The 250,785-nt window shown below is 37.7% G+C and overlaps 7 protein-coding genes and 2 long non-coding RNA genes across 15 annotated transcripts; 5 read left to right on the forward strand and 4 right to left on the reverse strand.

Annotated features, from left to right (window-relative positions):
• Positions 1 to 218: 218 nt before the first annotated feature.
• LOC139149544 (autophagy-related protein 2 homolog B-like) lies at positions 219 to 39,250 on the forward strand. Its single transcript, XM_070721353.1, is given in 45 exon segments — positions 219 to 515; positions 3,087 to 3,264; positions 4,641 to 4,805; positions 6,246 to 6,348; positions 6,743 to 6,938; positions 7,425 to 7,619; positions 7,851 to 7,947; positions 8,384 to 8,575; positions 8,999 to 9,136; positions 14,883 to 15,011; positions 17,248 to 17,482; positions 17,868 to 18,054; positions 18,279 to 18,395; positions 18,963 to 19,148; positions 19,444 to 19,547; positions 19,890 to 20,062; positions 20,495 to 20,609; positions 21,249 to 21,411; positions 21,779 to 21,921; positions 22,511 to 22,668; positions 23,342 to 23,502; positions 24,007 to 24,157; positions 24,715 to 24,902; positions 25,208 to 25,288; positions 25,819 to 25,925; positions 26,330 to 26,422; positions 26,714 to 26,784; positions 27,120 to 27,187; positions 27,624 to 27,803; positions 28,578 to 28,719; positions 29,439 to 29,635; positions 30,001 to 30,220; positions 30,593 to 30,653; positions 31,230 to 31,356; positions 31,584 to 31,728; positions 31,731 to 31,750; positions 31,981 to 32,082; positions 32,338 to 32,422; positions 32,763 to 33,024; positions 33,592 to 33,661; positions 33,889 to 33,971; positions 34,354 to 34,475; positions 35,122 to 35,276; positions 35,731 to 35,886; positions 36,431 to 39,250. Coding segments are annotated over 45 exon segments (6,420 nt in total). The 5' UTR covers positions 219 to 347; the 3' UTR covers positions 36,662 to 39,250.
• A 1,958-nt stretch (positions 39,251 to 41,208) lies between these two features.
• Positions 41,209 to 43,536, reverse strand: LOC139150642 (homeobox protein SIX2-like). The gene is made up of 3 exons (XM_070723077.1): positions 43,266 to 43,536; positions 42,544 to 42,740; positions 41,209 to 41,811 (listed from the first exon to the last, which is right to left on the reverse strand). The coding sequence occupies exons 1-3, from the start codon at positions 43,345 to 43,347 to the stop codon at positions 41,368 to 41,370; spliced, it is 723 nt and encodes a 240-aa protein (XP_070579178.1). The 5' UTR covers positions 43,348 to 43,536; the 3' UTR covers positions 41,209 to 41,367.
• Positions 43,537 to 50,561: 7,025 nt separating this feature from the next.
• LOC139150643 (paired box protein Pax-6-like) lies at positions 50,562 to 58,668 on the reverse strand. Its single transcript, XM_070723078.1, has 3 exons — positions 58,396 to 58,668; positions 51,899 to 52,095; positions 50,562 to 51,224 (listed from the first exon to the last, which is right to left on the reverse strand). Exons 1-3 carry the CDS (start codon positions 58,475 to 58,477, stop codon positions 50,805 to 50,807), a joined length of 699 nt encoding a protein of 232 aa, XP_070579179.1. The 5' UTR covers positions 58,478 to 58,668; the 3' UTR covers positions 50,562 to 50,804.
• Positions 58,669 to 71,591: 12,923 nt separating this feature from the next.
• LOC139149545 (uncharacterized) lies at positions 71,592 to 220,647 on the forward strand. Its single transcript, XM_070721354.1, has 12 exons — positions 71,592 to 71,692; positions 77,454 to 77,671; positions 90,045 to 91,737; positions 92,189 to 92,593; positions 93,914 to 94,393; positions 102,324 to 102,460; positions 105,128 to 105,176; positions 106,037 to 106,297; positions 106,960 to 107,445; positions 112,348 to 112,659; positions 175,665 to 175,958; positions 218,499 to 220,647. Exons 3-12 carry the CDS (start codon positions 90,066 to 90,068, stop codon positions 219,305 to 219,307), a joined length of 4,905 nt encoding a protein of 1,634 aa, XP_070577455.1. The 5' UTR covers positions 71,592 to 71,692; positions 77,454 to 77,671; positions 90,045 to 90,065; the 3' UTR covers positions 219,308 to 220,647.
• On the forward strand, positions 138,202 to 150,522 carry LOC139149548 (uncharacterized). Its single transcript, XM_070721363.1, has 12 exons — positions 138,202 to 140,219; positions 140,447 to 140,537; positions 140,917 to 141,003; positions 141,183 to 141,268; positions 141,504 to 141,597; positions 142,139 to 142,167; positions 143,099 to 143,149; positions 143,533 to 143,630; positions 143,954 to 144,093; positions 144,554 to 144,666; positions 148,839 to 148,990; positions 149,983 to 150,522. Exons 4-12 carry the CDS (start codon positions 141,225 to 141,227, stop codon positions 150,186 to 150,188), a joined length of 927 nt encoding a protein of 308 aa, XP_070577464.1. The 5' UTR covers positions 138,202 to 140,219; positions 140,447 to 140,537; positions 140,917 to 141,003; positions 141,183 to 141,224; the 3' UTR covers positions 150,189 to 150,522.
• Positions 146,250 to 147,476, reverse strand: LOC139150644 (uncharacterized). The gene is made up of 2 exons (XR_011556247.1): positions 146,839 to 147,476; positions 146,250 to 146,438 (listed from the first exon to the last, which is right to left on the reverse strand). It is a non-coding gene; the product is annotated as an uncharacterized lncRNA (long non-coding RNA).
• On the reverse strand, positions 153,120 to 164,191 carry LOC139149546 (G2/M phase-specific E3 ubiquitin-protein ligase-like). Of its 7 annotated transcripts, none has more exons than XM_070721359.1 (14): positions 163,532 to 164,190; positions 161,814 to 162,079; positions 160,855 to 160,922; positions 159,671 to 159,767; positions 159,363 to 159,566; positions 158,549 to 158,628; positions 158,200 to 158,330; positions 157,474 to 157,629; positions 157,236 to 157,349; positions 156,424 to 156,737; positions 155,836 to 156,017; positions 155,284 to 155,456; positions 154,690 to 154,910; positions 153,120 to 154,055 (listed from the first exon to the last, which is right to left on the reverse strand). In XM_070721359.1, exons 6-14 carry the CDS (start codon positions 158,612 to 158,614, stop codon positions 153,808 to 153,810), a joined length of 1,605 nt encoding a protein of 534 aa, XP_070577460.1. In that variant the 5' UTR covers positions 158,615 to 158,628; positions 159,363 to 159,566; positions 159,671 to 159,767; positions 160,855 to 160,922; positions 161,814 to 162,079; positions 163,532 to 164,190; the 3' UTR covers positions 153,120 to 153,807. The 7 variants fall into 7 exon arrangements, with proteins under 7 accessions (XP_070577460.1, XP_070577459.1, XP_070577458.1 ...); XM_070721358.1 differs by having other exon boundaries at positions 158,200 to 158,333; positions 161,814 to 162,032; positions 163,532 to 164,189; XM_070721357.1 differs by having other exon boundaries at positions 158,200 to 158,333; positions 161,814 to 162,064; positions 163,532 to 164,189.
• Positions 220,648 to 235,643: 14,996 nt separating the features above from the next.
• LOC139150645 (uncharacterized) lies at positions 235,644 to 237,266 on the forward strand. Its single transcript, XM_070723079.1, has 3 exons — positions 235,644 to 235,905; positions 236,162 to 236,358; positions 236,658 to 237,266. The coding sequence occupies exons 1-3, from the start codon at positions 235,650 to 235,652 to the stop codon at positions 237,114 to 237,116; spliced, it is 912 nt and encodes a 303-aa protein (XP_070579180.1). The 5' UTR covers positions 235,644 to 235,649; the 3' UTR covers positions 237,117 to 237,266.
• A 3,682-nt stretch (positions 237,267 to 240,948) lies between these two features.
• LOC139150648 (uncharacterized) lies at positions 240,949 to 242,792 on the forward strand. The gene is made up of 3 exons (XR_011556248.1): positions 240,949 to 241,278; positions 241,908 to 242,104; positions 242,469 to 242,792. It is a non-coding gene; the product is annotated as an uncharacterized lncRNA (long non-coding RNA).
• Positions 242,793 to 250,785: the final 7,993 nt, after the last annotated feature.

Here is a 250,785-nt window from a genome sequence, read left to right on the forward strand (position 1 = left end):
ATTAAAATTAGTGATCTTCCCATGATTCATGCACGAAATGGAATTGCCCTCCCTCGCTGACCATGTTTTCTTGGTCGGACACCATGTCGTTTTGCATGAAAATAGTGACACCCTTACCAATCGCACCAGCCCACCTCATCTGTTAATTCCGCCCAAGTTCTAAAGCATCCACCGGCCGCAGATCGACGCTGCCCCCTAGCGACAGCTCCGGTCTAGAGCTCCCGGTATGACGTCACATAAAAATATGGCCGACTAGTGTTTTGGTTTGCGATCACCAGTTGAAAAGTTTCATTTTCATGGATCAATACCGTACAGTTTCGAGTTGTTTCATAGAAGTTTAGTTCATTATGCCTTGGTACTTTCCTTGGCCAGAGTATATCAAAAAGAGGGCCTGTAGGTACCTTCTACAGCACTATCTTGGCAACTTCCTACAGGAGAAGTTGACTCTCGATCAGCTGAGTGTCGATCTCTACAATGGAAAGGGAACGATAAAAAATGTCGCACTCGATATATGGGTAAGTATTTTGAATTTCGTCTTTTAATTACAGTAAAATTAAGTTCTAGCATATAATTAGGTAAAAGAATAAAGAACCTCTTATTAATTGTGTTAACAAAGACGCAATTAGGTCAACATTTGCATGTTGTGGGAAACTATTGTTGTCATCCGCATTGTTTTACAGGTCATCGTGCGCTGTGTGTAAACACGTATATCACATGATGCACAGTGCATGGTAGCTCACCAGTGTATGGGTTCAATCTTTGTGTGAAATAAGGAAACGATCGAGTCTTTTTAAATGATGAAACACTATTGTGACCGAGTTAAATTCAATGTCAAAATAAATATCTTGATAGTGAAACATATGGAAAACACCGAACGTGTCATGACTAGAAATTTGTGCTTTCTCATACGTCAAGATTCTATTCAATATTTATTATGCTTTGGTATGAAAAATTGTATTTATAGACACGTGTTGCACTTATTAGGTGTTAAAATTTCAGAAATGCTATAAGCATGGAGGTAGTAGTCTCTACTACCTCCATGCTATAAGGAAAGCTTTTACTCAATAGACATGATTTATTGAGCACACAATTTTGTGGCTTGTAAAAATACAAAAGGGGTCAACTTAGGTGATCAACCCAATGACATTAAGCTTGTTTCCAACAATGATCTTTACTTTTTACTGTGGTCACTGTGGACTTTGTGCCTCGAAAGTTTCTTTTTCAGATCAGGTTGGTATTACACTGCCTGCAGGTACCACTGTGTGCTGGGAGTTTTTCCTTTTTCTACCTATGAATATGGGACTAGTTAGTCCCATATTCATAGGTAGAAAAAGGAAAAAGTGACTCACTAAAAATGATGTCACACATTACATGTAGGCTGACAAAATTCTCATTTCACTTCCATAATCTTTCACAGACATTTGGACGTGATACAGGGGTGACCTAAATGTGCGACCTTCATGGAGTATCAGTGAAAAGAGATCAGTTTGAGTTTACACTAAGAATAGAGCCAAGAGCTGCATCATAAACGTGACAATGTGTTCTTTTCTCAAAATAGAATGAAAAGGGAGTGTTTATTGTTAAGTTGCCAATGCTTTGTATATTTTCATGTAGTTGCTCAATATGCTTTTAATTATGTAAAACAAGTTAATACAATCACTTAGACTCTAATTGTGTTATTGATAAGAATCTCCCTGTTCCATTTTTTTTCACATAGTTATACACATAAATCTTTATTAGAGAAGTTTCAATCAATACCTAAATTAGTGGGTTAGAAATTCAATGGGATTTCCTTTTCCTAATACTCTTCATTGAGTAAGGATTTATGTGACAGTACTTCCCAATTTACAGGTCAGCTTTCCAGAAATTGTATGAAAGTCATCGTCTGACCAATTTGTAAATGATCTTTTCATAATTGTAATAATTGATCAGCTAGCTTTCTTATGAATATTCAGTAAATAAGAAATATGAAATTTATGTCAATGTGATATTAATTTTTTTCAACTGAAAGTCAAGCTGAGTTCATTGAATTGTATCGTTGAGTGTCCTATTTGTCATTTAGTCATTTGCATATACTTTTGTATCTGTATATACATGCAGTGTTCGCGGTGACTTTTTTCTCATCACGTACGGCATACGCATTAGTCTGCTAAAATTGCGTAATGGCTGGATTTGAGTGCGTAATTTCACTTCCGCACTCGATTGATGAAAAAACTGACTGCAAAATACAATGTGCCGTTGAATAAACCTACACTACATATTCGGATTGTATGATGTAACATTATTTTAATGAAAACAGTTTAACGAACAACTTGAACAATGTTGAAACGTAACAGCGAAGGGTATACATGCGACCGTCAAAACCCATCAGGCAACCCAAAAGTTAGAGTTATGGCAGCTTATCCAGACACTTCTGCAGTGTTCAAAATTTATCGGGATTCCGACGAGCTCTACCGATGAATCATTTTTTCACGGACTCGTACAGCAAAGTTGAAAGATTACAGATTTGTCACATCTGCTTCGACGCCATGCTGCATATGTGCTTGATCAAATTTGGGAACAGCGAGACGCGATGATCGTGCACGGTTGGCATTTATATAATTTGTCGCAACATTTCTGTCAATCACTCACTTTGTGTCATAGTTTCAGAAACTATCGCTCGCCTGAAAATTAGCAACGTAATGCATAGGCACAGATGACATCAATACGTGCCTAACGTGATAACATGTTAACTACGATGCCGATTTTTCAGACAACGACCAGATAATCTGAAACTTTCCACACAAAATGTGTGATTGGCAGAAATGTGTTGCAACAATTAAATTTCGTCTGGTTGCCACCTAAGCTCAGTCGTGGGGAGTGCTTTCGGTGTTATCCTTTGCGTATAGAAAACGCATAACAATGAAAAAAATGCGTAGAGAGTCAATTTCAATGCGTAAATACGCACGATTTTTGCGTAAACGCGAACTCTGACATGTAGTTCTCAAAATGACGAAATTCCAATTTAAAGCACCTCAAAGTGCAATGAGGAAATTATGAAATTATCACTCATACCAACAATTCATTACCCTATTTCTTACTGATAGGCGCTGAATGAATTGGCTGAAACCTTTGATTCACCAGTTGAAGTGATTGAAGGTGTTATTGGCAGCATATCCATCAGTGTACCATGGTCTGCACTGTTGAGCGACAGCTGTCAAATAGAAATCCATAATCTTGAGCTGACCGTACAGCCAAGATATCGCAATGAACAGTTTGAACCAGGTAAGCTCTACCACATGCTATAAAACTCCTGACTTGGGGATATCATCTTTTGGATAGTAGTATAGAATATAATCACCCCCCACCTCCCAACCCCCATCCAACCACTAGATGCCCCACCCCCTTGGACTAGACAATAAAGAAATCCACACCCAAAACAAGCTATTGTCCTATAGCCCCTGGGTCTGTGAAAAAGTCAAGGGAGATTTATAAAATGAAGTACTTGCCCCATCATCTCAGCTTTAATTTCATGGCATATCCCCTGGCTCCATATTTTTCCAGTATTGCCAAAGGTGGTGTCCTTCAGGAATTGCACTGACTGCCACATAATTATAAATAGTAGATTTAATCACTTGTACATGTAAGTCTCTTTGATTTGTATAAATGGATAATCAAATTCTAAAAAACTATGTCACACAATAGAATTGCCCAATATTTTGTCCCAAAATTACTATCAATTAATGTTTAACAAAAAGACTACCTTGAAATCAATAAGCCTAAATTACATTGTGAAAATCTATAGATCTCTGTGAACTTCATTAGTACATAGAGAATTCTACTTGACTTCATGTAGCAATATCCACTTTTACAAAGCACATTGAATTGTGGGTAATTTCAATAATTGTGTTGAGGGGGCACTGATACTTGACTTTTGGACTTCGGATAGTTTTCATGTTATAGCTGTCAATGTTTTTATAAATGTAATAATGTATATCATAATCGGGGCAAAGTCTCAAAGTCCATCATTTCGGCATTTGAATGTGTCAAAATGTGTTATTAAAAGTTGCTGATTTATCAAATAACATAACTGAATGATCTTACGAGTGTCAAGCATAGCGTCTTTGTATTGTATGTTAAGATTTACGGTTTGGCACCTGTGTATTTGTGAAAATAGAATGTGCTTCCTGGACAGATATTCAGACTCTCAACTTCACAATACTTTTCTGGTCTAGCACCTGTAGGGGCTCATTTTGAAGCTCTCTACCTATCTTTTTGAAAATCGAAATTTAATTTTTCCCCATATAATTAACAAAGAGATGCGGCCCATTTTGAATTTCAAATTAAATACTGCAGCTCTATACTTAAAATTTCTTCTGTGATTTCAGAAAAACGAACTTAAGAAGAAAAATACTCAACTGTTTTGTGAAAAGCAAAGTAGCCAAACTTATGTATATTCTTAATAAGAATTAAAATCACATACTTTGAAAATTTTTAAATAAAAGGTAGAATAATAAGCAAGTATATTAAATTGCTATAAAATCATTTGCCAAAGATCTCATACCTGGGACTATTGTGGCCTATTTTGCCAAGCAATCATTTGATATCGATAAATGACAGACCAAATTTGTTTTAACATTTTCTGTTATATGTCTTTGCAGGCCTTACTTCCATGGCAGAGTCCATGTGGAACAGTGTGAGTATGACAACCAGCCTTCAGCTTGCTCAGGAATGCTTCAAACAGGAACAGTCGGAGAGCGAACAGGCAGCTGACAGTGCACAGAGATATGAGGGTCTGGAGGTATTTGCTCAAACCATAGAGTCAGGTAAGGTCAATGCCAACATCATTGCCTTCAAATGCCGAAATCAGTTTAGTTCCCAGATTCTGAATGAAGACATTGTATACCTTTTTATACTAAGTTCTGCATGAGTATCAATGTCATTGCTAGATTAAGTGCAGGGCTCGAAATTAGCGGTAGTCCCGCTTCCACAGAATACCAACTTTTCCTTAGCCCGCACGGACTACCAAAGACCAGGACATAAAATTCAGTCAGTACATGGCGTGTCATGTGCGGTCATTACTTTGGGACGAGCTAAATTGTAGTCAAATTGAGTTTGACATAGTAATGCCAAACTACGACTGTGTTATACGAATTACAAAGACAACGGTGTGGTGGAACGTTACAACAAAGTTTCAGTATCTCAACTGATGTACTTGGATGACAGGCACAGGAAATGATGGCTAATGAAAACCCATTTTCATTGTATTTTGATCATAATGTATCAATCACGGATAATATGCCTCCTCCGTATAGAAAGCCCATGGTCTATTTTTAGCACTGCAGCAGTATATCAAGTCTCGGTGTGCCGAGAAGGTCATGGTCGTTGTCATGACGACTATCAAAATTTTCATACAACTCTGAGAATGAAAGGAGTTGTCTATAGGTCACCAAACTTTTGAGTATCACTGTTGTCCATTAGGCTAAAAAAGACCATTTCCAGTCACTGCGTACATCATTTCGGAACCTGCGCGTCATGGCATTTTGGGGGGTTACATTCTAATCAGTGAAGCTACATGTATCCTTGATATCCCTGTTTGCATGTCCAAAACTGCTAAACAGAAAACGGAAGTACCGTATAATGCAGCCAGTGATAAAACACAATAACTGTTGCATCAATAGTGCCAAACCAGCATAGTTAAGAATTAAAAGAAAAGAAAAGAAAAGAAAACTGAGTTGCAGCATCACTTTTGCTGAATGTCAAGGACCAGAAACAATTTTTTGGGGGGGAGTGGGGGGGGGGGGGGGGGCAGAGCTTATACCTGTTTCCTTTGGGTATTGGATGTGTAAGTATTCACTTCAAACGTGTAGAAAATTCACTTCATGGGCAGAATCTTGAAAACTTGCTTTTTCCTGTTTTGTTAATGAAAAACAATATCCCTAACTAAAACATGCATTGGCTACCAGCCATTGTCCCTGGGCTACCAACTTCAGAAAATGGTAGCCCAGAGGAAAAAGTTAATTTCGAGCCCTGAAGTGATTTGTTGACCTGCAAATTTACTACGAACACATCTTGTCCCTGTAATTTCAACTTCTTTTTAGTTGTGCTGGTGTGGCCATTTCTATGTTTGTCAGGCAACAGGTCATGCTTCATATGTGCTAAATCTTGATGTTGTTCATGAAACACAAAGATGTACTGAGATTTTTACTCTATCAGCAGCTCAAAATTAAAGTAACTGAACTCTTTTGTTGATCTTCTTCCCTTAGTGCTGTCAAGAGTCAAGATGAACTTCAACGATACAGTGATTCGAGTTGAACACGTGCCTCTTGAGTCTAAGATGGGTGTAGCCGTAGAAGTTCATGTGAAAAGGTAAACGGGGGACATGCAGTAGTAAAGGGCGATATATTTTAGTGAAACTTCACCTTGACAGACTTCATAAAAATTGTGAACTTTATAATATACATTTTGAAAAGAGTTCTGTATTTCGCTATTACGGTATCAAAGACAGCCTTTTGCACCAGAAGAGTTGATAATGTGAATAAAGTTAAAAACAAATGCTAAATATTTTTTTGAGTAAGTGTATATTTTCTGTCCAGGTCCCTTCTAAAAAATATTTTCGATCATTGTTACATATATATGGCTTCAAGAGAAACACAAAACTTCTTCAGTCATAGTACTGGTACACTGTCATGACCTTCATGGAAATAGCTGGTCCCACACACTCAGAAATTGATTGTGGTCTTTCCTTGCTCTGATATGACAGGATGGAATATTTTGATGACAATGTAGCTGATTCAGGCAGCAGCGTTGACCAAAATGTACCAGAGAAGCACGTATCTGCAGCTATGGCTATCAAGAAGTTCCATTTGCTGGGTGTATCTCTGTACTGCCAAGAGTTTCAAGACAAATACAGAACTGTGTCCAGGCATTCTTCATTGGACAGTGATGGATCACCAAAGGTTTGTTGCATTTTTATCGTGACTTGCGATTTTGATGTAAAAGAATTTGATGTTCATCTTTGCCGTTTCTCAGTTCACTACAACCATGCCATAACAACAGGATCTTGAAATTCAAAAGATTACCGACAGCTTTCTCCAAAAGCCTTTGAAAATTTTACCGCACTAGGCTTTAGAAATCATTATGAAAATAATGATACAATGATGTGTTCCACAAATTTTGGTCGTGGCCTGTTGAGACTTCATATTAAATTTGTTTCAATGACAAATTACAGATGTGTTCAGTGTTGAGAACTTTCTATTTTCCTTGATAATGTCAGTTGCAGTTGGGGCTAGTTGCAGTTTTTGCAGAGAGGTAAAATAACCGGTGAAAGAGGAACTTGTCATTTGCATGGCATTCATTATTGTCAAAAATCAAACATTTTCATTTTGTTCTTCATAAAGTTGCTCAGCAAAGGTTCCTCAAAACTCCCCATTGTTGTTCAACAGGCCCAGGAAAGCCAGTCCCCACCACTGTCTCCTCCAATGCCTCCCAGTCATGCTGCTATGAACTCCAAGCCGCCGGACCACTATCCGACAGCCAAGACATCTGTCCATAACAATCCAATCAAGATAGCCAGCTTTGCCGGCAGAGTGGAAATCCAATTGAAAATCAAACAGGATGACAGAGTACCAGGACCTAAGGTACTACTAGTTGAGACTGAAGGTTTCAACAGCTGGAACAAAAATTGGGCTGTCTTTGCCTTGTGTACACCTGTGTTTGTTTTCAAAGAAAAATGTCAAATGTCATGCCTGGAGAATTGAAACTGCATGAACTTGGACAGCCTCTGTGCAGCTTATGTAACCAAACTTACAAATTCGTTTGGAGATTTTCATGTATGTATCTCAGATTGTGTTTGTGTTTTCTTTTTTCAGGTTGAAATAGAATCCTACCTGGGCTCCATCAACTTGTTCCTTTCCCCAATGCAAGTTCATTTGCTGTTGGAACTTGCCCATGGTATAGTCCAACCATGTAAGTAAACTCAGTGCACTCTCACTCAAATCAACAAACAGAAGAAATATTGTTTTAATGTCGTACAATACCATTGTATATTAATATAATGTATAAAAAAGATAAATAAAGAAACAGACCAACTTTATGAAATGTATAAATGTACGGATAATATCAAAATTGGCTTGTCTGATTTAGTCCGGGTTTTAATGCAGGTTCAAAGGTGTTTGAGTTGATCACTGAAATTCAGTAAGACAAAGCAAAGGTGTATTTATGATATTTATTCTATAGCTATAAAAACATATAAGCAAGTTCAATATTTTTTGTACCATTAATTTTTGGCAAAGATAGGAAAATACTTTTATCGATGAAAGTGAGAAAGGAGACACTATAGAATGTTATTGATACCTTTCCATGCTAAATTCTGTCTCATCTCATTTCATCCATATCACTTCAGCGTCATCTGACAAAACCCCAGTGCCAAGACCCGCAAAGAACAAACTCATGCGGTCAGCGGATTTTGAGAAAATAGAGGCGACACTTCAGGAGCAGTTGTTCAGGCAGAGGTTGTTGAGGCAGGAAGGGAGGGTTCACAGACAGTCCTGGAATTCTGAAGAGGCTGAAGAAGGCCTGATCTCACAATCTTTAGGTAGGATAATGTCTTCTGTCTTTTTAATTTGCTTGAAAGTACTTTTGGTAACAAATTTTTGGACGTGTAAGGATTTCTTCATTGCCATAGGTTACTGATTAATTAAATTCAGTGTAATAATGATACACACTTTCATGATTCATGATTCATATGATTAACCATTTTGAAGCTAGCTGTTTGTTATGGCTATAGATCATCAAGTTAGCATGTGGATAAAATTTTGTCCAGAATTTAGTAGAACATATCATTCCACTTTTCCGTATACTGTGAAAAAAATTAGTGATGAGGCAAAAGTTGAAATATCAACAATGAAGTAACTCAGAAGAAGAGTAGGTCATGTTTATAATACATGACTGAAATGTTGGTATTACTGGTGCTTTGCCTTCCAATACAAGGTAATACTTGATAATATTACAATTACAGATGATGATGGCGATGACATGTATTTCTCCATGAGTGGAAGTACCACATCTGTAAGATCCATGCATAATGGAGAGAGCGACATGGAGTCTTCGTACAACAGTAATTACAGCACCAGTACTACAGACACATCCAGAACAGGTGAAGTCCCCTTATTTATTTATGCTGTTATTATCGCATGTAATTTTGCCAGAACCATTTTGGTTTAGCATTCTCACTTGTAATGGTGTTGATAAACGCAGGTATTTTGATTATTCACTCAGTAGGGATGGTAGCTGGATTACATGTAGATAACACTTTCAGTATTCTCATTTGGCAAATTTTAGTCTGGACAAAAAGTTAATGCCAATGGCAGTGTAAACATCAGTTATTACATTGTTATATTGGATTTGGGCTTTTCTTAGGTATCCTCAAAACTCACTAAAAGATTGGAAAGTATTAAACCCGATCATGGTAAAAAATATGTTTATTTTAACTGTGATTGCACGTGACCAAATTAGTTATAATTTTATTAGCTCACATTTGGTTTTACCAATGTGAGTTTATCGTATAGGCTGAAGTCGATGGCGTCTGTATGTATGTGTGTATGTATGTATGTATGTATGATGTATGTATGTACGTACAGTATGTCCGTCAACATCAAAACATGCAAACCGCTGCACGTTTCAGCTTGGTATTTGGTGTGTGGATGTATCCTGGGCTATAGATGGGATTTTGTTCAAATGAAGTCTGCATTGCCAAAATTATGCAAATGAGCTTACAAAATGTGAAAATGGTTAAGAATTAATAACTCGAGAACCGCTTTTTTGATTGCTTTGAAAATTTGTGTGCAAGTACCTTAGGTGAACCTTATACAGTTTTATGAATATTGTGCAGATATCCTTAATTTTGTATTTTTGCTGAATTTTTTTGTGATTTTTCTCATTTTCAGTAAAAATTCTTCTTCTCTGAAACCGCCAGCCCAATCGCTCTCAAATTTGGGTTGTCTCTTTGCAAGGGTGTTACTCTTCTAATTTGTTGAAATTATGACAAAATTGGGAAAATTACTATTTTTGTGCAATTTTGTCATTTTTGGTCAAAAAATCTTAGACAGTATTTCCTTTTTAAAACCCCTGGACAGACAGCTTTCATATCTGGTACACAGACGTACAGAGATGACAATAGTTAGATATGTGGAAATTGTCCTGAAATATAAAAAATTGTATTTTTAAGACAATATTGTCATTTTTGGTCAAGAAAACTTATTCTCAAAATTACTTGTTTGATAGCTTTGTAATTTGGTATAAAGTCCCTTGTTTGATAGCTTTGTAATTTGGTATAAAGTCCCGAAAGATGTTATTAGATAAATTTCTGCTCAAAGTGTTGGGAAACCCCCAAAATTTGTATATTTTAGGTACTTTTCTCAGTTTGTGACCTTAAATGACCTACACCAACCCAGGATATGTTGTGAGACAATTTTGAAGGCTGTGAACATAATGTTGTCATATTTGGTACCAAGTTGTAGGAAAATTTGATCCAGAAAACAAAGCTGAGGTGATTTTTTTCATCGTGGACCAATTTTTGCAACTTTTCTATGTAAGACATACAAGAACTGATGAGAAATTTGGATCCAGGATAAATCCAGATGTTGTAATCACCGCCCACAGTGGAAGGCATTTCACTATCTGTAACTAACTTAAGTGCTGTTTACATTAGAATGATAACACTCATGGCATTAATTAAAAATCTCCAATGTTGTAAATGTACTTCCTGTCATTTGGTCTTATGTAATACCAAGGGGTGGAACATTTGATATTCAGGAGGGGGTAGTGTCTAGAAGATCGATGATGCAGCATTACTTTTTTACCAGATCCCTTGTGCATTTTTGCCCACTTCCACCTTTCTTTCTTTATCAAGCCTTCTCTGTTTTTTGTTGTTGACATTTGCTTATGTATTTAGGACCTGCTTCTCCCATTGCTATAGAAGTTGATATGCATGTTCCTAAAGATGACCTCCAGTACCTAAGTTGGAGACCTTATTTGCTTTTGTCATTCTTGTTTTTCTGGTTTAAATATTTCTTGAATGGACCAATTCAAACCGAATGTGAGCACATAGTGTCCTTGACGGTATTTTTAAGAGTACCCAGTTTTCCACAAGAGTTATTGTTTTCTCATTTTGTTCAGGGATGTAAGATATGGAAGAGAAAGACTTCATGACCAGATAGTATTTTATTTTAAACCAGCTAATGCTGTTGTTTAAGATTTGCTCTGATTGTTTTTGATACTGTAAAATTGTGTGAGGATTTTGAAGTCAAAAGCTCATGTTTCGTTTGAATTTCCACTTAATTCAAGCCGAACATGTATTGACAATGCATAATTCCTTTAATGGCTCGTAGTTTGAAAAAATTTCTGTAGCTCATGAAAATGGAAGTAGAAGTGAAAATCACAAGTGATAAGCAGCAAAAACCTTACATTGACAGTTCTAAGAGAAACCAGCAAATTGGCAAATTTAAAAATTTTCAATGGCTTGTACATTCTACATAGTAGTCTAATATCACAAAGTCTATTTAAATTATTTGAAAATATCACTTGAAGGTATTCATTTTCTGGCAAAAGGGTTAATGTCCACAGTTGTGTCATCTGAATACAAATCTTTTGATTTTGTCACCACAAATTTGCAGGAGAGATCTGTAGATGAGAGCGATTAATGTGAGTTTATGTAACCAATGAGTATAATGTGAATGTATGTTACTGTATCTGTAGAGGGGGCAAAGAAAAGTACCGTAGGTCACCTGAATTGCAGCAGTCGTCAGTAGCGATGTGTATTAGCCATAGCTGAATTGAGATGGTCAATAGTCAATTCAATAAATTACGGTGAAGTGTCACTGAACAATTCTTTAAACTGATGTCAGTGTGATTGTAATAGTTCTTGAAGTGATTATTTATGAATTGTCAGAACTACAAAGGAATTTGGGACATCATAGATAAACATATTTACACATGTTAATGTTGCTACGGTTCAGTGTTCAGCTTAAGCTTTGTCTACAGAACGTGTGCTTGTCTGAGTTTAATGCATTGTGAAATATGCAAGTCCATGTTTCAAATGAAAGTGCTAGTTATAAACTTTGCAGGCACAGATTAATTTTAAACAAGAAGCCTGTGTAATATATACTGGACAAATCTGCCTGACGTGACAGATTTAACACGCAGGTATCTATTACTAAAATCCCAACTGAAACACCCTAGTGCAAGCTTATCCATGATATCATAGACTGTCTGGTTGTACTTTCTGAATAACAATGCATCATTAGCAGTCAGGGTGTCTATCTGACTGCATGAAAGTGTGGAGGTGAGTCATCGTGGCATTATCTGATGAAAAAGGTGGATTCGTACTAAATTGACTGTCAAGTAAATCCTAATTCAAGTAAAACAGCAATGTAATTCTAGCTCTATTGATTATGAATTTCTGAAAGAAAGTGACAAATGTCAACAAAAATATGGTATTAATTAAGGTACTTTCAATGCTATGTCAAATTATCATTGTAATGACTGTTCTTTCACTTTGGATTTGCCTGATAACATATGTCATCAAAACTAAGACCAGTCATGAATGTTTGCATTCTCAAGCAAACTTTGAACCACTCAGTGTGCATCCAACATAGACTTTGTCCACATGCAAATTGTAGGTCAGGTGATGAAATGCGGACCTTGTCCTGATAGAAATTTATAGGTCACATGCCATCTTCTCTCCGCCAAGAAATTACCGTGATTGTGAATGTAACTGGAATGTGTTGAGTGTTGTAGACTCTAGGTGTGGTATGTCTGGAGCTCGGGGAATTTTCCACATTGTGAACTTTGACTAGGTGTTCCATAGTTATTGTGGATGACAGTGTGAAAGGCAAAAAACACAACCAAATATAAATAATTATGCACTGTAACAAATCTTTGGGATTTTTTTGTGTAATATGTATATATAAAAAAGCAGAGATTTATTTGTTTGTACATCTATGGTAAAGTAGCATTGTGTTGTTGACTACACCTTGGCTATATTACACAGCTGTAAATTATCTGACTCTGATTTCTAACCCTAATGTTGATGATGACAGCAAGGTAAATTAGTTTTTTGCTGTGATAAATTTTTCTTGTTTCAAACTCATCTGTGTATAGCTCATGGCATTGCTATGGTTTCTTCATTTCAGGTCGACATATTTACTGCTATCACAACGTACCACTGCTACCACTGGATTATGTCTAATTGTTGTCTGAAAAATGTAATACCTGCATTGCGTTTTATCTGTCCTCAGTCAAATTACCGACAGATGGACTTTCACACCCACAAAAGACGCCATACAAAACTGCTAGTGTCATTGAGAACCCATGGGATTAAAAACCAATACTGTGAATGCATTTACAATACGCCATCATAGATGTCATGATTTTATTGACACGGACGTGACTGTGGCTCTGTAAAGATTGCCATTGACCTTGCAATTTACAGCAAATTTTAGTGTACATTTAATTGTCAGACAAATACATACCTTAGATTATCACTAATCTGACCTTCATAAAGCAAGAACAACAAATACTGCATCAGAAATTTGTGTAAACTAAATTGGCTCTTGTCTTTGTGAATATATTCAATCATGCTTTCTTATCAGCAGTACCATTTAAAATTCACAAATCATAAATGGGTAAATTGTAACTGTGACAGATGGACACAATGTAGTACCATATGGATTGAGTTTGCTATCATGTTCAAATATTATCAAGGAATGCAAACTTAGAAGGAATATTCAAGCAATGAAGGAGAATTTCATTTAAGATTTTTCTTAAAAAGTGAGTGAACTTGCCTTGAGACAACAAAATGAGTCAGAATTGACAATTAATATATATTGATGGCCCATTTACAACTTTTACATATACATTGAATAAACGTGTACAATTTCATACTTTGTGTAAATGAGTAATGTTTCATAATGTAAAAGTATCTGCCAGATCAACTGTCCTGTACTTTGTTGTATTCATTGTATGGATGGGAGATTTGGTATTGAAAGTGAAGCAGTGTTCATTCCAGGAAGGGTAGCCACTTTCATTTTGGTAGAGGGTCAGTGGAATTTTTACTGACCTATCAACCATCGAGGAATGAAAAAAAGACAAAAACTACAAGGGTGAGCCTAACATAATGGTGAAACAGGTGATAATAGTGATAATCTTTTAAAAAAGAACACCTAGATTGATTAAGTAATACCGGTAATATACAAGTTCAATGCTGTCAATGTTTGCAGCTGCGTACCCTGTCTTTTGAAAATTTTTCTCTAAGAAGAGAATACACCATAAAAAAATGAATACCAAATAGTTGCATTCTTGTTTCGCTTATTAAACACAAGCAAGATCAAAGTGGGCAGGTTTCTGTGCAAAAGATCATTTACATGTAATTGTAGCTGTAAGAGTCTTTCCATAATGATACAATTCATCCACTCTGTTCTCTCAGTGCATAGGCCAATATCACACTAAAATTTTTGTCCCAATTCAAATGGGTAAAACCCAGAGTTGACATGGACCATGTTACAAACAAAACCATGTGTAGAAACATAGCTAGAACTATGTGTATTCCTTTGTGTATGTTTATCCACAAATTTGTATTGCACCGCTATAATTGTGTCTTCAGCATCCGTTTTCCATAAAACACCATAGTAGTCGAAGTGCAATATTTTATTCTGGAGTACCCGGTAGGCCCATTGACCAGTATGTGTACATTGCGTTTCCAGCGAGTGACAAGGCAGGTTTTATCATCAGGTCATGTGGTATCATTACTGTACAATATCCTACAATATATAGCTTGGTGTGGTTGAATATTTTGTACTTATCATTGATATTTCTATGTTTTTTTCTCCACTGTATGTGTACAGGAGGCAGCAGCCTGCCAAGGTTTGGCTATGGCAACACATTTATCACAGGATCAGCCAGCTTTCCATCTTCACCATTTGCCTCATCCATCCCGAAGGGAGCTGCAAGGCGAGGACATAAATCTAAGAAAAGTATGTAGTTAAGTCTTTCACTCAAGTTGATAATCTTTTGTGCAGGAGTTGTTAGTTTTGCATGGGAATATTGTGAAGTTCTGGTGATTTTTCAACGAAGACTGTCAGATGAAACATTTTAGCAACTCATCTTGTCTAATTGCTAGGATGCTGTTTGCTCGCCTGACTCGTCATTGCTCAGACGAACCCTTCTGTTTTCATACTGATAGATCCAATGTCTTATGTAAATACAAAGATTGAAACTATCTCTTGTAAAAACCACAAGGGCTAAACTTATGCAATTCCTTCCCAAGTCTGTGTCTAATGTTTTAGCAATCTTTTCAGCAGTTCACAAGGCAAACATATTCAGGGGCTATAATTATTATATTAATATATAAGTATTTTTTACTCAATCCAAGGAAAGAAAATCAGTTGTGTATGTGGAGGTATCGGTCATGTGATTCACAACAATTACAATGCCCAAATTTCCACAGAAAATCCTAACAGCGACAGATATTACGGGGAAGGGTTTAAAGAGGCACTCCCATTTGGTAACATTTTTAAAACACATTTTTTTAATGCCAACGGTCGATATTTGACGGGTGACTGCGCGTGGGATCGCGAGATATTGACAAAAACATGTCTTCAAAAAAGTAAAAGTTTGAATTCCGGTGGCCCACCTAAATTCAGTTCTGAACATAGAACGTTCGGCACTGGGGCCATTGTCAACTAAGCTATGGAGTACGAAGTCTACGCTTACGCTGCTGTACGCCACAGTACCACTGGCGTCGGTAATCAGTCATGCCCCGTGGGAGAAAGATGAGTCTTACTAACTTGGCGTAAAAACGAAAAACAATATTTGCTGATTCCACCAGAATTCACATAGATGACTAGCACAATTACGTGCGGTGGATACATAGCGGCCACCGCGTGGTGTGCATAGACGCATACTACACGCGCGGCGAACACACGTACTGTGTGGCAGACGACAAAATGTAGTCATCGGAGGCGGTAATATTTAACACGTAAAAAATGATGTTTATGTGGTATTGGTTAAAAATATAATACAACTGATCTAGAATAATGAAAACGACAAAAGCTAAGAAGAAGTTTCCAAAAACTGACCTGTGGTAAAGGCATAATGCTGTATATAAAGCCTTCGCAGTGGGAGGTAAAATTGCGTTGTTCGAAGTTATGGACTCCCTAGAATATCGTCAATCAGCACAACAACAAACCTCGGGGGATTTCGCGTCATAATCAGAAACGATCGTAAATCTTCGAGATGTGAAAAATACGCTCGGGAATGACATGTTTTTAAGCTCATATTTGGTTTTATATATAATACCAAAAAGAGCTTATATGATGAGTCTAAGTGGCGTCTATGTCTGTATATTTGTGGGTATGTGCGGATGTATGTCCGTCACACACAAAGGCTCCCATACCGCCAAAGCTACCGTCTCAGTATTTGGTGTACAGGTAGATGTAGGGGTTGAGATGTGAATTGTTCAAATGAACACATCAGTGTCAAAATGTGCAAATGAGGTAAGAAAAAGCGAAATTCTGAAACAGGCTTGAAACAGGCTTACTCCACTGTCAGACTTGAGTCATTTCCTGTCATTGTCATTGAACTGTTACATATTGGTAACAGACCTGCTCAAACCATATGCAGTAGAGGGGAGGAAGACTGTCAGTAGAGGGGAGGAAGACCGTCTGTGGTCAAACTAAGGGGGGATAGCTGCCTTTCTGCTATGCATGTTGCTAAAGTTGACCTCCAGTACCTAAAATTTCAGACCTTAATTACTTTTGTTATTCTTGTTTTTCTGGTTTTAAATATTTCTTGTTGTTTTTTGGTTGTACTGTGCAGAAATCATTGTCATAACATCAACGTAGAATTTTCTTGCACTGAACAGATAGAAACAACATTTATTGTTGATCTTGGTACCCATACTGGTATGTACCAATTCTGATCAAATTTGAGCGACACGTATAATTGCGGTATTTTTTACGATATCTCGTGATCCGTGTGCAGTCGCCACGTCAAATATCGACCGTTGGTATTAAAAAAATGTGTTTTAAAAATGTTACCAAATGGGAGTGCCTCTTTAATATCAATCCAGTTTATTTTCTAGATTACCTCCATGAAGAGAGTAAGAAAAGGCTTTTTATGCTAGCCTATTTGGACACATGAAAACATTATTACCACTTGTCTTCTTGTGAAATAAAGTTTCCTTTCTGTTTCTTTCCCTAAAAATTCCAGCTCTGCCAGAGCTTGTCAATGATCCGGAAGCTGAAGTGACTAGGTACAAGCTGAAATGCAGCAGTGTGACTGTGGTTGTGTTACATGAAGATCCGCTATCAACCGATCAGTCTTCAGAAACAGATATCAAAAAACTGTCAGCGAACTTCTTCATAAAAGTTGGCACTGCCGGAGGGAAGGACTTTGAGGGTCTCAGAGACAAGCTGGCCAGTGCTTGCCCATATGATCATTTACAGTGAGTTTTGTCTTCAAGATTTGTGGTAGATCTTTGGGCATGTCCCTGATCTGTTAGATTTCCTCATAAACTCAGCCGTTAATCAAATGAAGTCATCAGGGAAAATTTTTCTGTGTGGCAAGTATAGATTTTAGTTAAGAATGTTCACTACAGTGCCTTTGTCACTTAGTTGATAATGGTTTTAATGAAAAAATCACATTGGTTTATTTTCAGTATCTTCAATATTTGCTCCAAACATTCATCTGACTTTTCTTTTCAAAATCAATACCATTTGAGTATCTGTGTGGAGTTGTTAGATTTTCACTTTTTATGATGGCATATATTACTTGCAAAGTTGGCATCTCTAAACTGATTTGCTGTATGTGTGTTTTCCATTATATACTAGATTGATTTTTGCCTCAGTAACTCTTAAGTGTGATAAGAATGTGACCAATGCCATGACCAGTACAAGTTCAGATCTGTCAGTTGGACTCCTAGAGGTTGTGGAAGCTCTGTATGAAAGATCGCTGTCAAGTTCAGGGTCAAATGTCAGTCCTAAAGTGTCAGCTTCTGTACATCATAACTATGCAGAAGTAAGTATATTAACTACTGTATAGAATATCTCTGATCTTGTATAAAGTAGACCAGATGGGAAAATCATCGAGGGTGTGCGAGGGTGCATTTCAGTTCTTATAGTTATACCCTATTAAAACTCATACATCCTATTGTAAGTGTTTATTTCATGACATTGATTGTTTTCATTTCATGCATCAATACAGCGATATGTCAATTCTTGTTTATCCTTCCCTGAATCTAGATCATAACATTTACAGAGGAAGAAAATCGGGGTGCTAAGTCACTGTATTCCAGTCAGATTGGTGGGTCACCTTGTCTCCAAATCGCAGTCAAAAGCCATATGAGAAACGTTGGTAAGGTGAGTGTGTTTGCGATATCAAAATATAAATGTACTGACTGTATCAAAAATTATCGATTAGTTCTTGTCTCATGGGTTGTGGCAAAATGAATAGTCCTATACATGATCCGCACATCCTTAAACAACTGATCATCTCTTAAAATTCTTGTAATGTGTATTTCAATCTTGAAACTCTTGCAGAATGATCTAATTTTATGGTTTCCTCATATGCGTTGGCCCACCTCCCCATGTCTGTACATGGTTTTTAATTAGAGTCAATTGAATGTATGGAGTTTTTGTCAGAGACTATACAATAGGCCAGTATATCGTGTTTTCTTCTGTGGATGTCAACATCAAGTACAGTGAGTTCCGTTTACTGTGGTAAACCTATGTACGTTCCAAGGAATATCTCATGAGTCCTTTGTTTCCCATGAAAATTAGACCGTTTGCTGTGGATAAATATGATAAAAAAGAGTAGTTACTGCCAAAAGCCAAAACTTCATATATTTCTCCAAATCAAAGGAAGTCTGTAGACCAGCATGCTAGTCATTGTAGCTCATAATTATGTGTATTTTCCAAACCTGACAGCAGGGATCCCAGACGAGAAGTTCCTACAAACCTAGGACTGATGTTGAAGTCAAATTTGGCAACATGAAGTTTGAGGTGGACATAACCTTGGTAGATAGGCTGACTGCACTGCTTCACCTGCGTCCAATGCAAGACAGGGACAATTTCACAATGCATAAGTCTTTTCATCCTTCAAACATACCCATGGTGAGTATAGTTAATCCTCATGTGTGTTGCTGTCGTGTAAAACAAGTTGTATTGCATGTATAGGTGTGTATATCATCATCAGAGGAGAACTTGTGATTTTGATTTGTTCCATTTTGCTACTTATATTTGTATTACCAGTATTAACTGCTGGAATTAAGTTTTGTTGTTTTGTAGCTTTTCTTTCAGAATTTTTGACACTATATACTGTATTAAGTAATCTTTCTTTTCAGTTGCCTCAATACCTCACATACGTTGATCTCATCTTGTTTTGTTGTTGATTGCTGTCTCATTTCAGACCAAACAAGCCATGTTCAGAGAAACAATCGATGAAACGCCAACCCAGAGTGACCAAAGGATAGACATACATTTTAAGTGTCCATTCTCCATCATAGCATTAAAGTAAGTTAGAGTTTAGTCCCATTGAGTTTCATTTCCCGGTAATGCTACAATGTTACAAAGATTGCAAAATCAGCATAGATGCCTTATGAGGTCAGTTTTGTTGTACTCTGCTTATGGACAAGAATGTGAAAAGTAAAATTCAGCTTCTTTCTTTTTAAAGACCTCAGCTCAAAATCTGTCAACTTGAATATCAAATTTACATGAAATGAACTCTTTTGGATCATGTAGTGTAATATGATTTTATATCACTAGATTACATGTATTTTCCTTTTTGAAGTTATTTCATAAGTTTAAGGTTTGAAAAATAATTTGATGAGTGTTATTCTGTTTTCCTTTTGTCAGATTCCCAATTCCAGACCTGAGACCACAGAACGACATCGACAGAAGGCCATGGTGGAAGAGAGCCCTCAGGAAAGAAACACTCCTCCTGGAAGTCAAAGAGTTAGGCTTCAATACCAGGCTAGGGGGTACTGATCAAGTTGCCAAATATGCGCTCACTTTCAAGGAAATGCATGGTAGGTGAACTGTCGTCACACATATCGAATTCTTGTCATTTGTGTTCTTGTCATAACTCTTCAAGAAAAGTTTTCAACTTAAATGCTTCTTCAAAAGAAATTCCTGGTGAGAGCAAAATCTGTGGAAATGTAGCACACAAATATCGTCTTTCTGCTTTAACCTGTGTACTGTCAAATTTTAGTTCAGCCCAGCTGTTTCCTATTACAAAGTTTACTCTGTACAAGGAAACTGGATAAGTGTGGAAATTCATCATAATATTAGGTTGAAATTGTGATAAAAACATAAGTAAAGAATTTCAAAATGATCATTGGAAACATTTTACAAAAGAATAAAAAATTGTCTTCTTTAACTATTTCTTTTTATTACAAAATTACACAATGTTGTCATTCCATGCTCTTTTTCTGACTTGTTTGTGGTGGCTGACTTCCTAGGTAAATTTCAAGAGAACCCAGCCGATCCACCGGTGTCCATCATCAGAATCAGTCACGACCAACACGAAGACCTGGTCACAGTAGCTGCGCTGGAGAATGGTTTCAACTGGCCCAGGTAACATTATTGACTGGATTTTTAGAAGTGGAGTTCATAAAACTTTTAAGCCTTCAGTCACATCTGCAATACACACGTATTGGTTTAATACTGTATTGAAAAGCACTGGAGCTGGACTAGTGAATGCTGTGTGGTTGAACCGTAGCCTGGCACCAGCAGGTTTAATTCATTTTGGATGTGTATTTTGTAGTTGTTTTGGTGTATGTGGATTTTAAAAGTGTGGAAATTGTAATAGTATTGACAAAAGTAGCATAAAGCTGTATTGTGCCTTGAGAAGTATTCGCCCTGGTATGTTTGCCAGAACAAAACAACGGATGACAACAGACGGATGATATGTTCTAATGAAGTTGTACCAAGTATTTGAAGGGAAAGAGCCTCTGCTCTGTTCATGTATCATGGACCGTTCGTTGTTTTAACTTTTATTGTAAAATCATTTCTTTCTTTTACAAAGGTCATAATGCATTCAATTCAGATCTGTGACTTTATCACTCCTGTTGCGTCACTGAAATCTGCCCCAACAAGTGAATTTTTTTTTGTGAACTGCCAAAATTTATGTGTACTATCAGATAAGTTATGTGTAGTTGTTAAATTTTTATGTATAATTTCTTGACCAGTTTCAATTTGATTCTTCACTTTCAGAATTGAGTTGAGAGTGTTTCCCGTGGAGTCAGGACCAGCCCTAGAGGAAGAAGAAGACTCGTCAGATAGCAATCAGTTCAGCTCTCTTGAAGGCACTATGCAATTTGACAAACATGAACCATCGCCTTTCTCATCAAAGAAAGTCATGTACGATGAAGAACAGGTAATGCAAACACACAACAACTTGTCACCAAGATTGTAGTACACCTTAAAATGCATACCTAGTACTGCATCTGAAAGTGTCTTCATAAAAGATTACGCGTGATGTGATCAGTATTTTTACAGATGTCTGATTTAAATTTATCTGGTACCTTGAAACCTAAAATATTTTATAGTATCTTTACTTGTATGTTGTATTGTCTTTCTGGCATAGATCTTATATTGTGCAGACGTATATGAGAGAGAGTTATTTATGATGCAATGACTAATACTGGTTTCACAGATAAACTTTCTGAATAACATACAGATCCGAAATTTCATGCAATCAAGTAAACCTACCATGACTCCTTTATTTGTCTCTCCTTGCCCAGATGGTGATTCCTGGAAATGCAGAGGAGATCAAAGAGTTTGCTCAGAAAGCCATGAGCAAGACCAGATTTCAGTTAGATTTCATATTACCCAGCATCAATGTGTTCCTACCATCCAAGAAGACCTTTGAGTGTATATACAACAGGTAAGTAACAACGTCTGGTATAGAGGCATTCAGCCAAGGAACAGGACTTACATTGATTTCATTGTCAAGTCTTTGAGTACAGCAAGCTGTTCCTTTCACTGATTATTTTTAAAACTTTTTTAAACATTGCATATTATTGTTTCCATGGTTACGTCTACGAGAATCCTACATAGAATTAGGGAATAAATGAAAGTTCTGTGACTGTGTACTGTACCATCACCTATAAAAGAGATGGTGTTTGTATTCCCACTCAAGCTTGTCACATTAGGATAGACCTGTTAGGGAATATCAAAGGAAATAATTTCTGTCAAAGCATTTACCATATAATAATTTTGCAATTATTATTTTTCAAATATCTTTCAGTTGTATTACCAATACATTACAGGCACAACCATGTAGTAAAAACATACAGGTATCTCTGAGTTACACACTACAGAACATTCACAAGGATCCTGTAGTTTTCCATTAGGCTTATGTTTCATTGCAGCAGAAAGATGTTCTTAGGTGTTATCAATAATGGCACAGAGTCAACGAGAATTTCATAGTATTTGTGTTCCTAACTTCTGTTTTTGTACAATGTATCTAACAGGTTGCTGAATGACATGCTGCTGTGGGAGCCTGCCGCGCCAGCACCAGTGAGTGCCACAGAGAGCATCTACACCTCCGTGGCTGGCTTGGATCTGGCAACTCAGATGCGTGACTTTCCGGAAACGTTTGCCATGTGCAGGTCACATCAACAAGACTTTGGTGAGCAGAATTCCCCCATTAGATATGAATTTCCATCTCTTGAGGGCTCTTCTTGCATCCTCTCCATGGTGTAGGGCAATGGGTCTTTCAGTCTCAATTGACAGTTTGATTGGCTTGTATTTTCAGCTTTTCTATTGCTCATGGTTGTGTGAAAACTTTTACCTTCTTTGCTTCAAGTGACTGGGTGTAATAAAGAACCAGCTATCATCTGAAATAGCATATTTATGTCAGATATTTTGGCACATCAGCAAGGCTCAATTATTAATACTGAAGATTCCATGTTTGATCAATCAGCAAGGTTTATGGTTTACAAGTACTAGGCTCAGTCAGTCAACACCAGAAATGTTGCAGTAGTGTTGAAGTAGTAAGACATTTGTATCTGTGTCATTGTTTGTTCACATGACAACAAGAGCTGTCACCTGATAGCATGACATACCAAATCATGCCGATATATGTCTAGATGTAGAAGTAGATTGAAGATGTCAGTACATTCAGGAGTGAACTGTGCAAATGAGATTCAAAATGCAATAACGATTAAAAATCTTGATTTGCGTTCTAGGTTAAAAAAATATGAATTATACCAGTTTTCTATTCCTTGTTCTCAGTTTCCTCTGTGTCCTCGTGCTAATTTTGGTTTATGTTGATAGTTATTTGTTTGTGTATTTATTTTCAGATTCAGATTCTGATGAGGAGAGTGGCCCTCACAGTGGCTTCTTTGATTCCAGACTCAGGCGAAAAAAGAAACCAGAGAAAATGAATGCACACTCACAGAGTTACATGACTGTCAATTTGAACGTTGGTCATGGCATGATACACATGTTCCTTCCACTGCAGGTAAGAATAGTTGAAATTCCAGTGTGAAGGTGTACATCTGTAATACTGCATGGCGTTCTGTAAAAAAGTGTTCACACACATTTGTGTAGGTCTGGTCTTCTGTTTGAGATAATATCTGATATTTTATCTGGCTGTTTAGAAGAAGAAAGAAGTAGTCCCATGTTACGATTGGCCTTTTGCAGTGAAAATTCAAACATTTTTTAAACTGGTATTTCATATGGAAGTATGGTATTCCTGGTGTGTACAAATGATGTACGTGTACAAATGGAGTTTTGTGTAGGTTTAGGCACATATGCTCATATGACATGCAAACTGGGATGACATTTCTTCGCATAAATGTTTTGATATACAAGGAGAACCTGGCTGTTTGAATTTGGAATTCAAGCAACATTTCCCCTCTTTTATTACCACCTGTTGATAAGTGCCTTGAAGAAAATATTACTTAGCAAATGTACCATATTTGTACAGCATCAACAAAGCCTCTCTTTATTCCCAAAATATTAGCCGGAAGAAGACAAGCTGTACCTAGGCAGGCACGGTGAAGCGTTGCTAGATATAGAGGATGCAAATCTGTTCCTGGTGGCCAAATACAATGGCAATGCAGATCTGAGCTACATGGCTATACAGTCTAACAGAGTTCTGCTCTACCACAATGGTAAGTCTGCAGACAAACAAGAATTAGGTTGTACCACAGTGGCTTGTCTATGAAAATCATATCAAGTCTTGTACATGTTGTACTGGTATAATATACCGGTACCTGATGCATGTTTTAATACCCTGCAAATTGCCAGTAATAGGCTTTTGATATTTCAATGAGTCTTGTGAAACAAAAAATTGGCAGCCTTTTGGTTCGAAATTAAAAAAAAATTACCGTATTGAGTCAATCCAACTTTGGCACAGTCAACAAATTTTTCATCTCGTATGTACCTGTTTAGAAAGCTGACACTTATAAATCGGAATATATACACACAAATATTTTCACACTTTCGTCTCATCTGTGTAGATAGGGCCATTGGCAAGGCTTGGTGCAATAAACACTGTGGTGCAATAAACACTGTGCATTATTGTAAGTCAGGCAGTGTAAATGATGAAATAATGTTGATGACCACCAAGCTAAGGTGTCATATAAGATCATGTCATTGAAAGTGTGGCAATATTTAAAAAAAATGAAAGGCAGAGGTTTTACCTAAACTTGATATTTTCTTCAAACAGGTGATACACAAAGCGCTGCCCCTGCTGAAGTGACCACCAGTAGGTGTATCCCTAGCCATCTACATCCCACTGTGTATAATTCCGAGGCTGGAATCTGCACCAAACTGGGAGGTAATGGAGTTAGGGACAGTGTCAATATGCTGACTGTGGCTTCCAAAATTAGCCTAGCTTCGGATAGAAATGTCAAAGTAAGTATCAGCAAAGTCGGGGGTTGGGGTTGGGGGGGAGCATTATTGCTAATTTATTATGGCGAGTTTGAACTCAAAACATTCAGCAAGGGTTTTGCCAGGGTTTCCCATATTACAGCTGATTCAATTGGAGATCGGCGTATCCAGAGTGACAACTTAGCTTTGATTACAATTGCTTGACAGTGTTTGTCTGTGTTTACTAACAGGGAACATAGAAATCAGTGTGACACTGTTTCTGAGGAGCTCAAAGTTATACAAAGAGAAAAGCTGTATTCAGCTTTCTGATTGTGCCATCTCTTTGACAGGAAATTACTGTGGCAGTTGCTGTTAAGGGAGGTACTCTGCAACACAGAGTTCCACAGACTGGGCAGAGCTGGATTACTCAGGTTAGACACTTTACTATGTGTTTTGCCTTGTCTCTATATTGGTTTTTGTTTCAATTTGATATGTAGGATTGTTTGCTGCGATGACCTTCTTACATACAGTCAATGTATCATTTTACTTGTGTTTAGATAAGTCTTATCTCACAACCATGTGACATGTATGTTAGTGCCCTGTAAAATTTTACCACTTGTCACCTAAGAAAGGTATATTTAAAGTAAACCTTTAAATACCGTACAGCAGTAACATTGTTTTTGGTATATTTACTGATATTGACTTTAAAGTCAGTCAGTGGATCTGCTTGACGACAAGGCTATGTTCACTGGCTCTGGTGATAAACTCGGTCAATTCTATTGCCCCATACCTGTTTAACCTCACCATTGGAGAGAATAGTATCGTTGAAAAGCTGTGGAGTGAAGATGGTGGTTCATTGGATCAAATAGCATTTTTGTAAGAATAGCTGAAAAATCCCCAGAAAATCGTTTTAAGACATTCATAAATGTGATCATCTTTTCCTTATATTTCTGTTCTCAAGTTGATGGAATTTTTCAACGTCTTTGATGAGGATGTTCTCGGATACACGCCACCAGCCATAGTTACCGAATTACACACTCACCTTTGGGATTGTGCAATAGACTACAGGTAATGAAGTCTTATCTAAATCTTTTTATTACATCTGTTCAAAAGGTACACTGGTTTATGCTGTCACTTAATTCAGGTGCTCTGTAATAATTTCCTGAAGAAGTCCTATTTGTCATTCTGTCAATTTCTACTACTGTTCTGATGTCAGACCAAATTTGGATGAAAGATTCTGAACCCCTCTTTAAAAGATGTGTTTAGGTCTCACAGTCAGTGTGTATTTACATGACAGAAATCCCACACCATACCATATCAAACACAATCTCAAATGCATCTACCTCTCAAATCGTTTGGCAATTACATCAATAAGTAGAGCCTCTGAAATATTCCTGGATTGCTGTGACTTTCCATTTTTTTGCTGCAAAAATGCATATTTTCATAGAGTGTTCTTACTGTTATTGTTTCAGGCCCCTGTATTTACCCATCAGATGTCTGATCACTGCTGAGAGTTTCAGTGTATCAAGTAACATTGTCTACGATGCTCCAGTTTCTCTGCTTAGGTAAGGTTATCAAAAGGAAAAGAGTTTATGAATTCATCCGATACAGTGGATGTGTTTCTGAACTCATTGAAACCTTCCACTTTTTACTGTGATGATATGACTGTACCTTAATAGGCATTATAGTTGTACCCAAGTTTGGATTTTAAAAGTTTTAATAGACAAAAAAAATTGATGTACATGTATGTACACAGTGTAGCATAATTTATGCATAGTATGGCATTATTAACATCAGCATTGTTTTGGTTTGTAAATGTAGAATTCAGACTGACATTTTTCCTCATAAACTTCCAGGTTTCTGATGGAAGATGCTGCCATGTACTTGTCAGATAAACATGAAGCACAGATGGTGGATCTAAAGAAAAGTAAGCCAGCCTGTTGACCTTCCTGAGTTAGATACTACTGACAATGTCACAATGTATTTGTCATTTCCGTAATTTCAGTGTAATGATTGCTTAATGTGAAATGCTTTAATCTGTACAGAAAGGAAGAGGTGAAATTTGGAAGTTTAGGTTGACAGTTCCCAGAGACCATAATCCCTCGCCAGTACTCCAATATAGGAGTCAAATTCAATGAATCCCCGTAACACTATTGTAAAAGGACATCTTTAGTGAGGGTGTGCTGCAATGCATTTTTGAAGGATGACAGTCACATTTGTGTGAATAAATAACATATTTTGACATTTTAATATTTCCACCAGACTATGTGTGTGTAATGGACATGGGGTTCTTTGAGCTGTCTCTCAGAACAAGTGATGGAAAAGACCCAGTAAGTTATCAGTCAGCCATTTCCAGTAGTGTTAATTTCGAAATTATTTTGCTTTTGTTGCAATTGGATATGTCTGAAATTTAATCTTTGAAGGTACATCAATATTTACGATTACATCTATGAAAGTAATTTTAAAATCAACCTTCAAAATCATTTGGTGACAGTTTTTGTCATTTTTACAAACATATTAATGTGACTTCGCAGTGTTTCTGAATGCATATAATTTTTTACTGTGAATTTGGCATTGAATCTAAAGAGTCTTCTTATTGTTAATTACAATAATATTGCCTCCTGAGTAGATGTAATGTTGTATTGATAGATGTGGTCAAAAGCTCTCTAACAGTCCATAATGATGTGAGCTTTTTTGACAGTGGCTTTTGATAATCCAAGTTTTGCCACACTGGTAATCATGATCAACTTCTCTGACTCTCAACAGAAATATCCTAAAATTGATTTACAAGCGGCCAATAATCGACTAAATATCAGAACCTGTGTGGACTCCTGTGATGCACTCAAGAAGTTGATCGTGTATTTCGCAAACGATGGTGACTTGCATCCTCCGAGTCCCAAGACACAGCCTTCCCAAGGAGCAGGAGCAGGAGCCACACCGACAATAGTGAGTATTATAGTGAAAACTATGACATGCTGTTCAGGAATATTTTCATTGGCAAATTGAAATAGTTCTGTAATTGATGAGATACAAATTATCCCCAAAAGTGGTCATTGATGACCTATGTTAAGCAAACATGATTTCATATAGGCACAACAATGAATATCATTTGTACAGTTTCTGCCTAATCCTTTTAAGTCAATTGATCGATTTGGCAATTCTTTGTGACTAAAAGCATTGAATAGTCAGTACTAAACCGTGAGAAGATTATGCATGTTAATTACAACCATTTGCTAGTGAATTGTAATTTGTTCCAAGAAAATGTCCCTTGAAAGGAATGTGCAATTTTAGGTAACCATACATGTATATGACAAATTTGATTGTCAAATCTAGATACCTGTCATTGTGTGATCATCAAATTTGCAAAGCAAATATTTATTTATATGAAATGTTTCAAAATTGGTAATCATTTACGTCACTTCATTGAACATTCTCTCAGACTTTTCATTCCATAGCATGATATGTGGGTTGTATTTGAAGCACACTGTCTTTGAAGGACATTATGCCATCAAATCTATACAGCTCCGCGTATATGCATATTTCAGAGTACTTGCTCATCATCTCAGGCATTCTGCAGTATCCTGATACTGTCAGTTGGCGAGAATACTTTGTATTGTCACATCGGTGCCTGGTGCATGTGTCATCTCTGCGTGTTGTATGTGTATGTACTGTGTTGTTTTTATTTCTGACAGCAATCTTTCTTTATGTTTTTTTCCGCAGTCAAGTCAGCCTTCCTCTTTAACGGCACCGGTGTCAACCAGTCCCATCCCACAGGGTCACCTTGAACAGATGCAGAATCTGATGGAAGAGGCCATGAAGGATTACTCTCCAACCAGCTCACAGAATTCAGGCGAAAGTTCCGGTAGGCAGAATACAGTTGGTGTGTAGCAGGAAATCAGGAAGTGCTAACCGTAATGAAATCCTCAAATATTCTGTCCAACATTTTGCATCTATAGTGAGATTTTACTGAATCATGAAGGAGAAATGAAAACTTTAAAAAATGTGCCGTTTGTCAAAAAGAGTAGGAAACAACTGCCTGTCGGAGCAGGTAATTTTGTGACCCAACAGGTGAAATTTCAGTTTGCTTAACTGAGAGGCAGTTTATACCAGGTATACAGTGTGAGACATGTAAGGGCATGTATATAGCAGTTTGTGAAAAAGAATTATTTCCAGCTTGCCTGCCTGGATGTCTATTTGTTATATTCCATGAATTTCCTAAACTATAACAAACAGAGAATAAATCATTGTTTTTTTTACCCAGCCAATTTTTGTTTCAAATTTCCCCCAAAAAATGTTGATCACAAACTGTAGCCAATAAAAAATGAAATCCGTTTAGTCCAACATTATCAAAAAATTTGTAGAAAAAATCATAAAAATTAGTAAAATGTTACACTAAAATTTTGGAGGGAAAAATTATGGCGTTCTAAGGGATTGCCTCAATATTATTATCAATGTTGATTATGCAAAATCAGCAATGACCTAATTGATAGCAGGGGTTACGATTCTCAGTATTCACTTTCATGGAAACTTACTAGTGAATGAAATTAATTCAAAATCAATCTTCTTTTTTGTTTGCCGTAGATCCATCATCCCCTAAGACATCCGTCATGAAGGAGAGTAGGGCAGGAGACATATTCTTGTTTCCAGACGAGCAAAACAGGACTGAGAGATCACCCAGACAGCCATCCAAGTCAAAACGTAAAGAGCCGTCACCGTCAGATGAAACATTTGATGATGATGAGTTCTGTATCTTAGATGTGCCTGGCATGGGTATCGCTGTAAGTCTTCATGTCCATCAAAGAATTTGAATTTGAATGAGTTCACTGGTGACACACAGACATCGACAACAGGAAACAGAATTGATAGAGTCTGTGCATCCTTACTAGGTTTTTTGAGTTTCATCTCTCATAGACAAAGCAGTGCTAGATAGAGGGCGCTAATACTGTCTAGCAGATACACTAATCAGATGGTTTTATGGTAGGACGGTTTCCGTCTTTATGCATAACCTATAATTCCAATTTGATTGGTCTAAAATAATATATTGATTCATGAGAATGTAGTGATGCTTTTCTGTCTCCCAAGTCCTTTGTGGCTCCTTGTTGTCAGTATATGAATAACATCATACTCCATTTACTTTTCTCAGCCAAGAGATGGTGAACCTGAGGTGAAGATATTGGAAGAAGGTCCAATACAAGTGATGAAAAACCACTTTAAGCCACCATCTGGCAAGAAGGATGCTTTGAAAGCGCCAGACCATTTCCCACCGGCCGTCTCGAGATACACCATCAAAGAGATGGCACTTGTCTGGCATATCTATGGTGGTAAAGACTTTGAATCTACAGTGGAGTCAAAAGTGCCAAGAGGTAGGTCTGTGTTTTATGTGTTATCTGTTGAGAATGTCTGTCCATTTATGCTATAGTCTCTGTCATAGGCAATGTTTTTAAACTACTTTGTCAGATGTACAACCTCCTGATAAGTTTCCAGTTCTCCTCATCTGCAGTTTGTAGACTTTAGAAAACTCCATCGGAAAAACCGGAGCTGAACCGACCTAGTGGCAGTGGAAGGGTCAGACAACAGTTTAGTATCTTGATGAATCAATGTTCTTCTATTGACTTTGAATTGACATTACCGGTACCACAACAAACTTTATCAGTTCCACTGAGTGCATGATGTCACAGGTCACCAAGGGTCAGGGTTCAAAAGGGTTAACTGAATGTGTTCTGTTGAATATTCAGCTTCCAGGTCCAGAAGTCCAAGTTCTTCTGGAAGCAGAAGTTCAACACCGGAGAAGACAAGGTAAGAATTCTTGAGGGGAAAGTAAGTTTTACGCACTACAGTCAATAAATTTATCTTCAGTGTTAGTTTTTGTTTGTTATAAGCATTCAGCATCATTGAAAATATTAAATTGATTGAATGGAAAGAATGCAAAATAAATTGTAGTGGATAATCAGAACAAGCGGCTGGAAAAAATTTTGAAAATTACAATTGTCTGTCTCTTAATAAAAAATACTGTGCTGTTGTCTGTCACACACTGACTGATGTAAGTGCGGAAGTTTTTCTGTAACTTTACCAGTGTGGTTGCTTGGTTAGACTCAAGAGTGTTTTTACTTTTTCATGATCGCAGCAACTAGTTTGATTTTCCTCCACTGTATTTCAAGCTAGTAGTATGAGATGAGAGTGTTTTTACTCATTCATGATCAAAGCAACTAGCTTGATTTTGCATCCATTTCACTCAAAAGTAGTTGTGTGAGATGATAGCTCATCAGTACTACATATTAGGAGAAGGTAATCTGTGTTCTTAGTTCCATTTCTAGTTATAAAGCTTGGATGTGTGGTTACTGATAATGAGTCAAAAATTGTCTTTATTTCCAGACGAGGCAGTAAGAGTGGATCGCCAAGCTTTGCAGACAGAAGAGACAGCCGTAGCAAACTTGGTTGGCAATCCAGGGGTGGTGCAGGTAGACAACATGATATTCTGATGGAACTGCAGATGAATAAGGTCAGTTGTTTGCAAACTAACAGCCATTTCCATGAATGATCACTGTATTATGCCTTCCAAACACAATAACAAGCTACAGGTCTTTTTTCAGTATCGCCGTCAAACACTGCCCTTTTGACCTGGATATATGACATAAAATCCAGGGGGATTGGGAGTTTTAATTTCTTCACAACCTATTAACTTCACTGTAGCAATCCTGTGTGACTGATCTAATGATGTTGCTACAGGTGCGGATGCAGTATGAAACCTACCCCATGGACACGGAGCAAGCCTCAAGACAGATCCTTCTCATCAAAGACATCGAAATAAGAGACAGACTTATCCAATCTCAGATCAATAAATTCCTGTATCAGTACGTGTCTGAAGACAGACCAGGCAGGCTCATGCCAACATGGTGAGGAACAAGTTTATCTAGCTTTTTTTCTCTGAATTGTTCAGAGTGAAGTGTAATATTCCACAATGTCAAGTTCAACTGTCGTTACTTAGAATATAGAACATACCTTATATTAATGATTAGAAGCTAAGTATGTAGGGAAGCACCTCAATTTCAGTCTAAGACAAGAAACACAGTATGCATAATATTCTGTTTGTGTAATCCGTAGCTTGTGTTCTTATGATCAACAGCTGATGATCAAGGCGGTACATATCAGACCAGACCCTGATCTTGAACGTGAAGAGTGCTGCCTCAGAGTGGCCATACAACCACTGAGACTCAATATTGATCAAGTGAGTATTTCATCATTGACAAAAGGAACAATGTGAGTCAATAGTTTTCCCCAAGAATTGTTTAACACCATATTTTGAATCGGCAATTGACTCTGAGAAATATTGTTGTTAATCTCGATCTAAGTAAAATCATGACAAATATGTGTGTATTAAATGTTTTGAAATTAGAATGAATCTATGCCAAGCTGTAGTATTCCTCACGCTTGATGTCTTTGTATGCTTGAAACACTTCTGTTTTCTTGTTTTTCCCTACAGGATGCCCTGTTTTTCCTCAGACAGTTTTTCTCAGCACTGTCGGAAGGTGTCATTCCAGAATACTGTCCTGGGGACAGATCCACAAGTAAGGAAAACAAAAAGCTCTTTTAAGCTTTGTGATTGCTTTGCTTAGTCTCTGAGATTCCATGTATGATAAGAGGACGGATAGTCTTGCATTGGACCAAAATGTGTTAGATTTTATGTCATTTCTTGTCATCGAGAAGAACATAACAGTGGAACTTGAAGCTGGATAGATCTCTGCCAGTATATAAGTACAAGTACTCCAAAGCTGAGATTCCACATATTGTCTTCCTAGCACTATAGAGTAAAGAGAAGTCTCTCTTCTTCAGTTGACTTGACACTGTTGATACCTGCTTTAGCTTTACAGTAGAAAGTTCAAAATATGTGTCTTTTTTTCACAACAGCCACAAAACCAAGCACAGATGTCATGTCCAGCAGTCCAGGAAGGTCACCCAACTCAATGAATTATAACATGGCTACTGAGGAAGATCAGCCATTCTCCATGCTCTCTGATGTTAATAGCGACATGGCTGACTTGGGTGCTAGCGAATATTCCAACACATCTACCACCACCCTGATTCAGGAGAGTGCAGGAATAGAGAGATCTGACAGACTAGAGAGAACCCAGGCACCAGCTGCTCCTCCACAACCACCAGTATTCTATAGGTAATGAACATTTTTGATTTCTCATACACAATGTGAACTTGAAATATTGTTAATTTTAAGATAGAGTTTTAAAAGGTTGAGGGACAGTATTTAATGTCAAAAGTCACATACCAGTACTTGTCATGAAGCCTGTTGTTTCAAAGTTTTCTGAAACGGAAAATTATGAGCTGTTATTTCAACTAGAGCAGATCAAAATATTCTCACTTTCTATGGTATGTCAACAAATTTGCAAGATGCAAAAATTGCTGAACTGAACATGTCATTGTACCCCAACATGCACACTATGCACAAAATGGTATATCATCATTGGCCTTTTAGTAGTAACGTTGACTGATTAAATCACCATTCCTTGTCCTTATTAAAATGAATGTACAAAAAGGTGAATCTTGTGCAAACAGTGAATGCAGTGTTTGCCAGTTCCAATAGTCACCGCAAAAATACAGAGATACATGGCATTGTAACAGTTATAGTTGTCATAGAGGACAGACAGATTGCACAATTGATAATTTGCTATTCTCCAGTCTAAACTTCAGTTGATATAGTAATGTAACCTGTTGTTACCTTCAGGTCCTTCATCTTTGCACCAGAGGTTCCTATCCGATTGGACTACCAAGGCAAACACGTAGCTCTGGAAGAGGTAAGTATGAGTTAAGGTAGTATGTATGCGCCTTGAAAGTGAAAAACTTTGCTCAAACTTTCCTAAATGACACCTTCAACCATTCTCTTACCACATCAAGAAAAAAATTTAGAGCCATATGCATTTTAAATCTTATCTTCACAAAATCACTGCAAGATCACAATAAGACCTGTACATTGCATATACAGAGGTTTTCATAACTTCTTGATTTGTCTTTGTTACTGCAGGGAACATTCACTGGTTTACTGATTGGCCTGGGACAGCTCAACTGCTCTGAACTAAAACTACGTCGACTTCAATATCGGCAAGGGTAGGTCAGAGTACCGTATTCTTTCCCCATAATGTATCCAGTACACACATCTTGATGTGACAAATCCTTTGTTATGCTGCAGATAGTTTTATCACTACTTAACGCATCACAAGTCAAATGTCAAACCAACAGTGTTACTTTTGCTTTTGGTTTCTGTTTCATTTCAATGGAAGAATACATTTTCAAAATGGCATTTTGCGTGCTGTTGTGTTGTTATATCACCAATCAGATTGACTGCAAGATATTTAGTTTTAATATTTGAACTTGTAAAGAGTTGTTGATGTCAGTAAGACTTCTCCAATTTGTCTAATTATGTGCCTTATATGGCTGTATATTACTCATGCATCTCATCTCACTCACCATGCCATTTTTTGATCACCAGATTACTGGGCATAGACAAGGCCATGAACTATGCTATGAATGAATGGTTGCAGGACATCAAAAAGAATCAGTTACCCAGTATTCTAGGAGGTGTTGGTCCAATGCACTCACTTGTACAACTCGGTAAGTGAAAACTTAGATTGCTGGCTGTGATGTACATATGTATTTGATCAGATAATGCTCTTACCCCAGACGCTGACAGTGAGAAAATCCAACTCTTCTCATTCGCTCAATGATCACTCCAGGTAAACCTCTGGCACCTTAGTTGTCAGTAATTCCTCTCCATATATATATTCAGTGTGAAATCAAACTTTAATAGGATGGCAAGGCATGTTTAATCTTTCTTTTTCCTTCTCATTCGTTTTTATAAATTATCCTTATTAATTTCCTTTTCCATGGACAATGTAACCGTATCATGCCAGGCAGTATAACTTCCCTGTCTGCCAAGTCAGTAAAAAGCGACATTTAGCAAACACCATATTTATTTTCACCAGTTTGGTATGATATGTTATTGTAGGGTTAGTCAGTAAAAATCATATTTACAGTATCAATGTCTTCAGGGGCCTTCAAATTTTCAAGTCAATGTTGAAGTGCGACAAATGGGATATATGTTATACCTCACTGGTTTTAACCAACGTGAACTGATGGTGACCTTTGAACTTGGCAGGATAAAGGTTGATTAAAGTATTATAATCAGTCAATGTTAAGGCCTCGGGAAATCAGCTTGAAAAGGAGACATAGTGTAGATTATTTTCATTCTGTGTCACAGTGCAAGGAATGGTGGATCTTGTAAGACTGCCCATAGAGCAGTACCAGAAAGATGGCCGCATCGTACGAGGTTTACAGAGAGGTGCTCACTCATTCACTACCTCTACAGCAATGTCTGCTCTGGAACTCACCAACAGACTTGTACAAGCAATCCAGGTAAAATGCTCAGTCCAATGTTTTCAGTTTTTCCTTGACATCCGTACCCTATGATTTGACCCAAATGAGAATGAACTATATCAAGAGGTTATGAAGCTTTTGAAGGGTCAGATTACAGGTGTGTCTATATAAAGAAGCTTCCCACTTCTGAATGACTACTGCCCATTTATGCCGGTAGTTTGGGATAGAATCTTCACTGTCTTCATTGAAAAATATCAGTTTGTCGATGAACTTCTGGTTAAATGCTCAGGTAGCAAGAATTGTTCATATTTGAGGCGTGCAAAATAACATGTTTCAGTTTACTTTTATCAATAATGTTTGAGAAATATGTTCATCTCTTTTCTCAAAAAAATTGGAGAAAAAATGAGAATGCAATGATGTTCATAATTATAGAATATAATCAGATGATATGATGTAGTCAATGCCTCAGATGTATGAATGTTATTCTTTTTAGTCGGTAGCAGAGACGACCTACGACATGGTATCTCCAGGACCCAGTGTCTCCCGGTATGCTCAGGGTAGCGGTGTTCAATTTGTCCAGCATAGACTGGCCCAGCAGCCAGCTGATCTCAGGGAGGGAATCTCCACTGCCTATAAAGTTGTTAAAGAAGTAAGTCCATCAGATTGCCCTCTTTGTTGATGTATCTATCCCGCCAACCTGTGAATAGTTTTAAGAGTGTCCTGTGCAGGCCATAGAATCGTGTGCTCAACAAAACATTTGCAAAATGATACATACCATTTTCAGATTTAATGCTTGTTGCCAAGTAAAATTTAGTCACTCTTGTAAGAAAGCGAGACTAACAATATATTCTGTCTCTTTAGCAAAGTTTGAAAACTTCCTTCAGAAAACCTTGAAATGTTACTATAGTGATATGCAGTTTTCAAGAGTATAATGTCTGCATGTTTTAAACAGGAATTTGTCTTTCAGATCGGATGGTTAATTCTCTCAAGTTTTGTTTTATTTGAGTATGTTTGTTACCACTGTGCAATCTGCTCTAGGATTGAGCTTTTACTTAACAGATCCAATAGACTGAAAGATCAGTCACTCGAGAGCACTCTATACGACCCCCTCCCCCGCTAGAGAGCGCCCTCTAGTGATGGTCTTTCAGTCTACAAATACATGAAATGACTTTGTTGTCTTGCACAATTTTCAGGGTCTTGGAGACACTGCGGGAACACTGGTCAGGGTCGCGAGGGAAGAACACGAACACAAGGGAGTCTCCGGTGCAGTCGGCGGCGTCTTGCGGCAGATACCACCCACCGTGGTGAAACCACTGATCATCGCCACTGAAGCCACGTCCAGCGTGCTGGGCGGCGTTCGAAATCAACTCAAACCAGATGCCAGGAAAGAGGCCGCTGAAAAGTGGCGGTCCTTGGAAGATTGATTTACAAGTCAACAAATTTTCTCTTCTGTCACTCTGTTTTGTAGAAGATGAACCAGTACATCTTACCCACCTTCTTCATTAAGTTGGTCATTTCACTTGTAAATATCAACTTTTTGCACATGAAAAGTTACTTCTTATAGGTATACAAGATACCCATATGTTATGAGTCTTGCAATTGCAGTCAAATTTTATTCTTTTTCACCAAACCTGTAGGCTTCCTGTCAAATCCTGTGTTTACCATCATTCAATGGTATTCGTTGACTGTTTGGCATTATTCCTGCTGAAATAAGTTTCTACAATATCTTGGATGATACATATGTGTATTTGAAAATCATTTTAAAATCTATATGTGTACTGCCTCTTTGGTGACAGCTTGAACAACTCAAATTCGTTATGTTTTGATGTTCAAAGTAACTGGACTAATTGTATTGTTTTGAATATGTTTTCACCTTTCAAGGTTTGAATGAATGAAATTTTCTTTGAGGTTGAGGGGCTAGAACCTCACGGTCTCCTCATTAATGGATTTTCTAAGTTAGCAAGTGAGAAATTTTGAGCCAATTATTGAGACATTCGACAACAGGTCAGTTCATGAACACCAAAGTGTGGACATGGGATTTGTATTGCCTTTGGCTATGTATCGGTCAGTCATTTAAACTCTCTATCAGCTGATCATGACAGTACCTTTCTGATTTCATTTTAATATTTACAATGGTGAGAACTGCATATTCGTAAAACATAGCTTGTGGTGTATGTAGTGTGAGTATGGTTCTATCTGTGCTGTGCTCACTGCTATAGGTGATGTTTGTTGGAATTCAATCAATAGTTTTTATCAATACAATGTCTAGATTTCATTTGTCTTCCTTCTTTAAAAAATGGTTTACTTGAATTTCCTTGATCTCATAATCACCTTTGGTCCATCATTTCAGTTTCTAGCAGTGACTTGTGCATGGCTGTTGTGATATTTGTTTGTCAATAGTGTATGCGTATGAGATGCTGATTGCAAGATGGTTGTGTATTTCAGAAATCCCTGTAAAAAAGAACCAATACATACACACCGATTGATTTTTAAAACTGAACATTTCTTCAAATAGTAGCAGATATATTAATCTACTAGGTTGTGTAAATTGTTGAATGTGTTTTTGCATTTATTTGTAAACATGCATGAGGTCGCCATAAATGAATATAATTCTGTGCAGTATATATATGTCTGCGTGTAGTATACATGAAATAAGCCAAGATAGGTTCGGTTGTGTTTGTGAAAGTAGGCAATTTAAATGAGGCGAAAAAGTCTCTAGACATATTCCATAAAAGACAAGTGATTGAACTATATTTTGGTTGCGTTAACAACTTTTGATAGTTGTGTATTACATGTGATTTTAACTTTATTTTCTCTTACTGTATAATAGCATATTCAATAAGTTCAAGCTTGTTAAATTTCAAAATAGTACGGAAAATATTTATATATGTACGAGTGAGACTGGTGTTATTTGCATGGCTGTAGGGTTAGCTGAAGTGCAATCCCATCATTAACATTGAAGTGAACAGATGTGACGTATAGGAGGAAAAATGCAACCACTGTATTAGAATGCTATGATAGGTTGTGACCTGAGATGTAATGTCACATGACTGTCATGTGACAGATATGATCCAATTACTGTACATTGATTGGATGATTCTATGGTGTTAGGTTTTGTACCGGTATGGAAATGCCATGATCATCTGAAGAAATTTTTAATGATAATATTCATCACAAGTGTTGTTATTCGTCATTGAGAACTAGTATTGTAAAGTTTGTCACAGCATAGAGTGAGTTTTGTCAGTTTTCTCCATTTGAAAGAAACAAAGAGTTTAGCTGTAGAAATACATTAGGGTATATCCACAGACCTCAACAAATATTTCATGATTGTCAGGGTATGGCCAGAAATTGTTTCCCAGAAATATTCAACTGAAATAGACAGAAATACCCTACTCCACCTCATGTAGGCTTGATGGTATATCACAAAATGGATCACATATGTTACATCATAATATGGCGTAGTGCCCATTAGATTCCATACGTAACGTGTATGTAACACATATTTTGAAACCCAAACAGGGTCATCCGAGAGCCGGGTCAATTGTCTGAAAGCAGTGTTCTGTATGAACAATTCATGATTGCAGTATATACATACTGTATGCATGATCTTAGTATAGAATGGTGCTAAATATCAACTCAATGTAGTGCAGTATTCACGTTTGATCTTTGGAATGTGTGTCTGAATTGAAATTACGGGAATGTATGGAAGTGGGTCTCCACACAGTGTCACATCAGGGAGGTAATATCTCTCAGTTATGGTGTCAAAAGGATCTAACACCCAAGTCCAAGGTTGTTGTGAAATCAACGCAACAATCCTGCTACTGAGAACACCTCTATACAATGATACCCACAATGGCAATTCTGACAGTAGTTGTGCAATCTGTATATTAAATTGATAATTGTACATTTTGAATTGATGTAAGAATATTTCAAGAGGAGAGTGTGTGTTAGAGAGACTTGCTGTCAGTGTCAGAAATTGTTGCATAATAAAATGACTAGTGTTTCAGCTAAAACTGTATTTTGTTATGCTTTTTGCTAGTTCCGTTGTTCACGAACTGGCCATATTATGATGTTGTGGTTTTATGTCAATAGCCAGAAAAAACATATGACATACGTGTAGCATTCAGTTGGAGAGAAAGCTGGAGACAAAGCAAAGATCCAAAAGTGACAGAACTTGACAATATTTATTTCATATGTGTTAATTTGTTAAACAACACACAGAAATTTTATATAATAATTATCATAAATGTACGTTTGTATGCTGTATCTTTGGAGTGCATTGACTGTGATGCAGTCTTTTTGAGAAATGCTGTTATGTTATTAGTACGTTCTAGGACCATATTTCTGTGTTAAACAGGGATTCGTTTTATCGGCCCTGGTGGGACTATGATATATATATTTAGCACAGGAGAAATCTTGGTAAGGAGGCGTCCATTGTTGTAATGCATATCTATCCAGAACATAATGCATATCTCTCCACGACAAAACTTGGAAAATGATGAATGTATCACATCAGTATTTAGTGGTTAATGTCATGGGTTGAAGATGAGATTATGACAAAACGAGAGCGCTAGTCTGAAAATAACTTTAGCAAAATTGCTAAAAAAAATCAGTAATCAGGTAATAAACTGCTATATTACTGTTGGTATATGTAGCTTTCCAAGAATGTCCTAAACTAGAGATTGTAAATTTCTGAAATTTTTGCCTAATTTTCCACTAAAAATATGTTGCTCTGTTACTACTAATTGGTAACTGAAATTTTGTTTGTAGGTTCCTTCGGTTGACTTTTTCGGTCTGTTAAAATGAAAGTTTTGGGCAAATTTATCGTATTTTGTCAAATCAAGTTTTAAACAGCTAGTCTTATCACTTTCCATTCTTTCCCAGGGATATGGCCATTTCGATTTGTCAAAAATGGTAGTGAAATGTGTCTATGTAAATTTTAGGGAGTAATTGCCTCTGTTTGCAAAAAAACATCTGCAAGTTTACCCAGTATATAGTTATCAGTTGTACATTGACACATGCTTCGATTATGATGAAATATGAGGTTAGTGTCAAATGAAATTATCCTCATTGGATTCTGTGGTGTCGTTTAGGACAAAAAACCCAAAAGGTGTGTTTGGGGTTTACGACAGACCCTTGTAAGATACCCACCTACCCTCGTTTTCGGAGGTAGGGTATTGGAATTAAATAGATATTTTTTTCGGGGGGGGGGGGGCATTAAATATTGCACAACTGTATGTTTTATTCCAAATCTTGTATTTTCGTTAAAACATAGAAAACAGTTACGAGTCGGCTAGTAGTATTTACAACCATTTTCAGTATTAGACAGCGAAGCCACTGCAGTGAACTGCAATAAAACTGCTCACACTAATTAGTTTCAGCTGTAGCCAGCTGGTAAAGTCGACAAAATGTATGTCCCAAGCAGACAGTTTTTCTGGGGAAGTTGAAATACACAAGATTTGTACATGGACCAGTGCATGGTAATGTTACATTGTATCTTAATCTTGAACACAGGTTGCCAATCGTAAACTCTCATTTACAACCCCAGCCCCAGACAGAGCTAGTTTTGCCTTTGTACAAGCAGAATTTTTGTCTGTATCAAGTAGCCTTGATCAACACTAAAGTGGCTACAGCTACAGCTGAAACTAATTAGTGTAAGCAGTTTTATTGCAGTTCACTGCAGTAGCTTCGCTGTCTAATACTGAAAATGATTGTAGTTTGGCCCGGGTAGGTCGGACTTACGGAAAATCAAAATATATCTGTGGGATCTAGCAGGGAGAAGAATGTCGTAGCCCAATATAGGTACTTCTTTGAAATAACGGCAATGTGGGGCAAACCTAACCATACATTCACGACGCAAACACTCAAAACTGTTATGACAAAATGATCTTTCCTTCCATATAGGAACCAATTTATTTATTAAACGTCTTGTCATAAGTTACATAATATTACACGAAAAGGATATGTTCAATCAGTGCATCTCATGCATAAAAGAAAGAAATTACAAACGATGTGAAGTTCAACTGTACTAAAAGTTACCATTTTGTGAAAATACAGTTTATAATACAACGAATTTATGAACATGCAGTTCTAAAGTCGATAATCAGTGACACTGTGCCGGGGTTTGAAACTACCATGACTGCAGAACGCCTGAACAGCCGTCACCGTATCTCTGCAAACTCCAGGTTACATCGGCATGAAGTGGAAGGGGTTCAAACAGTCCATGTCCAGGAAAACAGGAATCAACAGCGTCAGGTGACCATGACAAGTTGTAGGAGGGCTGGATGGCATCGAAGTGACTGGATGGAGACGGAGGGAAGCTTGGAGACGGCGCTGAATCAGGTGACGACTGGAACATACAGGGTACGCCGGGAAATTCAAAGCTGGACTGATGAGTGTCATCGTTAGGAGTGGATGGCAACGGAGAAACACTGGAGGTCGTCGTGCCACTGTCGATTGATGTTGAACTGCTCAAACACGGCGAACACGGCTGGAAACGGGTTTTTCTCAGTTCCAGATACTGCATATACCTCCTCTGTCGTCGCTCCCGTGCACGTCGATTCCGAAACCAACACTGAAATAGAAACAAAACGAGTGATTGATTTAATTTGGCGCATACAGGACCGACGTAATAAAATTACACACGTTCCACCTATGAAAATCGTTTGAATTTACCTTATGCCTTTGCTGCTCCCAACTGTTTGGCTTCGCAGAGTCATCATGGTCAAAATTTATTGAAAATTAAATGTTGTGCAGATAAATCTGGCCATAGACCCTGTACAGGAAACATCCCGTTTCCTGTAGGATAGGTGATCTGACGCTTACTGAAATAAATATACCCTCGAAACATGATTGTATTATCAGATTTTTTTTCATCGAACTCTAAAGTTGATCAAGCAAAAATTAGACGTGCGTGACTAAACATATACTAAATATTGGTCCCGAATATCGTAGATTGGACGCAATACAGTAAAGTGTGTAAACAGAAGGCATGAACTTCAAGGGAAGCGTTCACTGGAGTTTGACATTGTTCAGAAAGATAACTTAGATTTGATGAATTTGATAAAATTGTTGATTGGCAAATAATATGTATAGAATCAACGTTTCTTTTGTGAACAGGCAGGCATGCATATAATAAGTGGTGTTACACTATTTGTCAGTCTTTCGTTAATTCTATTTCTAAATTCTAGTTAAGAGTACTTTAAAAATTATATTCAACATATTTTGCGCGTTTTGACTAGCGACTACTACGACCACTCTCTCCTTAATGCCAACAACGCATGAACATAACATACACTTTCCTTACCAGTACTTGTTTGGCGGTCAGACCGAGCAATTCAGCAGTTTTCTTGATTTGCGATGGATCGGGATACTTGGTGTAGATATCGTAAACCTTCAGCAACGCACTGACTTTGACTTTCGTAAACTCTGGACCACGAAAACAGGATGGAAGGGCAGCTTCGGTCTTCGGATAACGACGCATGTCGGACATCTTCGTTGTATCTGTTAGATTGGTAAGTTGTATTAACGTTCGTTGTCGAATAGTAACACATAAGTAATCATTGCATTGGAATAGGAGCTACAAATCCATCACATCTCTAACTTGGCTTTCATTGATGGCACACTTGTACATGTTCAGTGTTTCGTTCTGACAGGAGATGTTTAGGTCCTGAATTTTCTAAACTGCAAAGTCACCGATGCCTAACTTTGTGGTTAGTTTACGTTTACATCGTAACGACAATCGATTTAAAATAATTTATGCTTGCATTTGATATGGGACGTATAGACCGAAAGGAAGACTATATTCGAAATCACATAGTCGTAGCATGGAGGTAGTAGAAAGATTTTGTTAGTTTATTTTCGCATCGCCGTACACAGCCTGACAAGATATTTTCTCTTTCGATACCAGTTAAAGTGCGCGATCTATAAATGACCACTAAGCTTAATTACAGTAGTTAAGGGACCCATCCGAACCATCAAATCCAGGACTATTGGTTTACAAGCTCTTTGCTAGAAGATAACGCTTACCTTTCTTTGGAGATGGTGAAGTGAGATCTATAATCTCAGGAACTGTTGACGGATGCACTGTGGAGAAACCTAGTTGATTCATCGTACTGTCGTCGGTTGCAGGATTTCTCAAATGGTCTTCGCTGGTTTCTTAGACGATAAATGACTCGAACTAATAGAAACGATGTTTGGCGACTTGGAAGACGATGTTCAACTCTCAACGGATGTTGGACGAGTGTGCCGAGGGTAACTCGGAGCCACTATTTATCAGAGTGCGCATCTTTTGATTTTGCCGCCAACTTTTGTTCAACTGATAGAGTGACTTTGAACAAAGGCGTTGCCGCGACAACGGCATGATTGACAAGTCCGATGTGTGGACCGCGTCATCTTCGGCCTCCTTTTCTTCAAGATTTGACTTCGGCAAAATGACACTTTACAAACGGCAATGGTCTGATATTGTGTGTGAGAGTGACAAACTTGTCAAATCTGTCAAAAGACCACAAAGCAAAGGCGACTTCTGTCATGACCGTCAAATAAGGGAGAAGGCTGACAAGATCACAAGATTTCTTTGACAACTTTATATGACAGGGTACCACGTGACATGACCGAAACAGCGTAAAAGAGCCTAGTAACTATTTTACGCTTCTATAATCCCGTCTATGAACATGGTACATTATGTATGCGCTAGAAAATGTCCTATGTTTATTGTGGCAATTTATTGAGTTACAGCGTCTTCCCATTACATGGATGATACTAAAAAAATGACGACGTATCCTACTTCGGTATGTCCGGCGACGTTTGTGCATCACACCATCGATGTGTTCGTGTGCATGGATGCACCTTTGACGTAAGGGTATTAGAAAAACTTAAAAACTAGGTATAGTTTTATAATACAAAAATGGTAAGGCAACATTTGAATCAGTTTCGTTCTCTACGTTAAGATGTGCTCCGATTTATGAGCGATATTTTATCATAGATGCTGCGACTGAAATCGACTAAACCACATTACCCCAACCACAACTATGTCATCATCGTAGCGTCGAAAAGGCATTGGGGGTTTTCGACAGTTTAGATCAACACGACCGAGGTGAAACACACGTCACATATTCAACACTTTCTCTTTCCCCAGTCACGTTATGATCTTTGATCTCTGGCGTATATCCAGTGCAATTAACAAACCGTGTAATTAGCTTAATTGCGTTGCACCGCCTTCTGAACACGTCGGATGAATAGTATACTGACAAGTACTTATCGCCAAATACAATAGGAAGACCTTATCAATCGGTTTCTGAGTTCGTAAAAACAATAGACCCCATGCCTTTGATCAAGCGAAAAATCCGACTTTTACTTTCGATAGGGAGTTCTTTTCTCCTGGAAACCCCCTCCCTTACCAACACTTAATTAACAGCCAACGATATAACTCGATAAGGTCTTATATGACAACTTGTAATGGCCATGTGCATAAGACTTAGCATGATCACATATGACTGAAACACTGATTTTTTCGAGTATGTGGTTAGGGACCCTGGTTGAACAATTGTATAAGACAAGAGTGGGTGTGTTCCTGCAGGTCAATAATCTCTTTCTGTAATCTGTGTTAATAAAATTCATACATTTAATGTAACAGAATTATTATTTCTTCTGATTATTCTATCTAAGAATGTCTTTTCAGTTGAATTTATTTGAAAAAATCTTAATATCTACTGTTTAAGATTCGCCTTCAAAGGTACGCATAACTACAAACGAAAAACCCGAAATGGTTCCTGATTTTAGGTTTGTTATGATTTTTTGAATCATTATACACTACTGGAGAGTTCATTTCTTCCACTCACAATTCGCTGTTGTTGTCAACTTTGATCGTACAAAGCTTTGATTTGCCGATAATGTTACGTCAAAAGATGCTGCGACAACGACACGATTCACAATTTACAAGCATCAAACACACATTTCTCGATCTTCTCACGACACATATTGGTACGGCAAGATCATAGAACTCTTGAACATTCACACATAAGTATGTCAAAGGTGTGACGACAAACTTGTCAATCGTCGGGACAGTGGCTGACTCTTCTTGCTGTGTAAAAAAGTATCTCGATGGGTGCCTGTACGTATATCTGATAGACTTTTACTTCTTTAAGTACAAAGTAAAACTGTAAGACTGTGGTAATGAATCGATGTTGCTTTATAGTGAATGCATGTTGTGCTCTGTTGAACAAATGTATCAATTTTGTGGCGCAATTAGGCCTACATCTACTTTTGTCTGAAAGGCTAGTCACATTATCGTCAGTAGAAAAAAAATGCACCGCATCGCATTATTATCACGGGACCAACTTGGAAGATAGTCTCGACGTCTATTGAGGATAATAAAACCATAGCTTCAACTACATGATAAAACCGTGTGTGGCAAAATACTAAAGAAATGTCTGGAAAAGCTAATAGTTTTATCATTCTTTCAATGCGCAGATTTGAATTTCACTTTTACATTCGAACCGATTTTGCGGCAAAAGTCGAAAAAAGTTGAAACCTCTTTTCAAATCTGCACTTAGTCACGAATACTTTCCGTTGCCAAGACAGATAACGTTTGTGTAACGCCCTCCTTTATAAGGATATCATTTGGGAGCGTCCCTCACTTGGCCAAGGGGTGTGAAGGTTATTGACTCAGAATTGTACGAGAAGGAGGTAGGAGACAGTGTGATAATTTTAATCAATTATTTGTAGACGTTGAATGAGAAAAATCGAGAACGGGGTATTCCATGGTATGATCTACGAAACAAGCAAATTACCACGTGATGACCATATAGTTATGTAAGTTTAGAGACGTATTCAACTTGGTAGAGAATTTACACTAGCTCGAGATTACAGATCAGATTTTGAGATGGGGCGTGTTACGCAAGATCGAATCTGATAGAAACGACAGCAAGAGAAGACCGAGTACGCGTAAGTGGACGCAGCCGTTCATGCATCCATGCTCAGCGAGGTGTGCGCCCATAAATCACATCTATGTGCAAATGGCGTTTGATGTTTGTAAAGAAACAGTAATCAATTGTCACTTATTTGATCTCTTCGGATAAACTTGTCACTTCTACTCGCTAACACGCCCTATTAACGGCTCCCATCGTTGTCAGAACAAAACCAAGTCGCGTGTATTATAACACCGATGCTCGTTTTATGTATTCGACGCATTCTTTTGAATTTGCCGCCAACTTTGGTTCAACTAGTAAAGTGACTTTTGAACAAAGGCGTTGCCGCGATAACGTCATGATTGACAAGTCCGATGTGTGGACCGCGTCACGTTCGGCCTCCTTTTCTTCAAGATTTGACTTCGTTAAAATGACACTCTGCAAACGGCAATGGTCTGGTATTGTGTGTGACAAACTCGTCAACTCTGTCAAAAGACCACAAAGCAAAGGCGACTTCTGTCATGACCGGCAAATGAGGGAAAAGGCTGATGAGATCAAATGATTTTATGATAATTTATGATATGATAACTTTACATGACAATGTACGGTACACGTAACATCACCGAAATAGAAAGCGCGTATTTATATACGCTTCTATAATCTTATATGTGAGCATAGTAGACTATGAAATGTCCTCAGTTCATTGTGGCAGTTTATAGGATTTAAGTGTCTTACAATTACATGAATAACACTAAAAATGACGACCTATTCCACTTTGTATGTCAGGTGACATGTATGCATGGCTGCACCTTGATGTGATGGTAAAGCAAAACTTAAATACTGGGTATACTAAGTCTTTTTATATGGCAAAAATGGTAAAGCAGCATTTGACAGCGGTGTAATCAGTTTCCTTCTCTACGTTCAAACACGGTCCCTCTATAACGTTGTTAGAGAGACCATGGTTCTAAGTTACTCCGATTTATGAGCAATATTGTATCATAGATGCTGCGACTGAAATCGACTAAACCACATTACCCCCCACTTCAACTATGCCGTCAATGTAGCGTTGCAAGCCGTGTCGACAAGGCAAGGTGGTTTTCGATGGTTTAGGTTCAACGTGATCTACGTGAAACAGACATCTGATATATTCAACACTTTCTCTTTCGACTGTCACTTTATGATCTTTGATCTCTGGCGTATATCCAGTGCAATTAACAAACCGTGTAATTAGCTTTAATAGAGTTGCACCGCCTTCTGAACACCTCGGGCGAATAGTATACTTACAAGTACTTATCACCAAATACAATAGGAAAACCTTATCAATCAGTTAGTTCGTAAAAACAATTGGCCTCGTGCGTTTGATCAAGCGAACAATCTGACTTTTAGTTTCGGCAGAGAGTGCTTTTCTCCTAGCTGGAAACCCCTTCCCTCACAAACACTTCATTACAAGTCAACGATAGAACTCGACATGGTCTTATATGTTTCTTGTTCTTTTCGAGGACAGCTTGTGATGGCCATGTGTATAAGATTAGCATCAGACTGCTCGTAAATCTGGAAGATATCAGAAAGTTTGAGTATTTGCTCATTTGAAAATAAGACAACATTTTTACACCTGATGACCACATATGACTCAAACACTGATTTTGTTGGAGTTTGTGGTTAGGGACCGGGGTTGAACATAGTATAATACAAGAGTAGATGTGTTCCTGCTCGGCCCCTCCACGTGGAGGGACCGTGGTTCCTGTCATGGTCTATAATCTCTTTCTGTAATCTGTGGTTTAAATTCATACATTCATTCTCCTGATTATTCTATCTAAGACTATCTTTTCAGTTGAATTATTTGAAAAATCTTAATAATTACTATTTATGATTCACCTTTAAAGGTACGCATAACTACAAACGAAAAAACCCGAAATGCTTCCTGACTTTCGACTTGTTATGAATATTTTTAATCATTAAAATACACCGCCGAAGAGTTCATTTCTTCCACTCACAATTCGCCGTTGTTATCAACTTTGATCATAAAAAGCTTTGAGATTCCGATAACTTCACTTCAAACGATGCTGCGACAACGACACGATTCACAAGTCACGGGCATCAAACGCACGATTAACGGTCTTCTTACCACACACATTGGCGCGGCAAGTTCAGAGACGACTTAACCATTCACACATAAAGCGTGTCGAAGATGTGACGACAAACTTGTCAAACGTCGGGACAGTGGGTGACTCTTCAGGGCAGTAAAAAATATCTCGAAGGTTTCCTATACATATATATCTGATAGACTTTTACTGTCTTTCAGGACACAGTAAAACTGTAAGACAGTAGTAATTACTTTAATGTTGCTTTCTAGTGTGCTCTGTAGAACAAATATATCAATTTACTTTCCGTTGTCAACAGAAACGTTTGTTACATCCCTTCCCCACGCATCCTAGACCGAAAGATCCATCGCCCTAGGGGGGAGCGTAGAGAGCGCCCTCGAGCGACAGATCTTTCAGTCTACATGCATCCATGATCAGCGAGGTGTGGGCTCATAAATTACATGTATTTGCAAATGGCGCTTGATATTTGTAAACAAACAGTAATCAATTGTCACTTATTTGATCTCCTCGGAGAAACTTGTCACTCCTACTTGCTGACACGCCCTATTAACGACTCCCATTGTTGTCAGAACAAAGTCAAGTCGCGTGTAACACCGATGCCCGTTTCATGTTTTCAACTCCCGCGATTACGGAAAAGACATCATATATATTAAACCATGGATGTAAAAAAGAGATTAATTGCATGTTAAAGTAAATACGTTGTACCTTCAAATCTTTCTTTTTCCACAGCATGGTATACAAAAAAAACGATAGGAATAACCAATGGACAATCAGTTAATGAAAGTTAAGCGAAGGCGAAGACCAAATGTAGTCCAAATTCTTTTCATCAGTTAATTGGGCCGACAGTTGTTTGCGTCAGCAAGGCCGAATAGCGATTTGAAGCAAATAATGCCTCTCTGATAAGATATCCAGAGAACAGTGTGAGAAACTTTTTCTGCTTTCCAAGTTAGGCGACGTTTGATGAGGTGGGGTTAATTGCATATGTAGTAGCCTAGACTCTTAGGGTTGACCTGTGAAATATTACATTAATTTCTTCTTTGTGCAAGTTTCACGTATAAGCAGATTGTGGAATCGAAGACGACTTTGTCGATATTTTTACGAAAGAATAGTATGTCATTTTGTATTTACCTTTCATTCACGCATGGTTTACGTATGTATCTTTGTACGTACGTACTTACATGCATACACACGTATGAATAGAGGTACGTACGTACGTACATACGTACGTACGTATGATAAGATAAGATACGTACGTACGTACGTACATACGTACGTACGTATGTACGTACGTACGTAATGTATGTATGCATGTATATATGTAAGTATGTGTGTGTATGTATGTATGTATGTATGTATGTATGTATGTATGTATGTATGTATGTATGTATGTATGTATGTATGTATGTATGTATGTATGTAAATATGTACGTATGTAGATAGGTGGGTAGGAAGGTCATATATCGTGCACACACATATACAAAGAATTGAGATTATTTCGGAGTTAATTTCATATTGTCTGTACCTGTTCCTAGGTTCACTTTCCAGTCTTTGAAGTTCCTAACTCTTTATCAACCCTGGGAGAGTTCGTCATCAAACACAAAGGTCCGGGACAGGTGTGAAAACGGGCTTCTCAATTCATGGGAACTAGCGCTAATGTGGGTCCTAGTATTTAAATGTTGCCACCGCCTTTCCACTGATTCTCCTGTCATAAGGACACACCGACTAGTGAAGTCTTTAGTCGTCAATTATACTATGCTATCTAACACTTTCACACATCATCAATGAACCGGTTTGACGGAAAAATGAAAAGTCTCGGTGATCACAGAAAGTCTACTCAATACATGGTTCGATTCTGATCGAATGTGAGATTAGTGTCGAATTAAATAAGCCATGTTGGATTGTAAGGCGTCGTTTAGGAAAACTGAAAATGTGTTTGGCGACGACACTATCCAAAAACAGAGTAATCTCTAATATAAAGACTAAAGTATTTATGGACCTCAGCCAACCAAAATAGACATGTCAAAAGCATCTTCCCCAATGCAACATACCCTAATTTTTGGAATTGGGCTGAAATATTAAACGTGCAACTTCATAGTTTTTCCGTTAAAACGAAGAAAATGATTGTGTAGATATATGTGATCTAGCAAGGGCAGGCCGAAGTTATGGAAAATCGAAACATATTTCTTGGATGTTGTAACCTTATATATATGCACTACTTTTCAATAACGGCAATGTGGGGCAAATGGCGAAAACCAATCATACTCATTCAGCGCAAACACTCAAAACAGTAATGAAGAAATGAACTTTTCCTTTCATATCAATATTTATTATTAGTAAAACATCTGGTCATAATTTACATTGTATTTCACAAAGGACATGTTCAGTCAGTGCATCTTATGCAAACACAAACAACGTATTTTACAAAACGAATAATATGGTTTAACTGTATCAAAAGTAACCCAACGAGCATTTCGCGAAAATAAACTTCATAATACAAATGAGTTAATTAACATGCAGTTCTGAAGTAGATATCTATGATACTGATTCGGGGTTTGAAACTACCTTGACTGCGGAACGCATGAACAGCCGTCACCGTATCTCGGCAATCTAGAGGTTACATCGGCATGAAGTGGAAGGGGTTCAAACAGTCCATGTCCAGGAAAACAGGAATCAACAGCGTCAGGTGACCAGGACAAGTTGTAGGAGGGCTGGATGGGATCGAAGTGACTGGATGGAGACTGAGGGAAGCTTGGAGACGGCGCTGAATCAGTTGGCGACTGGAACATACAGGGTACGCCGGGAAATTCAAAGCTGGACTGAATGTCTTCGCTAGGAGTGGATGGCAACGGAAAAACGCTGGACGTCGTCGTGCCACTGTCGATTGATGAACACGGTTGGAAACGGGTTTTTCTCAGTTCTAGGTTGCGCATATACCTCCTCTGTCGTCGCTCTCGTGCACGTCGATTCCGAAACCAACACTGAAAATAGAAACAAAACGAGTGATTGGTTTATCAGCTCCATGGTTTAAGTTAGCGCATACAGAACCGGTATGACTAAATTACACACTTATGAACATGGAGGTACCAAAAGACGGAACTCCATGCTCTGAAACAGTTTCTACTTACCTGATGCTTTTCCTGCTCACGTGTTTTAGGTTTCACACCACACTCAACATTGACTGAAAAGTAAGTTTTTGCGCCGATAAATCTGACGCCGACTTATAAAGATACCCTCAAAATCTTACTGTTGATCATTTTTCTTTTTCCATCGAACTAACGTTTGACAAGCAAAAATTATACGCGCAAGACTAAATATAAATGATATTTTCATTCGCAAATAATGTGTAAATTATCAAAGTTTCTCTGATGAAGAGGCATATAACGAGGGCATTATTACACTTTTCAAAATTTCGTTCTTTCTTTTTCTAAATTCCAGCTAAGATATTTAGCGCCTTTTTTACCTTCACGCTACCATCAAGGGCGAAATGGCATTTGTGGCTATTGACAGAATTTGATTGCGAGCATCTTCTCCGTAACACCGGAAAGTAGAGGGGGAAGACTATCTATGATATTACCATGGAGAGATAGGAAGAGCTTCCTATCTCCATGGTAATATCAACGGCATAAAGATAACATAAACAAACATTCCTTACCAGTACTTGCTTGGCGGTCAGACCGAGCAATTCAGCCGTTTTCTTGATTTGCGTTTGATCGGGATACTTGGTGTAGACATCGTAAACCTTCAGCAACGCACTGACTTTGACTTTCGTAAACTCTGGACCACGAAAACAGGATGGAAGGGCAGCTTCAGTCTTCGGATAACGACGCATGTCGGACATCTTCGTTGTATCTGTTGGATTGGGTAAGTTGAATCAACATTAATTTTTGAATAGTAAGGCAATTATCGCAATGGAGCTACGGATCCACCACATCTCTATACACTTATTCGCTTTTAATGTCCGTTGGTTCGATCTGTGAGGAGACGTTTTGGTCCTGAACTTTAAGAAATGTAAAGTCGCTCTTACCTTAACCTCATGGTAAGTTTCGTATACATCGTTTCACTAAAGACAATCGCTTTAAAATAATTTACGCTTGCAGATTGACAAGGGATTTATTGGTCCAAATGAAGACTATATTCGAAATCACATACTCGTACAAAGACCTTATGAGTTTATTTTCGCATCGCCGTAAACAACCAGCGATTTGCTCTTTCGAGATCAATTTAAATGAGCGATCTAAAAATTACCACTAATCAGAGTAGTTAAAGGGACCCATTGGAAGGGCAGCTTCAGTCTTCAGATAACGACGCATGTCGGACATCTTCGTTGTATCTGTTGGATTGGGTAAGTTGAATCAAGAGCTGGTAGAGTGATCTTAGGAGTTGATGTAACATTTTCTTCACGTTCTCTTCTGACAACTCTCCACTGGCTGCCTATAGACTTCAGAATTGACTATTTTATTGCAGTCCAAACCTTTAGAATACTACATGGTCTTGCGCCCGATTATTTAAATGTGTTTTCTTACGTATCTGAGATGTATCATTTTAACACTCGATGTGCTAGCAATGCTAATTTGTATGTTCCTTCTTTCAAAACAGCAGCTGGACAAAGATCGTTTGCGTATCGTGCAGCGAGCCTTTGGAATAATATTCCCTCTTCCATAAGAAATACGGAAAGTCTTGCACAGTTCAAAGTTCATTTACGTAACTTTCTACACACTAAATTTACTAACGAAGGCTCCTCACTGGACTAGAGTTCCGTATTATTCAGCCTTTTTGAGACTTGTCATGTATTCTTACTGCGTAAAAACTTGCTATTTTTTGTATTTATTCCTTTTTCCCTGTACTTTGAGGGCTCTGATGTAAATTACAATATTTACTTTGTAACTCAGACTACCCTCTGTAAATAAAGTGTAATAATAATAATAACAAGGCAGTATTGCTGAAGGCAATGAGTACTTGGGCCGAGATAGAGTAATTTTGAGGACTGTACTACTATTCAAATATGGTCTTGAATTTCCTCCTGTCAATTAGGCATTTGATTAACTGGTTATTAAACGAAGCAATGGCATGACAACGGCAAAATATGTCTAGCAACTTTTGTGGAGTTTGAGGCAGGGGTTCTTTATTTATAGTGAAATTGCTTAAACTCCTTAAATATTCAAATTACAGCAAATTTCTTTTGTTCTCGATGGTAGATGTCTAATATTTAGATGGGCATATTTAGATTTCTACCCTATAGTTATCCCTATATACCAAAAATCGGACATCCAGCTCTATTGGCTTGCTCAGAATTAGATATGCGAATAATTAATGAGGTAAAATATGTGGTGTCATAAGGTGTCCCATCATACCAAATATGAAGGGTGTAGCACTTGTGGTTACTGAGTTGCGGACAAATATATATATTTGATGTCAAAGGTCATTGAGGTCACGTGACATTTTGTCAATTAATTGTATTGCTAAGTTATTCCTATATACCAAAAATCAGACCTCTAGCTCTATTGGCTCGCTCAAAATTAGATATGTGCATAATTAATAAGGTACAATATATGGTGTCATAAGGTGTCCTATCATACCAAATATGAAGGGTGTAGCACTTGTGGTTACTGAGTTGTGGACAAATATGTATATTTGATGTCAAAGGTCATTGAGGTCACGTGACGTTTTGTCAAACAAATTATATTGTTAACTTATCCCTATATACCAAAAATCAGACCTCTAGCTCTATTGGCTCGCTCAAAATTAGATATGCGCATAATTAATGAGGTACAATATGTGACGTCATAAGGTGTCCCATCATACCAAATATGAAAGGTTAGCACTTGTGGTTACTGAGTTATGGACAATAATGTATATTTGAGGTCAAAGGTCACCAAGGTCACATGATATTTTGTCAAAATGTCTGAGATATCTGCGTGAACCGATGGACTCACTGATGGACTCACGGACGGATATGACCCAATCTATAAGCCCCCTAGACTTTATCCTGGGGACAAAAACTGTGTCACTGCATCCTTTAGGCAATATGAATACGATGAGAAACTAAATTTTTATTTTTCTTGGCCTTATAAATGAAAGTCTATGGAGAACTGCCTTAAACATGGGAGTCTATGGAGGTGTAAACTAAAAAGTCCTCTAACACGGCCAAATTCGATCGCATTGTGAAACAAATCGACGTGCATCTGTATGGGGTTGGGTACTATTCTTGTGCAAAGTTTGAAATAAATTGACCAGGGCATGTCTGAGATATCTGCGTGAACGGACGGACGGACGGACTGACATGACCAAATCTATAACTCCCCCAGGACTTCGTCCGTGGGCACTAAAAACAACGCAACAGTTATTACAGCTACACCGGCGGTAGGTTCATATCCAGAGCCCCGTACGGTCTGCCGCCGTCGCTTGAAAACAATCTCATAAACCTGGCCATATGGGCAACTGTGTGTGAGCAGCTGGATACTTGCTTACTTCCCGGAGAAGGCGAGCTGTCACGTTCAAGCTCAGGATTATTTGTCGATCAAATTTCAGTAAATTTACCTAGTTACCTAGATGAAATTTTGTCTATATGCTGAAATTTCGCCGAAGTTTGACAAAATTGCATCGATTTTTCAGGTTCATATCCGACATTTTTGAGTTTTGAGTGCAGACAGAAATAAGTTTTGAGGCAACATGGCTGCGACCCCATGTTGACCCCGGATGCGCTATTTTGCGGGTTGCGGGTTGCGGGCATAAGAAAATGAGTAATTTTCGGTATCATTTTCGGTAGTAGTTAGAATAAATGCCAAAATAGTATCTAGATGTATTTGTTTATGGAATAAAAGCCGTGAACTTCTTGAATAATGCCGTTATTTCAGCTTACATCTGGTAAAGCGCCACCAACGTCAGAACAGTCCATTTCCCATCCAACATTCGCCGTTGCACAGCGCACTGCCGATCGAAGCTTTCGAAATGATATGACTGAACACGGATGAGTAACAATATGAGCACAAGACAGATTTCACAACAACTCGCTATATTAACTTTTTATGTTATGATTAGGATGGATAGTTTAAAAGTAAGTTTCGGATCGTTGACAGCACAGATGAACTGGGAGATGAACTTCAGTTCGTTGAAACTGGACACGCCTAATAATTTGTTACTTTTTCATAGAATGCCATGCCCTTCTCACACTTCAGATTAGTTCAACCGCCGATAAAAGCACAATATTCAAAATCGTTTTCAATGCCGTTTAAAATTATTCTATTGTGGTGAACACGATAATAGTCCTAGGAAACTTTTCATAGTCACGCTAGATCAAATGCATGGAGCGACTATCATACTGCAGGTGCAAGTCATACCACGTTCATGATATTAAGAGATACACAATTATTGAGAGCTACAGAACACAAACTCATTCAAAAATATTCCTATTAGATCGATTCCTGAAAATAAGTCAACGCACCGGTGTGTTTTTCCCGCTGAAATTCTCGCGTAAAATGTTAGCGGAATGTCGTTCTCTGCGGTCGCGACCTCGGTTGAACCGAAACGGCAAAGTAAACTAAGTCCTTTGTTGTACGTCTTTTTCTTTTAAAGATTTCATGAAAAATACAAGGCATTTAAATACACATCACTTCTACGCTTTTTGAAGTCAAATCTTTCTATAACTTACACATTGCATTTAAGTAGGCATTGTTTAATTTTCTGTATGTGTTGCCCTGGAACCGAATTGTGAATGGATGCATTACAAAGAATTTACTTCCTATGGCCTGATACTAGAAATGTAACAATTTTCATTCCGCGATAAGTGGCGACATTTCCGAGGCGCGATTTTTTTTGTCAGTCTGGTATTATTTCTCACTGACATCCATGGCAAGAAAGAAAAGTGATTCAGATCCGAAATTATTTGTAATGGCCAGGCAGGTCGGAATAAAGAAAGTGGTCCTCGGAATCGCCGCTTTTAATTTAGCAGATTTTGATTTTTTTTTCAGAAACTTGACGTATTTTCACCCACTTGGTTTGGTCTGTTATAGCATATTTAGTCCAAAAATCAAGTTTACAGCATTTATTTTTTCAACAGCCTTCAAATGTACAGTATTATGTTAAAATACATCATATGGAATATGTTGTGTTTCATTAATTTTAACCATCTTGACCTGATGGTGAAATATGGACTTGGCAGGAAAAGGGATACTGTACGATAGACCTGATCATGATTATTGATAATAGACACCTTCTAAAGGTTTTATTTCGTATATACTAAATGCCATATTACATATATTAGAAATCTAGCCATAATTCTAAAAGCCCGCAGCCCGCAACCCGCAGCCCGCAACCGTTAACCCGCAGCCCGCACTTCAGCAGATACCTGTTGACCCCTAGCCCTGCGTACGATGCTATGTGGTACAGCTAACACACAGCATCGTACGCAGGGCTAGCGAGAGAGTTGCCGACATCGACGGTTATTTACGAGAAGTGAATAAAAGACTGTCATTTTTGGAAGCGATCGAGTAGCTGAGGTAGGCTGGGATACGACTTGGGCCCAAGAACGCTGAATTTCGGCAGTAATTTGGCTTTTTACGTCAAGTCCCAAAATGGATTTGAAGTCACCGACCCTACGTACGCGTACGGGTCTTTGCAGGGCTGTGGTGAGCGGGGCGATTAGCTGTAGCGGAACACACAGCATCGTACGCAGAGCTAGTTGACCCCAAGTGAAAATGTGTTCGCGATCAAATCTTCCTATATTTTTTTTCAGAATTTTCGACAAAATCATTGCTTCTTACATCTTTTGTAAAATATAAAATATTAATATAAAATGCGATGTGCCATGTCTCCAGATTTCTAAAATATCGTTCGTTGACCGTTCGACGGAATACTCATTTCGCAAACTTGTGACGCAGTTGAAATTCAATACTGACCGCCAAATAATCTTAATGAGACTAATCATTCTAGACATCCTCCAAATTATCCAACCATTCGCGTTAGAGTTCAGCTCGCTTAGAGGATCATAACATTCTTCGGCCTTCGTTTAGATCGACCCTAATCTCTCCCATTTAGGAAATAAATACACAAGCTACCTTGACAAACTTCGTGCACCATCCAGGACCAAACACACTACAAATCTGTCTTGACGTCATCATCTCCTTACATGGTAATCGGCATACCGTATTTTTTAGCAAAGGAGACACAGAATACGTCGATTATTCTGTTTCAAAACGTATTACATTGTTGTGATGTTGTCAAAAAAAGGAATGTTACTGCAGTGGTATAAATTACAAAACACAAAAGTTCAAATCAGTTTATTTTGGACTGGCTTTACCCAACATTTCATATTGTTTCTTATGCCAGATTTGACCACGTGCTTACTGGCGACCCCTTTACATGCAAATTTTGTGTCAAATGGTGTGTTCTCCTGGAAAAACAAACGTACGATTTCTATATGAAGGAGGCGAAATTTGCCCTCAAAACTCGAACCACCCCTTTGGGGTGTACCTAGCTATTTTGAACGAGCTTCTCGAATCTGCAGCTCTATTTCGAAATGATGGTCTGGTTTTCTCAGCTCAAGGATAAGTGTTCTCCATCGCTGTGGGCATTACTATTCTCAACTGGGGGTACAGTTTCCAATCGTAATGTTTTTCATTGTGTCCGGGATAAAAACTTTCCTTTTCACAATTTTACTTCGGTTAACACTAGTCCACATCTTGTCAGCGATTAAACATGTTTCAAGTTTAAATGTTAAATTCTGGTCTCGAGCCCTCTTGTTCGACCAAACTGAAATTACCCCTCCCACTTTGGCTCGTCCAGTGGTGTAGCAAGGGTCGTGCCATCGCCTAGGAAACGGAGGGTGCATTAATTGTTGCATTTCGATGCACATTTTGATTATATTCAGAAGATTTTGTGGCAAAAACTCAGATAGAGAAGCATTAATATTCACATCTCACTTATTCAAGACTGGCTGAGAGCAGCACTTCCATTCAGTTAACATCATTACGCCATTTATTATGCCAAGAAAGATGAAGCCAAGACATTTTGCCCTCCCTGGTCTCAGCCAGGAATGGTTATACCTTACAGAGTTTTTTCCCACGGAATGAAAACAAATGTACTTGGGCTGAGGCCCAAGTACAATAATCTAGAACTTGGTTTACAAGCTCTATGCTGGATGATAACGCTTACCTTTCTTTCGAGATGGTGAAGTGAGATCTATAATCTCAGGATTTATTGACGGATGCACTGTGGATAAACCTAGTTGATTCATCGTACTGTCGTCGGTTGCAGGACTTCTTGAATGATCTTCGCTGGTTCTCAGACGATGTATGGACTTGGACTAATAGAAACGATGTTTGGCGACTTGGAGGACGATGTTCAACTCTCGAAGGATGTTGGATGAGTGTGCCGAGGTAACTCGGATCCACTATTTATCAGAGTGCGGTCATTTGATTTTGCCGCCAACTTTTGTTCAACTAGTAGAGTGCTTTAGAACAAAAGCGTTGCCGCGACAACGTCATGATTGACAAGTCCGATGTATGGACCGCGTCATGTTCGGCTTCCTTTTCTTCAAGATTTGACTGCGGCCAAATGACACTTCACAAACGGCAAAGGCCCGTCATTATTCCGTCAAATTCTGTCAAAAGACCACAAAGCAAAGGCGACTTCAGTCATGACCGACATATAAGGTAGATCACATGACTTTACGACAATTTTATGTGACATGGTATGGAACAAGTGACATCATCAAAACAGCCAAGAAAGTGCGTTGTAACTATTATACGCTCCTAAAATTCTATATGTGAACATAGTAGATTATGTGCGCACCAAAAATGTCCTCAGTTTATTGTGACAATTTATTGCATTTACGTGTCTTACCATTACATGAATAAAACAAAAAATGACGACCTATTCCACTTTGTATGTCCGGCGATGTTTTGTGCGTATGCACGTATGCATGGTTACACCTTTGATGTAATGGTTAAGAAAAACTTTAATACTGGGTATACTTTTATGATACAAAATGTTAATGCAACATTTGACAGTGGTGTAATCTGTTTCGTTTCGTACGTTCCAAGTTACTCCAATTTATGTGCACTATGTTATCATAGATGCTGTGACTGAAATTAAGTAAACCAAATTACCTCTAAGTATGTCATCATTGTAGCGTTACAAATAGTGTTGACAAGGCAAGGGGATTTTCGATGGTTCAGGTTGACACGATCTGGATGAAAAACTCATCTCATATTCAACACTTTCTCTTTAATTCCACAGTTACGTTATGATCTTTGCTCTCTGGCGTATATCCGGTGCGATTAACAAATCGAGTAATTAGCTTAATAGAGTTGCACCCGAAAAGAACTTATCGCCATGGCAAACACAACAGGAATGCCTTATCAATCGGTTTCTGAGTTAGTAAAAACAATAGGTCTCGTGCCTTTGATCAAGTGAACAACCTGACTTTGACTGTCGGCAGATAGTGCTTTTCTCCTGAAAACCCTTCTCCCTTACCGGCACTTAATCACCAGTCAACGATAGGATTTCCTTAAATGATTCTTGTTCTTCGAAAGGCAGCTCGTAATATGGCTATGTTCATAAATTTTAGAATCAGTTTGCTCGTAAATCTTGAAGATATCAGACAGTTTGAGCATTTGCTCATTTCAAACTAAGATAAGATTTTCACAACTGATGACCACATATGGCTGAAACACTGATTATTTCGAGTCTGTGGTTATGTACCTTGGTTTTACAATAGTGTAAGACAAGAGTGGGTATGTTCTAGTCATGGTCTATAATCACTTTCTTTAATATGTTGGTAATAAAATTCATACATTTAAATGTAAAAGTATTATTCTTTCTTTTGATTATTCTATTTAAGACTATCTTTTCAGTTGAAATATTTGACAAATTTTGATATGTACTGTTTAAGATTCACCTTCAAAGCTACGGAAACGGTTCGTGATTTTAGGCTTGTCATGAGTTTTTGAATAATTAAAATACATCGCCGGAGAGTACCTTTAACTATCTGCTACCAACCATTCGCCGTCCATATAAACTTTGATCGTACAAAGCTTTGAGGTTCCGATAATTTCACATAAAACGATGCTGCGACAACGACACCATTCACAAGTCACAGGCATCAAACACATAATTCTCGGTCTTCTTACCACACACAGTGGCGCGGCAAGTTCAGAGAAGACTTGAACATTCACACATAAATATGTCGAAGGTGTGACGACAAACTTGTCAAACGTCGGGACGGTGGGTGACTCTTCAGGCAGTGTAAAACGTTCATTGATGGATACCTCCGTATACCTGATAGACTTTTACTGTCTTTCAGTACAATGTAAAACTGTAAGACTGTAGTAATAACTTGATTTTGCTGTCTAGCGAATGTATATTTGTTGAAAAAATGTATCAATTTATGGAAAGAGGGGCGCAAATACATACTTTAGTCTGAAAGGCTAATCGCCTTTTCACTAGAAAAAAATGCACCCGCATCGCATCATTATCATGGGGCGTACTTGGAAATTAATCACGGCATCTATCGAGGATAATAAAACCATAGCTTCTTCTGTTTGTGATGAAACCAAGTGTGGCAAATTACTAGCGAAAGTGTCTGGAAAAGCTGATGGTTCTATCTTTAAATTTGCAGACTTGAGATTGACTTTTTTACATTCGAACCAATTTGCGGCAAAAGAAACTTCTTTTCAAAACCCGCACTTAGTCACTAATACTCTCTGTTGCCACCAGAGATATACGTTTGTAACTTCGCATCCCTACCCCCCCCCCCCCATGCTCAGCGAGGTGTGTGCCCATAAATCACTGGTATGAGCAAATGGCGTTTGATGTTTGTATACAAGTAGCAATCAATTGTTACTTATCTGATCTCTTGGGATAAACTTGTCACTCCTACTCGCTAACGCCCTATTAACGGCTCCTTTCGTTGTCAGAACAAAGCAAAGTCGCGTGTAACAGCGATGCCCGTTTGATGTTTCTTAACTCCCGCGATTACGTAAAAGTCCGCGGCGTCTCGTCCACATCTCAACTCTTTCTTTGACTTCTCTTAAACCACCCCGCCCCACAGTTTCATATACTCTTTGCTCACTTACGTAAGCCTATATCCGACGGACAGAGCTGTTTTATTAAATTGTGCTGCGTATCTTTGCACCGACTTGACAACGCTTTGGACAGTACAAATTTTAAAATTGGATGTAAACGATTAAAGAAATGTTTTACACAACACAATACGAATAACCAATGGCCTATCTGTTTACGAAAGCTATGCGACAGTTTCCGAAGACCGAATGTAGTCCAATTTTTTCATCAGACGATCAAGCCGACAGAGTAATGCCCCTCTGATAAAGGTATCCAGTGCACAGCATGACAAGCCTTTTCTACAGTCCAAGTTAGGCGACATTTATTGGGGGAGGGGTGGGTAAATATCATATATAGAAGCCCAGACTCTCCAGCTTGAACTTGGAAGTATTACTTTATTTTTTGTGTAAGCTTCATGAATAAACAGAGTGCATTTAAAGCAACGTATACTTTTTGAAATCGAAGACGACTTTGTCGACATTTTTACGAACGAATAGCATGTCTTATTTTGTTCATTTTTCATTAACACCCAGTGTACGTATGCATGTACGTATATATGCATGCATACATGTGTGCAAAAATATCGTATATCGTGCACGCATATAAACGAAGAATGAAGATAATTTCAGAGTTAATTAAGTTTCACTTTCCAGTCTTCAAAGCTCCTTACCCTTTATCAAGCCGGCGAAGAGTTCGTCATCAAACATAAAGGTCCGGGACAGGTGTGAAAATGCGCTTCTCACCAAATGAGAAGTCACTCAAAAGTAACCAGTTGCTGTACCGCCTTTTGTCCCTTTGTGCTTAATTGTTGTCGGCGCCTTTCCATTGATTCTCTTGTCATAAGGACGCGCCGATTAGTTAAGTCATTAGCCAATGATACTATCACCGAGCTAACACTTTCACACATCATCAACGAACCGGTTTGACAGAAAGATGACAGTCACGGTGTTCACAGAAAGCGCTGAAAGACTGGAGCAAGCATCTCTGCATCGTATAGTCCGGTTAGGTTAGGTCGTCGTAGCTAGTGACATTTTGATGGAGTCTCCTTGTCCGAATAAACGAAATTTACCTGCAAATCTGTACTCTCTGGTTTGTGTCTGTTAGATAGACTATGGATGTAAAGAAGAGTCTCATTTTACATCAATTGGTAGGCATAAGAAAGAAGGTCCGTGATGCAACAAATGTATTCACCGACCAGCCCCAGTGGGTTATTTATCGTGGTTACCTAGAGGGTGCCAACAACCTGTCAACAAAGTGAGTTGGCAGTGGCAGACTCCTTGAACGATGCTTGGGCAAAACATGTATTCTGTACATGCCTTTAGGAAAGAGTTACAACTGATAGACTAATCGTTTGTTTGGCGAAGACATTTTTATTCATTTGAATGCATATAAATGTATTATGTGTTCTTGCATATAGGCAACAACTGTGTAGATAGTACTAGAATTGTAGCGTTAAGAAAGGACGATTAGTATAATTCATATGTTTTGTTTCCTCACGCTACTTTTTTTCGTTATGTGTAAACTCAAACGATACTCTTCCAATATAAAGTTATAACATCTTCCAGTTGATCATGTACTTCAGCGATTCCATTCAAAAATTCCTTTTCAGTTAACCAAGTAAAAAAGTCTCAACGCATAGCAAGGTAGTTACATTGTGGTACGACGGACTCGTAGGGAGGTCATTTACCGACACTCGCCACGAAGCATCAGTGTATGCCATTTAGTGACGTGGCATCAGTGTCGGGCGCCGTAATGTCACCCAGCGTTCCCCTTCATTTGAAATGAGAGAGGGGTCTTGAAATTTGATGATTTCTTTAATTTGATTAATTTCACAAGTTCTATCTGATTAGTTTTATCAAGTACTGACGATTAGCATAAGGGCATTTGTTATCGAATACTAAACGTTAAAATAGATCCAATTGTTTTGCAGAATAGAAATCTTTTAGGGATTACTTGGTTGAGTTTACAAAAAAATAAAAGATGAAAAATTCACAAGTCTATACAATTTTCGATTGCGATCTAACGTGAGGTTATTGTCAAATTAAATTAGCCTTTTTGTTTGTTTGGCGTCATTTTGGCAAAATGAAAAATGCGTTTACACGTCTTAGCCTTGAAAGGCACGATGACCCTATCCGAAAAATTCGAATAATCTATAAATTCTAAAGTATTTATGGGTCTCGCCCACCAAAAATGAACATATCATAAGTATCTTCTCTGACCTACACTAATTTTCGGAGGCATGTTACTGGACACATAGACATACTTGTTTATTTGGGCCTCTGTAACGTCCAACTTTCTTTTTTTCCCGTTAAATCAAAGAAAACGGTTGTGTCGGCTAGTAGTATATAGCTTGTTCCGGGTATGTTGATGAAAAATCTAAATGTATTTGTAGGATCTAGGGACTGGTCAGTTTCTTCGGCCTGGGGGGCGGTAGATTCATGGGGGTCACCCTGTTTTTTACTTTGGTGATAGGGGGTCACCATGAAATGCCCAATAGGGGATCAATGTTTTTTTGAATTTCGACATGGGCCCATTCTTGCGTAAAATGCATCGTGCAAGCCACAAATTTCATAATTCAGTTGCATTTTTCGGCGCGCCCTTTGGGCGCATAATAATAAGACATATTTCTCTTAGTCCCTCCAAGCACGAAACTTTTATATCAGAGATATCTGGATGTTTAATATTTTTCGGCGCGCCGTTCGGGCGCGGTACTTTAATATACCAGAGATATATGTCAGAAATATCTTGATGTCTGTAAATTCAAAGTCTGTTTTGCAAAGTGTACTTAATCACTATGAAATCTGCAGTTCTTATGAAAAGCATGACAAGTTCTTGACACTTTTCTATTTTCTCTAAGAGAATTCAGAATTAGAAAGCAACATGCTCTAATATTTCACAATCACATTTTCCTTATAACAGTTCTGGACATCTGGTTATGCGCAGAAAGGGTGGAATACATTCACAGCTTTTTCAAAATACTGTATTCAAACTTTAGATTGACACGTTTAAGTTTCTATCTTACAACTGACATGACAAAATTAAACACTGAATGACTGAATGTTTTAATATATCCCGATATATATATATATATATATATATATATATATATATATATATATATATATATATATATATACATATATATATATATATATTATATATTATTGAATCTATTTTCCACCTTTTGTTTTATCTTTGTCGCGCAGAAGGGTCACCCTGTTTTCGAAAGTTGGAATAGGGGGTCAGCCACTTTTTGACGTTGGCAAAAAATAATCCACACCCCCAGGGCGAAGAAGATGTCCAGTCCCTTAGCAGTAGGGTACTTCTTGTCGATAACTGCAATGCAGGGCAAATGGTGAAAACCTACTCATACATGCACAGCGCAATCACTCAAAAAAGTAATGAAAAATGAACTTTTCCTTTAATATTGAAAATAATTGATTTGTTTAACGTCTGGTCATAATTTACATAACATTACACAAAGAGGACACAATCAAAACAGTGCACCTTGTGCAAAAAAGAATGAAAACATTTAACATACGAATAGTATAGTTTCACTGTAATGAAAGTTGCCTAACTGGCATTTCGCCAAAATTCATAATACAAACGGATTAATTAACGTGAAATTCTACAGTGGATATCTGTGACACTGTGCCAGGGTTGAAAACTTCCATGACTCCGGAACGTCTGAACAGCCGTCACCACATCTCGGCAAACTCGAGATTACATCGGCATGAAGTGGAAGGGGTGAGAACAGTCCGTGTCCAGGAAAGCAGGAATCAGCAGAGGTAGGTGACCAGGACAAGTCGTAGGAGGGCTGGATTGGATCGAAGTGACTGGATGGAGACGGAGGGAAGCTTGGAGACGGCGCTGAGTCAGGCGACGACTGGAACATACAGGGTACGCCGGGAAATTTAAAGCTGGACGGAGTGTCATCGCTAGGAGTGGATGGCATCGGAGAAACGCTGGAGGTCGTCGTGCCACTGTCGATTGATGTTGAACTGCTAAAACACGGCGAAAACGGCAGGAAACGGGTTTTTCTCAGTTCCAGGTTGCGCATATACCTCCTCTGTCGTCGCCCCCTTGCACGTCGATTTCGAAACCAACACTGAAAATTGAAACAAAACGAGTGATTGGTTTAAGTTAGCGCATACAGAACCGACGTAACAAAATTACACTTGTTCCAACCATAAAATCGTTTGAATTTACCTCATGCCTTTGCTGCTCCCAACTGTTTGGCTTCGCAGAATCATCATAGTAAAAAATTGAATGAAAATTAGATATTGTGCAGATAAATCTGTCCATAAACCCCACAGAAAACATCTCGTTTCCTGTAGTTTCCTCTATTTTATGTGATCCTGGACTTGTGACTGAAGTAACAAGAGAACCAAACGTGCATGACTAAATGAAACGGTATTTTAGTTTGAACACCGAAATCCAACTGGGTCCCGAATATCGTGAACGCAATACAGTAAAGTGTATAAGCGACCACTCTCTCCGGAATGCCAACAACGCATAAAGTTACATATAAACATTCCTTACCAGTACTTGTTTGGCGGTCAGACCGAGCAATTCAGCAGTTTTCTTGATTTGCGTTTGATCGGGATACTTGGTGTAGACATCGTAAACCTTCATCAGCGCACTCACTTTGACTTTCGTAAACTCTGGACCACGAAAACAGGATGGAAGGGCAGCTTCGGTCTTCGGATAACGACACATGCCGGACATCTTCGTTGTATCTGTTGGATTGGGTAATTGTATTAACGTTAGTTGTCGAATAGTAACACATAAGCATAAGTCATCATTGCACTGTAGCTACAAATCCATCACATCATTACAGTGATTCGGTCTGAGAGGAGACGTTTTGGTCCTGAATTTTCTAAACTGTAAAGTCACTGATGCCTAACCTTGTGGTTAGTTTACGTTTACATCGTTTAAAATAATTTACGCTTGCATTTTGATATTGGACGTATAGACCGAAACGAAGACTATATTCGACGTCACATAGTCGTACAAAGATCTTGTTACTTTATTTTCGCATTGCCGTACACAACCTGACAAACAGAGATTTGTTCTTTCGAGATCATTTAAGTCAGCGATCTAAGAATAACCACTAATCACAGTAGTTAAGGGACCCATCCGAACCGTCAAATGTAGGACTGTTGGTTTACAAGCTCTATGCTGGATGATAACGCTTACCTTTCTTTGGAGATGGTGAAGTGAGATCTACAATCTCAGGAATTGTTGACGGATGCACTGTGGATAAACGTAGGTGATTCATCGAACTGTCGTCGGTTGAAGGACTTCTCGAATGACCTTTGCTTGTTCTCAGACGATAGATGACTTGGACTTATAGAAACGATGTTTGGCGACTTGGAAGACGATGTTCAACTCTCAACGGATGTTGGATGAGTGTGCCGAGGGTAACACGGATCCACTATTTATCAGAGTGCGGTCATGTGATTTTGCCGCCAACTTTTGTTCAACTGGTAGAGTGACGTTTGAACAAAAGCGTTGCCGCGACAATGTCATGATTGACAAATCTGATGTGTGGACCGCGTCACGTTCGGCTTCCTTTTCTTCGAGATTCGACAGCGGCAAAATGACACTTCACAAACGGCAATGGTGTGATATTGTGTGTGAAAGTGACAAACTTGTCAACTCTGTCCAAAGACCACAAAGCAAAGGCGACTTCAGTCATGACCGACAAATAAGGGAGAAGGCTGACAAGATCACATCTCTTTATGGCAATTTTATATGACATGGTACGGTACACGTGATATCACCAAATAGGCAAGAAAGTGCGTAGTAACTATTATAATACGCTTATATAATCCTATCAGTGACAAAAGTAGATTATGTGCGCACAAGAAAATGTCGTCAGTTTATTGTGACAATATATAGGGTTTTTAAAAGTGTCTTTAAGTTACCATTTTTACAAGAAATAGCAACCTATTCCACTATGTATGTCAGGCGACGTTTGTCGTCACACCAGCGATTTACATGTATGCATGGCTACACCTTTGATGTAATTTAAAAACTTAAATACTGGGCATACTAATACGTGTTTTTATAATACAAAATTTCACAGCAGTGCAATCGGTTTCGTTCTTTATTTTCTAAATTACTCAAATTTATGCGCAATGTTTATTCATAGATGTTGCGACTGAAATTAAGTAAACCACATTACCCCCACTAAACTATATCGTCGATGCAAATAGTGTCGCCAAGGCAAGGGGGGAGTTTCGATGGTTAAGGTCTACACGATCTGGATGAAAACACATCACATATTCAACACTCTGTCCTTCCATAGTCACGTTATGATCTTTGCTCTCTGGCGTATAAGCTTATCCAGTGCAATTAACAAACCGTGTAATAAGTTTAATAGAGTTTCACCGCCTTCTGAACACGTCGGAAGAATAGTATACCAACAAGTACTAACCGCCACACACAATAGGAAGACATCAATCGGTTTCCGTGTTCACAAAAACAATAGGCGTCATGCCTTTGATCAAGCGATCAATCCGACACTGACTTTCGGCAGAGAGTGCTTTTCTCCTCCCTTACCGGCACTTAAGTACCAGTCAACGATAGCACTCGACATGGCCTTATATGTTTCTTGTTCTTTTGGAAAGCAGCTTGTAATGGCCATGCGTATATGACTTAGAATCAGTTTGCTCGTAAATCTGGAAGATATCAGAAAGTTTGAGCATTTGCTCATTTCAAAATAGGATTTTTACAACTGATGACAACATATGACTGAAACACTGATTTTTTCGAGTCTGTGGCTAGAGATCTTAGTTGAACACTCGTGTAAGACAAGATTGGGCGTGTTTCTGTCATGATTTATGTAATAAAATCATACATGTGAATGTAAGATAATTATTCTTTCTTCTGATCATTCTATCTAGGACTATCTTTTCAGTTGAATTATTTGACAAATCTTGATATGTACTGTTTATGATTCACCTGAAAAGGTACGTATAACTACAAACGAAAACCCGAAATGGCCCCTGATTTGCGGCTTGTTGTGATTATTTAAGTTACTCGTGATTTTTTGTCGTTAAGTTACTAAAATACACTTCTGAAGAGTTCACTATGCCATTGTTATCAACTTTGATCAGACAAAGCTTTGAGGCTCCGATAATTTCACACCAAACGATGCTGCGACAACGACACGATTCACAAGTTACAGGTATCAATTCAAATACACAATTCTCGGTCTTCTTACCACACACATTGGCGCGGCAAGTTCAGAGAAGACTTGAGCATTCATTCACACGTAAATATGTCGAAGGTGTGACCACAAACTTGTCAAACGTTGAGACAGTATAGGTGATTCTTCACGTCGCGGTCCCTGTATCACGTGTTCAGCCTACGTAAAAAGTGTTTCGATGGATGCCTTCTTATGTTATCTGATATACTTTCTCCGTACATTCAGTACATGGTAAAACCGCGAGACTGCAGTGTTACTTTCTGGTCAATTTATATTGTGCTCTGTTGAACAAATATATCAATTCACTGGAAAAGTGAAGCAAATATACATACATCTGAAGGACAACTCGAAACATGCACCCGCATCGCATCATTATCAAAATGCGTACTTGAAAGGTAGTCTCAACATCTATTGAGGATAATAAAACCATGGCTTCTATTGTCTATGATAAAACCGAATGTGACAAATACTTGTGAGAGGGCCTGGAAAAGCTAATAGTTCTATCAATCTATAAATTTGTAGACTTCACTATCACGTTTGCATTAGCTGCGAAAGAGTTGAAACTTCTTTAAAAACCCGTACTTATAGCAACCGATACTTTAAGTTGCTAATAACAGGTAACGTTTCGTATATCCCTTCCCTTCCCCCATGCCTCCATGCTCAGTGAGGTGCGTGCCCATAAATCACAGGTATGTGCAAATGGCGTTTGATGTTTGTAAACAAACAGTAATCAATTGTCACTTACCTGATCTCTTCGGATAAAGTTGTCACTCCTACTCGCTAAAACGCCCTATTAACGGCTCCTTTTGTTGTCAGAACAAAGCCAAGTCGCGTGTAACACCGATGCCCGTTTGATATCTTTTGCGATTACGGAAGAGACACCAAACACGTTGTATACTTTCAAATCTTTCTCTTTTCCACAGTTACTTACACACTTTGCTCACTTACGTACGTAAGCTTATATCCGATGAACCGTACTGTTTGATTAACTTGTACTGTGTATCTCTGCACTGACTTCTGAACACTTTGGACCGTACACACTTTTTAAATTTTCATCAGCATGATTAAGAATTGTTTAACGCAAAATGGTAGGAATAACCAATGGACAATCTTTTTATGAAAGTCATGCGACATTTTGCGAAGAGCCAATGTATTCAAGTCTTTTTACCCACCAGACGGTTGAGCCGACAGTCTTTGGCGGGCAGCAAGGCGAAATGGCAATTTGAATTGAAATGATGCCTCTCTGACAGTAATAGATCCCTAGATCAGTGTAGCAAGCTTTTACTATTATCCAAGTTAGTTGACGCTTGATGGTTCAGGTTTTGGGTGACATACATAGAAGTCCAGACTCTTTGGATTGATCTTGGAAGTATTACGTTACTTTCTTTTTTGAGCAAGTTAACGATACGACGAGTGCATTTAAGTCACGTGCACGTGAAATCGAAGGCAACTTTATAACATTTTCGTTCGCTTTCGTTTCCTTTTCGACATTTTCGTTTAGTTTGTCATCAAAGTCAAAGGCCCTGGACAGTTGTGAAATGTGTTTCTCACCTCATGGGAACTAAAGCCAAAGTATCCAGTAGCTGTACCGCCTTTTCTTCCTTTGTATTTGATTGTTTGCACCGCCTTTCCATTGATTTCTCTTGTTATAGGGACACGCCGATTAGATAGGTCATTAGTCGTCAATGGAACTATTACCATGCTGACACTATCACACATCATAAACGAACCAGTTTGACGGAAAGATGAAAGTTACGGTGTTCACTGAAAGCAATGAAACACTGCATCGTCAAGTCCGCATAGCTTGGTTAGGTCGTCGTAGTGTCATTTTAAGGGGACCTTTTTGCCTGAATAAACGTAATTTACTTGCAAAGATGTACACTCTGGTTTGTGTTTGTTAGGTAGACCATTGATGCAGAGAAGAGTCTTATTTTACATCAATGGGTAGGCATAAGAAAGGAGGTAGGTTATACAACAAATGTATTCACCGACCAGCCCCAGTGGGTTATTTATCGTGGTTACCTACAGGGTGCCACCAACCTGTCAACAAAGTGAGTTGGCAGTGGCAGACTCCTCGAACGATGCTGTGGCAAAACATGTTTTCTGTACATGCCTTTAGGAAAGAGTTACAATTTATAGACAAATCATTTGTTTGGCATTTTTATTCATTTGAATGCATATAAATGTAGTATGTGTGTACTTACATATTGGCAACAACTTTCAAGATAGTGTTAAGATTATTACGTTAACAAAGGACGATATGTTGTGTTTTCCTCACAGTACTTTTTTATACTCAGATTCTCCGACGATACTCGTTCAACATAAAGTTATAACATCTTCCAGTTGACCATGATAAGATTTTTACGATTGATTACAACATACGACTGAAACACTGATTTTTTCGAGTCTGTCGTTTAGGGACCTCGGTTGAACAGTTGTGTAAGACAAGAGTAGGTGGGTTTCTCTCATGTTCTATAGTCTCTTTCTGTAATCTGTGGTAATAAAATTATTTAAAATAATAATTATTTAATAATAATTAAATAGTAATAATAGTTATTTTGCTATACAATATGCCCTTCCTCCCGATACATCAATCGTAAAAAGTAACCCTCCCTCGACATTCATCTGATAAGATTGATTAAACTTTGTAATTTGCGTGTTACCCATCAGGCATGAGTGTATGGTCAACATACCTCATACATCAACCATGAAAGCTGGTCCATGTTGTTGCGTTATTATCATGTAGTGCGTAGGCAATTTATTTTTCTCATATAAAACTCGTAAAAATGCCTTGTAACAAGGTTTTCAGGTTCCAGTTTGGTTCCAATGGATGTTTTTATTTATATTTGTAAATCCTGCTAGTTTAAATATGCGAAGTTCAAAACTCTTTGTAAACACTCCATATAACATTTTTAAAAAGGAAATTGGAGCTATTTTTCCCAATTTCAAAGAGTTATAAAAGTTATGGCATCTACTCCATCGAGATCCTAGCATTGCACCGAACCGATCACAAATAGAAACATGATTGGCGCCACCAACGGCAATGCTCTCCGGAACCATCATCAACGGCAATGCTGCTGTCTGGGTCAAGCACAACTGACCGTCCCCGTACCGCACTGACTGTATTGGTACAGGCATTTAGATATAAAGAAAGAGACCTCCATGGTGCAGGTAATTGAACTCATGAAAACACTCCATGCAGTGATTGTCACAGCCAGACATCATATTTTGATCACAAACAACTATTCATGTTATTGTCATCGAGGATGAAGGTTGTCCTGAGACAGTGTCACTGTCATGTCAGTGAGAGACAGCTAAGCTATGGACTGACTTGAATGGCTTGCAGACTGCCCAACTCCTTTTCATATTTGTACTCTTCTTTCAGTATGTGTACACTACGATGTTGTTGTCTGTGTCACACACCAAAAGTTAATCATCGTAGAATGCCAGACCTCCTACAATTTTGAACTTGTAGCCTAGCGACCCGTCAGAGGTCTTCAGTTCTTGAATGACGTCCTGGAGGGTCAAAGGTCAAAGCAGGATATGAAATAGAAATGCAATGACAATGGGCTGTACGGGAGCTGATATATCTTGTATCAGGAAACAGATATAGACACAAAAGAAACTTTGAAATAATTATTCAGACAACCTCTTGATGTATTTAACACCATTTTACAGTGGCAACACAATAAGTTTGTGCTGTACATGTGTCAAAAATGGTCATTTTCACAATCAACATCACAGCTTTTGTTTGTTTTGTTGATCAAACTTGATTATTAATATTTTATTGAAGTTGTTGGAAGATTGGCTTTCATTATTGAATAGGTGACAACTATGCTGCCACAGCAATTTCTTTGTTCATTGGTACAAAAATTGTTATTTATGTATAACTTCTTTGTTTGGGAAAATTCTTTCAAAATGGTTCATGGAACACTAATTAAGGGACCGTCTCAGATTGTCACATAAGTTCAAAAAGCGAATTTCGTTCGTTTACAGGAGGAGGGAGTTTGACCTCCATTCAATTATTGAACTTCATATTTCACACTTTTATCTGTGTTTACATGTACTCTTTACATAGTGTAAAAATAAACAAAAACTACACACTTATTCCAACAAATTTTGCTGTAACTGTTTCCAACTCGTTCGCGTCTTCCCACGGTTTGTACTCAAATTTGATCGATTACTTGACGATGTAGCACTCTCAGGCAGACATCAACATTTTGCACTTTTGAACTTTCATTTAGGGGGGGAGGGGAGGGGGTTTTAATTTATGTAAACAAAGGAATTTCATTTCTTAAACTTATGTGACAATCTGAGACAGTCCCTAAGCATAGATGTCAGTAAATTGATGACTTCAGAAATGATATATAGCGATACAATGCACTATTTGGTAAAAACATATTTTTATAGGATATTAACAAGAAACTAAAACTGCTGCATTGTATTATAAACTCTTTCATGTCAGTCTCATCATCATTCTGTCCATGATGTGCTTAATTTATCGATCCATGTACACTGACAAATCACCATTAAGACTTCAATGGCGCCTGCTATATGCATGAAGTGGTGGCCTGCGATATGTATGTTAACAAATTCTACACGTAGGGGGCCCCGAGGTTATTACAGTAAGGGACTGGGTAGAAATTACAGGGAGGGAGGGCCAGTGTTTTTCAAAATGATGCAGTGCATAAAATGGTGATCCTTCAAGAGTGTTTTCAAGGAAAATAAGTGACCAGCCCAAATTATCATACGCAACTGAAACTGGTTACTGATTTATAAGCCCAGTAGTACAATTGTGGTCAAAGGTCACTCTCGTCACGTGACATTTTGTCATAAAAATGTTCTCTAATACTTATCCCTGTCCACCAAAAATCAGATCTGGCTCTATATACCAATCTAGAATTAGATATGTGCATAATTAATGATGTACAGGATGATGTAAGGGTCAAAGGTCAGGGGCAACTCCAAAATTTGGGTGTGCAATGTGGTTCCATACTAGTCATCCTTCAAGAGACACTAGCACTCCAAGTCTCTTAGATAGGATTAGATAAAGCCATAGCTTAGCTGCAGCAGTGTAGGGCAGGTCAAAGGTAATAGAAAATTTGGAAAAATAATACTTTTGAAAATCTCTTGACTTTGGGCCTGTGACCTTGAAATTTGGCACTTAGGAACCTGGCTCCATTATATACACAGTATTTGTAGAGAAATTTGATTGTTAAATTTTGATGCGAGCGGGGTCAGTTATAAAGTTAAAATCCACAATGCCTACAAGAGAACAGTGTCTAAATATTATTTTTATGGATTGTGATACGTAGGGAGAGGGCCACTTTGTTTTTCATGTAAATTTTGGGAGGGTCACATTTTCTTGCAAACTCAGGACAAAGGGACACTTTTGTAAAAACACCGGCCCTCCCTCCCTATAATTTCTTTCCAGTCCCACCATATGTAGAATGTGTCAACACTCATTTCGCAGGGTATATAATTCCATGCATATGGAAGACACCGTTGAATCTCCCATGATGATTTATCTGCAAAGCAGCACTCAACAAAAATGCTGCCTATCATACACAACTCACTACATACAGTCACTTTATCGAGTGTTGCTCCACAGAAAGGAAGATCAACCCAGATGATATACTAATTTGGTTTTAGAGATATCAATGTTTCATAATTATGATTTATTATTAGTCCCCACGGACAACGTCTTGGGGGACTTATAGGTTTGGTCATGTCCGTGTGTGCATGCATGCACGCAGATATCTCAGAGATGCCTAGAGTGATTTCATTCAAACTTGGTACAAGGATTACTCTTTATGTCATACATATGCACATTGATTAATTGTGATCCAATCTAATATGGCCGTCACACAGAGCTCTGATAGCACACAGTCAGTATTGTATCAATTACTTGCAAGAAATGGTTCATCAAATTTCATGAAACTTTGTACAGGTGTTGAGCTCACATTGCTTTAACATTTGAATGAAGACATTTATCAGTGTCTTCTAATTAATAGTTAATTTAAATATTTAATGAAATTTTCTAATTAGCAGGCTATGTCCAGAAATACTGCGTCAAATTTGATGAAACTTGGTACATATGTTGATCTTCCAGTAGTGTCATGGCATGCAAAAAGATAAGTAGTAGTATCATGTCAGTTAATTGCTGATTTACATATTAAATGAATTTTCGTAATTTGGCTGATATGGCGAGAAACAATTCATCAAATTTCATGAAACTTCATACAGATGTTGAGCTCACATCGTTTTAACATTGAATATGACACTTAGCAGTGTCATGTTAATTAATTTTTAATATACATATTTAATGAACTTTCCTAATTAAAGTGATTTGTCCAGAAACATGTCATCAGATTCAGATGTTGATCTAACAGTGCTGTAATACAATTCATTGATACTTAGTGGTATTGCTTATGAAATGTGGTACTCGTGATAATCTGTAAGTGTTATAATAGAATGCAAAAATGTTTGGCAACATCCTGTTGATTAATTACTAATTGACTTATTTAATGACCTTTTGTTATTAGGGTGGCAGCCCACATTGGTTTTGCATTGTGACCACCGTGCAACTCATCTTTAATCATAGACCCAATTAATGAGCCAGACTCTATCCTCTTGTAGACTTGTAATCAAAGTACCCATTAACAAGTGGGGATTGTGTCATTAATGATGACTTGTTTTTTAATAATTACAAAAATAATATCATGTTTTTAGACTATTAATGTCGAGTTTGCCTGTGAACCAATCTGATTAAAATCAGATGTAGAGTACGGTGACGTGTATACTTTACGCTGTACTCTCTTGCTTTCACTACATCTGACCAACTCCCACAGAAGGTCGCATTCAAATCTCACTCTCTGAAGTTACCAATCAGACTGCATGTTACATTGATAATACTGGACTGGGGCTGACTTTGATCATGAGGTCGAGTTTGTCGATGTGATGTTAGGTTCCCTTAGTAATCTGCAAGTAATATCTGCTACTGATAGAGACCTTTGTTTTGCACAATTACTTTGAGGCTTATATTTACGTACTTTTGGAGTCGTGATTAGAGGTAATTAAAATGCTGCACTGAATATTATAACTTGCTTGTGGTCAAAATGAGCTCTGATTGGCAGCAGATAAGGTATACTGCTACAATTACATGTACTTGCCTGAAAATCAAGCATAGCTACACTGTCCTGTAAGCTTGATTTTCGTTTTATTAGCTCACATTTGGTATACCAATTTGAGGTTATTGTATAAGCTGAGGTTGGTGGCGTCTGTATGTGTATGTATGTATGTATGTATGTATGTATGTATGTATGTATGTACGTACGTATAGTATGTCCGTCAACATCAAAAACTTGCGAACCGCTGCACTTTTCAGCTTTGTATTTGGTGTGTTGATGCATCCTGGGCTATGGATTAGATTTTGCTCAAATGAAGTTTGCATTGCCAAAATTATGCAAATGAGCTTAAAATATTGTGAAAATGGTCAAGAATTAAGAACTCAAGAACCGCTGTCTTGATTGCTTTGAAAATTTGTGTGCAAGTACCTTAGGTGAACCTTATACAGTTTTATGAATATCATGAAGATATCTTGAATTTTGTATTTTTGCTGAATGTTTTGGTTATTTTTCTCATTTTAAGTAAAAATTTTTCATCTCTGAAACCGCCAGCCCAGTTTCTCTCAAATTTGGGTTGGATGTTTGCAAGTGTGTTACTCTTCTAATTTGTTGAAATTACGACGAAGTTGGAAAAATTACTATTTTAGGGCATTTTCATCATTTTTGGTCAAAAAATCTTAAAAATATTATCTTTTTAAAGCCCCTGGACAGACAGCTGTTATATTTGATGTACAGATATCCAGGGATGACAATAGTGAGATATGTGGAAGTTGTCCTGTAATATGCAAATTTGTATTTTTAAGACAATTTTGTCATTTTTGGACAAGAAAACTTGTTCTCAAAATTACTTGTCTGATAGCTTTGTAATTTGGTACAAAAGTCCTGAGGGATGTTATTAGATAAATTTTCTGCTCAAAGTGTTGGGAAACCCCCAAATTTGTATATTTTAGGTAATTTTCTCAGTTTGTAACCTTAAATGGCCTACACCAACCCAGGATATGTTGTGAGAGAGTTTCGAAGGCTGTGAACATAATTTTGTCATATTTGGTATCAATTTGTAGTAAAATTTGATCCAGAAAACAAAGCTGAGGGACACACAAGAACTGATGAGAAATTTGGATCCAGGATAATTCCAGATGTCGTAACCACCCCCACAGTGGAAGGCATTTCACTATCTGTAACTAATTTAAGTGCTGTTCACATTCAAATGATAGCACTCATAGTCATACCATTAATTAAAAAAGCCCAAAGGTTGTAAATACATTTTGTGCCATCTGGCCTCATGTAAAGATGGTCAACCAAGGGGTGGAACATTTGATATTCAGGAGGGGGTAGGGTCTGGAAGATTGATGAGGTAGCATTACTTTGTACCAGATCCCTTGTACCGGTACATTCCCATTCTAGTTTTTCCCCACTCTTCCAACCTTTTCTTTTTGTCAAGCCTTCTCTGGCTAATATTTTTGTTGACATTTGCTTATGTATGTAGGATCTGCTTGTCCCATTGCTATAGAAGTTGACATGCATGTTCCTAAAGATGATGTCCAGTACCTATGTTGCAGACCTTATTTGCTTTTGTCATTCTTATTTTTCTGGTTTAAATATTTCTTGAATAGACCAATTCAAACCGAATGTGAGCACACTGTCCTTGAGGGTATTTTTAAACTAATTTGTTACAAAAATTTGATTGACAACTAACGCATGTTGTACCCAAAATGAGAAGTGACAGCAAGAGAATACCGTGTATGTTGTGCAGTACTCTACATCTGATTTTAATCAGATTGAGTCACAACATTCATTGTCCTCAGGTGAACTGTGATGGGGCTGACTGCACCATGTGACTTCAGTGCGATACAGAGGTCAATCACGTGGCACATATACTGTTGACCCGGAAACAACCAAATTAAACTGCATTGTAAGTTCTTCTCATGTGAAACTGGTCTTGCAGCCTTTGTTCATCTTTGATTCTCTTCAAGGATCAGTTTGGTATATGTGTCACATTCCCTAGACAAGTATTCAACCAAAAGTAAGTGTTTCAATGATTCTTATTTCACTACGTCTACTTACATGTCAGCAGTAGTTAGAGCTCTTGTTGCCTTCAGAATACACTCTATGAGTACTTATAAGCTAGGTTACTTATAAATTAATAGCCAAAACCACATTATGCATACAGTCTACTGTTACATGTTTGAACGGTATCATTTTGATAGAAAAAGCATTTTTATTTTGATAATGATTAAAACTAATATGATTTTTGAAGTAAACTTTAATAAATGTTAAAACATTTATTTTTAGGTGTACAGTTATCATATTATGACCTTTGAGCTGTTGCACTAAGAAGTTATGATAAAAAAATGAAAGAAATATGCCATTATGTTATGTTAATTTCAAGCAACTCCCTATTGGATGACTGATTGGCCAAAGTTCACTACAACATGTGTATACTTGTGAGTTTACTTAGATACTGAAGTATTCTGACCTGTTAAGGTGTTGTCAGTACAGAACAAGGCTCTGCTCTGACCTTTTATTTTTGTAAGTCAGTGGCAAAAAATAAATGGGAATGTGGAACAGTGTCAGCTTTGAAAGTCAACATAAGTGGAAAATTGACTAGTCTGGTTCCCTGACCCATTTCCCCGGTAGAGGGCGTGGGGAAATATAGGGTCAGGTACCGGCTAATGTAAACATGGACGCTATTGGGTTAAAATAAAACAAGCTGTGATTGGATGAAAGTAAACACTTGTAACTTTTTCTCATCTTTCTTGGGTTTCGCACTTTCAGGCTCACTTGACACCAACTTCTTGTTTGTACCACAAAGCCGTGGAAGTAGAAAGAAAGTCTTTCTACCTCCATGATTTAGCCACTGTTAGCACACCTCTTAATACTTTTAGAACGTCGACATGATGCCTGGCATTTTTCACGAAATTCGGACACCATTCTATCCATCGAAATCAATCGTCGTTCACAGTTCCAACAAAGTTTGCTTTCAATTAGCTGTGATATCGCAGCAGTACTTGTGTCGTGTATCGAACGTGCTCGGGTCATTGGGTCACGCCACAGTCGGCGATGACCTCAATGACCCTAGCGCGTTCGATACACGCAACAAGTAGGCCTACTGCTGCGATATCACAGCCAGCCTTCAATCACCTCTATTTCCCCGTACTTCTGGAATAATCCTTTCAGTTTATGTTTCCCGTCTCGTGTGCCAATGTTTTTGGTTCGGATACCAGTGTTCGAACATAATTCTGATCCAGTCGAATTTTGACCGGCGTTTTCATGGTAGCAGCCATATTTGTTGTAGCAGGTGACTGTCAGGTGACTAACCTCCGCCATCTTGAACAAAATTCTGTTCAAGATGGCTACCCGGTACCTGACCCCATATTTCCCCACGCCCTCTACCGGGGAAATGGGTCAGGGAACCAGACTAGAAAATTGACCTCATATTATATGCAAACAGTATAGCCATCAATCATCATCCTTCACTGCAGAGTACTCACAGTTCAACCAGCTATGGTCCTTGTATTAACTATCATTGGAAACCAAATTGTATTCCTGTGGTTTGCTTTTTACAGGAATCAATCATAAAGTGATATGATTCTGTGTCACACAGAATAATACACAGAGCACACATTGAAATTAATATTGCCCATTTTAAGTTTCCAGCTCCTGTCAGTAATATGACACAATTTTTAGGTAAGAAAACAATATCAGTACCTATTCAAAGATAAAAAAATTACACAAATTAAGTTGTTCACATGGCAATTGTTGCAAAAAGCAAGATTAATTTAATAATAGACTTTGCCACTATAAAAAATTCATAAAAAGAAGACGATTTGTGTACCTATGATATAAAAACAAGCACAGGATCTCTGAAGTTACATGGGTTTATAGGAAGACCAAAATATTTCTATTAACAATGATTACAGGGCAAATGAGTATAAATCACACTCTTTTATAGGAATAAACAAAGCAAGACAAATTATTTTTAAAAGCAACAACCAATATACATTTTCAAGTAACACTATACAATGCCATAGAAAGAAACTCAGGAAGTTACACAACAAGTACAGTAAAAGTTAGTGAAATTTAAGCTTGTGAAGTGTAACTTTGGAATTATTTGTGTTGTGACATGACTGGCTCTAGATTGGCTGTCTTGTAGGGATGGACAATGTGGATTTCAATTTGTGTGGGTGTAATGATATGATCAGGCAGTCTTTAGTGAAATTGGTATGATTGACAGCAAAGGTTTGTCAATTCTCTGCCTGTGTGTCAAATATTTCAGTTTTTTGTTTGAATGAGCCTCTTTCACAGTCATTTCTATGATCCCAGAAGATGAATGCCACAATCTATGTGTTTATTAAATGTGGTCAGCTTTTACAACTTGATTTCACAATTCCTATGACATCCTACATGATGATCCTGATGAAGGTATAAACATCTAACAGTATTCTAGGTAAATACTTCTTCAATACATTAAAAATATATTTTTGTATCCAGTTCCTCCTCAATGTGATTATACTTTTGTGTTCTCTAGTTTAAATTGGTGTTCATTTAACAAGGGTTTGCATTGTCATAAATCACCCCTTAAGAAATCTGTGGAGAGCAAATAAAGGATACATATATGCAAATGAACTAATGATATGTGAAATTCATCAAACTTAAAAAATGTAAACCGAAAATCTTACAAAATATAAGTATAATGTAAACATAACATGCTCATTAAACTTTCCACATAAGCAAAAGTATGTTAAATGCACCCTCGATCAAATCCTTTTCACTTGTTGAGGTATGAATATCAGATTCACAGTTGACATTTAGCCTGATTACAGAATTTCATTAAATATGCAAATAAGCTATTTATCAGTACTATAGTCATCACATTTTCAGTATGAAAAAATCTAAGTATAACCAATGTACCCAAGAAGTTCAATCAAATGCAGTACATTCAGTTTCCAAACTTTGCCTTATTAAAAATGTTGTTATTAAATATGCAAATGAGCAATTAATTAAATTTCATTCTTATGAGACTTATAATACAAGTAACTTTAAATATGATCAACAAATGGCAAAGGTCCAATTTAAATCAGTGCACTGAATATTTATATATTGCCTAATTACAGAAATTAATTAAATATGCAAATGAGCTTGAAACATGAATGTCCTCATCAGAAAATTTTAAAGATAACTAGATTTTAAATATGATCAAGATATAGCAGATGTAATGTTAGAATTGATGCACTCAGTATTGATATGGAGCCTACATGCTGAAATTCATGAAATATTCAAATGAGCTGGTAAGAAGAACTTTATGCTCAAAAAATTTGCAAATGAATACACAATTATTAGAATGTTATGCTCATCGACCTTACAACATAAGTAGACTCAAGTATGATCATTAATAGCAGGTGTACAGTCAAAATCTGTGCCTAAGTCCTTCAATAGTGATACATAGCCTAATTCATTTAATATGCAAATGAGCCTAAAATCAGTAACCACGTCCAATAAACTTTGTGGATAGTTGCACCATAGAACAGACTAATACACGCCAACCTGCAACATAGGTCAGCTTTGGCTGAGGCCTTGTAGTTAAATTTCACTAATTGGTAAAGGTAGTTAAATGTGCAAATTACTAGCAGTTAGGCGACATCAAAATGTTAAATGTCTTTCACTACTACCGGTATATGTAATCCTATCATCAAAATAGCAAATTTGTCAAATTAATGTTCTTCCTTCATTCTTTCATGTCCCTAATTGGTAAAGGCATTTAATATGCAAATTACCAACATGCAGATTTACAACTGCTAGATAGCATTCATTAATGTCATATCACAATATCTTCAATGTACATTGAATGTTTTGTCAACTTTGGTAAAGCCTTCACAGATAATATCACTAATTAGAAAGTTTCTTAAATACACTATAATCTAAGGTCTTTATTCAGTAATATAAGGCCTTCGGCCCATCATACTTTACATAGTATTCAAATGAAATAAGTGACAGGAAAGTAGAATATCACACACTATAACTTTTTTACATATCATTCAACTCCTTTCTCAGTTGCATTGAATGAAAAAGATATGCAGATAAACATTGCAAAGTAGCTATATCATCAGTCGTCATCAATTGAATAAATTTCCTTTCAGAAGGTGGATTAAAATATCTTACAGGAATGTATTTCCTTCTCTGATTTTCAAAAAAAGGACAAATTAAAAGGAAGTGGTATTCGTCCTCAATTTCTGTTCTATCACATAGTAAGCAAAATCTTAAATCTCGGTCTATTCCGAATTTACGATCCACCTCAATCCGTAAATAATAATGGGAAGAAGTGCGAAACCTTGCAAGCATTCGCGCATGTGCAAGGATTTTTACAGAAAAAAGATACGTTTCCGGCTCAATGGATGATTTCAATTGTCTGTACCATGTCAACTTTTCGAGTGAACAGACTTCACTATACCACTTATCATACAGGTAATTTTTAAATCTCTGAACAAAAGTTTGCATAAAAGAATTTACATCATCTATTTCTTGTTTTTCCCATAAATCATGTAAATTACATAACTGCAACAATTTTTTGCTCATGTCTTTACACACATGAGCATATGTCGCAGCGATGTCTGTCTGTCTGTCTGTCTGTGTGTCTGTCTGTCTGTCTGTTGGTCTGATATCTCAAAAACGTCTAGTCAGATCAGAATCAAATCTGGTACATAGATTCAGTTAGCAAATGGCAAGAACTGATTAATTTTTGGTGGGTGTGGCCTGCTTACTTTTTGCTCATTTGCATAAGGCCAAAGTAAGTAAATTCTTTGTTTTGCGTCCGCGCGCGCCTAGGTTTTTGGAGATTTTAATGAAAAAAAACACAAACGTTCCTTTCAAAATTTCGCCGTTGGTGGCGCTATTTTGTCGCAAAAACATGTCGTGGCTTTTTACTTTGCGGCGAAACACTCCTTTACGGCAGTCAGATTTCACTAATTGACCATGCGGTGACGTAAAACGGTCTTTTTACACATTTACCCCTGTCGATACTCGCCGCCTCACAATCATTCTCGCTGTATGTTGTGGCTTTACCTGTTGTTGCTTTGCCTTGTCACGAAAGAAAATGGATGAAAGCAGGGAAATAATCGACGATACAAAACAGGAAACCTTTGCATGGCAATTGACTTGAAGACATAGTCATCGCGAGCAACCAGGACTTAGACAGAGAGAGATTCAGTCGGCCGGTTGGACTTGAGTAAGCTTATGGCAGACGGAAAAATCGGAAAGTGTTGAAGCCTATCATAGTTTATCAGTCTTTCAGGTTTGCCAAAAATTTGGTTCATCTGTCCATTTTAACTTTAAACAAAACAAACCAGTGATCAGTCCTGTAAACGAAATGCCTTTACGTGCTATTTTGTTCAGTTTGGGTAAGGGAGAGTTATCCTTAAGGATAAAGTTCCTCTTTGAAAGTTCAAACTTGTAGTAGGCAGTCGTAGCTGCTTTTGAAGGAGGTCACACTTTCTGCATTAATGACATCGGCTGGTAATTTATTCCAAGTATCCACAACTCTTGTTGAAAAAAGTACTTCCTTGTGTTAAGTCGAACGGCAAGTTCTCGAGTCTGCTGCTAACTCAAGTGAAAGGTTACAGTGGTCGTAGTCTTTGATAATTTTGTAGAGTTGAATCATGTCGCCACGAATGTTTTTTTGTTTAAGTGTTATAAGTGTTATCAAACCCAGCTGTTTAAGTCTGTTTTTGTTAATTGTAGTGTTGGAGTTCAGGTATCATTTTTGTTGCCCTGCGTTACACTTTTTCTAAGATGTTTATGTCCTTTTGTAGCCATTGTGACCAAGCTTGTACCAAATATTCGAGCAAAACAGCAAGTTGCTTGTAAAGACGAAGAATGACATTTTTTGATTTGATTGACAGTGATCGTTTGTTGAAACCAAACATTCTGTGCCTTTTTGCAAACTTAACACACTTGCTTGACGGTTTTAAGGTAGAAGAATATTTTTGGCTTGTAAAAATCAGCTTGTTGAATTTTAGGGTCACTACATTTCGCAAGGGTGATATTTCTTGGTATTGTCAGTAAGTTCAGAGTTCAGAACTAATTTTAACGTCAGTATGATTGATGTAGATTAGAAAGAGTACTGGTCCAAGAACTGAACCCTGAGTGACACCATTTGTGACGTATTCTCCATTCACATGATGCTCCATCTATGACTACTCGCTGTTTTGTATTCGTCAACCAAGCTTTGATCCACTGTAGAATATTTCCATTTATGCCATGATACTTCATCTTTTCAAAAATCTGAGGTGTGGTACTTTGAAAGTGCAAGGAATATAGATGTGAAGTGTCCACCTAAATTCGGGTCTGATGAGTCTGTGCTTTGAGATTGGCAATTGCGAAATGATTTCATTGATAGATTTGATGGAAAGGAAAGGTGCTGGTTTAACGGATTGTCCCGAGGAAGGTACAGGGAAGACTTTTGTCGATAATATCGCCAGTGTCTTGTTCTCTCTGATACCCCATCTTTCTAAAATTGAATACAGAGGCTTTAAGTTACCCGATCTGTTTGGTGTTTTCTTTCAAAACAAAGACACCTTTCAGCAAAACTATGACATTCCATCAGAGCATAAACATTACCCAAGAAAATTAAACTTGAAAGAAACGTGCAAGAACTTGAGGACAAAAGACTGCTACTGTGTATACCGTTATAGTGTACCCATTCCTCAAATGGTCCAGATTAAGTAATTTGATGAGGCTGTCAAGGTGCTGTGCATGTGGACCCTTTGAATGCACAAGAAAGACATCTAAAACTAATAAGAGAAAAGCAAACTTTGAAGAATGACTTTATTTTGATCCATTTGTTATGAAAATGCATACAGCGATCATACAGTGTGTCACACTGTGACAGGACTATTCAAGTTGTTTGAGAAAAATTGTCCTATAAAGGCAAACTGATTTTGTGTTAAATTTTTCTGTGTGTTTTTTTAACCGCTTACCCGCGTACCTTTTAGGATTTTGAGTGGACGCAAAACAAAGAATTTACTTATTTGGCCTAATTAATGATTTTAGAAAAAACAGATATTCATTAAAAACGCCTACACACAATTTTATGAGATTTGCTACAAATGTTGATCACACCAAGATGTATCATTAGTGGGAACCATCAAGGGGTTACATGAAAGATAGTTGCTAATTTGCATAGTTAATGAACTTTCCTAATTAGGGATATATGTCTTATTTGACTAGATCAAAATTGACCAAACTTGGTATGTATATTAAAGATACTATTATTTAACATTATTGAAAGTCATTAAGCGATTATTGTTCATTATGTTGATCATAATAATTTCAATGAAATCACAACCATGTGGCAAAGGTTCAAATTTACACATAACTTCAATATATAATGAAACACGTGAGCATTTTCAGTTCATATCTGGTTTAATATGCTGTACTCATGTTGGTTTGGATCTAACACCTGATTGTTCAATGGTGTAAAGCATGTTGTAGCATTTCTTTGTCCAATATTTAATGCAACGTTTTGCTGTATATAAAAAGATTTGATGTCTACCACATTCCCCTAAAACTATGACATTTGGTGCATTTCCAGCAACTCCTAAAAAATAACGACAGGCATAATAGTGAATTCTCTCTAGACTGTCATGTCTTTCAAAACCCCAAACCTCTGACCCATATGTCAAAATAGGTACCAGATATGAACTGAAAATGCTCACGTTTTTTATTATATATTGTAGTTATGTGTAAATTTTAACCTTTGCCACATGTTTGCAACTTCATTGAAAATATTATGATCAACGTAATGAACAATCACCGCCGATTAGGTCATGAAGTATACAAATATGTAATTAGCTGAAATAAAAATATCAAAGTTCTTTTACTGCTGTCATTGTATCACCACTTTATATAGCAAGTGTAATTACCGTTGGCCAAGTCCTTCAAGCCATATATGCTGAGCTGTGAAAGCTCATTAGACATGCAAATTATAAATTAGCTGACATGAAAATGTGAAATGACTTTTGATATTGTTTTAACCTGGTATAATCATCAATGTACATAGCATGTTTTGCCAACTTTGATCAAGTAAATCCAGTATATATCCGTAATAAGCAAAGTTCATTAAATATGTAAATTAGGAATTGGCTTAAGTAAAAATGCTTAATGATTTTCAACAATGTTGTATCATGGTATCTGCAATATATGTAGCAAGTTTTGTCAACTTTAGTCAAGTTGATTCAGATATATATCTCTAATTAGGAAAGTTCATTTAATATGCAAATTAGGAATTGGCTGAAGAGAAAATGCTTAATGACTTTCAATAATATTGTATCACAGTATCTTTGATGTATATAGCAAGTTTCAACAACTACAATCAAGTCAATTCAGATAAATATCCCTAAATATCAAAATTCATTTAATATGCAAATTAGGAATTGGCTGAAGTAAAAATATTTTTTGATTTTCAATAATATTATATCACAGTGTCTTTGATGTATATAGCAAGTTTAAACAACTACAATCAAGTTAATTCAGATATATATCCCTAATTTGGAAAGTTTATTAAATATGCAAATTGGGAATTGGCTGAAGTAAAAAGGTTTAATGACTTTCAAAAATGTTGTATCATAGTAGCTTCAATACATGTAGCAAGTTTCATCAACTTTGGTCCAGTCAATTTAAATACCGGTATATATCTCTAATTAGCAAAGTTCATTAAATATGTAAATTAGGAATTGGCTGCAGTTAAAACGCTTAATGACTTTCAATAATGTTAAATCATAGTATCTTTAATATACATACCAAGTTTGGTCGATTTTGATCGAGTCAAATCAGACATATATCCCTAATTAGGAAAGTTCATTAAATATGCAAATTAGCAACTCTCTTTCATGTCACCCCTTAATGGTTCCCACTGCTGATATATCTTGGTGTGATCAACATTTGTAGCAAATCTCATCAAATTGTGTGTAGGCGTTTTTAATGAATATCCGTTTTTTCTAAAATCATTAATTATGCAAATGAGCAAAAAGTATGCAAGCCAAACCCACCAAAAACTAATCAGTTCTTGCCATTTGCTAACTGAATCTATGTACCAGATTTGATTCTGATCTGACTAGACGTTTTTGAGATATCGGACCAACAGACAGACAGACAGACAGACAGACAGACAGACAGACAGACAGACAGACATCGCTGCGACATATGCTCACCTGTGTAAACACGTGAGCAAAAAATCATAGTGTCGAATAATTTAAAGAATGTGTTATAAGGAAGTAAATACACTATAAGCTCTTATGTAAAAATGCTAAACCACTTTCACTAATGTAAATATCAGTCTATTTTTCAATGGATATATCAAGTTTTGTCAACAATCTAGATATTTATCTGTAATGTGGAAAGTTTTCAATTGCATATACAAACAAATAGTATCATCCTCATAGAACTTTGACAGACAGACATACCCGGTATATACAAGGAATTGCAAACATTAGTTACTGTACCACAATTGCTCATTTGAATGAAAACATGAGCTAAAAACCCTAGACTCAGCTACATGCTAATATTTATCCAAGCCCTCTGTGCTCCACTTCTCATAATTTAGTGCACCCCCTTGCTAGGACCCAATATTATTGGATCTGATCACTGTGTAGGCCAAAAGATAGATACAAAGAATTACAACAAAAATATTCAAATTTCATCAAATTACAGTAGTTCAATACTTAAAGACCAGTATGAGGTAATTTTTTTTTTTTTTTTGGGGGGGGGGGGGGGGGGGAAGTGCCACATCAACTTTTAAACTGGTACAGTAAAGAATACAAAGTGGATGATAGTCCTTGTCTGGTTACATTGTCATGACAGTGTAAATGTTACATTCAGATGATGAAATAGACGTATTCCCTGTAAAGTGTATATACTTTTGCACGCAATAATTTCAACAGGAATAATGTTATTTTGTGACAATTTAGAAAAATTCAATAATATAACACATCAAAAGACTATAATTTAGAATTTTAAGACATATCGGCAGTTTGAATCAAAAACGTTATTTATTAATGTCTTTGGATTGATTTATGTAAGAATTTCTAACAGTCAAAGTATTTCTCATTAACGCTTCAATTATATTAATTTGGCTGTATTGATACTAATTGGTAATTTGATTTCTCATTGGCAATAAAGATCACGTCATGAATGACTGAAATATGACAAGTGACCTAACGGACAATGGCCAAACGGCCGTTTATGTAGAGAATTACTATTTTTGACACGTGTTGATGAAGAAGGTGGAAATCTTTGATAGCTCATTTCGGTGGCCAGAAAAAAGTGGCTAAAATAGCTGCAAAAATACACCATTGAATATTTCATCATAATTTGAATATATCACATTGGATTATCCCTAAGAACAGGTAAACCAAAGCTATCTGACGAGTAGTTTTTTGATGAAATTTTCTGACCAAAAATGGCAAAAATTGACCCAAAAATACAAAATTGCAGATTTCATCATAATTTAAGTAAATATCATTTAGTTCATCTGTAGGATTCTGTTTTCCAAATTTCAAAGCTATCAAACCAGTACTTTTTAAGAAACACATTTTTTTACCAGAAATAACAAAAATTGCCTTAAAATACAAATTAGCATATTTCTGCACAATTTGAACAAATCTGAAATAGATCATCCCTAGGGACTTATGTACCAAATATCAAAGCATCTGACCGGTAGTTTTGAAGAAGATTTTTAAAGATTTTTTGACCAAAAACGACAAAAATTGCCTTAAAAATACAAATATGCAAATTTCACCATGATTTGAACAAATGTAACTGAAGTCACCCTAAGTAAACAACATATCGAATTTCAAAGCAATCGGACAAGCGATTTCAGAGAAGAAGATTTTTTTTACCAAAAACAGCAAAAAATGCCCCCAAAATACAAATATGCAAATTTCACCACGATTTGAACAAACTTAAGTGAGGTCACCCCAAGTGAACTGCATATGAAATTTTAAAGCAATCAGACTTGCGGTTTCAGAGGAGAAGGCAATTGTTGACAGACGATGGACGACGACGACGGAAAATCAACCTATTTGATAAGCTCAGCGTCGCTGACAGTGGAGCTAAAAATAAAGTAGCAAGAATTACTAATTCACTTGTTTTAAATTGAGACTGAGATAAATATAATGTACACTCGTTATGGCAATATAGGGAACATTCCAGTAATTGTGAATTTATTCTAATTTTACCCTTTGAGCCAAAAATGTTCTGTTCTCAAACTATGCACTATCACACAAAATAGTTGATAATGGAATTTAGAGAATACTGAATTGTAATTCCAGAACAGTGAATTGTCAGGTAAATTTGTTCAGTGTCTTGTGATGAAAAATCTGCTCTAGTATCTGAGCTTGATAATCTTGGCAGGAAACTGTTCTAAACTCATTTTAATGTAATACGGTTCAGTTGGATGTATCACTTGTTTTGCCAGTAAATTTTACAATTGATAGACTTGGAAAAAATTAGCACAGCTGTACTATATGTTTGAAATTTTCTATTTCTCACTGCTCAAGTTTTCAAATTTTGGTTCCTTGAGATTTTTCAGTTTTTATTTGTTCCATATTTTGAAAAGTGCCAATATTTTGATTAGGGCCTAAAAAGATTTCCACAGTTCTTCAGAATCTGTGCAAAAAGACTTTAGTTGATGTAGATACATCTCATCTTTACGTAACCTGATTATGGTAGAGACTGCATTCATTAATAGCATATTTGGTATTAACTTTGTGTCAGACATGAACACAAGTAACTAGTCTGAAATCATTTTTACTTCAATTTGTTAGAAACATTTTTCCCCTAGAACTAACAAAACTGCTACGTGTACAAGGGCAGTAATCATGAAATAAAAAATTTGTGAAAAGCTTGTCCTAAGTATTTTGCAATTTGTTGTGGTTATCTATGATCACAATCATGCTGGTATATAGCTTCATTGTCATAGCTTAATTTCTGTGTACCATGGGCAAAACTTGTAGTATGAATTGTCAAGTTCTGTATTCTTGTCTTTAGGAACATTTTTGTGCAACCATTGAGGCCACCATTGGCAGAGAAGTTTCCATCCATTGTTGTATAATATGGGTACTCATAATTCATAAACAATATACATGTATATCATGGAAATAAGTATATAGCAATAAGTTTAGTCTAAAAGGAAATTGAAAGAGTTGTGATGAGAAAAATACACTGTGATAACAAGAGTTAAGCCTTGGTGTATGCATTTATGAAGACAGGAAATGATTACACCGGTTTTGCAGAAGACAAGTATACCGGTATGTTAAAATGATCTGCAATTTCTAATCAATCAAAGCTTCAACAAGAGCAAAGAATCTAGTGATAAGTTACAAGTTATTACATTTATTTTCCAGGGAAATACCGAGTACAATACCATGGAATGTACTGTGGGAGTATTATCTGTCTCAACATCATGGGATAAGAAAACCTCAAAGCTAATAAATGATTTCTGCAAAAAATCACTGAAAAAAGAGCCGCATGAACTTTCAAGAATTCACTGTACTGTCCTTGATGATGAGGTGCATGAGAATCTAAAGAAAGAGGCAGAAAGGTGTGGCGTAAATTTGATTCCAGCAATCAGACCCAAATGGTCAACCCCTGTTGAAGATCCACCTGCAATTACTTGGCTTCTAAATCATGCCAACTACTATCCAGGACTGGCGAAATTAGACAGTATTGCACACGTGGTTGGGTTATTGGCTAAGACAAACAATTCTGCATCTGCAATACATGAAAGTCTTTTCCCCAAAGCTCAGCTTCATCTTCTAAAACCTGATCCATCTGGCATCGCACTGTTTGTTTATGATGCCTGGAATGAAGATGAGCTAGGTCTAACAGGATTTCACAGAAATCTGGTCCAAGATTTTTGTGAAAGGAAGGCCAAGGCAGGAGAAACTCTGAAAGCCTACTCCACAGTTCTCAATGTCGAAATCAGTGATAAGCAGAAGAAAGACGCTGAGAGCTGTGGTGTTATCTTGATTCCAGCTCAATTAAAGGAAAGAGCTGACCCAAAAGATGAAATCCCGGAATTGAAGTGGTTGCTGAATCACGACATATACTATCCAGACCTCAAAGATTTAGAAAGTGTCGAATATGTGGTTGGTTATGCTCCAAAGACAGGACTTGCAGCGGCTGATATCCGAGCCCAACTTTTTCCAGATGCAAAGTTAGTTCTTATCAACCATGCTTGTCCAGAAACTGATTGTCTGCAAGCTGAAGAGTATGGAATTGCGGAGTTTGAAGAGAAGATGCTGCGTATGGCTTGTGAAGCTGATCTGTTGTTTTCCATTGGACCACGAATCCACCAATATTTCCAGAATGCATATCGGGCAGACACTGAAGGCAGGGAATTGTCTGAAATTCCACATGAAGAAATTCTTCCTCAACTAAGTGATGCCTTTTGGACAAAACACCCAAAGCTTCAGCAGCTGATCACACAACACAACATACTGACATACGGCCAGATAGATACAAAGGAAACAATCAAACAGTGCTTGTCAATGGCAACATTAATCAACGCTGCAGCTATGGATAGGAAAAAAAGCAACACAAACCCTCCTAAATGGAAGATACAGGGTGCATCAAAAAAGGCCTTTGAGTCTTACAAGGCCCTATTGGGTGACAAAACCACAACTGGTCAGATCCTGCCAACATTTCAGACCAGCTTATCAGCAAAAACACTGTTGACATCCCTCCAACAATGCCATCTTTGCATACCTATGCCATGTTACACAGATTATAGTTTTCATGGTTTGGAGGCAATGGTATTTGGACTTCCAACCTACCTTGTCAAAAACTCTGACATAGCATACTTTATCAAGAAGTACTTTGGAACATTCGAACATAATTGGATAGTGGAATGTCCCGAAGAAAACCTCAGCAAGAAAATTCTACAACATCTATCCAACACCTCATTGGAATTTCAGAAAGCAAAAGCCCTAAAGAAGAGCATGGTTGAAAATGAAGCTGTAACAACACTATACGCCAAGTTTGCGTCTCTGCTAACTGTCAAGAAACCAAATGCAGATGAACATAAAGAGCAGAGAGGTACACTAATGAGTGAAAGATTATTTTAATTAATTTTTTTATTACGAAGTTTTTGACTGCAATTTCGTCGCATCAGACATTGTATTCAGTTTGTTGCAGATATAATTCTATGTATGTTTTGTGTCAGTGTGTCCAATTGTCTCAAGATGTTTTGCATATTCACTGCATATTTGATTCATATAAATTTTATGATATTGCAAAATTGAATAAAGGGTTTAAGAAATTATTTTTAAGTTAGAGGACTGACTCATTAGTAAGGATGTACAAAACCGTAAAACCCTACTAAAATTGGAGAGTAATGATAGATTAAAATCATGTTTTGAAAAGATTCCATCATCTAACAGTGGTGATTATAGTCTCTAGTAGGTTGTACATTTATAATCAATGTGTGAAATGCCTAATTGGAAAACAAACTAAGAGTTACCAACAAATAAATATGTTCCCTTGTCAGGTAACATACCTCAACAAGTAGGAGAAACTGACAAACCTTCAACACAGTCTAAGGCTGTTGTAAAAGAGAAACACCAGACAGAAAATGCTGAACCGTGCAATTTCACTTTGACTGAGGATGACATTCCAACGGCACAGAAAACTGTACAACAGCAAGCTAATATATCACCAGGATATGAAACACAGAGGTTACCAAAAACTATGCAAGCACAGTCAAAAATTGGGGTAGCAGGTGAGCCTCAGCTGACACAGATGGGGAAACCTGAAGCTAACCCTACACACCCTAATATGATTGGAAAAGAAGGGAGCAGTACTGCAGCGCATACACAACCAGAATTGACTGGAAGGGTAGACATGGCAGGGGGTGAGACCTCTACCTCAGTTGAAACGACTACTCAGGAACAAGGTACATGTAATTTTGTAGGTTCAGATGTAACATTTCTGCTATTTGCATTCATAGTATGTAAACACCTGTAATTCTTGTAATTTGTATGTAAACAGGTAACACTAAACATTATAATTACAGTTGGTGATGGCAAAGTATCTTTACAATGAAAATATTTCATGCCTGGCAACTCCAATTACACTACCATATAAAAAATAACTATGTATTTACAGTACATTTCAAATTACTTCCACAGCTTACTTTGTGAGACATACCGGTACAAGTTATATAAAGAACATGCACAATTAGCTTTGGTATCACATCACATTTAAAAGTCACTAATTCATTAACATTAAGTAAACCAACAAAGAACAGCTTTGACCAAATAGTTGATCAGTTGATTGCACTGGATCTACATGTAGCTATCTTTGTTAACAACAGCTTGAACAGGTGCCGCCAACTGGTAATAAATTTCATCAATTTCGCAAAATCATCATGAAACATGTTTTTAGGGCTAATGTACCAACTTTTGATTTTGACCTTGACCTAAAATTTGGAGGGGAAAGTAGAGCTGTTCGTAACTGCCCTCCCACTGGCATACACGGAAATTGTGCCCTCCCACTGTATTTTGATGCCCACTGCCCTGCAGTATATATGGTCTGCCCGCTCTCACTCCCCACAACAATTCAAGCTCCCTACTGCCCTCTCCCCACTACTGAAATTCCCCATTGTCTGCTAGATACCCACTAGGCAACTGAAATCAACACAAAACCGTGCAAGCAGCCAGCAGTATACCTTGGAACATTGCTCCCCTCTTCCTCAACTTCATTCAACTACGATTTTCCCCTCCCTCGACAAATTTTTGGGTACCCACTGTCAAAAATTTTCTCCCCGCCCACTGAAAATAATGAAATTTCTTCCCCGCCCACAGTAAATATTGAAATTTTCTCCCCGCCCGCTCATTAGTCTTAAAATTTGCCCGCCCGCTGAAAAACTGCGCACAAACACCTTTGCACAAACACCTTTTTGCACGAACAGCTTAGTTGGCAGCACCTGCTTAAAGCCATGATATGAATTAAAACTAAAACAAGATACTGCATATATATTTAGATTGAGCAGCAACCTCAGAGAGACTTGCCAAAACTTGTTTCCTATAATATATGTGACATAAGTGATTATGAAAATGTGATGTGATAGCTGAAATAATTGTGTTCAGTATAATTGGCAAAACAGTATGTCTAACACAGTGAGTTGATAGGTAATGTTAGCTGCACAGGAAATCTGTCTGTTTCGGACATTTAGCCCACATTTGTTTTTACATTTTTGTTGTTATATTTTTAGACTCTCTAACTGTACATATACAACTGGATGATAAAAATTATTGCAAATGCCTTGAGGAACAAGGTAAAGCACCCTCAGCACAACCAAGAGTGCACCGGCTGCAAGAAATGATGAGTAACCTGGAGGCTGCATGGAGATACTGTAAACAGGCACTGAAACGTAAAGCGGAAAACGTGGTAGGTGATAAAGATGCAGGCTGTCAACTCTGCAAGAAAATCTGCAAGAAGGAACTTGGTGATGATGTGGATCCAACCAATCTGACAGCTGAGTCCCTGGGAATGCTCATTAGGTTCCTTACACTTTACAATCTCTACAAACTAAAGCAGACTTGTAGATCTGGAAGTCTGGCCAAGGCATTTGAACCACTATTGATAACAGATGAAATGATAGAGATTGCTGACAAAGTTGGACTTAAACTGCAGTTAAAAGCAACGTATGACACAGAAAAGTTTAAAGAGGTTGAACTTTTCTTCATTAATAGTAAGTTTTTAGCTGTTGTACTTTCTATTATGAAAACAAAATTTGCAGAAGATCTAAACATTTACAATTATTTGCTATCAATGTGCAATAAATTAACCCTCCAAAATTCAAATCGTTTCATTTGTAGATTTTATTACCAGCATTGTGCAATGTGGTTTCATAAACTGACAGTCTAAGTCTGACCAAGTGCAATCAAAGATCACTGGACAGTGTTAGATTTGTGATTCGAGGTCCAAGGCACATTAGAACAGTGACTTTGTGGTTTCACCTTTTTTTTCCAGCAGCCTACAGTTACTTGTTATACACATGTTTACATCTCAGCTGTAATGGATTATGAACTGGTTTTTGTGTAATGAATAAGAGAACTTTGAATGCTATCAATAATATGGAAATAATGGATGACGTGCTGACCACTATGATTAACATTTATTTATGGGCAAGGGTGAGAGGAAAGCCAAAAATTAACGGGCGAGGCTTGCCGAGCCCGTTAATTTTGGCTTTCCACGAGCCGGTGCCTATAAATAAATGGTAATGTCAGCGCCGAGTCTGTTATTTCCATTATATTATCAACAAATCCCAAAAAACCGTCAAAAATTTACGAAAATTTCCTGTGTGAATGACAAAGGGGCCCAAGAACTTGTCAGTGAGTAGTGCGCATTGCAAAAATTTTGCAAATCCGGAGATTTTTTGAAAAAGTGTCTAAACTTGGCCCACAAGTGTTCCATTTTAAGGGCCTGGTCAGTTTCTTTGCCTGGGGGGGGGGCAGTGGATTCATTGGGGGGGGGGTCCACCCTGTTTTTACTTGGTGATAGGGGGGGTCACCATGTTTTTGAAGTGCCCTATGGGGGGGGGGGGGGTCAGTGTGTTTTTGAATTTCGACATGGCTCACACTTTCGAAAAATGCATTGTGCCAGCCACAAATTTCATCATTCAGTTGAATTTAATATTTCACAATCTCATTTTTCCTACAACAGTTCTGGACATCTGCTTATGCATAAAAAGAGCTGAGTACATTCACAGCTCATTCAAAATACTGCATTAAAACTTTAGAATTCGAACTTTTAAGTTCCTATCTTACAACTGACATGACAACAATTTCATTAAAACACAGAATGACTGAATGTTTAAATTATACCCCAAAAATTATATATATATATATATATATATATATATATATATATATATATATATATATATATATATATATATATATATATATATATATATATATATATATATATATATATATATATATATATATATATATATATATATATATATATATATATATATATATATATATATATATATATATATATATATATATATATATATATATATATATATATATATATATACACACACACACTTGATTATTCAATTTATATTCCACCTTTTGTTTTACCCTTTGTCACGCGCAGGGGGGGTCACCCTGTTTTTCGAAAGTTGGAATATGGGGTCACCCTGTTTACGAAAGTTGGAATGGGGGGGGGTCAGCCACTTTTTTACAACAGCAAAAAATAATCCACCGCCCCCAGGCAGAAGAAACTGACCAGTCCCTTTTGTGATTGATTATAATCTTTGTACAAATCACAATTTTCGTTTCAGCTGTAAAGTTACTGTATTTATGATATTATTCCTATTCATGGGCACATAAACAAACCATTATTTGTGGGCATTCACGTGGTTCAGCTCGACCAATTAAAACGCAAGGGACAGGGCATGGTAATTGTTACGTGCAGAGAAAACGAACAAAAGGGTGAACTCAGCAGTTAACGTTTAAACGAAATTTATTACGAAAATAAGACTAATTGCTAAGTCAGGGATAGAGTACAAGCTTTAAAAGTGTACAGACTACTTATCTCAGCTGGGACGGCAAAGCTCCAGTCTCAGAGTTGTAACAGTCAGTCGGATGAATGAACAGTCCTTTGGCTAGCAGGCTTGAAGCTGTACAAAGTCCACAGTATAAATCCAGCGTTGACAGTGAAGGTCTTGAAAAGTCTTGAGAATGACTACTGCTGGAGTTTAGTAACACACAAGAGACACGATCCCAAAAGTCTGACTGGAAGCTGTGCACGTCCCTTTTATAAAGGCATATAAGAACAATCTAGAACTTTTATTGACATGCTAATTACTGTTCTAAAATTATCTCCCTTACACAACTAATCAACTTTCCAGAACATTCCAAACATGACTAATTGAATTCAAGGTTGTTAGGTCATCAAGGGCAGTGACCTTGAGAATGTTCTAGACTATATTGAACTCAGGTCATGATGAGTGTGGGGGTAAATGACCTACATAACACACCCCCTCTTCAAAAAAAGAAAATTTTTCAAAGAAAAATCTTTCTTTTACAAATGTAATCTTGAAAAGGATTTAAGTACTCAAATTTTGTTTTACTCTAAAGTAAAATTTCTTGAAAGTGAACAACAATAAACTCTAAATATGAGAGAGACAGTCTGCAATTAAATTGTCTCTGCCTTTGATATGTCTAATGTCAAGATTAAACTCCTGTAACATTAAACTCCATCTAAGCAATTTCTGATTTTTGCCTTTAAATTTCTGTAGAAATACAAGAGGGTTGTGATCAATATAAACCACTATTGGCTGATTTGAAGACGTAACATAAACTTCAAAATGCTGTAAAGCTAATATCAAAGATAAACACTCTTTTTCAATTGTAGAGTAGTTTCTCTGGGATTTGTTAAATTTGCGTGAAAAATAGCAAACAGGATGATCTACACCATGACTATCCTCTTGCAATAAAACAGCACCAGCAGCCGTATCACTAGCATCTACAGCTAATTTGAATGGCAAAGTGAAATCTGGTGCAGACAACACTGGAGCACTTGCGCAGTATGGCTTTAAGTGTATCAAATGCCTGTTGGCATTGCTCTGACCAAACAAACTTTACTTTCTTTTTAAGTAAGTTAGTCAAAGGCTCAGTAATTGTGGAGAAATTTGGACAGAATTTTCTGTAGTAACCAGCCATACCGAGAAAGCGCATCAGTTGTCGTTTGCAGTTGGTATGGGAAAACTTGAAATGGCACTGATTTTGGCATCAACAGGTTTTACCTCACCCTGTCCTACAGTATGTCCGAGGTAAGTTACCCTTGCCCAACCAAACTCAGATTTGGCAAGGTTGACAGTCAACATTGCTTTGCTCAGTCTCTCAAAGAACTTCCGCATGAGCTTGATGTGTTCCTCCCAGGTGTCACTATACAGGACGACGTCGTCAACGTAGGCTGCACACCCGTCTAGCCCGGATATGACGTCGTTGATCATCCGTTGGAACGTTGCCGGAGAGTTCTTCATTCCGAATGGCATCACCTTGTACTGGAACAATCCGTCTGGTGTAACAAAGGCGGATATTTCACGAGCACGATCCGTCAGAGGGACTTGCCAAAATCCCTTCAGTAGGTCAAATTTCGTCACATACTTGGCTTTTCCCACTCGGTCGATGCAGTCATCAATCCTCGGGATGGGAAAGTGTCTGTCTTTGTTAAAGCGTTGACCTTCCTAAAGTCCGTGCACATACGATAACTGTGAGTCTGATTTGGGAACAAGTATGCACGGCGAACTCCAGTTACTTTTACTGGGTTCAATAAAGTCATTGTCCAGCAGGTATTTGACTTCTTCCTGGAGATATTTCGCTTTTGTTGGATTCAGTCTGTATGGATGTTGTTTTATAGGCTTACTGTCCCCAACATCAACGTCGTGATAGATGACGTTTGTCCTCGTTGGAACATCTTGAAACAGGTGTTATATTCGTGGAGCAGTTCTTTCACCTGTTGTTGTTGTTCTGGCTGGAGGTGTGCCAACTTTGTAGACTCCAGCTTCTCCAGGATTTCTGAGTTCTGAAGCTTGACCGAGCCCAGCTTTGAGTTTAGAGTATTTTCACTCAAGTCAGTTCAGTATCACTATCTTCATAATGGCTTGAACTGACTGCACTGACAGGCTGAGTTATAGTAGGATTATCCCTATCCAAATATGGCTTAAGCATATTTATGTGACATAGCTGTTTTTGTTTTCGCCTGTCAGGTGTTATTATGATGTAATTTAAATCACTCAATTTCTTATCAATTAGGTATGGCCCAAAGTAACGAGCATGGAGTGGTTTGCCAGGATTGGAAGTAGAACAAGAACTTTTTGACCTGGTTCAAACTTCCGTTTTGAGGTGCTTTTATCATATTTGGTTTTCATTGACTGCTGAGATGACTCAAGATTTTCTCTGGCTAATTCACATGCTTTAGAGAGTTTTGTACGAAAATCTGACACATATTGCAAAATATTCAGACAATCATCATCGTCTGATAGGAATTTCTCTTTAACGAGCTTGAGTGGGCCACGGACTGTATGTCCAAATACAAGCTCAAATGGGCTAAAACCAAGAGACTCTTGAATTGACTCTCTAACAGCAAAGAGCAAAAAATGAATTCCTTCATCCCACTGCTTCTCTGTGTCAAAACAGTAGGTCCTAATCATGTTTTTCAAAGTTTGATGAAATCGCTCAAGAGCACCCTGACTTTCTGGATGATAGGCGGATGACCTATACTGTTTAATGCCTAGCTGATCCATTACTTGTTGAAAAATTCCAGACATAAAGTTGGAGCCTTGATCGGACTGGACACATTTAGGGAGGCCAAATAAAGTGAAAAATTTGACTAAAGCTCTCACTATAGTCTTTGTCTTTATATTTCTCAGTGGTATGGCTTCTGGGAACCGAGTTGATGTACACATTATTGTCAGCATGTACTCATTTCCTGATCTTGTTTTTGGTAGGGGCCCAACACAGTCTATTAGAATCCTACTAAATGGTTCTTGAAATGCAGGAATTGGCTGTAAAGGGGCCTTTGGAATGGTCTGATTCGGCTTTCCTACCATTTGACATGTGTGACAAGTTTTACAGAAATGTGCTACATCCTGCCTGAGATTAGGCCAATAAAAGTGACTGAGAATTTTATGATAAGTTTTCCTGACTCCTAAGTGACCAGCCCAGGGGGTTTCATGGGCTAGGCGCAATATTTCAGCATGGTAGGGCTTTGGAACCACAATTTGATGTTTTATAGCCCAATCGTCATCAACCAAAACATCTGGAGGTCTCCATTTACGCATGAGAATACCAGATTTTGTATAATAGGAAACAGAGCTATCTGAAGTTTTACCTTCATCATCATCTACCCTGTCAAACAAAGACAAAATATCTGGGTCTTTGTGTTGTTCTGCAATGAGATTTGATCTAGAAAATGTCTGACTTTGGTCAGCAGAAGTTTTACTGGAAGTTTCAAATCCACGAGGGATAACGGAATGATCCGTGTCAAACACCTGACTGAGAAAGGTGTCATTTAAGTCAACATCTGTGACATTATTTTTGAGAGTATTTGATTCTCGGAAGTTTTCTTTGACATGGCTCGAGTAATGCACATGAAGGAAATAAATCGGGTATCTCTTGTTCAATTGGCTCTGGATCCTGATCTAAACTAGGATTATCAGTCACAAGTGGATTAGTAATGACCTTGTCCCCAGCAAGGTCGTTTCCAAGAAGAAGGTGAATCCCTTCAAAAGGCAAAAAAGGCCTAATACCTAAAGCCACAGGTCCAGAAACAAAGTCCGAAGACAAATAGACATTATGGAGAGGAACAGGAATAAAGTCATTGCAATCTACCCCTAATAAGAACTTTAGAACCTGAAAATGACTTTTCAGAAAACGGCAGGGTATCTGCCAACAAAAGAGACTGGGAAGCCCCGGTATCTCTTAAAATTTTGACAGGGGTAGCGGAAGAAAAATCACTAGAAAGTGATATAAAACCATCATGAATAAATGGTTCGAAAATACCCATAATGCTATCTTGAGAAGAATTGACCTTGACCTCATTAATTGGGGATGAGAGGAGTTTAACCTCAGAAAATGTGTTGCACACATTATTAGACTCTAATTGAGTTGATGAAGAAATAAAGCCGGTGGGCTTAGATCCACTTTGACCACTTTGACCTTCACGTTTTCTTTTCAATTTGAAACACTCTGACATTAAATGGCCGTCTTTCTTACAATAATTACAAGAAAGTGTACCGAACTGTTTGTCAGAAGGAGATTGAGACTTGGGATCTGATGATGTGGGAGTGTTACTTGAACTCTGTGAACTGTTGTCATTTGATTTTCTACTGTCCTTTGAAAAATTCTTGGATGAAAAGGACGAGTTAAATTTACCTGCATTGTTTCTGTATGAAAAGGACTGGGATGGTTTGCTGAGAAATGAAGATTTGTGGGTCAATGAATAATCATCGGCCAAACGTGCAGCAACCTCTAATGTATCTGCCTTTTGTTCATTGATAAACGTCTTGATGTCACTCCGGATGCACCTTTTAAATTCTCAATCAAAACAAGTTGTCGTAATTTGTCATAATTCTGACTGACCTTTTCAGAAGAGCACCAACGTCAAACAGTTGTTCTTTTGTTCGAGCAAATTCAACATAAGTTTGATCCTTCACCTTCTCACAATCCCTAAATTTCTGACGGTAGCTTCAGGCACCAACTCATAACCCTGAGAATTAATTCCTTCACAGAATCATAATCTGAAGCCTGCTCTACTGACAACTGAATGTAAATTTCTCTGGCTTTACCCACCAAAGCACTCTGCAAAAGCATAGACCAGGACTCCTTAGGCCAATTCAGACTCTGAGCAATTTTCTCAAAATGGAGGAATATTTATCAACATCCTTTTCTTGGAAAGGGGGAACTAGCCTGAAATGCTTAGTGATGTCAAACTTGTCTGAAGGGAAGAATTTTCCTGACTGTCCAAGCTCTAAACGTCTCATTTCTAACTGTAGTCGATGTTCTTCCAATTCTCTCTCCTTTTCTCTCTGTCTTTCTTCCATTTGTAATCTTTCTCTCTCATTTGTAATTCTAGTTTCTTGATCTCCAAATTTGTCTGCATTTCTAATTCTAATTTTCTGAGTTCAGAGGTAGACTCGGGCTCATAATCTTTCAGGGTGGATTCCTCAAATTGGCCTAAATCAACTAGATGTTTGGCAATACGGTACTGTATTTCCCTCTTGCGCATAGATCTTTTGACTTCTACTTAAGGAAATTGGCCAGTGTTATGAGGTTGTCTTTTCTGAGGGAATTGAATGTGTCCTGATCAAGGTCATCCATAATTCGTCTGGTTTAAATTCCGCCATGATTAAATTTCGCTGAGTTCACAGTATACAGTAGTTTTGAAAAGGCTGTCAAAATGTTGTCAAACGGCTCAAAATATTCGTATCCCGGACGAGCCCCCAATTTGTTACGTGCAGAGAAAACGAACAAAAGGGTGAACTCAGCAGTTAACGTTTAAACGAAATTTATTACGAAAATAAGACTAATTGCTAAGTCAGGGATAGAGTACAAGCTTTAAAAGTGTACAGACTACTTATCTCAGCTGGGACGGCAAAGCTCCAGTCTCAGAGTTGTAACAGTCAGTCGGATGAATGAACAGTCCTTTGGCTAGCAGGCTTGAAGCTGTACAAAGTCCACAGTATAAATCCAGCGTTGACAGTGAAGGTCTTGAAAAGTCTTGAGAATGACTACTGCTGGAGTTTAGTAACACACAAGAGACACGATCCCAAAAGTCTGACTGGAAGCTGTGCACGTCCCTTTTATAAAGGCATATAAGAACAATCTAGAACTTTTATTGACATGCTAATTACTGTTCTAAAATTATCTCCCTTACACAACTAATCAACTTTCCAGAACATTCCAAACATGACTAATTGAATTCAAGGTTGTTAGGTCATCAAGGGCAGTGACCTTGAGAATGTTCTAGACTAATTGAACTCAGGTCATGATGAGTGTGGGGTAAATGACCTACATAACAGTAATGTAATGAGGTGTTATTGCTACTATAAATAATATATCCAATAACCAATCTATTCTAAAACTTTGCCCTTTCAGGAGATGGTGGTGGAATTCAACCGGTATCTGCAAGATTTAAAGATAACGTTTTTGATGATGAAAATGTTGATAACACAACTTTTGACAGCCATGGCATTGATATCAGAGAAGGAATGACGGACATTCATGATCGCAATGTGAGTGAAAATACCAAGTTACGACGCTTATTTTTACTTCAGTTTTATTTACTCAATCATACAATTGGGCAAGAAATTCATTTACAGGAAGGGGTACCTTTTACCCCTACTCATTTTTGCAATGAATAAGTCTCCAAGAGTACTTTCACCGAGAGTCCATTCTCAAGTTTAAAACTCGCCATCCACCGATAGTAAGTTCGCTACTCTGGCCACATCCGAGTCTCAATGTCACTGGGATCCAGCTATTTATATGATTACCTCCTTAAATTTTTGCACCTGTTTGATTGCCAGAGATTGTAAGTGTCAACAGCTTCAGAAGAAGATACTACACAATTGTGTATGTTGAAAATTGACTGTATTACACAGCGTGTGCATGATTGTCTTTTAGGCTGCATTCACAAAAACAGTTATGGGGGGAGGGGGGAGCTGGAAGAATTCAGGGGGATTTGAAAATTTTGGGGGTAGCAGAGGGGAAGACTTGAAAGTTTGGTCTGCCTGTTTTCGGGGGACCTGAAAATTTTTTGGTTCCTTTTTTTATGATTCCAAGGTTTGATAGGTAATTCAATGAAAAGTTAATAACATTTTAATGTTATCCAATTGCTCTAATGTAAGTAACAATTAAACACAATCTACGGTAGTTTTATCGCATTTCATTATTTTGTCTTGAAAAAAATCTAAAAATGTATGAATTTTCATAAAAAATAAACAAGTACTAGTATTGGGGCAGAAGCTGCAACTGTTGACAAGTTTTTCAATATTTCAATGCAGTATATAAAACACACTTTTTGCTGTCTCCCTATAGCATGCTCAAACACACAATATTCAGTTTGTTGACAAAGGCCTGCATATATGAATATTGGGTGATAATTGAATTAGAGTCCAGACTGGAAGCAGGGCTCGAAATTAGCTTTTTTCCCTGGTAGTCCACATGGGCTACCATTTTCTGAAGTTTGTAGCCCAGTGACAATGGCTGGTAACCCATGCATATTTTAGTGTAGGGATTTTTTCTTAAGAGAGGAAAAAGCTATTTTTCAACTTGAAGATTCTGCCCATAAAGTGACTTTGTTAGTCAGTTGATGTGAATACTTGCTCACCTTTATTACCCAAAGGAAACTGACAACAATTGATGACAGTGACACTAAAAAGTTTGGTGACCTGTCATTGTATTGACAACCCGTTTCATTCTCAGAGTTGCATGTCAATTTTGATAGTCGTCATCGACCACCACCTTCTCAGCAGGGCTAAAAACAGACTATGGGCATTCTGTAGTAGGGAGGAGTTTGTGATTGATACATTTTGATCAAAATGCATTGAGAATACGTTTTCATTGGCCATCATTTTTTGCGCCTGTCATCCAAGTACATCAGTTGAGATATTGAAACTTTGTTGCAAAGTTCCATCGCAAGGCCATAGTCTGGCCTTACTGTGTCCAACTGGGTTTGACTGCATTTAGCTCGTCCAAAAGTGAAAGACCTGACATGGTACACCAGGAACTGACCTGATTTCATGTCCCAGGCTTTCGTAGTCCATGTGGGCTACCATTTCATGGATTTTGGTAGCCCCAGGCAAAAGTTGGTAGTTTGTGAACGTGGGACTACCGCTAATTTCAAGCCCTGGGAAGTCATTTGTCAATGATACAAATGCAGGATACATATTCACAAGCTGTGATAGCAAGCTGAATACTGGACAGTTCAACATGCTGTAGGAAGTAGAACAAAAATGTAGTCGTATAAAGTGAACACAATTATTGTCAAAATTATCAAAGTTAATAAAACTACTGCCCTGCTACTGCCTATCCAGGGCAGTGACAGAGATAGCTCTGACTATGTAGTAGTGGAAAAAGAGTTTTGGTCAAATGACACTCATGATAATGAAACATACTTGTACACAAAATCAGGCCAGAAAACAACACATGGAAGACCAGGAGACTTGAAAGTTCTCAGGGATTTCTGAATTCTGGTATATGAGAATAATCAAATGAGATGGGTCACCATGCTTGATTTCTAAATTTTCACAATCTCATCATAAAATAAATATATGGTAAAACTGTGTGCAGTAAAGACTTTAATTTAAATGAAAAAATATGTGACTAAATGGAATTATTTTAATTTTACCAAATTTACCATTATTACACCAAATATTTCAGAGATTAAAACATTTATTTAATGGAATATTTTAACTTTTCAGTATGGTCAATTTTATAAAACTTATGAGTAGCATCTAATGTAGCCAAGATTTAAAAATTTGCATACTCTCTCATGGTTATCATTTTGTGTGCTCTTCAGCAGATGCCATTGACCTAGCCAGAGTTGTATTAACTCAAGTTGGCTTTGATTTATAAATCCAAAAAGTCCACTGATGTGTTTAAAATTGAATCAATTTAAGAATTTGCCTTAGGCATATGGCTCTACAAACTGCTAATAACATTTAGTGTTGAACATCTGTAAGCAGAACTGTCCAATGCATGTTTATTTTTTCTTTGTATGTATCCCCAATAGTTGTGTGGCTATATGATAATGTGGGGGGGGGGGGGGGGGACTTGAAAGTTTTTGAGGGTATTAAGGGGGGTCAGAAAAAAAAAATTTCAATGGTGATCCTCCAGCCTGCGCCCAAACCATTATTTGTGAATGCCTTAATAACATTTTTATTGGTCATTTCTTTTGTAAGACCACAGAAACTGTCCAAACAGACAATGATCAGAGTGACCCACAACAAGGTATGTGTAGATATTGAGTGCACATATTGTTCACATTACAGCTTCTATACTTGTCATTTAACTGGTACATACTTCCTGGGTAGGGGCAAGTGTATGTCCATCAAGATTCTATTTGTTGAAGGCTTGCCCAAGAGTTTTACCACCCCATGGTATTTAGCAAGAAATAGGAAATTCGTAGAGATTTGCAATTCGCATGTTAACCAATAACAGTATGTGTACCTCGCTCATATATCTTGAAAGTAAGTTAACTGATTTAGCTGTAGCAATTTGTGAAGTAATAAATCATGTGATTGACTGCCTACTAAATAACATTACAACTGCATGACGCAGCACAATGGCATACTTGGTACATCTCAGTAGTTCATATTCTCCCCCTTGCTTCACAGGAATGTGTTGTTTCAAAGGACATTTCAACAGTCGATAAAGAAAGTAGTGTTATTTACATTTGTAATACATGAAAAATGTAGGGGAAAAACAACATTTTATATGGAAGTGTAAAAACTGGCAAAATAATATAAAGTGTTTTTGATACTCTTTCTTGTGAAAAGAGTTTTACACGACCCTCTGGTCTACTGATATCATATATATGACAGTATTCAGGCATACAAGAATAGATAGTCGGTGACTTTCACTTTTGCTGTTCAAAGAGAACTTAAATTTATCCATTGGCTACCAGTAGGATCATCATGGTAAAATAGACTCAATAAAACGTAAACACAGTTTTACAAAGCATAATAAGTATCAACCTGTGTGCAATTATCATGTCAAACAATTATGTATAGTACATTCCGGTAATTAATACGCCTATCATGCGTTTGTACTCAACAACTCTTATTTTTGATACCTCAATGTCATTTCAGAAAAGGATGTAGCAAAGTTGTTGCTAATTGAGGTTAACCCAGCACTAGATATTAAGTCGTTCACTGAAAGTGCTGTACAGACAATGTTAAAAGCTGAGAATTGCATCAGACTGCAAGGGAGGCAGTGTAACATTCTGCAAGTACCGACAAGTACAGACACGGTTCAACATATCCTATCCCATAGACAGGATATCTTAGCACTTCTTGGTGTTACAAGGTATCTCTTGACTGATGGAGCAAGTCAGGACATGACTACTCAAGGTAATAGCTGTGAATACACATGCTCTGGCATATATCAATTGAGCTGGGAATCACCACAGAACCACTGTGAGCCAACCCGTAGACTTTTTTGTAGTTTACCATATAACACCGATTGGTGTCACTGATTTAGCTTGCAAAATAATGAAGAAGACTCATCTCCTACTCCTGCTAACTATCTCGACTGTAACAACATGTCTTTTCAACTGTTTTTTCATGAGCTGTAGACAGTTTATGAGAGGTTTGCCCTCCCACGTATAGTGTATTGAAAATGTTTTCGGTAAATGTAAACCGTTCCTGCTGGCACCGTAAGGTTTCATGAAAGCAGGTCAAAAGTGGTATGTTGTTGGCTTCTGAAGATGAATAATCTGAATCATAGTGAAACTTACGTGTATATTAAGTTTTCAACAACAAATCTATTATGCCACAACATAGCTGTGTAAGATTTCACTGGAAATATTATTTCATAATTTGAATATTTTATGTGTATAGTGAGTACTTTACTTCAAAGCTTGCTGAGCGTGATTTGGAAACAATCAAATGTGCCATGGTGTTTTGTTATTTTGATATTTTAACTTCAGGAAAAGCACGCTGTAAACCAGCAATTAGTCATATAATGTGTTTTGTTTGTCATAGACAATATTTCTTCTTTTCCTTCATCACAGCACTGGAAGCACAACTCACCAGGGACGGTGTTAAAGTTCTAACTCCACCAGTACGGGATGAAAATGTCAGTTTAGTTGCTAGAAGCTTACTTCCAAGAGAAATTAGCCAGATCCAAATCACAGACTACATAGTTGAGCTGTCAGCAAGAGTAAGTGAGAAAGATTCTAAAATAGATCTTCAAAATTCCGTTCTAAAGCATCAACTAGATGAAGCCACAAAGGGAAAGGCCACTTTGGAAGAACAAATAACAGATTTAACACAGAAATTAGACAGTAATGAGAAATCATTTATGAGGCAAATACAATCTATGAGAGACACATTTTCATCCGATCTTGAAGAGAAAGAAAAGACCATCAGTGATCTAGAGGCTATGCGAGAGACATTTTCATCCGAACTGGAAGAGAAAGAGAAGATCATCAGAGATCTAGAGGCAAAACTGGCAATATTGGGACATCAACATTCCAAAGATAGTGAAGATGTGAAAGGTGAGACACTTTTTTGTGTTTTACAGCACATAGATGAAAGATACTAAACATGACAATTAGGCAAAAGAAAGGTCCTTTTCTCATCCAAGCAAAATTTCGGAAATGATGCGGTGATGCGGCTTTGCTTTTTCTTTCTGAGGGGTGTCAAGAAATTACCAAGAAGCAAAAAAATTTCATATTTAATGTTCATATTACAAGTGTTCACTGTTCAGAATTCAGTGTTTGTAATCAGTCCTTACAAGTGTTCACTGTTCAGAATTCAGTGTTTGTGCATTATGCTCAAGTGTTAGCTAGTGTTTTTTGCTGTTTTTGTGAAGATTTTTCTCATCCGTTTTAGATATTTTAGGCAGGTGCTGAATAAAGTCTACAGGTGGGGTAAACATCAGCAGCCATCTCTTCAGTTATCAATGGATTACAATTCACAGTGAATGAATAATGCCTGGTCTGACAGTCATCTTCATAGAACTTGGCTACGTTGTCTGATTTCCATGTTTCTTTCTTTGTTACCTTCATGTGTAGAGCTGGGTCTATTTGATGAAGGATGTTCCCTAGATCCTTGATTTCACAATCAGATGCAGCACTGAATGCTTGGAAGGGCTCATCCTTTAGTATAAGGTCCATCAAAAGACTACAGATGAGGGAGACTGGCTGTTGTACGCTGTCAATGAAAAGACTATGAACATTTGAAATACAACATGCTAAATTTTCCATTTGAGTGTGACTGCTGAAATTACTCCCACAACTGAAAAGATACATCCTGACCAATACAAATTTAATGTCATGCTGTGTATAAAATTTATGCAAAAATTTTTATTAGGTATTTCCATGGTATTTAAACCCGGTTCTACTGTACCAATGACTATCCCATGACCTTAAAAAACAGAAAAGCACTGACTATATTGATTTTCATATTTATTTCAAATGAACACCAAATGAAGTTTATATTTTTACTTTTGGCATACGTGTTTTCCAAAGTACACAGTGAAATGAAGTTATTTCCCTTGTTTTTCAAAATCAATGGTATTTAATTACATACAAAACGTTACAGTTCTTCTGCATTTTCTTTGTCACGTGCTTGTGGCTCTGTGGGATGTTATACGCTTGAAACCTGTCAAATTGTTCCGGCAGTCTGCAGGCCTGATCACTCAATTTCTGAAGATGGGGATCAATTATCCATAGACAGTCTTCCAAAGTAGTAACAAAGTGTTCACCCAAAGATATATGCTCGTTTGTCCTGCCTATATGGAGATCTTGAAGCCATCTGATGATCTAAGCGTTTCTCAGTTCAGACCGTCTGTTCGGGCAATCCAAATTGCTAAACTTTGGCCACACTTTTCAATGTCTTTCAACCATCAATACGGAAAATGCATTCTTGACAGGCTGCGGGAGGATCTTTTTTAGCATTGTCAGAAATCAGGACATATACTTGCCGAATTCAGTGCAATCCTTGAGTTTGGAATTCAAAGGAATCGTCTGGAAAATACCATTTGCTGCGCTTGAAACAGACGCTTCAACCAGACACTGTTCATATTTGCTAGACAAACCTGTCTCTTGCTCTGAGTATTCCTTTGCACATGTCTTCATACAACCTGTACACTCAAGCGCTGATCGACATCTACTTCTACAAGTTTTCGTTTTCTAGACTATGCGAATAGCGAGCCCCCCACATGCGCAGTATGTCTTGGCAGTCTATTTGGCAATAAGTTGAGATTGGCAGTGCCCTGTAAAATATAAAACACACAGCCTTGATTTCTTGGTTTGAAAAATATTTAAAAAAAGGTGTGACGCGCATGCTTTTTTGGCGACGTGCAAAACCATTTTTTTGGCCTTAATTGAAATTTTCTAAGAATAGGACAGTTAATCATAGCAAAAAATTGAAAATTACAAGAAAAGGATATGATGGTGAGAGACAAATAAAGCTTATAAGTGTATAAGACTTTAAGGTAGTGACTCAGGTTCGTTGACACTTATTTTCAATCAAAAGTTTCACATCAAAAACGGGGTCTCACACCCAACATGTTGTACATTTTCTGTTAGGTCTATATTTGAAGAAGGTAAAAATTTTGTTCAGTTGTCAAAACATGCATTCGTATGTTTGTTTAAGTCAAAAACGTGTGATTTTGAGATTTTTCACTTAAAAAAATATAAGTAAGAATTGGCAGCACCACTAAGTGATCTGTTAACGGCACTAGACAGCTGGATATACTGGGGGAAAAACCGTGTTTTGGATTTTTGAAATTCGTATCGTTTCTGCAACAGTGAGCCTTCAAAGTGTGAACTGTCGGATTTTTGCATAAATTAACGGCTTTTGTTCACGTTTGTCAAGTTATCGTCCCTTCAGGGGGTTTAATCAAAAATCTAAAACACGGTTTTTCAGGTCTAATCATGAAGTGTTAGCATGCGAAGAATTGGGGAAATCCACTCACGCGTCGCTGACTTACACTCATTTGAAGGTGCGCATACATAGCAACAATCGGAACTGAGAAAATCGATGATTTGTGTAAACGTCCCATTTTCCACACAAAATCGCTGAAAAAGTCAGATTTTTGTGCGTCTAAAAAAAAATTCATTCAATCTGGGTCTAGGTTAAATATCGGGCATCAGATTGGAGAATTTGTGACAAGTCCTGAACACTAGTTCAACTAAAAATGATGAAAATTGTGTGTGGAAACGTGAGGCTTTCCAGCGTAAGCGGTTGGTACCATTTACACGATAAACACTAGAAAGATAATTCAGGGCTTAATCTGTTTGTCAAATACGTATCTAGCTTATAATTATATTAACTGTACACTGTTTGGTAACGGTTAGAGCTTGGTTACAAGACTAGAAAAAATACAGCCGGAATGGTTTACAGGTTTGCGTTCTGCCGACGATGCGCGTTCGCTTGCTCGCAAGCGCTCGACTTCCGGTCTCATAGCCTGTAATTTATGCACGTACCAAGTGTGAAATGGTTGTCAAGTTCATTTTAGCCGATTTTGGTGCCTATAGTAAAGGACGTCACTTGCTTGCTTGCTTTTGAAGATGAAACGACCAACTCTCGATGCTCTAAAAAATTCTGTAGTTGAGAAGTTCAAGGAATGCGAGTAAGTCGCACTTGTTTTTGTAGTTTTCACATGTGATCTGCTGCAGTCTTTGTGCTCACCATCAGGAATGATACCGGGTATTTCGTGCGCTATTTCACTTTCGACTGTGACATGTACTATTATGGTCCCGGGTATGAAACCAAAATCAACTTCAGTTACACGTAAAAGCGATTCTTCATGACTTAAAATAAACGACTGAGGCGATACTTGACAGATTCACTGATTGTAAAACTGAAACGGCGACGTGGCGACACCCAGCGACACTCTCTTGACCACAGATAGAAATAGACTGGCACCGATTGTGAAGCGACATTTCGCGTACGTTGCTGTGCTCTAGACCGAAACAACAGTATCGGATTGACAATTTAAAAACTAAGTCCAAAATATGGGCTGCTGTTTTAGAACCATATTTTCCAGTGAAGATTAAATAGAGTCTCTTTGGCCCCCGTTTAAGTTTTCTACACCGCTTATACTGCCGGCTGTCGTCAGCCATGTTGGACTTGCATCTCTTATGAAGACGTGCGCGCATGCGCAACATAGTGCGTAAAAATTTACATAATCTCCTTCAAGGTATAACGAGAATGCTGACAGTAATCTGGACCGTTTAAAGAAAAAGAAAATAATAACTCGCGCAGTGGTTAGAAGGCCGTGTTTTCACTAAAATTTCAGACATTTCCTAGTACAATGTTACCTTACAGTTTTCTCTAATACAAAGATCATATTTTAGGGGTTCAGAATATGAAATAATCACAAAATCGCTAAAATTGACCAACAAACCTGAGTCACTACCTTAATTACAACTGTCCCGCATTGGGTCTAATACATATAATGTACCAGGGTATCGGGCATCTTCCATGTTTGTAGGTCTCTGAAAGCTAAAGTGTAGCTGAATAAGATAGACGTAAGTTCACAAATGCAGGGTATTTTCTATCTGGATTATCCAGTTACAATTTTTTCCCATTGCAATTGACATTTGATTGATTACTGATACACATCAAATCAATGCTCAAACTTACTCTGCTCTCACTCACTCACAGGAATTTTGTTGCTGACAGTTCTATCGTAAACTTGACTACCATGGTTGCATAAAATAAAATGAAATTCAAGGTCTTGAGTTTGTTTGATCTCTGTTAGAGCAATAATAATGGCATCTTGATTTTCGTTCAGCTAATGATAACTTCATCAAAAAGAATAATTTCTTCCTATTGCACATGTAATTTGATTAGGGGCAAGTGGTCACTGTTTAAAGGTTAAATGACCACAGTCCTTATTTTAAAAATAATTATGCAAACAACATATTTATGTATAGGATAAAGCCCGAGTACGAGGGCTCTTCTGGTATATAAAGTCTAACCCACGATAAAATGTCGAGGCCGTAGGCCTAGACATTTTATCGTAGGGTTGGACTTTATATACCAGAAGAGCCCGAGTACGAGGGTTTTATCCGACTTAAAAACTATCGCCCCTAACTGATATATTTTCGTTTTCAATGTGTTTACGTCAATGAATTAAAACTTTTATTTGTGAAATAGCCTTCCAATGTAATGGAACATCCTATAAATGCCCTAGGGCACAGCAGATTTTGTGTTGCAGCTGGTTTCTGCTGTGTTACCAAATTTGAATATTAAAACGTACCAGATGTCTACAGAATATGACATGTTCACTTTTGATTGGACAGTACTTTACTACGGCGCTCTCATTCGTTTCTGGAATTTGGTGACCAAGGCTTTATGAGTAAATAAAACACCCTGAATTGAGCACTCTAATTGGTCAATCAACAGTAGATAGTTTTTAATTTATATCTGTTGCCCATATTTAGAAATCACTGACACGAGAATGGATTTTGCTCTCACCAAAACTAACATCCCAAGGATGGATGACCAAATGTCAAAACCTGAGATGGCTCGCAGAGATAACAGTGAAATGGAGACAGCCACTTCAACACAACCTAAGACTGGCAGGGAGGGAAGTGAGATGGAGGCAACTACACATGCACAACCATGGATGCCGGGAGAAGTTGGCAGAAAAGACACAAAAAATGTCCCCATTGCATTTCTCTCTGAAAGGCCTGAGCATGAGAAAGAAGGGCAAGTTGCAAAGTTGGAAAAAGAACAGAAACATGAAAAGCATGGTAATTTATTATTTTTATATGACACTTATATATGACACAATATATGGTTTCTATCACATATGTTATTATCTGTAGATGTCATATTGTAAAATTGGTGCAATTGCCAGTGTTGCATAATAATTATTGTATCTTCCCATAGCAAACTTGCAGATCTTCTCTGAGTTGTAACAGATTGGTTTCAGAGCTGTAGCAGTTCAAAGCAGCTCAAATGCAGATCTGCACAGAGTGTTTAGAGCTGTCATTTGTCTGCTGCAGATTCGAGTGTCTCTGCACAGGGAACAGATGAAAGGACCCTGGGGTGGGGAGGAGGTTTTTTGTGCATGGGTTTACCTTATTTGATTTTATTAATTTTGACTTTGATATTTCAAATAAAGAGTTCAACTCCACACTGTCTGACTGCTTTATATATTACCGACAAGTCCTTATCTCCTCTCCAACTTGTGTATACACCATTGTAATTGCTCCGAAAACATTGCCAACTTGCTAATCTGCTGTCCGTATCAGCGGATTAAGTGATGAGTCAGCACCACAGCCATCACACACGTTGTAAAATAAGGAAAGGGTTGAAAATCACAGACACAGTGTCACGATGTTGTCCGTAAAACTAGTGGACGCTTAAAATATTCATGAATTCGTAAATAAACAGGAAGGTACACAACTTATTATTCATAAATAAACGGTAAAGGAGCTCCCTAGTGACCGGCCTTTGAGAGAAATTACTGAAAGCAACAACCTCGCGACCAGTCGTGTAGACAAGTGCTGGCAAAAATTCCACACTTTACACTCACAGCCACGACCTCACGATCGGTCATGGAGAAAAATTACCGGGAAAAAAAGTAAAAACCTGAAAGCCATAACCTCATGACCCATCATTGAGAAAATTTCGGGCTAAATTCAACACTTTATAGCCACGACTGGTCGTTGAAAAAATTACTGGGAAAAAAGTCAAAGCTTGAAAGCCATAACCTCATGACGGATCGTTGAGAAAATGCCGGGAAAAATTTAAGACTTTACGGCAACTACCTCAACCGGTCGTGGACAGAAAATGAAGTCGAATACCTGAGAGTCACGGTCAGTGAGAAAAATGTCGTGAAAATTCAACACTTTACAGCCACGACCTGGTGCAATCGGTTGTAGAGAGAAATATTGGGAAAAAATCGGAAACCTGAAATCTACGACCATGGACGCTTAAACTATTCTCGCGGAGAGAAATTGAAGCTCCTTGTCTGTGATGAAATCAACTAGGCTACCGTCTGACCCATCAGGAGAGAAAATGTAGAAGAATTAAAAATTTGCTAACAACAGCCATGTCTAGATCCAGCTCAGAAAAAAATTAAAATACATCTGGACAGCCTGAAAGGGAACAGCAACGTTACAAAATTTTTGATGGCATAGATTAAGTTCCTGACTACATTTTCCTACCCTAGGAGTTTAAAAAGCTAAGTCCATCCTTTCAGCTCATTAAGATTATGTGCTGCCGTCGTTGAGTTGCGTGTTTGAGGAATGATAACGATGGAAAGCACATAACAATATAGCGAAAATATATAAAAGTCAGCGTGGACTCTCTGTTGTGCCGCGCAACAGCCTAAACGCAGCCGCTGACGGTTTTACAGACAGAATACACAGACAATGTAATACCATGAAATCGTTTTTATTGAAAAGGCGTGCTTGCAGTACCAGCACACAAACAAAAAACTGAATAAGGAGTTGATGATTTTATCCATCTAGTTCTCGGAAACTGAAGCGAGGGCTGTCCGTCTTTGGGGAAAATGCTATAACTTACGCTACACATGGACGTGGAAGTGAAAAACACACTACAATTTTAAAACGAGAACAGGCAAGAAAATGTCTGTCTATTCGTAAGCCTGGTAATTACTGGGGTTAATATTCTCGATCGCGGAGTGACGTCAGTAGGTGAAACGCATACGAGCGCGGTGAATGAGAGATCAGGCAATACAGAAGAGCGAATGACACAGAAATTGTATAGAAAAAAGCAGAACTAAAAGTTATGTCATTTAGGTATATTGAAACTTTGAATATTGTTTTGGTGGTTGAAAAATCCGAACCCCTTCACAGTGCTGTGAGTATAACTGTAGGTGAGAACTTCATTGGTACGGATTGTCGCTGATGTAGCGGGGAGGCCGGGCAAACGAGTCAGTCACAGTCGATGACGGTGTGCTATGTTTACGATAGACGCTATAGATGTACGGTGACGATGGTGGCATCGAATAATATCTGAATATGGATAGTGTTTAATACTGGCATACACAATGACATCAATCTATATTGAGCTGCCTGCAGCGATGTTCGTTCGGTTGATGCTGTCTGAGCCTCGCTACAAGGAGAAAAATTCTCCTTGTCTGTGGCTGAAGAAGCTGCCACCTCGATTGACCAAGGAGGTTTGTGTTGATGCAGAGGCAGGAAACGTGATACCTTGCCCTTCAGTTCTTTCCGTGCAGGATTTATAGAAGTTTTGGTTATATTCTCGAACTCATCATTAGCAACACTTTGTGACAAAAAGGATACAAATTGAATTGATTTTGTTGGATTGATTAAAATCAGTCGTGTGGCGTGATCTTATAAAACTTTTGCTCATTTTGAGCATGATGTACTAACTTTGACATTATGTAACATCAAAAGCATCATGGGAAATATGTTTACTTCTTGATTGGAAATAAACAGGTTTGAGGTCAAAAGGTTCTACTTCCGACTTCCGCTCTTACGGACGACATCGGACCATGATCGACTCAAAAACGTAGGTTGGTTTTCTGGCTCAAGATGACCATTTTAGACAGCATACTTTGGCATGTAACAGTTCATCGGTATAGCGATGCTTTTGATAGTCGTTAAATATTGATTGACTTCTATATCTGCTCAGATTTGCGTTTTTTGTGATACTGTTTCTGAGATCTTCAACCCTTTCCTTATTTTACTACGTGTGTGACGGCTGTGGTGTTGACTCAATCACTTAATCCGCTGATACGGACAGCGGATTAGCAAGTTGGCAATGTTTTCGGAGCAATTACAGTGGTGTATACACAAGTTGGAGAGGAGATAAGGACTTGTCGGTAATATATAAAGCAGTCAGACGGTGTGGAGTTGAACTCTTTATTTGAAATATCACAGTCAATATTAATAAAATCAAATAAGGTAAACCGTCGCACAAAAAACCTCCTCCCCACCCCAGGGTCCTTTCATCTGTTCCCTGTGGTCTCTGACAGACAAAATGCAGACTTGTGCAGCTCTTAGCTGCAGGATTGGTCAACAGCCGTTATGCAGCTCAAAATCGTTCGTTGTTGACACTTCACTTAAGAGCAATGGCAGCGCGATGGCAGCTCGAAACAGCTCTACACAGCTAAGCAGCAAAAAATGAGCAGAGGTAGCTTAGTACTACCATAGTAGTATATCTCAGATGCGCTCCTAAATTCTCGTTTTTGCAGAGTCTAAAAGTAAAGGACGGTTAGGTATTTAATGAGTTCACTCCATTTTTAAATTAAATTTCCTTGCGTCTGATTTGCAATCTCGGTTCAGAAAATTGATTGTCAAATACATGTAACAGTGTATCCTATGTGTAAGTATGGAAACATATAAAAACGCCGGGAAAGCATGTGCGTCAATGAGAAGTTTGTATTACAGCTGCCCTATTAGTATATCGACGTGTCTTCCTCAGAATCATTGTTCATTCAATGTACTAGTGTTTCAAAAACTGCTCCGTTTTACCTTTGTTGTTTGTAGGTCCAAGCAAGCACTAACTTTCGCTACTCCGCACAGGTCCGAACATCAAATATAATATACACATTATTTGTACACAAGTGTCGTAAAGACATTAATTTGCACCATAGACTGGTGATAGTATTCTGTCTCAAGGCTTACTGTAAGTCTTACACGTCAGATATATTTCGGTGTCGATTTTCTGTTGTTTATCCTGTACAAACAATCCAGTCGTTAGGTTCCTTCCTGTAATATATGAAAATGTTAAATGTGTGTATAAAATCATGCATACCAGGCATCGAAGTGGCAAGGCTTGCCTGTGGTGCAGAACATATGTAGTCATTTCTAGTGATAGAAACGATCAATCACCAAGGGTAAAACTAATTAGTCCTTATAGATTGGGTCCCGTGCGTGCGTGTGTGCGTCCGTCAACAACAGTTTCTCAGACACTGCTGAACCAATTTTGTTCAAACTTGGCACAAAGGCAGAGCACTATAACCTACAGATGCGCGGCGATTTATTTTGTGATACGATCCAATATGGGCGTGAGGCTGCCATTTTGTTGCGATTTTTCATGTCTTTAGACCATAACTCCGACACATCCTTGAACAGACTCTGTTCAAACTTGGCACAAAGGCATAACACTATGGCCTACATATGCATGTCAAATTATTTTGTGATACGATCCAATATGGCTGCGGGGCGGCCATTTTGTTTGCGATTTTTCGTGTCTTTGAACCATGACTCAGACATCCTTGAATCGATCTGTTCAAACTTGGCACAAAAGCAAAGCATTATGCACTTCATAGGAACACCAATTTATTTCATGATATGATCCAATATGGCCGACAGGCGGCCATTTTTTTGCGATTTTTTTCATGTCTTTGAACCATAACTCAAACATCCTTGAACCGATTTTGTTCAAACTTGGCACAAATAGGCGAGCGGCGAATCCACAAAAAGGGCCTTATTTTAGGAGTTTAATGTACCCACCTTACTTACGGCCACATCATACGTCATTTGAAAGCTTATTATCTCTACTTTAAGAAAATTGACGATGTGGAGCTGCCAAGTAGGGCCATAACCTCCTAATTTGCATAATTAACAAGGGTACCCAATTTGCATAAATGCGATATAATATTTGAAATTTATTGTTAACTTCTCTAACGATACGTTTAAACTATCGAGTGATATATCAAATGAAAGGTCTTTTCATGTTAAATACAAAATGGATATTTAAAGAGATATTGAAATTGATTATACTGAAATATTTTCATGTTTATATGGAAAACAATATTTTCCCCTTTTGAATAACAATATTTTAAAAATTTTAACACATTCAGCCACAACACACAGCCACATTATACATCATTTGAAAGCTTATTATCTGTACTTCAAAAAAATTGACAATTTGGAGTGACCAAATCGGGCCATAATCTCCTAATTTGCATAATAAACACGCATACCCAATTTGCATATCATAAATTGATAATTAACTTTTCTAAACAAACGTTTAAACTATCGAGTGATATATCAAATGAAAGGTAGTTGCATGTAGAGTACAAAATGAATATTCAAAGATATATTGAAATTGATTTCACTGAAATATTTTCATATTTATATGGAAAAAATATTTTCCCCTTTAGAATAACAATATTTTAAAAATTTTAACACATACAGTCCTATCATACAGTCACATCATATGTCATTTGAAAGCTTATTATATCTACTTGAAGAAAATTTACAATGTGGAGCTATCAAGGAAGGCCGTACCCCTTTATGTCCATAAATTACACTGGTAAGCAATTTGCAGAAATGAGATATTAAATTAGAAAATTCATTGTTAATTATTCTAAACACACTTTTACACTATCGAGTGATATATGGTCTGTGGTAATGGTATTTGCATGTAAAACACAAAATTGATATCAAAAGTGATATTTAAATTAATTTAAGGAAATATTTTCATATTTCTGTTGAAATAAATATTTCGTCTTTTGAATAATGGAATTTTAAAAAAATTAACTAAAGTGTCAATGCAACAAAAAGATCCACACGAACGACACTATTGTAGTTGTTAGCTACTATAGACTATAATCTATAGAAGCTATTGGGATGGGTATCCGTCCAGCGTCCGTCGTCAGTCTGTATGTATGTATGTATGTCCGTTTGTGAGGCGTCCGTCCACTCAAATATCTTGAGAACCGCAGTACTTACTGATTTGATATTTGTGGTGTAGATGAAAAATATGATTTTGAGAAACTATTTTTTTAGCTACTATAGACTATAGTCCATAGAAGCTATTGGGATGGGTATCCGTCCGGCGTCCGTCGTCAGTCTGTATGTATGTATGTATGTATGTATGTATGTATGTCCGTTTGTGAGGCGTCCGTCCACTCAAATATCTTGAGAACCGCAGTACTTACTGATTTGATATTTGTTGTGTAGATTAAAAATGTGATTTTGAGAAACTTTTTTTTTAAATTTTTTGATATTGTTGAAAATAGGCAAATTAATGCCAAAAAAGGTGTTTTTGGTAAAAAATCTTCTTCTTCATAACCGCTGGTCAGACAGCTTTGCTATTTGGTGTACAGGTCCCTAGGGGTAACCCAACTTAGATTTGTTCAAATTGTGATGAAATGTGCAAATGTGTATTTTTAAGGAATTTTTTTGTCATTTTTGGTCAAAATTTGACTTACATTGTATGTAATTCTTGTACTGTATAAATCATATCAATTCACCCAGAAAAAAATAATTAATATGATTTTAAATAATTGAATTAATTAGGAAATCATCAAAACCAAAATAATTTAGTGTAGAATTATCAGAAAGTTCAACTTTTTTCGACAGTTCATAGTGAAATGCTTACCATCTTGGAGGATTAAAACATGTAAAGGCAACTTTCCTGAATGCCAACTTTGACATATTCTGAACCGTCATTTATTGTGCCCTGTATGTTATCTAAAAGAAATTGCTCAAAATAGTCAATAGAGATAGAGATAGAGATAGAGAAAGTTCTAATTTCCATTTATGGTTGACTTGGTAAGGATAAAATAAAATTACGTTTTGAGGAAAAAAATAGAGTGGTCAATTAAAAGAGTGGTCAAAGTGATAGGGTTTTTATGGTAAAGCTGGGCTATAAGATTCATGTTCTATTTAGAGCAATTATGCAATCTGTGTAAACAGTGCAATGAAAGTTACATGATTCCTTATAATGCTTCTGATGACCTTGAACTTCTTAACTTTCAAACATTTGTCTCTTCAGTGTGCTTTCTCTGAGTATGTACAGTCTCAACTTATTCAACAGAACTCACTTACAATGTTAATCAAAGATATCCACCTTCTTCATCAATACGTGTGTCACAAAAGGTTATTCTCTACATAACACAGCAGAGCTCTGTCAACTGTTGAGTTGCTTGTTCTTTCAAAACCGCTGGTCAGACAGCTTTAATATTTGGTTTACAAGTCCCTAGGATGACCTAAGTGAGATAATTTCATACAGTCAGGAAATACTTAATTTTGTATCCCTGTCTATAGTAGCTTCAGGGACTTTGGCCCTATGTTTGAAATGTAGCTCTGTAGCTGAAACAATGTGTCAGAGTAAGCTGCAGTCAAAGTAATGGCATGATTCATGATCCAAATCATTCATGTCATGTCCAGTAAATCTAGTAATTGTAGGAATTCATCATCCCATTCTTCACCAGCATTGTCATGAGTAAGAGGGTTGCCACAGTTATCGCTGCCTTGGCAGGAACTTAGGTCTGTGCAGGGAAGATTAATTCGACAGCAGACACAATTGGTGACATATAATGAGAGAAAGCAGCTCTGCAAATCGTTCATATCTTAGTTGTTTGAATTTTGTGTATGATATTGTGTATATTGTAAGTGTATATTATGTTACATGACGGGATGCTCGCATCTAAAAAGCAGTACACTTTTTTGGGCTCTTTCTGCACTGATAATATGCAATCTAACGTAGTTATATCAGATATAATCAGACATTACATAACGCTTAGTCAACAACTTCAGATACCAATAGCTTGGCTGGTACTACTTTATGCCAAGGTATTGTACAGTGAAGCGGCACAAACTCAATCTCGTGTAAACCTTGACAACAGTATTATCATTTCAGGACATCGGAATTTGTTCCTACTTTTATTAATTTGAACTAACATATGGCTTGTAGTATATTTATAGGTCCTAATCTGTGAAAATTAGGGTACAATGTTCAAAGAAGTTCAAGGCGAACGATTATCTGTATGAGTGAAGTGTGTAAGGCAGAGATGTCTTCCCTGTACACCCACTTAATCGCTATCTCTAATCACATATTGCAAACAGCTTACCAGATGGCAAATAACTTTAATTAGGAGCTCCATACCCCTATTTCAAGGGGTGAATGTGCATTGAATATGCACTGTTTTTTAGATGGAAACGTCCCCTAATGATGTTTGGCCGTTTTATGTATAGTGTTGATTTGCCATGGCGAGACGTAATCCTAATCTACGTGTCCTGCCCTATGGGGTAGCAAGACTAATGTGACACTGCGATCCTTTGATGCTACCTTTCGAGAATAGAGTTGTCTTCATCGGTCCTTCATTTTTTGTTTGTGAAACATGTGCACTGATTGAATGATTGTAGGTGTTACCAATCGAGTTGTTCCACTGAAGTTTAGTTTGTTCAAGTACGGAAGCTAGAATGTCTACTGTTCGTTCAGGCTGTATTTGTGTACGCTCATTTGAATCGGAGATCATCGTAACGCTTATATTTCCGTTTCTTAGGTATGTGATTAGGCTACGCTCACAAATAACGGTGAGAGGCAGAGGAATTCGGGTTGGATTCGAAAATTTTGGGAGATTGTAGGGTATTTGGAGATTTTGATCTGCATATAGGGAACCTGAAAATGTTTTGGTTCCCTTTTACTTTTTACAATTCCAAGGTTTTGAAATTAATTTAATGAAAATTTAATAACATTTAAATGTCATCCTATTGTCCAAAGTTAGTAATAATTAAACAAGATTTAGAATCGTTTGGTCGCATTTCATTACTTTTATCTCAAAAATATCTTGTATTCTCTATTGCCTTGTTGTTGCATGATTGTTCTAATGTATCGTAATGTTTTGCGTTTAACAAGGCCCTTGAATGTTGCTGTTTGGTTTCATGAACCGCAATGTATCTGTTCGATTTGTGTGTTTTGCAGTCGAGAATGTTCTCTTTGTTCCACCGATGACATTTATAGATAATGTCTAACGATATGATTTCTCGAGAAGACCTTCGCAAATTTGAAAGTATGATGCATTTGTTCATGTTTGATATGAATTCATTAAGCTCGTGTTGAGTTCCAATGAGAATCATACATCGTTTCTGAATCTCAGTCAGAGCGATATTTGTTCAGTGTGTTGCTGAATTATTCTCATTTCGTCTCGTGAAATGTAATGTCGGGAATTTCAGGTAAAACTGGAGATCTCGTACCGCACCCAAATACGTGACGGTAAAATTCACTGTTGACTTGAAAGTGTTGTTTTTCAAGATCATTTTCAGCATAGCTATCATGTATTTTGTTGTTGGTTGTTTGATTATGCAATCATTTGATGATCTTTCCTGATTTAATGCTCTGTCGACTGATTCCATTGCTTCATTGTGCGTTGTATCAGTGTACATTGAAACAATGTCTAGTGTTACCAATGTCGCATTGGCCGGAACTTTTTCTTGTCTCAATTTCCCGTGTAAGATCTGTCGTATCTTTGATGTACCGGTATGTTGTTTATTTCTTCATGATTTATTTGAGAAAATAGTCAATGAATTTTGATCTGTGAAAGGTTGGACTGCATCATCCACTTATAATCGGGCGGCCCACGAACTTTCCTCTTGGGCGTCATTTTGTTCACTTGTATTTTTAGCATGAGGTACCAACTTGTAAGTGGTGCTAGTATTTTACTGTTAACTGGAATAATCTCCATGGCTAATTAACACTTTATATAAAACAGTCAAACATAATACCGGTATACACTGACAATATACACAATATCATACACAAAATGCAAACAACGAAGATATGAACGGTGTGTTGAGTTGCTTTTCCTTCATTATATAACAATAAATACGATAAATGAAATATGGTGCCTTCCGTCTACATATTCCACATAACTGAACTGAAAATACAGATGTAACACAGATGTAGTAACCAATGATGTCTCCATCAAACAAGATTTCTAGAGAAATTGAAACAAAAATGACATCAATAATACAAAAGGGCCATTCAACACACAGCTATTTATAACAAGATTGGAACTAATTTGGGATAATTGGATGGTGAAGTAATGTCGGTTTAATTTGCAAATTTAAGCTCATCTGCTTTTCTTTTTACTTGTTTTTAAGAGTAACTTATATATTTCAACACTCAACTATAGAGCGCAAAACACGTTTTAGAAAATTCGCAAAATATGGAGACCCAATTATCCCGAATTAGTTCCAATTGGTTTTATGTATTCTTGTTGTTCAGCTATATGGGAATTAGACAGGAAAAGGTTCCAGTTTGCGTATCCTTAATAAACAAAAAATCAATTGCAAAACAAATTCGGATATTTGTCCCCATAACGTTAGCATTATTGGTGTTAAGTACACAATATTTTGAATATTAAAACTTAGTCAAGATGTTTACGATTTAATTGAAAATATTCAATAAGAATATTTTGAATACACGTTTGGAGTTCATGATTCTATTCTACATGCAAATACCTATCATTTGATATATCACTTGATAGTTGAAAAGTAAGTTTAGAGTACTTAACAATGGATTTTGTAATTCTATATTGTATTCATGCAAATTAGGTACCCGTGTGCATTATGCAAATTTAATCATTACAGCCCTGTTTGTCAGCTGCATATTGTCATTTTTCATGAGGCAGAGATAATAGGCTTTCAAATAACGTTTGATGTGGTTGTGTGATGCGGTTCTATGTGTTAAAATTATTAAAATATCGTTATTCAAAAGTATATTGTTCTACATTAGTACGAAAAAATTTTAGTAAAATCATTTTAATATCTCTTTGGATATCCATTTTGTATTCTCCATGCAAATACCTTTCATTTGATATATCACTCGATAGTTTAAAGTATGTTTATAGTAGTAAATAAATTTCTAATTTTATATCGCATTTATGCAAATAGGGTACCCATGTAAATTATGCAAATTAAGGGCCAGTTCCGTACTTGACAGCTCCACATTGTCAATTTTCTTGAAGTAGAGATAGTAAACTTTCAAATAACGTATGATGATGCTGTACGATTTGGCTTTTGTATTAATTTTTTAAAAATATTGTTATTGAAAAGGGGAAAATATTTTTTCAATATAAATATGACAATATTTCAGTAAAATGAATTTAAATGTCTTTTGGGATATCTTTTCAGTATTCTACATGCAAATACCTTTCATTTGATATATCACTCGATAGTTTAAAAGTATGTTTCGTGTAGTGAATAATAAATATCTAATATTAATTGCATTTATGCAAATTGGGTACCCGTGGGACTTATGCAAATTAGGAGCTACGGCCGTACTTGACAGCTAAATGTTGTGTATTTTCTTCAAGTTGAGACAGTAGGCTTTCAAATGGTTTATAATGTGGCTGTATGATGTGGCTGTATGTGATCAAATATTTTAAATTTGTTATTCAAAAGGGTAAATTATTTTTGTCAGTATTAATATGAAAATATTTCAGTAAAACCATTTTAAATATCTTTATGGATATCAATTTTGTATTCTACATGCAAATACCTTTCATTTGATATATCACTCGATAGTTTAAAAGTATGTTTAGAGTAGTTAACAATGAATTCCCTAATTTTATATCACATTTATGCAAATTGGGTACCCCATGTGAATTATGCAAATTAGGGGGTTACGGCCCTACTTGGCAGCTCCACATCGTCAATTTTCTTGAAGTAGAGATAATAAGCTTTCAAATGATGTATGATGTGGCTGTATGTAAGGTGGGTACATTAAGTGTGAAAAATAGGTGAGCCTGCCGCTTGCCTTAAAGGCAAAGCACAGTACTATGGCATACATATGCATGTATCAATTAACCTTGCAATAGGATCCAATATGGCTGCAGAACTGCCATTTTGTTGGAATTTTGCATGTCTTTGAAGCGTAATTCAAAGGTCATTACACCAATTTTGTCCAAACTTGGCACAAAGATTAAGCACTATGGCATACGTATACATGTCAATTTACTTTGTGACATTATGTTCCAATATGGCTGCCAGATTATCATTTTTGGATTTGTTCATGTCTTTGAGGCTTAATCATATGCAAATATTCTTTAGCCAATGTTGTTGAGACTTGGTACAAAGATAAAGTACTATGGCATACATATGCATGTCTACAAATTTTTTGCTATGATCCATACGGTCAATAGACAGCCATTTGATTTCAATTTTGGTGTGATTTTTTTATGTCTTTAAAACATAAACATAGGTCACTCTCCCTCGATGGACTGATTTTGTTCAAACGTGATACGAAGATAAAATACTATGGCTGCATTCTTGTGCACATTAATTTGTTTCATTAAATGATCTGAAATGGCTGATTACAACAACATACCCGATCCCATACCATTTCGAAATTTCCACCAAACCATGTGTATAGTATGTGCTGTCATGACATTAGAGTGGCAGTGAGGGCATCGTTATGTGTGATGTAATCAAAAGTTCCTTCAGTGGTCATTACCGGCAGAGATGAGTCATTTATTAAACGTTCCTCAGATTACTTTATAATACAAGTCACAGGCCTGATGCACCCGTTGCATCAATATCATTCCACACCTACCGAGACCACAGCTACCTAGACACCAAAGATTATAACAAAATGGACAAGCGGGGACTGTGTCATCAACGATGACTTGTTTGCTAATTAAAATGACATTTTATCATGAGTCGAATGAGTCATAAAATACTCATATTTATAACGTTCAATACGAGGTTGAAAAAATGTTAGACTTTTTTCCCTTTCTTATTTGTTTGATGCCGTGCTAATGGTGACTGTGACCTCAGCGTCTCTACTCTTAAGTTTTGTTCAACAAATTTTACTTTGGTGTTGTTGTATACTATACTGATCACATGAGATAATTTTTACTGTTTGATTCATATTATTTTTAGCGACAAAGTTATGTAAATGAGAAAGCTAATAGAGTAGGGGAGGCAAACGTCACTTCCGTCAACAGCTTCCTTAAACTTTTTAGTCACACCACGTGATTCACACTGTGCTACATATATATTTACTACCACCACGAAGTTACCTCACGAAGGAAACGCTAGATTGTTGTGTACATGAAATAATAATAAAATGAAAGTTAGGGTGTACGTGTGTGTGTATTGGCCTAGTACATGGAAATGCGATAGACAATAATGCATTTACCTTAGAATGTCTATGCTCTGTCAATTTTGAACTTTTTTTGTCGTTAGTGTAGTGGACCTGTGAAAACTATCGATCTTGATTTGTGGTGAGGAAGTCTTCTCGGGGATACAGATACTGTGCACCGTGCAGATCGAACCCTTAGGTCAAAGCAAATGCGATAGACAATACTCGATCTATTTTGAAGTTTTTTGTCCTGTCAGTGTAAATTACGAGATTGGTGGACATGTGAAAACTACTAATCTTGCGTTTGTGCTGAGAATACCTTCTCGGGGATATAGTTACTGTGCACTGTGCATGTAGAACCCGGAGGTCGATGCCCCGCCGGCCTGCCGACTGCGTACCGTTATGCTGTTTGCATGAAAACGCGATAAACTATCGACTAGACCCTCTATGGAATGATGCATTTACGTTACGTCCATGCCATATCAATTTTGAAGTTTTTTGTTCCATCAGTGTAAATTACGAGATTGCTGGACATGTGAAAACTATTGATCTTGCATTTTAAGGACCGTGGTTTGTGGTTAGAATACCGTCTCGGGGATATAGATACCATGCACCGTGTAGGTTGATCGAAGCCACATCAGCCGGCCGACTACTGCGAAGGTTACGCTGCTACAATTGTAAAATCATGGATAAATTGTTTCGAAATTTAGGAAGATATTGTTGAACAATGTCAAAGTTTGGTGGACATCTTGAGGTGGACATATGCTTTTTGCCTTCGTGTACGCAAATGGCAGTGATATACGCAGGTGTCAACGCCCATAAGGTCATTGTGAAATTGGGCCAGTTTGACTTTTAAATAGGGGTTGTGTTTTTCTGGTGGTTGGAAAGGCGAGGCTGAAGTTGTGTTATACGCACTAGGGTGTGGTACTTTGAAAGTGCAAGGAATATAGATGTGAAACGTCCACCTAAATTTCGGTCTGATGAGTCTGTGTGTGACAATTGCGAAATGATTTCTTTTAATCGATGGAAAGGAAAGGTGCTGGTTTTACTGATGGTCCCGAGGAAGCTACAGGGAATACATTTGTCATTATATCACCATCAATGTCTTGTTCTCTCTGATACCCCATCTTTCTAAAATTGAATGCAGAGGCTACAAGTTACCCAATCTGTTTGTTTTCTTTGCAACAGAGACATGCATCTTTAGCAAAACTATGACATGCCATCAGAGCATAAACATTACCAGAAACTTGAAAGAAATCTACAAGAACTTGAGGACAAATGACTGCTACTGTATACTGTTATATTGTACCCATTCCTCAAACTGTCCAGATTTAAGTAATTTGATGAGGCTGTCAAGGTGCTGTGCAATGGTATTGACATGTGGACACTTTGAATGCACAAGAAAGAAATCTAAAACTAATAAGAGAAATGCAAACTTTAAAAAATGGCTGTTTATTTCGATTCATTTGTCATGAAAATGCATACAGAGATCATACCTATGTCACACGCTGACAGGAGAATTCATGTTGTTTGAGAAAAATTGTCCAATAAAGGCAAACAGATTTTGTGTTTGCAACTTTATAGTCAATATGACGTATTACAACCCTTTTCAGAATTAGAGCGCGAAGCCACTGCAGTGAACTGCAATAAAACTGCTTACACTAATTATTTTCAGCTGTAGCCGTGGCCACTTTGGTGTTGAACAAGGCTACTTGATAAAGACCAAAAAGTCTGCTTATACAAAGGCAAAACTAGCTCTGTCTGAGGCTCGAGTTGTAAATGAGAGTTAACGATTGGCACCATGTGTTCAAGATTAAGATACAATGTAACATTACCATGCACTGGTCCATGTACAAATCTTTTTTATTTCAACTTCCCCAGACAAACTGTCTGCATGGGACATACAATGTTGTCGACTTTGACAGCTGGCTACAGCTGAAACTAATTAGTGTGAGCAGTTTTATTGCAGTTCACTGCAGAGGCTTCGCGCTCTAATTCTGAAAAGGGTAGTAATCACAATATTTTAATTTAAATCACAAAACAACGTTGTGATCAATGCGGCCCAGGTGTTATTAGTAAGCATGTCTACTTGGCTTGGCCGATCGAGTTCTGCAAAAAAATCAATTCACTGTCATGGACAAGCTAAAGTGACATCTTTCATAAATATATCCATTCAATATCCTAAGAAAATCTAGGCTATCAATGACAGGAAGAAAGTTTGTATCCCTGGCGCTAAATGCACTGAGGAGCAACATTGTCAACATTAACGCTATTTTTATTAAATGTACCGGTAATAAAGGAAAAGCGGCTCCACACATCGCCCATACTATTTGTGCTGTTCTCTGTGTTTATGTTTGTTTTTGTGTGTGTGGCTCTTGATGTAGATATAAGCCATGGTGAGAAGTAGCTTCAACCTAGCTGTCAAATGACAGCATGATCCTTTGACGCTATGTTTCGAAACAATTGTGCGGTCTCTTCCTCAGTCACTTTTTGGTACTTGCTCTCTTTGGATTTTTGTTTCACTGTTTGTTGAAATGATTTTACACAAAAATAGCTATCAAACTTGATAAAATGCTGAATGAATTTAGCTCCTAAAATGCATAGAAAGAAAAGCATCTGGAAGGCCACAAAATAGCAGTAAAAAAGCCATAAAATCTCAAAATTTTCTAGGGGGAGACCCCTAAAACCCCCTTCGAGAGGGGGGCACATCCAGCCTCTTGAGCTTGTCCCCCTGCTGATGACCTTCGATCATCAGCCACAGCAACCTTCGGTCGCTGCCTTAACTATAGCCTCCTGATAAATGTTTTCAGCCTGTTGATAAACTTATAATGAAAGCCTGGATATGCACAAAATCAGACCATTTGCAGACGTCTACAAGTGGTCTGATATAGCCATTTGTGCAGATTGTAATATTGATGCTACTCAGTAATGGCATAGAGAACACACTTTATTACCAAGTGTACTGCACATGCATATGGATGATGTCAGACATGAACAATATCCCAATATTTTACATCATTCTCCCTTTTTTCCAGCAAAAAGTCATAAACAAACTTTAAACTAATCAACACTGTCATTGTTATGTCCGGCATAATTTTTTTGGTATACATCAAACAGTGAATCACTTTGGAATTCTGATTGTTCAAGTGTACAGAATGTTCATTGCCAATCTCTGACATGGGAACATGTTTTGTGTTGTGTGTGCATGTGTGTGTTGTGAGTGTATTTTGTGGTAGAACGAAATTCCTTTCAAAGATTTCCAGAGTCAGTTCTTGCCATGTTAAGTGTCAACATAGTCCTGGAATCTAAGTGGCCTTCAATGATTAAATTTGGTAACTTCAAAGAAACCTGACTAATAATCAACTAAGACAAAATACTGATCGTTGTCCAACTGGAACAGATCAGCTGTCACTTTGGACCATAGACGGTCTGGTACTTCATGTGGTTGAAGTGATTCTTTCTGATTTCGGCTCTGTACTCCCATATGTAACACTTTGCTACTGTATCTTCTATTTGTCTGCTCATGTTTGGCCAAAACAGTACATCTTTTGCTCTTTTTCTGCACTTTTTGATTCCAAGATGTGCATCGTGGATCTTTGTCATCATTTCTGGCCTCATTGACGGTGGTATTAAAACATTCTTTCCTTTATAGAGAAATCATCACACACATACAATTCATCTCTGTAATTCCAGTATTCTTGTATTTCTTTTGAGGTTTCAGATCTCTTCTTATGCCATCCCCTTTGAATTAATAACTTCAACTTCTATAGTGTTACATCATTTTCAGTCTCCATCTTCAACTGCTGTAACAGGAAGTATGGAAGGCGACTTCAAGTTCTTCTTCTTATTATTTTCCTGTAACGTCGTGGCTTGGTCCATAGCAATGTCGTCAACATAGGGGAATTCACATTTGTAGATTGATTGGCTAAGAAACAAGGGTTTAAGCTGTAAACCCTATTCAAACTCTGTATACATATTCATGAGTGGTTTTCCCACGTTCTGTGTGAATGGGAACAGTGTAGGACTATGTTAACGTGAATGATGCATGTGTAACTACAGTGACCTAGTGTTTTCATGAAGTTTACTCTTTATTATTATACATCTACCATCGAGAACAATAGAATTAAGCGTGAGCTAAAAAAGCTGTACAAAACGCCCGCTCCGTAACACGTACGGTTTCAAGGCTGTATCTGCGCGTTTACTGTAGAACGGTTTCAAGGGACCCCTTGGACGAGTGCCAGAACAAGTCTTGCGCGCGCTTTGCATGTACGTACATGTGTGTAGTGCACACACTCCAAAACTTGCAGAAGTGCGTCCGAGGTAGCGTTCCACACTGGCGTGATAAAATCAGAAGAAAAATTGTTGACATTGAACGAAAACAGTCACTACTCCTACATTTTGATGCCCGATCAGGAATGTAAGATGTGTAATAATAAGGTTATTACGAAAATACCGCAAAGGATGCACTCGGACATTGCATGGCGCCGCGCATCGCCCTCCGCTTCGCGTTGGGCAATACCTGCACCAATGTCCTCGTGCATCCTTTGCGGTATTTTCGTAATAACCTCATATTATCTCATGTATAAAGATTTTTAGCTCACATTTGGTTATACCAATGTGAGTTTATCGTATAGGCTGAAGTAGATTGCGTCTGTATGTATGTGTGTGAGTATGTATGTATGTACGTACAGTATGTCCATCAACATCAAAAATACGCAAACCGCTGCACGTTTCAGCTTGGTATTTAGTGTGTGGATGCATCCTGGGCTATAGATTGGATTTTCTTCAAATGAAGTCTGCATTGCCAAAATTATGCAATTGAGCTTACAAAATGTGAAAATGGTTAAGAATAAATAACTCAAGAACCGCTTTTTTGATTGCTTTGAAAATTTGTGTGCAAGTACCTTAGGTGAACCTTATACAGTTTTATGAATATTGTGAAGATATTCTTAATTTTGTATTTTTGGTGAATTTTTTTGTGATTTTTCTCATTTTCAGTAAAAATTCTTCTTCTCTGAAACCGCCAGCCCAATCGCTCTCAAATTTGGGTTGTCGCTTTGCAAGGATGTTACTCTTCTAATTTGTTGAAATTATGACAAAATTGGGAAAATTACTATTTTTGAGCAATTTTGTCATTTTTGGTCAAAAAATCTTAAACAGTATTTCCATTTTAAAACCCCTGGACAGACAGCTTACATACTTGGTACACAGAGGTACAGAGATGACAATAGTTAGATATGTGGAAATTGTCCTGAAATATAAAAATTTGTATTTTTAAGACAATATTGTCATTTTTGGTCAAGAAAACTTTATCTCAAAAGTACTTGTTTGATAGCTTTGTAATTTGGTATAAATTTAGTCCCTTGTTTGATAGCTTTGTAATTTGGTATAAAGTCCCGAAAGGTGTTATAAGATAAATTTTCTGCTCAAAGTGTTGGGAAACCCCAAAATTTGTATATCTTAGGTAATTTTCTCAGTTTGTGACCTTAAATGACCTACACCAACCCAGGATATGTTGTGAGACAATTTTGAAGGCTGTGAACATAATTTTGTCATATTTGGTATCAATTTGTAGGAAAATTTGATCCAGAAAACAAAGCTGAGGTGATTTTTTTCATTTTGGACCAATTTTTGCAACTTTTCTATGTAAGACATACAAGAACTGATGAGAAATTTTGATCCAGGATAATTCCAGATGTTGTAATCACGGCGCACAGTGGAAGGCATTTCATTATCTGTTACTACCTTAAGTGCTGTTTACATTAGAATGATAACACTCAAGGTTGTAAATGTATTTAGGGGCCCAAGCCGACCGGCTGGGACCCTATTGTTATTGCTCAAGTTCTACTACTTCCTCTTCTTCCTCTTTTTCTTCTTCTTCTGCCGATTCTTTGTCGACCTAGATCTCTTAAACGGCTGAACGAAAACTTCTCAAATTTGCAGGGCTAGTAGGTATCAATTAGTACTCGTGCACCTGACCCTTGAAATTTTGATTGGTCACGTGACCTTACTGCCATATTGGATTTTCCAAAAACCTAAAAATGCCTTGTCAAGAAGACCTAGGGGTCTAGTCCATTTGAAATTTTTTGTATAGTAAGCATGACCTAAGGTCTTTAGAATTTGCAAATAAAATCGCATGCGGTCACGTGACCTTGGCCGCCATATTGGGTTTTCTAAAATAGTCATTTAATCTTTAAAAATCTTCTTCTCCAGAAAGAACAGAAACATCGATTAAGCTCAAATTTTACTCATGCCATCCTTACAGTGATCTCTTTAAAGTTTGCAAAAGACATTTCGATTGGTCACGTGGTTTGGCCGCCATATTGGATTTTTTGAAATCATAATTTAATCTTTAAAAATCTTCTTCTCCAGAACAGATTCACCAATAGAAGTAAAATTTAATAAATGTCATCTACAATGTGATCTTTTTCAAGTTTGCGAAAAGTGTTTTGATTGGTCACGTGGTTTGGCCGCCATATTGGATGGCGCAAAAAATCGTAATTTAATCTTTAAAAATCTTCTTCTCCAGAACCAAAACACTGATTAAGCTGGAATTTTACTCATGTCATGCTTACAGTGATCTCTTTCAAGTTTGCAAAAGGCATTACGATCGGTCACGTGGTTTGGCCGCCATATTGGATTTTGTGAAATCACAAGTTAATCTTTAAAAATCTCCTTCTCCAGAACTAACACACCGATTGAACTAAAATTTTACATCTATCATCTAAAGTGTAATATCTTTCAAGTTTGCAAAAGGCGTTTGGATTGGTCATGTGGTTTGGCCGCCATATTGAATTTTGCAAAAAATCGTAATTTAATCTTTAAAAATCTTCTTCTCCAGAACCAAAACACTAATTAATATGAAATTTTACTCATGTCACCCTTACATTGATATCTTTCAAGTTTGCAAAAAGCTTCTACATCTATCATCGATAGTGTGTTCTCTTTCAAGTGTGCAAAAGGCATTTGGATCGGTCTCATGGTTTCGCCGCCATATTGGTTTTTTATGAAAAATCGTAATTTAATCTTTAAAAATCTTCTCCTCCAGAACAAATACACTGATTGAACTAAACTTTTACACTTATTTTCCCTAGTGGTAGTCCTTTAAGTTTGCGAAAGGCATTTTGATCAGTCACGTATTTTGGCCGCCATATTGGATTTTGTTTAAATCACAATTTAATCTTAAAAATCTTCTTCTCCAGAACCAATACACACATTCAACTGAAATTTTACTCATATCTTTCATAGTGCGAGCACTTTCAAGTTTGCGAAAGGCATTTGGATCGGTTAAGTCGCCCCAATGTTCATAAGGCTGCACTTTAAAACCTCGTCAGTCAGAAGATCGATCAGTGATGTATGTTTTATTGTACACTTGAAAGTCAAAGATGGCACGACAGATTGCAATGCCCGCTGTCAAATTCAGCTAGCAGTCACACGAACCCTAATCTCGGCCCCTTGTGTAAGGCAACTTTTGCGACCAGCTTTTGTACGCCAGGTGACGTTGTCGAGTATACTGCGACGGAAGTACTTAGAGGAGTGTGCCACTAGCTTTAAGGGGTGGCCGACCGGTGTGATCGACTGAATGGCACAATTACTGGAGTCTATGCACAGCTGATATGTGAGTGTCAAGGACCATAAATGAAGCTATTCGGGTATTTTTATATGTAGGTGTCTGAATGCACGCTCACTTCTTCATCATGATAAAAAAGACAGATACATGACATTGCAAGGTGTGGTGACTTGTTAATGTTTCTCTATCTGACATGCATGGAGTGGCCCTGGTGTGTTGTGTAACTGAAAGCATGTAGCTGATTAAAAATGTAAACAAGACCACATCAAGTCCAGCCGTTAATGTCGTAAAAATCGCTGATACATATCTATTGAAACAGCACCTTGTTAAATGAAGCTCTGCAGCTTGATCGAATTTCACTGTAATTGCTTTGTGCAGTTGCATGCCCGGTCTAAGAGATCGCCGAAATTTACCCGATATTTATCAGGGATTTGGGGACTCTGATATCGATACTGGACAATAGTAGAATGACTTGCCCTGTGCTTCGGTACGCCAGATCAGTGAAATCGTCGATCTTTAATTGGATGTTTATCGGCAATTTGGGGACTCTGAAATCGATAGTACACAATACTAGAATGACTTGCCCTGTGCCTTGGCACGCACGGTCTGTGAAGTCGCCGATATTTACTAGATATTTATTGGCGATTTGGGGACTCAAATATCGATACTAGACGATACTAGATTCTGTCAAATCCAAGTTAAATATCCGATATATATCGTGACCTTGCATTTCTGGTCAAACCCGACTTCCAAGGACTGACTCTAATTTCGATACTGAACGATACTAGATTCTGTCGAATCGCGGGTTTATATCCAATATCGGAGAAGTTGGACGCTCTTGCCATAGTTCTAGGTGTAAATGGGTGCGACCTGGCATCTTATGTTTGTTTGCACAACAAGTATTATAGTGGAAACACTCAGTAAACATCCACTTCCTTCGGCGTCTTTGCCTGCTTTGTTTTGTGTGCGACTTCCGCGTTGTCAGTAACTTTACCAGGGCAGACAATGGCTCGGAAATGCGCGATTTGCGCAATCGCGCAGGCGAGAGAAAACCATGTCCACCATCGTAAATTATGCCGGTTCCATCACTGTTACTAATGAATCAAAAATAATCCTTATATCAGCCATATTATCGACATGTTTTGTCATTTAATTGTCTACTCTTTGAACAAAATAATTTGTCGCTTTATCGTACGTCGGCCGATGACTGACGGCAGACTTCTTTGGCATGCAATCAACATAGTGAGTTGATAGCGTTGGAATTCGACAAAAGCTTAAATGAGCATGCGCGAGAACGTTTCAAGATCCCCCCCCCCCCCCGTTTTTTATAGTCCGTTCATTGTACGCTTTCGGTAGTTTCGAGCACAGTCCCCACAGTACCTGTGTTTCGAGACATCCAAGCAATGCAAATGCATTACAAATGCACGGTACGATGCACCTAGAGTTGAAGTCGGTGAAATGTTAAAAATTAAAATAATTTTTAAAATCGTAGTTTCTTTGGTGTCTCTCCTATATCCATACGAACCTATTTGGAATTATAGGCAGCGCAGGCCAGGTTTCCTAGCAATGGAATGCGTTATCTGAGTCTGTGCAGTAGTGAGTTAGTTTCGGTCGGGGATACGATATATATCGGACATTTCACCACCTTACATGTACATGTTTTCATAAAACCGACTTCATGGACTGACTGTAATTTCGATACTAAACGATACTAGATTTTGACGAATCGCGGGTAAATATCCGATATATATCGGAAATTTCACCGCCTTACTGTTCTGGTAAAATTCGACTTAATTCAAGCATGCTATTTTTTAACATCCATGATTCCAGGGACTGACTCTAACCTTGATACTAGGCGATACTGAATTCTGTCAAATTACGGGTAAATATCCGATATATATCGGATATTTCACCACCCTATAGATCTAGCCGAGCCAATCTAACTTCGATATTGTATAATCTAGTAGCCGTAAATATTGGATATCATATAAAAAGTGCAATGTCGCGGTGTCCTCGGGATTCCGGGATAAACTCCTTTGTGTAGCGCTCATCCCGCCCGCTATCGCGTTCACCACACTCAGGTGTCTCACATCGCCTTCACCCCACTAAAGCATTCACAAATCACAGTTTACGATGCAGCTAGAAGGCAGCTCCATTTTCATACCGGTTCAAAAGTAAAATATTCATAGACTTGAGATATTTGTGCATGTTAGACTTTCGATACATTCGCTTTGCTCTTGAATTTAGCATGGAGCTTTAATGAAATTATATCACTACATAATTTTCTAACTTCCTTCCTGTCGCTTTGAATGGTGTCATTTTGACCAAACTTGGCGAATAAAATCCTGACATAATACCATTTTAGTTATTACACTTTTAATAAAAGGGTGTTTGGCTGTAGGTGACTGTGTGATTATGGATAATTGCGGTTTCCACCACGCGCGATATATTGAACAAAATCTCCAACTACTATTGCGGAAAGTCTACCGTGAATTTGGAAAGTTAGGTAACGGCAAAAGCATACGACTTATTTTACAAAGTAGAGCGAGTAAGGCACTCCTGAACGGCGAAAATGTTGGTGGTGTATTGCTGGCAACAAGACAATATCTTTACTGACGTTAGGAACTTGTGTTGATTGGCTTCCGTAGAGATGAATTCGCGAGATTTTTCAGTGTATTGTGACGTGATATCGGAAACAGATTTTCAGACAAGTCGCTCGCTCGTCTGCCGAGTCAACGTACTTCCGCATTCATATCGTGCAAATGCGCAATTCTTGTCGCGATATTTGAGCATTTAACTTGATCGTCAGTGAAACAAAACCATGGTTCTCAATATCAAAACATTATGTATTTCATATTTTAGGGTTCTGTTTAAGTAATAGACATGAACATTCGGATTTATGATCCATGATTTCCGCGATCGGTGGCATGATTCAAGCCCGGCCGTGAATACGCACTGATTTTTTTGTGATGACCCCTGACCCAAGTGTCATCGATACGTTGTGCGCGCCGTCCGAGCATCGCTTGCTAAAATTCATGGAGCTACCAAAGCTCCATGCTAAATTCAAGCGTAAAGCGAATGTATCGAAAGTCTAACATGCACAAATATCTCAAGTCTATGAGTATTTTACTTCTGAACTGGTATGAAAATGGATATCTAGTTCGTTTGAAAAACTGGTGTGATGAAGCAGGTTTCGTGCTGCTAAAGCGCGACATGTATAGTGCAACACTGATAGCGAGTGCAGGTTTGTTACCAAGGCTGCGTTCACAAAAAAACGGTTAGGGGGGCTTGAGAAATTCAGGAACGGTGATTCGAAAATTTTGAGGGTAGTAGAGAGGGAACTTGAAATATTGCCCCACCTGTAGGGGGCACTTGAAAATGTTTTGGTTTCCTTTTATGTTTTACATTTTCCGATTCCAAGTTTTTGTAGGTAATTAAATGAACAATGAATACCATTTTTATGTCATTCAAATGTTGTAATGTTTGTAATAATTTAACAGAATCTACAACCATTTTGTCACATTCCATGACTTTTATCTCGAAAAAAATCTAAACATTTGTGATTTGTCGTATAAAAATCAGACTTGAGCCTAGTAACAGGGCACAAGCTCCAACCGTTGATGATTTTTGCAATATTTCTATCCAATATATCAACTACAGTTTCTTGCTGTCTCCCTACAGCATGATCAAACACACAATGTTCAGTTTCTCGACAAAGCCAGTATATATAAATATGTAGTTTAATTAGAGTCCAGACTGATAGTCAGTTGTCAGCATTGGTGCATGGTACACATACACTGGCTGTGCTAGCAAGCTGAATACTGGACAGTTCAACATGCTGTAGAGAGTAGAACACGAACGCATTTGTATAAACTGAACATAAATATTGTCAAAATTATCAAAGATAATACCGCTACTGCCTATGGGCAACTGTCACTATCAGATACTGCCCTGTTACTGGTACAGTAGTGTCACTGTTACTGCTTACGTGAACAGTGACAGAGAGAGCTCTGACTCTGATGTACATGGTAGTTGAAGAATAGTGTGTGTCAAATGACGCTCATGACAGTGAAACATTATACCTAAACAAGATCAGGCCAGAAAGCAATACAAGGAAGAACACATGGAAAAATTTTTGAATTCTGGCATATGAGAATAATCAAATATTACAAACAAAAGATAGAGTCACCATGCTTGATTTTCTAAATTTTCACATTCTTGTCATAAAATTATACAAAAGTAAAACTTTGAACACTAAAGATGAAATGAAAAAATATATGACTAAATGGAATTACAACACAATTTGCAATTATTACACTCAAAATTTCAGAGATGAATACATTGATTTGATGCAATATTTCAGCCTTCCAGTATTGTCAATTTTGAGTAGCATCTAATTCATATATGTCTTGTACTTTTGAAAGACATTTTTGGTAGCTCACCGTGCTCAGTTTCAGACTCCACATTTGATTTTGCGAAAATCGCAATTTATCTCTAAAATCTTATTTTCCAGAACCACAATACTGATGGCAATGAAATTCCACTTTTGTCATTCTTAGTGAGAGCTCTTTCAAGTTTGTGAAGGGCAATTTGATCGGTCACATGGTTTTGCCGCCATATTGTATTTTGCATTAAACATACGATTACGATTGAAACAGACAGTAAATATGAGATGATGTTCAAAATTCTTCTTTACAAGGACCTGACTGTTTTCAAGCTGAAATTTTGCACGTAATAAAATCACTGCACGAACTGGAAACCATGTTAATCGCTTGGGCCCCGCCAACGCTGCTTGCAGCTTTAATCCTTTCATTTGGTCTTATGTAATACCAAGGGGTGGAACATTTGATATTCAGGAGGGGGTAGGGTCTAGAAGATTGATGATGTAGCATTACTTTTTTATTAGCTACTATAGACTATAGTCTATAGAAGCTATTGGGATAGGTATCCGTCCGGCGTCCGGCGTCAGTCTGTATGTACATGTATGTATGTATGTCCGTTTTTAAGAGGCGTCCGTCCACTCAAATATCTTGAGAACCGCAGTACTTACTGATTTGATATTTGTGGTGTAGATTAAAAATATGATTTTGAGAAACTTTTTTTTTTTAATTTTTTGATATTGTTGAAAATAGGCAAATTAATGCCAAAAAAAGCGTTTTTGGTAAAAAATCTTCTTCTTCATAACCGCTGGTCAGACAGCTTTGTTGTTTGGTATACAGGTCCCTACGGATAACCAAACTTAGATTTGTTCAAATTGTGATGAAATATGCAAATCTGTATTTTTAAGGATTTTTTTTGTCATTTTGGTCAAAATTTGACTTCTATTGTATGTAATTCTTGTACTGTATAAACCCTATCAATTCACCCAGAAAAAAATAATCATTACGGGACGTTCCCTTCTGAAAAACAGTGCACATTCAATGCACATTCACCCCTTGAAATAGGGGTTTGAAGGGGTATGGAGCTCCTAATTAAAGTTATTTGCCATCTCGTAAGCTGTTTGCAATATGTGATCAGAGATAGCGATTAAGCGAGTGTACAGGGAAGAGCTCTCTGCCTTATACACTTCACTCACACAGATAATCGTTCGCCTTGAACTTCTTTGAACATTGTACCCTAATTTTCGCAGAATAGGACCTATAAGTATACTACAAGTACCGTGGCCGAAAACGACACAAACCCACTTCAGTTTGTAATTGCGTCGTTCTGTTTCACCTGCGCTCTTCAGTTTGTAATTGCGTCGTTCTGTTTCACCTGCGCTCTTCAGTTTGTAATTGCGTCGTTCTGTTTTGAGCTGCGCTCTTCAGTTTGTAATTGCGTCGTTCTGTTTCGATCACCTGCGCTCTTCAGTTTGTAATTGCGTCGTTCTGTTTTGAGCTGCGCTCTTCAGTTTGTAATTGCGTCGTTCTGTTTTGAGCTGCGCTCTTCAGTTTGTATTGCGTCGTTCTGTTTCACCTGCGCTCTTCAGTTTGTAATTGCGTCGTTCTGTTTTGAGCTGCGCTCTTCAGTTTGTAATTGCGTCTTTCTGTTTCACCTGCGCTCTTCATTTCGTAATTGCGTCGTTCTGTTTAACCTGCGTCGTTCTGTTTCACCTGCGCTCTTCAGTTTGTAATTGCGTCGTTCTGTTTCCACCTACGCTCGTCATTTTGTAACGTCCTTTTGAGCATAACCCGGAAGTACTGGAGTAAACATTGTACAACAAACGTTGAGAGGTCACACGGAGAATATTAACGTGCAGGCTCTAAGGTGAGTATTACTTAATTAGTATTACCTATGCCTTAGTCATGGTGAAATCTATTATGTTTTCAAAAACAACTGCTTGACAAAATGCACGGACACCGGCGCCACATGTTATCATTATTAAAGTCAACGTGTATTGAGTCTGACGTCCTCCGTACCATGGACCGACGTCCAATGGTTCTACCGTGTACCTGTAATCATGAATATAGAAGGCTCTCCCTTGTTAATACCTGCATGCTGTATTAACCAACAGCAAAAATGTTCCACTATTTCTACCAAATGTGACAAAATCGCTATCTTGCAACATGTATCCTTTAAAACTTACAGGACTTTTGGCGATCCCTAAGGATCGCCTTTGTCCTACTACCGTATGTAGGCCCAGGAGGGGATATCCGATTATGGAGGTGTGACGGATAGCGTTTTGTTTCCCATTGAAATTGTAACCTGGTGGGTAAATTTTATGATAGCACCAACACAGGCCTTTCAAAGGCAACGTGTCTGTTAGTTACTGGCCATGAATAGATAAGTGTAGAGGCCTATAGGACCACCCTTCTGTACTTGTCAGAACACAATTGTAAACTGTGCCTTTTTAAGTCAAAAATTTATTTTAACTCATGTGCGTGTATTTTTATCATTGCAGATACCATGAGTGAACCTGTGTTTCTTCAAAACTTTAATACGGTCAGTGTCACTGTGTATGCATGTATGTATTGATGTTTGTTTTTCAGTTCAAATTTAAGTAGAAATGTTTAAATTACGACCCAATCAATTATTGAATGCAAAGTGTCTCTGTCATTTACCAAGCAATACACAACCTGATTTTGTTACTTGTTCACAGAATTGTTTCTTCCAAGTAGAATTTCCTATTTATGTAAATCAAACTGTACATTTTCTCACATCTTACATAGAGAGTGAAGCAATCCAAGCCTTCTGGCAAGCTGGATATTCACAATATTATACCAGAATTTTCCTGGAGAAATTTCATGGCATCCATCTGAGGTGAGCATGCGTGGCAGATTTATATATTAAATGTAACATTTCCAAATCTAAAATGAAGACTTCGCTATTTGTTATTCTCCACTACATTGGGGTGACACACCAGTTAACTCAATAGTTAATCTACAAATGTTAAGATTTGTAATTTTTGATTGCCCATCCAGTTCTGAATATCCACATTACACTGTTTGTGTAAAGATAGCATGTTTAATGTACAACTACAATATCACACCACAGATCATAGCTGCAGTGCAAATTAAAGTCATCCTTTGAGCCTTTTAACATAATTTTTTACACCTATTTATGCTGTATGGTTGTAAAATATATGGAACATAATGCTTCTGCACAAAATCATAAACTCAACCATAATACTTTCATTTAGTCCCAGGCAACTAAGATACCGTGTCAAGAAATAAAGTTGGCCAGAACAACATGGTCAAATGATGACGATATAAACAATGCCATATTGGTAAGTATTTTAATTCATGTACTGTAGTAAAGCAATTGAAGTATGTCTATGACTTTGTCATCGCATTGATTCATCAATACGACAATAGCATATTAAGTTGACTTTGAAGTTCTCACTTAGGCCATGCTGAAATAAAAAAAACATAAGTCTATCACGAAAAAACAATTTCTTTCTTCTAGTGTGAATTAAGTGGTTCAGGATCCAAATGTGGATACAGAGCCATGTGGTATCGCCTTAAAAAGAAATTCAAGTTAAATGTATCCAGGTACGTATAGTAGATCAATAAGAGAACATTAATGTTCTTATAAGTCCGCATAAACTTTCAATTAAATGTACCATTTTTGATTATTGCTGCAAGATTATCAACCATTCAGCCGCATAGGGGAGATATTTGTATGTAGGATGTATGCCTTTGTATGTATAGGACCTATGGGAGTCATTATAAAAGTAATATTGAGGAATTTGTTGCATGTAAATATTTACAACTTTTCATAATTCAGAGATTCAGTAGCTGCAAGATTGAGGCTGCTTGATCCAACAGGAGTTGAAGCAAGGCAGAGAAAACGTTTCAAACGTGGACTATACAGGAGTTTTGTAAGTTTGTCGTCAATTTCATTTTTCAGTGTAAGGCAAAAATTTACTTGTACACTAAAACCTGACAAAAGAACGCATTATAGAGTTAGTCACATTATTCATTTTCCAAATGTTCCTGATTTACACAGGGAATTAACTTTAGGTTTCCACGTCAATTGTACTTGAATTGGCAGGTTATAAGAGTACCTATGCTTCAATATAAGTTTAAGAGTTGTCTTTGACAGAGAAACTTGAAAGCGTCAAAGCTTGGTTTTCTGAATCTCTATCAGTTTGTTTGCATGATTTGAATCGTGAATATTGAGCACTGCGGCCATATTACTCAGTGTCAATATCCGCCCCCTTTAATGCTCGTATTTTCAATGACGCTTATGAAATGTACAGTAAATGTGTATAAAGAAAGGGAAACATTTGATGTTATTTTACACATACCATTGCTATGCAAAAAACCATTACTTTGATTTCTACATCCTTCAACTCACATGTAACAGCATTCTTACACTCTATACACATTCTAACAAAATATCTGGTACATTTTTTTCAGGGCCCAAATCAGGTGTGGCATCTGGATGGGTAGGTAAACTTTGTTTGTGTTCCGGGGGGTGTGTGGGTTGGTTTCATTCATTATGTACAGTCTGACTTGATTACTTTGCTATTGTGTGTATCCACATGCTTGAGTGAGTACTGACATCAAGAAATAATGGTTGACATCAAAACAGTGAAAAGTCATCAAAATTTGCATTCTTGGCCCAGTCAAAGTTATCCATGGTCAGATACGTCCGTATATGTAAAATAAGTAAAGTAATATGTCAACGACAAGTAATTTTCAAAAATACACATCATTTACCTGTAACTTCAATTTCTTTTCATTTCATTTTATGCACATAATTTTTTAGGGGGTACGCATTTTGCATCATCACGTTTCTGGACACTTTGTAATACCATTGGCCTTCATGTTAATTTTTGATATACTTTCTGTTCGAATTAGGTCAGCCATATTCATATTGTCAGCTACCTGTCCATGGTGCAACGCAAACTTTTTGTACCTTTATATCTGACCTAAAAGATCCCCAAATATTTGTTTTAGTCGTAAACTCCCTATTTGAGAGCAAGTCGCAGGCCAGTAATGGTTGTTTGACATATACTGTATATGAGTTGTTAAGAGCAGTTCCTCAAATGTTACAAATCAACATTAATAGCATTATCTCCATGTCAGTCAAAAATGAATCACAAGCCTTTTTTACAAGTCTTCAAAAATGAACGGCAGTTACAGCATAGGCATGGAGTATCAGACGTCTGTACTTATCAGTACAATTTTAAAGAAAATGTAGTTTGTGAGAGGCTATGAAATGGTATTCGTATTATCATTATTTAGTCCAAATCTACCTACTGGTAGGTTTTGTTCCACTACACTTCATGGATTACTACTTATATATCTGAAATACACAAGATAAATTCAATTGCACAGAGTTACCCACATCTCATACTTGTTCTTGCGTTGCAGATATGATAAATTAAAACCATATGGCATTTGTATCAGTGGCTGTATTGATGGGTATGTATTACACTTATCAAACACCTTTAAACACTCAATGTAGGTTGGATATTGTATCCCAAAATTAGAAATCCTGTGAAATTGTGTGTATGAAAACTGCAACGATTGTGAGATATTTCAAGTTGTAAATTCTATGAAACAAAATCGGACAAAAATTTACATGAACATAATCTGTTTTACATGAGTTATTCACAATGTAGATGAAAAAAGATTATGTCTTTGTTATTGCAATATGACAATTAAAAGATTACCATCTAAAATGCATGCTGACTAGACATATTCATCTTAACATGCACAAAGTTTGCTGTAAACTCACCAATGTAAGTTCACAGGCTACCAGTGTGATCACAATTTTTACTACATGTATAATACATTTACTTCAGCTACTCAAGGAAAATTCTGTGGATGAAAGCTTCAAGTACTAATAACAACCCAGCTGTTATTGCCCACTATTACCTGTCATGCATTAAACAAGTAAATGGTAAGTAGGTATTTTAGACTTGCAATGTAATGTAACTTTCGATGCAAGTATGAAGTTGTATGATATTCAACATAGCAGAAAAAAATGCTAACTCATATATAGCCCATTAATTATTTACACATTTGCTTTGTAGCTGCATTTTACAGCAATATTTGCAGGTTACATTTTAGAAGCGGTAATTATTTTTACAGTGATTATTATTTAATTATTTGTATGCTTACAATATCTCTTTAGGTTTGTTTCTCAAGTCACTTAGAGCTATGTAATAAAATATCCATTCCACATTTCAGGTTTATTATAGTCTCCTCTGATAATATTACTAGGTTGTCCACTGCAGATGCGTTCAGATCCTGGCACAGAAAATGTCACCGTTGCTGCAATGCAAATATATTTACGCCAACTTGGGAATGATCCTTATTCAGGCGAAGATTCCTATATCTTTGGAAAGTCCACTGCCAATCAGGTAAATGGATCATTGTTATGCTGCATTTGTGATGCAGCATATCCATTTCAGATCAGCATTACCATAATTTTGTTATCAAGATTGTCAATTGGTTGAAATAGTTGTGCTCAGCGTAAAGACATTCATCTTGCTTGAGGAATATACACTGCTGTACAAGACAATAATGCTCATTGCCATTTTTCACTAAACAAAATAATTGATTGTCAAGTGTTGTACAATTTTGCAATTAAGAATGGGCCACTTCATAAGATACAAGAGTGATAACGGATTTGAGACTTGCAGAGTAACTGGATCACACCGCTCTACCATGGAAGTCGTGAGCCAAGCAATGTATCCTTTATCACTTCATTGAGTAGTGCACTTTTCAGTATATTGCTGCACACTACCTCCGCTGCGCCATGTACGCGGACAAAAATCCCGGTATTTTGTGAATGATCTTATATTATTGTATGTCACACAGAGAATTGAAGCATTCTGGTCATATCTTCTGAGGGCCTGGACAGAGTGGTGGCGGCAACACTTTTCAAACATGGTAGCTGAAGGCATTTTTGTGAACAGAAGTAACATACACAAGTGAGATTATTCCTCTCTTAATAAACATTCCTGAAATAACTGTTTACGCGTTATACTGTAACCTTTAGTTTTAGCTACTATAGACTATAGTCTATAGAAGCTATTGGGATGGGTATCCGTCCGGCGTCAGTCTGTATGTATGTATGTATGTATGTATGTATGTCCGTTTGTGAGGCGTCCGTCCACTCAAATATCTTGAGAACCGCTGTACTTACTGATTTGATATTTGTTGTGTAGATGAAAAATATGATTTGAGAAACTATTTTTTTTTATTTTTTGATATTGTTGAAAATAGGCAAATTAATGCAAAAAAAGGTGTTTTTGGTAAAAAATCTTCTTCTTCATAACCGCTGGTCAGACAGCTTTGTTATTTGGTATACAGGTCCCTAGGGGTAACCCAAATTAGATTTGTTCAAATTGTGATGAAATATGCAAATGTGTATTTTTAAGGAATTTTTTTGTCATTTTTGGTCAAAATTTGATTTACATTGTATGTAATTCTTGTACTGTGTAAACCCTATCAATTCACCCAGAAAAAAATAATTAATATGATTTTAAATAATTTAATTAATTAGGAAATCATCAAAGCCAAAATAATTTTAGTGTAGAATTATCAGAAAGTTCAACATTTTTTGACAGTTCATAGTGAAATGCTTACCATCTTGGAGGATTAAAACATTTGAAGGCAACTTTCCTGAATCCCAACTTTGACATATTCTGAACCGTCATTTATTGTGCCTTGTATGTTATCTAAAAGAAATTGCTCAAAATAGTCAATAGAGATAGAGATAGAGAAAGTTCTAATTTCCATTTATGGTTGAATTGGTAAGGATAAAATAAAATTACTTTTTGAGGAAAAAAAATAGAGTGGTCAATTAAAAGAGTGGTCAAAGTGATAGGGTTAAAAGAGTGGTCAAAGTGATAGGGTTTTTATGGTAAAGCTGGGCTGTAAGATTCCTCATGTGCTATTTATAGCAATTATGCAATCTGTGTAAACAGTGCAATGAAAGTTACATGATTCCTTATAATGCTTTTGATGACCTTGAACTTCATAAGTTTCAAACATTTGTCTCTTCAGTGTGCTTTCTCTGAGTATGGACAGTCTCAACTTATTCAACAGAACTCACCCCTTACCGAAATTTTAGGCCTCCCGCAAACTGTTACTGCAAATTTGCCGCAAGCTTTGCAGTAAATTTGCAGCAAACTATTTGCTGCAAATATGCGGGTGGTTCATTTTTCAGATGCAAATTAGGTTTCTTGTGAACTTGCTGCAAATATGCAGCAAACTCCCTGCCGCAACGTTGCTGCAAACTCTTTGCAGCAAATTTGCAGCACAATCCTTGCAGCAAACTTGCGGCAAATTAATTTGAATGTTACTGAAAATTTGCCGCGAACTCCATACAGCAAATTATTTTATTTGTGGTGACCATTGTTTCTCGTGAAACTGGTATTTCAGAGTTTAGTCGGATAAAACACATCTTGTGCTGTCCACAGTCGGCCAATATATAAATATTATTTATCCAACTTAACTCTGAAATACCAGTTTCACGAGAAACAAAAAAAAGATGACAGAGAAAAAAAGGTTAAATTCAATTGTGGTACAATTTATTTTATATGCCATGTTCATTTCATGCCACATAAGTGTCATGATCATGTCAAGATTTTCTTTTGACTTGAGAAGTTTCATGTAACATTTACATTACTGCCAAAGGCTGCGATTTGGCTTTCTGTTCTCTGAATTTCTTGTCCCTTTAGTGTACCAGCAATGGATTCTGAAAAATATAAATCGTTCAGGGAAGAGTGTAAGTGACTAGTCTTTACCGTTTGACCAAACATTGTAAATTTCATGAAAGAAATCGATAATTATTTGAAAATGAGACATAATCAAGTTGAAAAATTGAAGCAGAAAATGCATAAATATTCATGATCGAAATTAAATTAATAATGATTAAAATGTCTGACAGCGGACAACTCGCCGTATGTTGTTTACATACAGGACGGCGACAATCTGCAAAAATCTCAGCACTTACTGTAAGTAACTTGTGAAACGAAAGTGAATTCAGTATGAATCAGTACTCAACGAAAATTTATCTTTAGGTAAAGATTGCAATACAACGATTACAGAACATAATTATAGCGATCGATGTACAGACGAACGGTACACTGACTTACATTTCTGAACGGCTCGCAGACGCTGGACGATTCCCGGTCCGGTTGCAGGTCTCACCGTGCTGTGTGTAAATACCGTACTCAGAAAATATAGTCGGCATCTTTACTGCCGCTCGCGTTAACAAATTTAGAACTCCGCCTGTCCCTGGTACTGTATACACGTTTTTGCAACTATGTGATATCATTTGGCTGGCGATTCAATAGAAAGATCACGAAATTGTCCACTAGATAACTCCCTGATCACAAGTACGCAGCCGACACTGGCCGATGGTACTAAAATCTAACTTCGCGCCGATCAAGCCTCATGACGATAACGGAAGTGCGATCTATAAATCATTACGCGATTGATAATGTAGTCCTGTTTTTAAATGCTGGAATTGACTCTACATCTGCACCAATCCGTTATATTTCATACTTAATATAGCATTTAATTTATTAGTTTGATGAAAATGGTTATTTTTATCATAGAAAGACTAAAAAGAGAGTAAAAATTCTTTCAGCACGAAGAATCAATATCAATGCGCGAACTGACCTTGATGAACCGTGACCGGAGAAGTGTAAACATGTCGGCTGCTTGCAGCTGATACACAGGACATGTTGGACGTTGGTGAAGCGGCGCTTTGAATTTTCGTACAGCGACTCGGGATGGGGTGCAATCCTAAATCTCAAATTTGTGCTCGGCAATACAACTCTAACGCTGAAAACATGGACAAAAGCCTTTTACCTCGACCCATGTTATCAGAAGGCGAGATTTTGTCAGCGGCATCGATGACAGACTCAGTAAGCTGCAGTGCATTGTACGTACCGTATACATGTACTATATTGATGGGATGAATAGCTTGGAGCACAGCCACTACTCTGCTTGGAGGTAGTAGCGGAAACATTACTGTACAGCTTTGCAGTAACAAAAGTCTACGACGTGTCCTTACAGACCATCATCAAACGCACATTTCGTTCGAAACTGTTTGCATTTTGGTATCATTCGCAGAAAATACAGGGTGTAACTTGCAAGACAGACAAGTCCCTGTTTCAAAATTTGTTTCCCTAAAAATTCAGTTTTCGATCCAACCATAATTTACCCAACCAGATTGTCAAAGGGCACTTTTATTACATCATGTCACTACAGTATATACTATAGATGCACTCTATATCCATGCAATGCTTTCACCAGCATAACTGAAGCTGTTCATTATCTAGCATTACCAGTTATTATAATTTAAAAAGTGGATTGTCTGTTATGAAATAAAGGAACATAAAATATAAATGAAAGATCAATTTTATGTTGCTTATACATGACTGGTCACGAAGTGCAACAGTACTCAGTGTGTAGTGTGTACTCCCTGGTAATGAAATAGTGGGAAATATGTCAATCATGTGTTGCTGCATATTTGCAGCAATAATCTGGTTTGCCGCAAATTTGCAGCAACTTAGTCGTTTACTGCAAATTTGCTGCAAACTGACTTAAGGGTTTGCAGGAGGGTCACATCTACCTGCAAACTTCTGCAACTCCTTCCTGCAAGCTATATGCTTACTGCATATTTGCAGCAAACTTACGGCAAATTTGCAGTAGAAATAATTTTCGGTAAGGGACTTACAATGTTAATCAAAGATATCCACCTTCGTCATCAGTACATGTGTCACAAAAGGTTATTCTCTACATAACACAGCAGAGCTCTGTCAACTGTTGAGTTGCTTGTTCTTTCAAAACCGCTGGTCAGACAGCTTTATTATTTGGTTTACAAGTCCCTAGGATGACCTAAGTGAGATAATTTCATACAGCCAGGAAATACTTAATTTTGTATCCATGTCTATAGTTGCTTCAGGGACTTTGGCCCTATGTTTACATTTTTTTGTTGTTGAAAGTATTTATGACAGCTGAATAAGGATGAACCTATTGCGGGACTGTCTCACATCTAGGCAAAACTTGTTGAAAACCATACCATTGGTATTTGTGTATCTTTATGTGAACACAATGGTTGCTTCATGTATCTGCTCTCTTATAGGTGTCTGGTCCGTTTCTGTTATCTGGAAGTAATCCAAGGTGAACTAGATATGATCATTTCTTCATGGAATGACCACTGTATACGGAAACAGGCTCAATTAGAAGTGCCATGTGGGATACCAAACGTCTTATACCATTGCCCAGAATTGTCAGGTAATATTATGCAACACACTAATCTGTCCATTTAATTTCATGTTCAATTATTTATATCTTTTACATAACAAGCAGACTAACGGCTAGCTGTGATATCGCAGCGGTAATTGTGGCGTATATCGAACGCGCTCAGGTCACTGGGGTCATTGCCACAGGCAAAGCTATCAGACCCGTACTTTTTGAGAAACACATTTTTTGACCCAAAAGGGCAAAAATTGCCTTAAAAATGCAAATTTGCATTTTTCTGCAAAATTTTAACAAATCTGAAAAATATCATCCCTAGAGACCTATATACCAAATATCAAAGCTATGTGACTGGTAGTTTTGAAGATTTGTAAAACTTTCAACCAAAAATGACAAAAATTGCCTTAAAAACACAAAGGTGCAAATTTCACCACGATTTGAACAAATCTAATTAAGTCACCCTAAATAAATTGCATATCAAATTTGAAAGCAATCGGACAATCGGTTTCAGAGATGTTATTACAAAAAACAGCAAAACATGCCCAACAAATGGAAATATGCAAATTTCACCACGATTTGAACAAACGTAAGGTCACCCCAAGTGAACTAATATAAAATTTCCTAGCAATCGGACTTGCGGTTTCAGAGGAGAAGACAATTGTTGACGTACGACGGAAAATCAACGTATTTGATAAGCTCCACGTCGCTGACAGCGGAGCTAAAAAGTTGATGCAAATATGTTTTTCTGTGTGCCTTTTTTCCAACTGATAACTGATTATTCTAGTTCTCTACTGACAAATACTGTGGCCTTGTCAAAGCTAATGGTATAAACAGAAATGCTAGTGACATTTGCAGATCAAGCATGCCGTATTTGTTAAACTTTGTTCAGTTTGCAAACGATCAAAATGTAACAACAGTGCATCAAGTACTGTTGTACACATACACTGATATCCTTTACAATCAGCCATCAAAACTGGTTGCTTATGTATTGTCTTCATAACATGTTGTAAACTTGTTTCTGCCTAAAGGTGGTGTTGATTGCCTCCAAGCTATACCATTCAATATTGATGATTTGGAAGAGCACACTTGTCTGCCAAATTATGTGGGCGACTATGAAGTGGATGTATATTTTCATGACCTCATGACAGAAAATCGACTCTTGCCAGCCAGGAACCCTTCAGAAGCCGAACAGTTATACAAGACAATTTTGGAACACTTGGAGCACAATCTTTAACTTTTAACTATGATTTCAACATTTTTTATGGAGAGAAAACACTGTACAAGCATTTGTTGATTATGAATACATCTTTATTGTGAAATACAAACAGATGCTGCCACTGATCATTATTTTGACTGCTGACACAATTAACTACATAACAAGACCTTTTACTAGGGATTTACATGAAATTGATAGACAGCTACAATAATGATAAATTATATATCAAAAGAAAGCTCTCTTCAAGACCAATTGATTGCATTTTGTTTGATGAAAATTGTGTTAATTGTGTTCTATTGTGTTAAAGGTTGTGTTCGTATTGTGTTTACTAGACTGATATATATATATATATATATATATATATATATATATATATATATATATAATTTCGAATCTCAAATTATGATTCAAAGTACATTACCAGAATATGCCAGCGGGTCCTATACTTTTCAGTTGTGCTATTTTTGTAGGAAATATTTCTCTCAACTTTGTGCTTTTGTTTGACCTCCGTTATATAAATAAATAGAACGGAAAAATTTTCTTTTTGTCTACACATTTAGACAAGCACTGTTTCCCTAAGATAGTGTGCACAGTAACAACATGTTTTTACTCTAATTTAAATAGCAGGGAGAGAGGTTATGCCTCCACTGTTACCCTTGGACGAGGCTACCTCGTGGTCGTCATCATCACTTGCTACACGTGGTAGAGCAGACAGTTTACATCCTGAGCATTTTTTGAGCAATTTTATAAGAAGGAAAGTGAGGGCAACTTCACACATCGTTCCTACCTTTGTTAAATGATGCAGTACATTGAGTCGATTAATGTGTGTATATACAATCTCTCTTACTACCTAACCATAGTGCGTTACTCTTTTCCTTATTGATCTTCTGGCCGAGGATGTTGCCGAATGAGTCAACTATTCTGAGAAACTATTCGGCAGATTTCACATCTGATAACATTCGAGTGGTGTCATCTGCATATTGTGCGATTTTAACTCATTTTGTTCGATTTGAATGCCCTTAATTGTTTTGTTGTGACGAATGGCGATGGACAAAATTTCATAAACTAAGACAAATGAGGTGAAAGATCATCACCTTGGCTTGAACCTCTGTTAACTTGAAAGTAACCAGAGGTGACACCATTATTAATGACTAGAAATATCGCAGTATAAAACTTTGACCCATAGAATAAAAGATTCACCAAAATTAATTTCTTTAAAGCAAAGTAAAGGAAAGGCCACTCGATAGAGTCAAATGCCTTGGCAAAATCAATACAAAGTAGAATACCAGGAATATCGTTTTCTTTTGTAAAGTGTATTGAGTCTAAAATCTTGCAAACAGCGTCACCGATGTAGCGACCTTTCACATATTAACCAGCTTGATTTGGGTGAATCATTTCCGATAAAACTTTGAAATTCGAATTAAAAGGGCCTTGGCAACAATTTTTATAATAACAGTTTAAAAGATAAATAGGTCCCCAATTTTGCAGGTACAGACGATCTTTTTTCTTTTTTTATCAATCACAGTAATGGTTGCTTGTCTTTGGGAAACTGACACTGACAACTCTCCATATGGACGTGTACATATAGTTGACACTCAGTACAGTTAAATTACCATACAAGGGCCAGAAACGCCATTCCCCGGGCTTTTATTACAGGACATGTTTTTTGAAGCTTGGTAGCACTCTTCGAGACTCAAATAACCCTCACAAATATTTGTTCTGTAATTCTGAGAGGGAAATATGCAAATCACCAGTGAACTCTTCTGGTTTTTCTTCAGGAAAACAATGTGTAGTCTGGTATAAATTTCGATAAAATTCTTTCTGCGAATTATAAAATTTCATTTAAATCTGTAGATGCTTGAAGTTTACGAATGTCATCTTAATCTAGCACGTTGAATAATACCTTGTGTTTTGACTTTGTAAATATCATCTAAAGCTCTCTGAACTTCATCAATGTCTTTTCATGTTTTTCTATTTCACTTTCTTAATTTCGAGGTCCTTTTTTGATGCGCCACCTTTTTTTCCTTGTGTCTTTGACACTTAGCCCGTTTTTGCTGTATTTTATACAAAAATCCATGATTTTATACTATTTAAGCCTTGGATCAAGAACGTCAGTGAAATCTTGTCCCAAATATTTTTTTCATGCTGCAAACCTTCGAGCAACCAATAATCGCATACAGAAGGAACAGAAGTATGCGATACACTTATAAATGCCAGACTTCACAAAAGCTACAATAGATTGCACTCCGATTCACATGAGCATACACAAACACAACAAGACCAAACCGTAGAAATAGCTTCCGTAATTGAACAACAAACTTTAGTGGAACATCATATTAAAGGGGAAGTTCACCAAGGATGATTTTTACATATGTGGTAGCTCTGTGGTCATTTACCCCAGAAAAGCTATTTTCACCATTTATAACTCGCCCGATTTTCTACGAAAATGATAAAAATAGTACAGGAAGTTGCCCATGTAATTTGAATCATGGGAAAAAAGCCCCAAGCTTGGAGCCTGCATCATGTGATATGGAAGGGACCATCTTCGGATGGGTATGGCCCCCACATTGTCCACTCACAGTAGTACAGTAGTAAACAGCAACACAAAATCTGACAGTGGACAGTTTATTATAAGTGATTCACCGTTTATGCAAGGATACTCAGTATAAACAAAAGTTATGTAAATACGCACAGCCTGGTTTAAGCATGGGTGAGTGGACAATGCAATACCCATGGGAAAATGGTGCCTTCCATATCACATTATGCAAGCTCCAAGCTTGGCGCTTTTTCCCATGATTCAAATTACATGGGCAACTTCCTGTACTATTTCTATCGGTTTTTGTAAAAATCGTGCAAGTTATAAATGGCGAAAATAGCTTTTCCGGGGTAAGTGACCACAAAGCTAGCACATATGTAAAAATCATCCTTGGTGAACTTCCCCTTTAACTAATAAAATCAATCAATCATTCAACATGTCTCACCAATCAAAAATGAATTTTAAGTGACTGATGAAGAAAACTCTGTTTTCGAAACGTAGCTTCAAAGGATCGCAGTGTTACGCTAGTCTCTCTGCTCCAATGTGGGTTAACAGCAAGACACGTAAATTACGGGTACGTCTCGCCATGCCTAATCAACCCTTTACATAAAACAGCTAAACATGATATACACACACATAGAATCATACACAAAACGCAAAGAATTCACATATGAACGATGTGAGGAGTTGCTTTCCCTTTATTACAACAAAACAAACCGAAGAGCGACGATCAAACAGAACGATGCAGTTCAAACAGAACGACGCAATTACAAACTGAAGAGCGCAGCTCAAAACAGAACGACGCAGCTCAAACAGAACGACGCAATTACAAATTGAAGAGCGCAGGTCAAAACAGAACGACGCAACTCAAACAGAACGACGCAATTACAAATTGAAGCGCGCAGGTCAAAACAGAACGACGCAGCTCTAACAGAACGACGCAATTACAAACTGAAGAGCGCAGATCAAAACAGAACGACGCAGCTCTAACAGAATGACGCAATTACAAACTGAAGAGGGTCTGTGTCGTTTTCGGCCACGGTAGTTTTTTTCCTCTTAGAGACATATTGTTGCGCCCTAAATTTAGAAGAGTAATTAACTTTAAACCTGACCAAAGCCAGGACTGTTGAATATACCATATCCCATGTTTTCTTTGAACAATTCATATGATTTAACAACAGGTATTCTCAATACATTTCCACATGTATTTGCACTTGGTAGAATTCTGCCACATCCTTCATCCCGTACAAACTCCAAAGTGGGGGATGGACTAAATCCAAGTGGGGGTATATTGTCCAATCCAGTAGCAAAGATCAGAATGTCCCTTAAAGTTACCTCTGTCTCGGCATCTGTAAATTTGAGAAAAAAGAAAATGGAAGTTATTTAAGAAAGACACTTAGAGAAATATGCCAATGCGTTGCCGTGTTTACAGTATCCATTTGTCGTATTTTCTATATCATACTGCACATGCAAATAAAAGGGAGGAAAACACCAGTAACACAGATGGAAGTGAAAGTGTTGATCACATTTCCTCTCATTCGTATGAAGATAGTGACTTAGAATTGACATTAGAAACTAGTATTTTTGGACGCCTAATCCTAATTACCAACAAGTCATCAAACATGCAAAGTTGCAATTTTTTGACATGATACCGATATTTTGCAGACTACTACAGCTTATCTGTTGCACTGTGTATCATAATCTGTACCACATTTCAAATTTGAGCCACTGTTTATAGACATAATACCCATATTATGAATATGCATTACATCTGCAAAAAGGCAAATGATATGAACAGTATTACCGGTGGAACCACATACAAAATTCAAATAATCAGCTCCGTGTACCTGCTTTGCGTCACTGACAGCATGGCTACTAATACTTGTAGGCACATTCTGCAGTTATTACATACACAACTTAAAAGCTGCAATATGTTATAGCATGGAAACAATAACAGGATTTAAAAATGCTAAATCACTCTACCTTGAATTTCCACCAAATAGTCTTCCCAAAATGAAAGTACTTGAGACTCTTCTGATCGTTTGTTTGATCCTTCTGGACTTACTGACTGTGAAGCATCAAATAATGCTGTCATCGTCTGCACAGTCAAGTCTTTCTCAGTATGCACAAATACTTCACGAAATAATGTTGGATGAGATATGACAGTTTCCATGACATTCAGGGTTGAAAGTCCAGCTTTTAATCTGACAGTAAAGAAAGGTTTAAAATTGTGATTTGTTCCATTATACAATTTTTTTTGAAATGTACTAAGTGAAAAGAAGCGACCCAAGCAGGTAAGTTGTCACTTCATGTACTACTCTATACAAATAAAGACAGTTATAAAGGTTTCTATATAATTTTAATTTTGTAACAGACTTGAAACTCCTGAAATTCAGGCACATCAGTCCTGTGGTATGCAGTTTCTATCAGCTGAATGTTGTTGCAGCCCTACTTGGTATGGGTACAAGTGGCAAGGACAAGGGGGGGCTTTGATGTAGAGAAATTAATTATAAGAAACTTTGTGAATTTGTGCGAAATGTGACACTAGCACTTAATTGCCTTGGAATAAACACTTACCGTTGATAAGCACCAAGATTACTTGTGATGACAAGAAATTTAATTATATCGCCAACGAACTCATCTTTTGATTGCAATGTCGGTATGGTATGTCCCGCCCCTGTCATAGTTGCCAATGCATCTGCCTTGTCCACAGCAATACTTAATTGCTCCTCTGTAGTAGCATTCAGTATCTGCAACAACAAAATCACATAGGATGTTGACGGCTGCTCATGTATACACAATGCACTACCAAAAGAACTTTAACATTTCTAGATGTTTTACTTTGACATATCTCCACCAGCATACTCGGATGTTAAGGTTTTATGGCTTACAAGTTTTCAACTACAATCATTTATCATCATGCATACAAAAAGATAACAGACGTTTTAACAACCAAAAAGTACTATCTTGGCACACATTTACATGTTGGAATGTAGGAGGTAGCTATAGCTAGCAAAATATACCAAAAGCATTTGCTGGGAATGTTACTACGTTGCCCTTCAAGTTTAGAAATCCCGTACCGGTATATTATGCAACAATTGATTTAAAGACAAAAAAAGACACACGTACTGCTTCTAACTTGTCTTTTGTGGTCTGATTTGCGATATCCTCTATAGTTGGTTGAACAGATTCGACGCCAAATACAAGGGTGTTATACAGTGCACACCAGAAAAACTGTGGCCCAGGTCCACCATGAACTAAAGACACTGCAATCATCCGGCCAGCTATATAGTATAAATCTTCATCCATTGCTGCAACGAGAGTGCTCATATGTAAGAGCTCACCGAGCAAACTGAAATAACTGGTGATAGTATATCCTTGGAAAAAACAGTCACAGTAACAAGGACTCTCGGGAATTCAGGTGTGGACACTAACAACTGTTACAACAACATTAGTTGTTTCAAATTGTCACAAAAGACACCACTTAACAGTTGTAGATACATTAAAAATGATATGTATATGTCAAAAAATACAGTTATTCCCAATAGAGAAACAGAGTTTATTGTTTGCTTTATTGTCTCCGGTCTTCTTGATGTTGAACTTGAGGACACACGATGGTTTTTTGTATTCCTGTTGTCGGCCAGGCAAGGGCTAAAGGCCTTACCCTTGAATAAATGTCAGCCAATGAGATGTCTTTGCAACAAGAGGTATATTTACCTTTTTTACGTACAGAGAGTACCTTTGCATGAGGATGTCCCTCGAATATGAGTGAATCCTTCAGATGGCGCATTAGAAGCCTTAAGAATTCTCTCTTAGGGCCTCCTGTGTCTACTGCTCCCTCATCTTGACCAATATCATCCGTGAATTTGACTTTCATCCTGTTGTAAGGGCTGTAGGATTTCCTTTTAAATCCTCTCATGGCCCCCTCCCAGAAATGGTTTCTGCTTATATTAAAGTAACAGCAAGCCTCATCTGTATATCGAATCTTTGTACCAAGTTCTTCAAGCAAGCTCTGGACAGTTGCATGATCCCTATCAATTGCAAAAGAAGAGGAAAGAGCAACAAAGCTCTCTGTTTACCATTTAATGTTGATAACTCGTGTGAATGTGTAAGATTTAGTCTTTAGCATTAATCAATAAGCATAGACATATTTCACTAGTACTGTATTAACATGTAAATATAGTGTTTTATCAATACCTGAATGTTCCTTTGTCCCTGTCAAACTTGAATAAAGTGTGAATAGAAGCAACATGATGCCATGATTATAGATTCTGCTTAATCATCAAGGACTGTAAACACTAGAGACTGCACATGAGCCATTATGTAATTGTAGTGTTACATGCAGGTACATTGTTGAATACATTAGTATTTGCACAGAATTTGCTTGAGGAAGTAAAGAATATGACAATAGCTGCACCAAAGGTGGGTGGTCATCAGACCCTGCAGATGCCTTTAAAGTAATACACTGTCCCTTACTATCACTTTATAATTATTTAAGACATTAGGAGGACATAAAAGCATATATTTACTGATCTGCATTATGTTCATTCAAGCTCTGTGTTATGGCAGCTTGGAGATCATCATCATCGTCATCATCTTCACTGCAATCGGGAGTTATTTGATTTATGAGGTCGACATATGTTCTGAATGTAGAAATCACACCAAATACGTTAATTTGAAAAGTTGTGTTCCATTATGAAGGATTGGTTGAAAGTTGATAGTGTTGTATGGTTAACTTAACCTTATTGACATCATGTGAAATATTACCTGTATATACCATCTCCTCCACGCGAGGCACCAGCAGTAACTTCAACCGGTGTAGATGTGCTAGGAACCGGCTCAGCGCCTACAAGTGAACTCATTGTCAAATGTGGCAAGTCACTGTCACTTGAGTCATCCTGAATTGAGTCTCCCATGGACGATCTGAAAGAAGATATGTCACATATAACACTACTATTATCAAAAGCAATGCTAAAAAGAGTTTATACATGGAGGAAAGAAAAAAAGGAAGTTGAAATGCCGTTTGCTTGTGAACAAAAAGGGTATATTCCAAAAATACCGTCAGGGACAGTGTCCTCATATTTGGTTTGAATCGGTTCATTCAAGAAATATTTAAACCAGAGACTGTAAGTAGTTTAGTTCTCGCGATACTTGAATGAGGACATCCTCACAAACGAACATACATTCATACATACATACATACATGCATGCATGCATGCATACATACATACATACATACATACATACATACTTACATACATACATGCATACATACATACAGACTGATGACGGACGCCGGACGGATACCCATCCCAATAGCTTATATGTACTATAGTCTATTGTAGCTAAGAAACATGTTTTTCTATATTTTGGTTACTGGTTCAATCTTTATAAAATGCCTGACACATGGTGCCAAAACAATTATGGTGATAGCCCACTTTAAGTTACATCAATGAAAATTATGCTTCAACCTCAGGGTGTCAAAGTACTTACTCCACTGGAATAGTGTCATCCAGACAATTAGAACCTTGACGTCGGCCAAATTGTATTTCACTATCATCACAACTATCTTCAATCACTATTGGCTCTTCTTCCTTGATTCTTCTTTTTCGTGGCTTTGGACTCTGCTGCAAATATGATGATAGTTGGTTTATATGTATATAAAAGTACATATTTATATATGTTTAACAGTCCAAACAGATTGTTTGCGGGCTAAGATTTAAATTGACATATACTGATTCCTGATCCACAATGCCTTCAAGAAGTAGAGAGTATACAATAAAATACAATTACAACACAATGCAACAAAGACTTCAATAAAAATATTACGGGCACTACTCACATTGCAATTGTTTCCATCATGAGCCCTCTTGGTGGTTGCAGGGTCTATGCTTTTATCCTCTTCCATTGTTCCCTGATATTCTATTCATTTAATACAAATTGAATTATTAAAAAAGGCATTCATTAAGTGAAATACTCTTTTGAACATTATTTGTGCATCTTAGTTTGTTGTCAACGGGTTAACGTCATAAATAAATGTTGACAAATTGAGGAAACAGGTTTATCTTTTGAGAAATAACCATGCGGCAAGGTGAACTGTGCAAATACTGTGAAGCTAACATCTCTCTATTTGCACTTATGTTATAAATTGTCAGCACTTTTCCAGTCATTAACCAGATCAATTTTTTTACATTATTGTCTCATGATATGTCAGTTTGACAATGGTCTCTGGCTTTCCGATATTATGCACTTTGAAAGTGAGAGACTTACAACATGTGCGCAAACTGTCAAAGATTAAACTTTCAACCACTCCCTTACTTAATCAAGAATACAAATCGGGGGTCACCATTCATAGTTTGTAAATAGCCAAACGAACTACCCAACATTTTGCAATTTTTTGAAATAAAAATGGCTGCCATCCCAGTGTTTTGGATTTCCAAAAAATGAAACTTTGCCCTTCTTCAAGAGCTTTACAATGAGCCCCAGCAAATGGTACATCAGAAAGAATTGAACAAATTCAAAAGTCTGAGTATCTGTCCCTAAGGCACGTTCTACATTTCACCTGACTGAAGAGTGCCAAATAACTAAACTGCAGTAATCACCATCACACAAATAGAGAATACTATCGGTATATCAACATACAAATGACAGCTTACCTTCATAAATGTTCTGTGCACAAAGATAAAACCTCAACCTGCTGAAGGGTATTTTGATCTCGGATTTGTATTTCTCTAAACAAAATGGCTCTTTGACCTGTCTAAAATCTTTATACAGCAGAACATAATCAACACTAACATCTATGTGTTGGTTCTGTTTTTGGTGTTCCTCCAGAGCACTTGCAAGTAGGACTTCAGCACTGGCTGTTGGGAACAAATAACTTTATATGTGAAGTCTTCAGAGAGTTGAAAAGATAAAGCATTCCGAGTACTCATTACAAATGGTATTAAATGTACTAAGTACAAACCTTTGACTGGTACTTCTACAACCACTGTGAATCCTGTATGAGTGTCTCGTGATGCTTTAAGCTCCCTGCCTTTCAGCTTAACAAAGCCAACAGAAACCTGCAAAAGCACAAAAGTAAGGTCATGCAATTTGGTATGTTTTTATTTCGTGAATTATATTTCCTTTGTGATGAAAAATGAGACACTTAATGCTTCACAAAATGTATGTGATCATTTCTCGCATTTTATTTTATCGGTGATAGAAAGGGAAAGTAGTTAACTGTGCCACATGACAGAAATGTTCATTTCTTGCAATATATTTTCTTTTTGAAAAAGAATGACAGTAATTAAATGTTCCACCTGACTTAAGCAATTCCCATTACTGACCAGTAATATTTTCAAAACAAAACAAATATATCCCAATATTATTTTGGATGAGCCCATTGGTATTGAAATCCAGTATATATTTTCTGGAGATATTATCTTTGAGAAAGAGACATTATGATGACAAAAATTAAACACATACACAAAGGGAATTCTAATGAAGGGAAAAGCAACAGTGATTGTATAGTTTAATCTATGTGTATCAAATAATTTTTTGTTCTACTTTCGGTAGCATGCTACACTGCACATTGTTTTGCCTGTCAGTGCCTTATGCATATTTAAGGACAATTGTTTTTATTGTCAAATCAAAGGTCCTGACCCGAATTCAATCAAAAGTGGTGAAAGCTACTTGCTTCACACAGGTTGTGCTAACAATTTAACCATGTGGCAGACTTTTGACAAATTTTACAACATGAAACACATTGAATGCATCAGGAATAGTAAAAACCAGAAGGTTCTAGGAGTGAAGCTGGAGAGATTAAGTACTTCTTAAACTGTATTCCTGGTAAACATGAGGCCATTATACATACATTTTTGGATAAGAATGTCAAACCTAAGTTCTGTGAGATAGTAAGAGCAATGGATGGCAGCTACATGTATGTCTCCAACTCTTTAATCGTATAATGTTTATGTTATACGTCTAGGTTAGACTTAAGAACCCATTTAGTAACTTAAACTTGGGAACATACTTAGTGCTGCATTGTGAAACCACAGTAACATCATACAGATTACTTATTTGCAATGCACATATTTGATAAAATATATGATGATATATGATGGAAATTAAGAGGGTATGGCAACAATCTTTGATGGCGGTGCATACCTGAGTAGATTTTTTAGCCTTCTTTCAGACTGTTGAGTGTAACTGTCTTTTAACATCCATAAATGTCTCTGTAAAGAAAAATAATCGTAGTGGCATTTGAAAAGTTGGTAAACATGATTGTCAACAACACTGGGCTCCCAGTTTGTTGCTGGTTATTTCCTCTTTCGCTAGCCAAAAGATGGCTTTGAATGAACAACTTCAGAAGAATGCCAGTCTGAGTTGTGAGTTCATCGACAACTTCCTGATGAAATGACGATAAATATTGAAGCATTTTAGTTTGTAGGCCTGCTTTATGTTGCTATATATTTCCTTTATTTTAAACTTTATATATATTTGGATTTGGGATTGCAAGTGCAATGTTTTCCTTTTCATAAGAAACAGCTGCGCCCTGTGTTTTAGACGTACACGGGCCAGCATAAGCAGCAAAGTGTGTCAAACCTGATTGTCTGTTAAAGTGCCAAGCATGTGAAACTGTAATTTTGCTGTTTGAATTTTCCTTATAATTGTAGTACATAAGAAATTGTATTACATAAGAACCAAAATTTGTCTACACCAGTAGAAATTATCGCGTCAGATATCCAGCTGTAAACCGAATAACCATTACCGTAAAACACATTGCAAAACATATGAGCATGTTAAATTTATAATTGACACGTCATTGATTTCACAGTAGTTGCCACACACGTTTGAAATCTTTAGACAATGTCATGACATTACATCATTTGCACTGTTTTAAATGTTGCACAAAATGCAACAATCAAAGCGTTATGGACTAGCTTTATCACTGGCAGAGCAGTGTATTACCATGGCTGACACCAGTTGTCATGCAATCACTTGCATTGATACGAGGCTGACGAAATATAATTACCATAATGTTATTTTCTTCTGGATCAAACAATACAACCTCCGTAAAAAGCATAACAGTTTGTCGCCTATGACTTTGAATTGATAATACTTACTAGATGAGGTTGTCCTTAATGGTAGAGGGGGCGTTCCTTGTGCAGGTGTTTCCAGCTCTCCAGCAAAAGCCACATAACTAGAGGGAAATGTTCCCTTTTCTTTGTTGCCTTCTGCACGTCGTCCTTTTAACCAGCCTCTTGGCTGTCGAGGGGTACCCTGGAATTGCCAGGGTAAACCCTCCACTTCCAGTGTCTCCCCAATCTTTAACGTCAGCTCTCCTGGAATTTGAGCATTGTACTTGTGTTTGACTCTATAAAAGAACATACTGCCAAGGAGAAGTATGAGAAGATTACAAAACTGTGATGATAATTGTTTGAAGTAAAACTGGTCATCTGACATGTGCACATAATTCTCACCAAGTGTCCAACACTGCTATTTTCAATAGACAGAAAATGAACATGCACATGACATAAAAAATGGATTTAAACCGGTGCTTTGTGCAAGAAACTGTGCACTAAATGTCTAGCAGAACTGATGTTTCCTGTAAGCTAAAATCAATTGCATATTGAAATATTATGAAACATGTATATTCTCAACATCAACTTATAATTTCAAAATAAGCATAATGGTGCTTCCGCTTAGTGTATTTTAATGGAAAGGAAAATGTCACCTAAAAGATAAATGTACATAAGGAGAAAATGTTACAGTACAAACTTTCTGTCAGAAAAAGAAAATATTTTGGGCACATCTTTATGCAACAAATTTACTTCAGAAGTAAATGTCTTAATTAATGAAGACAAGAACATGCCATTTGTCATTACATTAATATTTTGTCCTTGATTCCTGTGATGAAACCTTTGCGATTATGGAATACATTTCAATGTTTATCATAGTGTTGCTTACGATCCTTGTTAATTCGAGAAGACTAAATGAATAAATTTTGCCAATGTTTGGCGAGTATGTGTTCTCATTCAACAAATTTAACCTTTGAGTAGGACTTCGTTGGAATCAGCTAATTTCCTATGAATTTATTGAGTTTTTCATATCATTCTTTACACGATCATGGTCAAGTAAGTCGAGAATACAACAGCTTCCTTGACTTTGTACATTTGCTTTGATTTTCTTCTCGGAGTAGGTATGCGCATGGAGTTGGTAGCTCAATGGTATGCTTATCAACAGTATCATCGTACGAAGTTTCATCCTGCTGCCTTCATTAAAATTATCTGATTTATCTCTTTCACAGAGCGAAATTTCAAATTAGCCATTGTCAGATTATTACATGTGCTAAATATGTTATGACCAATTACTCCTTTTGGCGTTAGGTTTGCACAGTAATCATCCATTTGTTGGTGTCGCTTTTTGTGTTTCCCGCCAAAACTTTAGATGGACGTAGAGCAACAGCGAACCTTGGTGCAAAATTGTAGCGCTACGGTGAGGCGGTCGGTGATTTTTGGTTTTTGCGACTTCGCTCACGTTACTGGTGAGTGACGTTGCAAAAACCAAAAATCACCGACCACCTTACCGTAGCGCTGCAATTTTGCAGCTACAGCTAACCATATACATGGAGGTAGGAAGCAAGCCTTCTCATGCCATATAAATGCATAACACGTACACGGCGGCCGCTGCGTATCGAAAAACACATAACCTTGACAGCGCAGCAAGTTCAAGGTTGTAGTTTTACCATTAGCAAAATGTGGACGATGCAATCAAACAGCTACTACGGGATAAGTCTTACCACAAAAGTTAAATTTTGTATCCTTCATACAGGTAAACTTACCTTGACCTGTAGGAGCGTATCCTCCGTGTGACCTTTAACGTTTGTTGAAAAATGTTAACTCCAGTACTTCCGGGTTATGCTCAAAAGGACGTTACAAACTGAAGAGCGCAGGTGAAACAGAACGACGTAGGTTAAACAGAACGACGCAATTACAAACTGAAGAGCGCAGCTCAAAACAGAACGACGCAATTACAAACTGAAGAGCGCAGGTGAAACAGAACGACGCAATTACAAACTGAAGAGCGCAGGTGAAACAGAACGACGCAATTACAAACTGAAGAGCGCAGGTGAAACAGAACGACGCAATTACAAACTGAAGAGCGCAGGTCAAAACAGAACGACGCAGCTCAAACAGAACGACGCAATTACAAACTGAAGAGCGCAGGTCAAAACAGAACGACGCAGGTGAAACAGAACGACGCAATTACAAACTGAAGAGGGTCTGTGTCGTTTTCGGCCACGGTATACAAGCCATATGTTAGTTCAAATTAATAAAAGTAGGAACAAATTCTGATGCCCTGAAATGATAATACTGTTGTCAAGGTTTACACGAGACTGAGTTTGTGCCGCTTCACTGTACAATACCTTGGCATAAAGTAGTACCGGCCAAGCTATTGGTATCTGAAGTTGTTGACCAAGCGTTATGTAATGTCTGATTATATCTGATATAACCACTTTAAATTGCATATTATCAGTGCAGAAAGAGCCCAAAAAAGTGCACTGTTTTTTAGATGCAAGCATCCCGTCATGTTAATATGATTTAAATAATTGAATTAATTAGGAAATCATCAAAACCAAAATAATTTTAGTGTAGAATTATCAGAAAGTTCAACTTTTTTTGACAGGTCATAGTGAAATACTTACCATCTTGGAGGATTAAAACATGTAAAGGCAACTTTCCTGAATGCCAACTTTGACATATTCTGAACCGTCATTTATTGTGCCCTGTATGTTATCTAAAAGAAATCGCTCATTATAGTTTGTCATGATAGGATGGTCAAATAAATAGAGATAGAGAAAGTTCTAATTTCCATTTATGGTTGACTTGGTAAGGATAAAATAAAATTACTTTTTGAGGAAAAAAATAGAGTGGTCAATTAAAAGAGTGGTCAAAGTGATAGGGTTTTTATGGTAAAGCTGGGGTGTAAGATTCCTCGTGCTATTTATAGCAATTATGCAATCTGTGTAAACAGTGCAATGAAAGTGTTACATGATTCCTTATAATGCTTTTAATGACCTTGAACTTCTTAAGTTTCAAACATTTGTCTCTTCAGTGTGCTTTCTCTGAGTACGTACAGTCTCAACTTTATTCAACAGAACTTACTTTCAATGGTCAGGCCATCCTGAAATGAGCTATCAAAGATATCCACCTTCTCCATCAATACATGTGTCACAAAAGGTTATTTTCTACATAACACAGCAAAACTTTGTCAACTGTTGAGTCGCTTGTTTTTTCAAAACCGCTGGTCAGACAGCTTTAATATTTGGTTTACAAGTCCCTAGGATGAGATAATTTCATACAGTCAGGAAATACTTAATTTTGTATCCATGTCTATAGTAGCTTCAGGGACTTTGGCCCTATGTTTACCAGATCCCTTGTGCATTTTTTGCCCACTCCCACCTTTTCTTTTTATCAAGCCTTCTCTGTTTTTTGTTGTTGACATTTGCTTATGTATTTAGGATCTACTTCTCCCATTGCTATAGAATTTGACATGCATGTTCCTAAAGATGACCTCCTGTACCTAAGTTGGAGACCTCATTTGCTGTTGTCATCCTTGTTTTTCCTGGTTTAAATATTTCTCGAATGGACCAATTCAAACCGAATGTGAGCACATTGTGTCCTTGACGGTATTTTTATACTTTTCTTTTGAAGTTGTTAGGGTTAATTGTTGATTAAAAGTGACATGCAAACCAGGAAGTTGTTTTGCCGTGTAATAACTACATGGTGCATGTGTGTCGGCGAGGCCATAGATGCTGGACAGACATGCGTGTTCACTTGTGGCCATCTAAGTATGAATAGGGAGTGGCGAAGTCAGATTTAGAGCAAAGTTCCGCTGGCAATTTTTCAGTAACTAGACCTCGAACACCAAAAATAATTGGTTACACAAAGTAATGTAGGTCTTGTCTTTGAAAAAATACCCAATTTGGTTCGTTAAAGACGTGTCAACGAAAATGACACAATCATTAACGGAACCTTGCAGTGGCTGCAGTCAAAAATAACATTCGGGATTCACGAAAAACTACTCAACAGAAGTCGATTTTTTTCCCCTCCGGACTATGATAACACTTATTATTAGGAGCACATAGAACGAACAACTTGAAAATCTATGGAGTGCTTTAACAAGGATCTGTATTTTCCTACTACAGAGAAAACTGGCCAACCGTCACTTGTGAATGCTGGCTGCACATGTTGCTTTGAAGTAAAATCCTCATTATGCATGCAAATTGGGTACCCATCTCTTAGGGTGTCAAACCCAATACTGGTTGGACATTTCGGTCAACAACTACATGTTTTACCACAGCTGTTCACTTTGTACCATAGTATGACACAAGCTTAACTGTAGACTTTTCTTTGGTTTGTAATGACGTTACAGTGTGTACCTGTGTCCATTTTAAACTTTACAGACTTGATATTTATCTGCAAATTTAACATCCATTCATCATCTTTGGTATTTCCACTTGTTTTTTAGCTCTGCTGTCAGCAACGTGGAGCTTATCTAATAAGCTGATTTTCCATCGTCGTAATTTGTCTGTCCTTCTGTGGTCTAGCTGTTTTCCGTCAACAATTGCCTTCTCCTCTAAAACTGCAAGTCTGATGGCTTTGAAATTTCATATGCAGTTCACCTGGAGTAACCTAATTTAAGTTTGTTGAAATTGTGGTGAAATTTGCATATTTATATTTTTGGGGCAGTTTTTGCTTTTTTGGTAAAAATATCTTCTCTGAAACGGCATGTCCGATTGCTTTGAAATTTGATATGCGATTTACTTAGGGTGACTTCAGTCTAATTTGTTCAAATCGAGGTGGAATTTGCATATTTGTATTTTTAAGGCAAGTTTTGTCATTTTTGGCCAAAATAACTTAAAAAATCTTCTTCTTCAAAACTACAGGTCAGATAGCTTTGATATTTAATAAACAGCAGGGCTCGAACTTAACGGTTGCCCGCTTGTCCGGGGCAAGTAAAACCTGACATCGGGCTGGTAAAAATAAATTACACTTGCCCGGTCAGGCAAGTGATAGACTTTGATCAAATTTACATGTTCTGGGAATAAAAAACTCAAGAGATTTTGTTGAAAAACGTTGAACTTCGCTGTTATCAAGTTTCAAGTCACCAAAGCAGGTATTACACCGACAAGTCGGACGTCAACATTCAGCGAGTGATATCCAGCTATTGTCTTTCCTCCCTCGGGAAATCTAAATCTCATGCGTGGGTATTCAGCTGAGACCATGGTAATATATAGCGTTGAGGATCGATCATCGACTACGTTAGCGTTCACCGTTGGCGGAACCTTAGTGTCAAAGCGTTCACACGAAATAGCATTTTTTGTAACTCCAGACGGGATGTACAACACAGCGGTGTTGTCAAGGTCATCAAGAAAGTGCTTTGGAAAGTCATTTCCGTTCTGACAAGCAGACTTGACTTGGCTTGAATTATCACAGAGTGTTCACTTATCAGTCTTTTTCTTGCTCTCCGCCGTTTTCTTGGTGTATGTGGTACAATCGTCTTTTCAGTGACCGTGTTTGCTACATAGCAGGCAAACATGGGCATAACGACATTGTGATGAGTTGCAAATCCCGGTGTTGAAGCGTATACAAGCGTTTGGTTTGTCGTCTTTCTTCCCCGTGGAGGATTCTTTCCCTTTACGAGTACGAAATCGTGCGAGAGTGTCACTTGGGCCAAAAGCGACGTTGTTAGCATCTGAATTTGAAGGCCCCCATTTGGCACCTGTACACTCGAGGTCGTCACAGTACGTGTTGTCATATAACATGCAGGCACTGGCTTTGTATTTATTTGCTTTACTGGCGATGAAAGCAAGGTGCTGAACGCAGCCCCGAATTTCGTCTGATTTCTGGTCGACCAGAATACTTAAAATCTTCATATTTCCTTCCCAGAATTGAGCCCAAGTGATTTCATCAAACCCTTTTGCTGGTTTGCCGTTTTCAAGGCGAATGAATTCATGAGGCTGTGGTACAGAACCAACGTTTTGGCCCGAAAGTTGTAGCATTGCAAATGTTACTGAATTTTGATAACTCACCAGCGTTGCTTTTCGATGATGTTGGAAGGCGACTCAGTAACTGTTCTATATTATCCAGTTCCTGTAGTGAGGGCACATCACTTTGTGGCTGATTCTGACCTTTCTCCCGTTTGCTAGGGTTCACGTTCTCAAAGTCGACACGGTTGGCTGACGCGCCAAATTTGCCATCGATGGCTGAAGTTTTGGCAGGCTGAGCTGCGGTCGAACTGACTGTTGGTGGCTGACCCTTTTTCTCCATCGTCCTGGTTCTAGGTGTACTGGCCTCATCGGTAGTCTGTAAGGAAGTAACCGCCTCACGTAGTAGACAGCGCTGTCCGGGCAAAATGTCCAAGTCACGAAGATCTTGTTCTTGTATTGCTCTCAAAGTTCGGAAGGTTACATTAGTGAAGCCATTCCAAACAAGGCATGCGATGGTATCTTCAGACAGACCAAATTCATCCTTTGCAAGTTTCTCCATTCGTGTCAGTTCCAATTCAATCAGTTGAGCTGCCTCTGATGACGATATCTTCGTTACTCTTCGACGACTCCTGGCAATTTTTGTCGTCATTTTATTGTTACTTGATAACGCATAAACTTGTAAAGCTGAACAAGACTCACGCCATACAGGCAAACAGATACAAATCACGTGACCAACTATAAAACGTCATCATGAATAATCAGGCTCATTATAATATTATAAGCAAGCTTATACTACTCGTAAAACTTGCACTTGTCCCTAGTGAGTCCCAGGGGGTGTTGGTCAGTAATTTCAAAAGCCACATTGCACGTGGTGACCTAGACTCTCCACAGTCGCTGTGCCTTGTTTTTTGCGCGCCCACGATGGGCCTGCATTCGAAGGCTACGCTGTGCAGCTGTGAGCAAGCGCTGCCAGACACAGCGACTGTCATTTTTTGTTTTGATTAACGGATTTGTGAAGTTCTATAAAGTACCCGGATCAGGCAGAAATCCGACCGGTCGCTTGCAAGAACGTCCAGACCCTGGGATTCGCGTCGCGTCTCTGAAGGGCGCGCGTGTTCCAACAGGAAAGAACGCGAATCGCAGGGTCTCTGCCAGACTAGTGGTGACCTAACTTGAGGCAACGCAGAGTATACCTGTGTACGTCATGGCGAAGCAAACCACCCTGTTTTCATGTAAATTTTTGAAATCCACGCCTGTCACAGATTCCGGAACGGGATCTGTGTCAGGGGACACGTACAGTACACGTTCAACCGGCTGGCCACTCAGAAATCGACGATGATAAAGCTAATGGCGCGGTCGCAGCATTGAGTTCAGTGAAAAGTAAAGTGAAGAAGCAGAAGTGCGATATCTATGAAAAGAAACGACAACGGAAGTATCAAAACGTCTGGAAAAGAGATTTCAAATGGCTTGAGTCAAAGGCAGAAGGTGACAGAGAAAAGATTATGTACCATATACGGTATTCCCGGATTTGGCTGATAAAGACTCCCCATTTGCACATGATGGTTCTGAATCACTACAGATCGGCACTATACAGGCTCACAATAACAGCCACGGTCATATCCGATGTCAGAGGAAGCGCAGGTTGCTCGGTTACGGGGAGGTGCAAACCCTATGGATGGAGTCTTGAGAAATCTGGCAGATGACGTTAAAAAGAAGCTTGTTACACTCTTTAACACGGCCTATTTTATTGTTAAAGAAGAAATGCCTTTCAGAAAATTTGAAGGCCTTTGTTCATTACAGAAAATAAACGGTGTATGCATCGGAGACACTTACATAAACGACCATGCTGCATCCGATTTCATTGAAGCCATAGCAACCGTTGAGAGGAAACAGTTGGGTGTTGCACTTACAACAGCTCGTTTCATGTCTGTGCTTTCTGATGGCAGTACAGACTCATCAGTTACAGAGGAGGAGCTTGTGTATGCACGGTATGTGGATGGTGGTATACCCCTCAATAAATTTGTTGGGATCCAAGCACTGGAGAATGCCAAAGCTGCAGGTATCAAGTCAGCAATTGAAGCTGCTATGGATAATACTGGCTCTGAACATTGGAAAGATAAATTAATCTCCTTTGGCTGTGACGGTCCGAATGTGATGATAGGCAGTGTTGGTGGAGTAGCAGCATTGTTCAAAGCAGAAATTCCATGGCTTGTGCCAATACACTGTATTGCACACAATTGAGAGCTGGATGTGCTTGATGCGCTTAAAGATGAAACCAAACTGAAAGACCGGAAAGACTGCTTGCAGGGAATATATAAACATTATCAGTATTCTCCAAAAGCCTAGCGAGAAATGAGAGCACTGGGAGATGTGCTTAACGAGTCTGTGAACAAGCCAGTCAATCTGATGGGTACATGATGGTCTCCACACTTTTTCAATGCCATCAGAAGTGTTGTCAAGAATTATGCAACACTTTATGCTCACTTTCAGGAGACAGCAGCAACCAATGTGGTAGCGTTACCGTGCAGGGAAGAGCCAGAAATGTTATCAACAAACTGGAGAGTTTCCCCCGTATGGTGTTTCTATTTTTGATGTTTGACATACTGGATGAATTGAGTTCACTTAGTCTGCTCTTCCAACGAGATAGTGTAACCCTGACTGAAGTCCAAGTTAAGCTGACAGCCAGTTTAGCCTACCTGAAACTTATGACGGGACCTGAACAACAGGGTGATAATGTCCAGTCTTTCCTCAATAGTATTGATGACAACGGTGAATACAGAGGAGTACAACTGAAGCAAAGAAATGACAACACTATGCAACTGTTTCAGAATTCCAAGCAGAAAGTATTGGCAAGTGTTTGTGATTACATTAGTCAGAGGTTTACTCCATTTTTGGAAAGCACTGTAATCTCATCAGCATCAGCACAGTGAGTTTTTGGTGTTTCTCTGTGGCCAAGGGAGAATGGAGAGGAACTTATTGCACATGGAAACAGAGAATTACAGCGTCTGATTCAGCAGTATATAACACCCCTGAGAAACAACAATTTTGATGACAACTGTGCTGCACGTGAATACAGAGAACTGAAAGTCTTTGTGAGGCAAAAATGTAGCAGTCAATGTGCAAAATAAACCAACTGAATTGTGGCCATTTCTCTTTCTGCAACATGAAGAAAGATTTCATAACGTACAGATGGTGGCTGAAATATACCTACAGTGCTTGGCTTTAAGCACTGCCTGCTATGAAAGCGGTGTCTCTTGCATGAACAGAGTCAAATCAGACTGGCGATCCAATTTTGATCCAAAGACACTTGATATGCTGATGCGAATATTGATTGATGGGCCACCCCTTCAGCTATATGACCCCAATCCTGCACTAGAATATTGGTGAATGAGTGGGCAGAGATCACGAAGACCAACACTAATGGATCGTAACAATTAACATGATTATCAATACAGACAAAACAGAACCTGCATTGATGCTGTCAGCCACATTTGAGATTGCTTGGTCTTCGTGATCACTGCCCAAACAATGTAAACAGACAAAAAAATTGGACAAGTAAGTTTATTCATAGGGCAAGTAAAATTTATGGAAACTTGCCCAAAGGGCAAATAGGTGAAAAAGTTAAGTTCGAGCTCTGAATAGATCCCTAGGGATGATCTATTTCAGTTTTGTTCAAATTGTGGAGAAATTGGCAATTTTGTATTTTTAAGGCAATTTTTTTCATTTCTGGTCAAAAAATTTGTTTCATCAAAACTGCTTGTCTGACAGCTTTGACATTTGGTATACAGGTTTATAGGGATGAGTAAAATGTGATATATTCAAATTATGATGAAATCTACCATTTTGTATTTTTGGAGCAATTTTTGCCATTTTGGTCAAAAAAATGTGTTTCTCAAAAGTACTGGTCTGATAGCTTTGAAATTTAGTATACAGGTCTCTACAGATAAACTAAGTGATATATATTGAGATTATAATGAAATCTACAATTGTGTATTTTTGGGGCAATTTCTTGCCATTTTTGGTCAAAAAATATGTTTCTCCAAAATTACTCATCTGTCATAGCTTTGAAATTTGGTGTACAATTTTCTGCAGATGAAGTAAATGTGATTAAATTGAAATTATGATGAAACATGCAATTTTGTATTTTAGGGTAATTTTTGCCATTTTTGGTAAAAAAATTTGTTTCTCAAAAATTGCATGTCTGATAACTTTGATATTTGGTATACAGGTTCCAAGGGAGTATTTTAAATTGAAATTATGATGAAATCTGCAATTTTTTATTTTTTGGGGCTAATTTATGCCATTTTTAGCCCCCATGGACACCGTCCGGGGGGACTTAAAGGTTTGGTCATGTCCGTGCGTGCGTCCGTGCGTCCGTCTGTGCATCTGTGCATCCGTCTGTTCACGCAGATATCTCAGACATGCCCTGGTCAATTTCTTTCAAACTTTGCATAAGGATAGTACCCTACCCTATACAGATGCATGTCGATTTGTTTAACAATGCGATCAAATTTGGCCATGTTAAGATTGGGTCATGTCATGCGTGCGTGCTTCCGTCCGTCCGTCTGTTCACTCTGATCTCAGACATGTCCTGGTCAATTTCTTTCAAACTTTGCACAAGGATAGTACCCTACCCTATACAGATGCACGTCGATTTGTTTCACAATGCAATCAAATTTGGCTGTGTTAGAAGACTTTTTAGTTTACATCTCCATAGACTCCCATGTATAAGGCATTTCTCCATAGACTCCCATGTATAAGTCAGTTCTGCACAGAATCCCATGTATAAGGCCAAGAAAAATAAAAATTTAGTTTCTCATCGTATTCATATTGCAAAAAGGATGAAGTGACAGTTTTTAGCTCAACCGATGAAGTCCAGGGGCTAATAGATTGGGTCATGTCCCTCCGTTCACACAGATATTTTGACAAAATGTCACGTGACCTCAGTGACCTTTGACCTCAAATATACATATTTGTCCATAACTCAGTAACCAAAAGTGCTACACCCTTCATAAATGGTATGAAGGGACACCTTATGACGCCATATATTGTACCTCATTTATTATGCACAAATCTAATTTTGAGCGAGCCAATAGAGCTAGAGGCCTAATTTTTGGTATATAGGGATAACTCAGCAATACAATTTTTTTGACAAAATACCACGTGACCTACCTGATTCTATATTTCCCCACGCCCTCTACCGGGGAAAATAGGTCAGGGAACCAGACTACCTTCATGTATGGTGTGATGGGACACCTTATGAAGCCACATATTGTACCTCATTAATTATGCACATATCTAATTTTGATCGAGTCAACAGAGCTAGAGGTCTAATTTTTGGTATATAGGGATAACTTAGCAATACAATTTTTTGACAAAATGTCACGGGACCTTTGACCTGAAATATACATATTTGTCCATTACTCAGTAACCACAAGTGCTACACCCTTCATGTATGGTATGATGGGACACCTTATGAAGCCACATATTGTACCTCATTAATTATGCACATATCTAATTTTGAGCGAGTCAATAGAGCTAGAGGTCTGATTTTTGGTACATTAGCAATACAATATTTTTTTGACAAAATGTCAAGTGACCTTGGTGACCTTTGATCTGAAATATACATATTTGTCAGTAACCACAAGTGGTACACCCTTCATATTTGGTATGTTGGGAGACCTTATGACGCCACATACTGTACCTCATTAATTATTTGCATATCTAATTCTGAGCAAGCCAATAGAGCTGGATGTCTGATTTTTGGTATATAGGGATAACTATAGGATTGAAGTTTTTTGACAAAATGTCATGTGACCTCAATGACCTTTTACCTAAAATATACGTTTATGTCAATAAATAAGTAACCACAAGTGCAATGTTCATTGTATTTAGTAGGATGGGAGACCTTACGACAACACACGCTTTACCTTATTAATTATGCACACATCTAATTCTAGGCAAGCGAATAGAGCTAGAGGTCTGATTTTTGGCATATAGGGATTAATTAGCAATACAATTTTTTCAAAATGTCACGTGACCTTGATGACCTTTGACCTTGATTATACATATATATGCATAACTCAGTAACCACAAGTTCTATACCCTCCAATTTTGATAGGATATTAGACCTTAAGACGTCACATCTTGTACCTCATTTATTATGCACATATGTATTTCATGGCTGGCCAATACAGCTAGAGGTCTGATCTTTTTTTCCGATTCAGAACCATAACTTAGACATGACTCATGTGTTTCAAATTGGGAACAACAACATAGACCTATGTGCCCATAGATCTCAACGTATACAGTCCAGTGATACTTCTTAATGACCACATTTCCCTGCCCCATCAAGACTAACACTCCCCTATTACAAGTGGGGACTATGTCATTGTCAATGACTTGTTTCTTCTTTGGTTGTAATTACCAACACCATGAATCAGGTTATCATCTTCCTGCAGTGACTTCATTTGAGTAATGCTTGTCTCATTTGTCCTACAAATATCTATTGCTTTCTGTAGCATTAGGCCAGAATCTCTCAGTAATCTGGCACGAACCTGATCATTGCTGACTCCACAGATTATATGGTCACGTATCAGACTTTCCGTGAGCTGTCCAAACTCACATGACTTCGCTTTGACCTTCAAGTCTGTGACGTATTGATCAATTACCCTCTGATGAATATTGACTACGAGTGAAGAAAACATGGCGCTCATATGTGATGTCTTTCTAGGATTTACAGTAATTTTGAAACTTCTCCATGAGAACATCCAATTTTATGTTATCACCCGCATTGGCAAATTCAAAAGTGTTATACACTTCTATGGCTGCGTCACCGACCACATGCTGGAAAGTAGATGCCTTTACCTTTGGATCTTTTCCGTCGATCCCGCTGGCAGACATGTAGAATTCAAATCTTTGTTTCCACACTTCCAGTTCTAGGTAAGGTTACCTTCGAGACTCAATGCCTCATAAATTTGTGAAAGGTACAGATGTAAGCATTAAATGTTTATCAGTATACACTTTGCAAGGCATTATAGCTGAATGAGGATGGTAAATGATATCAATCTAAGTAATTCATACTGACTGTATTTTCCATTGTAAATTAGATATTTAAGTTTTTTGCAAATGTTCGAAGTACATGAAAAAAAATATTCCCACGCACAATAAATGTTCCTCAGTCGAATGTTTCACCTGCTTTCAGGAATTTCTGTCTCCTTCACCACAGACAGAAATTCCTTACTTTTATATTATGATTACATTTTCCTAGCTATGTAATCTGTGTTAATGAAGGAAGGGACGCTGTACACGTGTCATGTTTTTGCAGCCTCCACCAGCGTCTCTTTGCCATGTTTATGTTTGAACTTTGCATTTCTACAGTGGACGTTGAATCATAGTCGCTAATCCCTTCACTTTATTACATGCAAATGTATTCAACCGTGACCTTCACCGAGGTTTCCTGTTGCCGTTCATTCCAAAACTGCACATTCATGTGCTAGCTGCCGCACTGTGCTTTGCTTTCCCACCATCCCACCCTTGTACACAACATTTTTTATTACTTAATAAAGAAAGGGGGTTGCCATCACAGAGCCTGCTGGGTCTGTCATGGTACCACGCGGTCTGTCACGTGACTTGAGCCAGTGAACTTCAGGCCCTCCTCATGTGCCAGGCTGCTAGCGACGCCGGACAGACTCACTGTGTTGGCAGGCTTCACTCCAACACCACGTCACCCCTCTTCGATGCCACTCAAATCTGCGATTGCCACCGCAGGGGAGGTGCACTATGACATTTGTGTGGAGTCCATCCCCAGATTTCTGCAACGCCACTCTCGTGTCACTGAGTCTTCTTTCATTAATGAGACATTATATCTCAGCGCCATTAGAGTATGTGATTCTATAAATCTGAAGACTAAAACATCTCAGTTCTATGTGAGTCAAAAGTCATACTCTACTGTTTACAAGACTTTCTTATTCATTCACAGGTAAGAAAGATTCCAGTGGCATTTTCAGCAGGATGTTAAAACTTCTTTATGGTACCGGTGGTAAGGATAAAACTAACAGCAGTGCAGCAATGTCTGGAAGTAAAGAGGAAAGGAGTGGTTTAGTTGCAGCTTTGGGTGAAGAGTTGCCTATTTCTGAGATGTCTAGTGGTACAGTAATCCCTTTTAGTACAGAGGAACAGACTGGTTTAATTGCTGTTGGTAGAGGAAAGTTGTCTAGTGGCCCAAAGTCCTCTGAAATGTTTAGTGGTACAAAAATGACACATGGTAAATCAGGTGAGTAACAGTTATATTTTTTTTAAAAGTGTCAGAGTTTCTAAAAATCAACATAGCACTAACATCTCACTGATATTTTCTTAAGGAGTTTCAAAAAACAGACATAACCTGTGTTCGCACTGCTCATTCGCCACATTCGCAAATGTGAATTGAAATCCAAAGTGGCGAAAACAATCAATCTTAATTCACCACTGTGGCTAATAGTGACAAATTTTATTAGCCACAGACAAATTTTATTAGCCACACATTTAACAAAAACAAAGCTTTCTATAATGCTACAATCTTCAGTGTCAGTTGCATGCACAACAAGAAATTATTAACACTGAAAATTACATGATTCTTGACTGCTATGCAAATTGACAGCAACACGGAACGTTGGGACCACAATTAAAATGAACAACAACACGGAACGTCGAGACCGCAATGCAAGTCGACAGCAACACTGAACGTTGGGACCACAATTAAAATGAACGACAACACGGAACGTCGAGACCGCGATGCAAATCGACAGCAACACTGAATGTGTGGACCGTGATTAAAATGAAGAACAACAACACGGAACCTCAAGACTGCAATGCAAATCAACAGCAACACAGATCGTTGGGACCACTATTATAATGAACAACAACGGGACCTTGAGGACCGCAATGCAAATTCACCTTAACACTAAACGTTAAGACGGTGATTAATATACAGGCTGTAGACTGGCCAACAATTTGTTTCACTAGACATGCATGTAATGTACGCACCTTCTCATCAAAGGAAAAGCTGTGACCCACTTTGTTGAAGGGTCACATCTCCGTATAACTTTGTAACAAACAGTCCTAACTTCACGATGCCACAAAAAACGAGTTGGTAATTTAACCCTAAAATATTTCTGGCTGTGTAAGTGTGTTCGCTGTAAATTTCTGAGCCAGACGACGGTCACTGACCTTGGCCTTGTCAAGAGCGGCAGGTTGAAGGCCGCCTTGTGTGGCTTACGTAATTATTTTTATCTTTCTGTTTTTGACTTGTAAAATATATTCACTGACATTGAAAATTTGGTCAAACAACAATTTAATCGCGAGTCTCAGAGAGTTAAAGGAAGTCAACTTGTTCTGAAAGTTGATTGTGAATCCGTGACCGTGGGACATAACAATGCGTTTTTCTAAAAACCCATGATGTTAATATTTGTGCAAGTAATGAAATACAGGTTGTGTACTTCAGTTCAACACCAATATATCGCCTTCTTTGACATGTTGAAACCAGAAGTAGCATCATTTTTTGTGACTGCTACCTGTTGCATTGAGGTACGGTATTACGAAAGCGGTGGACATGCCAGCAGTGGCTGAGTCATCTACACCATGAACCAGTCATAGATTTGATATGGAAAGTTCAGTGATGATGTAATTTTTCAAGTTGACAGATTTATCATATGGACACAAATTTGGACTGTAAGTTAGCGCATACTTTATAATCGAGTTTGCCTTTGACCCAACACGTGATCAGTGCAGTGAGTGTATGCATATGTATGTGGCGAATGACGGTAGAATAGTCAGAAATGTCTACTCAAAGAGGGGCCGTGGTCTGGTTTTTTATTTGCTCTGAGTTGCGGTCAGTTGGTGGAGATTCCAAACTAAGACAAGGTCATTAGAATGTAATGCAGAAAAAGTCAACATGTATTACCTGAGGTCTGCATATGTGTTCGTGCACAATTTTTTGGGAATATGTTCTTGGATCATGGAGGTAATGTCGCCCGATCTACTGTCATAATTGTATGACATCGCAACCATTTTTGAAATAAAACAACACTGAAAACCTGTGGTGACATACTGGGGCGTAATCTTTATTCACTGTAATTATACATTCAGATGCACTGAGGACTAACCGTTCATAATACTATGCAAAATTTCCGAGTTTAACAGACATGTAAAACACCATCACTGCATCAGAAAAAGATGTTTTGGGAAATATTTTGGATCTCAGACTTTATCAGGTATGCAATATATAATCAGAGATGGACATACTGTTTTAATGATCGGCATCAATAAGTTGGGATTCTGGGAACAGTTTTTGAATGTCAGACATTACAGTAAATGTTTTGACCGACATTATACCAGAAAAAGTCATGTTTTTTCAGCCCTTATTTCAATCAGAACAGGATCAAAGAATTTTGAATGTGGGACTTTGTGGGATGTCCACCCACATATAAAATGTCAAGAGAAGTTGACGGTTTTTTTTTGTTTTTTGGTCGTAATAAGTTGGATAGAGAACAAGTTGGATAGAGAACAGTTTTGAATGTCTGACTTCTATTGGGTATGGACAGACATGAAACGCATTGGGTAAATTAAGACATACTTTTTGTCCGCACTACATTTGAAGTGGAAATAGTTCTGTATGCCAGATTTCATGAGGTATTGATACAAAACAGATCAAAATAAATTTGGCAGGTGTAGCAATTTCCCTCCAGTCAGTTATAGGTAATGTTTCTGGAAGTAGCAACATTGTACAGCCTCTTCTGTTATGTTGCTGCTGAGGCCCGCGATGACTCTTAGGGAGTCATCATGGTGGTCGGTTGTTGTATTAACCTCAGCCACTTTTTTCAGATGTCAATGTCTCTTTGCCTCCTTGCTAAATTTCTTCTTCGGCTTCTATGTGGATGGTATAGTAAGATAATGTTTGATGGTATTTGTTGGAGAAAAATGACAAAAACTAAAAAATGTTGCGAAAGATACTCTACAGTATGAAATGGCATGCTCTCTGGTGCAGACAATTGCCTGGAAATGAACGAATACTGGCTTATTGGACTAGGCATCAACAAATATTATTATTACGGTTTATTGTTGACAGATGGAAGTAATCCTGGTGTTTTGAGAAGCAACAACACGGCACTTATATGTAAATTACACTGATGTGTCACTCATGGGGATAATGCAAATAGCGTTGCAAATGTGTTGACAATGTTTACAAAAGCTCCCAGATTTGACATGGGATTAGCCTCATGCATTTGTTTTGATATTTATAAATCATAAATTACACTGAAACAATCACTTATTAGCTCACATGTTCACACATGGGCTAATGTTGTAGCGATGTCTGTCTGTCTGTCTGTCTGTCCGTGTGTCTGTGTGTGTCTGTGTGTGTCTGTGTGTGTCTGTCTGTTTGCACGATAACTCAAAAACGCCTGAACAGATTCAAATCAGATTTGGTACACAGGTACCATATGCTACTTGCAAGAACTGATTAGATTGTGATTTGTGTGGCTTGCCTATTAATGAAGTTATGCAATATCATTTTTAGTCCTTTGGCTAATTTGGCCCAAAGTACTAATGTGATGACGCGGCCTCTGTTGTTGCATACAGTGGGCCGTATGCTGTGGACGCAGGTATCTCAGAAACGCTTCAGTAACTTTTTCTGAAATTTGGTCTGGTGGTCATTTTGGCATGTATCTCAAACGGTCTTTTTTCTTTTTTTGATTGAATCATTTTAAAGTCACTTTTTTAGCTTTTTTGTGAAAACCACTATTTTCAATTTTTCCTCAAAACCACTGATTTGATTATTGTGATATTTGGCATGGGTGTTCGTATAGTTGAAATGCCGTCAGAATGTTCAAAATTTGGTGATACATGCCTTGTATTATTTTTAAACAATATTTTTTATCAATTTTTATTTTATATTTACTTGATTTTGACTCGCTTTCGTTAAAGCTACCGTCTGCGCATGCGCACAACTCTAGGACAAAATCTGAGTTGAGAATCGAATCGGACGCCATCTTGTTTCTCGGTGTGGGCACATTTTTTACTTTGTGAACGTTTCACTGTGCATTTCAATATATTCTATAGTTATGACGTTGACAGTGATGCACTTTTGCGGCTGTCGTGTATTTTTTGGTACGAAAGGCGCCTTTGATCGACTGAAGAATGATGGTACCGGCAGGCATATCAGTTCTACTGAGGAAGTAAGGCAGATCGTCCATGTAGCCGACACGAACACGAAGTGTCTGTTACCGGCTACCAAAAACTATGAAAAATAGTAAAGAATGAGCTACAAAATCAATATCAGTTTTAAGTTAAAGGTAGAATAAGTCTGTGCCTTTGTATAAAATACTATAAAAATAGTAGAAAGTGAACAACCAGCTGAAAGTTAGTTGAGGAGACCTTAACTGCATATCATTTGCATCTCATTGTCGGCTACATGGACTGTGTGCCGGAAGTAATCCACTGGCCCGCATAGGTCAGGGACTCACTTAGGGGAGAACCACTTGATTTGGGGGGGGGGGGGTATGGACGATTTTGAGAAAAAAAATTGTCACCAGGTGAAATAAAAGAAAAAAATAAGCCTGTAATGGCTTGAGAAAAAAAATTATCATAACAGACAGAAATAAATAAAAAAGGAATTGTCATAATGCAGTTGAAATGAGCAAAATTTTGGAAATTCATTCTCATGTGTTCTTTGCTAGCATGCTGCCATAGGCAGCGCAAATGTTTTTACCACAAGCAATTCTCATGTGTTTTTCTTTCCCGGCACTTATGATATAAGCATTCACTACTTTACACCTCAGTGCACTCGATGTTTTCCTTCCCTTTTCTGACCCAAGAAATCATATTTCTGGATTTCTGTTGCAATATCTCAATGGTACAGGCAATATCTAGATGGGACTATTTGACTTCTGTACATTGTGAAAATTGAAAACACAAGACAGGAGTCAATAAACTAGTGTAAAAACCAATATATTATTCTCTCAACATAAATATGTTAGAAAGATTACAAGTTGTCAAAGAAAAATTGAGGAACAACAAATATAATGAAATACAATGTGTGAGCCTTGTTTCTCTGACCACAAAAGATAACATCTCCCCTGAGAACTTAAAAGGAATTGACTGTTATAAAGAAAAGCAGGTATAGTATTGATCACTGTTGATTTGCCAAAAAAGTGTTCTATAATTTAAAGTTGTATATATACTAGACTTTCCATTTTGTTTTCATTCGTTGGAATGTAAAATGAATGTATAAAACCATCCTGTGATATGTGAAATACTGGCTTAAATTTGAAAAATTGCACTGCTACTCCATTTGATAAAAAAATTGATGCAGGTGTGACAGTTGAAATTAAAAAATGCTGTCTCTCTGACAAAAAAAGTTCCCATACCCACTTCCTGCATACCCCCCCGAAATCAAATGGGTCTCTCCTTAATATGCGCATGCGCATATAACAAGTTAGCGTTGTATTGCAAGGACCAGCTCCTGGCAAGGACTTTGAAAAATCAAACCCGACGCTGTCTTGTTTCTCGGTCTTGTGCGAATTTTGACATTTTGAAGCTTTTAGCATTTATTTGATGATGTTTTGTAAATATGAAGTTCACGGTGATTGTATTTTTGTTGCTGTCATGTATTTTTTTGGCACGAAACGCTCCTTCGTTACCGGCGAATGGACAGTCCATGTAGCCGACAATGAGATGCAAATGATATGCAGTTAAGGTCTCCTCAACTAACTTTCAGCTGGTTGTTCACTCTTTACTATTTTTATAGTATTTTATACAAAGGCACAGACTTATTCTACCTGCAACTTAAAACTGATAGTGATTTTGTAGCTCATTCTTTACTATTTTTCATAGTTTTCGGTAGCCTGTAACAGACACTTCGTGTTCGTGTCGGCTACATGGACGATCTGCTGAATCCATTGCTTTAGCGAGGCAATCCCACCGGCGGCCCGTTAGTAATAGCTGGGTGAGAGCGAGAGAATTCGCTCTGTCCTTCTACCTCCATGTCATAACAAACTAGCGTCGTTTTATGTTGGTGTACTGTCCTTTCGACACAGCGATAACTTTAAGTTTTCTGTTGCTTATTTTGGGTAATGTCGACAGTTGTGCATTGATTTTGACATCATTGTTGAAGACAGTGTGTGCTTTAGACTGTCGACAGTCCTCGTGCCTTCTTTTGACCGGATCCGGAGTCACTTGCGGTAGTAATCCAACGTACGCGATCGAGCGCCGAAGCATCATTGTTGAAGACAGTGTGTGCTTTAGACTGTCGACAGTCCTCGTGCCTTCTTTTGACCGGATCCGGAGTCACTTGCGGTAGTAATCCAACGTAGGCGATCGAGCGCCGAAGGCGCAAGGTCGAGTGCCGAAGGCACGAGCTTGTATAAATACCGAAAGCTACGCGAGACCAAGCAGTACAAGCGACTGGCGAGAGTCTATGTGTGCTTATGTTGACCGATTTACGCGCACTTCAGAATCACGGCATAATCCGACATGGTAATTTGGCATGATCATCAGATCATACATGATCCGAGATTGCACTTTAGCAAGGTCACGATAACTAATGTTGTTTGTTTCACTGTGGTTTAATACCTATAGGGCCTATTTCCACTAAAAGACTATTAGAATTTCCTCCTGGCTACTGTGAAATCGTGCACTGGCATGCATGTAGTTGTCAACATCACTATGCTTGAATGTAGTAGACTCTTACTATGAATATATCGACTGTCACTGCATATTGCATATGTGTGCAAGTCACTCCATATCATATCAAAAAATGTAGTATTGCGACGTTTGAGCTGCCACGTGCACACAAGCCAGAATTTACAGTTTATGAGAAAGTTATCTTACATGTAAAACTCAGTTCTACTGTGAACAAAATGCAAGCTATGTTGCTTAATTATGGTGAATAACATAATATTTTGTACCTATCACCGTGTCAGAAAATCAGAAGGAAACAACCACTCAGACAAACTCTGGTCAGGATGATACTGTCCAATTTTAATATGTCTCTCGGCACACACTAGATACTCATGACTGTAAAACAACATTTCCATATAATTGTATATTCAGTTTTTATATTTAGTTTGCTTTTCACCATATTCTATGTCCTTCCCTGCACTACATAATTCAAAATTAAATATTGTTTTTTGGCCTATACATACTTGAGGGGTAAGCTTATTTAGTCTCATACATTAAAGATGCACTGTTGACCTTCAGAGTCCAAACTTTTTATCATTGTATTGTAGATAGGTGTACACTCCAAATACTAAGTACAAGTGTGGTGAGTGTAACAAGCAAATGTTTTTTAGTCAATGGCCCAAATTTATTTTCTATTTGATGGACAATAAATACATGTGTAATCAATGCCAACAATCCAGTTTAAGTAATTTGGTTTAGATTAGCCATTGTCCATTATATTACAATAGTTTGTGGCTAAATTTTCTCCCCTTCTGTATCATATAAGTTCACCGTTTCCTGTTTTAGATATTGTTGATCCTATTGAGTTCCATCTCTTATTCTTGATTCACTTTCACATTAACTTTCATTTATGTCAGATTTCACATTTATGGCAAATAATAAACAGTAAGGAGGCACAAAGGACGTCGGTGCCCCCGGGCCGCATGTTTTCCGTACAATGAGGGTGTAGACATATTTTAAGAAATACTGTGCCAAAGTTCATGAAACTTTTCACACATGACAATCTCAGAACATTATGATGATACTGTGAGAGTCATGTAAATTATCTGCTCATTTGCATGTTTAATGAACTTTTATTATTAGTGACATAACTCTGAAATTCCTGCACCAATCTTGATAATACGTGCAACAAATATTGCTCTGATATATATCTAATTATACTTAGAAGCATTGGGCAGTGTCAAGTTAATAAATAGCTCATTTGCATATTTTATGTTGTTTTATAATTAGTCATATAACTCCGATATAACTGCACCAAATTTGATGATTTCTGCTGCAGATACTGATCTGACTGACATCTAACTGTGGTGTAAATCACTTAGTAGTGTCGAGTTAATTAAGGGTTCATTTGCATAGTTAATGAACTTTGCAATTAGGTATATAACTCTGAAATTACGGCACCCAAGTCGGTGTAATCTGGTACAGATATTGATCTCATATATTTTAATTGTACTGACAAGCATTTGGCAGTGTCAAGTTAACAAATAGCTCATTTGCATATTTTATGAAGTTATGTAATTAGTCATATATCTCCGAAATAACTGCACCTTTAAATGTGATGTAATCTGCTGCAGATACTGATCTGACAGATATCTCATTGTGGTATAAAGCATTTAGATGTTTGGAGTTAATTAAGGGCTCATTTGCATATTTAATGAAATTTGTAATTAGTGATATTACTCAAAAATTACAGCATGACATTTGATGAAACTTGCTACAGATATTGATCTGATAAATATTTAATTGTACTGAGAAGCATTGGGCGTGTCAAGTTAATAATTAGCTCATTAACATATTCAAAAAGTTTTGTTATTAGTGATTTAACTGTGAGAGTACTGTGAAAAAGTTGATGAAACCTGCTACATATAATTTTATAACAGATATCTGATTGTTCATATTACCGCCTCACACGAGTGTCGATGATATTGGTATGAATCTGCTTTATTGACAGGAATATTGAAAAACATATTACAATAAATATGTCATACTGTATTATTTCATGCGTTCAGTAGTGTCTGATAAATGTCAATACATGTCGAGTCATCAGCAGTCAATTTCAATGCTTGATAACTAATTTTTTAATTTTGTCAAACTCAAAATCATTTCTTCCATTCAGGGGTCACATTAGTAGGCCAAGTTGTTCTGTTGAGTACTGTTGAGTCTGTTTACTGGATATCAAACATTCTGTGAAGCGAACTACTATTAATGAACCTGTTGTGAGCACCTTCATGTTCATATTTGGTTTTGAACTAGCGACACATCTCAGTGATAAAGCTTACTTTATGGCGCATTCTCAGAGAAGAAACAGAAAAATGACAGATTTCGTATTTAGTTATCTTTAAGGGAAGTTCACCTAGGCTAGTTTTTAGCTCCCATTTGCTATACCAAAGAGAGCTTATCTTATAAATCAGCTCACTTGCATCTCATTTACATGTCGTCTGTGTGTATGTATGTATGTATGTATGTATGTATGTATATCTGTCTATCTGTTAGTCCGTCCAGATCAAAAACTCCTAAACCGCAGCAGCTACCGTCTCAGTATTTGTTATATAGGTGCACCAGGGGTGGAGATGTGAATTTGTTCAAATGAACATGTCAGTGTCAAAAATATGTAAATAAGGGAAAAAGGAAAATCCTTCAAACTGCTAAAACTCATTAACCATTGGTCAGATTTGATTGAAACTTGGTATGTAGCTTCCTTTAGGTATTCTATATTAGGTGTGTATGACTGTGGATGAAATTTGAATGTTTGTATTTTTGGGGTAATATTTGGCTCCGCTGTCAGCGACGCAGAGCTTATCAAATAGGTTGATTTTCCATCGTCATCGTCCATCATCATCCGTCGTCGTCGTGCGTCAACAATTGCCTTCGCCTCTGAAACCGCAAGTCCAATTGCTTTTAAATTGTATATGCAGTTCACTTGGGGTGACTTCACTTCAGTTTCTTCAAATCGTGGTGAAATTGCCATATTTCTATTTTTGGGGCATTTTTTCGTGTTTTTGGTAAAAAAATCTACTCTGAAACCGCTTGTCCGATTACTTTAAAATTTCATATGCAGTTTACTTAGGGTGACTTCAGTCAGATTTGTTCAAATTGTTGTGAAATTTGCATATTTGTATTTTTAAGGCAATCTTTGTCATTTTTGGTAAAAAAATATTTAAAAATCTTCTTCTTCAAAACTAAAAGTCAGATAGCTTTGATATTTGGTACATATGTCCCTAGGAATGATCTATTTCAGATTTGCTCAAATTGTGCAGAAATATGCAAATTTGCATTTTTAAGGCAATTTTTGCCATTTTTGGTCAAAAAATGTATTTCTCAAAAAGTACTTGTCTGATAGCTTTGAAATTTGGTATACAGCTTTCTATAGATGAACTAAGTAATATATTGAATTTCTGATGAAATCTGTAATTTTGTATTTTTGGGGCAGTTTTTGCCATTTTTTGTCAAAAAATGTGTATTTCCAAAACTGCTCATCTGATAGCTTTGCAATTTGGTATACAGGTTCTTACAGATGAACTAAATGCTATTTATTGAAATTATGATGAAATCTGCAATTTTGTAATTTTAGGCCAATTTTTGCCATTTTTAGTCAAAAAATGTATTTCTCAAAAAGTACTGGTATAAAAGTTTCTACAGATGAGCTCAGTAATATATATTGAATTTCTGATGAAATCTGTAATTCTGTATTTTTTGGGCAATTTTTGCCACTTTTGGTCAAAAAATGTGTATTTCCAAAACTACTCATCTGATAGCTTTGAAATTTGGTATACAGGTTTGGTATAGAGGATGTAGAGCTGGACACACTGTCAGAATGGGTCAAATCTGTGAGGAAAATAGTGCTTGGCCGTATTGGTCGACTAAGATCACATGTTTGCAGAAGACCCTATTCTGTATTTAAAGATCCTGATGCTGTTAAGTGTTTGAATGATATCCATGACAAATATGTTGTCGTCCCTGCTGATAAAGCTGCCAATAACATTGTATTTGTCTGTAAGAAGTATTATTTTGAATGTCTTATAGACGAACTTGGTGTAACTAAGAGCTCCACCAACTCCACTTACAGACAATCAATGTTCAACAAATCTGAAATTTTGGCAAACCATAAGTCATTCATGGATATCTAATTTTAATATTACAACAAAGGATGACCATAATAAGTTGCCTAGCTTATACTGGATACCAAAGCTCCACAAAACACCTTACAAAGCTAGGTTTATCGCAGGATCTTCAAAATGTTCAACAACAGAGTTATCGAAGATACTGACTTCTGTTCTTTGTACTGTTAAACGGGGACTTCAATCATACTGTGATGTTGTCTTTTCTCGGAGTGGTATAAATCAAATGTGGATATTAAAAAATTCGAAAAAACTCTTGGAAAATTTGAAATCAAGATTTGTTTCAAAAATAACATCTATTAAAACTTTCGATTTTTCCACATTGTATACCACAATACCACATGATAAATTGAAAGAGCGCTTGAAAAACATCATCAACCAAGCATTTTTCTACAAAAACGGTTCACGCCGTTACAAATATGTGGTATTAGGGTATAATTCTACATATTTTGTTAAAAATACAACAATAACGCTAAAGTGTTTTATACCGAGAAAGACATTATCAGTATGCTTGATTTCCTCATTGACAACATATTTGTTGAATTTGGAGGACACATTTTCCAACAGTGTATAGGAATTCCCATGGGCACTAACTGTGCTCCCTTACTTGCCGACTTATTTCTGTTCTCATACGAGCCGAATTTATCCAGAACCTTATCAAGCAGAAAAAGGTCTCTGTAGCTCGTACTTTCAACCTTACATTTAGATACATAGACGATGTTATTTCATTGAATAACTCTGAATTCAGTAAATATCTCGCTATGATTTATCCTCCAGAATTGGAGATTAAAGAGACTACAGAAACGGCCTCTTCTGCTTCATATCTGGACATTTTACTTGAATTTGACTCTAATGGTCACCTTTCTACTAGGCTATATGACAAGAGAGATGATTTCAACTTAGTATAATTAATTTTCCACACCTCATCAGTAATATTCCACTCTCACCTGCTTATGGGGTATACATTTCCCAGCTTATTCGATATGCAAGAGCATGCAGTTCATATGGTGATTTGTAGAGAGACATGGCCATCTCTCTTTCAAACTGTTAAATCAAGGTTACACCAGAGCAAGACTTGTCTCTACATTCAAACGCTTTTTTGGCGGGTATCGCAAGCTGGTTGATAAATACGATATCTCTCTTCGACAAATGATCACTGATGGCATCGGTGACATGGGGCCTTAGTTAGTGACCACTACCTATCTGACTTACAGATTGATATATGGCGGGTGCCACATGTGGGGCAGGATGCGCTTACTATTTTCGAAACACCTGACATCACTTCTTGGTCTTCTGGCCAAAGGTCCATATATCTTTCTTTCATAATATGACTTTGTTTGTGTACCGTCTATTTACTGTCTGTTCTGTGCTGTTTTGTGTCTATGTTTACAACTATTGTCTTACAAATTTTGACCTAGTGTTATTGGATTATGGATTGGTATGATTGCGATTATTTTTCTATAGATGAACTAAATGATATTTATTTAAATTATGATGAAATCTGCAATGTTGAATTTTGGGGCAATTTTTGCCATTTTGGGTCAAAAAATGTGTTTCTCAAAAAGTGCTGGTCTGATAGCTTTGAAATTCGACATGCGGGTTCCCACAGATGAATTAAATTTGATCTTTTGAAATTATGATGAAATCTTCAATTTTTATTTTGGGGGCAATTGTTGCCATTTTTGGTCAGAAAATTTTATTCTCAAAAAACTACTCATCAGATAGCATTGGTTGACATGTTCCTAGGGATAATCCGATGTGATATATTCAAAGTATGATGAAATCTTCAATTGTGTATTTTTGCAGCTATTTTAGCCACCTTTTTCTTGCCACTGAAATGAGCTATCAAAAAGATTTCCACAACATCATCAACATGTGTCAAAAACAGTTATTCTCTACATAAACACAGCAGATCTATATCGGCCGCTAGGTCGCTTGTTTTTAGTTTTTAGTCAAAAAATCGTGTTCTCTGAAATGACTTGTCCGATTGCTTTGAGTGTTGCTATCTATGTTCCTTGGGATGACCTCAGTCAAGTTTGTAAAAATTGTAGTAAACTTTTGTATTTGTAATTTTGGGGCAATTTTCCCAATTTTTGGTCAAAAGTTTTTGTCTCCAAAAATTATTCATCTGATGCCTTTGATATTTGGTATGCAGGTTCATAAGTTTGATCAAAATGTGCTGTATTCTAATTCTTATGAAACTTGCAATTTTGTATTTTTGGGGCAATTTTTGTCACTTTTGGTCAAAAAATGTATTTCTAAAAAACTACTTATTTGATAGCTTTAATTTTTGATATACAGGTTTCTAGGGTTTATCTTAATATGATACATCGAAATCAGGATGAAATTGCAATTTTGTATTTTTGGGTAATTTTTGCCATTTTGGTCAAATTTGTTTCACAAAATGTACTTTTTTAATAGCTTTGATATTGAGTAGAAATATTCCTATGGACAATCTAAATTTAATATGTTCAAATTATAAAGTCTTCGATTACATATTTTTGCAGCTATTTTTAGCTCTCATTGTGTACACCAAAGAGAGTTTATAAGGTGAATCATGTCATTTGCATCTCATTTATCTCATTTATGGACTCTGTTGAAGGATATGCCAGGAAATGGGCTAAAAGGGAGGATGTAGAGCTAGACACACTGTCAGAATAGGTCAAATCTGTGAGGAAAATAGTTTGTGGCCGTATTGGTCGACTAAGATCACATGTTTGCAGAAGACCCTATTCTGTATTTAAAGATCCTGATGCTGTTAAAGGGGCTATGACATGCCCATAACAACCGAACGTAAAATCACTCTTTGGGTCTTGAAGTTAGCTTACGTCACTGTCTTGCATTGCGTATCGCCCCCTTGTCCACATAAAACGCAAGTAAAAGTTACGGGTGGGCGTGTACCCCTTGCCCAACTTCTTCGACTTTTTTCGGCTTTTCGAAGTTGAGCCGACAACTTATCTTAATATGGGCAAACAGTCTTTCACACCTTTGCAATCTCATGTCCGTAAGGGTGTGTGGCTAGGGCTTCCTTCGCTCGAAACGTTCACCCAGCGTGCAACGCACCAGAGAACATTGTAAGCTTAGTGTTTATAGTTTGCTATAATGACATGGTCTTTTCAGGAGCTCGAGATCACCGACGGTAACATGTCGCGTACGGTCAATCGCCTTGCCGATCTAGTATAAAATAAAATGACTTGTCTGGCTATGTGATTAGGTATACTATGCTTTCGTGCCAATTATGGCAAATAAACATTACAAGAAGGGTGACAGTTGATGTCACATTCTCATGTATAGGGAAACAATTGTGCGACAGGAAGCTTCCCATCTCTCTCTTTACACAATCGTGAACGGTGAAGACAGCGATTCAAAATGGCGACCCGACAATGCGGGGGATGTGGCTACAAGCTTTCTTTGTTTTACTTCATCAAAACATGTACAAAATGCGCCTAGCACATCACTTTTTGTAGGATTCGTTTGCTCTTGAAATGCACAGGAACATGGGTCGATTGCATCATTTGCCTCGTGCTCCAAGGAAATGAAAGTTCTGTCAAAGGTCTACGTCCAAGACAGCTACACTCAGAGTGATAGTTTTCGGCAGAGTGAGTTTTCGGAAAAGGTAGTGAATTTCGCTCAAAGCCGTTTCATAAATGACGAGCCCTACGAATTCTTATTACCATACCTTTTGAATTTTGTTTTGTTTATCCTCAACTCTTAACACAACGGACGCGGTATTTAGGGCGTCGTACAAAATTGTTGACCCCGTGTTGAGTGCATATAGTAATCGGACTGCTATCGCAGTATTCAAAGGTTGAATTTGGAAAGTGATTTGGGGATAAATGTTAATAATTTGAAACTTGAAAACCGCAATTTTTATTTTCGATGTTTAAAAAACTGAATGTAAATATTTGGTGATAATTAGTTATGTTTAATAGACGACATAACCATATTTCGACGTGTTTGGCACTTATATACATTGTACCTACCGGACATATCGGGCTGCCTCTGTGTGTTGCTTTCGGCACCTTTAATCGTGTGGTCTGCCTAACTTCACCAAATTTGTATAGCCCGAGATAGCTTCTACTAAACAAACTATCCAAAACGGGACGGCAGTATCACTTCACTTAATATGAGGTCACTCAACTTGTAAAACACTAGCTATAAATGACCATAATAAGCTGCCTAGCTTATACTGGATACCAAAGCTCCACAAAACCTTACAAAGCTAGGTTTATCGTAGGATCTTCAAAATGTTCAACAACAGAGTTATGGAAGAATGACTTCTGTACTTTGTACTGTTAAGCGGGGACTTCAAGCATACTGTGATGTTGTCTTTTCTCGGAGTGGTATAAATCAAATTCGAAGGAACTCTTGGAAAATTTGAAATCAAGATCTGTTTCAAAAATAACATCTATTAAAACTTTCAATTTTTCCACATTGTATACCACAATACCACGTGATAAATTGAAAGAACGCTTGAAAAACATCATCAACCAAGCATTTTTCTACAAAAACGGTTCACGCCGATACAAATATGTGGTATTAGGGTATAATTCTACATATTTTGTTAAAAATATTACTAACGCTAAAGTGTTTTATACCGAGAAAGACATTATCAGTACGCTTGATTTCCTCATTGACAACATATTTGTTGAATTTGGAGGACACATTTTCCAACAGCGTATAGGAATTCCTATGGGCACTAACTGTGCTCCCTTACTGGCCAACTTATTTCTGTTCTCATACGAGGCAGAAATTATCCAGAACCTTATCAAGCAGAAAAAGGTCTCTGTAGCTCGAACTTTCAACCTTACATTTAGATACATAGACGATGTTATTTCATTGAATAACTCTAAATTCAGTAAATATCTCGCTATGATTTATCCTCCAGAATTGGAGAATAAAGAAACTACAGAAACGGCCTCTTCTGCTTCATATCTGGACATTTTACTTGAATTTGACTCTAATGGTCACCTTTCTACTAGGCTATATGACAAGAGAGATGATTTCAACTTTAGTATAATCAATTTTCCACACCTCATCAGTAATATTCCACTCTCACCTGCTTATGGGGTGCACATTTCCCAGCTTATTCGATATGCAAGAGCATGCAGTTCATATGGTGATTTTGTAGAGAGACATGGCCATCTCTCTTACAAACTGTTAAATCAAGGTTACACCAGAGCAAGAATTGTCTCTACATTCAAACGCTTTTTTGGCAGGTATTGCAAGCTGGTAGATAAATACAATATCTCTCTTCGACAAATGATCACTGATGGCATCGGTGACACGGGACCTTAGTTAGTGACCACCACCTATCTGACTTACAGATTGATATATGGCAGGTGCCACATGTGGGGCAGGATGCGCTTGTAAGTATGTATGTATGTCTGTTAGTCCGTCCAGATCAAAAACTCCTAAACCGCAGCAGCTACCAGCTTAGTATTTGGTGTACAGGTGCACCTAGGGGTGGAGATGTGAATTTGTTCAAATGAACATGTCAGTGTCAAAAATATGCAAATGAGGTAAAAAAAGGAAAAATGCTGCAAACTGCTAAAACTCAGTAACCGTTGGTCAGATTTGGTTGAAACTTGATATGTAGGTTCCTTTAATTATTCTAAATTTGGTGTGTACAACTGAGGATGATATTTGCGTGTTTGTATTTTTGGGTAATTTTTTTCAGATTTTAGTAGAAAAACCTTTTTACTGAAAGAGCTCGTCCGATTGCTTTGAAAGTTGGTATCCATGTTCCTCGGGATGACCTCAGTCAAGTTTGTAAAAATTGTAGTGAATTTTTAGTATTTGTAATTTTGGGGCAATTTTCCCCATTTTCGGTCTAAAAAATTTTTCTTCCAAAAAGTACTCATCTGATGCCTTTGATATTTGGTCTGCAGGTTCATAAGTTTGATCAAAATGTGCTGTATTCTAATTCTTATGAAACTTGCAATTTTGTATTTTTGGGGCAATTTTTGTCACTTTTGGTCAAAAAATGTATTTCTAAAAAACTACTTATTTGATAGCTTTAATTTTTGATATACAGGTTTCTAGGGTTTATCTTAATATGATACATCGAAATCAGGATGAAATTGCAATTTTGTATTTTTGGGTAATTTTTGCCATTTTGGTCAAATTTGTTTCACAAAATGTACTTTTTTAATAGCTTTGATATTGAGTAGAAATATTCCTATGGACAATCTAAATTTAATATGTTCAAATTATAAAGTCTTCGATTACATATTTTTGCAGCTATTTTTAGCTCTCATTGTGTACACCAAAGAGAGTTTATAAGGTGAATCATGTCATTTGCATCTCATTTATCTCATTTATGGACTCTGTTGAAGGATATGCCAGGAAATGGGCTAAAAGGGAGGATGTAGAGCTAGACACACTGTCAGAATAGGTCAAATCTGTGAGGAAAATAGTTTGTGGCCGTATTGGTCGACTAAGATCACATGTTTGCAGAAGACCCTATTCTGTATTTAAAGATCCTGATGCTGTTAAGGGGCTATGACATGCCCATAACAACCGAACGTAAAATCACTCTTTGGGTCTTGAAGTTAGCTTACGTCACTGTCTTGCATTGCGTATCGCCCCCTTGTCCACATAAACGCAAGTAAAAGTTACGGGTGGGCGTGTACCCCTTGCCCAACTTCTTCTCGACTTTTTTCGGCTTTTCGAAGTTGAGCCGACAACTTATCTTAATATGGGCAAACAGTCTTTCACACCTTTGCAATCTCATGTCCGTAAGGGTGTGTGGCTAGGGCTTCCTTCGCTCGAAACGTTCACCCAGCGTGCAACGCACCAGAGAACATTGTAAGCTTAGTGTTTATAGTTTGCTATAATGACATGGTCTTTTCAGGAGCTCGAGATCACCGACGGTAACATGTCGCGTACGGTCAATCGCCTTGCCGATCTAGTATAAAATAAAATGACTTGTCTGGCTATGTGATTAGGTATACTATGCTTTCGTGCCAATTATGGCAAATAAACATTACAAGAAGGGTGACAGTTGATGTCACATTCTCATGTATAGGGAAACAATTGTGCGACAGGAAGCTTCCCATCTCTCTCTTTACACAATCGTGAACGGTGAAGACAGCGATTCAAAATGGCGACCCGACAATGCGGGGGATGTGGCTACAAGCTTTCTTTGTTTTACTTCATCAAAACATGTACAAAATGCGCCTAGCACATCACTTTTTGTAGGATTCGTTTGCTCTTGAAATGCACAGGAACATGGGTCGATTGCATCATTTGCCTCGTGCTCCAAGGAAATGAAAGTTCTGTCAAAGGTCTACGTCCAAGACAGCTACACTCAGAGTGATAGTTTTCGGCAGAGTGAGTTTTCGGAAAGGGTAGTGAATTTCGCTCAAAGCCGTTTCATAAATGACGAGCCCTACGAATTCTTATTACCATACCTTTTGAATTTTGTTTTGTTTATCCTCAAACTCTTAACACAACGGACGCGGTATTTAGGGCGTCGTTACAAAATTGTTGACCCCGTGTTGAGTGCATATAGTAATCGGACTGCTATCGCAGTATTCAAAGGTTGAATTTGGAAAGTGATTTGGGGATAAATGTTAATAATTTGAAACTTGAAAACCGCAATTTTTATTTTCGATGTTTAAAAAACTGAATGTAAATATTTGGTGATAATTAGTTATGTTTAATAGACGACATAACCATATTTCGACGTGTTTGGCACTTATATACATTGTACCTACCGGACATATCGGGCTGCCTCTGTGTGTTGCTTTCGGCACCTTTAATCGTGTGGTCTGCCTAACTTCACCAAATTTGTATAGCCCGAGATAGCTTCTACTAAACAAACTATCCAAAACGGGACGGCAGTATCACTTCACTTAATATGAGGTCACTCAACTTGTAAAACACTAGCTATAAATGACCATAATAAGCTGCCTAGCTTATACTGGATACCAAAGCTCCACAAAACCTTACAAAGCTAGGTTTATCGTAGGATCTTCAAAATGTTCAACAACAGAGTTATGGAAGAATGACTTCTGTACTTTGTACTGTTAAGCGGGGACTTCAAGCATACTGTGATGTTGTCTTTCTCGGAGTGGTATAAATCAAATTCGAAGGAACTCTTGGAAAATTTGAAATCAAGATCTGTTTCAAAAATAACATCTATTAAAACTTTCAATTTTTCCACATTGTATACCACAATACCACATGATAAATTGAAAGAACGCTTGAAAAACATCATCAACCAAGCATTTTTCTACAAAAACGGTTCACGCCGTTACAAATATGTGGTATTAGGGTATAATTCTACATATTTTGTTAAAAATATTACTAACGCTAAAGTGTTTTATACCGAGAAAGACATTATCAGTACGCTTGATTTCCTCATTGACAACATATTTGTTGAATTTGGAGGACACATTTTCCAACAGCGTATAGGAATTCCTATGGGCACTAACTGTGCTCCCTTACTGGCCAACTTATTTCTGTTCTCATACGAGGCAGAACTTATCCAGAACCTTATCAAGCAGAAAAAGGTCTCTGTAGCTCGAACTTTCAACCTTACATTTAGATACATAGACGATGTTATTTCATTGAATAACTCTAAATTCAGTAAATATCTCGCTATGATTTATCCTCCAGAATTGGAGAATAAAGAAACTACAGAAACGGCCTCTTCTGCTTCATATCTGGACATTTTACTTGAATTTGACTCTAATGGTCACCTTTCTACTAGGCTATATGACAAGAGAGATGATTTCAACTTTAGTATAATCAATTTTCCACACCTCATCAGTAATATTCCACTCTCACCAGCTTATGGGTATACATTTCCCAGCTTATTCGATATGCAAGAGCATGCAGTTCATATGGTGATTTTGTAGAGAGACATGGCCATCTCTCTTACAAACTGTTAAATCAAGGTTACACCAGAGCAAGAATTGTCTCTACATTCAAACGCTTTTTTGGCAGGTATTGCAAGCTGGTAGATAAATACAATATCTCTCTTCGACAAATGATCACTGATGGCATCGGTGACACGGGACCTTAGTTAGTGACCACCACCTATCTGACTTACAGATTGATATATGGCAGGTGCCACATGTGGGGCAGGATGCGCTTGTAAGTATGTATGTATGTCTGTTAGTCCGTCCAGATCAAAAACTCCTAAACCGCAGCAGCTACCAGCTTAGTATTTGGTGTACAGGTGCACCAGGGGTGGAGATGTGAATTTGTTCAAAGGAACATGTCAGTGTCAAAAATATGCAAATGAGGTAAAAAAAAGGAAAAATGCTGCAAACTGCTAAAACTCAGTAACCGTTGGTCAGATTTGGTTGAAACTTGATATGTAGGTTCCTTTAATTATTCTAAATTTGGTGTGTACAACTGAGGATGATATTTGCGTGTTTGTATTTTTGGGTAATTTTTTTCAGATTTTAGTAGAAAAACCTTTTTTACTGAAAGAGCTTGTCCGATTGCTTTGAAAGTTGGTATCCATGTTCCTCGGGATGACCTCAGTCAAGTTTGTAAAAATTGTAGTGAATTTTTAGTATTTGTAATTTTGGGGCAATTTTCCCCATTTTCGGTCAAAAAAATTTTTCTTCCAAAAACTACTCATCTGATGCCTTTGATATTTGGTCTGCAGGTTCATAAGCTTGATCAAAATGTGATGTATTCAAATTCTTATGAAATTTGCAATTTTGTATTTTTTGGGAAATTTTTGTCATTTTTGGTCAAAAAATGTATTTATCAAAAACTTTTCATTTGATATCGTTGATGTTTGGTATACAGGTTCCTAGGGTTTATCTTTATCTTTATATGAAATATTGAAATCAGGATGAAATCTGCAATTTTGTATTTTTGGGGCAATTTTTGTATTTTGGTCAAAAAATTTGTTTCACAAAATCTTTTTTAATAGCTTTGATATTTAGTAGAAATTTTCCAATGTATGATCTTAATTTAATATTTTCAAATTATATCTTCTTCAATTCCATATTTTTGCAGTTTTATTTGCCATTTTGGTCTGGCTGACCTGAAGTTAGCTGTCAAAGATTTCCTCCTTCATCAACACATGTCACAAAAAGTTATTCTCTACATAACACAAAGGAGCTCTATTAGCTGCCAGGTAGCTTGTTTTAAATTTTCAGAGAAACGTCTTCAATTTCCCATTTTTATGAAGCTTCCTAATTTTTTGATGGAAAAAACGTACAGAAATAGTCCACAGTATTGATTCAATAACTTTTTGAGGTTGTGTTGATATGAACAAAATTAATAAATATTTGTGAAAAGATTTTCTGATTTCGGGCGATTTTATACCTACAAGAACTAAGAATACATAATGTGGTGATCTTGTGAGCATTTCATATGGTAAACTGTATTTTTTGTTAAAATGTGGTAAAAGAATCATTAGAAAGCACAGCTGAAGGTGATTTTGCAGGTTTGGTTTCCAACATATATATTCCAAACTTTTTTCAGTGTTTGAACTGTCAGGGTTATAAATAGCTCCTACACTTCCTGTCATTGTATCTCTTTAAATAAACATTGTTGATACCAAAGGGTGGACCATTTGATATCCTGATAGGGGATCTGGAAGATTTGTAGAAAAAAATAGATTCCAAGCAAATGTCAAAGAAAGACGAATCTGCCAGAAAAGGCTTGACTAAAAGAAAAGGTGGGAGAGTGGAAAAAAAATACTGCACAGTGGATCAGGTTGAAAATAGTGCTACCTCATCGATCTTCAGACCCCCCCCCCCCAAGGATATCAAATCGTCTACCCCCATGTCTCTGTGCACACATTTTACAATGCACTGCATCTCAGTTGAAGATTCCAAGTCAGGTCAGGATTTGAAATGAATAGTCAAGTTCACCACAGTTAAAGTTCTTAAGTTGATCTCAGTGCCATCACCCTTGTGAAATAATCGCAATCATACCAATCCATAATCCAATAACACTAGGTCAGAATTTGTAAGACAATAGTTGTAAACATAGACACAAAACAGCACAGAACAGACAGTAAATAGACGGTACACAAACAAAGTCAAATTCATGAAAGAAAGATATATGGATATTTGAAAATATTGGTTTTATAAGTTATTCCAAAAGTGGATGCACCAGTTGCACTGGAAGAAAACAATGTTTACTTTTTCCTGTAAGGTTTTTGAGTTAATGGTTGTTTGTTGAAATCTCTATGTGTATCTGGTGCCATGGTGTATGAGCAAACTGTAAACATTGGTTGCATATTGAAAATCAAGAAAAGGTAGCTGTTTGCCTGTTTTTGCCAACACATAACACTATAGGGAAAAAGTGCGTGACTAGAGCGAGAAACTGACGCTTTCTCGCAATCGGTGAGAATCTGTTCTTATTCTCACCGCTGTTGGTGAGAAAATTTTAATCTCCACTGGAGATTGGTGAGAAATGCGCTCCTTCGCGAGAATCAAGTGTGAGAACAAATTCTCACCGGTGAGAACGGAAATTCTCACTAAGTACAGCGAGAATTGAAATTCACTGGCGAGAATCATCAAGTCGCCGTTCATTGGCGAGAATCATAAAGACACTGAACGGCGAGTCTTGATGATTCTCGCCAGTGAATTTCAATTCTCGCTGTACTTAGTGAGAATTTCCATTCTCACATTCCTGGCCGCTTGGGAGTGCGGGATCGACGGTGTGGGAAAAATCGATCCAACACTCTCAGAAATCGTCCCACACTCTGCTGTAAATGTTACACAAGCTATGATTGGATGATAGACAGCCTGTTTCGTTCCGCGCGCAAAATGTTATCCAATGGCATGACGAGTAACACACGGGGCGGGAACTACAAAGTAAACAGGTCAAAGTACAGTGGCAGACGACAGAGTTGTCACGATTTAAGGTAATGTTGTACGTGCTCCATGAGAATTTAAGGTAGTGACTCAGGTTCGTTGGTCAATTTTAGCAATTTTGTGATTATTTCATATTTTGAATTCCTGTGATCTTTCTATTAGAGAAAGCTGTGAGGTAACATTATACTATGATTAGATGATAGGAAATGTCTGAAATTTTAGTGAAAACACAGCCTTCTAACCACTGCGTGAGTTATTATTTTCTTTTTGTTTAAACGGTCCGGATTACTGTCAGCGTTATCGTGATACCTTGAAGGAGATTATGTAAATTTTTACCCACTATGTTGCGCATGCGCGCACGTCTTCATAAGAGACGCTATTCCAACATGGCTGATGACTGCCGGCAGTTATAAGCGGTGTAGAAAACGTAAACGTGGGCCAAAGAAGCAAAATGGAAAGCTGATGGACGCGAGCGTTTTGAAACTTTTGAAACTTTCTGACCTTGGCTCATACTACAGCTGCCATTGAATTTGAAACATTTGTTGGTCTTATGGTAATATGGTTGCACGCGTGATGTTGTGGGTTTCTAGACGTTTCGGCACCAAGGCGTTTCGGCCCAAGACGTTTCGGCCTTCCATTTTCAGGCCCCAAGTCGTTTAGGCACCTCAACCCAAGACGTTTCGGCACCACTCAAGGCTACTTGTGCAAGTTGTGGGAACTAGTGCTTGGGCGTTATGTTGTTACAAATCAAAGTACTAAAAAGGATAGTGTCAATTACATTCACGTACATGTTTTATTTTTGTGAGAACATGGTAAGAGACCATAAGAAAAAGCTTCGTATCATTTGCAAATCTGTGACACAAGTTTATTGATAGCAGTGGCCACCGACACAGCAAAAATTTGAAAGCGATGCCGAAACAGCACGGCAAAAGTCACGCAAAGTGCACGTAAAAGCACTGGACAGAACGCAAAGGTCACGCTTACGAATTTGACGGGTCAGACAATTACTAAATAATTTGAAAAAAAAATCGAAACTGGGGCCGAAATTTCTTGGGTTGTGGTGTTGAAATGGCTTGGGGTCGAAAATAAAGAGGCCGAAATGACTTGGGCTGAAACGACTTGGTGCCGAAACGACCAGTTACCATGTTGATACCCAGGCTCCATGCGCGCACGTACAGCACTGTAGATTACACTGCCGCCCCACGAGACTCTATTTAATCTTCACTGGAAAATATGGTTCTAAAACAGCAGCCCATATTTTGGACTTAGTTTGTAAATTGTCAATTCGACACTGTTATGTCGGTCTAGAGTACAGCACGCGAAACATCGCTTCACGATCGGTGTCGGTCTGTTTCTATCTGTGGTCATGAGAGTGTCGCTGGGTGTCGCGACACGTCGCCGTTTCAATTTTACAATCAGTGAATCTGTCGAGTATCGCCTAGGTCGTTTATTTTAAGTCATGAAGAATCGTTTTTACGTGTAACTGAAGTTGATTTTGGTTTCATACGTGGGGCCATAATAGTACATATCACAGTCGAAAAGCGAAATAGCGCACGAAAACCCCGGTATCATTCCTGATGGTGAGCAAAAAGACTGCAGCAGATCACATGTGAAAACTACAAAAACAAGTGCTACTTTACCTGTATTCCTTGAACTTCTCAACTACAGAATTGTTTAGAGCATCGAGAGTTGGTCGTCTCATATTCGAAAGCAAGCAAGCAAGTGACGTACTGTACTATAGGCACAAAAATCAGCGCTAAAATGAACTTGACAACCATTTCACACTTGGTACGTGCATAAATTACGGGCTATGAGACCGGAAGTCGAGCGCTTGCGAGCAAGCGAGTGCGCGTCGTCGGCAGAACGCAGACCTGTAAACCATCCGGCTGTATTTTTTAAAACTTTTCTAGTCTTGAAACCAGACTCTAACCATTACCAAACAGTGTACAGTTAATATAATTGTAAGCAAGATACGTATTTGACAAACAGATTATGCCCTGAATTATCTTTCTTGTGTTTATTGTGTAAATAGTACCCACCGCTAACGCTGACCAGCCTCACGTTTCTACGCACAATTTTCATCATTTTTTGGCGAACTAGTGTTCAGAACTTGTCAGAAATTCTTCAACCTGATGCCCATTATTTAACCTAGATTCAGATCGAATGAATTTTTTTTAAAGGTACAAAAATCTGACTTTTTCGGCCATTTTGTGTGAAAAATGGGACGTTTACACAAATCGTCGATTTTCTCAGATCCGATTTTCGCTATGTATGCGCACCTTCAAATTAGTGTAAGTCGGCGACGCGTGAGCTGATTTCCCCAATTCTTCGCATGCTAAGACTTCATGATTAGACCTGAAAAACCGTGTTTTAGATTTTTGATAAACCCCCCTGAAGTGACGATAACTTGACAAACGTGAGCAACAGACGATAATTTATGCAAAAATCAGACAGTTCACACTTCGAAGGCTCACTGTGCAGAAACAAAAGCGAATTTCAAAAGTCCAAAACACTGTTTTACCCCAGTATATCCAGCTGTCTAGTGCCGTTAACAGATCACTTACGGGTGCTGCCAATTCTTACTTATACTTTTTTAAGTGAAAAAACTCAAAATCACATGTTTTTGACTTAAACAAACAGACGAATGCATGTTTTGACAACTAAACCAAATTTTTACCTTCTTCAAATATAGACCTAACAGAATATGTACCACATGTTGGGTGTGAGACCTTTTTTTATGTGAAACTTTTGATTGAAAATATGTGTCAACAAACCTGAGTCACTACCTTAACACATTTTGTGGTCATGTGAGAAAAAGAATCTCACACACCAAGGACCTGGGATCAGATTTCTCACTCTCATTGGGGATATTTTGTCTCACACTCGCCTGCAGCTCGTGTGAGACAAAATATCCCTAACTCGTGTGAGAAATCTAATCCCAGGTCCTTGGGGGTGTGAGATTCTATTATTCTCACCGGTGAGAATTTGTTCTCACACTTGATTCTTGCCAAGGAGTGCATTTCTCACCAATCTCCAGTGGAGATTAAAATTTTCTCACCGACATCGGTGAGAAAAAGAACAGATTCTCACCGATTGCGAGAAAGCATCAGTTTCTCGCTCTAGTCACGCACTTTTTTCCTATAGTGTAACTGCCTTGCGTGTTGATTGTCTTAGATATTATCATATACTAAGTAGAGAGAGGACAAGAAACTAATCAAATTGACGTATAATATTCACCCTGAGTGCCTATATATATAACTATTTTATCATTACGTCCAGCTGTTTGTTATATATCTTTATCACTCTCTATGGGCCAAAGCACACTAAGGAGGCAATGTCATCACAGCCAGTCTGGGTATGTCAGTCTGTCTGTATGTCCTTCCATTCACCAGTCTTTCTCAGACCAAGTTTGTGGAGCTCATAACTGAATAATTTCCACATTAAATGTGGCCAGCTTCGGAACATTTAGATGGTTATCTATAATCTAATGGAATCTTGTAGGCGTTGATAAAAGAATGAGAAAAAAACATGATTTTTCATAATCTGCAATTTATATTGATAAGAGAGTGATTACTTTATTATTTGGTACGTATGATTGGAGGAACAATGTATGCGATAGTTTGATTGAGAAGCATAAAATTCGTATATATGTATTTTTGAAGTTTTTACTGACTTTTTATCAAAAGTCTTGTTTTCGAGAGTCACATATCAGATACCTGGTATCAAATTTGGATTTTAAGTTCTAAGGATCATTTGATTACCATATATCAAAATATTGATGAAATTTGTATAAGTAAATATGAGCAAATTGGAAGACAGAAGTTTGCAGTGCAGCTGACACACTGTTTTACAAAAATATTAGCATGGAGGTATCTATGTTATGTTTAAAAAACGTTTTTAAGTACAATGTTTTGCATGTTTTATTTTTTTTTTAAATGCCAAATATGATATTCTTGCAGTCCCTGGTCTAATTGCAAAAGATTGAGAATTGCTGCACATTTAACCTGTGTATTTGTGGTAGATACATGTACATGCTCAACTGTAAATTAGTATTTGTTCAAATGAAGTCAGGGTTACTAAAATGCTACTGAGCAACAAAAGTGAAAACTTGGTGAATAAACATTGGTCAGGTTATCTTGGCAAGGCAGCTAACAATACCACATTGTACAAAAAGTGTTGCATGGAAGTAGCTATGAGTGAATCTAAAAGAAGTTACAGTATACAGATCTTGTAAGCAGCCAGTCTCTCATTTTCAAGATGCAGGATAATATATTCATAATAAGTGTCATCTGTATATATATAGTCAGTAAACTTTGCTGTTTAATCCAACAAAGTCAGGTTATAAGTTACCAACTTTTACAACTGTGCATGTGAATATGACAGTTTTTTGTGAAATAAATGTTCCAACTCTGGTTTGAAAGGACTTTGTTTTTAGCTACTGTAGACTGTAGTCAATAGAAGCTATTTGGATGGATATCCATCCGGCGTCCGGCGTCAGTCTGTATGTATGTATGTATGTATGTATGTATGTATGTATGTCCGTTTGTGAGGTGTCCATCAACTCAAATATCGTCAGAACCACAGTACTTACTGATTTGATATTTATTGTGTAGATGAAAAATATGATTATGAGAAACTCTTTTTTTTATTTTTTGATATTGTTGAAAATATGCAAGTTGGCGCCAAAAAGGGCGTCTTTGGTAAAAATCTTCATAACCGCTGGTCAGACAGCTTTGTTATTTGGTATACAGGTCCCTATAGGGATAACCCAACTTAGATTTGTTCAAATTGTGATGAAATATCAGTGTTTTCATTAGAAGCCAGCAGCTGGTGAAATTGTACGTGTGTGACAGCACTTTCGCTGGCTGTAATTTGGGGAAAATATTATAAAATTGCACAAACTTTGGTCAATACTTCACAAATTATGACCATCGACTGAGTGACAAAAGTACACGACGTTTGGGCTTGGCGCGACAAACTAGCCAAAAAAGAACGAATGTGCACACGCATAGTGTACAGCTTGGGCTATGTATACATACAACGTCTTTTTATGGGAGGTCAGACAAGGTCAGTGTACTGTTCTAATATCTTATATCATTGGGTGAAAGTACGCCTGTTCTCTGTAAGCGGCAATATCATTGGGTATATTTTCCCTGTCCTGATTAATAATCTGCTACGAGTCAAAATAGTGGGGACCGATCACTTTTTGATGTCGGAATAAGCCGAGTGCCGCTGTCTGATGAAGGTATCAATATAATTTTTTTAAAATTTTGGTGAGGTTTTCTTAAGAGAGCCAAATCAAAGTTATGCATCGCCAACATGTTGTATTACATGCGCTAAGTAAGCGTACGCGACTATGACGCCAGAGCAAGGGATTTGCTTTAAGAACTGTTCTAGAATTACGTGATCAACCATCGACATTAAAATGCTAAAACGGTCAGTTATAAACTCGCGGTTGTGGTTACAATTTGATATTTTACCCCCCAAAACAGTGATTTGGCGGTGTACAAAATTTTGAGAAATGTTGTACGTCTCAGGGCTGGCTTTTCGCTTATATTTCTTGTGATTTCAACTCAAGGGAAAGTGGAATGAGCACGCTCTACCGTATCTGCGGCCTGCTCTAAATTTAGCACGCGATCCATGCTTTCATGTAGTGTACACATTTGTAGGTAAATGGCCAGATCATGAAATGTTTCAATGCTGGGAAAAGTCTCTCAATTTTATCGACTCAGTTTTGAATCTAGTAATAAATAACGTGTTTTGCCCCGTGTTAATTTTCTCAGTAAAAAATATCCAATTTTGTAGCATTTGCAGACGGCAGGCAAATTTATAATTTATGTAAATATTATTCATGTAGTTCATTAGATACATCAAAGCCAGCTGGAGACTTCCCCTCATTTTTTTTGTGCTGATGCAACGTTTTTCTTTTTTGCTATTGATGCTAGTACGTGACTCCTGGGGGAAAAGAAAGCAACACAATATTTTTCAGGACTTGTGTATTTTCTTATGCTTATGACCCATGGAAAAAAGAGACAATCTTTTTCTTTCAAAAGTTTCAGTGTACTGCACTTGAAAGGTCAGTCATAGAGGTAGGAAGCCCATTAAAGTTGTTACTGATACTGCAAACACTTTTCTATTGTCATTTTGTTGCACCTAACTGAAATTTGTATTCACAAAACTTTTTAGAGGCCTTTTGTGAACTGCAGGTGAAAATAAAAAACAAAATGCAATGCTAACCCTGAGGCTGTACGTCAAGTTGTTTTACTGCTAGAGCAGCCAACTTTTTTTGTTTCATTGAATTGGTAAATAATTATTACTGTGTTCATGGAGGTTTCTAAAGTGATTTTGATTAGGGGTTCCTTTCATGATGATGTACCCTTTTAAGTATAAACTGGTGTAGCAATGTTTATTTGTCACAGGAAAGTAAGTTGTAAAATTGCAGTTATTTATGTAGAGGTCACAAATAAAATCATCTCTTTTCATACAGCAAAGGGCTTGTATCTCACACTTTTCATCATTGTGAGTTTCTGCATTGACATCATTGTGCATACTGAGTGTAATTATTATGCAAGTATTCTGTGTATTCTTGATATCAAAAAAGTCAAAACTGACTTTGTCCCTTTAAACTGAAAGAGAAAAGGAACTACTTACCTGGGATTTTCTAATGACTCCAGTACAATTTCAGTGTGACATGTTTTAATAGGAACAACATATTCTTTGAATTGAAATGTAAATTCAGTACTACATTCAGTTTGGCATTAATCACAAAAAAAATGTTTCACCAAATTCATGGAATATCTGCCAGTAGAAGTAGTAGTACCGGATTTTTCTGAGAGTACGCCCAGGGCCGTTAAACAGAAAATGGCTACATTGTCTGCTTCACACCTGTAGCTAAATAACGGCCCAGGGCCGTAATTCGGTAAAAATTTACCGCCAATTAACTAAAAAATACGGGATTTATTCTCTGGTCGTTCTACGTCACGACAACCCGCGTCTATGTCATCAATTTTGGTGCGTCGGACCTTTTTTTTTGTCGATCTTCGGTGTGCTTGTAAATATGTAAACAAACAACATGGCGGCCGATGTTTCTCCCATGATCAAAAGTCATGTAATGAAATCGATATTTTCACAGACTACGACATTACTCAACCAAACAATGTAAGCACAAGACTGTACCGCCTGTATATTCCAAAGGAATTACGTGAATAATTTGGGGAAACAACAAACTCGAAGCTGGTCGCGTATACCGTGGGTTCCGTACGCATTGCAAACAGGGTCAGGCGCGACGTTTACAGTGTTCGCGCCGTCGAGATTCAGTCGATATTTGTTCCCAAAAAATAGCGTATCTTCGTCTGTGATAAATTTCTAGGACTATACTACATTTGAAATAGAATATAACTTTGCAGAAGGTAGCCTACGTGTAGACCGAGAGCTGTCATTTGCTCCACACACGAACGAACGTGAGCGCTAACGCACACAACGGACGACTGGAAATGATTGACAACTTGTGCACGGCGTACTGATATTTATTCCTAAAGTAGTTCAAAAGTTTAAACGCGGAATCGTCATGGAAAACTTATTTTATTTTGCAAAAAATAACGAATTCTTGGCTTGTGCATGTGATAAGTATATTATTCCCTAATATATTTCTTCGTTCAGCTCGGAAATACTCGTGACGTAATGACCGTGTCACCACTCGTCTTCGACTCGTGGTGACACGGTCATTACGTCACGAGTATTTTCCTTCGCTGAACGAAGAAAAATATTAGGGAATAATATCTAATTATCACATGCTTCCATGGTTTGTCGGACGCATTCAAATACGGCTAGTTTTCAATCGGATTGGAACCCACAACGTACGGCATCAGTCGCCTAGCTGAGAGGCCATAGACAGAACCGCTCGGCGAAAAAAGCAAAGAAAATCATCGATCAGATTTTGACGTGTGCACGTGTTCTGAGGTTGACCTAGTTTGTAAGTGTGACAAGTTAATCAAAGTAGTCGAACGTGTGAAAATAGATACAGTGTTTCACATTCGTTGCACGCAAAGAGGTCAATAATCGTAAACAATTGTGGATCATACCATTTCTACTAGGGATTACTACTACTGTTACGTTTGTGAATGCAACAAATTTACGCGATGAAAATCATCAGATTTTTGTATCAAAGCGAAAAAACCCTGAAAAGTAATGATGTACATTAAATAAAAAAATAATGAAACAGAGTTATTTTTATGATAGTCATTTTATTTATTTCATGATCCCCATCGTGCAGAATGGAAAATTCCTGGCTCCTGCTTCATCTGTCAATCATTGTCGGCATTGTGTGGCAAACTCTAACGTTGACTTTGCGTTCTTCTGGATCATTCCACCTGCATTTTAGTAGCATAAATAGGGGGATACGGACATATATCGCCGAAGTAATTATCTTAGAAGTGTAACTTATTTTATTTTGTACGCTATATAAAACTTTTTGACCTTTGCGTAGGTAATTTTTTTCAAGGGGAGTCAAGTTGAAATGCCGTAGACAAAGGTTGAGATAAAATTTAAAATTCTTAATAACGGCCCACCCCCCCAAATAACCGCCCATGGGCGGTTTTTCGAGTGGGCGTACTCTCAGAAAAATCCGGTAGTAGTCTTTATTAGTCCCCACGGACACCGTCAGGGGGGACTTATAGGTTTGGTCATGTCCGTGCGTGCGTGCGTGCGTGCACGCAGATATCTCAGAGACACCTGGAGCGATTTCATTCAAACTTAGTACAAGGATTATCACCTATGCCATACATATGCACGTCGATTTGTTTTACGATCCGATTCAATATGGCCGTCTGGCAGCCATTTTGTTTCCTGTATTTGATGTCGGTGCTTATTTCTCCTTGATGCTTGGAGCGATTCCATTCAAACGTGGTACATAGATTACTCTATATGTTATACATATGCACATTGATTTTTGTTTTGATCTGGTCTAAAATGGCTACGTGGCGGCCATTTTGTTTCGTATATTTTACGACTGTGTGTTCGTTCACGTAAATTTCTCAGCGATGCCAGTCGCGATTGCATTGTAAGTTGGTACCTATATTAATCCCTATCACATATATATGCATGCTGATTTTTGTAATGATTTGATCATAAATGACTGTGTGACGGCCGTTTTTTTCCTGTATTTGATATCCATCCACAGGGTCCCCAGGTATGATCCACAGGCATTCCAGGATGAAATTAATATTAATGCTGTGTCCATGCATTAAAGGTGCTCATGAATGCAGATATCTGAGATATTCCTGTGCCAATTCTTTTAGTCCCCACTGACACCGTCCGGGGGGACTTATAGGTTTGGTCATGTCCGTGCGTCGGTCTGTCCATCCGTGCATGCGTGTGTGCATAGCGTCCGTCCGTCCGTTCACACATATCTCAGAGACACCTGGAGCGATTTCGTTCAAACTTGGTACAAGGATTATACCCTACCTCATACAGATGCATGTCAATTTCTTTTCACAATGCGATCAAATTTAACCGTGTTAGAGGACTTTTTAGTGTACACCTCAATAGACTCCCTTGTATGAGGCTGTTCTCCATAGACTCCCATGTATAAGGCCAAGAAAAATAAAATTTAGCTTCTCATTGTTTTCATATTGCAAAAAGGATGCAGTGACACAGTTTTTAGTCCCCACAGATGAAGTCCAGGGGGCTTATAGATTATGTCATGTCCGTCCGTGAGTCCATCCGTTCACGCAGATATCTCAGACATTTTGACAAAATGTCACGTGACCTTGGTGACCTTTGACCTCAAATATACATAGTTGTCCATAACTTAGTAACCACAAGTGCTAAACCTTTCATATATGGTATGATGGGACACCTTATGATGCCACATATTGTACCTCATTAATTATGCACATATCTAATTTAGAGCAAGCCAGTTGAGCTAGAGGTCTGATTTTTGGTATATAGGGATAACTTAGCAATACAATTTTTTTGACTAAATATCAGGTGACCTCAATGACATTGGACCTCAAATATACATATTTGTCCATAACTCAGTAACCACAAGTGCTAAGCCTTTCATATAGGTATGATGGGACACCTTATGATGCCACATATTGTACCTCATTAATTATGTGCATATCTAATTTTGAGCGAGCCAATAGAGCTAGAGGTCTGATTTTTGGTATATAGGGAAAACTTACATTGTAGTAATACAATTTTTTTACGAAACGTCACGTGACCTCAATGACCTTTGACCTCAAATATACATATTTGTCCATAACTCAGTAACCACAAGTGCTACACCCTTCATATTTGGTATGATGGGACACCTTATGACGCCACATATTGTACCTCATTAATTATGCACATATCTAATTTTGAGCGAGCCAATAGAGCTAGATGTCTGATTTTTGGTATATAGGGATAACTATAGGATAGAAATTTTTTGACAAAATGTCATGTGACCTCAATAACCTTTTACCTAAAATACACGTTTATGTCAATAAATAAGTAACCACAAGTGCTATGTCCTTTATATTTAGTAGGATGGGAGACCTTATGACAACACATGCTTTACCTCATTAATTATGCACATATATAATTCTGGGCAAGCCAATAGAGCTAGAGGTCTGAATTTTGGCATATAGGGATTAATTAGCAATACAATTTTTTTTTCAAAATGTCACATGACCTTGATGACCTTTGACCTTGATTATACTTATATATGCATAACTCAGTAACCACAAGTTCTTTACCCTTTAATTTTGATAGGATAATAGACATTAAGATGTCACATCTTGTACCTCATTTATTATGTGCATATGTATTTCTTGGCTTGCCAATACAGCTAGAGGTCTGATCTTTTTTCCCGATTTAGAACCATAACTTAGACATGCCTCTAGTTTCAAATTGGGAACAACGATATAGACCTATGTGCCCATAGATCTGAACATATACACTCCAGTGATACTTCTTAATGACCACATTTCCCTGCCCCATCAAGACTAATACTCCTGTTACAAATGGGGACTATGTCATTGTCAATGACTTGTTGAATATAACAAAAGTTACTGTTGCTTCCCTGTTGATTCTAGTACACTGTAATATCAACACATAGGATGATAACTTAGGGCACTGACTTTTTGTAACTGTTTGTGTATGGTGTCCAATCCATGCCAAAATTACTACTTTGATTTTACAACACAACATGCCATTCCGAATTCGATTTTACAATTCAACATGCTATTTCACAACACAACATGCCATTCCGAATTCGATTTTACAATTCAACATGCTATTTCACAACACAACATGCCATTCCGAATTCTATTTTACAATTCAACATGCTATTTCACAACACAACATGCCATTCCGAATTCTATTTTACAATTCAACATGCTATATCACAACACAACATGCCATTCCGAATTCTATTTTACAATTCAACATGCTCTTCTTAATTTCATTTGACAACACAACATGCTCTTCCGAATTTCATTTGACAACACAACATGCCATTCCAAATCGTATTTCACAACTCAACATGCTCTTCCGAATTTCATTTGACAACACATCATGCCATTCCAAATCCTATTTCACAACTCAACATGCTCTTCCAAATTTCATTTGACAACACAACATGCCATTCCAAATCCTATTTTACAACTCAACATGCTCTTCTGAATTTCATTTGACAACACATCATGCCATTCCAAATCCTATTTCACAATTCAACATCCCATTCTAAACCTAGCTCTGCGGAGCAGGGCAGTGTTACTGGCTATCGAACAAGATTTAAAATGGCGGACGCGAAATGGTCCCCTCGCACAGAGAGAGAAATGCGAACTTTGCACAAGTCTAAAAACGCAGCTTAGCACATTGTGTATCTAAACAAGATGAGCGTGCTCGAAAACTAGGATCGATCACGATTTTAAATTAAAAATTGGCTGTTTTTGGAAAAGAAACCGCTGCAATCAGCAGTTTTGTCTATTGTGCACCGTGCATGGGAGGCTTATTGTGAAAGACCGAGATTTACTATATAGGGCATCTGATACGGATATGGTCCCATCACATAGAGAGATGAAAGTGGGCTTTGTGTAAGTTCAAAAGCACAGCTTAGCTCATTGTGCATCTAGACAAGTTGAGCGTGCTCAAAATAGGAGATCGATCATATTTTGGGTGAAAAAAACCGATTGTTTTCGGTGGAGGAACCGCGTTGCAACCAGTGGTTTTGCCCACAGGCTCTCGACTCATTGCAGGCGAACCGCCAGACGTCATTGATAGAGTTCTGAGTTTATTGTGGATGCAACGGACTGACATAGATTTGAAATTTCTTTAGGCCTACATGGTCGGAATTGTTACCTTGGTGCGGTTTGCTCCGAGCTGAGACATTTTATAATTTCTGTACTATACATAGCGTGTCAGATATTGCAGATGGCTTCAAACTATTGACTTTTCGTATGTATGGACTGTAGATACAGTTTTGAGTTTATTGTAGATGCAACAGACTGCGATTTGAAATTTGTTTTCATTGTCGGAGTTTTAACCTTGGTGCAGTTTGCTCTGAGCTGAGACATTATTTTATTTTGTACTATACAAAGCTTGTCAGATATTGCAGATGGCTGCAAAGTGATTGACTTTTCATATCTGTGGACTTTGATAGAGTCCTAAGAGGTCATCGCCACAGTGGCGATGACCTCAATGACCCGAGCGCGTTCGATACACGCCACAAGTACCGCTGCGATATCACAGCTATGCAGATTGCAGCAAAGTGAAACTGAAGACAATAGATAGCCGTGAGCATATTGAAGAATGCTTGGAATTGAGATGATTTCGTCGTTTCTTAACAAAATAGGAGTTTAACGCTATAGTGCAGGTTACTCAGTTCTGAGATAATTAAATAATTTTGTTACACGCATAGCTGGTGCAGTCAGATAGCACAGATTGCTGCAAACTATTTTTGTGTCATAACTACACGCTACTGTAATCTTTTCTAGGTATTCTTGTGTCAACTTTTTTATCTCATAATTCGACGAGCAGCATCGGAAAGTTGGTATCTATTTGCGTCACAATGTATGTTGTACAATGGAGAGAATGAAATGAAAGCCGTGGAGGAGTTTTCTTTAATCTTCGAACACTTCCTCGACAAGTGTTCACAAAATAACTTCGGAAATTGCGAAAGTGACCTCTATTCGCAAATACTGCTAACTTTTAGAAATCTTGTGATGTTTTCGTTGTAAATATTTGCTTAATTGCCATTGAGATAATTTTGACCCCCTTATCAAAATTGAAAATTAAGCTTGTGAACTTCATAAAGTGTCTGTCTGCTGAGCTTTAATAAAATATTAAAACTTTTTGCAGCGGAAAATATGTGTTTAGCAACACCTTTTATATGGCTTTCAGCTGGCGTTTCCTGTCCTGTCAAAATGTTAGTCTTTTTCGTTTTATGTAAGCTTTGGAAACCACAAAATAATAATCATAATAATAATAATAATAATAATAATAATACAGGAAATCAGTACGGAAGAATTTCCTCTCTGCTTTTTGACCGTAACGTACAACTTTTAAAATATCACTGATTAGGTATTTGGTTGTAGGAAAATAAATAAATTCCTTTCAGGGGAAAGTTTTCTATTTGGCGACAGGGTTTTTCCTCAGCTTCCAAGGGTTGGTAAAATAAAACAGAATTACAGTCAACTCGCACTTTTTCCAACCCGCCCAGAACCAACTCGCCCGATTCAAACTCGCCCGATACCAACTCGCCAGTTGTTTTGAGATAGGGTGTTGTAGATTCCATGTACGCTAACCCGATGGCCCGAGGCCAGTTATTTTCATGTCATGCCAGGCCATTAACTCGTGAAAGATGGTCTTGCTGTTCCTAAAGAAGTGAGCCAGTACGCAGTAACTATCCCTATACGTAAAGAAGCCGAACGAAATTTATTCTTTCAAGAGATTTGCAAAACGTGAAATTCGCAAATAAAAAGTTTTCCGTGTTGGCACATATTTCAAGCCGCACCTGTGGTTCTCTATGTTAGAAATATTTGTTGCAAGCGTACCAGTAGCTCTGCATGGCAGGGCTGTGTGTTTACCGGCGTTATACCACTCTCCGCCTCATGCCCATTGTTCTAACCATGCTCTCTAATTTCCATAACCGAATATTTTATCATATACCATCTGGCTTTCTTTTGTTTAAAAAGTGTCCGATTTACAGTAAATCGGACAGTTCTTTTGTTAAAAACTGTCCGGTTTACCAGTAAATCGGACACTTTTAAACAAAAGAACTTGTAAAATGGACACTTTTTAAACAAAATAAAGTCACATGGCGACGAGTAAAAAAAACAATTGCGAGACATTATACCAGAAAAAATTTATTTCACCATTAAGTACAAAGTAAAGACACTTTAAAAGAATCAACGGATTGAATTAATTTTGCACGACTGTAATCTCAAAATCAATTACAGGCAGGTAACCGTGAAATAACGGTATTGATTGCAAATATCACTTCTCTGTTAAGGTTATTGTTATCACGATCATTCGAAGCTAAAATTTAAGACTTCAAAGTCAGTTATCAACACTGAATGTAGAGGTTTCAGTCGCCCTTGGTAAAGTTAAATCTAGCGACAGGCAAACACACACGCAGTACCACAGTCATTGTGGATCTACACGTATTTTTTGTACTTGCAGTTTCTGTTGCGCCTTTCTCTGACGTGGCTGTGTAGCTTTGTCTTCCAATTGTGGCCGTTAGCACTGGCGTGACAGGGGGACTTTTTTATTCCATCGTTGGCTTTGGTAGTTGAAGTGCACCAGATACAGCTTTCATTTGTACTTCATGGGCCATATCGATATACGTAGAGCGACTCGGCAATTGCGTGTATGCTGCTCAAAGTTTTCGACCCAAATGAGCAAAGTGTGACTCTAACGTCGATCTGCAAACAGTTTACAATTCATTCATCCAACCAATCAATCAAACACAATTCATACAATTCAAATCAAACCAGGTGCTCAACCACGTCATCGCACTACAATAGCAACACATGTCAACTTTGTTTTATCCAATCATGGGTTATATTTTATACTTTCGTTCAACAAGGTGTTCAAACGCGTCAATGTTTTCCTGCCAAAGTTTCAACTTGCACTGCACTAAAATTACAAATAAAAACTTTCTGCGTGCAAACAAGGCTCTAAAACTCGGCAAATTCGTAGTATAACACGGTCAGCGAACTCGTAGTTGGCGGTTTACGGAACTTAACGGTACAGTTTGCCATAAAACTCCTCGGCCCTGCGGGCCTCGGAGTTTTACTGGCAAACTGTACCGTTAAATTCCGTAAACCGCCTCCTACTCGTCCGCTTACCTATAGTTATACGGCCTCCGTATAACGCCGGTAAACACACAGCCCTGCCATGCAGACCTAGCGTACCAGGTACTCATAAAATTGCAAAATAATATCGGGCGAGTTGGTATCGGGCGAGTTGGCATCGGGCAAGTTGGAATCGGGCAAGTTGGTATCGGGCGAGTTGGAATCGGGCGAGTTGGTTCTGGGCGGGTTGGAAAAAGTGCGAGTTGACTGGTACCCCGTAAAACAAGGTTCTTTTACAAGGTAAAGCGAAAAAATCTTGTAGATTATATTGGCAATGTCTACTTAGCATGCGCAATGAACTATGAAAATTGTACGACCCGCTCCGTCACAGAACGGAGATAATGTCTTAGCTCGGAGGGAGGTCAGTGGATACTTATGATGGAGGTTGAATCTTGCCTGGTCTTTCACATGAGCCGCGTACACGATAAGCCTCCCTGTCGACTGTTGGGTCGCTTGCTTTTTCAAAACCGCTGGTCAGACAGCTTTAATATTTGGTTTACAGGTCCCTAGGATGACCTAATAGTTAGATACTTTCATACAGTCAGAAAATACTTAATTTTGTATTCATGTCTATAGTATCTTCAGGGACTTCAGCCCTATGTTTTTCCCCTGTCATATTGCATATTTAAGGAATTGTTTGTCTGTGTAAGTCAAGTAATGGCTTCTATACAAATCCTCGGTTTGATGCTTTGAAATTTGGTTAGAATAGCTTTAAAACAGATGTACATATCTGATGCTTCAGGCTTCTTGCTATATATGTTTGTGTTTGGAAATTTCCCCATTTGTGTTTGACTCTGCAATTCTTGTTTAACTTAGTGGCAGTTTGTGACATACCATTATCATGTAGGTGTGGCAGCTTCATTAACATTAGAAGCTGAGGTATGCTTGCCCATTATTACATCTCACCTTACTCTTTGATTGTGCAACCATAGACCGTAGAGAGACCAAATATTGTCTACATTAATTTTATGTATGCAATATTATAAGGGGCACCTTTAGTTTGGTAATGGTAATGTATTACCTTGGATGAAAACGATTATTGGACCAGTTTAATGTCATATTTTGGTATGGCTGATTTTATCACTAGTAATGATATACTAGGTTGCATGGTATTGTGTAAGTGTTTGTGATCAACAGTTGCAAGCTGTCAACTGTTTCATACATCGATGGATGGTGCATCAAAATTTGTTCAAATGCACTTGACTATGAATATCACAAGCTAAGGTACATAGAAGCGCGTTAAATATCGTGTTTACTCTCATTCTTTCTTTCCACATGTAACCAAATGTGAGCAAAGTATCATTGACACTATTTTTTATATGTGCTAGCTTTTGGGTCGCTGGAAAAGCCATTAATTTTCACACGCGCAATATTTTACAAAAAGGGACAAAATGTATTTTGAATCATGGGGAAAAAAGCGCCATATCACGTGATGAAAGTGCCAAGCATGGCACCATTTTCCCATGATTCAAAATACATTGCCCTAATCTGCAACTTCTGCAATAATTTTTGTCTGTTTTTGTAAAAAAGTTATGCGAGTTATAAATGGCGAAAATGGCTTTTCTGGAATAAGAAACCCACATTTGTAAAAATCAGCCTTGGTGAACTTCCCCTTTAAGCGTAAATTTCATCGATAACTGAAGACTGCCTACAAGTTGACATGGATTTCCATATACTAGTGTGGCTCCAAGAAAAGTCTGCAGTAATATGTCTGAGAAGTTCTATGGATGGTTGGTCTGGTAGACACAGTAGATGCAAATCAACTAAGCTTTCTTGGCATTTGACCTTTCAAAATTTTGGGAGATTATAGGATGATCCAGGTTGATTATCCCATCTACTGATAATGGCCTAGTCTCCTAAAGTAGATTTCTAGCAATGCTAAAACAGTTTTTAGCTCTCTGGCAAAGAGATGGCTGTTTTTCTTCACGAAGTATCAAGGGCTCACAATGTGAATGCGGGATCAATTAATATAATACAGGGAGTTCTACAACTATATAGTGCTTATACAAAGTAAATTCAGTCTTTTCAGTCCCCATGGACACCGTCCGGGGGGACTTATAGGTTTGGTCATATCCGTGCGTGCGTGCGTCTGTGCGTGCGTCCGTGCGTCCGTCTGTCCGTTCACGCAGATATCTCAGAGATGCAGAGAGGGATTTCATTCAAACTTGGTACAAGGACAACTTCATGTGTCATACAGATGCACGTTGATTTGTTTTGTGATACGATCCAATATGGCCGCCAGGCGGCCATTTTATTATGATTTTTTCATGTACAGAGCCATAACTCAGACATGTTGCAACCGATTTTATTCAAAGTTGGTACAAGGGCATCGACCAATGTCATACAGATGCACATCGATTTGTTTTGTAATATGATCCAATATGGCCGCCAGGCGGCCATTTTATTACAATTTTTTCATGTACAGAGCCATAACTCAGACATGTTTCAACAGATTTTATTCGAAGTTGGTACGAGGACATTGACCAATGTCATAGATATGCATGTCAATTTGTTTTGTGATAAGATCTAATATGGCCGCCAGTCGGCCATTTTATTACAATTTTTTCATGTACAGAGCCATAACTCAGACATGTTTCAGTCGATTTTATTCAAAGTTGTTAACAGGACATTGACCAATGTCATAGATATGCACATCCATTTGTTTTGTGATACGATCCAATATGGCCGCTAGGCAGCCATTTTATCATGATGTTTTCATGTACAGAGCCATAATACTAAGACATGTATCAAGCGAATTTATTCAAAGTTGGTACATACATATGCATGTCAATTTGTTATGTGATAGGATCCAATATGGCTGCCGTGCGGCCATTTTTTACGATTTTGTCATGTACAGAACCATAATACTCAGGCATATCTCAACCGATTTAATTCAAAGTTGGTACAAGGACATTAACCTATGTCATACATATGTAGGTCAATTTGTTTCATGATATGATCCAATATGGCTGCATGGCAGCCATTTTGTTACAATTTTTTCATGTCCTTAGCCAAAACATGGGCAAGTCTCAACTGATTTTTTTCACCAATTTTATTCAAACTTAGTACAAGGACATTGACCTATGTCATGCATATGCACATTGATTTGTTTTGTGATACAATCCAATATGGCCATCTTGTGGCCATTTTTTCCCCCGATTTTTTCATGTCTGGAACCATAACTCAGACACGTATCAAGCAAATTTATTCAAAGTTGGTACAAGGACATTGATTTATTTATACATATGTATGTGGATTGGTTTCACAAGATGGTCCAATATGGCCACATGGTAGCAATTTTGTTATGGTTGTTTCATGTTGAGAGCCTTAACTCTGGCAAGTCTCAACTGATCTTATCCAAAGTTGGTACATGAACATTGGCTTATGTCATACATATACGTGTTGATTTTTTAAACAGTAAGATCAAATATCGGTGCATGGCGGTGATTTTGTTACAATTTTCTAATGTACAGAGCCATAACTCAGACATATATCCACCAGTGTCATTCAAACTTGGTACAAGGACATCGACCTATTTCATACATATGCTCGTCAATTTGTTTCACGTCATGTAGCAGTAACATGTCAATTATTGAAGTTTCGTAAGTAGGTTGATAGGTCAAGAAATACTGCATCAAATTCATGAAACTTTGTACAGATGTTAAGCTCACATTGCTTTAACATTGAAAAAGACATTTATCAGTGTCATTTTAATTACTTGTAATCGCATAAGTAATGAACTTTCCTAATTAGAGTGATATAGCCACAAATTAATACAACGTCAAATTTGATGAAACTTGATACAGATGTTGATCTCATAGTGTTGTAAATACTGTATCAAACTTTATGAAATATGGTACCAGTGATAAATTGTCAAGTGTTAGGATTGTATGCAAAAATGTTTTGCAACATCCTGTTGATTAATTCCTAGTTGACTCATTTTATGAACATTTGGATGGTTGCCTACATTGGTTTCATGTTTTCATCACCATGGAATTTATTCTTGGCCATTGAGCGCCATCTGTATCAAAGTATTTTTATCACAAACCTAATTAATGAAGAGGACTCAATCCTCTCTGAGGACATGTAATCAAAGTACCCATTAACAAGTGGGGACTGTGTCATCAACGATGACTAGTTTATAAAGGAAATGTTCATGAATGCATGTAATCTCCATAAAGAGAACTGTACTTAGTCATTTCAAGCTTACCTACAACACAAGATTTGAAATACATGTAAATCTTTAATGATGATGACACTTCCATTTTTGAATGAAAGAATTTATAATACAATGCAGAGATTTTAGTTTACTGATGGAATTGCATAAAAATAATTTTTTGCCAAAAAACTGTGTTTAGTCACTATATATGTCATTTCTGAAGTCATCAACTTATGGATAATGAACTGTTTAAAAGAATGTTTGCTCAAACCAAAAAACACAGAAGTTATACATAAATAATAATTTTTATACCAAAATCAAAAAGGTTTCTATGGCAACTTAGTTTTCACTAATTCAATAAAAGATGAAGTGTTCCCTAAAATACAATGACATGTTAATGATCAAGTTTAATCAACAAAACACAAACAAAAGCTGAGAAGTTGATTGTGGAAATGACAATTTTTGACAAAACACAATATTATTGTTTTGCCATTGTATAAAGGTGTTAAAATGTAATAGGTGATCATGAAAAATAAATCAAAATGTTGTTTGAATAATTACCTTTGTACTTTAATTTAATTTCTATAGATATCTGTTTTCAGATACAAGATATATCATCTGCTGTAATGCCTTTTGTCAGTATATTTCTATTTCATGTCCTGTTTGACCTTTACCTTTCAGGACGTTGGTCAAGAAGAACTCTGAAGGGTCATCAAGGACACAAGTTCAAATTTGTAAAAGGTTTGGCATTCCACACTGGTAAACTTTTGGTATGTGACAGTGACAACAATATTGTACACATACTGAATCAAGATTACACATGTGAAAAGGAGTTGGGCAGTTTCACTGGTCAGTTTGCCAAGCCATTCAAGCCGGAGTCCATAGCTGTCTCTCAGGATAACCTCTGCTTCATCCTTGATGACAATAACATGCAAATAGTTGTTTGTGATCAAGATAATAAAGTTATCAAAATAATTAGCCTACCTACAGACTCAGATCTTGGATGTATTGCTCTTGTGAAGGGGTTTGTTATTGTCACACAGGTCAAAAGTCACCGTGTCTTGAAGTACAGCCAGGATGGACAGTTTATTGCACAGGTTGGTGGCCAAGGTGATGGCAAAACACAATTTACCCATCCCCGCTTTGTCACTGTCAACAGTAGGAATGTCATCATGGTGTCTGACTATGGCAATCACTGCATCAAGTGTTTTGATGCCGAGTTCAATTACCTCTTCCAATTCGGTCGGCATGGTCGTGGGGATGGTCAGCTGTTCTTTCCACGCAGCATTGCCTTGGATGGTGCTGACAACATTTATGTTTGTGACCACGGCAATGGTAGGATTTCCGTGTGGAGTAGAGATGGATCGTGGACACGTCATCTATTCCAAGATGTAATGAGTCTGCCCCAGTTCATGGCAGTGACCGCGGACGGTGATAGAATTGCTGTCTGTGGCTCTCCCTTCAAAGAAATCATAGTATTTTCTATGTAGAGAGAAACACCAATCATGCTGTGTATGTCTACATTTCATCAAAATATTGAAATTTGTTCAAAAGTGTTGATCCTGTAATTTTAATCGTCACTCTCAATCAAATTGCAGTGTTTACATTACTCTCCAAACTAATAATCAGTTATTTCTCAAAATTGAAACGAAAATTCTTGGGTAAATATCAAATGTTGTTGTTGCTACATCTCTAGATTGAGGAAGATTAACCCCTTGACTACAAGGCCAATGTATTTCTATATACCAGGGCCCTAATGTAAATATTTATAAAATCTTAGGTGTGGTCATTGCATGAACACTGCTTAGAGTAAAAATTAAGTAAGTACCAATAAACCATATATTTTCTGAATCAGCATGAAATTTCCCACTTTTTCATACATAAGTTTTGTATTTCCAGGTCACGTGACTGATCACATTACACATCATGTGACCAGAGTTGACAAAGAATATGAATATTTGAAGCATCAGGACGTGTTTTGAATCCATAAAATGACGCAAATTTGAATACAGTTGCAATTTTCATGGCATTGTCTTTACATATATGTAATAATAACTACCCTTTACTTTATTTATAGATGTTATCATGTACCTATTTGAGATTTTTCTCACAAAAGGCAGAATAAATGAACCACAAACATCAGCATCTGACATGATTCTGTATTTGAAAATCAACACATTTTATATTTGTAAACACCTGCTTTATGTCTTCCTTGCAGAAACATGCATCTAAAATGGTTATGATTTATCAAAAAATAATTCACAATATTTAAAAATACATTTTAGGGAACAACATATCACATGACCAAACACATGACCAGTCATGTGACCAGTCATATTGATAATATGGCTGCTATAAAATTTCACTGGCTTATAGTAAAAATTGTATTTCCTCTAGTTTCATTCACGAATATTGCTGTTAATAGAACATATTTACACATAAATCATTTGTTTTCAATAAATAAATATTTCATTTCATTAAAAAAAACAAACCATAAACATTTCCCCGATCATCCGTACTTCTGAAAACTGTAAACAATCAGCGCGACGCTTCTGTGATCAGCCTGACCTTTCAGGGTCGAGGTCATGGGTCACGACATTTGCTTCCGGATTTTGGCCATACTCGGACGTGCAGGGGCGCAATCACATTCAGGCCAGATCGGAATACATCAGTCTTAGTCGCGCTGCGTGCCAACGCCGAAATTACGGGATTTTTAGCGACAAAAACGAAGCAAATACGCCTATTTAACTGTGCCAGATATTTCCGGCACTCAAGGTATATGGTAATTCAATATGGCGCCGGATATATCCGGCGCCATAGGTAATCAAGGGGTTAAGAAGAAGTGTATGACAATCAACGGTGATTTGTCAACATCACAACACATGAGTTATGTCAAAAAATCAATATGGGGATTATTTTCTGCGTTTCGAATTTGAATGTTAATGAGCTGAAATATATAACATTGCTGTCACTTCATGTCTTTGATACAAATATGCCAAAAGCGAGTTGTTTGAGAGAATTATACTGAAGTAGATGAGTCATTTTGTCAAGAGTTGTGTTCTGTATAGCTGCAATAATTGTAGCCCATAGGCGGTGTGCTGGTTTTTTAACTACTGTAGACTATAGTCTATAGAAGCTATTGGGATGGGTTTCTATCTGGTGTCCGTCGTCACAGTCTGTATGTATATCTGTTTGTGAGGATGTCCGTCCACCCAAATATCTTGAGAACTGCAGTACTTACAGATTTGATATTTGTTTTGTAGATGCAAAATATGATTATTTAATTTTTTGATATGGTTGAAAATATGCAAATTAGCACAAAAAAGGTATTTTTGGTAAAAAATCTTCTGGATAACCCCTTGTCTGACAGCTTTTATATTTGGTATACAGGTCCCTAGGGATGACCCAACCTAGATTTGTTCAAATTGTGATGAAATATGCAAATTTGTATTTTTAGGGAATGTTTTTGTCGTTTTTGGTCAAAAATTTATTTCAGCAAAACTCCTTGTCTGACAGCTTTGATATTTGGTATACAGGTTCATAGGGATGATCAAAATAATTATGATACATTCAAATTATGATGAAATTTACAATTTTGTATTTTTGGCCGTTTATAGTCAAAAAAAAATATTTCTCAAAAAGCAGTTGTCTGATGGCTTTGATATTTGGTATACAGGTTCCTACAGATGAACTTAATATGATACATTGAAATTATGATGAAATCTGCAATTTTGTATTTTTTTGGTAATTTTTGCCATTTTGGTAAAAAAATTTGTTTCTCAAAACTTGCATGTCTGATAGCTTTGATATTTGGTTTACAGGTTCCAAGGGGAGTATTTTAAATTGAAATTCTGATGAAATCTGCAAATTTGTATTTTTGGGCAATTTATGCCGTTTTTGGTCAAAATCTTTGTTTCTCAAAAGTTACTCATCTGATAGCTTTGATTTTTGGTACATGAAATCTTCAATTTTGTATTTTTGCAGCTAATTTCGCCATTTTTGGTCAGGCCATTCTGAAATGAGCTATCAAAGATATCAACCTTCTTCATCAATACATGTGTAACAAAAAGTTATTCTCTATATAATACAGCGTAGGTCTGTCGACTGTTAGGACAAAAAAACTGATTTGTTTCTGGTCAACGCGCATCATTTCAAAGTGTGCGCGTCAACTCTTTTTTTTCCATGTTTCATTTGCCCCTATTGAAAAAAGTGAAAAATGTATCAAATTCCATTAAAAATTTACAAAATTGAAAAAGAAATCGCATCGCCACATCATATTTGTCACATGTCAATGACTAGAAACAAACCCATTATTTTTTTTTTTTTGGCCTTAGGTTGCTTTTTTTTTCAAAAGCGCTGGTCAGATAGCTTTAATGTTTGGTATACAAGTCCCCAGGATAATCTTAGTGAGATAATTTCATACAGTCAGGAAACACTTAATTTTTTATCCATGTCTATAGTAGCTTCATGGACATTGGCCCTATGTTTCTGTCAGTTGGCAACACGTCAGAAAGAGCAGTGCCAACATTACAGAAAAAGCTGGCGTGCAGCCTGTCAGCTACAATTACTGCAGCTATGTTCTGCAATGCAAGCCTACTAATTACCAAACCGTTCCCGTCACATCTCAACTTGTAGAGAATGGCAAATTATCAGTTGTGTGTACAAAATCAACTTTTTTTTAATTACCTGCATATCCTGTGTTATCTCTTTTATGTATGGATTCAAGTTTTCCTATTGATAAACCAAAATTATGCTTACATGGAGTATTAGTGCAACTATCTTGTTCACATTGGCAACCCAACTGAAATTTGGGCCGACGCAAAATATTTGTCCTTTTGGGATTAAATTTGGTCCGTGTCCACACTTACCGGTACCAGAATTAGGGCCGACGTAACTTTACCTTCCTTTGTGACCTCTGACCTGTCAAAGGTCAAAATGGCGTATTTGAATATGGCACACTGTTTCTACTGTTCATGATTTTCCTGTGTTTTTACGCACAAGAAGGGCAAATATGACTACCACTCACCCTTTTAATCATCGGAGAGATCTTCACCATTTATTGGATGAGCATATGGTATATATAAGACCGCGGTGGAGAAATAACCAGTGCGCGGCATTTTGACATGCCTCTCTAGTCTATTCGTGCACTGTGGAATCGAATGACATGGTCTCGTTTGCGGAACAAAGGTTGGTGGGAAGTTCAGCGTACATGGGATGATATTAAAATGTAAAGACTGGATTGAAAACTTTCGATAGGTGTAAACTTTAGTTTCAAACGTCGTTTGTTTTGTGCGAATAGTGTGACTAGTTCAACTTCGATCCATAGCGGAGGCCTGGTCAACTGGGACCATGCAGGGCCGACGTAACGTGTCCACACTGGCGATTTGCGTCGGACCAAATTTTGCGTCGGCCCTGAACCCCCCCTTCTAACCGGGACCAAACTGAGTCGGCCTAGGGCCGACTCAGCGTGTCCACATTGGTTTTTTACGTCGGCCCCGGCCCTGGTCGGGACCTGGGCCGACGCAAAGTCGTCAGTCTGAACGTACTTGTCGCCACATATATGATACAGTTTGTGTAGAGGGTGCAGAGCTGCATGCAGCTTTGATGACTAGATAGATTATTAAGTGCTCCTGAAATGACTCACCCATGTAAATTGCGTAGGCAATCTTCAGTATATATATTACGTAATATAAATTCATTACTGCTGAAAACCCTATTGTTAACCCTAAATAAACACCAATCACGGCAATGTCAAAGAGCCTGCCAAAAAGGCTGGAAGTGCTCTCTTGGCAATATCGCAAATACAGAAGTGACGCAAACGCAGGGACAAAATACACTCAGTGTGATAGTTTTCGGACAGGGTAGTGAATTTCGCCCAAAGTCGTTTCGTAAATGACCAGCAATACGAAATCTTATTACCATACCTTTCAAAACTTTAGTGCGGTTATCCTCAAACTCAGTTGACACGACGGGAGTGGTATTTCGGGATCAAAAATGCCAAAGTTTTGACCCCATGTTGAAGGCGTAATAATCGGACAGCAATCCTAGAAATCGGACGTCGTGTTTGGAATGTGATTAGGAGCTAAGTATTGATAATTTGAAACTTCAAACCACCGATTTTTAATTTCGATGTGTTTTGAAAACTGTATATAAGAATATTTCATGATAATTAGTTATGTTTAATCCATGGACGACTCAACTATATTTTGACGTGTATAGCGCTTAGGTATTGGACACGGGCTGTCTCTGTGTGTGCTGCTTTCGGCACCTCGTATCATACGGTGTGGCTAACTTCGCTAAGTTTGTTCAGTGAGTATTACTTTAAGTATTGTTTCCATTGCATATTTTGTTGTATTAGAATAGCACAGGCATTATTTAATAAAAATAGCGAGGATATTTCATCATATATGGAATTATTTACCTGTCACGTTTTTACGCGGTAATTCACTTACTACGTTTACACATGCTAAATATTGTCTGTCCGAAAACTTGTACACTTCTTACGTTCATTAAATGTACTTTTTTTCACGAAACAACTGCGCAGTTTTTGTTAACACTACATGCAATCGTAGCGAACAATGGAAACAATATTTTCAAAATCATTATTCTCCCCCACATTCAAAATTCAATGCTAAATCAGGACTTTAGTCAAAATTTCAGTTACTTTGACCTGACGGCAGTATGTTGACATTATCACTGACGCGGTATCAGACGACAATTTGTGACCGCCACTCGTAGCGAACTCAATAGCTTCTACAAAAAAACTATCGAAAACGGGACAACAGTGTCACCTTACTTAATATGAGGTCACATGACCTGTAAAACGCTATCGATACGGAGCGAAGTGAGTGTAACTAACAGCATGTCATTAAATGTCCGAAAACTGAGGTCGTCCGAAAACTGTCACACTGAGTGTACCGTGAAGCTTAGCTGAGACCATAGACATCCTTAGAATATGGAATATTATCTTGTACAAAGAGTTTAGCCGTGTCAAATCACTGTGTTGTGGCAGGGTACTCAAAGTACCCAAGTGATGGTGTTTTGTTACTTAAGTTTCCAAAAGACCCAGGATTATTCAAAATTTGGACTGAGAAAGTGCAGCCTCTGAGGCAGAACTTGATACCCATCCGGTGCCCGGGGATCAGTGCTGTGCATGCAGTAATCATGCATTTGAGACTGCTTCCTTCCAACCTGGTGCAGATCTGAAACTGTGAAAGCTTTACTAGCATTCAAGGCGAGAGTACTGAGACTAATGGCATGGCCAGTATTTTTATTTGATCTGTTTCTGTAGAATCTTTCAGTGGAAATCTTTCAAAGAAGAAAATCGACAGCTGTGGCGCAAAACTGTCAAGGAATATGATAAGTTATTTGTGTGTGTGCCATTTTGACCGGTCAAGCGTTACGATGCGTGCGTATTTGCAGTTGTATGTTGAAATACTGCATTTTAAAATAATAAACCTTCGTAATACATGCCAAATTTGACAATTTAAATCTCTCCTGTGTATTTTTCTATGTTGTGAGATGTGTTTTTCGCCTGCCAAATGGAAACCTATAGCTGGTACATAAGATAAAACTAGGTCTACTAGTTTCACTGGCCGTCGCTGTCCGCACCGTCACTGGCGGTCAGAAAATTATCCTTCCAATTTCTGTAATCAGTCAGTATCTCACTACCAGAGACAACTACTCTTTATTAAAAACCTACAAATTAATCGTTCCTTTCCGCAAAACTTTTGATTTTCGAATAGAATAGAATATACTTTATTGTCCTTTAGCGGAAATTTTTCCTTCGCTTCACCTACATATATACAATAAGACACTCAAAGAGAATCACATAGAAAACACAATAAAAGCTTACAAACGTAAACGTTGTGAAAAATCGATGCAGGCTTGACATTATGTAACGTGTAATCTAAAATGGGTGGAAACTTACAAATTACAGACTCGAATTTAGTATGCTTATTGCACCTGGTATGAAAGATTTCTTTAAAATATTCTTGCGAGTCATGAGCAATTGATAGCGTCTCCCTGAAGGCAACAGATCAAACTGCGAATACAATGGATGTGAGGCATCACTTACAATAGCCTTGGCTTTCCTATATACAGATTGTCTATACAAATTACAGAGCTGGCATTGTTTCTTGCCAATTATTTTTCCGGCCATATTCACTACTCTTTCCAACTTATTCCAGTTGATAACACTCAAGTTACCATACCACACTGTAATATTAAAAGTTATCACACTTTCTATGAGACTCTTGATTACCTTTTCTAAAACATCTTGACTGACGTTAAAACCTTGAAGCAGTCTCAGTAAAAACATGCGCTGCATGGCCTTTTTGACATACAATTGGGGTTTTCATTAAAATTCAGATTCTGATCTAACTGCAAACCTATATATTTAAAACACTTGACAATTTCAACAAATTCACTATTCAGTGTAACAGGCTCAACAGTGTCGGCACATCTATAACTATCTATCACAAGTTCCTTGGTTTTGGCAACATTCATTTCCAGAAAACTGCGTTTACACCACTCTTGTAAGTTTGCAACATGATCAAAATACATGCGTTCATTCAAGCATTTTTCTTTCACCAGGAGGCCGACAAGTGCCATATCGTCGGCAAACTTGCAGCTGGATTATTAATTCTCATTTCATCAGTATAAATTGAGAACAAAACTGGTGCTAAAACGCAGCCCTGTGGTGCGCCCGTGTTCAATATAAGCTTGTTTGAAAAAGTTCATCCATACTCTCTGGGGTCTATTTGAAATTAAAAACTATCTACTGTTGATTGACCAATCAGAGTGCTCAATTCAGGGTGTTTTATTTACTCGTAAAGCCTTGCTTACGATCATAATGCGGATTGCAATAGTGGGGAGGGCACTGAAGCACAGGGAAATTGCGGGGTAAAAAATAAATTAAACCATACACCATTGAAATTGTTTCTGCAATACTTTAATGAGCACCAGGCACACTTTACATAAAAGCCCTGGGGCTTTTATATAAAAGGCCCTAGATTTGCTTTTTTAGAATAAATTATCCAAATAAAGGGAATTCAAATCAAAACAGACTTATTTCAAAAGAGACGTCTTTTCTGGTGAATTTGAAGCACGCAGCTGGCTGATCGTGGTTTTCTGCGGTCAGCATCCTCAGACAAATCGATTGAAACCGGAAGCTTAGGGAGCGAATCATTCATTTCATTCTTGGTAGGGTTGGACATGGACCTTTGCCCGCCGGTGTTTGAAATAATATCGATATATGGTTTCGACTCCTGTGAATACAAAAGGCGTAGCATAAATTACACTACTTACCACAAATCTTACAGTTCAGTCAGACAAATTATTCCTACACATGTTGCATATAACAATCGATATCCTGGAAACACTAAATGCATTTTCAAGATAAAAATTACAAACTCCTACCTTTTTGGATGATGGTGGCTGTAAGAGGTCCGAGACATGACGTAACTGTACATCTGACGGGCGCTTGTACACTCTGACCGCATCAATACTTCTGTGACCAGTGCGCTTCATAATCAGATCCTTTGACACACCTGCTTGATAAAGTGCTGTGGCAGTGGTGACCTGAAATATGACATTTAACAGTGTAATATCCTGTGAACATTTCGGCTAGATTTTCCCAAATTTTCCTCAAAATCTCTCCTACTTAATTTAACGAGTGACGATGAAATTGTGGCTTTGCCACATTTTACTCTGAAAGCTAACAAATCAATCACCCAAGAGTTAAGTTGAGGTAATGTGAAAACGTTGGCACTTTTTTTACTTCAATTGAGAAATTTTTATACAGCCTTATTTTCACTACTGAAATGATTTTCAAATATTTTCTTGAGCTATTGTAGTATATTGAAAACGTATTAATCTTGCAGCATCTTACCTTCCCACAGCGATTTGTATATTCTCCCTCAATTCCAGCACTTTTAAACATGCGAGACATGTAGTCTCCTAACAGATTTTTCCCTATGACCTGAAGGGAAAAGTGGACTTTGTCGTCGCTTCTGGCAAGGGGTCGCCGATAAAATGGTCCCTTGGATAGAATGTACGAAATGTATTTATTGAAAAGAGCAACAACACATCGTTCAGTATCATCACGATTCGCGTACTGTTTTATCACTTTATTTTGGACATTGCGCTGATGAACCCCGTGCTTAATATTTTTACTTTCTCTGCCAATATACTGAACGTAGCTTCCAACACTGTCCGTACCAAATGCAAATTGAGTCACTTCAAGGCTGCGACCGGTGTTCGTCTCTTCCTCAGAGTCCAAAACATTTGCAAGTATAGAAGAAGATTCCGTATGACAGCCTAAGGCTAATATACAAATTAATGGTATTAGTATCCCATAATAATTTTTCATGTTCTGTTGTGATGACATTTTTCGACTCGCGTTTGCAGCCTAAACCTTCAGCGTGCATCTTTTTCATCAGACCATCAAGAATTTGACAACGTGTGACAAAGTTTGGATCCTTGTCGTCTCCGAAATTCAGATCAAAACGCCCAAAATTATGTCTTAAATGTCGTAGGAGTCCACAGGCCAACTGATAAAGTGTGTCCGGTATGTACTTCTCGCCGTCACGTTTACGGACTTCCACATAAAAATACTGCAGCCAAAAATTCAGCTCCATAGCACTCCGTACGTACGGCACGCCGTAGTACAGTACTGTCCAATCAAATGTGAACATGTCGTATTCTGTAGACATCTGGTACGTTTTAATATTTAAATTTGGTAACACAGCGGAAACCAGCTGCAACACAAAATCTGCGGTGGTACAGACATAAACTAATGTGTGGCCCTAGGGCATTTATAGGATGTTTCATTACATCGGAAGGCTATTTCACAAATAAAAGTTTTAATTCATATCTTAAACATGTTACATCAAAGGGGACGGTTGACGTAAACACATTGAAAACGAAAATATATCAGTTACGGGCGATAGTTTATAAGTCGGATAAAACCCTCGTACTCGGGCTCTTCTGGTATATAAAGTCTAACCCTACGATAAAATGTCTCGGCCTGCGGCCTCGACAATTTATCGTTGGGTTGGACTTTATATAACAGAAGAGCCCGATTACGAGGGCTTTGACCTATACTAAAACTCAACCATAAATGTAATAAACCTGAACTTGCATATGTGATCATTTGTTTATGAATGCCCTGAGTAAATAATAACTTTATTAAGACTAATGTAATGTATAACATACTTTCGTGAAACTAGGTTTTCTTTCCGAAACACAAAATATAGTACTTTGAGAACACTATCAGAAAACGGTGAAGTACCGATCAAACCGTCAGATAATGGAAGTGGAACAGCAGTTCTGGACACTAATAACTACATAATAAGGAAACGTCAAAATAACTCGTCAACCAGTGATACCACACAAAGTTTATGACAGATGTCTCAGAACAAAATAACAGAGAAATTTACTACACAAAGCATGTTGACAAGAACATATATCCATATTTCAATCTCGTTAAAAAACATTACGAACACTACTTTGGACACAGTAGAACAAAATTAGACTCCTAACATCCCAGCAAAGGAACAAACTTCAAGTGGGACAACATAGGAATACCGAAAATCTATTGATTATTCCACACAATTTATTCACTGAAGATGAATTTGTGGCGACTGATCATGAAAGTGCGCCAAATTTCAAAAAAAAACTGCGTTAAAGGATCGTAGTGTTATATCGTCTCCTCCAGTCTGGAGTAGAGACTGCACTGACACTCAGATTACAGCTGTGTCTCGCCATGGCCAATCAGTTTTGTACACAAAATAGGGAAACGTAAAATACACTTTGAAATATACAAAACACACTAAACGCAAACAATTAAGATATGAATAATGTGTGGAGTTGCTTTCCTTATTACAGAGATAAATATTGAAGGGCTAATTCCTCAAAATCAATTACAAAATAGATTTATTATATTTATGGTGGACAACTATTACATTTATTGGTGATTTTTTAATTCCATTTATGGTTACCATTTATTACAATTGTGGTTGGTGTTTGTATTACATTTATGGTAGATTTTTGTTACATTTATGGGTAATATTACATTTATGGGTGCACTTTATTACAGTTATGGTTGATGTTACATTAATGGAGACTATTGCATTCATGGAGGTTACAGCTCTCAATTTCTGGCACTGTATGTATCTTCTCTCTCGTCGTTCCCGAATACGTCGATCCCTAAACCAGAACTGAAACATGGAAACAATATGCTGTTAATAAGTGCAAACGATGTAATGTACGCAGTGAATATGCCTACTATCACATTTGGTCTTTGACATAAGTGTACAATTTGTGAGAGTTTTCTGACGTGCTTGGCCCTTACACAAACAGATATGGCAACACTTTTCAGTAAAGCGCCACCTGTTGTTGCTTTTATTTTATTCATCTCCCAGACGGTGTGCTAAAGTACTCAAAAATGAAGTGCGTGTCATGATTTACTGAAAACAATTCACATACAGTTTAACATACACATTACTTACCTGTTCTTGTTTGGTAGTCATACCAAGCAATTCAGCTGTTTTCTTGACTTGCGTCGGGTCGAGATACTTGGTGTAATCGTCATAAACCGTAAGCAATGCTTTCACTCTAACTCTCATCAACGATGGACTACGGAAAAAAGATGGCTGCCAAGTCCCAATCTGCTGACAAAGATTCTTACTCGTCATCTTGACCGTACCTGTTCAAAAAGGAGTTATGTGAATGTTAGACGCTGGTGTAATGACCGAAACATTCACGGTTCAGCTTTCTGTTTTCATCCAATATGAGGTATCTCAGAGTTCGTATCCCCAGGATATTTTTGCATAGCTTTGCAGGGGCAAGTGACGAGTGTACTGGGTAATAAAGTGTAGTTGATTTGATTCAGTTTTCTGAACAAATTTGGCTTGCGGAAACTATCCATTCCCCTTAGCCAAAACCACTCGTTAAACCCCGTAAAATCTCGGAAAAGTATCCTTTTTCAACATTTACCAAAATGACATAATTGTCCTTACCGTTTCCAGGAACTGTCTAACTCAGCGATTTGTTTGTTTTTATTGTCTATATGCTACCATAGACAGTAAAGGGGTCTTCCCCTCTATCTCTGCTACCTCCATGGTGCTACTTACCTTTATGTGGAGATGGTGAAGTGAGGTCTGTCGTTACTGGAACAGTTGACGGTTGCACTGTGGATAAGTCTAGTTGGTTCTTCTTACTGTCGACACTGGAAGGACTGCTCCGTTGGCCACTTATTAACTTCGATGTTTGGCAACTCTGAAGATAATGTTCAACTCTCAAACGGATCTTGGACAAATGAGCCGAGTAGACTCAGATCCACTATCTATTGAAGCATGGATGTAAAAAAATTTTACATCCATGATTGAAGTGTGCATCTTTTGATTTTGCCGCCAACTTTTGTTCAACGGTGAGTGAATTTTGAGCTAGCATTGCCACGACAACGGGGTGATTGACAACAGAGTGATTGACATGTGACGGGTGTAAAAAAACAAAACAAAACAAAACGCGCCATTTTCTGATTTCTTTCGGGATACCTCCCGAGTGCAAGTTTGTGCTTTACAAAGAAAGATGAAACAGTATTGTAACCATTCGATGAAATTGGTGCAATCTAATATTAGACACCATAAACAATGGTGACTTCTGTCATGAAAGACGCTAAGAACAGGGAAGAAGACACAACACATGCCTTCTACAGATTGCATAAATTCTACCGTACTTACACGTTTGATGTTACAATAGCGTATCATGCATTCCTTCATCTGCAATCTCGCATTGATGGTTTATTATTCTAACAATCACGACAGTTATTAACTGTCTGTGATTATCAAGAATAATTTCAAATTATATCTAGTATGCTTTACAGCGAGTAAACTGTAATGTTTAATGTTGAATATTTCAGAACGGGTGGTATAGGCACCGGTAACAGAAAGCCGTACACATACAGTCGTTAATTGGCCATGTTGACTGGGATCCGCGGCAAGTTTCTAAGAACTGATCGGGGAAGTTACAATTGTTATCATTAATCAAATACTTATAGATCTACACCGCCTCCAGAATGCTTCAGACCATTGGTACATAAACGAGTACCTTCAAAAAGACCTGCGAAGCTTGTCAATCCCTTTCAAATCTTGTACAGCTTGTATATCTTGTAACATGTTAAATAAATCTGTTTGGAGTACTTATGTAGTGAAAACGGTCGTGAGGTTTGGGTATCTGGCGAAAAGTTTTCTTGAAGAGGTCATTTGTATGTAATCAATAATTATAGGAAGATAAACACAAAAACAGAATTGTTACAGAATTTGACGATCTCCTACGATGACTTCATTTCGTTGAGTATGTACGTTTTTAAAGATAAAACTACTATAACACTTTAATCGTAATAGTCTCAAATTGCTGCCTCGTCAATCACGCTTTCTTGATCTTTTAAACTGCACCATTGATAAAGTTCATATTGGCATTTATCTACGCAACTTTGGGGCCGACTTAAATTTTACTCTGCTTGAACGGCGACAACGATGAGATTGTTAACTTTTAAGTTGTTGAACACGATCTTACCAGCTTTCTCAGAGCAGACTGTAGCTTCGGCAAGCCCTCGAATCGTACAAAGGAATATTGACCATTCACACATATCATGACCTGGATGCGGTGTTTGACAAGTGTGAAAAACAGTCTAGATAAAGCTTCGACACATCGGTAACACTTTTTGACTTGTAGGCCTAGCAAATGTTGGACCTTCTTGGAGTTGATGGTCTTCTGATTTACAACGAAAACACTGGTCCATAATGAAGAAGTTATTGATGATATCGATTTCCCTTTCCATGTTGCAATGAAATTGTATTAAACTATGGTAATTGATTATCTCAACCTTTAGAGATAACTTATTAAAGAGACGGTATCCAATGCTTATAACTTTACGGCAAATGTCAGTCCTATCATTGTTGGTCTAAAACTCACTGTTCCTGCCATTCTATAAACGTGAAAACTTGTATTGACAATGACAATGCCTCAAATCAATGAAACTTGTTTTCTGACCAATTGATGATTTATGACATAACAGTTTTTACTCAACTTAAACTCATTTATAAGTCACTCATACCGTTATCAATGCAGACAACACTCTGTGAACTTTGAGAGTTAGTTCTGGTGTGTGCACATGCCGTGATGTACTTTCCTACCTCCATGCTTTCATTAAACACCTTGTTATAACAGGTTCTTTGATCTACAAAATGGCAATACATCGGCAGTACTCTTGAAAGGTGTATCGAGCATTAAACGTATTATTTGATCAACAAAGTGTCGAGACATCAACAGTACACTTCAAAGGTGTGTCGTGCAGATTTCACTGCCATGTTGCACCAGATTGTCCAAAAAGTCGATATATCAGTGGTAAATTTGACAGGCGTGTAGAGCAGATTTCACTGCCGTTATTCTCGGTATGTTCAAAGAGGGAGGAATATTCATTCCGTTTTGCTGCCTTCATGGAAGAAGACTAACGGATGGCGTTTACTTGTCTGCTGTCATCGTCACCTCACCAGAAAGTATTAAAAATCATTCGGCCCTGTAAAGCCTAATTCAAGGCATAGGTAAAAATGGACGCAGAACGCTGTTTTTGACTGATTTTCTACTTTGTTTCATGGAAGTAAAGAAAACAACAACTATTAAGCATAAAAACACTTGTGGAATGTGGTAAAACATTTCTCTTTAGTTTTCATCAAGGTGTGCGGAAGACTAACCGTATTTTTTATCCGAAAGACACGGCGTCTATCATTTGACCCTTTTTTTCCCAAATGTCCAGCAAGGTTCGAGACCTTTACAATATTAGACTTTGAGAAGAAACGGTGGACACGGACATTGTCCGTGGAAGGGGTCCGAAGCAGATTTATCTGAAGTGAATAGACATGAGATAAAAAATGTCCGACTAGTGGTCTGCCGACTTATCGCTGGAAACGATAGACAGCATCTGCAAATGTTCTGAACCTGTTACAACAATTTTCAACTTGCGTCTGATCTAGTGGGTGAATTTCAAGTGACAGGTAGACGGCCGTCTTCTCCCGGGTTTTCCCTTACCAAGTTTCTGGTATATGATAGAATTTTATTACCTTTAATTTGCTGAGGGTGTATGAACCACATTTCATGAGTGAGCACAACTTTTGATTTTGCCGTCAGCTTTTGTTCGACCACTAAGGTTCCTTTCAACAAGTAAAGCATTGCCGCGACAACGGCGTGATTGACAGGTCATATAGGTGTCGGGAGGCTCCGTCGGATTGGTTGATTGGCGCCATACAAGTACACTGTTGGTCCATCATCATCTTTCTAAATGACAAACTTGTCAAGACTGTCAAAAGGGCATGAACGATCGGGAATTCTTTGATGACTAACAAAGAAAAACAGTAATCACGAGATCAAATGACTTTCTCTCCGCTGACATTGATCTCTCCGCTAAAATTGATCGTAAAGCCTACACGCAAGTCAACAAGTTAATCATTATCAAATGTATCAGTGTCCTCAGGGAAAATTATCTCATTCCATATGTCTAGTCTTCGCCTGAAAAGCTAGAAGAGTGTATCTCTCTTTTTAGAACATCAGAAGACAAAAAATGTATCTTCTAATGTTGATTGAAAGATTTCTTAGAATATAAATGAACTATAATTTAGATCATTTCAAGGTTTTTTTAACTGCACAATTTGCTTTAAATGTAAACGATATCACATCACGTAGATAACATCGAAATTGTGAAGGAAAAACGAGATTGGGAAATTACTACAGGAGAAAGATATGTTAATATTTCGATGAAGTTCAGGATCAACTTCCCACCAGGTTTCTTTCGAGTAAATATTAAATATACTGTAAAACCAATACTGCTTTGCCATCATAACACTTGCATGACCCCGTTTGTGACAGATCCTTGCAGTTTACAAGATGTTAATGACAAAAATACGTACACTTGACACTTTCGTTTCTCAGGACTACATGATAGGTACTCTCTGCTGACTGACGTGTATGCGATGTGACAAGCTGGTCGATAAACCAAACAGATCTGCCCCGCCTCCTGAACACACAGTTTTCGTAAAGGGTTGTTACTCGTCATGACAATATATATGCCTGTGACAAGGGTGTGCTATGCAGAAATTCAAATTTCGATCCTGTCACATTTCTTCGCTCGGAGTCTTAGATAATCACTTGGTTTTTGATCAAGTTTTGTCAGTGCTGAGGCACACATGACGAATGAATTGATCCCCTGCGATCTATATGAAAAGATGTGTTTTGTACTACATGTTTTGCATCACTGTAGCATTACATCAGATGTCATCTTACATAGATAAAAATGACATTTTTGTGTAAGACTTTGTCAACAAATAATGAACAATGAACAAACAAACGTACCCGGATTTTTACGGGTCCACTCACTTCAAAGTCTCTCCATCCAAAGGGGTCTTTATGAATGAGGCATTATACAAGGACGGCAAAGTTTGACTTCAAAGAGAGAGTAACCAGTCCGGGGAGTCCAAGTGGTGTTTCACACCTCAAGTAAACTTCTACCGACATACCAATACGCGTGCCGCCATTGATCCGTTTATGTTTAATTGGTGTCACCGCTTTCCTACTGAACTTTCTGTAGTCGTTAAAACACATATTGTCACACCAATCAGTCTTCAACGATAACTAATTACCATGGTAACACCTTCACACATTAACAAAAGTAAGTTTTATCTGACGGAAAGATGAAAGTGACTGTGTTCATAAAAAGCGACAGAAGATTGGTGCGTACATCACTCTCTGGTTTGCGTTTGATAGGAGAACATCAGAATGGAAGCAGGTTACAACATGATCAGCGCTTTAGAAGTTTACTTCTATCCCGAGCGATTCTCACAGTGTCCATTGGCAAGTTTGGTACCGGAGTTGTTCCGTAGAAATCAGCGACAAAGCAGCTGTGCGTCACCTGCCAACACGAATGGGTCACCTGCCCAGGCAACCTACACGGCGCCACCAACCAGTCAACGAAGTGCAGCGATAGCAGTAGACTCTGTTAATGGTCCCAGATTTACTGCATCGACTACCGAAGGTAAGACTATTACTCGATGCCATAATTGAACTGATTTAATTTGAAATTTAGAGTGAAGTGACCATAGTACGTTGATCGTCATTGGTACCAATCATCAAATGCACTCTAAATTTCAGGGCAGTCTACATAATCAATTATTGGATTAGTGATCTCGACTTAAAAGGCAACGAGGGCTGCTGGCATTGCCACTTTAATATCACACCATATACTTACGTTGTAATGTTCCTGTAATTATTTTGTTTTTTCTCGCTCATAGATTTGCCAAGAAGATGCAGGAAAAGCCGACTTTGTCCATTCGCCAGTGCTACGCAAGACGTGAGTCAGCGTGTTCCCGTCGACGTTTGCAGGGAAAGAACGCTGGATGAAGTTTTCAACTCACCAACACAGCATTCCTCTCACAGCCTTTGTCACCTGCTGGCGGCTTTGACAGATCTTCCTGAAGAAACTATCATGGTAATGGCGGTTACCCAGTCAAACTCTTATCAGTCTTTTTATTTGTCCCACTGAAAATATTAATTTTTCGTATTTAGCAAAGTTATCTATTTCATGTCTATGGACAAAAAAGTTTATTTAAAAAGAAAGGTTGAAATGATGTCTTTTCATGAGACTTGTTTCAAGTTATTTACTCCTAAATTCAGGGACTCAGATCTCTCATGCCATTGTCTACATATATTATTCAAATTCTACAGTTTGGTCAAGGAATTTATGTCAGAGCTTGCCTGATTTACATTTCGTTTATTTTCCTTGTGCAGAGATGGATACAGTGGCGTCGTACAGGTCTCCAACCAAGACAACCCGAACATCGATCTGTGCCCTCTACGGCAAATCCTGTCAACGGTCAAGCGTGGAACAACAATCACACACCTGCTAGTCCCTTGCTCCAGTTTGACATCGAACCTTGTAACGCTGCTGCCCCATCTTCGTCTACAACAACTTTCCGGTTTCCGGGCAACCCGTGCAGATTCGCATCGCCGCCTTCATCACCCATCATAACATCAACGCCAGTACCGGTTACATCAACACCTCACCCAGGAACGCCTTCCAACGCGTCGGTTCATTTCAGCAGAACGCAGTTTTCTCCGTTATTTCCTGACAGTCAGGGTAGTCGTTCTATTCACTATGAAGGACAGTTCATAGCATATCCCATCGCTGATAGTCAGACCTCTTCAGTTCCTTGCTCTCTAGATACAGAGTCCATTGATATGTTTTGATTGAACTAGACGCTTCGCATGACTCGGCTTGTATTTCATGTATGTATAATGTAATTTGGATTCACCTTTTAGCCTATATCTGTGATCTATGTAATTTATGAAAAGTTTTTGTGATGTTATTCATTATTTTTGAACCACTTTTCTCTATGCCTTATTTTCGAACTTCTGCTACCGAGGGATTTATATTTAGTAAATAAAGGAAAAAAAATAAATGATACAAGATACAATAATAAGAGTCATTTTGTGTGTGTTTTTTTTGCTACCTGAAAGTAATAATGACAATTCTACAACTCTATGTACTATTAATCAACAAAAATACATAATTAATTTCCTTTGGCGTTAAAGTTTCATGGAGAAATTATTTCAGCTTGTCAAACGGCAAAAAAACCAAACAAACAAAAACAAAACAAAACCAAAAACAATCGGACGTCAAATCCACTCGGCTTGAATGTTTGTATGTACAAAAACAACGCTCAATGCACTTTTGTGTAAGCCAGACGGTCCATTGTCAGAAGATTCACTTATCTTAGAGAGGATATTCCCTCGAACCTGTTTTAACAATACAAGTCGGTAACTCCTAAAGTCGAGTGCACATCACCATTTTGATGGGAGGTGATATTCAAAATTACAGATTGTTAAATAGTTACTTTTTTCAACAGTTCCAAGTTTTACCAAAAGTACTAGGAGACAAGAATTTTGCTAAGTTTATGTAAATGTCATTCCACTGTTATAGATTTGCGTTGTTAAAGGGACAAAGTCGGCCATTTTTCATGAATTTTGTTTGAGTCGAGATACTACTGATATTGTTTGACATGTTGAAAAACTAAAGAGTAACCCGAGTTTTAGACACGATATATGAAAACATCGCGAAAATGAATTAATGGTCATGACCATTAATTCATTTTCACCATGGTTTCAGTTAATTTGTCTAAAACCGGGGTTGAATATATGTATGGTCACCCATTCATTCAGTATCTTTCAACATGTCAAACAATATAAGTAGTATCTCGTATCAAAAAAAAAATTCATGAAAAATAGCCGACTTTGTCCCTTTAACCAGACAAAATTGTAATTAAAGCTTCTGAGGATGCCCGTCGCGCGATTGCAAGCAGACTGCTGAGACTTGGAACATTCAGTGCGTCTGATAGTAAGAGCAGAGAACGAAACTTCAACCCGCGCAGCGCAGTGCACGTGGTAGAAATTTTAGTTTAGCAGCATAATTTTACTCAAATTCAGGTCATTATTCATTTCGAAGCTAAACGTTTAGATTAATATATTTTGAAAAAAAAATGTAAAATATTCTCGCGTTTTCCCTGTGTGGACGTAAGGAGTAGTGAGGTCAAAGGTCAGCTGGCGTGACCACCTAAAGATTTTGAAACAGAGTCAAAGTTATTTGACTCCACGTCCTGTGATACTGATATAGTAAATGTTTATTCATAAAACCTGGACAAGTATAGAAAGTGATCAGTCCTATTGTGTTTTGCCAGAAGATGGTCAGTGTTTACATATCTCATAACAGCCTGTCGGCTTACTCTTTTGATCTGAAGAATTCGACTTGCATTCAGTCGCCAGTGACTGCCGAATAGATTTTACAGTAGTTCAGAACATCAACGAGGTGATTATGGAACCATGTGCTTTTACATGAATATTTCATGCCATTGCATTTACCTCGGTGTGGCACGCGACTTGGTTTAGGGTCTACGGTTTTCTTTGACAGCAAAACGAGAACTTAACAAGGCATTTTGATAAGTACGGGCGGCAAGTTTCCGCAAAGTGATCTGATAATTAGTGATTAAGTGTCACTTCTCAGATCATTTCAGGAAAGCTATCGCTGCTCATACTTGTCAACACGCCCAATTAACGGCTCTGTTGTAGAAAGTGTGCATCAAAACAAACCATGGCTCTTGGGTCGACAAGTGATTGACATGCATGCACATTTAATCGCCATATACCTATCAAGCGATTAAACGCTATCTGCCCTGAGATGGGATGACTGTGAGTTAAAAATTAAATTTCTCGCCGCAAAAAAGTAGTTCATAGTGAAATATAGCGAGTTTCAAAAATGGCAGAACCACCGTTGATTTTGCGTTATGGGTTCGCGATATTGTCCTTTCAAGTGAAAGTGGGTTGGTTGGAGCCCGCCATCACACGGCACTTACGTGAATATACTGAGGTGAAGAGCAAAATCGATACAATTGGGAAATTACTACGAATTCTCAGATTACTATGTCATAAATATTAAAAAGAAAGTCCATTACAGTATATCTTTCTGAGGCCCAGTCACGCTTTTACTTAACTTAAAGAGTCACCGACGTTTCGCAACGATTGACAAGTTTGTCGCCGAACATTTCGGCTTAATTACCTGTGAATGTCCGAGTGTCTTTTGCCCTTGCCGCAGTGAACTGTGCTTTGAGAAGGCCGAAACTGCCGTGCTTAACATTTGCAACTTGTCCTTTTCGTCGTTGTCTCTTTATATTCCAGAAAATTGTTAGAGCAAACTTGAAGACAACGGGAAAATGGTAAATTGAGACATAAACTCTTGAAAGATACACTGTTAATTACCTATAAAATCACGACAAGCCTGTAATTGGAGAAAATCTCTATTTTCAGTCTGTACTTTTAACTTAAAAAGTGAAAAGTAAACTATAGCTAGTCGTTAGTTTCATAAGCTCGAGTTCGTTGCAAACATTTGTTTAGCCGGAACATGTAGTGTTCTAATATCTTTTTGCTCATGTAGATCATGCTGTTTTCTTTGAAAATGTCTCTGAAATCGTAGTGCTGTGTCCAATCAGTAATATGAAATTGAGAGTAGCGGGCGTATCGACTTTTACTAGCGCCGAGATGTACTATAGTATTTATTTTGAGTGAAATCACTGTTTTCAAACTGCTACAGAAATGCTGTATCAGCTTTCACTTCTGATTCAGGTGTTTTCGCAGAAATTCAAAGTCGGATTGATTGCTTGATCAAAGGAATGTAGCCTATTGTTTTTGTGAATTGACAAACCGATTGATAAGGTCTTCCCTTTTGTGTTTCACGTCAAATACCTGTCAGCTAACAATTGTCCCAACTTGTTGAGAGGGCGGTACAGATCTATCAAACCAATCAAAAGGTTTGTTAATTGCACAGGATATACGCCAGAGAGCAAAGATCATCGTGTGACTGTGAAAAGGGAAAGTGTTGACTATAAGAAGTTTTTAGTCTTGCAATGGTTATATTGACAAACACTTTTAAATATATTAGACATGTTTGAAACGATAAAATCAGACAAGGTTGAAGTTGACGTACTGCGGTTCGCCGGGTCTCTGTCGCAGTATCAGTGATTAAACATCGCTTATTCCTTGTATCAAAGAATGAAAACTACATTAGTCAAATGTTGCCTCACCATGACCATTCTTCTATTAAAGTACCAGTGTACCTGATATATCATCCATGTGACCATGGGTATACATCGGTCATATGACGTAGTAGAGATGACGGACATACAAAGTACCATAGGCCTAAAGATTACTTGTCAGTATCTTTCAGATAAGGATAAGCAGTTATTTCCTGTAGATCGTTACAATAAAATTAACATTTTACCCATAAGTGATTTACTATGTTTATAGATAGGTCCATAGAAGCGTAGAGTAATTGCTACGCATTTTCTAGATTAATTCAGTGATGTCGATTGAACCATACCTTGTCATGCATCATTGTTACAGCATGCGATATTGCCAGATTTACCCTTTTATCATTGGTTGACAAGTTTGTCACTTTCACGAACAATGGCGGATCATTGCTGTTTAGAATAGGAAAGGGGGCCGAACATGACGCGGTCGACACATCTGATTTGTCAATCATGCCGTTGTCGCGGCAACGCTTTTGTTCAAAAGTCGCTGTATCAGTAGAATAAAGTTGGCGGCAAAATCAAACGATGAGCATTCTGATAAATAGTGGCTCCGAATTACCCTCGGCACACTCGTACAGCATCCGTTGAGAGTTGAACATCGTCCTGAAAGTCGCCAAACATAGTTTCTTTGGGTCAGTGTTCCTTATTGCCAGAGAACGCCATTCTATAGAAGTCCTCCAAGTGACAACAGAAGAATCAACTAGACTTATCCATAGTGCAACCGTCAACAGTTTCAGTAACGATAGATCTCACTTCACCATCTCCAAGGAAAGGTCAGTGTTATCATGTACATAGAAAAAGCTTGGGCACCAATCATATACCAGGCGCTACTGAATTTGAAGTTGTTTCCTTAAAGAAACCAAACACATTTACTGAAAGTCAGAGAGAAGCGACTCACACCTCAGAGAGATCACAGACTCAACCTCTTCACGCGTCGCTCATCAAGGTAGAATGCGCCTCGGGGTAGATATTCGGACTCTCAAACTGTTACAATTATTATCTGATCTACCACTTGTGGAGGTTCATTTAAAAGCTCTTGCTTTAAGGAATTTTTTTCCTCTTTAGTTTTTCGAAAATCATAAATTTTACTGCTATATATAGTACATACAGGGATGGCGGCCATTTTGAATTTCAAATGTCGCTAAATCTTGGGTAATTTGTTTCTCTGGAACCAAATTTTGCACGGTGATCCCCCATTTTTATTTTTATTTTGAAAGAGAATGGTTGAAAAATTCCTTTTGGAAAGTTTGAGTAAAGTCTTTCACTTTCGAGGCGCATACTACCTTAAAAGCTAAGTTGGCGATGTCATAGATTTGCAAGACTGATACACTGGCTTACCTCTTAGAAACGATATTTTACGATTTCGACAACTTATTTTAATATACCTTACCCAATCCAACAGATACAATGAAGATGAGAGACGGGCATCGGTATTCGAAAACAGAAGCTGGGCAGCCATCTTGCTTTCGTGGTCCAGCGTTTACGAAAGACAAAGTTAAGGTATTGTTGCAGGTTTATGACAACTACACCAAGTATCCCGACCCGACGCAAATCAAGCAAACGGCTGAACTACTCGGTCTGACCGCTAAACAAGTACAGGTAAGAAAATTTCATGATTTTGCTGTTGTTTATAAAGATAATGAACTAGTTAGATTTTGTAACAAATTGTTTCAATGACAGGTAAAGTATATGGACCCATACACGATGGACAACCAAACGGGAAATTTTGTTTAATACTTTCTCGCCTGTGCTCTCGCAAAGGGAATTCTACTTCCTGGAAATTTGAATTTTGGACGTACGAATTTCATCAATCGTAACCTTGAAAGGCTAGGATCTCCTCTTTATCCTTCTGACTGATAAAAAGCAAGTAGAGTAGATAAAACGTCAGTTGTGGCATGTCTGACACTATGATGACTATATGCGGCAGCTTCAGCCTATTAAACGCTTTCTTTTTTTATTTCAGTGTTGGTTTAGAAATCGACGTGCACGAGAGCGACGACAGAGGAGGTATATGCAGTATCTGGAGCTGAGAGATACCCTTTTACAGCCATATTCGCCGTGTGTCAGCAGCCCACAGTCCATCCACAGTGATTCAACAATGAGTGCAACTCTTAGTGATTCCACCCAGTCCAGCTTTGAATTTCCCGGCATGCCCTGTGTGTTCAAGTCGTCACCCGATTCAGCACTGTCTCCTGGCTTACCTCCGTCTCCGCCCGGTCACTTCGATCCAGTCGAACCCTCCTACAACTTGACCTGGTCACCTAACGCTGTTGACTCCTGCTGGAAGGGTCACGTTCCGTGTGTACCACTTCCATTCCATTGCGGTGTTATCTGTGGTTTACCGAGATATGGTAACGGCTATTCAGCTGTTCCGCAGTTTCCAACTCCACCGCAGTCTCACAGATATCTTCCTTAGAACTGTCTGTAACTGTTACTAGTTTATGTTAAAGTTTTAATGTTTAAGTATACAGTCAAAGATTTCATCATTTGTATGTAAATATTCCATTTTTCATACCTTTCTCTAGTTTTGCGAAGCCTGTAAATATCATTTTTCCTGAGGTATAAATAAATGAAGCATATTGTCCAATTTATAAGGATCTTTGTCGTCTTGGGGTTGTGGTTAGTCGTTTGAGAGTTGTGTGTGCGTTGATCGGTTTGGCTAAAAACGTCGACAACTAGGAAATATTTTAAACAACTATAATGTGCATATATTTCTCTACACGCCTTTCACTGTCAATAGAAAGAAGGAGAAAAGGATGAAAATAGTACCCGAGTCTTTTGTTGTAACTTTAAATCTAGAATTACCCTTTAATTTAAAATATGTGGGTAGTATAATCTGACACTTGTGGTGTGCACAGTATGTTTATCCGACTATAATAAAGTTCGGATAAAATCAAGAAAAAGAAAGAAATGACAGTCCAAAAGAGAGAACAAAGGCAAAAAATCTTGTTTTGCCCCAAATCATACGGACATGTAGTGGTCAACCTCAAATGCAGTGTCTCTGTGTGTGTTATGTCAAAATATTGTTGACGATTTAATTTTGTGATATACTGATACAGCGTGACCCGGTCGGTCAACATCTTGATGTATATCCGTCCTTTACAGGGGGTTTATTGCCTGAGGTAGTGTGGGCCTCGAAAGGGAAGACTTAAACTTTTGATTTAACTTTCCCCAAGCAATCTTTTAGCGTTTCTTATTCAAAATTGAGAATCAAAATCGGGGGTCACCGTGCAAATTTGGTTCTGGAGAAACAAACTATCCAAGATTTACCGATATCTGAAAATGGCCGCGATCCCTATGTTAACACTATGGAGAAAATAAACTTTTCGATTTTCGAAAAAGTAAGACGTTGAAAATGTTTCCTACACTAAGACCTTCAAAATAAACCCCCACAAGCGGTAGATCAGAAACGACTTGTCAAAGTTTGAGAGTCCAAATATCTGACCCCCGAAGCGCATTCTACCATAAATTAGCTCTCTGTTGTCTGTAAACATACAATCAGTTTACAAAATCTCAGACCATTTTAGGAAACTTGTACATGTCTACTTCCTGTTAACGGCTCATTTTGTCAAAGAAAACCAAGTAGAACCGACATCAGCGTGATGAAGTCTGCCTAACCTTCTCAAAGCAGAACTTGGAATAGATTAATAGAATCTCACATCCCCAAGGACCTGGGATCAGATTTCTCACACGAGTTGGGGATATTTTGTCTCGCACGAGCCGCAGGCGAGTGTGAGACAAAATATCCCCAACTGTGAGAAATCTGATCCCAGGTCCTTGGTGTGTGAGATTCTTTTTCTCACATGACCACAAAATGCGTTAAATTCATATTGGACACGTACAATATTATCAAAAATCGTGACAACTCTGTCGTCTGCCGCTGTACTTTGACCTGCTTACTTTGTAGTTCTAGTCCGTGTGTTACTCGTCGTGCCATTGGATAACATTTTGCGCGTTGAACAAAACAGACTGCTTATCATCCAATCAGAGGTCGTGTAATATTTACTGCAGAGTGTGGGACGGTTTCTGAGAGTGTGGGATCGATTTATCCCACACTCTCGATCCCGCACTCCCAGCAGCCAGGAATGTGAGAATAATAGAATCCCACACCCCAACGGGTTGGGATGGAATGTCTCACACGAGTTGGGGAGTTCTGTCTCACACGAGCCGAAGGCGAGTGTGAGACAGAATTCCCCAACGAGTGTGAGACATTCCATCCCAACCCATTGGGGTGTGGGATTATTTTTCTCACGTCCCTCCAATATCTTTAGAAAATTGCATTTTATTGTCAGAGTGGTAGGTTTAAACTATCAAAAACCAGCAGCCGATTGCTCTTGTTTCATTTGTATCATTCCGCACAGAAAAATGAAGTTCCTTTCATTGATGAGCATATCAAACACGTTAACATGTATATTACCGATATGGCAATTTTGTTTTGTTGGTCAGCCACAAAATTCTCCAGGTCATCTGAGGAAAATGTTGCGAAACAACTCTGGTGGCCATCTGTTGATGACATTGCGTGAAAGCTGTCGTCTGCTACAGCCTCGTGTGCAAATGGCTCGCTCATCGAAGTCTTTCGCTAACTGTATCGCTGTCAAGTCAGTTCTTCTCCAGAAAATATGTCGACGAGCGTAAACAGCCGATAGGTTTGTAATGGCCTGAATTCTCCCGTCACAACATAAAAGCGGTCATCCTCCGAGTATTTGTTGCCGACGCCGCGCTGACCGTACTCAAATCTAGAACAACCTGTTCACTCTGCGGTTCAGTCGTCTGTCCGCTATAGTGCCAGTTGTACATTACGCGATGTTCTATTCGTCAAATAATTCGTACAGAGAACTGGGCGCTGAGCAGAGTTGACCAATCAACATACGTTTCACATACGAGGTGTTCGGTCGCGCAACAATACAGAGTGTGAGAACAAATTGTTCTCACACTGTGTTCTCACACTCCCAGCGCACTGGGGACGTGAGAACATGATTTTCTTTTCTAATTTGTGCAAGTTTAAGGGTAAACAGTAGGGCGAACGCTGTTTAGGCTACGCCTACTTTTAGTAACCGAAAATCATTTTATCAACATTCTTAAACAAATGTACACGTGTGTTCGTAACACTTCATCCACTTTATAACGAATTTTTATTTTTCTCCATAGAGTTAACATAGGGATGGCGGCCATTTTGGATTTTAAATGTCGGTCATTCTCGGGTTATTTGTTTCTCTAGTGCCAAAATTTGCACGGTGTGTGACCAAAAAATTTTGTTCTTGATTTTGAAAGAGAATGGTCGATATATTCATTGAGGAAAATTTGAGCAAAAGCCTAAGTCTTTCACTTTCGACGCGCATACTACCTAACTGCACACAACATTCAAATGATAGCAAAGGACTCAAATCCGTTGAATATTCAATATCAAGAAGACTGATGCGTGAATCGGCAATTTAGGACAACAGCTTTAAAAGGTATGAAATGACGCTCTGTGGATAGTGATAAAGCTAATACAGGTTCCATGAGACAAATTTATGACCTCGATTAAACGAGATTCTTTGCCGATTCAAACGACATGAGCTTGTACAATTAACGCCTACACTCCAATCGTGTACTTTTTTAATCCGTGGCGAATTTAGCGTGTGATATTTAAATGCCGTCCAAAATTGAAGTTGGGTGAAAAGAACAGCAACAGACAACATGTTTATTATTTTTACATGTAATTGATTTATTGTGAAGTTACAGTCTAACACTCGACATTGTCTATATTGCCTGCTGGTACGCAGAACATATAAACAAAAGAGGAAAACTAGGATATAAATGAATAAAATATACAGTAACTTTACAAATAGCGATCAAAATAACTTTAACCATTACAGATAAATATTCCAGTCCGCGTTAAGAAGCTCATTACCGGTAAATTACGTTACTGACAGTTCTAAGGAAGATATCTGTGAGACTGGGGTGGAGTTGGAAACTGCGGAAAAGCTGAATAGCCGTTACCATATCTCGGTAAACCACAGATAACGGCGATGGAATGGAAGAGGTACACACGTACACGGAACGTGTCCCGGCCAGCAGGAGTCATCAGCGTCGACTGACCAGGAGGGTTCGATGCGATCGAAGTGACCGGACGGAGACGGAGATACGCTTGGAGATGGTGTTGAATAAGGTGACGAATGGTACATACACGGCCGCGGCCTGTCGGGAAATTCAAAGCCGGACTGGCGTGATTCAGAGGGAGTGGCCGGTGTTGACGATACATCGGAGGTCGTTGCATCACTGTCAACGGAAGATGAACAAAGCTGGACACGGGTATCTCTTAATTTCAGACGCTGCATGTATCCCCTCTGTCGTCGTTCCCGTGCACGTCGATCTCTAAACCAGAACTGAAACATAGAAATAAAATACCGTTTATAAGTGCTGACGATGTAATCTACGATAGGAGTATACTTACTATCACATTCGGTCTCGTCTTTGACATCAGTGTATAGTTTGTGAGTTTTCTGACAGCGTAACCATGTACAAACAGATATGACAACACTTTTCAAGCAAAGCGCCATCTGATGTTAGTTTTAATATATTCTATTCTTGTTAAAGTATTCCAAAAATGAAGTGCATTTCATGAGTGCTTACAGCAATTCACATTCCTTACCTGTACTTGTTTAGTGGTCATACCAAGCAATTCAGCTGTTTTCTTGACTTCCGTTGGGTCGGGATACTTGGTGTAATCATCATAAACCGTAAGCAATGCTTTCTCTCTAACTCTCATCAACGATGGACTACGGAAAAAAGATGGCTGCCAAGTCCTAATCTGCTGATAAAGATTCTTACTCGTCATCTTGACCGTACCTGTTCAAAAAAAAGTTTTGTACATGTTAGACGGCTTGTAATGACCAAAACATTTACGGTTTCAGCGTTCTGTTTTCATCCAATATGAGGTATCTTATAGCTCGTATATCCCCAGGATATTTTAGCATAGCTTTGGGGGGGGGGGCAAGTGACGAGTGTACTGGGTGATAAAGTTTAGTCGATTCGATTCAGTTTTCTGAACAAATTTGGCTTGTGGAAACTTCCCATTTCCCGTAACGAAAACGACTCGTTAAACCCTGTAACATCCCGGAAAAGTGTCTTTTTGTAACAAGCGATTGATTTGTATTTGCTACTTACCTTTTCTTAGAGTTGGTGAAGTGAGATCTGTCGTTACTGCAACTTTAGAAGGTTGCACTGTGGATAAGTCTAGTTGATTCTTCTTACTGTCGTCACTGGAAGAACTGCTTCGCTGATCCTCAGTGATTGTTGGCCACTTAGTGACTTCGACGTAAGAAAACGATGTTTAGCAACTCTGAAGACAATGTTCAACTCTCAACGGATGTTGTACAAATGTGCCGAGTAGACTCAGATCCACTATTTATCGAAGTGTGCATCTTTTGATTTTGCCGCCAAGTTTTGTTCAACGATGAGTGACTTTTGAAGTAAAAGTTGCCGCGACAAGAGAGTGATTGACACGTGACAGGTGTAAACAATGCGCGCCAATTTAGGATTTCTTTCGGGATACCGCATGAATGCAAGTCTGCACTTTACAAACAGGCATGGAATGGTGAAATCATTCGATTGAATTCGTGAAATCTTATGTTAGAGACCATAAACCAGGTGACTTCTGTCATGAACGACGAGGAGAAAAAGACACAACACATGCCGTCACCGACAAATCGCATAACTTCTACCTTACGTCACGGTTGGAGTTCGAGTAACCATGCTTACGTAGTAGATGTTGCAATAGCGTACGGTGCATTCCTTCGGCCAAGGTCTTGCATTGATGGTCTATTATTCAAACCATCACGACAGCTATTGCCTGACTGTGATCTTCAAGAATAATTTGAAATTATTTCTTGAATTGTTTACAGACAGTAAACTTTAATTTTAAATGTTGAATATTTCAGAACGGGAGGTATAGGCACCGTAACAGGAGGAAGTCGAATACATACAGGAAAGCCCAATACCCGAAAATTACACTTCACCGTATAGAAAGTCGTGTTTCTACTTCATCAGTCCAATCAAGATTACAATAAAAAGGTAACATTGGTTCTGCCACGACCACTCCTCTTCCACAACGCATAAACAAGCAAACTTGCACAACACCATTGTACGGAAGCTACCTTCCCTGAATCAAACTGTTTATAGCAAAAGCGGTTTTTATTTCAAGAAGTTTAATATCACCGAAAAGCCAACCAAGCCGGAACAGTGGTTGACGCTGCTCGTTTTCTGCGCTTTTGCGAGGTACCACGACAATGTCATTGATAAGCCGTACTGTAATGTCGTCCAACGCTTGTTCCGCCGTATTGTTTGACCGACAAAATATCGATACGGGTGTTTTGAACAGATTCATAACAGTGAGTCTTGGTATGTTGGAAAAGCATTCACTGGTATAGTACACGTGCTGCGTGCTGCTGCAGACTCGTCAAACACATCGGTTACTCTTTCTGTTAAGATGAAAACTAGTAAAAAGAGCTAAGGCGTCTGCCACTGTCTTCAATTTTTACGCCACCCAAGACAATACAAAAACTTCTGGCGTTATGAAGACGCGAAGAAGGACTGTGGGCACCAGTAAAAAATCATTGAAAATTTCTTTTTCACATATACGTGTTAGTCTTTCACAAAAACACTCATGTTATGAAATGTGTTGTTTCATTATCATTTTTATTCGCGAAATCCATCTTTATACGAAATTACTGCGTTTTGCTTTTGATAAGCAACTGCGAATCAGAACATAAAGTTAGTAAAATCATAACTATTTTGACGACATATTTTTAGTCGCTCTCCGCGGGATTTTACTTTTGAAAAGTAGACGCAACTGAAAATCGGTAAACCATCCACAGTTGCTTCGGTCTGTAAACCAATGTGGCACGCGACTTTGGTTTGTTCTGATAATGGAGGGGGCGTAAATGGGGCTTGTTGATGTTGTGACAAGTTCAGTCGGCAAGTTCCTTTGGAGTGGTTGGGGAGGTGGTAATTTGTATCATTAACTGTGATAAACCTAATCGATCAACACCGCCTTAATTGTGAACACACCGGACAATTGATATATTAACAGTCACCATTCACGGAAACGATAAGAAGAGCTTGTCAATCTGTTTCTAAATTCGTGCAGAGTGACTACCTTACTTCATCATTCAAGTAGGGCTATAGCATTGTTGAAATTTTCTAAAACAAACGAGTCGTCAACGCGACATGTTGACAGGGATCTGCGGCAAGGTTCGATTAACTGATCGGGGAATTTAAGTGATAATTGTTATCATTGATCAAGTACTTACATATCTACACCGCCTTCTGAACGCGTTAGACAATTGATATATTAACGAGTTCATTCACAAAAATAAGAAAGCTTGTCAGTCTGTTTCGAAATTTGTACAGCAGAAGTTTTCTTCCTTATGAATGGACAAATAATCTGACTGACCGTTTGTAAGAAGGTTAAATTCGAACTGTAAGTATAGATGCATTGCTGTACTTCACTTGTTGACTCCCCTTCAGCAGATACTCAGAAAACGATAATGTGACATCTTATATTTGGTAAAGAGAAATTGGAATTTCTGTAAAGTAAAATCAACTTTTATACAATGCATGTAAACGATATACTAGTAACGTGTTAAAATATCTTTTGGCAGTAGTTGCTTAGGGAAAACGGTACTGTGTTTTGATGTCCGGCGAAAAGGTTATCGGTAATTATAGGAAGGTAAATAACAAAAACGATCTCAAAGTATGGTTTCATTTTGAGTATGGTACGTCTATAAAAATAAAACTACAAATCGTGGTAGTCTCTAATTGCTGTCTCATCAATTACACTTTCTTGATCTATTATACTATACCATTGATAAAGTTCGTGCCAACATTTATCGACGCAACATTTTGGCTGACTTCGCTTTTACTCCGTTTGAACAGTGACAACGATGAGATTGATAACTTTTCATTTCTTGAACGCGACGTTTTCGGCTTTCTCAAAGCTGACTTTAACGACCGGCAAGTCCTCGCATTGTACAAAGGAATATTGGCCATTCACACATATCATGTCTATGATACGCTATTTGACTAGTTTGACAAACGGTATAGATGAAGCTTGTCAAGCATTATAACGCATCGGTAATAACACTTTTTGACTTTAAGGCCTTGGAAATGTTGGACTTCTTTGGAGTTGAGGGTTTTTCGATTTACAAGTAAAGCACTGGTCTTTAATGAAGAAGTCATTGATGAAATTGTATTAAACTATTTTCATTGATTGACTCAACCCTCACAGATAACTTATT

The sequence above is a fragment of the Ptychodera flava genome, chromosome 14, assembly GCF_041260155.1.
Source record: "Ptychodera flava strain L36383 chromosome 14, AS_Pfla_20210202, whole genome shotgun sequence".
NCBI lineage: Eukaryota > Metazoa > Hemichordata > Enteropneusta > Ptychoderidae > Ptychodera > Ptychodera flava.

Excerpts from the sequence above, each read along its gene's own strand:
- LOC139150642 (XM_070723077.1), bottom strand. The coding sequence starts at position 43,347 with ATGAATCAACTAGGTTTCTCCACAGTGCATCCGTCAACAGTTCCTGAG. Across the intron at positions 42,741-43,265 it reads TTCACCATCTCCAAAGAAAG|ATACAACGAAGATGTCCGAC; the intron begins GTAAGCGTTATC and ends CCAATCTAACAG. Across the intron at positions 41,812-42,543 it reads TGACCGCCAAACAAGTACTG|TGTTGGTTTCGGAATCGACG; the intron begins GTAAGGAAAGTG and ends TTTCTATTTCAG.
- LOC139150643 (XM_070723078.1), bottom strand. The coding sequence starts at position 58,477 with ATGAATCAACTAGGTTTATCCACAGTGCATCCGTCAATAAATCCTGAG. Across the intron at positions 52,096-58,395 it reads TTCACCATCTCGAAAGAAAG|ATACAACGAAGATGTCCGAC; the intron begins GTAAGCGTTATC and ends CCAATCCAACAG. Across the intron at positions 51,225-51,898 it reads TGACCGCCAAGCAAGTACTG|TGTTGGTTTCGGAATCGACG; the intron begins GTAAGGAATGTT and ends TTCTATTTTCAG.
- LOC139149545 (XM_070721354.1), top strand. The coding sequence starts at position 90,066 with ATGGAATGTACTGTGGGAGTATTATCTGTCTCAACATCATGGGATAAG. Across the intron at positions 92,594-93,913 it reads AACGACTACTCAGGAACAAG|ACTCTCTAACTGTACATATA; the intron begins GTACATGTAATT and ends TTATATTTTTAG. Across the intron at positions 94,394-102,323 it reads TGAACTTTTCTTCATTAATA|GAGATGGTGGTGGAATTCAA; the intron begins GTAAGTTTTTAG and ends TTGCCCTTTCAG.
- LOC139149548 (XM_070721363.1), top strand. The coding sequence starts at position 141,225 with ATGTGGTATCGCCTTAAAAAGAAATTCAAGTTAAATGTATCCAG. Across the intron at positions 143,150-143,532 it reads ATCAGTGGCTGTATTGATGG|CTACTCAAGGAAAATTCTGT; the intron begins GTATGTATTACA and ends CATTTACTTCAG. Across the intron at positions 143,631-143,953 it reads ATGCATTAAACAAGTAAATG|GTTGTCCACTGCAGATGCGT; the intron begins GTAAGTAGGTAT and ends TAATATTACTAG.
- LOC139149546 (XM_070721358.1), bottom strand. The coding sequence starts at position 158,614 with ATGGAAGAGGATAAAAGCATAGACCCTGCAACCACCAAGAGGGCTCAT. Across the intron at positions 157,630-158,199 it reads GATGACACTATTCCAGTGGA|ATCGTCCATGGGAGACTCAA; the intron begins GTAAGTACTTTG and ends ATCTTCTTTCAG. Across the intron at positions 156,738-157,235 it reads AATGAACATAATGCAGATCA|GGATCATGCAACTGTCCAGA; the intron begins GTAAATATATGC and ends TGCAATTGATAG.
- LOC139150645 (XM_070723079.1), top strand. The coding sequence starts at position 235,650 with ATGGAAGCAGGTTACAACATGATCAGCGCTTTAGAAGTTTACTTCTAT. Across the intron at positions 235,906-236,161 it reads TACTGCATCGACTACCGAAG|ATTTGCCAAGAAGATGCAGG; the intron begins GTAAGACTATTA and ends TCTCGCTCATAG. Across the intron at positions 236,359-236,657 it reads TTCCTGAAGAAACTATCATG|AGATGGATACAGTGGCGTCG; the intron begins GTAATGGCGGTT and ends TTCCTTGTGCAG.